The sequence below is a fragment of the Rattus norvegicus genome, chromosome 5, assembly GCF_036323735.1.
Source record: "Rattus norvegicus strain BN/NHsdMcwi chromosome 5, GRCr8, whole genome shotgun sequence".
Taxonomy (NCBI): domain Eukaryota; kingdom Metazoa; phylum Chordata; class Mammalia; order Rodentia; family Muridae; genus Rattus; species Rattus norvegicus.
This window is the reverse complement of record NC_086023.1, coordinates 147,928,604-148,215,841: the sequence shown is the minus strand read 5'-3', so window position 1 is coordinate 148,215,841 and position 287,238 is coordinate 147,928,604. Positions and strand designations below refer to the sequence as shown.

At 46.1% G+C, this 287,238-nt stretch overlaps 5 protein-coding genes, 1 long non-coding RNA gene, 2 other non-coding genes and 1 pseudogene across 66 annotated transcripts in view; 3 read left to right on the top strand and 6 right to left on the bottom strand.

Annotated features, from left to right (window-relative positions):
• The window catches only part of Pum1 (pumilio RNA-binding family member 1), a 117,757-nt gene extending 22,627 nt beyond the window's left edge, over positions 1-95,130 (bottom strand). For 2 of the 50 annotated variants that reach the window (XM_006239032.4, XM_006239033.4), the window contains exons 1-14: positions 94,487-94,782; positions 89,266-89,639; positions 62,050-62,118; positions 44,646-44,754; positions 43,535-43,713; positions 34,470-34,636; positions 32,002-32,272; positions 20,491-20,584; positions 18,061-18,162; positions 14,716-14,867; positions 12,136-12,274; positions 10,147-10,290; positions 8,868-9,164; positions 7,547-7,783 (exon numbers count right to left, since the gene is read on the bottom strand). In XM_006239032.4, coding sequence (XP_006239094.1) covers positions 7,547-7,783; positions 8,868-9,164; positions 10,147-10,290; positions 12,136-12,274; positions 14,716-14,867; positions 18,061-18,162; positions 20,491-20,584; positions 32,002-32,272; positions 34,470-34,636; positions 43,535-43,713; positions 44,646-44,754; positions 62,050-62,118; positions 89,266-89,628 — 2,323 coding nt within the window. In that variant the 5' untranslated portion in view covers positions 89,629-89,639; positions 94,487-94,782. Of the gene's footprint in view, positions 1-7,546; positions 7,784-8,867; positions 9,165-10,146; positions 10,291-12,135; positions 12,275-14,715; positions 14,868-18,060; positions 18,178-20,490; positions 20,585-32,001; positions 32,273-34,469; positions 34,637-43,534; positions 43,714-44,645; positions 44,755-62,049; positions 62,119-89,265; positions 89,640-94,199; positions 94,403-94,486 lie in introns of those variants that run through there. The other 48 variants (XM_063288032.1, XM_063288034.1, XM_006239035.4 and 45 more) reach the window with 40 other exon arrangements.
• Positions 11,979-12,052, bottom strand: LOC120103260 (small nucleolar RNA SNORD103/SNORD85). Its single transcript, XR_005505340.1, has one exon. It is a non-coding gene; the product is annotated as a small nucleolar RNA SNORD103/SNORD85 (small nucleolar RNA).
• Positions 95,131-131,025: 35,895 nt separating the features above from the next.
• Positions 131,026-142,347, top strand: LOC134479033 (uncharacterized). Its single transcript, XR_010051986.1, has 3 exons — positions 131,026-131,266; positions 134,334-141,086; positions 141,432-142,347. It is a non-coding gene; the product is annotated as an uncharacterized LOC134479033 (long non-coding RNA).
• Nkain1 (Sodium/potassium transporting ATPase interacting 1) lies at positions 139,008-184,157 on the bottom strand. Its single transcript, NM_001427136.1, has 7 exons — positions 183,792-184,157; positions 147,807-147,944; positions 146,280-146,360; positions 142,930-143,127; positions 141,532-141,592; positions 140,989-141,070; positions 139,008-140,836 (listed from the first exon to the last, which is right to left on the bottom strand). The coding sequence occupies exons 1-7, from the start codon at positions 183,843-183,845 to the stop codon at positions 140,827-140,829; spliced, it is 624 nt and encodes a 207-aa protein (NP_001414065.1). The 5' UTR covers positions 183,846-184,157; the 3' UTR covers positions 139,008-140,826.
• Positions 184,158-192,944: 8,787 nt separating this feature from the next.
• On the top strand, positions 192,945-193,350 carry Rpl10-ps6 (ribosomal protein L10, pseudogene 6; annotated as a pseudogene).
• Positions 193,351-197,909: 4,559 nt separating this feature from the next.
• Snrnp40 (small nuclear ribonucleoprotein U5 subunit 40) lies at positions 197,910-231,084 on the bottom strand. 3 transcript variants are annotated; one of them, NM_001134556.1, is made up of 10 exons: positions 230,870-231,052; positions 228,052-228,181; positions 225,551-225,644; positions 222,546-222,711; positions 214,141-214,263; positions 208,440-208,560; positions 204,879-204,961; positions 203,184-203,245; positions 200,026-200,129; positions 197,910-198,393 (listed from the first exon to the last, which is right to left on the bottom strand). In NM_001134556.1, exons 1-10 carry the CDS (start codon positions 231,011-231,013, stop codon positions 198,344-198,346), a joined length of 1,077 nt encoding a protein of 358 aa, NP_001128028.1. In that variant the 5' UTR covers positions 231,014-231,052; the 3' UTR covers positions 197,910-198,343. The 3 variants fall into 3 exon arrangements, with proteins under 3 accessions (NP_001128028.1, XP_038965727.1, XP_063143644.1); XM_039109799.2 differs by lacking the exons at positions 225,551-225,644; positions 228,052-228,181; positions 230,870-231,052 and adding an exon at positions 218,917-218,992 and having other exon boundaries at positions 197,923-198,393; positions 222,546-222,581; XM_063287574.1 differs by lacking the exons at positions 197,910-198,393; positions 200,026-200,129; positions 203,184-203,245; positions 204,879-204,961 and adding an exon at positions 218,917-218,992 and having other exon boundaries at positions 230,870-231,084.
• Positions 231,085-231,245: 161 nt separating this feature from the next.
• On the top strand, positions 231,246-273,053 carry Zcchc17 (zinc finger CCHC-type containing 17). 7 transcript variants are annotated; one of them, NM_001109267.2, is made up of 8 exons: positions 231,258-231,342; positions 237,113-237,233; positions 241,973-242,030; positions 252,524-252,624; positions 254,349-254,440; positions 259,909-260,009; positions 262,102-262,247; positions 271,658-273,053. In NM_001109267.2, the coding sequence occupies exons 2-8, from the start codon at positions 237,168-237,170 to the stop codon at positions 271,817-271,819; spliced, it is 726 nt and encodes a 241-aa protein (NP_001102737.1). In that variant the 5' UTR covers positions 231,258-231,342; positions 237,113-237,167; the 3' UTR covers positions 271,820-273,053. The 7 variants fall into 7 exon arrangements, 6 of the variants coding, with proteins under 6 accessions (XP_006239032.1, NP_001102737.1, NP_001382543.1 ...); NR_172648.1 differs by lacking the exon at positions 254,349-254,440; NM_001395614.1 differs by lacking the exon at positions 241,973-242,030 and having other exon boundaries at positions 254,363-254,440.
• On the bottom strand, positions 248,804-248,906 carry LOC120103233 (U6 spliceosomal RNA). The gene has a single exon (XR_005505322.1). It is a non-coding gene; the product is annotated as a U6 spliceosomal RNA (small nuclear RNA).
• Fabp3 (fatty acid binding protein 3) lies at positions 272,972-279,815 on the bottom strand. Of its 2 annotated transcripts, NM_024162.2 has the most exons (4): positions 279,611-279,717; positions 275,966-276,138; positions 274,391-274,492; positions 272,974-273,257 (listed from the first exon to the last, which is right to left on the bottom strand). In NM_024162.2, the coding sequence occupies exons 1-4, from the start codon at positions 279,681-279,683 to the stop codon at positions 273,204-273,206; spliced, it is 402 nt and encodes a 133-aa protein (NP_077076.1). In that variant the 5' UTR covers positions 279,684-279,717; the 3' UTR covers positions 272,974-273,203. The 2 variants fall into 2 exon arrangements, with proteins under 2 accessions (XP_063144532.1, NP_077076.1); XM_063288462.1 differs by having other exon boundaries at positions 272,972-274,492; positions 279,611-279,815.
• Positions 279,816-287,238: the final 7,423 nt, after the last annotated feature.

The window sequence follows — 287,238 nt, the reverse complement described above, 5'->3', positions numbered from 1 at the left end:
TCTTGGATTAGGAATGTGAGAAGTAGCAGTTAACAATCCAGTTCCTAGCAGTCAGTCTACCTGCAAGTACCAGGCAACCGAAAGCCTTTTATGAAAGAGACAATTAACATGGGCTTTTAAAAGCTGGCTGAACTTTCCCATATTCTGTAGTGTTTGGACAGTGTCTTAAAGCACCATTCCACAGAAATTAAGGGATTACATAGTCTACTTATATTATGTCATAGCTATTTAAAGGCTGAGTTCCTGGCATCGTCATCACACACACACACACACACACACACACACACACACACACACACACACACACACACACACCACCACCACCACCACCCACCCACCACCTCCCCCCTCCCCAGTCTCTCTCTCCACTGTATTGAGGAATGAAGCTCCGACATTCACGTTAGGTTAAAAACTCAACCACTGGCTACATCCTCACCTCCAACATTTAATAGAGGCTGCAATGCTCACTGATGCCTTAACACATCATGTTAGTCCTAAACTAAAGAAAGCTTAGTACATTAAAAATGTATCCAGGCAGTGAGACTCATAGATGACAGGGCCCAGGGAGAGACTCCTGCTTCTGTGTTGCTTTTGACCAACCTGGATAAGGTTCAGGCAGAAAAGACTTCTATGTGATAAAGAAAAAAGGAAACGGTCTCCAAGTGTGGCTCTCAATCCCTGCAGCACTAGTGAGGCTCAGGCAGCGATCTGAGTTTGAGGCCAGTCTGGCCTACAAAGAAAGACCCTGTCTCAAGAAGAAAACAAAACCCCTAAATGGTAGGTAGTAGAACTTTTTCACCTTGAACAGAGTACAAGAGGACTTGGGTGTGCTTCAACTGTGGAGGTGGGAACAGGCACAACGTACCCAAGTTCCACAAGCCTGCCTGAGGACTGTAAACTGTATATAAGCCCAAGCAAATTCGCTCAGCAAGTTCTGATTCTCAAGAGCTAAGGTACAACCTAGGGGTTGCAGAAAACCATGTGCACTGAGAAACAAACCAGGGAACAGGAACGTAATGGGTCACAGACGTTGCATGGATAAGCAGGACAGACAGAACTAACACCAGACTTCTAGAACATCCACAACAGAGTAGACAGCACTCCTCACAGCTTTCCTGAGAGAGATCCTTGAAGCTTAAGTGTGCAATCACAGACTCCATCTTCTAATCCACATGTGCACTGAGAGGGGCTCCATGACAACAGCTCGACTATGTGGAAGAACTGCTTGCTTACCTCAGCCTTGCTTAGACTCACATTTTGTATGTTTTTCCCAAGCTTGTGTGTGTGTGTGTGTGTGTGTGTGTGTTTTGCATTATATATATATGTATATATATATATATATGTATACACACACACACACACACACACACACACACACACACACACAATGCGAGGAAGAGACTGGAGGAAGGGTGATGTCAGTGGAGGTCTATAAAGACAACTAACTCCCTCAAGTTAGTATCACCTTTATGTGGGTCCTGGGCAACCAACTGAGGTCACCAGGCTTACATGGCAAGAGTTGTACCAGCTGAGGTACGGAACCAGCCCTAACTGTATTATAAATGAAGATGAAATGGACAAATCTGGAGAGCCCAATCTCCATTACCAAACTGACTTAAGAGACACAAAACCTGCCAGTTGGCAGCGTCACATGCAAGCCTAGTCTATATGGTGAGTTCCAGGAAAGCCAGAGTAAGACTCTATCTCAGAAAAATAAAACAAAAACCAGTAGTAACAACGAAAATGACGACAAGTGTTGGTGAATTAAAGCACACCATTAATCCGACTGGGAGCAAGACAAGTGGATCTCTTTATTTCAAGGCCAGTATTATCAATACGGACAGAGCTACATAGAGAAACCCTGCCTTGAAAAACAAAAGAGGAAAAGGGGAGAGGGGACGACAGACTGAAAAAACCTAAAGCCAAGGATAAAACACCAGACATAAGAAAAGTAACTAAAACCTTGCAAATGGTTTTAACTGGTGAATTTGCAAACAAATAAAGGAAAAACAATCCCTGTACTATAGGATTTCCAGAAACTACCAGAGACATAGGTCAGGTCAATACCAACCTGACAACAGGTATTACACAGAATACCTGCACTTTACTAATACAGACGTATAACAAAATCTTCACAAAATGAGTCCTACCATGATCAACAAAGACAGAAAGTACTTGACAATATCAAAATCCATCTTAAAAAAAGAAAGAAAGAAAGAGAGAGAGAGAGAGAGAGAGAGAAAAAAAGAAAGAAAGAAAGAAAGAAAGAAAGAAAGAAAGAAAGAAAGAAAGAAAGAAATCATACTAACTTGTGATCTTGTGATAGTGGCAAGTTTTCTCATCTTCATAAAGGTCCATCACAATGACCAACTGCCAACAAACCTCAGGGCAATGAACAAACATTATCCCCAGGACCTGGATACAGCCAAAATAATACGCTCCTCTCTGTTCTGTTATCTAGAAATCCTAGAGATTTACCTAAAACCTAAGACCATTTTCTGGATAAGATGTCTTGGTTAGGGTTTTACTGCTGTGAACAGGCACCATGACCAAGGAAACTCTTATAGGGACATTTATTTGGGAGCTGGCATAAAGATTCAGAGACACTTTTAATAATAAGATGGCACAAAACAGACCAAAGAGACTGTTCAATGGGTAAAACTGTTTGTCACCAAGGCTAGTGACATGAGTTCAGTTCCCAGAAAGCACATGATGGAGGGAGAGAACAGACTCCTGTAAGCTGTTTTCTGTCTTTTGTATGCTCACTGGGGGATGCAGGTACACCCTTGTAACTTTAATTTTTTTTTTACACCTTAATTTTAATGATGATTCTTAAACGCTTTAATCTCCCTTTTAGCCCACCGTCCACCAAAGGTAGTAGGAAAGATAGGATACGGAGGAAGTAGACCAACAGGAGGGACCCAGGACGAGGCCAGGAAAAGTTCTAGGCTGTGCCTCTTTTAGGGAAGCAGAGATCAGGGAAGAGGAAAGACCCACAAGCATTGCACAGCTGGCTCTCTAAGCAAGCCAAGCTCAGCCTCCATCACAGTCAGCCGAGTCCTATTTATACCCTCCATCATCACCTGTCCTCCAAGGGTCTTGCCTCATCACGTGTCTTCCCCACAGCACATGCATCTGTCTCAGTTGACATCACTCTGCCAATCAACCCAAAACTGCAGCACACCACCAGAGGTTTTTGGGTGCGTTTCTCTCTATGGAGTCCTGAGAAATGTAGCTCAACTACGCAGTGTAAAACAGACCAATACATTTGTGTTGTTAGCAAAGAATCCTGTTTCATGTGTCCTTCCACGTGTCTGCTTTAGCAGACATCCTTTCACCTGTTTCTGCTTCACAAAAACATTCCTTCATGTAATTGCCCTACAAAACACCATCTGACACAACTGACTTTCCAAAGAAACCACAAGTTTCCACTTCTATGTACACGAGTACAGGGGCCCATGAAGGACAGGGGCACCCAATCTCCCTAGGGCTGAAGTTATAGGGAGTTGTGAGCCCTCTGACATTGGTGCTGGGAATCCAAGTCAGGTACTCTGCAAGCTTACTATGTGCTCTGAACTCCTGAGCCAGCTCTCCAGCCTTTGCTGGTGTCTGAATACACCAAAAAGTGTTGAATTATACACTTTAAATAAATGAATTAAGAATGATATGAGGCCAGCTAGATGAAGACTCCTCCAAGTTGTCTTCTGACCTCTGAGGATGCACTCTGGCCACCCCCTCAATAAGTACAATAAAAATGATATGTAAGTGAGGTGCAGTGGTATACATCTCTGATCCTAGTTCTTGGAAGGGTGAGGCAGGAGGATTACAAATTGGGAGACCAGACCAGCCAGGGATATAAAAAGAGAAAGTGCCTCTAAAACAAAACCAGGAATTCAAGGCCAGCCAGGGCAGTGTGAGGTCTTTTAAGAACTCACGTGGCTTCACCCACAGTGATAATATAATACACCTACTCCAACAAGGCCAAACCTTCTAATAGTGCCCTGGGCCAAGCATACACAAACCATCACTATCGGTATACAAAAACTCAGTATTATTTCAGCAACAAAATGAACAACCCTAAACCAGAACAAAATCCCACTCACAGTAGCACGTAAACCACACTGAAAACTACAAAACTTTGCTGGGAAAAAAAGGGGGGGAGGAACAAACTAGACAGTTACATGTCAGGATGAACCCTAAACCCACGAGATGAAAACATTAGTTCAAAATGAACACATTATGTTTAGGAGTAAGAACTGTAAGATTTGGGAATAAAGCACTTGCTAACTCTCCCAAAGGACAAATTTGGTTCCCAGCACTCAGCTCACAGCTGGAGCTCCACAGGGCCAAGGACTCTGGAATCTGCACCTGCCTGCCTCAAATGCACAGACCTATATTCAGACACATGTAACTTAAAATTACAAAAATGCATCTTAGAAGAAAAAATAACATCAAAATAAACAGTAAAAAAAAAGTAAAACTTTAGAAGATACGAAAATATTTCCTACAAAACCAAGACTTCAATGAAATAAACTTAATCAAATTCAAACTTGACATACTTTAAAGACACCGATTTTAAAATAAAAGAAGCAAATGATGAGAACATAAAGATTTCTTTCTTATAGCTCAAATAACCAAAGTTTTAAATGAGCAAAACACATAAGAAATTTTAAAGATAACTAAAGGCACATAAAACAATGTTCTAAAGCCAGGGCACATAAAACTAGTACCTGGGAGGATGAAGCAGGAGGATTACAAAATTTGAAAGCAGCGTAGACTAGATAATACTTCGTCAACCCTCTCCCAAAATGCTTTGAGTTAGAAGTGAAATGGAAAATAAAAGCATAATGAGATACCATTCCTTGTCCACTGAAAGAGCTCTATCAAAACAAAGGCAAGCAGATCTGTGAGTTCCAGGCCAGGCAGAACTACATAGCCAGACCCTATCTTAAAAATAAAAGGCAGATCATATAGCTAACACAAGTACGCCTACAGAAACACTTCCATTAAGATGTTCGTAGCTGAATGCCCCACAGTGGAGGCGCACGGCCTTTAATCCCAGCACTCAGGAGGCAGAGGTAGGCGAATCTCTGCCTTCAAGCCCAGTCTGGACTACAGAGAGTTCCATGGCCACTCAGAGACACTGCTGGGGTTTGGGGAGGTTCACAGCTGTAATTATAACAAGTAACAGCCAAAGCAGAAACAAAAGCCCCTGAGATCTGAGTGGACAGACAAAAGGTAATGGGCTCACAAAAATTGTTCAATAAGAAGGAACTACCTACTGGCATATAATGCATCATAGACAAATATCAAGAAAAAATAAAATGCAAACTAAATACATCATTAACTGCAGTTTCAAATGAAGTGCAGAAGGGTATGAGAGGTTGTAAATATTATAAAAGATTTACCGTGAAAGCCACAGAAGTTACAGCAATAAAATTTATTCAACAGACTACATCAAACAAGGTAAATTTTACAGTAAGAACTAGAAGTTGGTCTTTAATTTAGAATGAAACAAATGGGAATGAAAAGTCACTTGAGAGGGGTTGGGGATTGGGGATTTAGCTCAGTGGTAGAGGGCTTGCCTAGCAAGCACAAGGCCCTGGGTTCGGTCCCCAGCGGGGGGGGGGGGGGGGGGGGGGTGTCACTTGAGGGTTCTTAGGCACATAGAAGTAATTATTAAGCAGATCAATTGCTTTCTTAGAATCCTCTAATGCATGTTGACTGCTGGGTCTCACTGCATCAGCATTTTCAGATCCAGTGTGCACACCGGGAGCCACTGCATGTAGTTCAGGAGTTAAACTCTAGGACATAGAATCTGTCTGGTTACCACCTGTATTTTGTAACTAGTTTAATTAGAATATAGCTAGGCTGGAGAGATGACTCAGCAGATAAAGAACACTGAATGCTCTTCCAGAGGCTCCAGGATAGATTCCCAGGACCCACATGGTGACTCACAACTGTCCCTACCTCCAGTTGCAGGGGATCAGTTCCTCTCTTTTAGTCTCTTTGGACACTGGAAACATATATGGTACACATGCATGCAAGTAAAACACCCAAACACATTTTTAAAAAAATTTTTTAAAAAGTAAATAAAAACAATGACAAAAACAGCCAACAACAGCAACAACACAAATGATTCAGCAAAACATAGACTTAGTTACAATGTGCTGGCTCAAAAGATATACTGGCACATCACATAAAAAGGTTATATATTGGAATTTAGAATTTTAAAAACTGTTGTTCAAATCTGATACATACAAGTGAGGCAAAATATTCAAGCTCTGAGAAGGCTCTCTACATGTGAAACAAAGTGCTACCCCCCACCCTTGTACTTCCCAGACGCACAGGAAGTGAGAGTCTTAATGCAAGGAGGGTAGCGCAGGACAGTGTTTGTTCAGTCCTCTGCTCTGAGCCTATGGCCCTCTTGGTCCTATATTGCAGCCAGGCTTTCTGCTGCTAGGAAACACTGCCATAACATGCCCCATCCACTCATCTATCCATTGTGGACAGCCAATAAGAATGTCCAAGTTTTCTCCACTTCAGAAAATACATGTGTGCATGCACACACATGCCCATGCACACACACTGCATGCATCACTTGCCTTCAAACTCGTTCTAAAATAACTATTTATTACAGACTTTACCAAACTTTTCTTGGTTTGCATAAATGTCTCTCCAAATGAGATCATGCTATTCACTTTTATTCAGTCATCACTGCCAAGTCCCTGAAGCCACATTTAAACATGTTAGGCAATGGCAGAATCTTCTAGCAAGTGCATTCTTGCTGGTTTGTTCAGTACACTCCCATTTAAAGCCACCACCACAAAATAACAACACTCTCACCTCACCATTTGCTCTCCACTTCTCTAATTCAACTTTCCCCATCTGGGAAGTAAATTGGCACCTTGAAATCCATACCAGAGAGACAACGAGAGGGAGGAGGGGTGCACCTCATTTCTAGATAAGAACTCTGCACCCCTGCCCAGTGCTACAACTTAATTTCCTACTATTCTTTAAAGCCTGCTATTTGGAACCTTCTCATCTAATTATTTACAGGCTATAAAGGTTTGGATTTTTTAAAGTATTTATTAATACTTTAAAATCTGGCCAAAAAATTCAATAAAATGCTTTGTGAAGCTACTAACTTCTATCCAAGGGGTGAGGGGGGGATGAGGGGGAGAAAGCCTACAAAGAGCCTTAGCAGATCAATTACTGCTGTCATCACAAGAGCTACACTAGCAACTATTCTTCTTTCTGTGTCCTCCTACCTCCCTGTAATGACTTTTACTGTGTTTGCCCAAGAGTAAATGCTCACACTGAGGATGGAGTGAATACACAGGGTGTATCCAGATGCTTAGCAATCCCCAACTGCTACAAAGCTAGAGGTACAACCTGAGCAACTGGAGGACTTTATCAAAGGCATAGAACACCAGGACACTTCTAGAATAAAGGGACTGTCCTTTGCTTATGCAAAGTACTTGAAATGTCATCAGTGGCAAGAGACTTCTAGCGTTCAAGGTGGTGTTAGAGTAATGGTTCTTACCCAGGTTTAAGCTTGAAGAGGATCCATGTGAAGAGAGGGAAGGAGGTGGTGTCTGTGAATGTCCTGGTCCCTGACTAGGGAGAGGCATGCCCACGGGTCCAGGAGAGGAGGAAAAGCTAAGGCTGTTATAAAAACTGTGTCCAATGGGGGCCAAGCTGCTCGATGTCCTCTTATAAAGGTCACTGCTGCCAGTCAGGGAGTCACGGCGGGAGCCACTGCCAGTGTTGGAGTTTGCAACTAAAATGGAATTAAAACAATGCAGATAAGAACAGGCCTGTTCTTTGAAGAACAAGCCCACTGGCCTGTTCCTAACACTTTGAACCAGACTCCTTACCACCGCAAATGTGTCAGCAGAGACAGCCTAACTGTTAATGTAGCAGTTCTAGGGGCAGCTAAAGTCATAAAGAGGACATGGCTTGGGTTAACAGAGCTATTATTCCAGCCATCACACAAATATGGCAAATTTACCTTTCCTTAGTGTCACAGACAGAATGGGATGGGGGCAGGTTAAAAAGCTATGATGGCCACATGAGCTACGGGAAAGTGAAAGGAAATGACCTAAAAGGAATGCCTTTCATCAGCTGAAAGGTTCTAGCAGAAAAATGGAACACAGGGGAAAAAAAAAAAAAAGATGTGTAAGCGGGGCCCTGCCCGCTCCACGGGACTTTCTAATGCAGGCCTGTCTGTCATCTTCGGGAGCTACAGCTAGCCTACAGCTCTGATTAGTGCACCTTCTCTCAGACACGCCGTTCTGTTCTGAAATCACACTGCTGATAACCACTCCATGTATCCCATTGTCCACAGACTACATTCTTCTCCCATCGAAACAAATATTTTGGTCTAGCATCCTTCCTCCCAATGTTCCACAGCATCTCCCTTACCGCTGTTCAAAACATGGATAAAATGCCTGTTTAAAATGGTCCAGCCAAGCCCAGGGCACAGGTTTGAATGTGGAGCGCCCAGCCTTCGACCTTCTTGTGAGTCCTTTTCCCTCAGCCTAACATCTACATTGCTAGAGTCCCCTCCACAACTCCCTAATGCTTGAAGAACATCTCTCTTTAGTTTTCAACGCCTGAAACAAACTGACAAAGTGAAACTAAAATAAGTAGCAACACAAGCACGGACCGAAAGAGGCCCTGGCTGCATACCTTGACGTCTATAGTCCAACATCTCAAAGGTTGGGTGGGCTGGCTAGACTGCCAGGGACTTAGTCCACATCTGCCTGTGGTATCTGTGCAGGGTGTCATGCATTGTCAGGGTTCCAGAAAGATTATAAAACTCATTCAAATTTGTTTTAACAGCTTCTCAGCCTAATTTGTACCTGCTGTTCCAAACCCTCCAAGGGCCGATCCTAGGGTGGCACCAAGGGAACTGCTGCTTCCGAATCCCAAGGACGTGTTGGCAGGCTGGGCGGAGCCCTGAGAGAAGAGGGAGCTGCTCTGGGAGTTACTGCTCAGAGAGTTGTTGCCATAGAAAGAGCTGGAAGCCAGATTGTTACTGGGCTGCTGCTGGGGCTGGGGCTGGGGCTGCTGGGTGCCTAAAGGTCGAAATGGTCCATTTGTAGTTCCTGCAAGACCACCGGCTGCTCCATTTGCTGAAGCTGCAGCCGCTGCAACAGCTGTGAGGAAGAAAGCACAGCATTAGGCTAAGAAAGGTGCCAGCCACAGACCTATGTATTATATCCACTTAAAACAATACTTCTAGTGCTACAGAATCCTTCCAAGGCTGACACAAACCTTATAAAGAACTGTACACATCCATCTTTGATGCCTTCATCTGCAATTTTTACTGTCTATTTGTATTATGGGCTTGAAATAAAAATTCCACACAACAATCTCTCTAGGCTAGACGCGGATTTAAAGTGGCTCCAGTTTAAAAGTGGCTCAAGCATTACATGGACCCATTAAATACATCAACTTCCTGAAAATCCCAAATTCTACACCTACTCCCACCTGAGACTTTCCATGAAATGATCTTGTCCATCTATTTAAGTCCTTCAGTCATGCACTTAACCTCCTTTTAAGACACAGATCTTTCCATAATAGCCCTCTGTTCTCCCACCCTCCCATGCATCTATTTACTCAGGAACAGGATCCTGTAACCCTGACTGGCATGGAATATGAACAAGAGATCCACCTACCTCTGCCTCCCAAGAACTGGAATACGAAGTGTATGCAAACGCAAGCAGCTGACTCTCATTTTTTAAAAAAACTCATGTATCAAGCTTTAAAAACCAAATTCTCCGCACTGTCAATAAATGCACTGCTATGTTGGTCCTATAGGTACCCAGTTTTACTCCGGCCCTAAGCTAAAGCAATTCCTAGCAACGGGGGGTGGGGGGTGGGGTGTATGTTGTTCAGTCTTTGAATGTTAGCTGTTGTGCCACTGCCTGTGCATCTAACCAGGTGCCACACAATCACCAATAGAATCTGAATCTACCAAACTGCCTTGTAGCTTCTAATTCTCTTTGAAATATTACAGGGTGAAAAAAATAGAGATTACCAATGAAGGAACACTAGAGCCCATCTGAAGACTATCACTATCAGCCAACCCTTCCCCTTTAGCTCCCTCAACCCTTAGTCGTCCAAAACGAAGCTCACCTGCTTGTGCAGCTGAGGAGCTAATGATGACTGGGGCTGGAGCAACAAGCCGAACTGGAGCTCCGAGGCCATTTCTTGCCCCTGCATTCACCACAAGGGCACCAGTTTGGTCATAGTAAGCAGCAGGTGCCAAGACTGGATAACCTGGGGAGAGTAAGCAGCACAAGTAGAAACCATGTCAGTTAGTCTCCGCTACATTAGGTGGAAATTCATCAAACAAATGATGTGTGAGCGTTAAACCACGGGGTCATTCTAAGTGACATGATGAAACTTCACAGTACTCCAGTCCCACCTCCCTACAAATGCAACCTGCCCATCAGTGACAGTAGCCTAGATTACCAGACTGTCTTACCAGTGTAGCTGCTGTAGCACTTGAGCCTGAGGCTTCTAATGTGCCACAACAGAATCTCCGTATTCCAGTTACTAAAGTCTACAGTAGCTCTTAGCTGAGGTGATGGTTTGGATAAGAATGGTCTCCATAGGCTAATATAGTTGAATACCTGGTCCCCAGAACTGTTCGGAAAAGACTACAAAGCTTGGCCTCGGTGGTGTCACAGGAGGCTGACTTTGTGGTTTCAAAAGCTCACACCATTTCCAGTTAGCCCTCTCTGCCTCGGGCTTAAAGAGACAGGAAGCACTCAGCTACTGTCCCAGCACCATGCCTGCTGCCATGTTCTCTGCCATTACCACGTAGACTCTGACACTATAATATCGTAGGCCCCAAATAAACCATCTCTTCTGGAAGTTGCTTTAGTTATGGTGCTTTCTCAGAAACAGGAAAGTAACTTTTAAGACAGATCTCAGTCTCCTACCAGGCATTGAATTCATATTGTTTACACAGTACAAACAAGATTCAGTACTAACCAGTGTGAGTCATCACACACATGGGTCTTTCGACCCACAGTAATCAAAGGAGCTTCTGAATTACAGGAGACATCGGGTACCAACATATCATAGAGACAGATCCCGTTTTGGGATTCTGTGGACCTAGATAAACATCCTGGTTCTGTCACTCACACAGCTGAAACTCCCCGAATCTGAGCACTCACTGCCTTGGGAATAGTAAAGGAGAGACGGATGTGAAGGGTCTCACAGCACTTGATGGACAGAAGCACTCTCTTCTGCAGGTCAATTTAGGACTGAAAATACCGTTCCATCAAAGTGCTAGCCAAGACCAATTATGTCTTTACTAAACAAGGAACAGAAGTCTGAGTACAACCACCACAGTATTTCCATAGACCACAGAAAATGCAGGTTACATACCCCACAAGATAGTAAGAAGAGCTAGTTTAGGTTCAACTGACAAAATTATTCACTGCTACTAAGAATCTCCAGGTCTCAGGAAGAACTGTGTGCGCATGCACAGGAGACCTAGCACCACACAGAGATAATACACAAGGCAAGCTGAGGCTTCTCACTTTATATAAATGGCTACACTAGGACGGGAAAGTGTCACAAAATCAAGGACCTGTTTCAATTAAGCACATGACATCAATCTATGTCCAATGCATGCCACGGTAAGGCAGTGAAGAGACCAACAGGCACTGGTGACACATGGATTATTCCCCCTTTTTGGTTTTTCAACAACTCAGTGAGTAGCCAAACAACACTTAGAAATCCCACAAACACAGACAGTGCCTATCTAAGAGAACAGCAGGGATTCTCTCTTAGTCAAGCAGCTCACACACAGGCATTCAGACCATGGTGAAAACAGATGAAAGCTGTGTCCACTTAAGTCCTGAGGCAAAAGAGATCAACAAAGCAAAGCTCACCTTCTCACACGTATGGACACACACATCCGTCATGTGTTCAGATAACCATGATGACCAACGACTGGCTCAGAAAACAGCGCCTCATCAATGGCCTCTGGTCTAAGTGAGGGCAAGTATGGATCATCCCTGCCAGTCCCCAGTCCTAGGCCACAAACACTCCCTGAATTCATACTTTCTTGGCCTCACAAAGTATTAGGAACATGAGTGGGACTCTTACCTGGCATACCTGCAGCCAATCCTTGTCCAAAGGCAAGAGCAGAGTTCACTGCTGCAGCTGCTACAAGGGGATCTGTTTGTTGTCCCTGCTGGTTCTGATTTGGGGTCAAAGGACGCTGGCTAGCTCCTCCACGAAGAACCTGGGAGTAGGAAACAGAAATGCTATCTCACAGGACACACCACATGCTCTACTAGAGTCAGACAGCAAAAGTAAAATAGTCCTTTATTCCCCCTTTTTGGTTTTTCAACTAAGGCAGGGTTTTCTGTGCAGCCCTGGCTGTGCTGGAACTCACTCTGTAGACCTCAAACTCAGAGATTCACCTGTCTCTGCTTCCTGAGTGCTGGGATAAAAGAAATGTGCCACCACTGCACGGAATAAAATGTTTACTATAATGATTTCATCACACTGTGTGGCTACTAGGGTAAAATTTCATTCTAGAATACTCTTGTTGTAAGTGCAACCTTTAGAAACAGTAGATAATACCAGACAGGATGGTGCACACCTTTAATCCCTGCACTAAGGAGGCAGAGGCACACAGAGAAACCCTGTCAGAAAGAAAGAAAGAGGAGGAAGGAGGAGGGAGGAGGGAGAGAGGACAAGAGAAAAGACTGGAACACAGTGATACTCGTTACTCAATAGTTTTAACTCTTACCATAGAGCAAACAGTGAAAATATAACTATAAATGAGACAGGCAAAGCAGGTGCACTCTAGTCAACAGGGCTGGAGAGACAGCTTAGAGTAACAGTGAGAACTCGCAGCACCCACGTGCACTCGCGACTGCCTGCAACTCCAGTTCCAATAGAGTCAATGCCCTCTTCTGGCCTTGGAGATACCAGGGGAAACGTGCATACAAACATGCAGGCAAAACACTCTTGAATACAGAACAAGAGTAAGAGGAAGGAAGGAAGGAAGGAAGGAAGGAAGGAAGGAAGGAAGGAAGGAAGGAAGGAAGGAAGGAAGGAAGGAAGGAAGCAGTGCAATGTCAGAGTTCTGTCACATGAGTGAAAAAGAAGACTAAAAAGGACTAGGAGAGATCAGCGCAGACAGGGAGCAGTGTCAACACCGAGTAGAAGTATCTGTACGCACTCCACAGCCATCTCCAAACTCAGGGCAATTCTGAACTGTTTACCATCCTACCTCCACTAGGCATGCCGCCATGTTCGGTTGTGCTCACATGGTGCTAGGGGATGGAACCCAGGGCTTCATGCACGCTAGGAAAACACTGATCCAATACCAACTGAGCCAACTCCCAAACCAAAGCACAAAATTCTTAACCACAACATTTTCTTTTTTCTCTTGTATGGCGCTTTAAGTGAAAATGGGCACACAGCTTCATGTTTGACTACTGTCTCCACATGATTAAAAAAAAAAAAAATGTTTAAGAAGAATTAAGGTCTTGTTGGAGGAAGTAGGTCAGTAGGGTGAGCTTGGAGTTTCCCGGTTTGCTCTTTGCTTCCCACTTGTGGTTTGAGAAGTGGGCTAACACTTCTCTCCCCAACCCCTCTCTCAGCTGTTGTTACCATCTTCCCTCAGCCATCAGAAACACTAACCCTTTGGAACCTAAGTCCTCTTAAATCGTCTGTGTGTCTGTGTGTGTGTGTGTCTGTGTGTGTGTGTGTGTCTGTGTGTGTGTGTGTGTGTGTGAGAGAGAGAGAAAGAGAGAGAGAGAGAGAGAGAGAGAGAGAGAGAACAGAGACAGAGACAGAGACAGAGACAGAGACAGAGACAGAGATGCAGTTAGTCTGTGTAGCCCTGGCTGTCCTGGAACCCCTCTGACATTCTGGCAGGGCATGGTGACTCCAGAACTCAGGAAGCAGGGAAGACAGCTCTCTTAGGTTCAGAAAACGGGGGCTGGAGAGATGGCTCAGCGGTTAAGAGCACTGACTGCTCTTCCAGAGGTCCTGAGTTCAATTCCCAGTAACCACCCATCTGCAATGGGATTTAATGCCCTCTTCTGGTGTGTCTGAAGACAGCTACAGTGTACTTATAGCATAAAAGAATAAATAAATTAAAAAAAAAAAAAAGAAAAAGTTCAGAAAACGGCCTGGTCTACACAGTGAATTCCAGGATAGCCAGGGCTACATAGCATGTAAACCAGAACTCAATGCCCAGCACTGACGTTAACAAGAACTTATCCCAGTGTCAGAGAAGGAACAAGAAGATTCCTGGCTCATTGGCTGGATAGTCCAACCTAACTGGTGCATGCCAGGTATGGGTGAAAGATATTCATCTCAATAAAAAAGGTGGCTGGCTCCTGAAGAATGGCACCAGAGGCTAATAACCTCTGACCCACCCAACAACAATAATGTATATATCAGCTAAATGAGCACTGAAGTATGTGGACATCAAGCACAGGCACTCCGCACTTTATGATTAAGAGCAACATCATCTGTGACAGACAGAGACAGAGACAGACACACACACACACACACACACACACACACTCGCTCTCTCTCAGAGGTACCCTGTGTTTTATGAAGACATTAACATCAGCTGTGAGTCATTTGCACACAGATGCACTCACTGGTCTGTCTGTCAGTAACACACACCACACGCCTGCCTCACAGGAGTGACTTTACCTGCTGCTGTCCCTGCTGGGCCTGTGGGGCACTCTGCTGAGTAGCTGAATTTGTTGCTGCTGCAGCTGCAGCAGCTTGTTGCTGGAAAAGACTAGCAGGATAGACACCCCATGGCGTGACTCCATAATATTGGTGAGGGACCACAGCTGGGCCTGAAAGGAACCAGAAAAGGGTAAGAAGTTTAAAAAGCATGACCTTAAGATTATTCAGATCTTGAAAAGTGAGATCCAAAAAAATATTAAAGAACACAAAGACTTGTGCTAGCTAGTATTTATGAGAGGAGGGAGGGACTGAGGTTGACTGTATGATCCTTGTGGCAGGGTCTTCTGAAGCCAGGCTGCACTGTGGCCAGACAGGTATGGGTACAGTGATTAGGCTACTAAAGAGAAGCTGGGAAGGGAACTGAAGGAATGGGGCTTAAAAACAGGAGGAGCTGCCTGAGACAAAGATTTGTTTGTCAGATGAGGTCATGCTATGCAGCCCAGTTTGGCTTCAAACTAGACCTGCTCCTTCCTTAGCCTCCCAAGTGCTGGACTATAGACATGAAACAGCATACCCAGCTGAAGTTATGTTTACCCCATGAGAAAGAAAAGATACATGACAGACATCAGACAAAGTTTGCTGTGAAAGAGAAATACACGGAAGATACATGAGCTTAAACAGAAAGGAAAAGAACAAACTCCAGCTGTGTTCAGCCTTCACTAACGCCAGATGCAATCTATGACCCTTCTGATAACCGTACCTCCACATACAATTTCAAAAACCTTTGACTATTTTTTCTATGTTTAAAGTCTCAAAGCTATTCAACACAACAAGCACATACTCACACAGTTACATCCAGCCTCACATTTCAAGCTGACTGTTATTGACAAAAGCACAATGCACCTTACTCTTGACTCACCACAGAGTCACCGGCCCCAGCACAGAAACTCAACACTCTCTCCAAGCCAACTGTCCCCTTCACTGGTGATAAGTGAGCTCCAAAGTCTGCCACACAAGTCAGAGAAGCAGATCTGAACGGAATAAGGTAGCTCAGAGAGCAGCCGGTGGGGCCAAAGTCTAGGTCAAAATTCTATGCTGCAGTTGGTACCAAAAAAGAAAAAAGATGTGAATTCACCCTGAAGACAGTGACAAGGCTCTAAGAGTAAATAGTTTGTGTATATTTTACATAATTAAAAGAACTTACATAGAAGGAAAACATAAAGTGTTCAAAGACAACTCCTGGAATCTGGTGAGACACGCCTCTTGCTCAGTCTCACAGGCTAAGCACATACGTGCGTGCAGCATGACAAGCAGTGAACAGCCTTGCATTTTAGTATAGTTGTGCTGGTAGAGGAGCTGCAAGGTTCTAAACCACAAGCAAGTTTGACTGCATCACGGCCTAATGTTTGCCTCCAGAACTTCTAGCTGGGTGCTGTTTGACACCTATGGCTTACCATGACCAAGAACGCCCACTGTGTTGTTGAGGAAATGCGTTACCACACGGACCATTTTCTCACAGCGAGCGTGTGTACGCATTAAAGTGCCTTGTTGGCTTTTCAGAACCTAAACAAGTAAAGAAAATGACAGTCTCCAAACTCACCTGACAAGCTATTAAGATAAAGAAAGCCACAAGGGGGAAAGGGGAGAAAGGCACCTAAGGAAATTGTCCCAGTGCCTGGGTTCCTTGTTCACACAGCAGTGTGCCAGGTTAAGAGTATGGCCCTTTGGGGTTGGGGATTTAGCTCAGTGGTAGAGCGCTTACCTAGGAAGTGCAAGGCCCTGGGTTCGGTCCCCAGCTCCGAAAAAAAGAACCAAAAAATAAAAATAAAATAAAATAAAAGAGTGTGGCCCTTTGGCCTTTGAGAAGATGGGTGAGACCTGCAAGGACAGTGCCCTAAAAACTTAACACTCTGCCTCCAAATCCTTGAGCTGGTACTTCTACTACTTGGACCTTGGTCATGTGGTCGAAATTAAACACCCCAGTCAGGGTGCTGAGCTGAAACTGGCTAATCACAACTTTTGGCTCAATTTCTGTGTTTACAAAATCCTTTCTTCCATGGTTTGGGTCGCTAATGTCTCTTGTCATCTGCAGTCGGGGTCATGTGCACACAACCTACCATTTCAGTAACTGCACACTCATTACCTGATGATGGAAAATGCTCAACAGCAGTAATCAGGGCAGTGCATAGCTCTTAGGTGTGGCAAGTGTTAGTGGTAGCCAACCAAGGTCCGCACTGCTGACAGGACTGTCACACTCCCAAGAAGTATTAACCAGGCTGCCATCATCACCAGGGAAGCAATTCAGGAGCTAAACTGCACCATCACTGAGAACCACACACCAGACGTAAATGTTCTACACAACAGTCACAGAAACCTTACATGGGAACTAAGTTGAAAATGTCTTTGTCTTCATATTGAAATGAAGCCACTTAACATTTATGGCCCCTTTGAGACAACAATAGTGCTACACAGAGTCAAAGGAGAAAGGTACTTGACTTTGAAATACAAATCAAAGTTCAGGGAAGGAAAAGGCCATTGTAAATCCATCCACAGCAAATAACACCCACAGCTGTCAGCAACAAAGAAACAACAGGCAACCCAGACTAACAGATCATCCATCCAGACCAACGCCAGATCTTCCCAGGCACAAGCCATGACTAATATCCCAAGACAGAAGCCCAAGTTGGTACTGTAAGGAACTGAGATCAGATGGGGCTGACTGTAGTGTATGTTGTGAGCCAATGTGACCATTCAAGAAAAAAAGAACGGTACATTGGTCAGCTTCACACACAAGTCATGGAGAGAGAATGATATACAATGGGCTAACCTCAGTCGATCTTCAGAATTCTGACACTAGAGCTCCTTTGTAGTACTCACTAATCCCAAGGATCAACCCAACTGTCATCTTCTCCTCAGGCTCTGATGATGAACCTAATGTGACAGTAACAGTACCAGGCCACATTTCAGAGTAGGGAGAAGAGAAATCCAAGGGAGGTATTAAGACTTGTGCTCAAAAGCTATGTAATTTAGAGGACTGGAGGAAGGGAAAGCCACAAAGCAAAGAGAAGGCAAGAAAACAGTGAGCTCCCTATGGAACCAGCAGAAAAAGCTGAGCAAATACCCTGCACTATCAACAAGCAATTCAGGGCGCCCAAGCCACTGTGGGGCAAAATGAGTGAGCGCCTTATTTTCCTAGGCAGAATGGGGAAATAGCTAAGCAGAGAAATATGACTGAAAAGGGACAGGAACTAAAGCCAGGAGACATTGGTGTTGGAGACATGGGTTTGCGAGAGGAGAAAGGCACGCCCATTTCAAAGGACTTTCTAGCAGGTGAGCAAATCCCTCATGCAGCACGTGTCTCACCGAGTGTCGCTGCTGCAGCCAATCCAGCTGTGTAGGGGTCCGTCCCTGGGGGAGCAGCGCTGATGATGTATGGGTTGGGGACAAACGCAGCGGGAGCTAAACCTGCTGGAAACATACCTGTCAGTAAAAACAAACGACCAAACTGCAGCCCTACTACACAACTCTCTAGTTTGGCTAGCATTCCAGGCTGTAGATGAAGGGGACAAAAGGAAGAGAGAATAGGCTGAGCTGAGAGTAAAGAGGAATTTCACAAAGATAATATAACCTCAATAAAAAGCCATAGTGACATCTATCCAAGTGCGTGCATGCGTGAGTGAGTGAGTGAGTACACTGGGAGGACAGGGGAAGACAACAGGTACCTTCCTCTATAGCAGTGGTTCTCAACCTTCCTATTGTTACAATTCTTTAATTAAGTTTCTCATGTTGTGGTGACCTGCAACCATAAAATTTCATTGCTACTTCTTAATCTTATTTTTCTACTATTTTGAATCGTAACGTGAATATCTGATACGCGAGTCCACAGGTTGACACCCATAGCTCTAAGGCTCTCTACCTTATTTTTTAAGACAGGTTGTCCTTGGATCCTCCTTCCCATTCCCCAATACTGGGATCTACCTGCCTTCAAGTGAGTACTGAACATTTAAACTCAGGTCTTTTTGCTTGACCAGTAAACACTCTTACCTACCAAGCTTCACTCCAGTCCTGTTAGCTCTGTGAAATGGAAGTCTCACTATGTAGCTTACTTCCCTTGAATCCCCCTGCCTCAATCTTCAAAGTGCTGGACTACACCGCCCAGTTTAGACCACTTTGGGCAACCTCTCCCATCTTTACTAATGTAGTGTTTGCAACAAATCATGCACACCTCATTTTTATATTGTCTCCTTGCCCTGTCTCTGTTACAGTTTTAAATCCAGCTAGACAGACTCTTAGGAATTAATTTTACTGTTTGTTTGTGTTGCTGGGGGTTGAATCTAGGGCCCTGTGCAGACACTGAATCTACTATACATACTCCATCTCCAAATCTTAATTTTAAAATCATACTAATTTTCAATTTTACTATTAAAATTGTTTCAAAACACTTTTATTAAATGATGAATTATTTCTATTAAAACAATGTTTCAAAACAGTTTTGGTATTAATGGCAATTTACATACACACAGCACTGGTAGGATCTTATGGCAACTAGGGTGGGGTTAAATGCTCTTCTTCCTTGCATACACATCCAGTGTTGCCATGTCCTTTCTGCTCGTTTCTGTTACTTTTAAAGCAAGAATAAAAAAAATCGGGCTGGAGAGATGGCTCAGCGGTTTAGAGCACTGACTGCTCTTCCAGAGGTCCTGAGTTCAATTTCCAGCAACCACATGGTGGCTCACAACCATCTGTAATGAGGTCTGATGCCCTCTTCTGGCCTGTAGGTGCACATGCAGGCAGAAAGCTGCATGATGTATACATAATAAATAAATAGATATTAAAAAAAAAACAATAAAAGAAATCTCTCCTCCCACTTAGTTACAGTCAGGGTATTTTGTTTTGAAGAACCCTTAAGAAGGTCTGGCGGGGATCTGTGATATCAACACTTGGGTGGCTGAGGCAGGATAACCGACATGAGTCTAAGGCCAGTTGAGACTACACCACGATCCTGTCTCAAAGATCTAAAAATAGAGGTCTAAATAGGTAGGAAGGTCCAAGTGAAGATTAAAATGCCTGCCAAACTCAACCCAAGAAGAGGAAGAAAAGACTTGGAAGATGGCTCTTAAAAGGAAAAAAAAGCGTTATCTGCTGTCCAGTAAGCTGAAAAGTGACCTGGGCTATTCATAACTGCAACAACCTAATCACGGGTGCGGAAATCTAGTCATTTATTTATTCTGGGGGACAGAATGTCACTGTGTACCCCTGGCTGGCTTGGAACTCACTATGTTGTAATACAGGCTGGCTTTGAACTGATAGAGGTCCTCCTGCCTCTGCTTCTCAAGTTCTGGAATAAATGTGTGTGCCACCACACCCAGTACTGTTGCCTGAAATCTTACGAAGAGGTATCAGTAGTCATTTCTCTAGCAAATTATTTAAATCCTGGGGGTAAAGGGGAATACATTTCAGAGAAGTATTATGAGTTTAGATCTAGCACATCGAAAATAAACTATGGGGCAAGAAATAACTGGACACAAGAAAGAGAGGCCACTTACTCTGTACAAGGCATTTGTCTCAAATCCGGCCACCCGTGCCCTTTCTTTTTTTGGACACAGGGAATCACTGTAAATTCCAGGCTCACCACAAATGTATTATCTATTCTGTAGATCAGACTGGCCTGGAACTCCTCTAAACTCTCACTGCCTCCCAATTGTCAGGAAGGCCTCTGACATTTGTAAGTTACTGGTTTTCCCAGCATCTACCACTGCTAGATAGAAAGAGACACGGGCTTAAAGGACTTACCGATGTGAGGCTGGTGGGCTGCTGCAAGTGCATATTGCTGCTGCTGGGCAGCTGTCAACTGCTGAACAGCAAGCGCATTGGGTCTTTGGAATAGCTGAGGCAAGAGAAAGATGCTATAGTTAGAGAACTGTCCTGTGAAATGTGTTTGAAATCTCTTAACAATTCCATTAGCCTCTGTTACACATAATATCTGACAAAAAAGGATGCCTGCTCCACTCCCTGAAGGAATAATGCTTCAGTCTATCTATTCTCCCTTCCTGCCTCAAATAGCCCACCCTCCTCCATAGATTGATCCTATGTCAAATGTTCCCTAACTCCTGACATACACATATGAAAAATCCTTAATAGCAACCAGCAAGTGTACAGCACAGAATGACTAAGGAACACCTTAAAGTCAGGTAAGAAAGCTGCAAAGTAACTTCCACATGACCCCAAAGGTTAGAATCGATCCAAAGGTCTTTTAAGACCCAAGAGTACTGAGTTCTTACTTAGTCATGCTTTGGAGGAGATGAGAAAGGTTTGCTTTATTCTCTAGGAAAATGATTTTGCATACCTTCATAAAGTAGCAGCCTTTCCTAATGAATGAATTAGAGAAATGCCTGGCTTTGGGAGTTTCAGGGTCTCCTAAAGTATAGCTATGGACAAGTGAACAAGCAAGGTTCCTAACTTTCAGCCTAAGAAACTGAGCTGAATCCCTAGGACCTATGAGCTGTTCTCTGACTTCCTATGCTGGTGGCATCAGGACTTGCACACAAAATTTTAATTCGCAGCAAAGAGAGAAAAGTGTCAAACACCTCTCGTTAACATGATCCCATGAATGTACCTATAGAAGATCCCGAAGTAAGTGATTCACCTATTCATTTAACAAATATTTACTATGCAAGGAACATGGAGAATGAAGAAGAAAGGTGAAGCTGACAGCCTGGTTGTAAACTGCTCAAAAGCTCTATGCCCAGAATACAGCTTCCAGCCACCTATTCTTCTACTAGAGCCACCGAGAGCCCAGTTCACATCACTAGGTGATGTCTAACAGACAGGACAGACCTTCAACTACAGCCATATTTATTGAGAGACATCAGAAGGTGCCATCACGTCAACTCAGCTAAATTACCACTGCAACTATTCTTACTATTAATGTATACAACAGAGATTTAATCCTGTGGCCTTACACCCTACCTATGTCTGTCTCAAACAGGGCTGGAGAGATGGTTCGGCTCATTAAAGCACTTGGTGCTTTTGCTCCAGGTTCAATCCCTGGACCTATGTGGTACCCGGTAAATATGTGGTGTACACACACACACACACACACACACACACACACACACACACACACACACACACACACCATGCAAAACATTCATACACATAAGCCTAAAAATATTGATATTTTACGAGCATTGGTGTTTTGCCTGTATTCATGAGGGAGTCAGATCCCCTGGAACAGACAGTTGTGAGCTGCCATGTGAGTACTGGGAATTTAACCTGGATCCTCTGAGCAGCCAGTGCTCTTTTTTTTTTTTTTTGTCCCCCCCTCACCCCCGAGCTGGGGACCAAACCCAGGGCCTTGCGCTTCCTAGGCAAGCGCTCTACTACTGAGCTAAATCCCCAACCCCGAGCAGCCAGTGCTCTTAACTATTGAACCATCTCTCCCAATCACTACAAATATTTTAAATAAAAAGTTGGGATATGTTCAACACAGTGGCCACTTTAACCTGAATCTTACTTTCTATACTTCAAGTATTTCTTTAAAAAAAAAAAAAACCAAACAAACAGATTTTCATCTTGCCGGTCCTTAGGAAACAATCATATTCAGATTTAAAAAAAAAAAAACAAAAAAACAAAAAACCCTCTGGCTTTCCTTTTCAAAGGTTAAAGGAAACGTCACCATGATGCTGATAAAAATAAAAAGGCATTAGCTCATACATATCTAATACCAAGCAGTGAGATAGATGAATTTCTCAAGCATTCAAAACACTTGTCCACCCTAAGACCAAAGCTGATCAGTGTGTCTTACAAGCTGCATTTATGTATGGGCTTTGCAAGTTTATCTCAAGAACACTGTCACTAGCACACGCGCGTGCGCGGAGGTGGGGGGTGTTTGTACACAAGAGAATCAGCTAAGAGGAAAAAAAATGAAGAGGCCAGGAATATAGATAGCTTAGTGATGAAACATTCACTGAGCATGTAATAAGCCCTGGGTTCAATCAAGTACCAAAAAATAATTTTTAAAAGCAAATAAATAAAGGTTAAGTAATAAACAAAGGTAAAAGCCACATAAAAAAACTAAAAGTTTTTGAAGCAGTCCTTCTCACCAACTGATTCCATTTGCTTCTATGCCACCCTCACGGCCCTGCTTTAAACAACCCTTCTCACTGCTAAGTCCCACTGCTGGGCTGCTGCACAGAATGGAACTGGGAGGTAACAGTGATACATGTAGAATGTCAGGGCTGAGGGCATCCTGACAGGATCCAACAACACTCAAGACTTTCCTCGATACATCCTTCATGTACTCAGTATTATAACTGTAAACACACACATATATGTGAATACCGTAAAAGCAATCCTCCCATGTAACCAAAATCTGCAGTCCCCATCCTCATGTGGTCACACTTCAAGGTAAAGATTATTACTTCTAACAGGAATCACATACATTTAGCCTTGCAAGAGGCCACACGTAGCCTGTGGTTAAGGACTGCTTAACAATTAGTGATAAGAAAAATGGGAGATTTTCTTTCTGAGAGCATTTTATAGTAAACAATTTAACAAAAGCTAATTATGTATCAGCCATTAGATTTGATTATATATTAGATTATGTCAATTTTGTCATTTTTTTCTTGGTACATTTTCTCTTGAGAAATACAGTACAAAACAAAACTGGGTAATTGGCAAGTGACAGCCTCCAAAGCTCCTTAAAAACTCAAACTAGGGGGTTGGGGATTTAGCTCAGTGGTAGAGCGCTTGCCTAGGAAGTGCAAGGCCCTGGGTTCGGTCCCCAGCTCCGAAAAAAAAAAAAACTCAAACTAATGCCCTCTGGTAGCACATCCCTGAGTTCTGCTACCGCTGTCATGCATTCACTGAGAAAGGAGCTAGGAACAGCAGATGAGAGCTGTGCTGATTATAGCGCGTGCACAGGGAGGGAGCACGGGGCAATTCAGCAAACATTTCAAAGTCATATTCCCAATAAATGCTGAAAGCACAGTTTGGGTATCTATAACAAACTGCTTTGACTTTCTTTCTTCTATGTCCCTCACTACATGAGTTTACAAAAGGCAATGTTCCTGTTCCAAAAGCTCAAAAACATACAACACAACAGTGGGCTATTTATAAAAGGTAGTTATTACCAATATGGCTTAGAAAACAAAAGGGAGCTATTAATATTATTACTGTTATAATCAGTATATCCTACACAGCGGAAGGATAAAACTCCCACAAGCTGTCCTCTGTATGGTCTCGGTGTCTGTCTCTGTCTCTGTCTCTGTCTCTCTCCCCCCTCCCTCATGTCATGAATGCATGCACACGGGCGCACACATACAAATGTTTTTGGAAGTTACAAGGAAAGATGCTAAGTTATTAGAGAACAGTTTTCTGTTAAACACCTTTCAAAAGAAGACTAAGGATAAAGCTGAACTGAAAGTGGGGGGGGGCAAAATCTACATAACAAAGCCTGTGCAGTCCTTGGTTGGGGGGCGGGGGAAGCCTAACACTAGAGACCAAAAGATCTCGCCATTTTGTTTCAATTTTTACTGTTGTTTATGTGTCTCAGACAAGAGCCAATAGTCCATATGTATACCAAACACCCATATACACTAAACATATAAATGTTATATTTAAACAACAACAACAAAACCTTCACTGTTCCTTAACAGATAAAACAACTAATTCCAAATGATCCTGGTGGTGCATGCAGAGGCAGGAGGATCTCTCTAAGTTTGAGGTCAGCCTAGTCTACATGAGTTCCAGCACAGCCAGAGCTGGAAAGACCATCTCAAAAAGCAAACGGGGGGGGGGGGGAAGGGGGGGATATGACACCAGGGAGGGGGGGGAGAGAGGGTAAGAGGAGAGAGGAAGAGGGGGAGAAAGAGACAGGGACAAACATAAAGACAGAAACATAAAGACAGAGAAAAAGAGAGATTGATTGATTCTAGGGTAAATGATTTCTGAGATCTCAAATCAAAACTAAAACCCAATCCTCTACCAAATAAATGTTTCTGTATAACTGAACAAAATAAAATACACTGAGGTAACCGTAAATAATCCTATAACTAGTCAATAACAAGTCTTCCTCAATAATAGCCCATAGGACGCTGGTGAATTTTAAAGGTGTTTTGCATTAAAGCTATGCAAATAAGCCAGTGTGGTGGCCAGCATTCAGGAGACAGTTAGAGGGAGGCCCTTCTCTTGAGTTTGAGAAAAGCTTGATCTATGCAGGGCTACCAGGACAGCCATGGCTACAAAGAGACTGAGTTTCAAAAACAAAATACTAAAGTTATGCATACTTATGGCCTCCGTTAACGATGGTTAATCACTAATGAAGAAAATGAGTGTGTGTGAGACAGAGAGACAGGCAGGCAGGCAGGCAGGCAGGCAGGCAGGCAGGCAGGCAGGCAGACAGACTGACAGACAGACAGACAGACAGACAGGGTGTGTGTGTGTGTGTGTGTGTGTGTGTGTGTGTGTGTGTGTGTTTTCAAAGTGCACTTAGGTGATGATGAGGAGGAAGAGAAGATCCCTCTCCTCCTGGAGATCCTGGATCCTGCACTGGATGCCCTGCAGCTGGAATTATAGTCAGTTACAAGTCACATGTGCACACTCTATAATCCCACTACTCAAGACAGGAACAGAAGGATCAATTCAAGGTCTTCAGTTACACAATTAACAGTTTTCTGGGTCAGTTCCAGTAACATGAGACCCTATCTATATTAGGCTATTTTCAACTGACTGTTCTAAATAAAATGCATCAACACTCAATAACTTATGCCTACATAACAGTATTAGCTTCAGTTACATGGTGAGGATATAATGACTTCCAAAATATTTTGGTGGGAATATAAATGGAAAATTATATGTTACTTCATTTAAAAACTGCTCAAATACATACCACAGAATGGCACGAATTTGGTAATACAAAAACTTTTGGGGGCTGTTTTTCAGGATTAAGAAGGCAAAAGGCAAAGCAAGAAAGTGGAAAGATCACTCCAGAAGGACATCAAAAAGGATATTATGTGGAGAAAATAGCCTTAATTGAGGCCCCGTTTCCATGAATGTCAATCCTGCAGGCTCACTTGAGTGCTTATCCACCTGCAGACTCTTCAGCATATTCTTTAAACTCTTGAAATAGTCTCCAAAAAGGGTCACTATTAGCCTTAAAGCTGTGTTGTTACAGCAGATGGCAACCATGCACTTTCCTCTTCTGTGTAGTCACGAGCGTTCCAAAATCCTTCTCATGCTCAGTATCAGCTAATAATTCATGCTTCTTATGTATAAAGAAGCAAATATAGATTCTGCTTTTAAACACATTGATGTGTTTTCTCCATAGTCTACCACATACCATATATTTAGAATACACACAAAAGGACACCCTCAACAATATGGGTTGGCAAAGCTGCTCAGAAGCAAAGCATGCGCTGGGCCTGCACAGTCCCTCACCATAAAACAAAGCAGACAAGAAAGCAAATCACAGGAGTCACCTAACTGCCCAAAGGATTTCTAGAACTCTTGCTCTTATAAATCTGAGAGGTCACATTCACAATGAGCACCAGTAACCAGAGAAGAATCTAAAAAATCCAAAGCCCACAGAATAAAAAGGGACTAAGCACCTTTCCCCTACTCACTGGACGCTTTCTATCAGGTATCTCAATCAAGCTGACACTTTGTTACAAAACCAACTTCCATCAACTTCAATGGGAAACGTCACAATGGAAAGGAGCTAGGACAAGAGACCATTTATTCTGTAGTTGTCCACACTAACTCCCCCTCACCCCACCAAAAAAGGAAAAAAACAGACAAAAATAAAGCTGCCCTACAATTTGAAGCAAATTAAAAACGCAAGATGACCACCTTTTGTTCCTCATTTACAGACCCCAAAATCAAAGAGCATAATGTGGAAAACAATACACAGTGCTCTAGATCACAGCTTAACGACCCTCAGTTGTTCTGGGTACTCTCAGAGACACATCTGGTATAAGCAAGACCACTACAACTGAGACTCAATTCTCAATGCAGTCTTGTACTCAATGCTAGAATTACAGTCCAGGCACACTGTGATTATATATAATACTCTCTGCTCTGTCAACCCAAACACCCACTTAAGACAGCCTTGATCATCACTGAGCCCTCCCATGCCTGGCCAGTAGTACTTACACCAACCAATTTAACACGATCCCACTGCAAGAGAACTCAGGTTTCCACAAGGACTGGTGAGTCAACAACTAACTAATATATTACCACCACAGTGTCTACACCTGCTTCTACACAAACGCCACAAAACCACGAAAACCAGGCATTCTTCCTAAAAAGAAGAGATAGAAGCAGGAAATTCATGAGTTCAAGGCCAGTAAAGGAAACATGGCAAGACTGAGTATGTATGTATATATGCATAGACAGACAGACAGACAGACATATAGATCCTGCTTTTAAAAAAAGTCTTACTCGGTTGGGGATTTAGCTCAGTGGTAGAGCGCTTGCCTAGGAAGCATAAGGCCCTGGGTTCGGTCCCCAGCTCCAAAAAAAAAAAGAACCCCCCCAAAAAAAAAAAAAACAAAAAAAAACAAAAAAACAAAAAACAAAAAAAAACAGTCTTACTTGGTATTAAGTCCACATGCACAGCGCCTACTCACCTTCAGAGTCTCTCAAATAACCCATCCGGTTAAACACACTCTGGATAATCTACATTTTAGGCTTTACTATTTTTGATTTTCGGCTTCTTCCTGAAGAAAGGCTTTTAAGGAACAGCTCGCTGGCACTTGTTCCATAAATTCTTCCTTTCTTTGGAGACAGAAACTCTCCATAGGGTGTAGACATGAATGATCTTATCTCTTTGTTATTTCAGAGTTTGTGTGTGTGCGTGTGTATGTGGGCACTCCTGTTACTGAGGTCAGAGACGGGCATTAAATGCACACACTTTTATTTAATCCCAGCATGGGCAAACAGACAGAATTTGAGGCCTGCCTGGTATACATAGCAGATTTCTAGACAGCCAGAGCTACAGAGTAGAAGCTGGTGGTCGTACCAGAGGCAGCTGTAAGCCACACAGCACAGGTACTGGAGAGCCAACCCGTGTCTTGTGCAAGAGCATCTACCACACTGAGCCATCTCCCCAGCATCATCAGAGTGCTGCCTGTTCTACAGAAATGATGAGAGGCGTCCTAACAACTGAAAACAACTGGAACAGAAACCTTTGCTCTATTCAAAGATACACTTGTCTACAGATGAAAAGGTACTAACTACACATTATCATGAGTAGCCCACGAAGCCACAATCTCCCTACATCAATTCACAAAACAAGAAAATGTTTTCTGGATGTGAAAGGCCAGACGGCCACACAGTGACCCTTGGAACATCTGATCCAAGAAATAACTACCCCGGCCATTATGCTGTAATATTATATTACTGGAGGTTATATAACAAACCTTCCAACAACATCCAAAACTTTCCCAGCTATTACAGAGTTTCAAATTTTAATTTGGGAAACTTTCTAACAGAAACAGAGGAAAGCCCCCCCCCCCATTTGACTAAAGGGAAGCAGGGGGATAGCCCTTGCTCTCAGGCAGCTCACAAGCAGGCAAAGGCAGTAATACCTTATCATAGGCAGGCAAAGAAAAGACACAGGATCTGAGGTCACTGAGCCACGTCATACAATGGAGCTGAAGAAATGAGGACTTTCCAGCTGCACATAAAAAAATAGAGTGGTACAGCTGGCCGAGAATGGGAATGGAGTTAAGTGTGTTGAGAAATATGGTGGTTTGAATGAGATGCCCCACAGTCTCAAACATTTGAACACTTGGTTGATGGTGTGACTTTGTTGGAAGAACTATATCACCCAGGAGTGATGTTTAGAGATTAGAGGTCCAAGCCACTTCTGGTTCACTCTGTTTTGTGTTTGCAGTAGAAGATATGAGTCATCAGCTTCCTGCTTCCTGCTCCTACAGCCATGCCTGCCACTCGCCGCTATGTCTCCCTGCAATGACACACTGTCTCGTACTGGAAGCCCAAATGAACCGTGCCTTCTCTAAGTTGCTTTGGTCCTGATGTTGTATCACAGCAACAGAAAGAAACTAATATAAAATGCAAAAGTAAGAATGCATACCAACTTACAAATGATCCTTCCTCAACTTTGCCAGCTTCTCCACAGGCACTTCTGGGAAACTGGGTTTAGAAAACTTGGACATCTTAGGATAATGACTGCCAGATGTTATCAGGGTGCTCAAAAATCTTAAAAATATATATCTACTGAGAAAAAGTTAATTTGAGATTGGCAATACAGCTCAGGAGTTGACCATGTCATTGGCATGAATGAAGGAAAAGACAATAGTTAGCATATACAAAATGTGCTGGCAAGATTTATGTCAACTTTGACACAAGCCGTAGTCATCTGATAGGAGGGAACCTCAACTTAGAAAATGTTCCCATAAGGTCAGATTGCAGGCAAGCCTATTTTCTTAAGTAGTGATTGATGGGGGAAAGACCAGTGCATTGTGGGTAGGGCCATCCCTGGGAGCGTCATCCCAGGTTCTATAAGAAAGCAGGCTCAGGAAGCCAGTAAGTAGCACTCCTCTATGACCTGTGTTTGCATCAGCTCCTGCCTCCAGGTTCCTGCTTAAGTTCCTGCCCTGGCTTCCTCAATGGTGACTGCGGTGTGAATGTGTAAGCCCCACCATGCTGATGACCATAGTGTTTCATCATAGCAACGGTAACTCTAATTAAAACATGGGATAAAACAATGCACAATTCATAGTCTATGCACATAGCAACCCCTAAGCTGTAAAAACTAAGACATCTATGAAAAGCTGTATGTAACTCAACAGGTTCCAAAGAGCAATCTTTTTAAATTAGCCAGTCCTGAAGCCATCTCTGACACTGTACATCTATCTGTACAAGTAGTATCTCTGATATAAACAAAATTCATTTATGTTTAAATCCTAATAATTAGCTAACTCCAAAACTCCTGGTAATATGAAACTGTAGACTAATAAACCAAAAGGGCCACAATTCCTTCACTATGAAGTAAAGGACAGATAGATAAAAAAAACACCCTACAGGAGATAAACTTTTTTTTAGATTTATTTATTTCACGTATGTGAGTACACTGAAGCTGTCTTCAGACACACCAGAAGAGGGCATCAGATCCCATTACAGATGGCTGTGAGCCACCATGTGGTTGCTGGGAATTGAACTCAGGACCTCAGGAAGAGCAGTCAGTGCTCTTAACCGCTGAGCCATCTCTCCAGCCCCAAATAAACTCTTCTTAAATAAAAGAGTTCAATAAAAACACAAAACAAAACATTGAGTCAGTAAAGACCAGAAAAGAGAAGAACAAGAGACAATTTTTGTAGAGTACACAGCTCCTGGGAACTATAGAGAATAACGTTCAATTATACTTTTCATTCTATAGGGGAAAAAAGCTTGCTAATTAAATCACACATAGGCTGGGGGTATGGCTGGGCCATATACACCTGAAGGTCAAGCACAGGCTCTCCCCTCGGTACTGCAGAAAGCAACAAAAATGTAACCACCATATATACTCGGAGCATATAAAAGAGGCACAGCACATTATAACTAATCTCCACTGTAGGTAATTTCAAAATATTGCCATCTCTCACACTTTGAATTTTTATTTTTGTAACAATCCAAAGGAGTAACAGAAAGGTGTAATCTGTCAGACCTTTTGTGGATTGTGAAGCTACACAGTAGTCCCTCTGATTCTCACTTCCTTTCTAATGAATTAGGCCTACTGTGCCTTCAAAACTGGCTGCCATTGTTTTAGGGCATGGTGGTTCACATCTGTGATCTCAGTATTACCAAAGAGGCTAAAAGCAATGACCTGGAGAAGTGACTATGTGGTTGAGAGCGCTGACTGCTCCCAGTTCATTTCCCAGAACCCCACTGCAGCTCATAAACATCTGTAACTCCAGGATCAAGAGAATTCAAGTCTCTTCTTTTTTTTCCTTGAGCATTGCATGCACATGGCACACAGACATGCATGTTCACAAAGCACAGAGATGGAGACAAGAAGGCCATCCTGGGCTAGGCAGATTCCAGGCCAGCCTTGGGTTCATAAAAAACAGTCTCAATCCCCAGCTCCGGAAAAAAAAAAAAAAAAAAACAGTCTCAAAAAGACTAAAACAGTAATAAACACATGAACGGATTTTTCTAGAAACTTGTAAAAACACAGAGCTAAGCCTGCAGGGATGGCTTGGTGTGTAAGAGCACAGAAAACAACAGGTAGCACTGTTGGTGGGGTGGTGGTGGGGATAACTGGAGCTTACTGGCTGGCTAACCTAGGAAAATGCCCAGCCTAGATGAAGTGCCTTATTTCAGACTTGGTGAGAAACCCAGTTTCAAGGGAATTAGGCAAAGAGCAATAGAGGAAGAAAACATCCAACATCTTCCTCTGAACTCTGCAAGTGTGTATTTGACCTCTTTGGCTCTCATGACCATCTGCCTCCCTGGGCCACCAAACAAATCATTGCAGACCTTCTAGTGTTCTGTGTACTTAGTTTATCATTCTTATTATTTTACAATTAGAATGTCTGTTAAGTGTGTTATAGACTGTATCTAGAGTAACTAATTTAAACAAAAGACATGACTGATAGGAAATGGGTTGGTATTATACTGAGGTTATGGACAAAAGAAATCACCATTTCATTTATTTATTGGAGCTATAGAAGAAATATTCACTTGGGGAATGGATGCATGCGGCACTGTGTACACATGTAAATAAATGTCTTCCTCTATTGTTCTCTATCTTACCTTTTGATACAGGGTCTAACACTGAATCTGAAGCCCACTGCTCTGTTAGGTTGTCAGGCTGGCTAACAGCTCCAGAACATGCCCATCTCTGACCTCCGACCCTAGGGTTGCAGCAGGCATGCACAGCTCTCCAGCTTTGACAAAGATGCTAGAGATTTGAAGGTGGATTTTCTTGCTTTCAAAGAAAGCTCTCTTACCCACTGAGCCATTTCTCTAGCCCCTCATTATTTTTTAACACAAAACAAACCAGCAACAGCATACAATAGCAACTTCTAAATGTAACAGCATCTGAGAGGATGCCCATCCACTCCCCAAGGGGGAGAAAAGAGCCAAGCAAGCGTGGTGCACATAGGACAGGGTGCCCTCCTCTCAGCAACTGCAACCTAAGAACCAGATTCCTGCTGAGCTTTTAAAATGTATCCCACTGCTGAACCAAAAGCAACTGGCTAAAGACTTTCTGAACTGGTAAGACCCTTTCCCACCCCGCACCCAAAATGTATTGGCTGAAAAGAAAGGGAAGAGTGACAAAGACACACACTGTACCTGTTGTTGAGAATTGTAGTCAAAAAGTCCCACTGTTGCTGCTGCTGAGTCCACAGGTACCTGCGTGCCTGAATAATCAAACTGCAGAGGCTCCATGCCCACATGTTCCATGGGGTCCAAGGGGACACTCTGGGACTCCATGTTGGAGAAATCCTCCACAGGCTTGGCACCATTGGTGCTGGTCAGCTGGGCTAAGCCCTCAGAACCATTCTGGTTTGGACCCAGAAGATCCACTTCATTAGCAGAGCTCTGGCAATTACCAGGGGTACGGCTAAACAGAGAAAGTAAAGGGCATTAAACCTTATTTTGATCGAGAAGGGACACTACAGCAACCCCCAGTTTATGTCCTTGACATCACAGTTCATTAGCAATCCTGAAAGCTAGTTCTACAAACTAACCAGATCTTTGACAAGGCTTACAGGGCTGTAGCCTCTAGAATGACTCTTCCACTGTTTGCCTTCCCTCCTAGACCCTCTTGCTGGGTCATCATCACTGCTGTTAGCATACAATACCTTTACTATGGACTCTAGATGGAAGAAACCAAAGTCAACTAAAAACAATGTTGCCTGTGGCAGCCATGAAAACAAAACAAGTTTTCCCCACAAACACAGGCACTCTGCTCCACCAGAGTAGCAGATCCTCTTTAAACACAGAGCAAACTGGGACGGCTGCTTTCTGGGCGTAATGGCCACACCTACAATCCCAGCACTCCGAGCAAGTTTCAAAGTCAGGCTGGAGGCCACACAAGCCTTTGTTTCAAAATAAAGCAAAACACCTAAAGTTGGTTCCTAGGGGGAATTCCAATTCCTGTAATGATTCTAATAAAAAGGTTTTCATGTCTTATTTATCTATATTTTTACAAGTGGTGTGAATACTACCCCACCTGCCAAGTAAATGGAAGAAGGAAGTCAGTTCAAAAACGTCAAAAATGTGTAAAGCATCATTACTGACCACAAGCTCCTACTCCGAGACAATTCTAAACCTAATCTAGTGTGTTTATATTTCATCCTCCATGGCACCACACTCCAAAGAACTAAAAGAGCCAAAAGGTATAACTGAGTACATACCACAACCCTATGTATAATTCCATAACCATTATAAACTGCAAATCTCCAAACCCATTACAGGCCAGGGAGAGTAGCCTATGGCTACATTCGACCCTCCGTCTCTTAAAAGATAAATACAGCTGGTACAAGTTAAAGCAACTGTCACGCTCCATCACATACGCCACTACCTCCGGCCCCAGCAAGATACCTTAAAGCATTGGTCAAGATGCTTGTGACTCATGGAGGTGAGGCTGTTTGAACACATCCAAATAACACAGGTAAGTATTTATTGCCTGTTGTCTCGAACTTCAAAGACTCTAATTCTATACAGTTCAATATATAGATATATATAGAGATATAGAGATATATATGTATATATATGTATATAATTAAGCTTATAATACCTCTGCAAATGATACAAAACTTTTTTTATACAATGGGTATTAGAAGGTATAAAAACACGTTTGCGTCTGTCTGCAATAAACACCTATAAGCTTTAGAATGACATTAAATTATTTTTGTGTATGTGTAACACTGAACAAAGATTTTTTTTTCTTTTTTTTAATCGGAGCTGGGGACCGAACCCAGGGCCTTGTGCTTGCTAGGCAAGCGCTCTACCACTGAGCTAAATCCCCAACCCCCAAAGATTTTTTTTTAAAGGCATTTTGAAATCACACACAGTAACTAAACCTTGTCTACATAAAGAAGTATGGTTATCAATTGTGGAAGACAAATAATTAATACTACAGATGTTCTATTACAAGGAAATCTGCAACTCAGTCATGACCAGAGATGGGATAAGAGGCATCCATGGAAAGTACATGATTATGAACACGCCATTTGCTGGGTGTGGCAGTATACAATTGAAATTCCAGCACTCAGAGGCCAAGGCAGGAGGATTGCCAAGTTCAAAGCCAGCCTGGGTTACATAGTGAGCCCCTCTTACTTTGCACGTGAACATCTACTTCTTCCAACTGAAGTAACTGATGACAGCCTACCTACATAGAGTGGAGCTGCCGAGAGTGTGTAAGACAGGAGAAGGTGTAAAACATCTCAGCTATTTCTCCCTCCAATGTGAAAGAGAGACACATCCCTCAGTGTCCATGGCTCTGGTGTATAGTGGTGTGGGACCAACTCAGGGAGTCCCCAAGTGCCTACATCAAAGTTCTAGAACTATAAAAATGTCCTCTGTGGAACTACTCTGCAAGCCCAGCTCCATACAAATGCCAATTCTACTATTTGGGCAAAGTATAAAACAAGGTCAGCTCTTGGAAAATTCCACCTTACCAGTTAGTTTACACCTCTACGGCATCATCTATACTAGATCCAATTTTTAAAGCTGAAACAAGACAGGAGGGACTAAAATAAAAACAAAAACCCACAGCCCACATCCAAAAAATCAGAAGTGTAAAATATACAAACCTAAAATCTTTGACGTCTGCATCAATCCCATTCTGCACTGGCAAACCATTGGTCTTGTCCATCACATCTCCCTCCTCCTTCAAATCTCCTAGCTTATCTCCATCAAACGCACCCTTGTTCTTCTTTTCACCTTTGTCGTTTTCATCACTGTCTGCATCCCTTGGGCCCTGTTTAAAAAATAGCTTCAGCTTCACTAATCATCATCAACTAATTATGGACACCCACTGTGGACACCACACTACACTAAATGCTAACTGGAACAGGACAGTGCCCATGCCTGACATTACAGTCTAGTTTACAAACAACACAGAGGCAGGAACACTGTACAAAGTTTTGCCAAATGGGGGAAGACAGACAGACAGGTATGTTACAAACTGAATACATCTTATCATACCATGTACTCCCCATTCTACCCCACCCCTTTGCTGCCCAATTGAAACTGTGTATCTCTCCAGCCTACTTCTCTACTCTCAAATCTGTCTAGCATACTCCTAAGAGGGAAAGCATTAAGCCTGCTTTAAAACAAACAAACAAAAAAAATCATGATTCCCATTATCCTATATAAGCCCCTCCTTTACTTCTAAATATGAAACTTAATGTGGGCTGAAATCAGTTGAATCTAACACGTCTCCACTTGACCTGGGGATATATGCCTTGCCAAATCATACTACTGCCCAGTTTTACCCTGTTGCACCAAGTCCTTGACATTTTTGTATTTTGTTTTAATTTTTTGTCTGGTTGATTTTGTTTTGTTTTGGCTTTTTGAATCAGGTTCTTGCTATCTCTTGCTAGCTTGGAACACAGAGCTCAGGTTGGCCTGTATTTTTGGCAACCCTTTTGCCTCAGCCTCTTGAATGCCAAGATTACAAGTGTGTACCACACACCCAGCAGACACTGACAGTTTTAAAAAGATGCTTCAAAACAAATTAAATCTTCCTTTTAGGAAGCATACTCTAAAAACTCGTATCTTCCATTACCTGCATATTTTGCAACAAATTAGTTTAAATGATATAATTGGGGGCATTTTATGCAAGAAAATTTCTGAAATGTTTCAAACTTTCAGACATGGGCACTACTGTAATTGATGTTATCAGATATATTCAGATCCTGCCTTTAAAAGAATGTGAATGTATCTCCTCTTAGTAGCACCCAGCATAAGCCCTGCATATATTAATTTTTAATGCCTTGATTCCCAAAAGGAAAGTGAGTATCTGTGAATTCAATGTGGCAGACAGCTTTGAAGACCCTGGCACTGCAGGGCACTAAGTAACTTCAGCTGTTATAAACTGAGAGAAGTAATTTTGTTCCCACCACTGTCTTGGGCTTTAATGGTGGAAACAAGGGCACATGGCTCAAACTCAAGTTCCTGATACAAGGCAAGCCCAGTGGACAGAAGACAAGCACTTCTAAGACAAATTCCCAATCACCAGCTAAACTCCAGTAGGACATAGTGGAGCACAGAGTAGCAGGCAGTTAGTTTTGTGAGCAGACCCACTGAGAAATGGTCACGCTGCCCAGAGAAAACAACATAAGCTCTCCAAAGTGTTAAGAAATCACTTAATCAGAAACTACAGTACAGGAGCCCTGAATTGTAAAACCTGTAGAAGTTTTAGACCTGTAGGATACTATTTCAGAGCCAGTTTTCCTTTTAAAGCCATTCTCTGTATAAATGCACACAGAAAAAGAAAGCCTTTGTGGATAATACAAAAATAGGACTGCATATGAAGTATATACACAGCTTGGCCTCAAGTGGCATCAAGACAACAGTGGCCACCACAGGATGTGCCTTGGAGACTGCTTTTCTACAACATGCAGCTTAGGAACAGAGAAGCACTGAAGGAGAGCTCTGACACCCAGCGCAGACAGGGGAAGACAAGGCTCTAAAGGACAAGAGCTTACACGAACCCAGAAACAGTAGCAACCTCCACCAGGCAGAGAGGAGGGATGGAAGTTTTGTTTTACATCTGCGGCTATAAAGATGGATGCACTGTCTAGCGGAATCTCAGTAAGTATGGCCAAGAGCTGTTTTAATGGTGAGGGTCAAAGCCTCCTGGGAAACTGCACTGCCAAAATAAGAAACTCCATCTTATCTCTGTCATCTTAACCCAGTCTAGATGGTGAGAATATGACTGCAGTGGCAGAAAGAAACCATTAATGTCAATGGCCAAGAAGAATCATGTGAGCAATCTCTACAAGTCTACACATCAAGTCTATGTCTCAGGAAAAACTGCCCAACTCCAATCTCTCCCACAGCATCCAAAAGACTTGACCATAAAACTGCACAGGAGACAGGAAAAAACAGCAGCACAAAGGTCCTACAGCCAGTACTTGGCGGGGGGGGGGGGGGGGGGGGGGGATCTCCACAAGGCTTCCGGGGAACCTGTTCAGCCTACTCATGTGCTCACTGGTCTGCACCAATTAGTTTCACTATCAATTTCACAGTCAAGGGTTAGGTTTTCAAAACACTCCCTGAGATAGGAGGCTCTCACTAACCCTGTACCTTTCATTCCTGCAGCTTGTTACCTGACTTTTCCCCCTATCAAAATATCAGACGTTTGGCAGAGCACTGCTTTCTGCCTATTGATTTTGTTGGTGCATTTCGTCTTAAAGAAGTTTGTGGAAAACATTTATAACCACAGCAGTTAGGTGTGTATACACCAAAAGATATATATAGACAGATACTTTTTTTTTTTAAAGAAAAAAGCTCATTTAAAACAATTACACATGCCAGGTTGTGGTGACGAACACCTTTAATCGATCCCAGCACTGAAAGGCAGGAGAAGCATACAGACAGAGCTTTCTGAGTTCGAGGCCAGTCTGGTCTTCAGAGTAAGTCCCAGGACAGCCAGGACTATTGAGAGAAACCAGGTTTTGAAAAACAAACAAACAAAAGATATGCAACAAAAATAGCTGGCAATCCAGTCTGCCTTGTGCATTATGTCAAGATCAGAGGGAGAAATCAGTTGCTATGGAAAGTCAGCCCTGGATTCAAGATCATCGAAAGAGGTTTTACTATAGTCCCAGCACCGAGGAAGAGAAGCAGTGAATTACCAGCCAGCGAGGGCTATAGTGAAAGGCCCTGTCTCAAAGAACATGAATAAAGTCTCTGAGTCAGGCAGTGGCGGTGACAATGATAGTACATGACTTTAATGCCAGTGCCCAGCGGCAGAGACAGGAGGAACTCTATAAACAGTCTGGTCCACAGAGTGAATTCCAAACGAGCCAGAGGTACACACAGTGAAACCTTTCTTTATAACTGGGCAGGGGAGTTGAACTTGTAACCCCAGTTCTCAGGTAATAAAACAGGAAAGTTACAACGACTTCAAGGCACTTGGCTACATAGGGATCCCATATTAGACCTTGTCTTTTATTTTTAAAGGAGGGGAAGAAAGAAAACATCTTGTGAAGAAAGCGAAATGAAAGATGGCTCAGCAGAGAAGAGCACTGGCTGCTCTTCCAGAGGACAAGGGTTCAATCCCAGAAACAATGTGGCAGATCTAGCAGTTCCTAGGACACTGACATCCTCTCATGGACTCCAGGGGCATGGAATGCCATACGTTGTACAAATAAACACACAGACAAATCGCCCATACATGTAAAATAAAAGTAAATTTAGGGAAAAATAAAAAAGGAGTATGAAAAGTGTTAATTTGTGGCATGTGTATGGTTTTCAATTATAAGGGGAAGTGTTTATGGTTATGAAAGTTTTCAGACAGTATTAGTCTGAAATCTATTGTGTGTTCTATGTACAACACTGGTCATAGAACTCTGGTCATTCACTCTCTGAGTCTTCATTTTCTCATTTATAAAGCAGGGATAATTTTGTTTAATAAATAGTTATGAACAGCAATGAAATGCTGTATTGTGAAACTTAAGAATCTTATTGTATACCCATAAAAATACGTCAGAAAGGTGTTCACAGCAGGGTTTGAAACACTACCGAACACAAGTACTTAATTGGTGTGGTCCTTCTAGAGCACTCATTTAAAAATGGTTCTTTAAAAAAAAAAAAAAAAAAAAAACACTGATTCTATAGTCAATGCTGATGAGCACAATCTCAAACTACTTCAGAGATTTAACCTTTAATTTAAAAAAAAAAAAAAGGCACCACCACAGTCTAGAAAGCACTGGAGCATCCAGGCCCCGTCTACCTGTCTATCACGCTCTTCACAGTGGCAACAAGAAGGTGCAGATCAACACGTGACTGAGGACCATCGCCACTGCTAGGAGCCAAAGAGGCAGGAGCCAAGCAGACATAGTCCGAAAGACAGATTTGGCCTCTTCACTGTGGGCTCGGCCTCCTCAGGACAACCATAAAGCATGATACCCCCAAACCTTTCTCTGTTCTCAAAGAAGTCAGAACTAAAAACCCTTCACATGACAAAGGATCCAGTCAAGTGAGAGCAGAGGCTCTCCTCCATGTGCATCATACATGCAGGTCTGTGTGGATCTAGCTGCACAAAAACAAGACGATGCTGACTATGCTAAGTCCAGTGTGTGTTCATTTCACACAACACACCCCTGAAATTTTTTTAATTAAATCTTTTCGAAGTATAACAGTTTCCACCTCTGACAGGAATAAAAAATGAGAAAAAAAAATCTACAGCTGCTAGCCTTGTGGAACAACTTGATGAGAACCCACTCAAAAGCCAACATAGCAGAGCAAAAGCCATCCCAGGCAAAACCGAAATGAAAGCAAAGCTTGAATGCAGAACCTGGACTTTGCCCTGAGCCTTTTTCCTCATCTATAAATTAATCTGCCTTAAGGGTTGTTCCAAGGGTTAAATGAGGCAATATCCTTAAAATTATAAGTCTTCAAAAGAAATTAAAAGACAAAACAACTTGTTCTTATAAGATCAGTATATTGCCTAAGAAGCGCAAGGCCCTGGGTTCGGTCCCCAGCTCCAAAAAAAAGAACCCCCCCCCCAAAAAAAAAAAAAAAAAAAAAAAGATCAGTATAAAAAAAATGTAGCCATACATTTCACGGATTCTGGGATACTATCATGCTAGGAACCACTATAAAAGGACACAAGAATGACAAGGCCATTTGAATTGGCACTCATTTCAGCAGGAGGAATACTTAGAGAAGTGTACCATAGAGCATGACCTACACAAGTCTACTCACAATCACCCAATTCCTGGTGTGCAGAAAGGTAAGAGCAGCAGCCACCTGCAGTGATATTTAAGAGGGAAAAAGAAACCTATCTTACAGGCAAGAAGTGATGTTTGATTTTATTAGAAAACCCTCAAAAATAGTTTGGTTTTGTTTAACAAGTTTGGTATTGCAGACCTCAGCATGTGGCTTCCACAATCTGAAGGTGCTGCACCCTGATGATCTGCTCTTCCAAGGAGACTCTAGCAGTGCAGCAGAGCTCACCTGCTTTAATGTTCATGTGAATCACTGGGGCAGCAGAGAGCTCACTTATTACAAATGTGGGTATGGTGGGTACACTCTTGCCTGCCTAGCATTCAGGATGCTGAGGCAACAAGACTGAAAGTCTGAGGCCAGCCAGGGCTACACAGTGACACCCTGTCCCCAAAACAACAAAAGAAGGTTTCAGTTCTGAAAGGCCAGGGTATGTCCTAGGAATCCTAAGTCCCAGGATAATGCTAGTGATATCAGTGCACAACTGAATATTGTATTTCTTACAATATTACGATACTTCTTTGAATAGTAATTATTCCTGCTAAACAATTAAAAGTCCAGTTGAGGGCTAGAGAGATGGTTCAGTGGTTAAGAGCATTGACTGCTCTTCCAGAGGTCCTGAGTTCAAATCCCAGCAACCACATGGTGGCTCACAACCATCTGTAATGTTATCTGATGCCCTCTTCTGGTGTGTCTGAAAAGTTACTGTGTACTCATAAATATATAAACCTTTTTAAAAGCAAAAGTTGAGACTCAAAACCCTGGCTTCTTTATGTAATGCAATATCCCAAGTTTCACAGAAAACAATTATAATACTAGCCTTCCCAGCCAAATAACTGGCCCAAATGTGACCTCCAGGTCAGAAAGCAGGCACTTTGACCCAGCGTGAAGAAACCTACCAACAAAGTTAGAGTAGTTGTCACTAATGCAATGTTTGCACTGGATAAACCAGAAGGTAGCACTGATGACCCACTTTTCAACCTATTTAAAGAAAAACAAATCGGGGACCAAGAGCAGTGCCCTTAGAAAGACAATCTCACCCAAGAGCTTTCAAAATATGTAATTTTGTAACTACCTCTGAATCCAGGAGATGGGGAGAGAAATACCTTATTCTAGGAACAAATAAAATAAAAGCTAGGGGTTGGGGAGAGAAGACTTGACTCTTGAATTCAAGGTTTTTCAGATTATTCCAAAATCTGGTATACACATGCTGGGTGCTAGCAAGTGTGAGAGCAGAGTCTTCTGCTGACCCTCAAAGTAAGTTAGCTAAGTTTGTAGCAGGTTCTGTCAAGCCCTGGCCTGGAACTCACTATGTAGACCAGGCTGGCTTCAAACTCAGAGATCATTTGACCTCTCTCTGGCATAAAATAACAGGCCCCACCTGCTAAAAGTAATCCTTAATCAAACCAAAACTCCTGAAGCATTTAAAACACCAAAAGGAACTCAGGGAAGCACGGGGCAGGAGAGCTAAATCTTTTCATTCAAGCTGTGGTGAGGGAAATCTCAACGAAAACTTAAAACTACTGTCTCCTCATGGGACACCTTCATCACTTGAGTTTTAACATCTGGACTGCCAGCTGTCACATCCAAGAAGGACTTCTGTGTACCTGCTGTGAGTTCTACATAATCACTGTGCCATAAATGATGCTGGCCACTCAGCTTACTAGACTAAAGCCCAAGCTGCCCCGACCAGGAGCTCTGTGCTCTGTAGAGAACCCCCCTAGACACTGTCCTTGCTCTCCAAACTTAACACTGAACTACCTTTGTTTTTAAAAGAAAGACTGGGACAGCCCCTTTTTTCCCCAATGTTGTGTGCATGTCATGAGAACTAGAGTAATTCAGATTTCCCATTAACAAGAGTTTTCTCTAGGTGATATCCTAATCGCAGAAGAGCAAGCCTAGGTTAACATCAGCAGAACACAAACACCAGTGCTGACCAGCAGTTTTCTGGCAGACAGACCTTCCTTCTAGGCTTTCCAGCTAGAAAATGGCACCTGCCAACACCCTGACTTGCTATCCACAGGTATTCCTCTATCAACACCCTGACTTGCTATCCACAGGTATTCCTCTATCAACACCCTGACTTGATGTCCACAGGTATTCTATCAACAGGAATGCTATCTACAGATGGCACAGGTGTAGAAATAGTCAATAACATTTTATTCTCCATGGCCATCTTCTTAAGAAAGAAGATATGAAGAATTATCCAGCTGACTGCTAAGAGTCCTGCTTCCCAGGGAGTACTATTTTCAACTGGAGGTAGGGAAAGCTCATCTGGCCTGAGGCTCAAGTCAATGAAGACCTAAAAATCACCAGTTTCCCAAAACAATTAAGTATGAAACCCTATTACAATCCAAAGGCGGGGTTTTATCATAGAAGCTGTCCTAAAAATGACAATAATAATTCCATTCTCCTGTTTTACCTACTTTTAATTCAAATGATTTTTCTGCCTCCTACAACTTTCACAGTAATCCTGATGTGTGCCTGTGCCTAATGTCAACAAAGTAGAAACTGGTCAGAGAATTCTCAGCCATTGTTAGCAAGGTTCCTGGTCACCATACAAGCAACTCATTAACAAACCACACTAATTTTTCTCCAGCAAATAACTTAAAAATGGTAGGCAGTATCTAGAAGGCAGTACTTTCTCTGAAGAAATCAAATGAAAATGTAAGGAGGAAGAAAATAGAATTCTATTGTTTTCTTGAGAAGATATACAATCATTTGGCCTGATCCCATTCCTCATATCCAAAGTATAAATCTTGTTCTTCCCCAAAGAGCCCCATGAGAAGGAACGCAAAAGCAGCTCCCTATCTGATTTACAAGTCATTATGCCCTGACTAAATCAAAAGATCCAGAAGCGTTCAGGTCAGCTCTGAAAAGACTGGCCCTCAAGAACATGCATACTATTAATATACAGAAGGAGAGCAGGCTACCACACACCAACTACTGCTACCCAACAGTTTTCAGTGACAGAAGTGGCCTCTCGGTAATAAGTGCCACACAGAGAGAAGCGCATGTGTAGATGATGAGGAGGGAGAAGACATCTCAAACAGTTGCCACCGGGTGCTATTTGTCCACAATGGCATCCAGAAAAGGACTAAAAGGGAGGGTAGAGAACAAACTGAGTTAGGCATGAGAGGCAGGCAGATAGCTGTGGCTACAGCATCAGCCACAGAGTACAAAAGGAGACTCAAGTAGATATTGTTAAGACTCCTTTATCTATAAGGCTGCTAATACAGAGAATGTGCTTCAAGAAAGGTAGTCAAAGGCTTCAGAAAGAATGCGAAGAAGAAGAAAGCGAGGAAGCTGCTTTGGCTGCCATTCAGCCAGGATAAGTGGGTTAGTGACAATGAATTAAAAACCAAACCAAAAAACAAAGACAAAACAAAACAAAACAAAAGAAAAGAAAAGAAAAAAAAAGCTCCCCAACAGCATAGGCATAGGAAACAAAGCTGTTCATTAAGGCCACCATAAAATTAACATCTAGCCTGCAAATCAAGATTGGGCCACAAGCCTTGTCCTTTGTAAAGTTCTTGGGTAGTGGCCAATTATTCCTCTAAGACAAGTACCTCATGCTGATACCCAACTTCTGCTTTCTTTGTAAAGAAAGTCCTCTGTTACACTTTGTGTTTTAATGAAGAATGCTTTCTTATAAACTAATTAACTGAGACTGACTTTAGCTCTCTCCTCACCTAAATACTATGCAAGCCCACTGCCCACAAAAAAGCAGAACTTTACTTTTTCACCTCTGAAGTGCAGTTTGCCTCTCTTGCTCTGCTTATTGAGCTCTATGCTACAATGGAAGTGTTTTTAAAACACCCTATACTGCTCTCTGAGAACCTAGGAAACTCAACAGGCACATTTGCTTTAGGGGAAGGGGAAAGAAAGAGATAGGAACGAGTTCCTCAAGCCAACTTACAAATCCTCCTTTTCTTAGACAGGAATCGCCCGGGGATGAGCTCAACACATACTCCACCATGCTAACGCCTAGTCCCCCACTCTCCGATCGTGGGGACAGTACAGAATTGACCTCACTGTTCACATGGAAACTCTGACCAGGTCTTCTCTGCACCATGATTGGCTGGGAAACTGAATGATCTACAAAAAAGATACACAAGTGTGACACAGTGCAGCCAGAAGCCCAAACAAATTATGAGTGATGTCTCATGATAAACCAATGTCTGGGAATCAGGAGACCAACCACGCATGGTCAGCACGGTCAGCACGGTCAGCTGAGCCAAGGTCTCCTCTTTGGTCTTTCAATAAGCACTGGTATTCTACATAGGCTAAGGAAACAGAACACACCCTGCCTCTATCTAGGAGAGCAGAGGAGTACAGTTCACACAGTTAGGTAGATAAGCCAATGGTTGTCTCTTCCGAGTTGCAGGATTTCTTTCTTTTATTTATTTATTTATGTATGTATGTATTTATTTATTTATTTAGGCAAAACAGTATCTGAGGACTCCAGTTGGCACTGTCCTGAACACAGTTTCTCCAGTGTTGGGTTTTCTGTCTTCTCCCTCCCTAGAAACTACAGCTTCTTTCTGCTTTTGGCGTCTCTGCCTCTACCAGCTCCCCCCAGTCCTCTTCAGGGGAAGTCTATTCGCAAGAATGTCTGTGCCGGGTGATTTCATTTGGTCCCACGCACATTTAGATAACTACCTCATATACAGCACAGATCATCAAGGGGGGAAAAGAATCATGAAGTTCAAAGTACAGGCTTGGATTTTCCAATTCCAGACAAGCTGACAGCAGTACAGAGGGAAAACTCAGAGCTGAAATCATGGTCACTTCAAATGACTCCATTCTTCTTTGACTAGCACTTCAGAAAATATTGAAGATTTGATTTTGTGTGATTATTTTTAATATATTCATGGCCTACACTCCTTGGTAGCAATTATACTACCACAGGACAGGACATCTGCTCAGCGTGCTTCTGCCACTGATGTGAGATTCATGAGTTGGCCGAGTGCTGAGGAGGGAGCTCTAAGACAGGCATAAATCACAGTAGACAGCTAGAGCTAGATTACCTGATGTTCCCCAGGCACTGTCTCGCCATTGATCACCCAGGAATATTCCTTTTGGTCCATCTTTGCTGGATTCATCTGTTTCCCAAAACTTTTTACCTGGCAAGAGCTGCTGCAAATTAAAAATAATAGATGCTTTTAAAGAATTCACAAAGGGAGAAAGTACAGCAGTCAACACTTTCTTTAGACGCCCAAGGGCCCTGCGGGTCTCAGTCAAAGTGTTTTGGCTACACAGCTGTGATCAGAGCACTATTCTACTTGGTAAAAGACATAGAAAGGCCTAAAGCAAGGGGACACTAATCATCAATATCTAAAATTGTTCACTTAATCTATGTGAAGATTTTTGAGGAGGTAAGAGTACAAAATCGCCCTAGTTAGTAGCTAACTGTTTGCTAAGAGGGCTCTAAGTGCAAGAGTACCTGCACTGTTAATCAAACCGTCTGCACATGCACTGACTGAACACAGAACGCTAACCAAGCAGGAGTGTGAACCCAGCTATGAACCCAGCTACAGATATTCTAACACTTCCATACCATATCCATCTAGTCTGAGATTTTAAGAAGAGAAAGACGTTCATCCACTTTCAGAAGCGGGAAAAAAAAAAAAAAGAAAAAACAAACTTCTTGACTTCTGTTAGGTTTAATAATACTTGATAGTATCATTAAGTAACTTGAATCAAAGAAACAGTGGTTGTAGTTACAAAGGAAAATTCCTGAAGACTGCCATAATTCTTGGTCTTTCACCAACCTTACTTAATAAAATGTCTCCCTCTTGTTTCCTCTAATTATGTTTTTTTTTAAATAACTGCTATTCCTCAGACAGGATACCAAGAAGTTTGAGATAATGTGCAATCACTACTACTGAGCATAAACAGGCATACTTGAAGAACTGACTTATGCAATAGCAGAAATGGAATGCTAGGTTTCAGAAATAAAACACCAGAAAGCCCAAGAGATCTGCTCTCCTCTTGGAGAGGTTTAACACTCCAACTTACTTAGCTACATCTGAGAATAAAGAAAACGAAGCTGTCTAAGAAAACAAACTCTACTGGCCCTCCAGCCTCACTACCACCTTCTCAGCATAGTGTTCATGTACCCTCAGAAAGTCCCAAACCATTCCACAGCATAGGCTCCAAAACATGCCAAGCAGTTTGCTACCTTTTTCTAACAGATCCCTAACAGAAAGACTGTGGACTGACATTGAATTATGCAAGTGCTAAGCTGCCTCAAAGATGGGCAGTTAAATTAAAACATCAACCAATTCTTCCTTGATGTTTTTGGGGTCTGCTAACTAGAGTGGGTTGGGAAGAAGAAATAAAAAGAGAGGGAGAAACAGGTGACCAAATAAAGCTAAGCAAAGGGCCAGAAATCCCCCAAGTAGATAATTGTGATGTACCCTAGGAACTACTATTACCTGCCCTTGGTCACTTCCTCTTTTTTCTGCTGCCAAGCCTGTTTTTCAATGGCTGCTCCAATCAGAAGCATCATGAGCAAGAACTAAGCCCAATGTGCATCAAACAGCTTCTTGGGAAATGTATTATGTGACATCAGACATAAGCAAAAACATGGTCAAATTCCAGAAGAGATACTTAGAATTATTAATATACAAGGGTCAATTTAAAAGAACCCCTGTTCCCAAATGGAAGCTCACAGCGGTCTGTGACTACAATCCCATATGCAGGCAGAATACCTTATCAATACACACAGAATAAAAAGAGCTCCTGTTTTCATTTTTTTCCCCTCCTTTTCAACTTGTAAAAATGCCTATCCAAAGAGTCCATAAATCTCATTACTCACTAGCTCGCTCGCTCTCCCAACACTCCACTTTTAAGTGACAACATTCTCATTCATTATTTTGAAGACAGTGAGACCAGACAGTAGTCCCAACGTAGGATCCTCTCTGTACACTGAAAGGAGCGACAAGAGTCCACATCTCTTAGTGGTTAATTTCATGCTCTATGAAACGGTGTAAAGAGCAAAAGTAATTAAAACCAGTCCTATGCTGTCATTTTTTTCAACATTTGTCCTTCTCCACACAATTCAAGAATAACCTGGACAAGGTACCAGATTCGACATATAAACAGTCTTGCTATAATTTATCAAGGGACTAAAGGGGACTTGTGGGCGTCTGACATTGTTTACTATAGTCTATTAGGTTATCATAACATGCAAAGCAGCAAGCGCAGACAAGCAGATGAGGGCAACAGCTAGACACTCCTTCAAAAGGGAGACAGTAGAGCAAGCATGAGGCACATCGCTAAAAGGGAGCATTTGAGAGCTGGTGAGATATCTCAGAGGGCAAAAGTGCTTGCCTCCAAGCCTGATTACTTGAGTTCAATCCCTGACACCTACATATTAGAAGAAGAGAGCTAACTCCACATGCTGTTGTTCTCCACACACCCACTATGGCACACAAGTCCGCAAACTCACACATATGCACACAAATAATAATGAAACATTAAAAAGGTGAAGTCTACTTTCTATTAGTAGCAACAAGCCTCAAAGAGATACACATCAAAAATATGTTCCCAGTTCACTAAGAGTCAACCAGTTGTCTTGCTACTACAAACAGAAAACAAATAGTAAGCAGATGTTAGAGGTGACCCCCACAGTGCTAGCGCTCCTTAAACATATGGGGTGGAGGCCAGCTAACTGTTATCAATGAGAACAGCCGACACCATTTGGGCAAGTTCCCAAGAGATAGAACACGGTAGAAGAGCAGAGTGTAGCATGCTGACTGGGGCCAAGCAGGGTAGAAAGGGTGAGCTGCATGGGTGCTCAGCAAACAGGAAGGCAATCTCTGAACCAAGGGATCTGGGCAAAGTCAAAAGCAAGCTTAGTTATGCCCTTTAATATCTCCGAGTTCAAAAGAACCTAACCTAGCCTTTCTCCCTCTGCTATAAAATCTGCCTGTACTCCGATAGAGGTAAGCAGCACAGCGGACTCCAAATGACCTAGTCCTAGTGTTCTGTAAAGGGCCCCTTCCACCACCACCACTGCCCAGCCTGCTCACTGCAGACAGCTGCTGTGCGGGGAACCATACAGCACCGCAAGTGGCCCACCTGGCAAAGTATCAAGAGAATAGCCTGAGAGATCCCCACCCAACAATTCACTAGGAATCGAAGCCCTCCTGAGTCTGAAGGCCTGAATCCTGATATTAAATTTGAAAGAAGATCCTTCTCAGATAAAGTTGAGCATAAAATCAACCCTGAGAGAAATCATGCCTGCAGCAAGTGAGAGAGCTTATGAAGTCGTAAGATTTAAACAATGGCCTTCTGAGCTGTCTGGAATCTGTTATACAGTGGGGGAACTGATCCCATCACGACTATGTGGAAGTGTGTGTTTCCAACGCTGGAGTTTTAAGAATAACTTCTCGATGGGTGGTGGTCCACACCCTTTGATCTCAGCACTTGGAAGGCAGAGGCAGGCAGATCTGTGAATTCCAGGACAGCCAGGGTTACACAGAGAAACAAAAACACCGAACAACAACACCACCGACACTTCTCATCCCACTTCCAGTGCTGAAACTACACTAATTTTTGATTTAGGAAAAATGAGCTATTTAGCTCTGTCCATTTCTGTTCTCCCATACTCTAGCTTAAAAACACACTAGAACTAAGTAGCTAGTGACAAGCAGCGTGAACACTTTCAGCTCTATATTCCAAGTCAGCAAGAGTAAGGACATCACCTTCAGAGCTACGTAACAACTTTACTACAAAACAAGAGAAAGAGTCAAGAGCCATTTAAATTCAGCAAGCACAGCTCTAGAGGTCATTCTATCTGCAGCATGAGGTATAGCATCCCCACGAGCCAACACACTGCCAAAAACAGGTAGCTGACAGTCTTGCACTTCAGCCAGACCAGCCTTTATCTGTGAGACGGGGCAGAGGGGGCCGCCGTGGGGGTGGATCAGGCCATCTAAGCACAGTGCAATAAAGGCAGGCCTGCTGAGAACTCACTAAGTAATGCAAGCTGATTTACAGCTCTAGGCAATCCTCCTGCTTCAGCTTTCAGGTGCTGAAATTATAGCCAAAAAGCAACAAATGACAGCTCAGCTTTACAAACTTCACTGTAAGGGAAAACTCAGCTATAAAGGATTAAGATATGACAATTCTAAAAAGAGGTGATGGGGATTGCAAACTGATCCAACAAAGCCCAGCAACTTCTCCACCTCCAACGCTAACAGCAAACAGCTTCTCAAAACTGACTTCATCTATAACCAAGCACGGTGATCACTGACCACAGTGACCCTGTCCAGTGAGACCCACAGTTTCTCAGAAAATAGCAGCCTGCAATTCAGCTTTTATCCAATAGTCTCTTGTGGTTCTGGTCAGGGTGGGATCAATGTCATAATCCAATTCCTCTGAATGAGCAATAGACCACCTTTGAGATCTACAAACTAGAGTAGGAACGCACATCTTTATTCCCAGCACTCCAGCCGCAGAGAGGCAGGCAGATCTCTGAGTTTGAGACTAGCCTGGTCTACAAAATGAGTTCCAGGATACAGAGAGCTACACAACTGAAACCCTGTCTTGAAACAAAACAAACAAACAAACAAAAACCTCTACAAACTGAGAGTGAGGTGGCTGTCTCCCCATCTTCAGCAAAACAGACCTTCTCTTTCCCCGTAACATTTCATTAAATAGTATTCTTAACTAGATAGGAGATGTCAAATCTCCTCCTGAACCAAGGAAATGCTTAAATGGTGAGCACTTTGAGAACTGAGAGAGCAAGACAGAGGCGCTGGTCTGCAGGTAATCTGGCACTTGGGAAACTGATATTTTGCCTGGGAACACCTTTTGTTGTTTTCTGAGTCTAACAAAAAAAAAAAAAAAAACAAAAACGACTACACAAGAAGTCATACTCAGTGGAGACTCCATCTCCTGAAATCTCAATCGGGGACAGGAGAACTATCACAAATTTACTACAAGTTGGTTCATTCTACATTTTAAGTTCTAGGTTAAATAAAAGCTAGCAAAGACCTTGTCTCAAAACCAAAAACACCAGAAACAAGTGTTTAAAAATCAAAAACACCACACAATTATCTTATATCACTTATTAAGGAACCTTAACACTCAAAACCTCTAGTCTCTGAATGCCAAGTGTGGCTTTACATCTGCCTCCTTATCTAATATTACAAATACTCTGTCATAAACATCAACAGAAATAATGCAATACCACTTACAGTAAAGAGCTATCATTCTACCACAGGGTGGGATTTCCCCAATCCAAGGCTGTTGTGGTAAAAAATAAAAAAGGGCGAAACCAGTTCCCACTGGTATCCTGGCAGTCATGCTCTCACTTGTTCCAGCCATTGGAACTAGCACTTCAACAGCTCCACGCTGCCCCAAATACTCTCTGACCTAGGCAGCAATCTCTCTGCCCATCTAGTTCCCAGGCTGGGTTGTTACCACACCAGGCATACACATCCCAATTCTGTGGCAAGCCTGATGCGTCCTGCCACCACACACTCTCTTGAACCCAATTAAGTCGCAATATGGAAGAACACACCACACAATATCCTCTGATCCAATCGGTAAGATATAATTTGCCCATCTAGACAACACAAAATCCTGTACACACCCGTCCCTGAAAAATAGCTGGTAACAACCTGTAACTATGTGAAGAGAAGAATCTTAACATCTGTCACCATGTTCTCTCAGTTCCTCTTCTTGTTCTGTCTTCCTTTCCCCCTCTCTAAAACTTTTCTCCTGCCCATCCTCCCTTCTTGTCCAGTGACAGGCCTCGTTCTATCCTGTACCGGCCTTCACCTGCATAATGACATCAACCTACACAAAGCTGTCCATGTACTCTGCCAGCAGACAAAGCTAGCACCATGCCAGCCAGACCACTGTAGTAAAACTCACTAGCCAACCAAACTTCCCAAGAACCATGACTGTAGTTCTGCAGAACCTGGAGAAGCTCTCTAACTGAGGATCACCGTGTATGATCATGCCAATACTAATGTTTGCCCAGGGAAGTATTCATGAGATTCTCTGCTGACCTTAAAAGGCTAGGCAGTGGTGTCCCCACACTTGCAAGGCAGATGCAGACAGATCTAATGCTCTACTGAGTAAGTTCTGGGTTAGCCAAGGCTACACGAGAAACCCTGTCTCAAAATGCCACCCTGCCCCCACCAAAAAATTTGTACACTCTTTCTACTACCATATGCTCTTAAGTGTTATCTAACTGCTCATACTTCCTGTCTCTACCACTAGCCTCCTTTTTTCTCCTCTCTCTCCGTCCATACCACTCCCTGCAGAAATCTAGTTTGTTAAGACACAAGGGATGCTTACGAATTCACAGGCATGATCAGGTATCATGTTGTCTGCCTACTCGAATTTCGAAGTTCCTAGTTTTACCTGAAATGATTAAACATTTAACAATCTAGTAAGACTCAAGAAATAAAAAATCCCTTAGAGCTGGAGAGATGGCTCAGTGGTTAAGAGCACAGATTGCTCCTCCAGAGGTCCTGAGTTCAAATCCCAGCAACCACATGGTGGCTCACAACCATCTGTAATGAAATCTGATGCCCTCTTCTGGTGTATCTGAAGACAACTACAGTGTACTTATATATAATAAATAAATAAATCTTTAAAAAAATCCTTTAAGTCTCAGAAGCTGACATTAAGTCAGGAAAAGGCCCCTTTGAGACTGCAACTTGAACTATGATGGTGACTATGGTAATTCACAAGTCCCTGAAAACAGCAGTATTTTCAGAAATCTATTGTCAAAACTCCATGGGATTTAGCTAGCTGCCCCCCAATACCGACATGTTGTAAAATAAATGAGACAATACAGGAAATGTCCACAATGCCACACCCTCTACTGATGCTATCATTGCTCTGTTAGAGATGTGAGCCAGTGTCTCAGAAAATAAATGTAAACATTTTTGAAAGTATATAAAATGTAAATAAAACCTAAGTCACTCATTACAGAAGAGTAATGAACAGACACAGGGCCATCTAATCCCCAAGAGAAACTTATCTGAACAACGAAAGTTCTTCAATCTGGCTTGGTGGTGCATATATGCCTGTAATCCTAGCACCCCTACCACAAGCCTGGGTTACAAATCAAACCCTTTCTCAACACATATGCTCACTCAGGAGTCTTCGTCCTAGGCCCTCCTCTCTCCTCTCCCTAGGCACTTGTCAGGCAGCCTGAGATCATGCCCAAAAGCTGTACTATGGACAGGGCAAGAGAATGGCCCCTAATTGTTCTCTGCCCTCCACATGCCTATCCGTACACACAGAAAATTATTTTTAAAGACAGAGATACCAGTTAAAGTGCAAAGTCTGCAAAGCCCAGCATTACATGAACCCTTGATACAGGAAGAAACTTTTAAAAGATTTTTATTATTTTTAGTGTGTGTGTGCGTGCATGCCAGTATCGTGTGCGCACACTCATAAAGGCCAGAAGAGTTCCCAACACTGGAGTTACAGGCAGCTCTGGAGTAGACTAAGTCCTGAGCCATCTCTCCAGACCCTGAAAGGAATGATTTTGTGTTGTCCTGGATTATAAGAGCAGGATTAATATCTTTCAACACAAGTTCCACCACTATCGTGAAACCACCAATCACTCAACTAGCCAAGATAAAGTCATTTTAGTCTTTCCTTCCTGAATGTAAAATATCCAATGCTGGTTTTTCTGCCTATGGAAAAACTTAAAGTTGGTCAGCAAATGCACTTCTGGAACCCTAACACCCAGGATACTGAAGCTGGACTGCAAGGCTAACACGGGTTCTACAGTGAGAAACCTACTTTTGGTGGAGACTTTGGGTTCTTGGTGTTTTGGGTTTGTCTTGTTGTTTTGTTAGGATGGGCTTGTGGGGGAAGAGACAGGGTATCTCTACATAGCCCATGACCAGGAACTCACTCTGTAGATCAGGCTGGCCCCAAAGTCAGAGATCTAAATGAGGCCAGAAGGTAAGTCTATAGTACCTAAGGTCTGAAGCCTTAGGAGAAGGCTGAGTTCTCCGATGCCGCTCAGTTTTCCCATGGCTCTACTTACTCAGTCTACAGCAGTTGGGGACCTGTCCATGCTAGGCAAGCCCTTCTACCTCTGAGCTACATCCCTAGCCCTCCAAACAAGTTTTGGGATTTGATTTTCTGGGTGTTTGTCAGTTTTTTGTTGTTGGCAAGTTGTGGTTTTTGTAATTTCTATTTTTGTTAAGATTTACTCATTTTATGTTGAGTGTTTTGCATGTGTAACATGTGAGTGCTTGGTGCCTTCAGGTCAGAATCCTGGAAACGGAGTTACATGTGGACAGTTGTGGGCCACCATGTGAATACTGGGAATTAGACCCAGGTCCTCTGCAAGAACATATGCCCTTAACCACTGTGCCATCTCTCCTACTCTTGTAATTACAAATGATGAATCAAAGCCCATCATAATAAACAAAAATACAGTCACAGAAGCCATCACTTAAATTGTTTAAACTGAAAATCTATTCTATAGCGCCAACTGAAACACAGAAGGCAAATGTTAACAGGATCCACACAGCTTATGTTTCTTCCACCCAGAAGATAGTAAGGTGCCCTGAAGATCCACTATGAACTGCTGAGGGACCAAGAGGCATGATTTGAAGGAGGTTGGAGAACTGATGCCCATTAAGGACACCCATTAGTGAGAGGTGCGGGCTGGCTCTTTGACCTACAGCCATCAGGAGCAACTTTTCCTGAAACAGTCTGCAGACATGCTGCTTTCATGAGACAAGTCCTTCAAAGACTCCAGACACAGATAGCACCTCAAACTTCCTGTCACTTTGGATAAATTAACCTGGAAACAAGTAACACACCAGCCCCTCCCTCCCTCCTTCCCCCTCCCCCTCCACTAAGCACTCCAGAGTCCACTGAGCGAATTCTTTACATGCTCCCACTCCAAATTATTGGGACAGCGACAAATGAAACTATCTTCACAACATTTGACAATCAGTCCAGGATAACAACAGGAAGAAATTACACAATAAAATACCACTATGTTTGCTGTCTGTCAAGTTACCTACTGATGAAGTTGCATGCTTTTTTGATGCATAATGATGGTCCATCACATTCCTGTTTAAATGGGCCTATATCAAAATCAAAACAATTTCTCTTGAAACCCTAGGATACAAAGACCTGCCCGAGACCCCTTACCACAGAGTTCAGGAATAGACAGTTTGAACACCAGTCTCCAAGAACATCTCTAGATCCTGAAACTCCAAGCAAATACCTAAGAAGTGAAGACTACAACACTCCACCCATTCATACTGCTGGTCAGCCTCTGTACTTCTCATCAATTAAGCATGAGCAACAGGCGTCTCTATGCTAGAGGAAGGAGTGCCCTTTCCATGCATCCTCATAAATGACTGGTTCAAAAATGTGACTGCTGTTTATACAGAAAATATCAACAGAAAAGGCTTCTCTGTCTGCTATGAGAACCAAATCAAAATCAGTGAAGTGAATGCTCTCTGGTTCCTTACAGCAAACTTACTGTAAGAGAAAGATGTTTCTGGGCTTGGTAGGAGATGCCCTTAATCCCAGCAACCTGGAAGGCAAAGGCAAGCGGATCTCTGCGTTCCAGGCCAGCCAGGTCTGTACAGTGAAACCCTGTCCCAAACTTTAGAAAAAAAGAAAGAGAGAGGGGGGGAGGGAGGGAGGGAGGGAGGGAGGGAGGGAGGGAGGGAGGAAAGCAAACAACAAAGAAACAATTATACACATCATAGTTTGATGCACTCCTGAGCAAGCAGCAGAGTACAAGGCCAACCTCATAAATACTGTTATGTCTGGCTACACACACATAGATGATACATAGACGATACAGAAAAGCAGCCTCTTGATCTAGTTAAACTACAATAATCTGCTAACAAATGCCCTGGGGGCATATGGCAGAGTGTGCCTACAGAGTGTCCCCCAGGACACTGAGGCAGAGGCAGATGGATGCAGCTGTCAGGCCAGCCAGGGTTCCACAGTAGCTCTGGCTCAAATAGAGTGCCTCCGTATCAGACTCAGTCAGCAGGGCAGCAGCAATGTAGATCACTAGTTATCGGTGCCGAAACGCTTCTGCCCTAACTATCTGGAAGAGGGACAGAGATGTTCGGGTCTGCTGTCATTCATCCTCTTCATATCTGCCCAACCCTAGGGGCAGGAAAGGTATCTAAGTGCTGCAGTTTTACTGACCCCAAATAGATGGAGTTCTAGACGAACAAGTGTGGGCCTAAGAACAGGAGACATCCCCTGAAAGCAGAACTCATTCTACAGCTTTGTGGAGGAGCAGAAACTACAAGCCAAAATTTGAAAGACTAAGACTCCACATAAACCACTGAGAATGATGTATCTGGGTTTGAACAGCTGGAAAGATCACATCAGCTCTGCTGCTCATCTGTTTTAAAAAGCATTCTAGGGGTTGGGGATTTAGCTCAGTGGTAGAGCGCTTGCCTAGGAAGCACAAGGCCCTGGGTTCGGAAAAAAAAAGAACAAAAAAAAAATAAAAAAAAGCATTCTAACACTGTAGGACCATCATGAAAACCAGGTCTATGAAGGGATAAGTAGAGCCAAAATAGAATATATTTGTTCAATAGAATTCTTCTGAGCCCAATAAAATGGAGTGAGTCTATGCAATATTCACACAGCCTTAGCTGGTCTTCCTTTCCTCATCTTTAAAAAAGGAGGTGGGAGGTGAGGGGCATGTGGTTACACAGGTCAGGTGAAGGAAGGGTGATCTGGGGAACAAGTCAGACACAGCGCACATACGTATAATCTCAGCATTTTTCCAAGCAAAAACAAAGAGCACAAATTCAAGGTCAGCCTAGACTACATAGTGAAGATTTATTTCAAACAAAGCAAAAACAAAAAAAGAGTAACAGAAAATGCTGTTGGTGGGAGGTATCATTATAAATATGATATTGGAGGCTGCCATTTACTGTTGTAAATGTAGAGTTGTTTTACTCGCAAATCAAGTATATGAATATGCATCAAAAAAAAAAAAATACCAACAGTCTGCCATGGTGGCACACACATTTAATCCCACCACAAAGGTAGATTGCTGTGAGTTAAAAAGCAAGCCTAGGGGGCTGGGGATTTAGCTCAGTGGTAGAGCGCTTACCTAGGAAGCGCAAGGCCCTGGGTTCGGTCCCCAGCTCCGAAAAAAAAAATTCTTAAAAAAAAAAAAAAAAAAAGATTGGTAATGATGAGATGCGGTGACAAGACAAAGAAAAAATGGTCGGATTAAGAGGGACTGGTGGCAAGGGTGAGGGAAGCCAGTGAGGCAGAGACAGAGCCCATCCCAAGCTTGTTAGAAGAGCAGAGAGGTCCTCAAGCTGGGCCCATGCATCATCCTTTTGGTTTCTGGACTTTCCCCACTGAGTCCGAAAAAAAGAACCCAAAAAAAAAAAAAAAAGCCTAGGCTACACTGGAAGACACTGCCCTTTTGAGACAGGTCTCTCTACACTGCCCTAGCTGTCGGAACTCACTATGTAGACAAGGCTGGCCTCCTGACTGCTGGAATTGTGCAACACTATGCCCAGCCTTTTCTTTTTATTAAAGCTAACATTTTAGCCAGAAGAGAAGCATGAATGTTAGAAATATATTAACACAGAGAGCAGGAGCCCTGCTGTGCTTACTACTTTCAACAACATGTCTCCTTCCCAAACAATCAATTTTGTAGTCAACTGAATGAACTGTTTTTATGTATCTCTATTTAAAAGGAATTGCCAGCACAACAGCAGTCCCTTTCAGAAATGTGAGTCACAAGTCATTTTAGCTGATCAACGCTTTCTAATTCAAAATTGGGCATTAGTGGCACTCAGGGGGTGGGGGTGGGCAGATCTCTGAGTTCTAGACTGGTCTACAAAGTGAGTTCTAGGACAACGAGGGCTACACAGAGAAACTCTGCCTCAAAAAGCCAAAAGAAGGAAGAAAAAAAGAAAAGGAAAAAAAAAAAACACCTTTCTAATCCTATAAGACAATGTCAACCATAATGGAAGATAATTTAACATACTGAGCCATTCCCACTTTGCCCTGCTTTCAACCCATGTCTCCTGATGGACGTTTCCAATCAGTTGTTGAAAGGTGAATGGGTCACTGAAGAGTCCAATGAGGGCTGGCAATGTAGCTCAGTTGGTGGTTACATACATTAGCATGTATGCAGCCTAGCATCACAGAAACATTCTGACTCTGGAGATGAAGCAGTAGGATCCGAAGTTGAAACTTGAAAGGGTGATCAGTAATGAAGAACACGCAATGTTCTAGCAGATGACCCAGGTTTAGTTCCCACCACCTACATGATAGCTCACCCCCACCTATAACTCCATCCAGAAGATGTGATAGCCTCAACTTCCATGACCCCCTTCCTGATGCACACAGTGCATACAAGCTCAGGCAGGCACACATTTTAGGCTGTACAAGGACACAATTTGTTGAAGGCAGCCTGGAATACAAAAAACCCTATTATAGGGTGTCCTGTGGGGAGGGGGTGTATGCAATGAAAAGCTCTAGAATAACAAATCAGTCTTAAATGTCCTTTGGCATATTTCTCTTTTCCTCGCTCCTCCTAAAAGGCTAACCATTCTTTTTCTACATAAGGTCAAACTCCAGCAATCTCTGACACAGGAGAGTCCCAGAAACTAAACTCTTACTCAACATCTCTCGGAGACAGAAAGCAGCAAGGTGCAAAGAGAAATGTCCAAGCACAGATGGGAGCACTGGTTAAGATGCTGGGCTGTGCTGCTTCTATCCGGCAAGTTTTGCTGAGTAATCAGCGTCCTCCTCCAAGTTCATGTGGTGGGTGGTGCCTGCTTTTAACCCCAGCACTCAGGAGGCACAGGACATAAAGGGCTACGCAGTGAGACCCTAGCTCCCGAATCTGCTGACATTCAGAGACCCTACTATTCCTTCTGAATTCTGCTGTTTGCAATCTTCAGGTAAAGTCTACTTCTGGAGAACAGAGAAGGACTCTTTATCACTCCATATACAAGGAGAGAATGTTCTAGATTCTCTCAATCTCATCTTTTTCGTGATTTAGTTTTATTCTACATGTTTAGGCATTTCTGCCTGCATGTATACCATGTGAATGTCGGACCCCCAAGAACTGAGTTACAGATGGTTGTAAGTTGCCATGTGAGTGCTGGGAACTGAACCTGAGGCTCTGGCACAGCAACCAGTGCTCTTAACTAAGCCAGCCCTTTCTCAACCATATTTCAAACCTATCACCAAGGGTAGTATTTTTCTAAAGGGTGAAGAGCTACATACCTACATGCATTTAATCCAGAAATGAGATGGTAGCCTACACTGTTCTAGATGATAGATAGATAGATAGATAGATAGATAGATAATAGAATCTCAGCTCAGCATGATCGTCAATGCCTCAAACAGCAGCACTTAGAAGCAGAGGCAGGAGAATGAGTTCAAAGCCACCTACATGTGAAGTGTAAGTCCAGCCTGAGCTACATAAGACCTATTTCTATCACCAACATCCTAAAAAGAAAAATAGTCACTTATTCTATAAAGATCAGAAAATTCAGCTAGCTCATGCTAGTAACCCCAGCCCTTGTTTAGTTGAGGTAAGAGAACTACTACAATTTCAAAGTCAGCTTGGGAAACAGTGCGTTCCAGAAGAAGTAGACCATCTCAGGCCTACTGCAGTAGCACAGGCCTTAAAGCACTCAGAAGGTAGGGACAGGCGATCTCTTAGCTTGAGGCCAGCTGGTCTATACAAAATGAGTTCCAAGATAGACAGGGCTGTACAGAGAAACCCTTTCTCAATTTAAAACAAACAAACAAAAAACCCTACCCAAAAATAAGTAAAAATTTAAAACCACAAATAAAGAACAGAAAAAAACAAAAATTAAGGGACCTTGTCACCAACAGTTCTCAGTGTTTCTCTATTTTTCACAAAGAAATACTTTTCATGGCCTAGACAGTCCCATTGTAACTGCCATCCTACCCAGAAAGCAGAGACCATAGGGAAACCAGGTTAGGAAGTTTAAGAACCAACGTCAACATAGGCTGAAAGCTGAGTGTCAACCTAACTGGATTCAGAGTAGACCAAGGACCAAGTAGAGGGCATTCTGGGTGCATGCATCACAGCACCTCCAGACACTGACATTGTGAATGGAAGGATAACATTTTGGGGAGGAGGGGAAAGGCAGAAGCAGACACTAGGTAAACGTCCTCCCTGGAGGCATGTTCCTGTGGAGTCTCTGTCACCATAGCCTCTTCCTGTATGCCACTTTCATTGTCTGCTTTTTGTCTGCCAAAGAAGCCCCTTTGTTATAGGTTTCCAAACTCTCTGAAACAGCTAAAAGTAACAATTCTGGACTAGAATGTTACTATATGAAGGCAAAAGACCCGTACACATAAGATAAAAATAAATAAATGAATAAGAATTCTTCCTTTATTTTGTTACTGCCAGATATCTGGTCTGGGTGACCACAAGAGAATACAACAGTCCCTAAGACCGTATTTTACAAAAATACTCTCCTGAATCCCCACCAACTAAGCTGCTCCAGTAAGTATCTTTAAACCTTTGAGGACTCTTAGGTTGAACTAAGGAACCAGTAAAACACAATGGGGACTACTTTAATTCATACTCTGCACAAGGAGAAAGGAACCCCTTCAGCTGAAAACAGCTACACGGCAGGAGCTGGGGGGCTGGCTCAGCAGTGAAGAGCACCAGTTGCTCTTCCAGAGGACACAGCTTAAAACCCCAACACCCGCATGGAAACCCATAGCCCACTAGAATAACTCCAGTTCCAGGGTATCTGACAACCCCCTTCTGGCCTCTGCAGTTGTGTAGTGTGTAAACACACACACACACACACACACACACACACACACACACACACACACACTCAGGCAAAACAAAAAGAGCTGCACTTCAGACAACCAGCAAACATGTAAGCATGGTATTTTAAGTAACAAACTCCTGCCAGGCAGTGGTGACCCAGACCTTTGATCCCAGCACTTAAGAGGGCAGAGGCAGGTTGATCTGTGAGTTTGAGGCCAGCCTGGTGTACAAATAAGAGTTCCAGGACAGCCAGGGCTATTAACAGAGAAACCCTGTCAAGGGAAAAACAACGAAAACCTTCTTAAGCAAAATTTCTACTAAGAAAAAGATTGGAAATCTTTCTGTGCTAAGAGCTATGACAAAGGCTTTAAACAGAATAAAGCAGCCCTAACACTAATAGAAACCGGTTTTTTTCAAGGGAACCAATGTTCTTTGACATGTAAAGACCCATACATTTAGGTACTTAAGTATTCTCTGCACACACATCCCTTACACACACCACCAGTTTAAAAGTTCATCAAATCCACTTGAGATTAAGGTTTGTGGTAGTAAATACGATATTACTCCCTTCAAGAGAGTATCTTTTATTGCTAAATGGGAAGAAAAAAAATCAAGTAATTAGAAGCTACTGTCCCCTGCATTAAGAGGGGAGATTCACCCAATCTGTTTGTAACCAAGTCCTCATTTGACCAGAAGCCACTTCTCAGCTTCCAACTTCCACATGATCCTGATGTGCTCTCCAGGCCCTTCTTGCTGCCCTCACTTCAGTGCCCTGTTTGTGCTCTGGAGAGAGAACTTGTTTGAGTCATCTGACCTTGAGAAGTAATAGCTTTCCCTGTGGGGACAGTAAACTGAGTCCTCAGTGGGCGCTGGTAAGTTAATATGAAATAGTAGTTAATATCCGCCTCAAATTAGTAATTAGTTAACAAATGGTAAGTGCCACTGTTGTATGTTTGGTATGTTGTTTGGTGTACTGTCTGAATGAAAAATGTGCCTAACAGGCTTAAGAATAAAGGAAGCCTTGGTCTCCAACTAGTTACACTACTGAGAGAGGAGGAAGTATGTCCCTGAGGTGGCTCTTAGAGATTAAAGCCTCCTCCTCCTCCTCCACTCCCAGTTCATTCTGTGTGTTTCTAGGCTGAGATAAAAGGTGTGATCTCTCAGCTTCCTGCTACCCAAAGCTATGTCTCTCCCTCTGGAACCAGCAGCTCAAATAAACTCTGCTTTTTCCTTAGAGTACCCTTATTCATTTTGTCACAACAGAAAACTAACTAATACACTCAACTATGACATCCAGGCTGACCTTGAACTCAAGCTATTTCTGCCCCAGTCTCCCAATCCTGGGATTAAAGGATGAGCTAATAAGCTCAGCTCAAGAATTGGACTGAACTTTAAACACAGAAAAGGTTAGAATCACAAGTATAGTTTATCTTCCATATTTAATGGGTAACATAAATGTTAATTTTCTCTTTAAAACATACTCCAGAAATTAACAAAGTACTTTACCCAGTAACATGCAAGGTTTATTAGCACATGCTGCTCCAATGATAGTAGGCAGACAGAGGACACTTACCAAATCATTTCCTAAAATTTAGAACCCAAGATGTTAAGACAGACACTAGCTTCTTGGACCATAAGAAAATTCAGAAATATTCAAAGCAAAATCTTCCAACAAAATAAGCAAGACTCTCAGGACAAAGCAATAGAGGCCAGAGAGCACCCAGGAGGACTTGGTGTAAGCTCAACAAAGGGACTGCATAACTTCTTGATCTTCTAAACCTAGCACAATGCCAGGACCAAATAGCATTCCCTAAACCAAACAAATGTTATCTAATGGCTGGAACACAGAAAAGGTCTGAAGTATAGTCATTCTTCCACCTTCAAAACATTGAAGTAGTTAAGAGAGCTTTTTATGTACAGAAGAAAACAGACAGTCCTAGGATTACTGTCCAGAATGGCAACCAGAAGTGACCGGCCTCTTAGTGAACCTCTGAGGCCTTCAGCAATACATCTGAACGGTCAATACAGTAGTATTTGTCATGGGTACAGACTCCTGCCAACAAGCAGACCCTTCCGAGTCTGACAGGACTTTAGCCACACTCTCCTTCTAGACAATGGCAAATCACTACAATGAAAAAATTTTAAATGCTAAGAAACCAAAGTTGTTTCTGAATTTGCTCTGACCAACTGAGATCTCTATCTGTAAGTAAGAAACCTAAGAAACAGCAGCATTCAAAATGGAGGCCTGAGTGCCAGCTTTTGAAGAGCACCTGTGTAACACAAGCCACTGACCGCTCTGATTTCCAGCGCAATGGGAAAGCACCTGGCCACTGAGCATGGAGGCAAAGGTAAGAACACCTGATGAAGATAAATGGCATCATGACTGCACGCCTCATATCACAGCTGACGCATTAACACGTTTATTGTCAGTGCTCACAGTTGGTGCTTTGCAGTGTAACTGGACTAAGGTACTAAGTCACCAGTAGAGTTTTGGCACAATTCTCCAACATCCTATTCCTACTTTGAGGATGGCAACAAGGAAAGGCAAGCACAGATTCCTAGAGACTAGATTCAGACACAACTGATGAAAGACAAATCCAAGCTTCCCTAAGAACACCCACTGTCAACCACACCAGCTCACTTACCTCGCCCATAGCTCTCCCTTCCAGAGCAAGTGCTTGAAAATCATGATTTAATTCATCCATAGAGCGCACCTAGTGTTCAGAATAGAAGGGAAAGCTTGCGTCAGCATTATGAATATTGCGTACATACTATGCACAAATGAAGACTTTTCTATATTTAAGGCAACAAACACAGTAACAAAACTCAAGGGATTAAACGTTCACTCACCTTTAAACCATCAAGATTCAGAAATGATCTGTTACCTGACCTACTGCCTTCATTTTCAAGGCATGAAATGCACCATGACAAGAATGCTAGTTACTGTTCCCATGCTTCTTTAATAAGCAGAGACGAGCACAAAGGTGCTCAGTGGCAAGTCGCTGATCCTAACAGGGCTGTATCTCCTTCAGCAGTCAGGGATGAGGGAGGCCAGTTTGAACCAGCACTCTTGGGTAACAAGATGAGGCTGTAAACTGTCAGAGACTAACATCTATCTATAGAAGGCAGTCCCAGGAAGCCCCCAAATATCAAAAAACAAGGGAGAAAGCACATAAGAAACCTTCCTCACATCTCACTAAAGCAGCCTATTTAAGCTTCCATTTCATCAGCTCCAATGTCATTACCTGCTAAAATGACTGGATTAAGACATTTCCCACAGGGTGCAAGGAAAGAACTGACTTCCCACAGGCTACACACACACACACACACACACACACACACACACACACACACACACACGAGCACACACAGACATACAGTAGTAATTATAAAGGTAAGATAACTTGTCGGTGTACTCAAAGTAGCCGTTTCCATCAAGCCACAAACTCACAAGTCAAAAAAAAAGTAACAAGTTTTAGGTTACTGTGAGTTTCACCAAGATAGACTTTGCTCTGTCCCAGGCTTCCTGTGTGGGGAGGGAAGGAGAATTGTGTTTCCCCAGAAAAGTCTAGAACCCAACACTGGAATATCTTATTTCCAAACTGTAAGATTTCAATGTATACCCATTCTTTTCCTTCTCAAATCTGAGCAAATACAACAATTAAGTAAAGCATCCATTCAGACACTACTCCACAGCCCACATAAAAACACTGCTTCATTCCCACCCATGGCAATGCTTTTTTTTAGCTGTCATTGAAATAAAAAGAAAAGCCATGTGGTAGTGGTGCATGCCTTTGATCCCAGTGCTCTAGAGGCAAAGACAGGTGATCTCTGTTAAGTTTAAGGACAGCCTGGTCTACACAGTGAGTTCCAAGCCTCAAAAGCTAGAGGAGGAAGGGGGGAGGGGCGGCAGAGGCAGGCAGGCAGACACAGAGAGAGAGAGAGAGAGAGAGAGAGAGAGAGAGAGAGAGAGAGAGAGAGAGAAGGAGGTACTCTAAAATCCTTGACCACTGTTCTGGACATTGTTCTGTACTGGTTCTGATTCTCCCCACTCTTGTCTTCCTGCTGGCCTAAAATAGAAGGGAAAGGGGTGGGGAAGAGACAGGACAGGATGGACACACACAGCACACACAACAGAACTCTAACATTTTTAAAAGTTAGAACTAAATACATTTCATCAATTGTAATTCCTTTCACTTAAATACACCACAGACTACTAACCGATGCAATCACTGGAACCACAGAATAATAAAGCACACACAGGTGAGCCCTGTGCTGAGGGCATGAATGGACCAAAACAGTAATTCTAGTAGTTGTGTGGGTTCCATCCTCAGCATCACTTAGACAGGACTGGAGAGCATTCTAACTAAAGCTTATTACTCCTCAACTGCTAGGTGTAACAGTTTGTCCAGTCCTCTGCTGCATGTACAAGAGAGATAAAATTCAGAAAAAGCAAGATGTCAGTACTCAGTACTCCCTAACCTGTGCTAGAATGTCTTTTGAGAACAAATTTGTTCAGTTACACATGTATTTAGAAAAAAGTCAATTAACTTAACACTTTTTTAAGCACATGTCAAGAAAGAGGAACTGCGGGGCCTAAGAGATGGCTTAGTGGTTAGGAGCACTTGCTGCTCTTCCAGAGGACCCAGTACCTACATGGCAGCTCTAGTTCCAAGAGATCCAATGTACACTTCTGACCTCAATGAGCCCTGCACGCTTATTTGTATACAGGCTCACAAGCAGGAAAGATACCCATACACATAAGATAATAAAATAAAAATAATTTTTGAAAAAAGAGCAACTTCTTGCTTCCCCCACCTGTGGCCAGAATGGTCCCAAGAATAGCTCCCCCTGGGCTGGAGAGATGGCTCAGTGGTTAAGAGCACTGACTGTTCCTCCAGAGGTCCTGAGTTCAATTCCCAGCAACCACATGGTGGCTCACAACCATCTGTAAAGAGATCCAATGCCCTCTTCTGGTGTGTCTGAAGACAGCGACAGTGTACTTACATACTATAAATGAATAAATCTTTAAAAAAAAAAAAAAAGAATAGCTCCTCCTTAAGTAATGAATCACATAAATCCACGGTTGGCAGATGCCTTCAATCTGAAGCAGAAGCAGGTCTGGTCTACAGGGTGAGTTTGAGGACAGTCAGGGATACAAAAATTTCACAAATTTCAGCTAGAGATGGATATGACTAGCAACAGTCATTTCCCTTGGAATGATCTCTCAACAGGTAGCTGAACTGAAAGCTGAATCATTTACATCAATATATGCACCTTCAAAACTCAGTCAGTATTAACAGCAGAGAGAGCAAAGGGGAGTGTCACGAAAGCACTACACCCTGGAGGCAGCTTCTGTCCAATGGCTCTTCTCTTGCCTCACAGGAAGTCAGTGTGCTTTACTGGCTTCTCTAGGAATCTGACAATAAGCTGTATGGATTTTATTAATATCTATGACACTTGAGCTGCTAAATTTCCTTCCAAGAATTTAAATTCTACGTAAATAATCAGAATATGGGCAAAGATGTATTGACAAAGATTTCAAACATATTCTAATGGGGTCAGTAGCAAAGAGCTAAAAAACAGAAGTTATTAAATATCACATGTGTTTTAAAGTTTGTTTTTTCGTTTTTTTTTTTTTGGAGGGGGGGGGTTAGTTTTGTTTTTCCATGCAGGGCTTCTTTGTGTAGCTTTAGCTGCCCTGGATATGGATCTCACAGACAATCTACCCGCCTTGACCTCCCCAGTGTGTGTGCCACCACACTAGAATCTAAAGACTTTAATACCACATTTAAAATGTCTACCTTTCTTTATGGTATGAGTGTTTGACTTCCAATGTGTGTGTGTGTGTGTGTGTGTGTGTGTGTGTGTGTGTGTGTGTGTGTGTGTGTGTGTGTGTGCGCGCGCGCGCGCGCGCGCGCGCGCCTGCTGCTTGTGGAGGCCAGGAGAGGGTGTCAGATCCTTTGGAATTGGAGTTATACAGTTGTGAACTGAACATGGGTGCTCTTTAAGAGCAGCAAGTACTGTGAGCGAGTCATTGCTCCAGCACCCTAAAACATGTCTGAATTTTAAAGAGAAACGTGCACATGAAAAGACAAAAGTAGCACAATACAAAGTGCCACCTGAACACACACCACACCTAAGTAATACTCCTGAATGTTAACTCACAGCTTCTAGACTGGTGGCTAGTAAAATAGCTCAGCCTGAGGATCTGATTTGATCCAGGCAACCTATCGTAGATACTCTGACCTCCTGAACCCACACTCAACACATAATACATCATACAGACACACACTAATAAAACAAAACATAACAATGTTTTGCTAGAAGTTTGGGTAGTCTGGAATATCTAGATATCTAGGTAGCCTCGTACGGTAGCATACACATGCACTCCCAGTTTAAAAAACAAATGGACACTAGCAAACTCAAGGCCCTGGATTCGGTCCCCAGCTCCGGGAAAAAAAAAAAAATGGACAGCTGGAGAGATGGCTCACTGGTTAAGAGCACTGACTGCCAGGCTGGGGATTTAGCTCAGTGGTAGAGCGCTTACCTAGGAAGCGCAAGGCCCTGGGTTCGGTCCCCAGCTCCGAAAAAGAACCAAAAAAAAAAAAAAAAAGCACTGACTGATCTTCCAGAGGTCCTGAGTTCAATTCCGAGCAACCACATGGTGGCTCACAACCATCTGTAAGGGATCTGATGCCCTCTTCTGGTGTGTCTGAAGACAGCTACGGTGTACTCATATATATAAAAGAAATAAATCTTTAAAAAAAAAAAAAACAAATGGAGGGGCTGGAAAGATGGCTCAGTGGTTAAGAGCACAAACTGACTGTTCTTCCCGAGGACCCAAGTTCAATTCCCAGCACAAATGTTAGAAGACTAACAAGCACCTGTAGCTCCAGCTCCAGAAGAGTTAATCACCTCTGGCTTCTGTCAGCACATGCACATACATGCACATACTTCTGTCAGAACTTGTGCATACATGCACATACTTCTATCAGCACCTGTACATACATGCACATACTTCTGTCAACACCTGCACATACATGCACATACTTCTGTCAGCACCAGCAAGTCCCAAGTCAGCTAAAGCTACATAGAAAAACACTGTCTCAAACAAATAAAAATAAAAACTAAGGTCAAGAATGGTGGTAATGCATGTGTGATAACAACAGTACTCAGGAGATGGAGACAGGCAGGTGTGTGGAAAGCTCTTGGTGCTGCTTCAAGAATATTGGCAAGAATTTGACACTGTGCTAGAACAAATAGGCTCAGGCAAGAATTTGATATTGGGCTAAGACAAACACGCAGGCTCAAGATCTAGATCATCTTGATAAGACCCTGACTACCCTGGAACCTTTATGTCTTGTTTGTTCCGTGGCTTTGTCTTTGACCCAGAACTGAACCTATTTTTGCATGTACCTAGAATGGTATAAAAGCAGACTGAAAAAAAGCCAAGCCACCTCAGCACTTCCTGGGATCATACTATAACGTTCTCAAGTTGTCTTTTCTTTCTTTAACCCTCTCACTCCCTCCGTCGAGACCCTGTTGACTGACTGAGCTGGCTTGGTCAAATGGTGTCTCAACTTTGGAACTCAAGTACAAAGAGTACAGTGAAGGAAACTGGGGGGAAAGAGGCATGTGCAAAGGAGAATACAGAAGTTCTGGGCCAGCAGTGAGTAAATCCTGTAAAGATGGGACAGGGTAATGGTTGTGTGTGTGCGTGTGGGTGTGCGTGGGGGGGGGGGGGGGGGGCTAAAATCTAGAGTGAAGATAATTTGCATAGGAACCTTTAGTTTTTGGACCCTGATAAGAGATAATTTAGACCCTAGACCTGAGGGGGAGAATGGGTTTCAGAAAAGCCTCCCCATCTGGGGATGCTTTGGTCAAAGAGAAAGGAAGTGAATGTAACCTGTTCCAGAGCTCTCCTGGGGTTAGAAGGAAGCTGGGAGACATCCTGCTTCCTCTCTGGCTCTCACTGGGGAGTGCCTAGTTCTGGTTCTGGGTCCCCTTGGTGGAACATCTCCTTCTATCTCTTCTCTATTGTGTCTTTGGTATGCTAGTCTTTCCATGTCTGTCACTTTATGTCTGTGTTTTCATGGCTTGATTGTTGCTGTTTCATATTCAAAAGAAAAAATGGTTAAAACTTTATCTGCTGGTCATTCACCACTTAATTTAGTTAACTCATTTCAAGGATTTTTTTATTAAAAAGGAAAAAAACACTCTGAATTGGCACAACAAAAACCGGTAAGTTGCCCTGCACCTGTAGCTAGGAGTCTAGCACTGCTGGAAAGGAAAGGCTGTACAAGCCTCTCTTAAAGGGGCTAGCAGCTTCTCAGCTTCTCTGGACAGAAAGCTGATGGTTGTTTCTCCTATAAAAATCTGTGACTATGATTATTGGGTTCTGCAGACAACAAGGTGCTCCTCTCCTGAAATTACAACTAGAAAAAGCAAGTAAATGTTGTCTGTCTACTCTAAATATGTAAGATGGGTGTGGGCACTTCTGCATGCCGGGGTTATAGATTATTGGCTTATAAGTTATTGGGCACTGTTAAAAATTTATAACATTGGGGGTTGGGGATTTAGCTCAGTGGTAGAGCACTTGCCTAGCAAGCACAAGGCCCTGGGTTCGGTCCCCAGCTCCGGAAAAAAAGAAAAAAAAAATTTATAACATTGGTAACAGAAAGTTGGCTTAAAACTGGTAACTAAGACTGGAGAGGTAGCTCGGTGGTTAAGAGCACTGACGGCTCTTCCAGAGGTCCTGAGTTCAAATCCCAGCAACCACATGGTGGCTCACAACCATCTGTAATGAGATCTGATGCCCTCTTCTGGTGTGTCTGAAAACAGCTACAGTGTACTCCTATACATAAAATAAATTTTTAAAAATCTTTTAAAAATTTTAAACTGGTTAAGTCAGGATTGGAGTCATCCTGGGAAACAATACATGGCATGAGTCAACCTAGGGAACCAGGTCTCTAAAGATACGTCTAAACTGTGGTAATATTTTATGTAATTCCTGTCCTAAAAAAAAAGACTTATAGGGGCTGGGGATTTAACTCAGTGGTAGAGCACTTACCTAGGAAGCGCAAGGCCCTGGGTTCGGTCCCCAGCTCCGAAAAAAAGAACCAAAAAAAAAAAAAAAAAAAAAAAAACTTATAAAAGATAGGATTTAAAACAATGTTTCTTTAATGAGGTATTAAAAGCTGCAGCATCGGGGTTGGGGATTTGGCTCAGTGGTAGAGCGCTTGCCTAGCCAGCGCAAGGCCCTGGGTTCGGTCCCCAGCTCCGAAAAAAAGGGAAAAAAAAAAAAGCTGCAGCATCATGTATTCACATACAAGAACTGGAAGCCAAACTTTCTAACATGAAAGTAACACCCTTGGTATTGATTTTAGAAGAGACTGGATTGTTTACACTATTAAAAATTGTGTTTTGCCTTCCAAAATTATGGTTATGCTCTAATATTGCAAAAGACACTTAAAAATTATAGTTAAGTATATATAAAGCTAAAGGAACATTGGCAGTTTACAATTCAATCACAAGAGTCTCATGAAGTATTTATTCCTTATTCCAAACAGCAATTAAATTAGTTGTTGCAGAATACTGACATTTGGCCTATTGCATGTGCAAACTTTTTGGGCAAAACTGATAATCACTATCCAAAAGATAAGTTACTAGGATTTGCCTCTATGCATGCTTTTGTATTTCCTGTAAATTTGCACATGCAGTCCAGAAAGAAAGAGTTTACTGTATTTACAGATGGCTTATCTGATGGGAAGGCAGCATATGTAGTTAGATCACATGTCTATTCTCTTGAGTCACCCCCCACCCAATGCCCAATTCAGCACAGATAACTGAATTATGTGCTGTCTGCTGGTTTTGAAATGTTGAAAAATCAAGCTTTTAATTTGTGTACTGATAGCCAATATATAGCTCATGGTTTATAATTGCTTGAAACTGTTCCTTTTTTAGATACTGCTAATTCTCAAATTTTACAATTATTTATGCAGATACAACTCAGTTTAAGAAAACTGTTCCTGGGGGTTGGGGATTTAGCTCAGTGGTAGAGCGCTTTGCCTAGCAAGCGCAAGGCCCTGGGTTCGGTCCCCAGCTCCAAAAAAAAAAAAAAAGAAAGAAAGAAAGAAAAAGAAAAAAGAAAACTGTTCCTTACTTTTTAAGACATTTAAGAGCTCATACTGAACTGCTGGGATACCTTAGTGAGGGCAATGCTATAGCATATGACAAGCCAATGGCATGGTCCCAATCTGTTGTTAATATGGGGAAGAGGGCATGTTTGTGTTCCCCCGCCCCCTTGCAGGATGTCAAAGGAATGTGATGGCTGCCAGAGCAATTGGCAAGACATGCTGATGCTAGGACTAATGATGCTGTGAGTTTGCTGAGGGCCCTGACAATGGTGACAGGGAAGCTGTATTGAGCCTATGTTCTTGATACACCACTGATACATCTGGTGTGGTCCAGACCAGAGATTCTTGTGACCAGGAATAATACTCAACTTCTTGGATCTCCCTGGACAGGGAAGTAAACTTATAATAAGACCATGACTTTCAATGCAATTGGTGATGGGATTCCTGTTTGCTTTGTGAAGAATAGTACGAATGATGGAATGATGGGTGTATTTCTGTGTTTACTCATATTTGGAAGAAAAACATTTCACAAACTGTAACTCAAAGCATAGAGACGGACATGACAAATTCTATGAGGGATCGGCCTCTGGCCCTCATAAGCTATGACCTTGCAGATCTGAACCCACAGAGAATGTGTAGGCATTTAAAAAAAATGGTTAGATGGAAAGAATGCTATAATCAACTGCCAAAGTGGCTTAATGTTCCAAATAATATGTGAATTATTGACTGGGCAGGGAATCCGTCAAACACTGGACGAAAGGGGACAGCCATAGGCCTTTGGCAATCAGAAGCAGGCCATTTCCAATGGCATATTTGGAAGTCATCCGTAGCTATCTATAAAGTTATTTATCAATAGACAAAATTGGGACAGGATCTGTATTTTGAACAAGTGTTAGTGCTTGTGTTAAGGCTCCTAATCTTTTATTAATAGGCCATGTTAAAATTTTGTTTCTTCTATGGTATTTAATGTAAGTTACATTGATTGTACACTTTCTAATTATGTTAGTGTACTGAAATCTAGCATGTCTGGTATGGTGGTCTATCAGCCAGCTTTTGTTTTATTGCCTGTGATTATGACAGGACCTTGGTATTCTGAAAAAAGCTTACAAGAAGTGTGTCAGGCTTTAAGCAGAAGCAAGAGGGTCCAGGTCTGATCAGTGCCGGCACACCAGCTTGGATTACATTAATAGCGACCACCACTGCTTCCGCAATTGCTTTGATGCAAGAAGTTAAGACAGCTACTTTTGTTAATCATTTAGCAGAAAATGTGACTAATGCTTGAGTATTCAAGATTTAGATAGGGGTTAGAACAAACTGATGCTCTTTATGATCCTACTAAAATAATGGAAAGGAGGTTCAAAGTTTAGGAATAAGAAGCTCTCTCGCGTGTCACACTAAATATCAATGGATTTTTGTCACCTCTAAAACTTACAATGATAGCCCCTATAATTGGGAGAAAATTCAGAAACCTTTTTGCAAGGTATTTGGCATAATTCTAACACCTCTCTGGATATTATAACTTTACATAACAAGATTATGAATTTAAAGAATGCTGTTGTGCTGAGTTTTGATGCTGCAGATATTGCTGATAAAATTATTCATGGCTTAAGGTCAATATTTCCATCTTGGTCAAGCTTCAAGAATGGCTTACATGGCTTGATCATTTTGGCCCTTCTTGTCCTGGAATACTTTTATCCCTGCCCATTATGATAAAACTTGCCTCTAACAACTTCAACATGTTGACAGCCAAAATACAAGGCTTGAAACTCAAACAGGCTGGCAGTCAATGGGTTAAGATTCTGCACAGAAGAGCTGGAGAAATGACTCAGTGGTTAAGAGCACTGGCTGCTCTTCCAGAGGTCCAGAGTTCAAATCCCAGAAGCCACATGGTGGCTCACAACCATCTGTAATGAGATCTGATGCCCTCTTTGAAGACAGCTACAGTGTACTCATATATAATAAATAAATCTTTAAAAAAAAATTGTACACAGAGCCTTACCAAGCTAAGACAGAAATGCATTGCTTTGGCTAATGCATGCTCAATGACAGGTAAAGAAGACACTTGTCAGAACAACCTTGTTTATGAAATAAAACGGGGAGATCTGGAGAACTCTTAGTGCCACTTCAAGGATACTGGCAAGAATTTGACACTGGGCTAGAACAGGGAAGCAGGCTCAAGATCTTGGTAAGTCCCTGAGTACCTTGTTTGTGCCTATTGTTTGCTCCTTGACTATTTCATCTTTGACCTAGAATTGACCCTATTTTTTCGACATGCATAGAATGGTATAAAAACAGCTGAATAAAAAAAAGTAAACCGGGGTTGGGGATTTAGCTCAGTGGTAGAGCGCTTGCCTAGCAAACGCAAGGCCCTGGGTTCGGTCCCCAGCTCTGAAAAAAAAGAAAAGAAAAAAAAGGAAAAAAAAAAAACAAACAAACAAACAGTAAACCTGACTCAGCACTTACTGGGGTCATTAGTCTAGTTCCTCTTTAATCTTCATTCCTTCCGTCAACCCTGTGGGCTGACTGAGCTGGAAACCCTATCTGAAACAAAAATAAAAACTGAGGCCTTGCAAGCACGGTAGTGATGCATGTCTTAGTAACAGCCAGACTGGTCTTCTGTGAGTTTAAAGCCATCGTGGGCTGCACAGTGAAACCCTATATCCGAAACCCTATTTCAAAATTTAAAAAAATAAAACTTGGGGTTGGGGATTTAGCTCGGTCCCCAGCTCTGGAAAAAAAATAAATAAAATAAAAAAAAATTAAAAAAAAACTTTTAAATGGGAATGGGTAGCAAAGCTCACTTTTTTTTTTATGTCTATGGGAATTTGCCTGCACATGTCTACCTGCCACATGCATGCTCAGCTTAGCTCCCCTGGAAACCAGAAAAGAATGTGGGTGCTGGATATTGAATCTAGGTCCCTGCAAGAGCAGTGTTCTTTTTTTTTTTCTTTTTCTTTTTTTCAGAGCTGGGGACAGACCCTAGGGCCTTGAGTTTCCAAGGCAAGCGCTCTACCACTGAGCTAAATCCCCAACGCCAAGAGCAGTGTTCTTAACCACTAAACCATATCTCAAACCTTAAAACTCAGTACAACCCTTTTAAGTGTTGCGTGCACTTTGAATTTGTGATTCTGCCTCTTAACAAACCTTAGGTCTCTCAAGGCCTATGAGGTGCTGGGCCTTGATAAAGGTGCTAGTTGCAAAACCTGACAACCTAAGTTCCATCCCTGGCACTCGCTGCAGGCAAGAATTCACTACTCAAAGTTGTCCTCTGACCTCTAAACACTTGTGCTGTGTGGAAAGTGAGTCCTCTCTGCCCTATGCAGACAAAATAAATCAGAAGGTAACTAAAAAGCGCGAATGCCTAGTATGACATACTGAGAAAGGTAAAACTGCAAAAACAGTAATAACTACAATAGAGGTGGCTTGGATTACTAAAGACAACAGACAACTAGAACATTCCATCTCTGGATTATGATAGTACAAGCGTACATATCACAAACTCTACAACTGCACACCAGCTAGGTACAGTGGTGTAGAGCTGTAGTCACAAGTCAAGAGGCTAAGAGAAAAAGATCACCTGAGACCAAGTTTAGCAGCACAGAAAGACTCTATCACTAAAAACTAAATTAGAATTCTGTTTGCCATGAAATATGCCACCTAGCACTTAGGAGACAGAGGCAGGCAGATCTTGAGTTTCAGGATGCCCAGAGCTTTTTAGTAATACCATGTCTCAAAAACAAGAAGTAAAAATGTCACCTTAATTAAAAGGGGGGAAGGCATATGGAGACACACCTGTGAATCCATCTATAGAAGGCTAGGACAGGATTACAAAACCAGGTTAGTCAGAACCACATGGTAATACCATGTCTCAAGTAAATGGGATAAACCAGACATAGTAGTGAATGCCTTTAATCCTACAAAGGCAGAGAAAGGTGAATTTCTGTGAGTTTGAAGCTACCCTGGTCTACATAGTTAAGTTCCAGGCCAGAGTTACATGTTGACATCCTGTCTCAAAAAGCAAGACAAAAGGAGAACAGAAAAGGAAAAAAACAAAAAACAAACATACACTATAGTATCAATGGGCTACACTGCTTTCCTGTCTAAAAAAGTGGGGGAAATTCAAATTACATGAAGTCCCATACATTTTCTAAAATGAGGCATAATTTACTGCCTTGATCATTGTTCTATCGCTGTGAAGAAAATACCATGACCACAGCCAACTCTTATAAAGGAAAGCATTTAACTGAGGTTTGCTTATAGCTTAAGAGGTCTGTTATAGCTAGGAGCACAGCAGCACACCAGCACACCAGTACTGGAGAGTTCCACACCATGATCAGCAGCAGGGAGCAGAAAGACTCTGGGCTTGGCTTGGGCTTTTGAATAAAACCATCACTCCTAATCCTTTCAAATTAATTTGAACTTCTGGCACTATGAACCTCTGGGGGCCATTCCCATTCAAACTGCCAACAACCAGGAACTATTCATACAGATATTTTCTTTGTTTGCACTTGCTTTAAGGATACTGTCTCACTTCCCACCTAAGACTGGTCTCAAACTCACAGCAATCCTATATAGCCTCAACAGGTGTTGAGGGTCTAGGAATGCATTTTAAAAATTCAAGTATTGGGGTTGGGGATTTAGCTCAGTGGTAGAGCGCTTGCCTAGCAAGTGCAAGGCTCTGAGTTCGGTCCCCAGCTCCGGGAAAAAAAAAAAAAGAAAAAAAGAAAAGAAAAATTCAAGTATTTTAAAAAACAAAACACATCATTTTATTACATTATGATTTATTTTGTATGCATGGGGACGAGAACTCCAATATGCCACAGTACAAGTGTGGAGGTCAGAGAACAACTTTCTTTTTTCTTAAAGATTTATTTATTATTTTATGTATATAAACACACTGTAGCTGTCTTCAGACACACCAGTAGAGGGCATCAGATCCCATTACAGATGGCTGTGAGCCACCACATGGTTGCGAAATCAAACTCAAGACCTCTGGAAGAGAAATCAGGGCTCTTCACTGCTGAGCCAGGTCTCCAGTCCCAAGAACAACTTTCAGGAATAAATCTCTCCTACAGTGTGATTGCCAGGGATGGAATTCAGGCTGTCAAGCTTGACAACAAGCTTTTCAAAAGGCACAAATCAGAGAACACACAACACTTTAAGGTTCTTCAGTATACAGCCTTTCGAAGCATGCTGACTGTTCCTTCAACTCTAAACTGTCTCAGTAGTCAAGACCCTACACTGGATTGCACCTTACAAGTTTATCAAGTTAAAATGACATCCTAGTACTCTTCAAAATAAAAAACTCCACTCAGTACATCTCCTCAATGTGTCCTGATGGCATCCTGTCTTCATTCAATGATTATATACTACTTGCCAGGTGCTAGGAATAAAAGTCTTCAAAAGACTTACTTCTTTGAGAAAGTTTCCCAAAGTACTGGTTCTTAACACACGGATCTCAAGGGAGGCTGAACAACATACACGAATGACAACTCAGCATTGGAGATTCTGAGTCCACACTTGTTTACTGCAACAGCACGGTAACATCCAATGGAGACATAGGAAACGCCCAACCACTGCTAAATGCTTTAACCAAGTACCACACGGGCACAAAAGTATCTAATTCTGGAGGAAAGAGAGAGCTAGCAACGGCCACCAGAAATGAAGGTACTTTTAACAAAAGCTTGAAGACTCATTGTGTAGTGAGAATTTAAAACCTAGTAATGTTAGGTAAATACGTTTTCGTTTTAATCCCAGATGTGGGAGGATATGGGGCTGCTTCAGTGTTCAGAGCCACTGCCTATGACTGCCACTACCTCCTCTGCGAGGACATGATTTTTGATCACTGCATAAGAGTTTATCTTTAGGGGCTGGGGATTTAGCTCAGTGGTAGAGCGCTTACCTAGGAAGCGCAAGGCCCTGGGTTTGGTCCCCAGCTCTGGAAAAAAAGAACCAAAAAAAAAAAGTTTATCTTTAGAATTCTGGGGACTCAATTGGAGACGTTGGAGACGGTATAAATCTGAGAACCCTGAGATGGCATGTGCCAGTGGAGGCTGCTCCGTCTCCTATTGGTGGATGGAGATATCCTGATAGAGATTGGACTTGCCCCAAGGAACCCAATGGCCGTAATCAGCAGGAAGTAGTCTAAAGAGGTTTATCCCTCCTTTCCTTCAACCTTCTTTCTCTCCTACCCAGTGTTGAGGATCTGGAAAGGATCGGAGTGAAATAAGGGTTAGCTTGCCAATACTAATGTATTTGAACAGTTGGCCCCCATTGATGGCAGTCTGGAAATCTAGGAGGTGTGTTACTAGAGGAAGAATGTCACTGGGGGCTGGCTTTGTGGTTTCAAGTCTAATGCCACTCCCTCTGCTTGCTCGCTCACTCTGAGATATGATCTCTCAGCTTTCTGCTTTGATTGCCACAATGATGTGGGCCAGTAGCCCAAATAAATCCTTACTTCTAATAAGGATTGGTCTTGGTCCTGGTATTTTACACCATAGCAACAGAGAATATCTAATATTCTCTACACAACATACCAGAGGGATCCTTATACAATGTATGTTTATTGCTGCACTACTCACAGTAGCAAAGCCAGCAAAGCCTAGAAGTAAACCGACAGAGGAGTGGAGGAGAGCATGCGGCACAAGCCAGGTGTGACTATGCATAACTGTGACCTCAGCACGTGTGAGAAGGAAGCAGAAGGACGGCAGTTTAAGGTCGTACTTGGTTACATACATACATAGTTTGAGTTGAATTTAGCCAAGCCTTCAGGGAAAGAGGAAAAAATAGGAAGGTGATACAGACACATACCTGTATCTTATCGGCTGAAAGAAAACATTTTATGTTTTCTCTCACATGCAACTTTCTTTTTCCAAGAAAGGGTTTCTGTATAACCATAGGTGACCTGGAACTTGCTCTGTAGATCAGACTGGTCTCATGACTCACAGAAACCCACCTGCCTGACTCCTTGGGATTAAAAGTGTATGCAGCACTGCCCAGCTGGTTTTATGTTCACGTATGTAAAACCTTAAAAGAGGTTTGTGAAAGATTAAAGAGTCCTAGAGCAGGGAAGAGGATAATGGATCCTATGTCACAAGACAGCAAACAGGGAGGAGGAAGAGGGGTGGGGAGCAAAGAACAAAGTGTAATGATATATACTGTAGGTGGAAATGTAAGAATAAAACCTGTTACTCTTCCCTAGCTTAAGTTAATTTTTTACTAAAATTAATAAAAAAAAAATAGAAGGTAGCTTAAAAAAAGAAAACTATAAAACTAGAAATGCATTGTGAATCGAGTGTCACTGGGCACTGGGAGGCAGGCAGAACTGAACTAAGTTCTAGTATAGCCAAGGTTACAACTAGACTGTCTCAAAATATAATGAATTCATTTAAGTCATTGATTCATCCATTCATTAAATAGCATGTGAAAGCACTTCACAAATAATATTTAAAAATGCATGTTTTGACAAAGTTATAGATTCAGTACACAGTGGAGACAATGAAAAAAGCAGAGAGGTGACCTGCACCAAAAACGCCAAGCAGGACCTGTTATACTATTTTATACTATTTCGAAGGGAAGTTGTTAACCCTAAATTCAAGAGAGAAAAAATTGGCCTGGCTAAAAGGCACGCTCTTGTAATCCCAGCTCTAAGAAGAACTGGCCACACACAATGTGAGGCCAGCCTAGGCTACATAGGAAAATCCAGACTATCCAACACTACAAAGCCGGACCCTCTTTATAAACTGGTAATAACCACAGGGCTAAACCCACAGCTCAGCTGGTAGAGTGCTTGGTTGTAGGTAGGAAGTCCTAGGGTTAATCCTCAACAACACACACACTGGGTACTGGGGTGGAAGCCTGTGCCTGAGCACTTGGGAGATGGTAACATAAGGAACAAATGCGCATCTGCTATGTCTTGAGATTCGAGTCCATCCTGGGATACAAGATACCCTGACTCAAAAATAAAAAACAAAACAATTGGGCTGGAGAGATGGCTCAGCAGTTAAGAGCACCCGACTACTCTTCCAGAGGTCCTGAGTTCAATTCCCAGCAACCACATGGTGGCTCACAACCATCTGTAAAGAGATCTGATGCCCTTTTCTGGTGTATCTGAAGACAGCTACAGTGTACTTATATATAATAAATGAATAAATCTTTAAAAAAAATTAAAAAAAAAAGTGAGGGCTGGAGAGACAGCTCAGTGGTTAAGAGTACTCTGACTGTTCTTCCAGAGGTCCTGAGTACAACCATCTCTAATGGTATCCAATGCCCTCTTCTGAAGACAGCTACAGTGTACTCATAACATAAAATAAATGCATCTTTAAAAAATATTTAAAAAAAAAAGACAAAAGAAAAAATATGTGACAAGAGACTGGGCTAGAGAGATGTCCAGCTCCACTTAAAACCGTATGTCGTTTAATACAGGCTTGTGTTTTAGAAAAGTAGTTGTCCCACAATAAGTTGCAATGGGTCTGCAACAAGTGAGTCCTACAGAAAGTAAGTCAACTGTGAGATTTTACATGAGAACCACATTTCTCCACCCTGTTTTCTCATTCATAAAAACTTACATAGAGGGCTGGGGCTATGTTCAGTGATAGCACTGGCCTGAATACATGAGGCTGCCAGGTAGTGACTGTACCACCACCATGAATCACTCACTCAATAAATAACCTGCATGAAATTATTGGAGGTTCTCACCATGTAAGAATAAAACTGCCAGCCGAGAGCTAGGGGTGGGGGTGGGAGGTCATCCTTTAATTTATCCCATCACTCAGGAGGCAGAAGCTGGAAGATCTTTGTGAGTTCCAGGCCAGCCAAGAGCCAAGTCCCAGAACAGCCAGGTTTTCACAGAGAAAAAGGGAAAAAACAACAACAAAAATCCCCCCTGTCCTGCTGTCCTGGAGGTGGTGGTGCACGCCTTTAATACTTGCACTGGGGAGGTAGAGGGAAACCTGAGTTGAGATAAACCTGGTCTATTGAGTGAACTCCAGGACAGCCAGAGCACAGAGAATATTGTAAAACAAGTGGGGGTTGGGGGATGGGGAGGCCTCTGTAAGGTAAAGGCACTAGCCTGGCAGGCAAAAGATGAGGACCTGTGTCTGATCCCAAGAATCCAGGTAAATAAAGCAGGTGCAGGGTTCTAATCCCCATGTTCTTAGGACAAAATGGAAGGCAATTTCAAACAAGCTTGCAGACCAGCTAGCCTGACATATCAGTACAAAAAACAGAGATTCATCAATGGAGAGAACTAACAGCCAAGAATTTTCCGGCTTACGCACACATAACTGCATGGCAAGTCCACATTCATACAGCACATAAACTGTCTTATAAAATTTGAAATTAATAAATTGTAAAAAACCAAATTATCAGTAACCTCTACTACCTACATAAATATAACAAATTTTGTGCTATTTCCTCCTTGTCCTTAATCCATGTACACCAGGCAATAGTTTAAAAGCTCAAGAGCTCTCCTTCCCCCATCCCCTGAGACAGGGTCTCTTACTATACAGCTCTGACTCTCCTGTAACTCGCTATGTAGACCAGGCTTGCCTGGAATTCAATAGGTTAAGTGTGCTATGCTGCCTAGCTATGTTACCAGCTCTGAAGTACTTCTCTTAGAATTAGTAAGTTTCCAGGAAAGTGATTTTAATGTGTACAATCAGGGAGCATTAAGGATGTTGTCAATAACTCCTTTATTGGTAACATAGTTTGCTCAATTAAAGTTTTGATTTACGGCTTGTCAGCTGCTTACCCAGTTGCCTAGCCACACCACAGTGGGAGCATTCTCATCCCCTGTAGCTCACTTCCGCTCCAGCCCTGGGTAACCTGAGCCCCATCCTGTATTCAACCCTTACTATCACAATAAACACGCTCACACGATCTACTGCAATCTGTGCACTGTTTGCGCATTAAGTACCAGGACAGCTATGCACACAGAAAAAAATGAATGGGAAAACACAGCAAAGGAGAGGGCTTTAAAACATCAAATCCAGCACTTGGGAGGCAGATGTATCTCTGGGAGGGTCAGCCTCCTCTACAGATTGAGTTCCAAGACAAAAAAAAAAAAAACCTGTATTGAAAAACTGAGGGCTGGAGAGACAGTTTAGTGGTTAAGAGCACTGGGTGCCTAACTAGGGGGCTTATGTCCAGGAAACCAGGAAAGGGAATAACATTTGAAATGTAAATAGGAAAATATCCAATAAAAGGGGGAAAAAAGGTATATTACTAAACCTCAAAACAAAACAAAAAAAAGAGCACTGACTGCTCTTCCAGAGGTCCTGAGTTCAATTCCCAGCAACCACATCGTGGCTCACAACCATCTGTAATGGAAACCAGTGCCTTCTTTTTTTTTTTTTTTTTTTTTTTTTTTATTCTTTTTTTCAGAGCTGGGGACCGAACCCAGGGCCTTGCGCTTGCTAGGCAAGTGCTCTACCACTGAGCTAAATCCCCAACCCCACCAGTGCCTTCTTTTGGAGTGTCTGAAGAGTGACAGTGTACTCACATACATTAAATATTTAAAAAAGAAAAAAAGGAAAGAAGGAAAAGAAAAACTACGCCTACGCACATAGTCTTGTCACCCCGTTCTCTTGACAGTGTGTGGCAGCACCTTGTACCAGAGTGTGCATCAAGGTTCCAAAGACTGCTTGCTACTAGGTAGTCTTTCCAGAATATTCTTGAAGCAAGCGGCTCTCACACAAGTCTTGCGCAACTGCAGCTTCCTGGAAAGGCTGCATCTAAGGATGTGTCTGCCACACAAAGGTGTCATCAGAAACAGAAGCGCCTCTTTGCTTTACACCCTCCAAGCCATCTAGACAGCACCCCTCACTCAGACTTACAAGTCTCCTAACTGCTGTTTTTCTTAAAAGACTTTCATGGCTGAGTTTGGTGGTGTACACCTTTAATCCCATCTATGTGAGTTTGAGGCCACCCTGGTCTACATCTACATAGCAAGTTCCAAGTCAGCCAGAGTTACAATGGGAGACCCTATCTCCAAAAATCACTTAACTGATTCCATTCTCTCTTCTTCAACTGGTATATGTTATTTCTGTGAGTTTTCTATTGGATTTTAATTTTGACACAGGATCTCATTTAATCATCCAGGCCAGCCTGAAACTGACAATAAACTCTGAATTTCATTTTCCATTGTGACATCTTACTACCATCTATCATTTACCCTAATACCTTACTTACCAAAAGCTTTTTGAAACAATGTGTTGCCTAGAAGGCATTCACATCAAGTTCTATTCAGTTTGACTGGACATGTGTACATACACACATGCCAGGACCACTGGACCACTTCTTCATGTGAAACCATGATTCTTCAGAGTATACAAAGACTGTTGACCACCCTTTTAACAAAGTACCTAATATTAAGCTTGAAAGTACAGAACACAGAGAAAAAGGATGAAGAGTGTAGAGATAACAGAATATAAAATATGAAAGATATTTTATTTAGTCAAGTGCTGAGGAACCACCTAACCATCTATCCCAGGTGACTAGTATAAGCTGTCAGTTACCTCACAGCACTGGAGAGGAAACATTACCAGGGGGGCTGGAGAGATGGCTCACTGGTTAAGAGCACTGACTGCTCTCCCAGAGGTCCTGAGTTCAATTCCCAGCAATCACATGGTAGCTCACAACCATCTGTAAGGGGATCCGATGCCCTCTTCTGGTGTGCATGAAGCCAGCTACAGTGTACTCATAAAATAAATAAACATTAAAAAAAAAAAAAGATACCCTCACCAAGAGACAAAAACCAGTCCAACACCAATGAGACATTTGATCAACTGAGCTCTGCTTGAGCCTCTGTGATCATCCTTTATGAGGCCAACCTACAGTAAGCACCAACTGGTCCTAGTGTCCGTGGCCACAAGCAAACTGAGTATACTCCATGGCCCTGTGGCCAGGACAGAGCTGCTCCTGGCTGCCCTGGATAACCTGCTATAAAGCTCACTCATGGACCTTAACACGTTTCCCCTATTTCATCACCTACTTTATCTCCCAGCATTTTACAGAGAAAACAGATTTCACAATGTCAGTACCACAATCACATGTCAAAGTTTTAGTTTTGCAAGATGAAATTTTAATGCTAGTCAAAAAAACTTAAATTGGGGTCGGGGATTTAGCTCAGTGGTAGAGCGCTTGCCTAGCAAGCGCAAGGCCCTGGGTTCGGTCCCCAGCTCCGGGGAAAAAAAAAGAACCAAAAACAAAAAAAACAAAAAAAACAAAAAGACTATTTAAATATAGACCATTTACATATCAAATGGGCCTTCCAGCTTTTCTATAGCACCCTCATTCTGTTAATGGTTTGCTACGGGCGCTGTGCAGTGCAGCTCTATTCTGGAATCAGTGCTCTGAGGGCTTACTTACTTACTTACTTTTTCAACCCACCCAAGTTCCCTTTCCCTCCTCTCCTCCAGAAACCTCCAGTGAGTCCAAAAAATGGAGGCTTTGACATTTCAAACTATGTACAGCTTATTAAATCAAATTATTCAGAAAGTTATATGTGCTTTTACTGTTCATCTGGGAGGATGCATTAACACACAGATTCACTAGTAGCCCAGGCTACCCTCCCAACTCACCATTCTTCTGCCTTAGCCCACTGAATACTGGTATTAGAACCATGCTCACCTTACTTATGGGGGGAGGACCTCCTATATCTCCTTCTTCCTAAAAATATAACATAATACAGCCAGGTCTGACGGTGCATGACCTGAATCCCAGCACTCAGGAACCAGAAGTTAGAGGATCTCTGGAATCGACAAAAGCAAGTTCCAGACCAGGCAGGGCTACATGCAGTCCTGTCCTTAAAAGGCTCAGTATTAGGGTTGGGGATTTAGCTCAGTGGTAAAGCACTTGCCTAGCAAGCACAAGGCCCTGGGTTTGGTCCTTAGCTCCAAAAAATAAAAAACTTTTAAAAAAAAGTTCAGTATTATAAAGCAGAAAAGCTGATTACGTATATATATGCATATGTATATGCATATGTGTGTGTGTGTGAGAAGCCAAGGCAAAAAGATCTTGAGCTTGTGGCAAACCTGGGCAATATCATCTCAAAGACCATCATCTCAAAAATAAAGTCAGTTCACCTTAAAAAAACTGTATGTTGGGCAGTGGTGGTACCTGCCTTTAATCCCAGCACTCAGGAGGCAGAGGCATGTGGATATCCAAATTTGAGGCTAGCCTGGTCTACAGAGCAAGTTCCGGGACAGCTGGGACTACACGGAAAACTATTGTCTCCAAAACTTTAAAACAAAAGCCCCACCCACCCACCCTACCCCCCCCCCAAGATGGCTCAGCGGTTAAGAGCACTGACTGCTCTTCCAGAGGTCCTGAGTTCAATTCCCAGCAACCACAAGGTGGCTCAAAGACATTTATGAGATCTGATGCCCTCTTCTGGTGTGTCTGAGGACAGCTACAGTGTACTTATATATAATAAGTGTATCTGGGGTTGGGGATTTGGCTCAGTGGTAGAACGCTTGCCTAGGAAGCGCAAGGCCCTGGGTTCGGTCCCCCAGCTCCGAGAAAAAGGGAAAAAAAAAGTATATCTTAGAAAAAAAAGAAAAATGGACTGGAGCAATGGCTCATGGGTTAAGAACACTTGCTACTCTTAAAGAGGGCCAGGTTTGGTTACCAACACCTACATTGAGCTTACAACCTTGTGTTAACTCCAGTTCCGGGGGATCTGAAGCCCTTTTCTGATCTCTGTGAGCACTGAGTACTACATGCTTGTGGTTCATTTACATGCAGGCAAACCACACATAGATAAACCTTTTTCCTTTTAAAGTAAAGATTTTTTAAAAAGATTTCTTTATTTAATTTATGAGTACACTGTAGCTGTCTTCAGACACACCAGAAGAGGGCATCAGATCCCATTACAGATGGTTGTGAGCCGCCATGTGGTTGCTGGAAATTAAACTCAGGACCTCTGGAAGAGCAGTCAGTGCTCTTAACCACTGAGCCATTTCTCTAGCCCAAAAAAGTAAGTTTTTCATAAAAGAGAAGAACATGAACCTAAAGTACCTTCCTGACACAGTAAGTATAAATGTTATCATAATCACACCCTGAGCTTCTAAATGATCAAAGTGTTTTACCAATTTGATCTTAAATTTTGTTCCATTGTAACAGAACATGGAAATGCCTTTAATCCCAACACCAAGGGGACAGAGACAGGCAAGTGTCTGTAAATTCAAAGAAAGCCTGATTTACACAGCCAGTTCAAACCAGCCAGGGGTAGAGTGAGACTGTCTCCAAAACAAAATAAATATATAAAATAAAAGGAAGGAGGGGGGGTCAATCCATTATAGTCGTCTAAAAACAAAATGTAAAAATGAAAAGACAGGACTGAAGGGGCTGGGGATTTAGCTCAGTGGTAGAGCGCTTACCTAGGAAGCGCAAGGCCCTGGGTTCGGTCCCCAGCTCCGAAAAAAAGAAAAAAAAAAAAATGAAAAGACAGGACTGAAGAGATGGCTCAGTGGTTAAGAGCACTGACTGCTCTTCCAGATGTCCTGAGTTCAATTCCCAGCAACCACATGGTGGCTCAAAACCATCTGTAATGGGATCCAATGCCCTCTTCTGGTGTCTGAAGATAGACAGCAACAGTGTACTCATATCCATTTTAAAAAAAATCTTTTTTAAATGACAGAACCTGAGTACGGTCTCAATTTGGAGGGCCACGATCCAAAGGAACCAGAGCAGCTGAGGAAGCTGTTTATTGGTGGTCTGAGCTTTGAAACCACAGATGATAGCTTAAGAGAAAATTGTGAGAAATGGGGCACACTTACAGACTGTGTGGTAGGTAATAAGAGATCCTCAAACAAAACGTTCCAGAGGCTTTGGTTTTGTGACCTACTCTTGTGTCACAAAGAGTGGATGCTGCAGTGTGTGCTCGGCCACACAAGGTTGATGGACGTGTGGTGAAACCAAAGAGCTGTTTCTAAAGAAGATTCTGTAAAGCCTGGTGCCCATTTAACGGTGTAGAAATTTTTTGTTGGTGGTATTAAAGAGGATACAGAAGAATATAATCTGAGAGATACTTTGAAAAGTATGGCAAGATTGAAACCATAGAACCAGGAAGACAGGCAGAGTGGAAAAAAGGAGGATTTGCTTTTGTAACTTTTGATGATCATGACACAGTTGATAAATACCATAATTGGGGCTGGGGATTTAGCTCAGTGGTAGAGCGCTTGCCTAGGAAGCGCAAGGCCCTGGGTTCGGTCCCCAGCTCCGAAAAAAAAGAAAAAAAAGAAAGAAAGAAAAACCACAATTAACGGGCATAATTGTGGAGTGAAAAAGGCCCTTTCTAAACAAGAGATGCAGTCTGCTGGGTCACAGAGAGCTCGTGGAGGTGGATCTGGCAACTCTATGGGATGTGGAGGAAACTCTGGTCACTTTGGTCGTGAGGAAACTTTGGTTGTGAGGAAACTTTGGTGGAAAAGGAGGCTATGGTGGTGGAGGCGGAGGCAGCAGAGGCAGTTATGGAGGTAGTGGTGATAGATATCATGGATTTGGAGGTGATGGTAGCAACTATGGTAGTGGTCCTGGTTACAGTAGTAGAGGAGGTTATGGAGTGGTGGACCAGAATATGGAAACCAAGGTGGTGGATACGGTGGTGGAGGAGGAGACTATGATGGTTACAATGAAGGAGGAAATTTTGGTGGAGGTTAACTATAGTGGTGGTGGGAACTATAATGACTTTGGAAATTATAGTGGACAGCAACAATCTAATTTTGGACCCATGAAGGGGGACAGGTTTGGTGGAAGAAGCTCAGGCAGTCTATGGTGGTGGCTATGGATCTGGAGGTGGAAGTGGTGGATATGGTAGCAGAAGGTTTTAAAATAAAACAGAAACAAATGCTACAGTTCTTAGCAGGAGAGAGCGAGGAATTGTCAGGAAAGCTGCAGGTTACTTTGAGACAGTCGTCCCACATGCATTAGAGGAACTGTAAAATCTGCCACAGAAGGAACAATGATCCCTCACAGGACGCTCACAGCCAGTTTGCAAAAGTGCAGCCACTGACTAATGCAATGAGTGTCGATTAGATGTATATTCTGAGGTCTTTTAACTGTTGTAGCTTTGTCTTTTTCTTTTCATTACATCAGGTATATTGCCCTGTAAATTGCGGTAGTGATACCAGGAATAAAAAATAAAGGAATTGGGGTTGGGGATTTAGCTCAGTGGTAGAGCGCTTGCCTAGCAAGTGCAAGGCCCTGGGTTCGGTCCTCAGCTCCAAAAAAAGGAATTTTTAACTTTAAAAAAAAAAAGACCCTTAAAAAGTAAAATTAGGGGTTGGGGATTTAGCTCAGTGGTAGAGCGCTTGCCTAGGAAGCGCAAGGCCCTGGGTTCGGTCCCCAGCTCTGAAAAAAAGAACAAAAAAAAAAAAAAAAAAGTAAAAATAGGGGTTGGGGATTTAGCTCAGTGGTAGAGCGCTTGCCTAGGAAGCGCAAGGCCCTGGGTTCAGTCCCCAGCTCCGAAAAAAAGAACCAAAAAAAAAAAAAAAAAGTAAAAATAAATAAAAAGGCTCAGAAAACAGTCACCACAAAAAAATGAATGACCCAGTAGTACAGTGGCAAGCACTGGAGTCAGATCACTTCCTATTGAGTGATTACTACTTAGAACCCATATAAAAACAGAACACACAACACATATATACCATGGGACAGAAAACACGACTGCAGTCTATGAGAGTCTGTATCATTTGTATTTATCTACTATCAAGTCTATATTTACCTTTCTTTTTTTTTTTAAAGATGTATTTATCATATATAAGTACACTGTAGCTGTCTTCATACACACCAGAAGAGGGCATCAGATCTCATTACAGATGGTTGTAAGCCACCATGTGGTTGCTGGGATTTGAACTCAGGACCTCTGGAAGAGCAGTCAGTGCTCTTAACCACTGAGCCATTCCTCCAGCCCTATATTTACCTTTCTAGTAAAATAACTAGTTAACCTAAAAATGTGCTATATTGCCACAATAATTCTCTGGGGTCTTTTGTCTTCCTGGGAAGGCAAAAGTCTACCTAGAGCTTACACAGTGAACCCATGCTTACTTCAAAACTACATAGCCTGGGCATGGTGGTGGCACACTCCTTCCTGTAATGTCATCACTAAAGTCTGCCTCCTAACTATACTTCAGTTTCTTGTCTCTCACAGAAGATTCTTACTACAGGGTTCCTCTGTAGAGCCCTGGCTATCCTAGAACTCGCTCCATAGACTAGACTGGCCTCAAACTTGAGAGATCTGCTTCCCTCTGCCTCTGGAGTGCCGGCTTATGACACAACATCCGGCTCCCAAACCTTCTTACATGCTAAAGTGTATTGACTGATACTGAGATGAGTACATTTAATCAGCACCTTCAAGACTCTAAACCTTTCTGAGAATGTAGTAAAATGAGTCTTGCCTATGAAGCTCAAGCCTGAGTTCTATCTTCAGCCAAGAAAAAAGGGGTGGGACTGGAGAGATGGCTCAGCGGTTAAGAGCACTGACTGTTCTTCCAGAGGTCCTGAGTTCAATTCCCAGCAACCACATGGTGGCTCACAACCATCTGTAATGGGACCTGATGCCCTCTTCTGGTGTGTCTGAAGACAGCGACAGAGTACTCACATACTTAAATAAATCTTAAATTTAAAAAAAAAAAAAAAAAAAATGGGGTGACCATGCTATAACAGTAAACAAATGCCGTGCCTTGCTTTAAGTACAGAATAAAACTAAATACTAATAAAACTATAACCAAGGAACACAAGACACTTCCTCTTCCTTCCTACATATGCCCTTGCAAAAAAACAAAGATCCAGCATCTACTGAAGTGGCGCCTGTAATCCCAGCCCAGGCAGAGTCAGGCAGATCTCTGTGAGTTCAAGGCAAGCCTGGTCTACAGACAAGAGTTCCAGAACAGTCAAGGCTACAGAGAATCACCGTTTCAATACCCAACCCCTCCAAAAAATAGAAACCAGAAAGGAAGGGAGGGAGGGAGGGAGAAAGGGAGGGAGGGGGGAGGGCTGGGCTGACAAGATGGCTGGATGGATGAGTGATGGTGCTTGCCAGCAAACCTTATTACAATCTGTCCTCTCATTTGTACATGTTGTGTGTACACATGTACCTACACAGATAAATAAATAAAATATAATAAAAATTATCTTTTAAAAAAAAAGAATGAAATAGGAGCTGGACAGATGGATCATTGGGTTTAGTGTTTGCCACCAAGCCTTCATGAAGCCTTGAGATCCCCAGCACTAACATAAAAGCTAAGTGTAAAGGAATGAATGCAACCACAACCCCAACCTTGGTGGGTAAGCAAACCCATAGGAACCCCAGGAGCTCAATGCCAGCCAATCTAGCCAACGAGTACAACTCTAAGTTCAGTAAGTAATCAGTCTCAAAACATAAACACAAACCTTTAATACCAGCCCTTTAGGCAGAGGCAAGAGGATCTCTGTGAGTTTAAGGGGAAGCCTGATCTACAGACTGAGTTCCAGGATAGCCAGGGCTGTTAAACAGAGAAACCATGTCTTGAAAAAAACATAAAAGATAGAAAACAGTAGACAAAGATATCTGGCTCAGGCAAGCACACACCTATGAACACACACAGATACAGACACAGACACACAGACACGCGCACACACGCGCAAATACACACTCAAATCAAATATACCACACACACATACATACACGAATAACAAAGAGAAATAGCTACTATCCTTCCTGGCGAGCTGAAGAAGCAAGTAACTGAAAATTCAGACTCGCTTAGGTTTTTGAAATAGAACAAAAAACAAACAAACAAACTAGAAACCCTAGAAAAGATATCTGTTTCTTTGGCTAATAAGCACTGGACTGGCAATGTCAAATGACTCTTTACAAATGGCACCTATACTCAATTGCCAAGAGTAGCCTTAATCAGTTGAATAAGTCTAACCCTCAGGAAACAAACCAGGCTAAACTCTTTGTTAGTAAAGTAGATTTATATTTTTTTTATAAAAAAGAAGTCAGACATAGAGTTCAAGTCTTTAATCCCAGTACTGGCCAACCACTGTGGGTTCAAGGCCAGCTTGATCTACACCACCTACATATAGAGATGCCGTCTCTCAAAAAAGTTAATGAAAGGAATTAATTAAAAAATTACTGAATATCAACTAAATTCTTAGAACAAGAACGAGATGGTTAAAACCTAAAAGGCACGATCAGTCCTCACATGGAACAACCAATCTGAAGTGAGCAATTCACTTCTTAATCCCCCCCCACTTCCAACCATAACATCTTTTTGTTTCAGTAATTCTTTAAATTTTCAATTTACAACATCTGTCAAGTTTAGTTTTTCCTGGGAATTTAAACATTCTCACATTGCTTCCAAATAACAGGATCTTAATTAAAGATAAAAGTCACCCAATCGGAACAGAAAAGCTTTGCTTTACATTGTCCTGTAAACTCAAACAGTTCTTAAGAGCATGTCAATGGTGAAAAATATGCTGTAAGATATTCCTAGAAATGCAGTGAGAACATGAAAACACTCTTGAGATTTCCTTAGTGAATTACTGTATAACACCAGAACGGTAAATAAGCCAGTGGCAATTACAATAATAACCAGCCATTCTTTAAACCAAATGACTCTTGTTTACACAAAGTAAATAAAATAAGCAATGGAAGAGTTTCAGAACAGTCACTGGAAGCAGAAGCCTAAGCAGACAGTGATTAGAAGTTTCAAGAGCTGAAATAGGAACTTTTTTTACCTGGTGTTCTGCATGAATGTTATCCCCTGTAGGCCATCGATGTTTGCTAGTATTATAGCCGCCTCCACCACTTCCTCCTCCCCCAAGCTGCTCACCATGCTGCCTCTGAAAGAAGTAGTCCACCATAGCGTCGTCCTGGGAACGGCCTGCAACTCCTATGGATCCTGGGACAGGGCTGGAGTGTGTCCCAGCTGCAAGAGCCTGATTTGCAGCTGGCTGTGGCTGCGCTTGCGACCCTGTTCCAGATGTCAAAACAACAGGCATGTTGGGATTAGCTGGTTCTTGAGGGTGATGTTTCAGGTGGGGGCTGAAAGAGTCCTGCCAAAGCACTGCTTTTCTCTTCAAGACACATGCAACGCTCATTCCACCAACACCTGAGAACAAACAGTTAACAGATGTTTAATGCTTGCATTTTTTTAAAACAACTCCATATACTCCAGTACAAAATGCTAAACATTTCCCTCTCTTCTGCAAGTCAATACTGTATAACTGTCTCTACCAAGAAGTCAAGTGCCTTGTAACAGTTTCCTGACCTGAACCTCCGTTCAAGCTGCTGGGCCTGTGTGTACAGAAATAAAGGTCAACAGCAGCAGGTACTCCAACAAGTGCCGAGATGAGGGCCCACTGCTGTAACCAGAGCTGTACTGAAAAGTAATCATACAAAGACAAGGAACTTGCCTAATGTGCTAGGACCTAAGTTGGAGCCCCAGAACCACATAAATTAAAAAAATAAAAAAACAGGGTTGGGGATTTAGCTCAGTGGTAGAGCGCTTGCCTAACAAGCACAAGGCCCTGGGTTCAGTCCCCAGCTCCGGAAAAAAGAAAAAAGAAAAATAAATAAATAAATAAATAAATAAATAAATAAATAAATACACAAACAAGCAAAATAGCAATATGGAATCAGAATTTAATCAATAGTAGTTTCCCTACTCAACTTTCTCCTTAAGTCAACTGTACTTAAAATAAACACTTTTTTTTTCCCTGAGGTGAAATTTCATGTAACCCAGGCTGGCTTTGAAATTAAAAGGTAGTCAAAGCTGGCCAGGAACCAAGTACTGATCCTACTTCCACCTCCTGGGTACTGGGATTACAGACATGCATCAACAGGACTGTGACCATGAACTTTTGAAAGCATCCTTAAGTTTATAGGCTTGAGGTGTAGCTCAATGGAGTGCTTGCTGGCCCAGCCCGAATGGGCCCTAGATTATATCCCCTGGACTCCACCCCAGCCCCTGCAGATTCAATCCCATGGACCCTCCCCACCTCATACCCTAATTATCTTTAAAAGAATTTACAGGGTTGGGGACTTAGCTCAGTGGTAGAGCGCTTGCCTAGGAAGCGCAAGGCCCTGGGTTCGGTCCCCAGCTCCGAAAAAAAGACCAAAAAAAAAAAAAGAAATCAAATATTACTAGGATCCTTTGCTACTTAAGTTCCATAAAACCAAATAATTACATTTGTATGAAAAAAGTAAACTGGTTACCAATTAGGGTATTCTGTCTGCAACCACCAGAGAACTTCCGAGGTTAGCAACACAGTTCAAAACAGAGGAGAAGCCTGTTTTCTCTTTTCTGAAATAGTCTTCTTTTGTATGTGTTTTACCTGTGTGTGTATCATGTACATGCAGTGTATGAGAAGGCCGGAGGTATAATATCCTCTAAAACTGGAGCCAGGATTGATTGTGAACCATGCCAGTGCTAGGAACCAAACACATGTCCTTGGCAAAAGCACCGAGTCAGAAGTGCAAAAGCACCAAGCATCTCTCCAGACTCCACCATGCTCTCTCATTAGGTAAGTAACCTCATGGAAAAGTAATACTAGCTTCTCACAACTAATTCAGGTTATGAAGCTAGTAAAAGTCACATGGAATCTGCAATCTCTTCAAAATCCCAGCACTCTGGGAGACTAAAGCAGGGGAACTGCTAATATTTTGAGGTCAAGGAGCTATACTGTGAGTTTAAGGCAAACCTGGAGAACAGTAAAATATCCCTCCCCCCAAAAAACAAAACCAAACCTCTGCTTTGGAAATGCCTAATGTAAATCAAAAAATCCAATACCCTTCTACCTACCTACCTACACACACACACACACACACACACACACACACACACACACACACACACCCCAATTAAACCTTATACTGGAATAGTTTTTGCCTGCTAGGCTCTCATGAACAAAATGCTGTCAATGCTCAAGCACAAACCCAGAAATGTACAGCTGTTTCATTCTGATCCTCTGCAAAATACACCAGCATAGTCCTCCGTCCTTCATATCTCAGAGTGCATTTACTTCTGTAAGAGAGCCTCGGGCTGGGGATTTAGCTCAGTGGTAGAGCGCTTACCTAGGAAGCGCAAGGCCCTGGGTTCGGTCCCCAGCTCCGGAAAAAAGAAAAAAAAAAAAAAGAGCCTCCATCTCTTTACTTGAGGCCAACTGATGCAAAAAAGTTTTGCCACCAAACAAACAACCTGTCAGTTTCAAAAAAAAAAAGTTTTCCCCAATCACTGGCCTTGGTTTTTGATAGCTTTTAATCAGTAAGTTGAAAAGTATAAAGGAAGTTCTAAATTTCCTCAAATCACTATGCTTAAGATTCCACAAATTTAGTTACCTATACCAATCAAGGCTGCCATGCTTCAATCACCAAGAGGATTCATAAAATAATAAAGGCAGTATTTTCTAACATAAAAGTGCTGCTAAAGGGGTTGGGGATTTAGCTCAGTGGTAGAGCGCTTGCCTAGGAAGCGCAAGGCCCTGGGTTCGGTCCCCAGCTCCGAAAAAAAGAACCAAAAAAAAAAAGCTGCTAAAAGTTACCTATGAATTTTCATATTAAAAAAAGTTTAGCTGGCCAGTGGTTGTGCACACCTTTAAATCCCAGCACTCAGGAATCCGAGGCTGAGTCAGATCTGAGTTCAAGACCAGCCTCGTCCACAGAGTGAGTTCCAAGACAGCAATGGCTATACAGAGAAACCCTGTCTCAAAAAAACAATAAATAAGTAAACAAACAAATGATAAAAGTCTGTCCCTGAAAGCAATCTCATTCTAAAAAAATAACTGGGGGTTGGGGATTTGGCTCAGTGGTAGAGCGCTTGCAAGCGCAAGGCCCTGGGTTCGGTCCCCAGCTCCAAAAAAAAGAAAAAAGAAAAAAAAAATAACTGGGGAGGGGTCACTTACAAAAATATTAAAACAAAACAATTGGCCTTTGAAAGGCTATCTGGAATGGAGACTTCCTGCTTTATCTAATGAGGCAAGGCTGTTTCCCAAACTGCCTTGGGGGTTGGGGGGGGGGGGGGAGCAGGGAGCCTGGCAAGAGGGACAACTTAAAAGTGAGCGAACACCTAAACACTGACATGTGTCTGAGAGAATTTTGTAACATCTTGGCAATGGCAGAACAAAAACTAATAATCGGTCACCCTAAGAACCACAAAAAAAGAAACTGATGGTGCATTTTAGGGAACCCTCAAAGCTCACTAAAAAGTTATGTGCAGTATTTAAAATGGGATTTTTTTTAAGCAAATGACATATCATTTAAAAGGAAATATGTTAAGCAATAGGAGGTACCAATGCTACGTACTACCGTTCAAACTGATCACGCTGTAGTTTATTTTTACTTTTTTTTTCTTTTTTTCGGTGCTGGGGACCGAACCCAGGGCCTTGCGCTTGGTAGGCAAGTGCTCTACAGCTGAGCTAAATCCCCAACCCCTTATTTTTACTTTTTTAAAGTATCACTAATAGGAGTTTTCTTTAAACAAAGAAACATGGTTTAATCTATCTCCTTTTACTAAGATGCTTGGGTTTAAAATTTATTTTTACTACACTGAACAAACCTTCTGTGGACATAAATTTATCTTAAATCGGTTCACAAACCCAAACTAAACAATCCTAACTTCAAAAAGCTGTTGCCTTAGACAAGATGAATTCAAGCGTGAAAAGGCAAAATACTCAAAGTTCAGAACCCAGTATTTCCAAACCACCAGATAAAGATCCGCGGTCCCTAGTGTTTTACAAAGTTACAATGATCGAAGGGTCAGAATGTTCATGTGTTTACTAAAAACCCCGAAGGAAGCTGCTTATCTTAAAGCGAGAACATTAGTAACTTTTACACCAACACAAACAGCTAAATCTACAATCCTACTTCAGAAGTAACTGGCTTTAAAAACTGAAAAGTCCAAAAGCACTCATAAATAATCTTAATAATCCCAGTAATTAATGGAGTGAGCAAAATGATCAAGTGTAACGAAGCGTTATCATAATTTGCACAGTGAAAACGAACAATCCTTCAAAGTTATGATGAGAATAAAGCCTTCCTCTGGTCGTCTGTGTGAGAGCTCTTGGGAAGAGGGGTGAGCCTCACTGGAGAAAAGTTACAGGAGCGTTCCTCACTTAACGTGGGAGTGGTACTGACGAGTAAAACAAATGACCCATGTTTACCAACCGCGTTTGTGAGGACCGAAACTGTAGCACTGTGTAGATATCTACACATGGTTTTCCTACTACCTACTGAAAGCCCCTTGGAGAGGAAAATACACCAACACAGGGAAGCTCAGAGAGGAAGAACACCCCCCGCCTCAAAAGGGGGGAAAAGAAAAACACACAAGCTCTCATAGAAACAAAAGGCCACAAGAATCCCAGGCGCTTAAAAAGCGATCCGAAACTTCCTGATGGCCACCTCTCCACATTTAAGGCTTGCAAAATCGCCTACTACCCCACTACCGTGGGGGCTCGCCCGAGGACGCGGGCCCACCGCTGCTTTCTAAAGCCATGTATTGTTCCTCCCTCGGCGCTGCCACGGAAGCTCCAGAAGTCGAAGGAGCCCGCGGGAGCACGGAATCTCCACTCCACGGCTACAAGAGAGGACCTAGGGCTTCGCAGACCCAACCAAAAATAAATAAATAAATAAATACCCCCCCCCAAAAAAAGCCGAGCCGAACGGCAACACCAACCTCCAGGGACTCCCAGCGGGGCCGAAGAGGCACGGAGCCGCCGCCAGCTGCGGGCCGGGCCCCGGCCGCGGCCCGCTCCCCACCCCCTCCTCGCGGATAACAATAGGGCCTCGCTGCCGCCTCCCAAACACGTACGAGCGGAGCGAGCGCGGAGCCTCCGCCAGGCCCGGCGGCGTCTCTAAGCCCTTCTCGCCCCGCCAACCGCTGCCAAACGCCAATACGAGGGGCGCATCGGCTTGCTGGGGGTTCAGAGCACGGTTTGGGGCCACCGGGGCGCGGATACTCACGGGCGGAGCGGTAGGATGAAGATGGATTCCGGCCCCCCGATCTTCGCTCGCCGGCGCTCTCGCTCCCCCTTACCTTTCACTCCGACAACATGGCGGCCCACTGGGGACTGGGCTGACGCGGTGCATCATGGGAGCGGCGCCGGCCCCGGCTCTGGCGGTGGCAGCGGCGTGTGCGGAGCGGGAGGGCGGCTCTGGAACAGGTTGCCCGGTTGCCATGCCAACCGCAGGGCCTGCGTGAACTCGGGGAAACTCGCAGGCCACACAACCGCTGTGCCCGCCCGCTGGGGCGAGCACGCGCCGCCGCGTAGGGAGCAGGGTGGAAGGCGCGGGAGCGCGCACGGAGTGCCCAGCCTGCCGTAGGGGGAGGGGACGCCAACATAGATCTGTGCGTGGACCTTAGCACAGCCTGGCCCGAGGCTGGGTTCGAACCTCTTCCAGCCTTCCGGTTCCTGGCCTTTTTGCATCTTCCTCCTGCCTCTGTTTCCCCACTGTAACAAACAAAAGAGAAGAGCAACAGGATAACCAACTGTAGGAGGGCAGGGCCTCAACTTAATTTGCAGGATCTGGAACACAATGGACAATGCCAGGACCCTTATTCAAAGGTCATTAGAAATATTAAGATGCAAAAACAAAAAAAGAAAGAAAGAAAAGAAATATTAAGATGCAAATTAAGCTGAGAACAAGAAGCCTGAGGTGTTTGCAAACACTCCATTTTGGTTGGTTGGTTGGTTGTTTGGTTTTGGGGTTTTTTTTTTGGGTTTTTTGTTTTTGTTTTTTTATGTGACAGGGTCTTTTGTAGCCCTGGCTGGTCTCTAACCTACTGAAATCCACCTGCCTCTGTCTTGGAGAATCATCCAATTTTAAGTTTTTTTTCTTTTTGATTTTTCAAAACAGAGTTTCTCTGTGTAACTCTTGCTGTCCTGGAACTCACATTGTAGACCAGGCTGGTCTTAGAACTCACAGAGATATCCCCATCTCTGACTTGAATATTGGGATTAAAGGCCTGTGCCCCCACCACCTCTATTTTTTTTTCTTTTTTTTGAGACAGGGTTTCATATCATCCAGGCTGCCCTCAAACTCACTGTGTACCTAAAGATTACCTTGAACTCCTGAGCCTACTCACATACCTTCCTACTGTTGCTATTACTGACATGTTCAGCCATATCCAGTTTATGCAGTGCTGGATACCAAACTTTGGACTTCAGGCCTGCTAGGCAACACCCTACCAATCAAGAGAGCTACATCCCCAGGTCTCAATATTCAAACTCACGAACATACTGTATTCGGAAAGCCAGCTTGAAACCAGACCTGACGTTACTTAACTGAACCATCATTTCCCACACTGCTAACAATACTGTGTGAAATCAAGTAGATAATGCATTTAGCTCCATCAGGCCAGGGCCCTGGACAATACTGAATAGATGTAGTACAAAAACACACAAGAGGAAGAAAGATGGCAGATATGAGAAACATACACCTTCCAGCTTCTTACCAGACTCTGGGCTCCATGCTTTCATCCTGAGAGCCAGAATAATTCCTTAGTTTCTTTTTTTTTTTTTTTTTTTTTTTTTGGTTCTTTTTTTCGGAGCTGGGGACTGAACCCAGGGCCTTGCGCTTCCTAGGCAAGCGCTCTACCACTGAGCTAAATCCCCAGCCCTCCTTAGTTTCTTTTTTGTATGTCTGGTTGGTTGATTTGGTTTGGCTTTTTGTTGTTGTTGTTGTTGTTGTTGTTGTTTTGTTTGTTTGTTTTTTTGTTTTTCAGGACAAGGTTTCTCTGTGTATACCTGGCTGTCCTAGAATCTGCTCTGTGTAGACCAGGCTGGCTTCAAACTCAGAGGTCCAACTGCCTCTACCTTCTGAGTGCTGGGATTTAAGATGTGTGCCACCACCGCCCAGCTTAGTCCTTAGTTTTAACTTCAGCTTCAGCCATTCACTTGGTGAGATTTTAATGCTGGCTTAGCCGTATTCAGGAGATATCAGTCTTTTTTTTTTTTTTTTTTTTCTTTTTCTTTTTTTTCTGGAGCCGGGGACCGAACCCAGGGCCTTGCTCTTGCTAGGCAAGCGCTCTACCACTGAGCTAAATCCCCAACCCCTAGGAGATATCTCTATTCAATCAGGTGAGGCAATTCCAGCCAAGTAAACACCTCCCGTCTCTGATCTCCTTAAAGAAATTACTTTCAGAGACCTAAGACACAAACCCAGCCCCAGAGTCACCCTATCAGAGCACAGCCTCCAGCAGACTCATGAGACTGCTGTTATCAAGTGTTTACCAGCGTGACATATGCTGCCCTCAGACTTTTACTCATTATCTAACTGAAAATTTCCAAACTAAAATAAATAATAAATAAACCTGCCAGGCTATGAAGTAGTAATCAGAGTAGACACAACACCAGTATTCCTGTTTTAAAATGAAGAAACATAAATTCAGCATGGTGGTGCATGCCTTAATCCCAGTACACAGAAGGCAGACACATGTGGATCTCTGTGAGTTCCAGGCCAGCCTGGTTTACAGAGCAAGTCCTGGACAGGCAGAGTCACACAGAGAAATCCTGTCTCAAAAAAAGAAAAAAGAAAAAAAACTGCTAAAAAGCAAACAAACAAACAAACAAAGACAGGCAAGTAAGCTCTTACTGCACTCTCTAAACTCAGTTTCCAGCACCCATCTTAGGTGATACCTAAGGCTAGTTGCTTCAGCTCCAGGGGGATCTTACCTCCTCAGGCACCCAAACTCATATGAGCATACACACACATTTTAAAATGAAAAAAAATTTTAATTTTCAACAAGAAAAGGCATAGAAAAGTCAAATGATGGGGTTGGGGATTTAGCTCAGTGGTAGAGCGCTTGCCTAGCAAGCGCAATGCCCTGGGTTCAGTCCCCAGCTCCGGGGAAAAAAAGAAAAAAGAAAAAGAAAAGTCAAATGAACATTTATTTGGCCAAACATGTCTGTCTGAAACTATTTGCTGAGCACTGCCCAAGACACTTTAAATTCTGCCTAAAATTTAGGATTCCTCTTGGCGGGCAGAGGTGGCACGTGCCTTTAATCCCAGCACTTGGGAAGCAAATGCAGGCAAATCTCTTGTGTTTGAGCCCAGCCTGATCTACAGTATGAGTTCCAGGACAGTCGGAGCTATACAGAGAAACCCTGTCTTGAACAAATGAAAACCAAAAAAAAAAAAAAAAAAAGAAAAAGAAAAACCAAAAAAAAAAAAAATTGGAGATTCTCTCATTCATCTAGCCAAACTTATGTATAATAACATAATATCAATCCACTGAAATTTATAAAACTTTAAAAAAATCTAATCAAAGGCAGATGATGTGGTACTCCTTTTTAATTGAAACACTCCAGAGACAGAAACAAGCAGATCTGTGAGTCTAAAGTCAGCCTGAAAGTTCCCCACTGACCAAGGTTACATAGTAAGACCCAGTCTCAGAGAGAAAGGGCAGAAAGTCTAATCAAGCTGATGTGGGAGAAGAATTAGAGTGGATTTGAGAAAGGTATTTTTAATCTAAGTCAACAGAAACTTAATCCATGTCATTGTAACTAAATGTTATAATGTAACTGAAAAACCTCAAGAAGTCTCTGGCAGAAACTTCTAGGGAGGATCATTCAAGAAAACCTTGGAGGGGCTGGAGAGATGGCTCAGCGGTTAAGAGCACTGACTGCGGGCTGGAGAGATGGCTCAGTGGTTAAGAGCACCGACTGTTCTTCCCGAGGTCCTGAGTTCAAATCCCAGCAACCACAACCATCTGTAATGAGATCTGATGCCCTCTTCTGGTGTGTCTGAAGACAGCTACAATGTATTCATATATAATAAATAAATAAAATATTTAAAAAAAAGAGCACTGACTGTTCTTCCAGAGGCCTTGAGTTCAAATCCCAGCAACCACATGGTGGCTCACAACCATCGGTAATGAGATCTGATGTCTCCTTCTGGTGTGTCTGAAGACAGCCACAGTGTACTTATATGTAAAAAATAAATAAATCTTTAAAAAAAAGTCTCTGGCAGAAACTTCTAGGGAGGATCAATTCAAGAAAACCTTGGAGGGCTGGGGATTTAGCTCAGTGGTAGAGCACTTGCCTAGGAAGCGCAAGGCCCTAGGTTCGGTCCTCAGCTCCAAAAAAAAGAAAAAAGGTCTGGCCTTGTTGGAATAGATACTGCACCATGTCTGCCTGGAAGCTACCATGCTTGCACCTTGATGATAATGGACTGAACCTCTGACTCTGTAAACCAGCCCCAATTAGGTGTTGTCCTTTAGAAGACTTGCCTTGTCATGGTGTCTGTTCATAGCTGTAAAACCCTAAAACAGAAGTTGGTACCAGGAACTGGAGAATTGCTGTGATAGTCCTGACCATACTTTTATTTGGAAGAATGTGAATTTGGGGACTTTGGATTTGGAAAGCAGTGGGATGCTTTAAATGGGACTTAGTGGGCTGTCCCGGTAGGAATCTGGAAGACTTTGTTGCTGAGTGTGATTTGAACAGGCCTAGCCCAAGAAGTTTCAGTGGAGAAGAATTTCAGAATGTGGCATGGAAACTAGTTTTGTGGTATTTTGGTGAAGAATGTGTCTGCTTTTTGCCCTTGTCTGAAGAGTCTGCCCGAGGCTAAGGTGAAGACTCAGATTAATTGCATTGACAAAGGAAGTCTCAGAGACACTCATAGATTTTTGTTCTCTGGTTAAGTCTCATTGAAAAGCATTTTAAACAAGCATAGCAAGCTTAGAAAGGAAAAAATAAAATATATGGTTTGAGTATTAAAGGGGCACAAGGAAGTGAAATGAACTGAATCCTATATTCTAGGAGACAACAGATTAAGGGATTTGTGGGCAAGATCCTACCCAGCTAAATTTGGATCCAGGCATGGTGGTACACACCTTTAATTCCAGGAGGCAAAGCCAAACAGATCTCTGTGGAGTTCAAGACCAGCCTTCGACAAAGCAGGTTCCAGGTGAAGAAAAGTTTAATCCAGGTATGGTGGTAGAGATGCCCTTATTCCCAGCATTTCAGGAGACAGAGCCATGCAGATCTCGGAGTTCAAGGTCAGAAAGCAAGTACCAGAAAGCCAAGCTTAGGCAAAGAGGGAGTCAGAAAACAGAAAGCAGGTAATATAATTGGGGGTGGGGGGTGTTCAATCCCCAGAAAACAGCAGAACTTGGCGGCTTCAGCCATATGGCTCTAGCTTTAGAATGAAAAATAGAAGGAACTACTGGGACAAATGATACTGGTTAGCTGGAGCTAAGAAGTTAGCAGTGATTAAGAAGAGACCAGCATCTGGCTGGAGAGATGGCTCAGTGGTTAAGAGCACTGACTGCTGTTCCAGAGGTCCTGAGTTCAAATCCCAGCAACCACATGGTGGCTCACAACCATCTGTAATGGGGTCTGATGCCTTCTTCTGAGATGTCTGAAGACAGCAACAGTGTAATTACATACATAAATAAATGAGGAGGAGGAGGAGGAGGAGGAAGAGGAGGAGGAGGAGGAGGAACCAGCATCATTGAGGTGAAATCTTCTGGGAAGTGTTTTTTTCTAAGAACACAAAGAAGCTCTGTTCCAGAGAAAGCTGCAGCTGTACTTAGTAATATGTGAGGGTCGCCCACGTGATACTGGTTTTGAAGGCATGAAGGAGTCATGAAGAGCAGCTGAGGCTAGGCCATGGAAGGCCATTGGTGAAGGTGCAGCCTCGGTTGCAGTTAATGGCACAGGACTGAAGAGTCATGCAAAGAAGTTGAGGCTTGGAGGCTATTGGTGAAGCCTAGTTGCAGCAGAAGACCCCAGTGTATTGGAGATGCTAGTACCGAGGGATGATCACCAAGAACAGCAGCAGCAGTGGAGTGCATCAATCTGAGTGCTACAGAGGGCAGAGCTGGAGGAACTCTTTAGAGGAGCCCAGAAGATGATGTGTGGATCCCAAACATTGAAACAAGAAGCTGTAACATTGAAATTGCCTGGAAGACTCCAAGATATTCAGGACACCAGAGCTGTGGGCTATCTGCTGAGGAAGGCTGCAAACAGGGAGCAGAACCAGCCCAGGAGAAAGAAGTTTGTTATAGTCAACAAAGATGAAGACCACTTGGACATCGGACACGGAGATACAGAGTTTGGAGTTTGCCCAGCTGGTTTCCTGTCTTGCTTTGGGGGTTACAGTTAAATGATTGGATAAATCTCAGAAGAAATCTTGAACTTTTGAACTTTTAACATTGTTGAGGCTGCTATGGACTATAGGGACTCTGGAAGTTGGACCAAATGGATTTTGCATTATACTATGTTTAAGTGTGATCCCCATAGACTCATAGGTTTGAACAAGCCTATAGGGGCCAGGGAGTGGAATGTGATGATTTGTAAATGCTTGGCCCACGGAGTGGTACTATTAGAAGGTGTGACCTTGTTGGAGTAGACGTGTTGCTGTGGGTGTGGGCTTTAAGACCCTCATCCTAGCTGCCTGGAAGCCATGTGGGTTCTGGAATAAAAGCCATCAGGCCTGGTAACAAGCACCTTTATTCATGAGGCTTCTCAAAAGGCCCCCTGTGGTTTTCTGTGTTGTTTTGGTTTTTAAAGACCTCACACTTGGGGCTGGAGAGATGGCTCAGTGGTTAAGAGCACCCGACTGCTCTTCCAGAGGTCATGAGTTCAGTTCCCAGCAACCACATGGTGGCTCACAACCATCTGTAAAGAGATCTGATGCCCTTTTCTGGTGTATCTGAAGACAGCTACAGTGTACTTATATATAATAAATGAATAAATCTAAAAAAAAAAAAAAAAAAAGACCTCACACTACCCTGGCTGGCCTTGTATTCCTGGTTTTGTTTTAAAGGCAGTTTCTCTTTTTATATCCCTGGCTGGGCTGGTCTCCCAATTTGTAATCCTCCTGCCTCACCCTTCCAAGAACTAGGATCAGAGATGTATACCACTGCACCTCACTTACATATCATTTTTATTGTACTTATTGAGGGGGTGGCCAGAGTGCATCCTCAGAGGTCAGAAGACAACTTGGAGGAGTCTTCATCTAGCTGGCCTCATATCATTCTTAATTCATTTATTTAGAGTGTATAATTCAACACTTTTTGGTGTATTCAGACACCAGCAAAGGCTGGAGAGCTGGCTCAGGAGTTCAGAGCACATAGTAAGCTTGCAGAGTACCTGACTTGGATTCCCAGCACCAATGTCAGAGGGCTCACAACTCCCTATAACTTCAGCCCTAGGGAGATTGGGTGCCCCTGTCCTTCATGGGCCCCTGTACTCGTGTACATAGAAGTGGAAACTTGTGGTTTCTTTGGAAAGTCAGTTGTGTCAGATGGTGTTTTGTAGGGCAATTACATGAAGGAATGTTTTTGTGAAGCAGAAACAGGTGAAAGGATGTCTGCTAAAGCAGACACATGGAAGGACACATGAAACAGGATCATTCTGGGTTTGAATTTTGCTGCCGCTGCTACTGCTGCTGCTGGTGGAGACATGTAGCCCAGGCTAGACTTAAACTCATGTCTTACTCCAGGCTGGTTCAAGCTGCTGCAATTCTCCTGCCTCCTAAAATGTGGCTCCTACACATTATGAGCAAGCTTGGTAGCAAGCTGAGGCATCTTATTTGCCCTCTTCTCTATTTTCAAGATACAACTTGCCGGGTGGCGGTGGCACATGCTTTTAATCCCAGCACTCAGGAGGCAGAGGCAGGAGGATCTCTGTGAGTTCAAGGCCAGCCTGTCTACAAAGTGAGTTCCAGGAGAGCTAGAGCTACTGGGAGAAATCCTCTCAAAAACCAGGGTCCCACCCTGCACCACCCCACCCCAGCCCTCCCCCCCTCAAAAAAAAACAACAACTTTGAGCACGTCTACTTGCTTCTTAAGTAAAATCGTTTTCTTTGGTACATAATTTTGTCCTTCTGTTCTCTGTAAAGGCTTTCTGATTTTCATGTTCCCAACTCCCATCCTAGAGCATTGCATAAGGTGTGGCTGTGTTCAAGAAAGGCACAGCCTGGAGACAAAGAGGAGACTGGAGAGATGGCTCAGTGGTTAAGGGCACTGGCTGCTCTTCCAGAGGTCCTGAGTTCAAATCCCAGCAACCACATGGTGGCTCACAACCATCTGTAATGGGACCTTTTCTGGTGTGTCTGAAGACAGCCACAGTGTACTCATATGCATAAAATAAATAAATCTTTTTTAAAAGTCAAAAGGAAGAAACTGATACAAAGCCCTTTGCTATAATGTTTCCAGGTTATGCAGACCTGAGACAGATGTGTTTAGGTTTAATGGCGGAGGAGGAGCAGTTGCCCGCCAGTCAAGGCACCATGACTTGGGTTTAGACCTCTAGATTGCTGCAAACTTTAAGAACACTAGAGATAGGGGTTGGGGATTTAGCTCAGTGGTAGAACGCTTGCCTAGGAAGCGCAAGGCCCTGGGTTCGGTCCCCAGCTCCGAAAAAAAAAAAAAAAAGAAGGGAAGCAGGAAGGAAGGAAAGAAGGGAGAGAGAGAGAGAGAGAGAGAGAGAGAGAGAGAGAGAGAGAGAGAGAGAGAGGAAGAAGAGAAAAGAAAAGAAAAGAATTAAATAAGCAAGTCCTTGATGCTTGATGAAATGAAGGTGGGCGTCTTTCACCAGCTTCTCAACATCTTCAGGTCATGGAGATTCTGGACAACTGAAGGACTTTCCTAAGTTTCTCCAGACAGCCTCTAGAACCCGAGGGACATCGTGTCATGATGATTAGCCAGGAACTAGTTAAATCAGGGTCCATGCTAGTGCCTGGGGCTGAATGGAGAGGGATTTTTGTGTTCTAGCATTCACCTCCCTGGAACCACTGCTCTTTCCCAGGCCCTAAAAATTATCTGCACCGAGGACATCTGGAGTTGGTGGGGAAGGCTGACTAAGCCCAGCACTCTGGAGGCTGAGGCAGAAGGATCACAGTTTTGAGGTCAGTCTTGCTTACACGGTGAGTGTAGCTCAGTGACAGAGTGTGTACCCGCAATACACAAGGCCCGGGACTCCATCCCCTGCCTAGGTCATTGGAACTGAGTGCATGGGACACACATGGAGGGTGTGCAGCCTCAATCCCATTGGTTGCTTGTTTGTTTTTGATAGGATCTCCTACTATGGCTCAGGTGAACCGAAAACCTACTTTGTATCCCAGGCTGGCCTCCAGTTTGTATCAATCCTTTTACCTCAGCCTGGAGGTGCTGGGATTACAGGAATGGACCACAGCTTCTGGCTTAAATTTTAGCAACCAGTTCTTCAACTATTTTTTTTTCTTTTTTTTCGGAGCTGGGGACCGAACTCAGGGCCTTGCGCTTGCTAGGCAAGCGCTCTACCACTGAGCCAAATCCCCAACCCCAGTTCTTCAACTATTTATAATTAATCGTTCTATTTATAATGTCCTTCTCGGCCTTCTACATGCTGAGCAAGTGCTCTACCACTGAGCTACATCTTCAGCCCTCATTATTTCTAGTTGGCACCTGCATATGTGTGTGTGTGTGTGTGTGTGTGTGTGTGTGTGTGTGTGTGTGTGTGTGTATGCGTGTGGAGTGTCTGGCAGTGGTGGTATACACCTTTAATCCTACCACTCCAGAGGGAAAGGCAGGGGCAGTCAGATCTCTGTGAGTTCAAGGCCAGCCTGCTCTACTGAATCCAGGACAGCCAAGGATACACAGAGAAACCTGACTTAAAAAGCAAAATAAAATAAAGCTTTTATTTTTATTTTTAATTTATTTTAAATTATTATAATATATAGATGATTATATAATTTGCTAAATTATCTTAAATTTTAAATTAATTTTTATTTTAATTTTAAATTAATTAACTTTAATTTTTTTCAATTTATGCATTTCTAGCCCTGCAGGTCCCCCAGTGTGAATGGGTACTCAAAGACACACATTCATCTGCCTCTGTCACAGCCTATACTTTAGTCTGGTTTCTTAGTTTCTGAACCTGTTTTGGTTTTTGGTTAGAATTTCTTTGGGAAGGGACATAGGGAGCAAACCATCAGCCCGCAACAGTAGCCACTTTATTAAGAAGGGAAGCTGTGTGTTTAATCCCAATTCCAGACTCAGAGAAAGCTAAGTTCCTTCAAAACATTAAACAAACAAAGCTGGAGAGATGGCTCTAACAGTTAAGAGCATTGGCTGCTCTTCCAGAGGAACCAGCTCAATTCCTAGCCCCCATATGGTGGCTCACACCCATAAGTGACTCTAGTGAGTTCTTCAGACCTCTCTGAACAGCAGACATACACTGTATAGACAAACCTGTGGGCAAAACAGCCAGACCCACAGGCACATATTTTTTTCCTTCCTTTGAGACAGGCTCTTACTATGCAACCCTTCTAGGTTGGAACTCAGTGTATAAACCAGGCTGGCCTTACGCTCACATAGATCTACCTGTCTCTGCCTCCTGAATTCTGGGACTAAAACCACTGACAAATTCCCTTAGTCCCAACATTCAGGAGGCAGAAGGTATAATCTATGAGTTTAATGGCAGCCTGGTCTACATAGTGAGTTCCAAGCTAGCTAAGGCTACGTAGTGGGACCCTGTCTCAGATAAATGAACAAACAAATATTTCAAATAATGTCACTGGTAGAAATTTTAAGGAATCAAGACAATTGCAGGAGTTTATTAGTTACTTTGTTGACTGTGTGATAAAATACCATGACCACTGAGTGGCCTTTAATCCCAACACTAGAGAGGCAGAGGCAGGCTGATCTCTGTGAGTTTGAGGCCAGCCTGGTCTTCTAAGTGGATTCCAGGACAACCAAGGCTATACAAAGAAACCCTGTCTTGAAAAACCAAATAAGCAAATGAATTACATAAATCAAACACTATGACCAAGGCAATTTGTCAAAGGAAGAGTTTATTCGAACTTCTGATTCTGGAGGGATGAGCGTTCATCACAGGAGGGAATTGTGACAGCAGGTGACAGCCTTGGCAACAAGAACAGCCGAGAGTCCGTACCTTAAACTTCTAGGAGGAAGCAGAAATCAAACTCAAAAACGGCAAGCCTTTGAAACTCTCCAAGCCCAGGCTGGAGAGATGGCTCAGTAGTTGGGGGCTGTAGCACCCTTGCAGAGCACCCACATCAAGCAACTCACAACCACCTGCCATCCCAACTTCAAGGATTCTTCCCCCTCCCCCCATTTTGGCTTTCATGAGCAGCTGTGCGCACATCTGCTTATTCACACACAGATACAGTCATATATACACATAATTTTAAAAAAAAATATATATATATATATCTTCAAGACAATGATTCTCAAAGCCCATTTTAAGTGACAGACTTCCTCCAGTAAGTCCCCGAGGCCCAAACAATGCTACCCAAGCTAAGGACCGAGCGTTCAAGTGCTTGAGCTAAGGAGGACACCTCCTCCTAGTGACCTTGGAGGAAGAGGTTGGGGACGGGTGATCTCCCTACCCTGCTTACCTCACATCTTAAAGGAATCTACTGTTTTGTCTGCACTCCAAGGTCTGTGAGACTGAGAAATATTTCACCAACACCAGAATGAAAAGGAACACAAAGATTGGTAGCGTCTGCGTCGTGTTCCCAATAAACACGAGGAAAAGGGAAGGCATACAAATCAAACTAAACTGAAACCTGACTCCAAGATCTATGTGTACACATCCATGCAAAAATGAGGGGAAATTGGGAGCTGTTATTGAAACATGATGCTCGTGACTCAGATTTTTAGTGATGGAATATCTAGAATCATCCAAAAAAGTTGATGAGTGTGATAATGAGAAATTCTCTTCCTTGGCAAGAATCACAGTACGATTTAATACAGTTATGGCAGAATGTCTATGCAGAGTAGAAATATTGGCACAACGTATTATCACACATTGTTTAGGGGAGAATAAGACAAAGTTAAAGTTGTAGATACAGAAGCTGGGGAGATGGTTCAATAAGAGCACTTGCTGCATAATCCTTGAGGATCTGGGTTCAAATCCCCAGCACCCATGTAAAAGCCAGGTGATTCTGCTCACAGTGTTGCCAGGCCAAATCAGGCAGACCCCGGGAGCTTGTTGGTCAGCTGGTTGATCTGAAATGTCAAGCTTCATGTTTAGTGGGAGACCTTGTCTAAAAACAAATAGAATGAAAAATAGAAGATGGTTCAATGGGTAAAATACTTGCTGTATAATCCTGAGGACCTGGGTTCAAATCCTCAGTACCCGTATGCTGGCTCACAACCATCTAGTAAGATTTATAGTGATGCCCTCTTCTGTCTGACATTCTCCTCTGTCCTGCAGGTTTACATGCAAATAGAGTGTTTGTATACATAAATAAATAAATTTAGAAAAAAAATCTGGGCACAGTGGTGCATGACTTTTTTTTTTTTTTTCCAGAGCTGAGGACCGAACCCAGGGCCTTGCGCTTGCTAGGCAAGCGCTCTACCACTGTGCTAAATCCCCAACCCAGTACATGACTTTAATCCCAGCACTCCGGAGGCAGAGGCAGGTGTGTCCAAGTTATGTCTGGTTCTTCCTCCCAGCCCCGTGATCCTAGAAATAAGACTCAAACTCAAAATATATTTACAAATACCTTGGCCATATATTCAGGCTCTTCTCTGACTAGATATTAACTTAGATAACCCAATAAATTCACCCCACATTCTACCACTGACTGGTTACCTGTTCTCAGATGCCATGTGTCCGTCTGTCTCCTCCTGTCTTTCCAGGCGGATCTCATGCTCCTGGTTCCATCCCAGAATTCTCTCTCCTTCCTGATGTCCCACCTTCTACTTCCTATAGGATTTTATTTTTTTTAAAGAATTATTTATTTATTTTATGTATGTGAGTACTGTAGCTGTCTTCAGACACACCAGAAGAGGGCATCGGATCACATTTCAGATGGTTGTGAGCCACCGTGTGGTTGCTGGGAATTGAACTCAGGACCTCTAGAAGAGCAGTCAGTGCTCTTAACCTCTGAGCCATCTCTCTAGCCTGGCTCTAAGCTTTTTAATTGACAAGTGATGCTTCTATGCAATGCACAAGACGGATCTCACCATACACAAGTGGACCTCTGTGAGTTCAAGGCCAATCTGGTCTACACATCAAATTCCAGGACAGACAGACAGTCAGGCATGTTACACAAGGGAAGCTTGACTTAAGAAACCAACAAAACAGAGGCAAGGTGGCTGGTGGTTAACAGCACCTGTTGAACTGCTCTTGTGGAGGACTCTGAAGCAAAATGAGGACATGATCACCCCTAAACATGGCGGACGATAAGGTTCGCATCGTAGCTGTGAGGGAGAGAACTGCCAGAGGCATCTGGAAGAGCCCAGACTGAACATGACTCGAAGAATAGACTAAGCCATGAGAAGGGAGAGAGAGGGTAGGAAAGCCAGAGAAGAAAAGAGAGAGGGACAAGAGAGGGGACCAAGAGAGAGAGAGAAGGAGCAAGAGAGCAAAAGAGGGTGGAGGCAGGAGAGAAGAGCAGGCTTGATTAGGCTGGTCTCGAACTCAGAGACCCAACCTCCTCTGCTTTTGCTGGTAATAAAAGCACATGCCGGGGCTGGGGATTTAGCTCAGTGGTAGAGCGCTTACCTAGGAAGCGCAAGGCCCTGGGTTCGGTCCCCAGCTCCGAAAAAAAGAACCAAAAAAAAAAAAAAAAAAAAAAAGCACATGCCGCCACACTCTTATTTTTTTTTTCTTTTCTTTTTTTCGGAGCTGGGGACCGAACCCAGGGCCTTGCGCTTGCTAGGCAAGTGCTCTACCACTGAGCTAAATCCCCAACCCCCCCGCCACACTCTTATTGATTGATTGATTGATTGATTGTGATAGGAACCTAATTCCTTTGACCAAAGCTACACTTTTAAGCCCTTACTCAGTAATTTTAAAAAATGTTATTTTGTATTATTATTGTTTATTTTCCTGAACCATGGTCTTGTTATGTAACCTAGGCTGGGCTGGCACTCATAGCAACCCTCTGGCCTAAACCCACCCCACCCCCATCTCCATCCTCACATGCTGAGGTTCCAGGCCTGGGTCATGCCCCTGGTCTTCTTCAGTTGCTTTAGATAAGTTTCAGGAACGAGCTGTCTAAAAAATACAACAGCTGCTTTAAGCGTGTTGTTTTCCTAAATGCATTTACATATAAATGTTTTGGGGAATTTTACTTTGCAGAGAACTCATCCAGGGAAGGCTCCTACATCCTCATAGGATTACTTACAAAAACAATGAATGTAGATTAAAAAAAAAAAAAACTAATGGCCCAGGGACATGGAGATGGAACAAAGAAGTAGAGAATCCATAAAAAAATTGCAGCAGAGGAGCCTTGAAGAGTAATTGTAGGAATTATTTGTCTCCTCCGTAAATTCCTCTGAGTCTGGGCAAACAACTCAGTGGTAGAGCGTGGTTAGCATGCAAAGGCCTTTAGTGTGAGCCTCGGCAGACACACACAAGTTGCTTTTGTTGTTGATGTGTTTGAGACAGGGTCTCCCTGTGAAACCCAGGTTGGCCTGGAACTCACTCACTCTGTAGACCAGGCTGGACTCCTACTCAGTATGTTGCAGAGGATGACTTGGAACTCCTGATCCTCCTGCTTTTGCCTCCCAAGAGTATTTCCACACCCAGAGGTATTGAATACCTCTCGAAGGTATTTACTTAATCACTAGCTGACAGGAAATAATCTGCAAGCAAAATATTATAGATCAACCTTTAGGGCTGAGCTATAACTCAGTAGTAAAAGAGGGTGCTTAAAGGTCATGGGTTCATTCAGACACTTTTGGGTGCTGGTAGGGATACGCTCTGGTCCAGCTGTGCGTGAGTGTAGGAGAGCCCAGGCCATGGCGACCCGGCCAGGGGTGGTGGCCACTGGCAAGCTTCCTGTCCTGCTGCTACTCAGGCTCAGGGCACCTGTTGTGCTTCTGGCTGGCTACACCAAGGCTGGATAAAGTCAGAGATAACCAAACGATAAAAATGCTAAGAAAGTTGTGTGTGCTGATTAAAGATAAGGAACTATTAAAAAAAAAAAGTCATGGGTTCAATCTCAGCTAGATGCTGGGCATGCACTTCACACTATGGTCTGTCTGGCCCTTGGTTTTTTGACACAGTGCATAACTGTGAACTCAGGTTGTTAACCGAAACTGGAGATCTTCTTGCTTCAGGCTTGCAGACAGTTATATGCCATGGAGCCTAGAAGACAGACTCATTCGATTGTGATTTCCAAGATGAAACACTAAATTTCAAAATTACTTTACCTAGACAGGTGAGGCGATGCGTGCCTTCAATCCCAGCACTTTAGAGGCAGAAGCAGGTAGATCTCTGTGATTTCAAGACCAGCTCAGTCTACATATAGAGTTCCAGATCAACTAAGGCTATGTAATGACATCCTGTCTCAAAAACCAAAGCAAAACACCCAACAAGATTTGCAGAAGTCCATTCATTCTTTCCTTCCACTATGTGGGTTCCAGGAACTGAACTCAGGTCATCTACCTTGGCAGCAAGTGCCTCTACCAGTTGAGCCATCTGGTCAACCTGATGGTATGTATCTACATTCCCAAATGTTGGGAAGGCAGAAACAGACAGATTCCTAATCAGCAGGCCCCAGGCCAGTGCAAGACAGCAAAGAAAAGCAAGGGGAGGGGTTGGGGATTTAGCTCAGTGGTAGAGCGCTTGCCTAGCTAGCGCAAGGCCCTGGGTTCGGTCCCCAGCTCTGGAAAAAAAGAAAGAAAGAAAAAAAAAAAAAAAGCAAGGGGAGTTAGACAGATGGCTCAGTATGTACAGTATAGGCAAGCATGAGGGCTTAACTTGGGATCCTCAGAACTCAAGCAATGCCAGGCATAGGCTAGTCCTAGCTTTCCTACAGTGAGATGGGAGGTAGAGACAGGAGAATCTCCAGCTCACAGGATACCAGTACCTGCAGTGGGAAACAACAAGGAACCCTGCTCCAGACAGGTAGAAGGTAGAAGGTATAAATCAATATTTGAGGTCATCCTCTGACTACAATTACCCTGGCAACACATGTGCCCACACACATACACACATAATAGATAGGACCTACACACACACACACACACACACACACACACACACACACACACACACACACACAATGGATAGGACTTGAAGAGGAAGACCCAACCTAAAGTTGTCCTCTTACTTCCACATACATATGTACACCCACAAATAAACAGATATGCTTTATTAATTACTTTCTGGTTGTTGTGACAAAAGTAACAGTCAACCAAAGACAGGGTTGGTGGGCAAAGGCTATAAAAACTCAAAGCCCAACTCTGGCAACAAACTTCCTCTCTCAAGACTCCACCTTGCAAGGGTTCTGTGCACTTGCACAAACACACACGCATTTGAATACACACTTGTATTCATACATGCACACAGTCACACTCATTCACACACAGTAGATAGGATCTTCACACTCTCACCCCCCCACATATTTGAATACACACTTGCACACATTCACACACACACACTCTTTTTTTTTTTTTTGGTTCTTTTTTTTTGGAGCTGGGGACCGAACCCAGGGCCTTGCGCTTCCTAGGCAAGCGCTCTACCACTGAGCTAAATCCCCAAACACACACACACACACACACACACACACACACACACACACACTCTTATATAGTCACACTTGAAATAACTATTATGGGGTTGGGGAGTTAGCTCAGCGGTAGAGCGCTTGCCTAGCGAGCGCAAGGCCCTGGGTTCGGTCCCCAGCTCCGAAAAAAGAAAAAAGAAAAAGAAAAAAAAGAAGAAGAAGAAGATGAAATAACTATTATGAGTGAGAAGTAGTTAATACGAAATGTTGTGTGGGCATGATGGCACCTACCTTTAATCCCAGCACTCCAGAAGCAGAAGCCAGTGGGGGGGTCTCTATGAGTTCAAGACCAGCCTGGTTATAGAGTGAATTACAGGACAGTCAGGGTTACAACTAAGGACTCTGTGTTTGGTTTTGTTTTGTTTTGTTTTGTTTTTTTAATGTCTCTCATGTTGTGTGACCAGGAGCAAGCCTGTCCTCTCCATTCTTGGAAATTTAAATAAGACCTTCCTTGAGCCTGGGAATTTAGCCCCTTGGCTTAATTCATGACTGGTTGTATATCATTTATTTATTTTGAGTTTCTGCTTAGCCTTTGTTTGGTATTTTTGGTTTTGTTTTTTTGTTGTTTTGTTTTGGTTTTTTTTTTTTTTTTTTTTTTTTTTTGGATTTGTGGTTTCTCTGTGTAGCCCTGGATGTCCTGGAACTCTCTCTGTAGACCAGGCTGGCCTGGAACTCACAAAAATCCACCTGCCTCTGCCTTCTGAGTGCTGGGATTAAAGGTACATGCCACCACTGCAGGGTTTTTTAGTTTGGTTTTCTTCTCTCATATATTACAATTCAACTGCAACTTCCCTCCCTCCCCTCTTCCCAGCTTCTCCCTGCCCGTTTTTAAGTGTTTGCTTTCTTGCTTTATTTGTTTTGCTGGATAGAACTTACACACAGGGTTGGGGATTTAGCTCAGTGGTAGAGCGCTTGCCTAGCAAGCACAAGGCCCTGGGTTCGGTCCCCAGCTCTGAAAAAAAAAAAAAAAAGAAAAAAAAAAAAAGAAAAAAAAAAAAAAGAACTTACACACACACACACACACACACACACACACACACACACACACACATTCTGGACAGGACCTACACACACATATGTTTGGTTTTTTTTATGTGTATGAGTGGTTTGCCTGCATGTATGTATATGTAACATATGTGCTTCGAGCCTACAGAGTCCAGAAGAGAGCAACTCATCCCCTGAAATTGCAGTTACAGACTATTGTGAGCTACCATGTGGTTTCTGGGAGCTGAACTCAAGTCCTCTGCAAAAGCAACAAGTCTTAACCACTGAGCCATCCTCCAATCTTGTTTTGTTTTGGAGACTGTGTCTTAATATGTGGCCATCTTAGACTCTACTATGGGTTGGCCTCAGACTTACAAGTGATCCTCCTGCCTCAGGCTTGCCGTTGCTGGGATTACAGGCATGTAGTCCCCTACCAAGCTACTTTCTTTAAGGATCAAAGCCAAGGCCTTGTGTATACCAGACAGGCACTCTACCACTGGGCTACATTCCCAGTCCACTTTTCACTTTTGTGGAAGACATAGTCTTGCTGAGTTCCCCCAGGCTAACCTGGAACTTGCAATTCTCTTGCTTCAAGTCTGTCATAGCTGGGATTGCAAGTATGGACCACCAGGTCCAAGTCTTTTGCTACTTAAACAAAGATGGTAGTCCAGAACTGGAGTGATTGCTCATCTGTTAGGAGCACACAGTGGGGGCACAGGAGAGCATACGCTGCTCTTTCAGAGGACCCTAGTTAGGTTCCTAGCACCCACGTCATGCAGTTCACAGCAGCCTGTAACTCCAGCTCCAAGGGATCTGACATCCCTTTTCTAGCCTCCAAGGGCATCTGCATTCACATACACATACCCATAATTAACCATAAAATATCTTTAAAAGAACCTTAAGAGGCCATTATTTGAAATGGCTTCTACACTAGGCCCCGACAGACTAGGCCAGACCAAAATGGAGTAACTCAAGCCTTGTGCCACGAAATCACAGGGCAACTCTCATGAAACAGACATTTTCCAAAATAGATGGCTTGTCCCTCAAAACAGGAGATGCCAGTCCACTTGAGTCAGCACAGTAAGGAAGTCCCAGGTTTAACCATCACCAAAAATAGCACAGACTAATCAGCATTTTTATTGTTTGGTCTCTTTGCCCCCATCTTACAAAACTCACTGTTTTTCCAGTGTGAACTCTCAGACCAACTTGCAGAATAAGAGCCAATTTGATCTATGACCAAGTTTGTTGTAATTTTGCCCTTTGATATAACCAGAGAACCCCAGCCAACACCCCTCCCTGCCTTCCCATTGCCCTGGGGACACAGGTCAGAAAGCTCAGCCCAGGCCCCTGGCTCTCTGTTGCCGGCCAGCCTCTGGGCTTCCCAGTTTCTTCTCCAGTTCCTGTTTTGCCTCCTAATCAGAACTGTCCTCTTTCACCTCCAGGACACCTGCCCTCCCTCTTCCTCACAACCCCTGACCACTGGGCCTTCCCAGCAGGGTGAGGCTCTCCCCTCTCCTGCTGACTTACTTAAATTCCCTGCAAGTTTAGCAGAAGAGACTTGTGACAGCCCCCAAAGGCTTAGATCAACTCATGACTAAATTGCCATTGTCTTCATTGAAAAAAACAAAAAACAAAAAACGTTAGAGTGGAGGTGGAATGGGGGTGGGGTTTGGGGGAAGGGCAGCAATGCCTGTAATCCCAGCATTTAGGAGGCAGTGGCAGGATCCAGAGCTCAAGATCATCCTCAGTTTAGTGGGAGATCAGCTTGGCTACATAAGACTCTGTCTCAAGAAACAAAACAAACAAACAAAAAACAAAATACAAAACAACAACAAAACCTGTTAAAGCCCTGTAAGCATTTCAGTAGTGTCTTTGTAGAGTGTGTGCTTAGTACAGGTGAAGCCCTGCGATGTTTATTCCCTAACACCGTAGAAAAGGAGAGAAGTATTTGGAAATCGCGCTCAGTTGGTAGTGTGTTTGGCTGACATGCACAAGGCCATGGACTGGTCCCCAGTACTGAATAAGCCAGGTGTGGTAACACACACATGCCTATACTCACAGCACTCGGTAGTTGGAGAAAAACAGTATCAAAAGTTTAAGGTCGGGGCTGGAGAGATGGCTCAGCGGTTAAGAGCACCGACTGCTCTTCCAGAGGTCCTGAGTTCAATTCCCAGCAACCACATGTTGGCTCACAACCATCTGTAATGGGATCCGATGCCCTCTTCTGGTGTGTCTGAAGACAGCTACAGTGTACTTGTATATGATAAATAAATAAATCTTTAAAAAAAAAAGTTCAAGGTCATCCCCCCAGCTAGTAGAGAGTCTGAGGACAAGCTAAAAGAGAAAAACACTCGCACATACGTACACACACACACACACAAACATGCACACATGCACACACATACACACACATACACGCACACACATACACATACACGCACACACATACACATACATACATACACACACATGCACACACATATACACATATACACACATGCACACACACACACATACACGCACACATGCACACACATACACACATACACAGAACCAAGCTTCATGGGCATATTTGTTTTGACAATTTATTCACCTTTATGTGTACATATATTTTGCCTGTATGTATATCTGTGCACCACCAATGTGCCTAGATAGGCTTGTCTTTAATCCCAGCATTTGGGAGGAACAGGCAGTCAGATCTCTATGAATTCAAAACCAGCCTGCCTTGCATAAATTCAGTGGGAGATCAGCTTGGCCAGCTGCTGAGTGACGTCACAGGCTTTTAATCCCAGTGCTCCAGAGGCAGAGCCGGCTTGGTCTACAGAGCAAGTTCTAGGCCAGGTAGTTGCTTTCCTTGCCCTTCTCCCCCAGCCAAGTTCTTTTTTTTTTTTTTTTTAACTGTTTTTTTTTTAAAGATTTATTCATTTATTATATATAAGTACACTGTAGCTGTCTTCAGACACACCAGAAGAGGGCATCGGATCTCTTTACAGATGGTTGTGAGCCACCATATGGTTGCTGGGAATTGAACTCAGGACCTCTGGGAGAGCAGTCGGGTGCTCTTAACCACTGAGCCATCTCTCCAGCCCCCCAGCCAAGTTCTTAAAGTGGATCCAGGCAATGGGTGAGTGAATACTTTTGCTGGAGATGAAACTGGGCCTCACTCCTGCCAAGCAAGTGCTAGGCCTCTCAGCTACCCCATGCAAACTCCCATCATTAGATGAAAGTGAGAACCCTAGCTAGGTCCTTAGGAGTTTTTCTGCCAAGTCTAGAAGGCCTCTGCGGGGCCAGGTGGACTTTCTGCCCAAGGCGTGGTTCACAAAGTCCTTTCCCATAACAGCTGAGGAACAAACTGGAACTAACAGACGGCTCCCATCCAGCCACCCTTGCAAGCGAACCAGGCCCTAAGCCTCGCCCTGTACCATGCCCTCTCTGTGATAAAAGGCCAAGGGAATGAGGGGCCTCAGGGGGCATGCACAGTAACGCATGGGTCTTTTCCTGAAGCCAAGTATTACAGGTGTCCTGAAACCCAGAGAAAGAACAAACTATCAGCAGAGCCATGTAGATCCCTCCATGATCATGAAATTCCTGGGTTTAGCCCAGTGTGAGGACATGTGCCTTCAGTCTGAGCACTTGGGAGACACAGGTCGATGTCTCAGTTTGATGGCCAGCCTGGTCTACATAGTAGTTCTAGGAAAGCCAGGACTACACAATGAGAGGCTGCCTTGGAAGCAAACAAACACAAACAAACAAAAAAGCAAACAAGGAAAGAAACTCCTCAGTTCATTTTCCCTTTCCTAAAGCACTGGCCAGGGCTGCAGGCAGCCAGTGGAAAGAGCTGGCCTAGCCTGTGTGAGGCCTAGGTTCTATCTTCCGTAGAAAATAAAGCGATTCACGGAATACACTAGGCAGGCAGGCTAGAGGGGCTGACTAGAGCCAGGCAGGGCGGGAGCTCTCGCCGGTAATCCCAGCACTGGGGAGGCAGAAGCAGTTTGAGGTCAACCTGGGCTACAGAGAAAGAATCTTTAAAAAGAAAAAAGGAAAGACAGATCCAGCACAGCCAAAGGTGCTGACTCCAGTACACACATTATGATGTTACTCTTAAAACCAAAGCAGAGGGCTGGAGAGATGGCTCAGTGGTTAAGAGCACTGACTGCTCTTCCAGAGGTCCTAAGTTCAATTCCCGGCAACCACATGGTGGCTCACAACCATCTGTAAGGAGATCTGATGTGTCTGAAGACAGCTACAGTGTACTTATAGATAATAAATGAATAAATCTTTATTTATGTTTTTTTTTTCTTTTCTTTTTTTTCGGAGCTGGGGACCGAACCCAGGGCCTTGCGCTTGCTAGGCAAGCGCTCTACCACTGAGCTAAATCCCCAACCCCCTGAATAAATCTTTAAAAAAACCTGATGCAGAACAACACAGACTGGGTTGCTGAGTGCGCTGAGTGAGGCGTTCTTGTTTGTGTGCTGTTGTTCTCTTTTCTCCCTCTGAGCGCCTTTCCTCAGTGCATAGACTCCATAGACTCCACACACTACCCTCCTCTAGCCCCACCCAAAACCAAGTCTTTTGAGACCAGGAAAGCAAAACCTTCTGGGTAAGAATGAGAGCTGACCTGTTGCTAAGTGCCTGTTGCACATGCAGGCATGGGCACACACACACACACACACACACACACACACACACACACACACACACAAGAAGGTTCGCCTTGTGCAGACCCTGCCATACCTTTCACCTTTCCTGCTGCCCCGTTTGGATCTTAGCTACTATGGGGATTGGCTGTTCACATGGGGGACAGCCTTGGACTTTGCCTCTTTCCTTCTCAGACTTCTGTGGGCTGTTCTGATTTTTGTTTTTTAATGTTTTACTTTGCTTCACTCTGTGTGTGTGTGTGTTATGATATGTGTATGTGGGATGGGGGAATCTGTGTGTGTGTGTGTGTGTGTGTGTGTGTGTGTGTGTGTGTTATGATGTGTATATGTGGGGTGGGGGAATCTGTGTGTGTGTGTGTGTGTGTGTGTGGTATGATATGTATATGTGGTGTGGGGGAATCTGTGTGTGTGTGTGTGTGTGTATGTGTTCATGTGTGTACAGAAGTGGGTTCTTTCCTTTTACCATGTGTGATTCAGGGATGGAATTTATTTTTATTTATTTATTTATTTATTTATTTATTTATTTATTTATTTATTTATTATATATGAGTACACTGTAGCTGTCTTCAGACACACCAGAAGAGGGCATCGGATCTCTTTACAGATGGTTGTGAGCCACCATGTGGTTGCTGGGAATTGAACTCAGGACCTCTGGAAGAGCAGTAGGTGCTCTTAACTGCTGAGTCAGGGATGTAATTTAAAAGGACCTTGAAGTGGGGTTGGGGATTTGGCTCAGTGGTAGAGCACTTGCCTAGCAAGCACAAGGCCCTGGGTTCGGTCCCCAGCTCCGAGAAAAAGAAAAGAAAAAAAATAAATAAATAAATAAAAAAGATGTATTTATTTAATAAAAAAATAAATAAAAAAGATGTAATGTATTTAATGTATATAAGTACACAGTCACTGTCTTCAGACACACCAGAAGAAGGCATCAGATCCCCATTACAGATGGTTGTGAGCCACCATGTGGTTGCTGGGATTTGAACTCAGGACCTCTGGAAGAGCAGTCAGTGCTCTTAACCACTGAGCCATCTCTCCAGCCCCAGGAGTTTGTTTTCATTTGCTTGTTTTGCTTTGGGAACTGTGGTGGGTTTTTTTTTTTTTGTTTGTTTGTTTTTTGTTTGTTTCTGTTTTTGTTTTTTTTTTATTGGATTTTTATTTATTTACATTTCAAATATTATCTCCTTCCACCTCGTGGCTTCCAGGGCATCAGGGTTGACTGGGACACCTTTAGGTGCTGAATCACCTCACCTTCTCTGTGTTTGACACAGGAGGCCATGCAGGCTTTAAACTTGCCATCATCCTGCCTGAGCCTCCTGAGTGTTAGAACTACACATCTGTGCCCAAGGCCCAGCTCTGAGTCATTTACATTAATAAACACCCTGCTTCTTTGAGGTAGATCACTTACCTAAGCTGTGGCTCCCACAACCTCATGGCCACGTGCATGATGTGACTTTAGTTTTTTTTTTTTGGTTCTTTTCTTCGGAGCTGGGGACCGAACCCAGGGCCTTGTGCTTCCTAGGCAAGCGCTCTACCACTGAGCTAAATCCCCAGCCCCGTGACTTTAGTTTTATTGTTTGTTTTTTTTCCCCTCTCCATGAAACATATCAATCTTTTACATTAGAGTTGTGTTTTCGTCATAAGAACCCATCAACCTATCCCCTTTTGTTTGTTTTTGAGACGTGGTGGTCTCATTATATAGGCCTGGCTGGCTTGGACTTACTGTGTGGACCAAGATGGCTCCAGAACCTTTAGCCTTCTTCCTGCCTCTGCCTTCCCAATTGTGTGTCCACTTCACCCAGACCCTCTGTCGTAAACGTATTTTCTTCCTGAACTTCGATGCCTGAAGGTTTAGTGTTCCTGTGTGTGTGGAATCTGGACTCCCTCAGGGCATGATCAGGCCGGCACAGCACCTGTCCCTGTCTCTTATCCCACAACATCTCTGATTTTCCAGCTGCAGAGGTTGACTGAGCCATGATACGATGGAACAGAGTTCCTGACAGTCCTGCAGAATATTACTGCTGTCTGTGGGAAAGAACTTTTGCAGCTGCCCCCATCATGGCCACTAACAATTTTTTTTCCTCCATCTTTATTAAATTGGGTATTTCTTATTTACATTTCGAGTGTTATTACCTTTCCCGGTTTCCAGGTCAACATCCCCCTAACCTCTCTCCCTCCCCTTCTCTATGGGTGTTCCCCTCCCCATCCTCCCCCCATTGCCACCCTCCCCACAAGAATCCCGTTCACTGGGGGTTCAGTCTTGGCAGGACCCAGGACTTCCCCTTCCACTGGTGCCCTTACTAGGCTATTCATTGCTACCTATGAGGTCAGAGTCCAGGGTCAGTCCATGTATAGTCTTTGGGTAGTGGCTTAGTCCCTGGAAGCTACCGACAATTAAGACCCTGTCACCTGCTCCCAACAACACTCTGTCCCCAAAGAGAAAATGCCTTCCATCCAGCGGATCTCCCCGGGAACTTGCACAGAGTGTGGATGCCATGGAGTGGCTTTGGTACTCCTCATGGACGATTACTGAAGGAGCACACTATATGCAAGTGATTTCCTATTAACACCGAGTTTTTATAGCAACGTCTTTGGTTGATTTTGTTTCTTTGTTTTTGTTTTCCAGACAGGATCTCTCTATTTAGCCCTGGCAGGCCTATAAATAAGTCTCTGCCTCCGAAGTTAGGGCATTGAAGGTGTGCCACCAAATCTGGCTGTTTATCTAGATTTATTTAGTTAATTAATTAAATTGATTTGTAGACCAGACTAGTCTCAAACTCACAGGAACCCACCTGCTTCTGCCTCTCAAGTCCTGGGATTAAAGGGGAGAACAACCACAGCCTGGCTTTTTGGTCTTTTTCAAGACAGAGTTTCTCTGTGTAGCCCTGGCTGTCCCGGACGGCGGAACTCACTCTGTAAACCAGGCTGGCTTCGAACTCAGGATCTGCCTGCCTCTGTCATCTGAGTGCTGGAATTAAAAGTGTGGAACACTGTGCCTGGCTTGTTTTTTTTTTTTTTTTTTTTTTTTTTTTTTTTTTTTTATGTGTGTAGGTGTTTCAGTTTCAAGCATGTCTGTGTATCTTATGTGTATGTTGCCTGCAGAGGCTGGAAGAGGGTATTAGAACCCCTGGAACTAGATTTACAAATGATTGTGAGCTGCCATGTGGGTAGTGGGGATCGAAGTCAAGTCCTCGGGAAGAGCATCTGGCTCAGCGGCTGAGCCATCTCTCTGGCCCTACTTACTGTATTTTCCAATTAGTATACAAGTTAGTAGAGTTAGCTTCTCCCTACCCAGTACCCTTCCACCTCCATGAGTCACCTTCCCCTTCTCATGGGTGGCTTTTATTACCTTGCCCCTCTTCCTTCAAACCTCTTTTTCTAGGCTGGCCAGGTGACTCAGCTGGTAAAGGGACTGCACACAAACCTCTCGACCTGAGTTTTATTCTCAGAATCAAATACAGGTGCAAAGAGAGACCCAACTCCTTAGAGTTGTCCTCTGACTTCCATATTCATCCTGTGGAACATGTGCCCCTCCCCCATCACACACACACACCACACACACCACACACACACACACACACACACACACACACCACACACCACACACCACACACACAGACACACACCACAGACACACCACACACACACACACACACCACACACACACACACCACACACACACCACACACACACACACACACCACACACACACACACCACACACACACCACACACACACCACACACACACCACACACACACCACACACACACCACACACACACACCACACACACACCACACACACACACACCACACACACACCACACACACACACCACACACACACACACCACACACACACCATACACACACCACACACACACACCACACACACACACACCACACACACATACACACACACCACACACACACACACCACACACACACCACACACACACATACCACACACACACACCACACACACACACACCACACACACCACACACACCACACACAACACACACACACCACACACACCACACACACACCACACACCACACACACAGACACACACACACCACACACACACACACCACACACACACATACCACACACACACACCACACACACATACACCACACACACCACACACACCACACACAAACCACACACACCACACACACACACCACACACCACACACACAGACACACACCACACACACACCACACACACACACCACACCACACACACACACCACACACACACACACACACCACACACATACACACACACATACATACCACACACACTATATATATATATTTTTTTAATTTAAAAAAACTTTAAAAATGTTTTTATTTGCATGTGTATTGTGTGCCTGCAGATGTCTATATACATGTGGATACTTGAGAACACAAGAGTCCAGTGGATCCCCCACGGCTGGAGTCACGGGCCACCTAAAGTGGGTTCTGGGAAATGAACTTTGGCCCTCTTGAAGAGCACCAAGTCCCTTAACCATGGGCGTTATCTCTCCAGCCAGCCCAAATAAATTTCTTTTAAAACCTCTTTTTCCCCCCAGTTGTGGTGGCACATGACTTTAATCCCAGCATTCAAGAGACAGAAGTGGTTAGGTCTCTGTAAGTTCCAGGCCAATCTGGTCTGGTCTACATAGCAAGTTTCAGGCCAGCCAGATCTACACACTGAGACCCTGTTTTGTTTTGTTTGTATTATTAAATTATTTTATTTATTTACATTCCAAATGTTGTCCCCCTTCCTAGTCTCTACCCCCAAGTTCTTTACCCCATCCTAGTTCCCTTTACTTCTGAAAGGTGTCCCCCAACCTCACCCAGGCCAGCATCCCTCTTCCTGGGGCATCAAGTCTTTACAGGATTAGATGCATCCTCTCCCACTGAGGCCAGACGAGGCAGACCTCTGCTACCTATGTGGGGTCATGAACCAGCCTATGGATGCTCTTTGGTTGGTGGCTTGATCTCTGGGAGGGGTCTAGGTTAGTTGATACTGTTGGTCTTCCTATGGTGTTGCAATCCTCTTCGGCTCCTTCGATCCTTCCCCTAACTCTTCCATAGGGGTCCCTGACCTCAATCCAATGGTTGGCTGTAAGTATCTGCATCTGTCTCAGTCAGCTACTGGTAGAGCCTCTCAGAGAACAGCCATGCTAGGCTCCTGTCTGCATACACAACATGGCGTCAGTAATAGTGTCAGGGTTTGTTGCCTGCTCATGGGATAGATCCCAAGTTGAGCTGGTCACTGGGTGACCTTTCCCTCAGTCTCTGCTCCATTTTTGTCCCTGCATTTCCACCATCCCTGACCTCAAACTGTACTATGGAGCAATAGTGATTAAAAAACAAACAAACAAACAAAAAACCCACATGGTATTGTTACAGAGACAAATAGGTTGATCAATGGAATAGAATTGAAGACCCGGGAATAAATCCGCATACCTATGGACCCTTGATGTTTGACAAAGAAGCCAAAACCAAAAAAGAAATCATCTTAACAAATGGTACTGTTTAACATGTAGTCTACATGTAGAAGAATGCTAAATGATTCATATTTATCACCATTTACCAAGATCAAGTCCAAGTGGACCAAGGACCTCCACATAAAACCAGATACACTGTATCTAGCAGAAGAGAAAGTGGGAAATTGCCTTGAATGCATTGACACAGGGGAAATTGTCCTGGACAGAACACCAGTGACTCAGGCTCTAAGATCAACAATTGACAAATGGGACTTCATGAAACTGAAAAGCTCTGTAAAGTAAAGGACACTGTGAATAGGACAAAATGGCAACCTACAGATTGGAAAAAGATCTTCACTAACCCTACATCTAATAGAGGGCTAATATCCAAAATATACAAAAAGCTCGGGCTGGAGATGGCTTAGTGGTTAAGAGCACTATCTGCTCTTCCAGAGGTCCTGAGTTCAATTCCCAGCAACCACATGGTGGCTCACAACCATCTGTAATGAGAACCCATGCCCTCTTCTGGCAAGCAGGTGTACGTGCAGAAGGAGCACTCATATACATTAAATAAATAAATATTTAAAAAAAAAAAAAAAAGGGCTGGAGAGATGGCTCAGCGGTTAAGAGCACTGACTGCTCTTCCAGAGGTCCTGAGTTCAATTCCCAGCAACCACATGGTGGCTCATAGCCATCTGTAATGAGATCCTATGCCCTCTTCTGGTGTGTCCGAAGATAGTGACAGTGCATATACATTAAATAAATAAATCTTTAAAAAAAAAAAAAAAAAAAAGCTCAAGAAGTTAGACTCCAAAATAATAATAATAATAATAATAATAATAATAATAATAATAATAATAACCCAATTAAAAGCTGAGACCCTGGGGTTGGGGATTTAGCTCAGTGGTAGAGCGCTTGCCTAGCAAGCGCAAGGCCCTGGGTTCAGTCCCCAGCTCTGAAAAAAAGAAAAAAAAAAAGCTGAGACCCTGACTTTTAATTAATTAATTAATTTTTTGCTTTTGCTCGTGTATTATATCACGGCAATAGAAACTAAGACAAGTAGCCAACCTTCTGGAACACTCCAGGACACCTGCCGCCAGAGAGAACAGAGCCTCCCTTGCACTCCCTGCTAACACACTCTGCCCTCAGAGGACAACCTGGAGTGATGGTGAGTCTTTCCAGTCCATTCATTAAAACAAGTTTCATTATAATCAGTGCCTTTCCAAAAAAGTTGTGCCAGGCCTCATGGGACAGAGGCAGATGGATGTGTGAGTTCAAGGTCAGCCTGGTTTACATATGAACTTTCAGGAGAGACCCTGTCTCAAAAAGAAAAAGGCTGGACAGCAGGGATTTGAGGAGCAGAGACTGGCCACAAAGATGATTCTACTTTTACTCTGCCTGTTTAGACATGACTCTGTGCAAGCCTCCTGGGACCTCCTACCCGACCGAGCCACAGGATGCCCAATTCAAAGTTGGCGATGGCCTGGCCTGGGTTCTCAGCAGGCATAGCCTCTCCCTCAGGAGGCTCCAGACCCAGGCAAGGTGTAGCGAGGTCTTGGCACTCCGGGTCAGGCCGGGGCTGGGGTCAGGCCAGACAGGTTGCAGGCCGGTGAGACTGGGCCAGGCTCCAGGCAACCACCGCCGCCTCGCCTCGAGCCCGCCAGGCCTGCCACTTTATTTATTTTATGTATATGAGTACACTGTCAATGTCTTCAAACACACCCTTGAGCCACCATGTGTTTGCTGGGAATTGAACTTAGGACCTGTGTTAACACTCTAATTTATATAAAAATTCAAGGGAAAAGCTGAATTCAATCTTTTCTTCTTCCTCTCCATCTTTTTGGGATGGGGCCTTATTCTGCTGAGAGATGGCTCAGTGGTTAGAGCACTGACTGCTCTTCCAGAGGTCCTGAGTTCGAATCCCAGCAACCACATGGTGGCTCACAACCATCTGTAATGAGATCTGATACCCTCTTCTGGTGTGTCTGAAGAGAGTGTACTTATATATAATAAATAAATCTTTTTTAAAAAAAGTATGGGGGCTGGGGATTTAGCTCAGTGGTAGAGCGCTTACCTAGGAAGCGCAAGGCCCTGGGTTCGGTCCCCAGCTCCGAAAAAAAGAACCAAAAAAAAAAGTGTGTGGCTAGGCATTCAGGCAGAAGGGGCAGGCAGATCACTGAGTTTGAGGGCAGCCTGGGTCTACATTCAGAGTTCCAGAACATCTAGGGCTACACAAAGAAACCATCCTAAATAAATAAATTAATTAATGTATGCTGCAATCCACTTCCCAGTTCAGTTTCTTTCTTTCTGCTCAAATACGTTTTGATGAGTCGCAAAGGACAATAAAATGAGCGATAATCCAGTCACTGAGTGCGACACGTATTCTCCATTATTAGAAAAAGAAATATTGGGGTTGGGAATTTAGCTCAGTGGTAGAGCGCTTACCTAGGAAGTGCAAGGCCCTGGGTTCGGTCCCCAGCTCCGAAAAAAAAAAGAAAGAAAAAAAAAAAAAGAAAGAAAGAGAAATATTTGAGTAGCTCTGGGGGGGGACACCATCAGGTCATCAGCACTATCGAAGGGCAATAATGACAGCACACACACTCAAAGCACATGCACATGTCCCCCCCACCCCCAACTCTAATCCTTCTAAATCACTGACTGTGGCACTGATTCTCCCTGACAGGTCATGCGAATACACATGTACCCAAAGATCTCATTCCCAAACGAACCCATAAGCCAGGTGTGGTTGGACAGACCTGTAGTTCCAGCCCTCAGGAAGTGGGATGGGGCTGAGTCAGGGGAATTCCCATGAGTTTGGGTTCAGTCAGAGCTGTAGAGGGAGGTCTAGGCCATCTTTAGCTACAGAGCAAGTTAGAGGCAAGACCAGTCTACGTAGCAAGTTTTATAGCAGTCAGGCTATATAAGGAAACCCTGTCTCAACAACAACCAGTAAATAAAATAAAATAAACAAAAAGTACAAAAGGAAATTTATATATACACATATGTGTATATATGTGTATGTGCATGAAAATGACCTATGTAACCCAGTGTAATAAAATTTAAAAATAATGAAGTATTGGCTCGTTAAACTAGGAGAAACAGCCTCAGGCAGAGCTGGATCCAGGTGTTCAAATGACGTCAGCAGCAGCTGCTCCCTGAACTGTTTTCTTTAGCTGTCCCTCTGTTCTCAAACAGGCCATGCCAAATTCCTTGTCACCATAGCTAAAACCCTAGACCAAATCAGAGTTTGATCTTCTCTGTCTTCATTGATGGCCATGGCCTTTGTCCCCCTTCTCCTCGTTCCCAATTTCATCTTCAAACAGTGCTCTATTTTATAATTTTTTCTTTCTTTCTTTTTTTCGGAGCTGAGGACGGAACCCAGGGCCTTGCGCTTTCTAGGCAAGCGCTCTACCACTGAGCTAAATCCCCAACCCCTTTATAATTTTTAAACATGTGTTTATTTGGGAGACAAGTATAAAAGGCAGAGGACAATTTTAGGGAGTAAGTACTCTCCTTCTACTGTGTGCTGAAGGTCCCAGGGATCAAACACAGGTCATCATCAGACCTGGCTGCAAGCCTCTTTAACTGCTGAGTCATCTCCACACCCTCACAAAGAGCTCAAACAAAGTGGATCAGATCTTATGACAGCACTGCCCCAAACGTATATGGATGCAACTGGAGGATGGATGGTTTTGAATTTCTGATCCGCCCAAGGGTCGGGATTCCTGGTAGAGCTTCCTTTTCCTTTGTTTGCATTTCTTTCGCAAACAAAGATCGTGAACTCCCTTATGTAGTCCAGGCTGGCTTTGTACTGGAGATCTCCCGGCCTCTACTCCTCCTCTGCTTAAAACATCGGCATAGCTTCTCATTGTGAACTCCATAATCCTTCATGGCACAGCTTCTCCTCCTTTCTCCTACCGTCTTCCTCCAGTGCGATGGGGGTGTCTCTCCATTACTGGTGGCTAACTCCTCCCCTTCACTCAGTTCCTTTGGACATTATCTGTAAGCGGCCATTCTCACAGAGTTCTCTTACCACACAAATCCAGGGCTGGCTTTCATTGGTCTACCCTGGCGCGCCACTCCCCGGAACATCCAGTCACTGTTGCCAAGGGGCTGACACATTCTGACTGGTTTGGCCTGAGTCATCAGCCCTGGAGCTGATGGAAGTGTGGGTTGAGTGGAGAAAGACAATCCCCTTGAGAAAGATGGGGATTCTGTTACCAGAAGGGTGAGGTAATGCTGCTCAACAAGAATAACAGATGAGCATCTTCAGTGTTTGCCCAGCAGCTGACAGACAGGAAGTGTTTAAAAAAAAAAAACCAGCAGAAATAAATCAGCATGCATTGCCTGTGGGAGCCCCTGAGGACCTTCCTTCACCGTCGTTTATTCATTTAACAAATTTTTATTGATATCATTCATTTGCGGGCTTTATCCAAAGGGATCTGCTGCTCTCTTGAATTAAAATGTAATAAAGTGGTGTGTGTAATCCCAGAACCCAGGGGATAGAAACAGAAGGATCAGGAGTTCAAAGCCAAGCTTAGCTAGAGAAAAACCTGTCTCTAAATCAATAGATAGGTAAGTAGGTAGGCAGGTAGATAGATAGAAAGAGGTTGGGGAAAAGGCCCCATGAACTGGTGAATGCCTTTAATCTCACCACTTGGGGAGCAGAGGCAGGCAGATCTGATCTCTGTGAGTTCAAGGCCAGCCTGCTCTACATATAGTAAGTTTCAGCCAAGACTACACAGTGAGATCGTATCTAATAAAATAAAATAAAATAAAATAAAGACTAGGAGCTGAGACTTTCTGAATGGTGCCTAACATTTTTCAACAATGTTTATTAGCTTTCACTAGCTGTGGAGAAGAGCAGCTGTGAACACCCCAGGCAGTCTCTCTCCTCCTGGGGCTCTAGAAGGACTGACAGCCAAAGACAAAGCTGGCTTCTAATGGAATGGAAGTCTCCTGAAACTCACCTTTGGGGGTGTGGGGGGATGGGGGAGCCATTTTTAGAGTAGTTTTCTTTTTGTTTGTTTGTTTTTTTGCTTTTGCACTTGCAGTTGCAGGCCTGTATTAATCGTCTTTTTAAAAATAATGCCAGGGCTGGGGAGAGGGTTCAATTGGTAAAGTGCCTGCCACACAAGCATGAGTTCTAATCCTCCTACCCACATAAAAGCCTGGCATTGAGGGCATTCCTAACTCAGAGCTGGAGAAGCTGAGGAAGGAGGATCCCAGGAGCTCATGGGCTAGTCCGTCTAGCCCAAAGGATGAACTCCAGGTTCCACAGGAGATGCCGTTTCAAGAAATACGATGAGGCTGGGCAGGGTGGCACATGCCTTTAATTGCAGCACTCTGGAGGCAGAGGCGCAGATCTCTATGAGTTCAAGGCCAGTCTGATGTACGAAGTGAGTTCATGACAGCCATGGCTACGCAGAGAAACCCTGTCTCGAAAACCAACAAAGACACAGAAAAATAAGATGGGTAGCAGAACCGTGCAGTGGATAATCCTGCCCTCATGACCTGATCACGTTTCCAGGACTCGTGCTCTGGCACAGGTCCCATCCCTAAACATAAATAAATAAGTGTAATTTAAAAAAGAAAAGAAAAGAAAAGAAAAGAAAGGGCAAGGCAGAGAGCAAGGAAGACGACTGACGTCGACCCTTGGCCTTCATAAACGCAGGTGTCCATATACCCAGGTGAATGTGTACTCACCGATCACACATAGAAAGACAGACAGACAGAAAGAGAAAGGAAACCAATGCCATCAAGAGTTAGCTGCACCCAGGAGAACTGCTGAAAGAAGATTGGCAATGCCAACTGCTCACAAGGGTGTTGGCAAAGGGAACAGTCAGGCACTGCTGAGCCTGGAAAAGGGCAGTCACTTCAGACAGCTGTTTGGCAGCTCTTGACAAAACCACACACAATTACCCCATGACCCAGCCTTTCTGCTATTGTGCAAGAGAAATAAAAAGCAACTTTTAAATAAGATTTAGCTTTACCACTTTTAAATACGCATCTATCTATCTTGTTTGTCTGTTTGCCTGTCTGTGGGTTTGTGCATGTAAGCGCTGCTGCCCCTGGAGCCGGAGTTACAGGGAGTTGTGAGCTGACTGAGTGGGTGCTGGGAACCAAACATGAGCTTTCTGCAAGTGGACTACATTCTCTCTCTCTCTTTCTCTCTCTCAAGAATTATTTGTTTATTTATTTACTTCATGTATATGTATACACTGTAGCTGTCTTCAGACACACCAGAAGAGGGCATCGGATCCCGTTACAGATGGTTGTGAGCCACCATGTGGTTGCTGGGAATTGAACTCAGGACCTCTGGAATAGCAGTCGGTGCTCTTTTTTTTTTTTTTTTTTTGGTTCTTTTTTTCGGAGCTGGGGACCGAACCCAGCGCCTTGCGCTTCCTACGTAAGCGCTCTACCACTGAGCTAAATCCCCAGCCCCAGCAGTCGGTGCTCTTAACCGCTGAGCCATCTCTCCAGTCTGGACTACATTCTCTTAATCTACAAGCCATCTCTCCAGGCCTATTTAAGACAAACAACAAGGGGCTGGGGATTTAGCTCAGTGGTAGAGCGCTTACCTAGGAAGCGCAAGGCCCTGGGTTCGGTCCCCAGCTCCGAAAAAAAGAACCAAAAAAAAAAAAAAAAAAAAAAAAAAAAAAGACAAACAACAAACAAAACAAAACTTTGCGTGTGTGTGTGTGTGTGTGTGTGTGTGTGTCCACGTGAGAAAAATGCCGCAGGGGTGCAGGTTCCCTTGAAGGACAAGGAAGGGGTGTTGTATCTCTCAGAACTGGAGTTACAGATGCTTGTCAGCTGGCTCTGGAAGGGCCCTGGAGCCATCTCTCCAGCTTTCCCACCCCAATCTCCCCTTTCCTCCTTTGAGTAATCCTTCTATGTAGACTAGACTGTTCTTACACTGAAAATCTTCTTACTTTGGCTTCAGGAGTGATGGGGTTCTATGCAGACACTACCATGCCAACTTAAAACATCTGCCTTTCCATTTATATTAAGATACAACTTGGGGCTGGAGAGATGGCTCAGTGGTTAAGAGCACTGACTGCTCTTCCAGAGGTCCTGAGTTCAATTCCCAGCAACCACATGGTGGCTCACAATCATCTGTAATGGGATCTGATGCCCTCTTCTGGTGTGTCTGAAGAGAGCCACAGTGTACTCACATACATGAAATAAATACATCTTAAAAAAAAAAAAAGATACAACTCGAAGTGGGACTGTGGTGGTCTCCATCTTTAATCCCAGTGCTCAGCACTCAGGAGGCAGAGGCAGGTGGATCTTCGTGAGTTTGAGGCCAGGTTGGTCTACATATACATTGAGTTCTAGGACAGCCAGGGCTACCCAGAGAAACTCTGTTTTGAAAAAAACAACAAAAACAAAAAAACTTGCTGGTTATGGTGATACACATTTTTTTTTTTTTTCAGAGCTGGGGACTGAACCCAGGGCCTTGCGCTTGCTAGGCAAGTGCTCTACCACTGAGCCAAATCCCCAACCCCTAGTGATACACATTTTTAATTCCAGCATTCTGAGGCAGGCTCTACAAGTTTGAGGCCACTTTGAACTACATACATAGTGAGTTCCAGGACGGCTAGGGTAATGTAGAGAGACTCTGTCGCAAAAATGTAAAAATAAAATAAAATAAAATCAAGACGGGCTGGAGAGATGGCTCAGTGGTTAAGAGCACTGACTACTCTTCCAGAGGTCCTGAGTTCAATTCCCAGCACCACATGGTGGCTCACAATCATCTGTAATGAGGTCTGATGCCCTCTTCTTGTGTGTCTGAAGACAGCTACAGTGTACTTATATATAATAAATAAATTAAAAAAAAATCAAGACAACTTATCCTATGGTGACATATTGGAGGAGTAGCAGGGGATGGAGGTGCAGAGTCACTGAGAAGAGATCTTAAGGTTTCATTTTATTTATGTGGATGGGTGTTTATGTGTGTGTACAACATACATGGAGTGCCCTAGAAGGCCAGAAAAGTGCATCTGATCCCCTGGAAGTGGAACTAAAGACACATCATGCGTGCAGCTGAGATTCAAACCTCAGTCATCTATCCAGCCCCAAGTAATTTATTTACTTTAATTTTTGGATATTTTCCTGTATTTTTTTTTATAAGGGCACGAATTATAGGAAGTTTCACTTGTAAAGAATTCATAAAACTCATGATATATGTGTGTACTGAGATACCACTGCACCCTACAAACAGGCATGTGCAATGCATTAATTACACTTTTAAAACAGGAGTGAGAGAGGGGTTAGGGATTTGGCTCAGTGGTAGAGCGCTTGCCTAGCAAGCGCAAGGTCCTGGGTTCGATCCCCAGCTCCGGGAAAAAAAAAAAAAAAAAAAAGAATAGAAAAAACAGGAGTGAGGGCTGGAGACATGGCTGAACAATTAAGAAAACTTATTGCTTTTGCAGAAGACCAGGGTTTGGTTCTCAGCATCCACAAGGGTCTGTTACTTATTTTAGGGTATCTGACACCTCTTCTGGCTTCCTACCTACCCTTGATAAAGAATGCACAAAGTGAAGAAAAATGGGGCTAGGATGTACCTCAGCGATGTGAGTCCATTCATAAGTCCCTGGGTATGAACCCCAACACCTCAGACATTAGAAATAAAAATAAGAGAAATCAAGTTACAAAGTGCCCGGGAGGGGAAAACTCGCATAATCATGTTCTGAGCCTGTAACATGAGTACTGGGAACCGAACCAGGCTTCTTTGCCAGAGCACCAAGTGCTTTTAATCGCAGAGCATTTTTTTTCCAGTCCAATTATGGCTCGATTGTTAAAACAGTAATTGGAAAAATCCGGTAAGGGATTATTTCAGAAGCGAATTCAGGGTAACTGAGTAAGGGTGTGGATACGTCTGAGAAATCAAGGACAGGGGGTGAGACAAAGACAGGACATAAACTGTGGGGTGAGAGGAGGTGCAATGAGGGACATGTGGGGGCGTAGGGCAGGAGTTCGCTTTTTCCACAGAGATCTTGCGAAGGTCGAAGCCGGCAGCCAGCACATTGGGTTCCGGGACAAGGTTCTCTGCCCCCACCTGCAGCTGGAAGCAAGTGGCTCAGGCCAGGGGTCACAAGGCGTTCAGTTTCCATGCTGCATAATCCGGACTCCACAGGTAGGAGGGCTGGGCAAAAGAATGTTGCAGGGAACAAAGGAAGTGTTGGCCCAGCGCCCGCACACACCTTTTACACAGAGCGCACCGGGGCGTCCAGCGAGAACTGGACTTCTAACCGGCCAAGCTGAGAATTCCGCATTTCCCTGCAAAGGCGCGGCTCCCAGCGGGAACAAAGAAGAAGCGAGGTGGGGCCTAGGCGGGGCGGAGCCAGGGGGCGAGCAGGAGCCGCACAGAGGGCGGGGCCATGAGAAGGGGTCGTGGGCGGGCCAAGGGGGAGGGACCTAATAAACTAGCGAGTGCATTGGATAGTCGGTCCTGATTGGGGGCGTGGCTGTACACAGACGGGCGGGGCCTCGCCATGGGCGGAGCCAAGATAGATGAAACAGGTTTGATTGCTGAACAGTCTTGGAGCCCAGGGCCTGAAATTGTCTGTGTCCTCCATTCTTGGAGCGGTCCTAGGGTAGGGACCTACGAGAGATCGAGAGAGGCTTTTGGAGGATGGTGCTCTGTCTTCGGAGGCACAGGTGGGCGGGAGCCTAGATCTCTGCACTAAGGAGGCACAGACTCGGAGAGAAGAAAATTGGCCTGATGGGCGAGACTGAGGCTGGGAGCGATAAGACCCAGAGGTTCAAAGATCCGGGTGACTCTGTGTTGGGGAAGGGCAGGAGGGAGGCCAGAGCAAGCAGATTGCCTGGAAGAATCTGGACGGAAGCTCCTGCCCTGCAGGCCCCACTAAGGTCTTGAGTGTCCAAAGTCTCCTGGAGAGTTTTCTTTTATAAGAGTTGCCGAGGTCATGGTGAATCTTCACAGCAATGAAACCTTAACCAAGACTCTTTGTGAAGCAACTACTATGTATACTTCCTCTCATGTAGAAAGGAAAAGAAACAGAGGCATAATAAGTCCTCGAGTGTTCAAGGTCCCATGTAGAATCATATACTTTAAAATGTATTTTATTCTTTTTTCTTTTTTTTTTCTTTCTTTTTTTTTTTTCCGGAGCTGGGGACCGAACCCAGGGCCTTGTGCTTGCTAGGCAAGCGCTCTACCACTGAGCCAAATCCCCAACCCCTATTTTATTCTTTTTAACTTTTAATTACGTTTCTCTTTGTGGCCTTATGCAAGTGAATTCAGGTATCCATAGAGGTCAGAGGGATTGGGTCTTCTGGATCTGAAGTTACAGGCAGCTGTAGCAGTGAGTTGCCCGATGTGGTGCTGGGAACCAAAATCGGGTTCTCTGCAAGAGCAGCTAGGGTTCTCAACCCAGGAGCTATCTCTCCAGCCCCAAAACTATGAGCATACGAAAATATAGCAGGAATTATCCTCCCAAGAACTTAACCACCCACATCATTATTCCTGGGCTTCCTTTCCTTTCTGTCCGAGGGGAAGTATACACAGCAGTTGCTTCACACAGAGTTTTGGCTAAGGTTTCTTTGCCGTGAAGATTCACCATGACCATGGCAACTCTTATAAAAGAAAACATTTAATTGGGGCTGGCTTACAGTTTCAGAGGTTTTGTCCATTATTGTCATGGTGGGAAGCATGGCAGTGTGCAGGCAGACATGATGCTGGAGGAGCCAAGTTCTACATCTTGGTTAGCAAGCAGCAGGAAACTGTGTGCCACACTGACATACACTGAGCATACGTGACCTCCTCCACAGTGACACGCATCTTCTAACAAAGCCACACTTCCTATCAGTGCCACTCCCTATGGCTAAGTACTCAAACATATCAATACCCACCAATCTATGAAGGCCATTCCCACTCAAACCACCACACGAGGTCAGTGTGAAGACAGGGCTTCTGAGAATACCTGATAACCTTTCCCCCTAGAAACAGGATTTCTCTGTAGCAGCCCTGGCTGTCCTGAAACTTGCTTGGTAATTGAGGCTGGCCTCATACTCACAGACATCTGCCTGCCTCTGCCTTCTGAGTGCTGGGATTAAAGGTGTATGCTACCTTGCCTAACAAGGTATTCTTTTCTTTCTTTCTTTCCTTTTGAATTTATTTTTATTTTTATGAGTGTTATGCCTGCATGTGTGCCTGTGTACCACTTCCATGCCTGGTGCTGGTAGAAATCAGAGAAGGGGATTGGATTCCCTGGAACTGAAGTTACAGATGGCTGTGAGCCAACGTGTGGGTGCTGAGAACCATACTTGGAGCCTCTGTAGCAAGTGCTCTTAACTTGGATTACCTCTTTAATCCCAAAGGATGCCATCAGGAGTTGAACCACGTTGCTGTTCATCACTGAAGAAAGTCAGGACAGGCACTCAAACAGGGCAGGATCTTGGAGGCAGGAGCTGATGCAGAAGGCTGTGAAGGATGCTGCTTACTGGCTTGCTCATCTTGCTTTCTTATAGAACCCAGGACTATCAGCCTAGGGGTAGCCCCACCCACAAAATGGGCTGGGCCCTCACCCATTGACCACTGATTGATCTCATGGGACCATTTCCTCAACTGTAACTCCTTCCTCTCTGGTGACTCTAGCTTGTGTTAAGTGGACACACAAAACCAGTCAGTACAGTGGCTCAGTGGTAAAGAACAGTGACTGTTTTTCCAGAGGACGGGAGTTTGATTTCCAACATCCGTATGCTGGCTCACAAACATTTGTAACTCTAGTTCCAAGAGATCTGACTCCCTCTTCTGGCTGTCACAGGTACTACGCACATATGTACACAAACACACATAAAATAAAATTATGTTTTACTTTTTTTTTTTAAGACTTTATTTATTTTATATAAGTGAGTACCCTGTCACTTTCTTCAGACACACCAGAAGAGGGAATCAGATTTTGTTGCAGATGGTTGTGAGCCACCATGTGGTTGCTGGGAATTGAACTCAGGACCTCTGAAAGAGCAGTCAGTGCTCTTAACCGCTGAGCCATCTCTCCAGCCCCCTATATTTTACTTTTTAATTTATTTGTTCAAAGTCTCCCTGTAATGACTTGACTCACTTGATTCTGTGTTGACTGGGAGTGACATTAGCGATGCCCATAGATAATTTGTGTCATAACTGGGGAGGCACATCTTGTGAGTGGCACCCAGGGATGATTCTAAGTATCCTTGGTGAACAGATCAGCTGATCACAACTAACGGTGACCCAGCATGTCAGTGCCGAGTCTGGAGTCTGCAAAACTCTGATCAGGAGAAATCTATGCCTTTTCCTGTGGTTTGCCCAAGAGGTCCCTCTGAAGCTATGCATGCTAAAGGTAAGGCTGGGGCCAGCTGCCGCTGATAGGGTGAGAACTATGCTGCCTCTTCAGAGCTCTTCAGTGGGATGGCATGAGTGTTGAACATGTCCTTGTTGGAGATACAGACTATTTATCTATGTTCCGATTACCCCCTGCTTTACTCTGTGGCTGGCTTTTCCAGAGCCAGGTTAACTGTAACTACAGCCTCTCCATCTTTGCTTAGAGGACATACAAAGACTTCAGTACACATCTCCAGGATGAACCTGGGAGCCTGGTTACAGCAATCCCTCCAGCAGTTTCTTCCCTAAGCATTTATTAAGGGATGCTATGTCACCCCAATCTCCATCCATGAACCACATTCACCAGGAAGAATATACTCCAGGTTCTCTCTCTCTCTCTCTCTCTCTCTCTCTCTCTCTCTCTCTCTCCTTCCTTCCTTCCTTCTTTTTTTCCTTTTTTTTTTCTTTTTGAGGCAGGGTCTTATGTAGCCCAGGTTAGTCTCTAACTATATATCTTTTTTTTTTTTTCGGGGCTGAGGACCGAACCCAGGGCCTTGTGCTTGTTAGGCAAGCACTCTACCACTGAGCTAAATCCCCAACCCCTCTAACTATATATCTTGAACCTCTGATCTTCTTGGCTTTACCTCAGGGGTGCTGGGATGATGGCATGTAATTACAGCATTCACCACCACTATGCCCAGGTCTTAAGCTTTCTCTTTCTTTCTTTCTTTTTTTTTTTAAGATTTATTTATTTTATGTATATGTGTACATTGTGGCTGTCTTCATACACACCAGAAGAGGGCATCAGATCCCATTACAGATGGTTGTGAGCCACCATGTGGTTGCTGGGAATTGAACTCAGGACCTTAGGAAGAACACTCAGTGCTCCTAACCACTGAGCCATCTCTCCAGTCCCCGAGCTTTCAAATCTTAAGGTCATAGGGGGAGAGTGAGTGGACACAGGTTAGAGGAGAGGCTGAGCGTCTGCTGCTTGTGCTACAGTGCACATGTGGAGGTCAGAGGACGAACTTGAAGAAGTTAGTTCTCCCTTCCATCCTGTCACATTGTCAGGTTTAGCAGCAGACATCTTTTTTTTTTTTTAATTTATTTATACATGTACACTGTAGCTGTCTTCAGACACACCAGAAGAGGGCATCAGATCTCATTACAGATGGTTGTGAGCCACCATGTGGTTGCTGGGAATTGAACTCAGGACCTCTGGATGAACAGTCAGTGCTCTTAACCACTGAGCCATCTCTCCAGTCCAGCAGCAGACATCTTTATCCACTGAGTTATCTCATCAGCTACCCCCCACTCCTTTTGAGACAGGGTCTCATGTGGCCCAGGCTGGCCTTGAACTTTGGTTCTTCTGTCTCTGCCTCTTGAGTGCTGGGATAACAGGCAAATGCTAAGTGTGCCTGGCACACAGTTTTTACAGTACTTGCAATCAAATCCAGGACCTGGTGCATGGAAGGCAAGCACTTTAATTGAGCCACGCTCCAGGAGCTGTACCTGGGCTACTGGGATATGTAGAGTGACAGCCTGGGATGGACATCGATGACACTGTACTGCATTTCCTTAGCAGGTCAGTTCTGTCCTTGCACTGGGGACCTAGACCTGCCTGCTTGTCATGCTGGCCACCATTGTGCTGGTGGCTCTCCCGTTTATGCGTAAGGAGCTGCCATCACATATAAACATCTCCAGCACAGATTAGCTTCCTACAGACATAACACTGCTCCACACTTCTAACTCACTTGGGAAGCCCTGCTGGATCTCTAAGGGACCGTGCCTTTCAGATAGTCTGTGAGCAGAATTCTTCGATGGTATCCCATTGCCCTCCCTGGTTCTATCTGACACTTGGGGTTGTATAACCTAGGACGAGTTCCTTCCCTGTGGAAGCAGAGTGCCCTTCCCTACTCAATCCCTGGAACCCAGGCATGGACCACTCTGACACATCAGATGTGATGAGTGAGCTTAAGGTGGGAAGCTGTCCTGATGACCTGAGTGCACCGGTCTAATGACATGGCACCCCAGAAACAGAAAATATTGTTTTGGGAGCATATGGTTCCTTAACTTCCTTTTTTCTTTTTTTCTTCTTTTTTTCAGAGCTGGGGACCGAACCCAGGGCCTTGCGCTTGCTGGGCAAGCGCTCTACCACTGAGCTAAGTCCCCAACCCCCCTTTTTTCTTTTTTAAAAAGATTTATTTATTTTATTTATATGAGTACACTGTTTTCACACACACGAGTAGAGGGCATCGGATCCCATTACAGATGGTTGTGAGCCACCATGTGGTTTCTGAGAATTGAACTCAGGACCTCTGGAAGCCTCTGGAAGAGTAGTCAGTTCTCTCTCTCTCTCTCTCTCTCTCTCTCTAGGATTTATTTATTTTTATGTATATGAGTATACTGTAGCTGTCCTCAGATGCACCAGAAGGCATCAGATCCCATTACGGATGGCTGTGAACCACCATGTGATTGCTGGGAATTGAACTCAGGACCTTTGAAAGGACAGTCAATGCTCTTAATCACAGAGCCATCTCTCCAGCCCCAACTTTCTTTAACTTAATCATCAATCAATTAATTGGATTCCATGATTCACAGTGGAAATACTGGTTCTTTGAGCTATGTCACCAGAATGATCCAGAAGGTCAAGGGCAGGAGGGAGGAATCTATGTGGAAAGCACTGTCCGACACCTTGTGGTTGGAATGAGCACAGCCCCCCCAGGCTCATCCATTCGAACGTTTGGTTGCCAGTCCATAGACTATTTGGGAAGGATTGGGAGGTGTGGCCTTGCTGGAGGAGGCATGTCACTGGGGTGGGCTTTGAGGTTTCAGAAGTCCACACCAGGCCCGATCTCACTCTCTCTGCCTGCAACTTACAGATCAGATATAAGTTATCTACCACTCCAGTGTTACGCCTGCCCGCCTGTCTGCCGCCATGCTCCCAGCCATGAGGGCCATGATCTCACCCCCTGAATCTGTAAGCAAGCCCCCAGTTAAATGGTTTCTTTTTAATAAGTTCCCGTGGTCATGGTGTCTCTTCACAGCAATAGAACAGTAACTGAGACTCGGATCATTCAAAGCCAGGGACTCAGTGGCTGTACTGGCTGGTTTTGTATGTCAACTTGACACAAGCTGGAGTCATCACAGAGAAAGGAGCCTCCCTTGAGGAAATGCCTCCGTGAGATCCAGCTGTAAGGCATTTTCTCAATTAGTGATCAAGCAGGGAGGGCATCCCTGGTCTTGGGTTCTATAAGAGAGCAAGCTGAGCAAGCCAGGGGAAGCAAGCCAGTAACATCCCTCCATGGCCTCTGCAACAGCTCCTGTTTCCTTACCTGTTTTGTTCCTGTCCTGACTTCCTTTGGTGATGGACAGCAATGTGAAATGTAAGCTGAAGAAACCCTTTCCTCCCCAACTTGCTTCTCGGTCTTTGTACAGGAATAGAAACCCTGACTAAGACAGTTGTCAAGAAGAGAGAAGAGCCAAGATGTAAGAGACCCAGAAACATCATCAGAGAGAGCGAATAATACAGAGAGCATTTAGCATCCCTCCCCCCAAACCCCTGCCCCCAAGGTTTCTCTGTGTAGCCCTGGCTGTTCTGGTACTCACTCTGTAGACCAGGCTAGCCTCAAACTTCTATCTGCCTTCCGGGTCCATCCTGGGACTAGAGGTGTGCACCACTACTACCCAGCAGCCCCTGTGCTGTTTTGAGGAAAGAAAAGATAGTGGCTTGCCCGAAGCCATGAAGCCAGTCTAAGGCACAAGCCAGGGCTTCAGGAATATATGATAAAGGCTAGGCAGGGTGGTGCTCACTCACAATCTAACATTGAGAGGCTAAAGCAGGAAGATTACAAATGACAGACCGGGCTACAAAGTGAAACCTAGTTTCAACACACACACACACACACACACACACACACACACAGAGGGGTGTTGGCTCAGTGGCAAAGGCGCCTGGGAACCTGAGTTCGATGCCCAGGACTTAAATGGTAGAAGAAAACTGATTCCAGCAAATGGTTCTCTGACTCCACGTGTACTCTCTGGCATGCGTGTTCAATCCCTACCCCCACACCACACACAAATAAATATAGTAAAGGAAAAAAAAGGTGGACAGAGAACACAGACACCACAAAGTTGTTTTCCAACCTCCACAACCTCTGTGTGGCATACACACCCCCCAGAACAATTATAAATAAGATATTTTTAAAAGGAGGGGCAAGTGCAGTAGCTCACATCTTTAATCCCAGCACTTCAGAATGTTGGGCAAGTAGATTTCTATGAGTTCAAGGCCACAGTTGGGCTATACGGTGAGTTCTAGATCAGTTAGGTCTACATAGCAAGACTCTGTCTCAAACAAACAATAAATGTATGTAATATGTTAAAAATGAAATGGCCACTCAGTTTTGCACCCATTTTTTTTTTCTATTCTTTTTTTTCGGAGCTGGGGACCAAACCCAGGGCCTTGCGCTTGCTAGGCAAGCGCTCTACCACTGAGCCAAATCCCCAACCCCCCTTTTTCTCTTAGGAAACCTTTCTGATCAAGAGGGCAAGACAGGCACACAGTGAAGAAAACACTTTTTTTTTTTTTTTTTTAATCAACCAACCTGCATGGATACCTGGGAGGTCTCAGCCCACAAGGTTTCGTTGAGAAGCAAACCCAGATTCCCCCTGTAAAACCCAGCTTATAAAACCAAAAGGCTTCGAAGCATCCGTGGCTAAACCCTTGAGTAGAGAGAGCCCTGCGGGAAGGGATGGGAGAAGTGAGTGTTGCTGGTGGGAAGTGACCCAGTGGCAAGAGGTAGCCTGACTTAAAGGAAACGTATCCCTCTCTGATTAGGCTCACCACCCAGGGACCTGTGATCGCCAGAGGAACTCCTGGGCGTGGCTATTCTGTGTGGCACACTGGTTGGAGTGGAGTGGGGCTTGCCGCTCTAGCTCAGGAAAGACTGGAGAGCGACGTGTTCACCTCGACGTGTTCACCTTGGGTGCGGTGTGAACTGTCTCCCCTGCGCGTTCACCTCGGTGCGGTGTAAACTGTCTCTCCCGCACAAGCTCCCTGCTAGGTCCCTCTGCTTCTTAGCTGCCCTTCCGATTGCTTCCGCTTCACAGATCGGAGGCACCGATGTCTGTTCTCTCTGTACGTAACTCACCAAGCCCTACCTACTGAGGACACGGGGTTCTTAGGGCCTCTGTGGAGGAAGAAGATGGAGAAAAGCCCTCCTCTCTGCTTGTTCTCAGGAAAGGGTGGGGTTCTAGTCCTCCTGACTGGAGTCATCCACACTCATTCTGCCCCTTCATATTCCCAGGCTTGCTTCTGGATCACCATCCTCTCTCCCTCAGGGACCATGACGGTGAAGTAGGTGGAAGAATGGAGGGTTTGCTTGGGATTGCTTGGGGGGAGTGGACCCCAGCTTAGAGATCTGGCGGACGAGTAGTGGTTCTGCTTTTGTGGAGGACGAGGTTTAGAAGTTTACCAAAGATGAGCAGGCTGAGTCTACAAAGGCTTCCTGTGGGTCAGGCTGAACTCAAGGCTTTAGGCTCTGTTTGCCTGGTTCCCAAGAGAACGAACTGGTATATTGCTTTAAGAGTGGAGCTGGTGTGTTGTGGTGGTGATATGTGAGTGTGCGGGATTGCCCGAGCTAGAAGCGGGGCTTGGAAACCAAATCCAGAGGCCAGATACTGGATTGGAGAGTCTCAAACTAGAACACACAGGATTCAAAGCCTGCCTCTGCTAAAACCTTACTGTGCGGCTTCAAGCAAGTCGCCTCACATCTCTGGGCCTTAGTTTCCATATCTGCCCCATAGCCCAGGGAATTGAAAAGTCAAACGAGAGTGCTAGGAGTATCATCTGCTAAGGGATTATTTTAATTATTTGAGGTGGGGAAACTGAGCCCCGGAGAGAGCAAAGACTCTGCCCGATGTCACACAGGATGCCAGTGATAGAGCCCAGGACTCCTGCTTCTAGTTCACAGTATCTTTCCCCAGGGCAGGTGAATGAGAGGTGAGATGGGGTGAGTTCGTCTGTCTTGCTGTTTGGACTGAGGGCAAGATACTAGGTAAGGAGTAGAGCTGAAGAAAGAGGAAGACCCTGGCACGTACCAAGGCTGAGATTAAAAAAAATACAAACCCAGCGATTCCCCCTCCCCCCAACCCCATCCTGCCCCAACCCTGAAGTCCGGCTAGGGTCAGGTCCAAGTTCAAGTCTAAGTGAGTCCGCATTTGCTCCAGGGGCTGCAGATCCAGGAGGCTGTACAAGCTGCAGTTAGCCTAAGCGCCGCCAGGGGGCGCGCCTGCTCATCGTGATCCAAGCCTCCGGACAGCGCTGCTTCAGGCTCCAGAGGTCCAGGGAGCTTTACGAGGTGGGTGCGGAACAGAAGCTACCCAGACCTGCAGGAAACAAAAGCAGGTTAGAAGTGTATTTGCAGGCCTGCGAGTAGGTGGTCAGAGAGACCCGGATGCCCACGCCTTCTCCATGCACTTCTTTCCACCAACACCAAGTTACACCCTCCAGTTACACCCAGTCCCCGCCAAGGACCCACGTGTACAGAGGCTGCAGCTGTAAATGCGACGTCTTCTGAGGCGCCTGGTATCCATAGGAGTCAAAGCCACCGATGAAGTCAACTGCGAAAGAGAAGAGGTGAGTACTGAAGGCTGGGTCTTGAAGGTGAAGAACCTCGTGACACAGACCCATTCCTGGGTAGCCCAACCTGAGAAGGGGTGGGTAGGGCCGGGAACAGCCACGCCCAGGATGTGGACCCGAGGGCGGGGCTGTGCATAGGAGTAGGAGAGGGTAAGGTTAAGTGTTGCTCCTGTCCTCCTTCAGCAGGCAAAGAGAGGCAGGCGGTCAGGTGGAAGGAAAGCCCTAAGGCTCTGAACTATAGGGTTAGATCCAGTATGGGGGAAAAAAGCGGTTCTGGGGCCTTGGGCTGAGTACTTAGCCATCTGGGTCTTAACCATTCATCCCTGGCTTCTCTTCTTCCAGTACAAACCAGCCCCAGGGGAGGCGGCCCTGTCCAAGGTACTGAAAACACCCCCACCCTCACCCCAACCCCCGGCCATCTCTCTGAGGGGGAGACACTTACAGCTGTCCTCCTCTTCCAGGAATACTTTGCTCACATAACAGGCAAACACGAATCCGAACAGCTGAGAGAGGGGATAACAATCAGGAAGGGAAAGAGTTGTCCCTGTCCCCTCTACCCACCGACTCAAAGCCTTGTCTAAGCAAACATTTACGTTAAATGCCTCTGCTTGAAAAGGCTGTGACTGACAAGCAGGTCACCTCTTTGTGCCCCAAGCTTCCCACTTAGGCCTGTGTAAAGTTCCTAAGACAGGGCTGGCCCTCCCATTAATGGTCTCAAGTAGCCCAGGCTGACCTTGAGCTCTGGATCCTCCTACTTTGACCTTGCAAGTGCTGGGGTTACAGGCGTACCACCATGCTTGGCTGTGACCCCTATTTTGAACCCCCTTCTTTGCTTTGCTTTCTTGTTCGATTGTTTCTCTGTGTAGCCCTGGCTGTCCTGGGACTTGCTCTGTAGATCAGGCTGGCCTCGAACTCAGAGACCGGCTTATCTCTGTCTCCTGAGTGCTGGGATAAATGTATTGTGCCACCGAGGCCTGGCTGGATCTCCTTTCTTATTCTTTCAGCCCTGTATGGTTGGCACTGTCCTTCGTATGCAAAAAGTAAGGGAGCTTGAGAAAAACAAATGACTTGTCCAAGGTCCCAGGTGATGTGTTTATAAAAAGATAAAGAGAGAGGGGGATATGTTTTGCTGAATGTGTGGTGAGGTGTGGGGAAGGGGGTGCCTCGGTGGGCCCATGCTGAGGCATCCCTTCCCCGTGAGGGGCCAGCCACACAATGGTATAGTACAGAATAGAGTTTATTAGGGCATGGGGGAGGGGAGCTGAAAGGGTAGTAGAGACAGAGAAAGGCAGAGAGGGGGGAGAGGTAGAGGCTGGCCATGAGCACATGGAGGGGGGAAGGGAAGGGGGGGAGAGCGGGAGCAGGAAGCCAAGAGAGAGCAAGAGACAGAGGAGGGGGGCAAGCAGCTGGCTGTTTCCAGGTAACTGTGAGGTGGAGCTTAGACAGAATGCTAACACCAGGGGTGTATTAGACTTCTAAGCTCAGCGGGACTTGGCCTGAAGGCTCATCCCATTCATGAAACCTACCCATGCCCTTCTTGGGGGATGGGAGATGGGTGGTGGAAGGAGGAGGGAGGCGTCACAGGATGCTGGAGCAAATGGAGGTCAGAATACATAGGTTTATCTTTCTTTTTCTTTTTCTGAACAGGGTTGGGTAGGGAACCCACTATGTAATCTAGGCTGATCTCAAATTTGTAAGCCTGACCCTCCTGCCTCTGCCTCCTGCCTGCTGGAATTGTGGGTCTATATATGGCCTGTCATCTCTCCAACGGGGATAAAGAATGGATGGTCTGGAATCTGCACTTCGGGGGACATGGGGTTGGGTGATGAATAGGACTCACAGCTAGGAAGATCTGCAGGGCACTACTGAGGGCTTCAATGTACGGATAATCAAGCAGGCAGCCAGTGACCGAGATGACATGGTGGTCCTCCAGGGCCAGGCGGGAGTTCAGAACAGGAGTCACCAGGCAGCCTGGACCGTTCTCCATCCACCAGGAGCGATGCAGGGATGTGTTGAAGGTCATGATGAAGTCCCGGTCCTGGGGGGCAGAGGGGCCTGGGATACTCAGCGGTGGAGAGGGATAGGAGGACTCCCCAGGTGCCCACTACCATGTGGATTCACATAGTCTGCTCTTCTCCAGGTTGATTTGTAAGGGAAATGACGGCCCCTGCAAGTCTAAACATGGCCAGCAGGTGGCAGCAGACGATCACATAGACGTCACATTGCTATCAACTGAGCTGGAGAGGGTTCGAGTTGAGCCTATATTGGAGCCTCTGAATTTCAGACTTAAAAGAGCACTAACAGAGACAGGATCTAACTCCCCAGGCATCGGTGAACTCCGCAATACAAGCTCCCGTATAACCCAATGGGTTCCCATTACTCTGCATGTGACTCCTCTCCTCGGTCTGTACTCTCCCTTTTGTTAGATGGAGAAGGGGCTGGGCTAGGTCAGTGTTTAGACAGTGTGCAGCCCTGTACCCAACAACACCTTCACTCCTTCAGTCAGACTGAGACTCGCCACACTGACCAGGAACCAAGCACACAGGCCTGTGATCAAGCGTCATCGCCCGAGTAACCACATGGAGTTGCTGTGGTCCATCCTCCAATCCCCACCCCCACCCCACCGGGGCTTCTGTGTTATATAGCCCTGGTTATGCTGGAACTTGCTCTGTAAAACAGTCTGGCTTTGAGATCTGCCTGCCTCTGCCTCCAAAACGCTGGTCTTAAAGCTTCTACTCTCTCTGTGTGTGTTTGTGTTTGTGTTTGTGTGTGTGTGTGTGTGTGTGTGTGTGTGTGTGTGTGTGTGTACGTACACTGGGTGGCTTCCTTAATTGCCCTTCCACCTTTTTTTTTTATTCATTTATTATATATAAGTACACTGTCTTCAGACACACCAGAAGAGGGCATCGGATCTCATTACAGATGGTTGTGAGCCACCATGTGGTTGCTGGGAATTGAACTCAGGACCTCTGGAAGAGCAGTCAGGTGCTCTTAACCGCTGAATCATCTCTCCAGCCTCCACCTTTTTTTTTTTTTTTTTTTTTTGGAGCCAGGGACCGAACCCAGGGCCTTGCACTTGCTAGGCAAGCACTCTACCACTGAGCTAAATCCCCAACCCTCCACCTTTTTTTTTAAAATTTAATTCTTGTTGTTGTTGATGGTGGTGGTGGTGGTGGTGTATGTGTGTGCCTGTGTGTACACATGAGCCATAGAACACGTCCAGAGGTCTGAATACGACTTTTGGGAATTAGCTCTGTTTTCTTCTTCTTCTTTCTTTCTTCTCAATCTGGGATTGAGCTTGCGTCATCCGGCTTGCAAAGCAAACACTTCTACTCACTGAGCTACCTCTGTGCCCTGCCTTTTTTTTTTTTTTTTGAGACAGGGTCTCTCAGGGAACCTGGAGTCCACAAGTTTGGTTAGACTCACTAGCTTGAAAATCTTTAGGAAATCTTTCTCTCCTCCAGCTCCCCTCCCAGTATTGGGATTACAGATTCATGCCACTAGAAAGTGTTATGTGGGTGCCGGGGATCTGAACTCAAGGGCTTCATGCTTGCATAGCGGGCACTCTGACTAACTGAACCACCCGGTAGAATGTCTAACATGGATTCCCTCCCTAGCACCATGTGTGGTACATAACTGTAATCCCAGCATTTGGGAGGAGCAGGAGTTCAAAAAGTCACCCTCAGCTACATAGTGCTTGAGGCATGCTTGGGTTACAAGAGATCCTGTCTTTAAAAAAAAAAAAAAAAAAAAAAAAAAAGAGGTGGGACTGGAGGGATGGCTCAGTGGTTAATACCACTGGATGCTCTTCCAGACGATCAGAGTTCTATTTCCAGCACCCACATGGGAGCTCACAACTGTCTGTAACTCCAGTTCCTTGGGCTCATTCGCCCTCTTCTGGTCTCTGCCAGCACTGCACACACATGGTGCAGGGAAATGCATGCAGACCATGCACCCTGTGGTGGTTTGAAGGAGTATGCCTGCCCCACCCCTGTAGGCTCAGGTGTTTGAATACTTGGTGCCCGGTTGGTAGGACTGCTTGGGGAGGATGCAAAGGTGTGGCTTCACTCTGTGGTGGCGCACACCTTTAATCCTAGCACTCAAGAGGCAGAGGTAGGTAGATCTCTGAGTTATGTTATAGGCCAGCCTGGTCTACTGAGCAAGTTTCAGGATAGCCTGGGCTACACAGAGAACCCCTTTCTCAAAAAAAAACAAAAACCAACCAACCAAGCAACCAAACAAAATAAAGAAAAAAGAAGGTGTGATTTTACTGGAGATGTGTCATGGGGTAGGAGGGCAGACTTTGGGGTCCCAAAAGCCCAGCGATCTCTCTCTTTGCCTTGGGGGTATGGCTCACAATGTGAGCTCTCAGCTGTTTCGGCTGCCAAGCACTTGTTCCGCCATCATGGAACTGATGCCCGAGTCGGATGCTTTCTTTTATAAGTTGCCTTGGTTGTAGCATTTTATCACAGCGATAAAAAAAATAACCACCACACGGGCCTACATGTAAATAAGTAAAAACACATCTAAAGAAAGAGCAAACTGAAGCTCAGAGAGAACAGGCCGTTCGCCCAGTGTCCAACTGCTGGGCAGCATTACAGCTGAGACTTAAATGGAGCAGGGTCAAGCCACGATGCCAAAGTTTTTATTCCTGTATTTGTCCTCCTTTGTATCTAAAAATAGAAGTTGTGCCTCTCTGGGCTCGCTCCTCTTCCAGGTACACACCCCTGCTTTCTTTAGCTGCTTCTCCACACGACACAGTTTGTTCATTCTCCCCTGAACAAATGCCACCCTAGTCTCTTTCCTTTCTGAAAAATATCGATCGGCCTCGGACCCAGTGTGTCTCTGTGTATAAGCAATAAAACGTGCGTGTGGGACATTTTCACCTTCCTCTGAGCATTTCATCGTGTGCTGGCATACACTTCGGTTTTCACTGAGCTTGTGGTCAATGCAGCCCTGGGCTCATCTTCCCAGCAAATGCCCTTTAGCCTCATCCGGGCCATCCTTGTTTTTAAGAAGCACAGAAGAGGCCAAAAACAAAAATGGGGGGTGTGTGTCAAGCGGGCTGCACAGATTAGTGGAGTGTGCGGAGGGAGAAAGGGGTGTGGAAAAGAGGATGTCCCGGCCCCCAGTAGAGATGGCAAAGGTTAGGTAGTGTGTGCTCTGCACACCACCAGGCCCCAGGCTTACCTGGGATAGCTGTCCAACCTCCAGGTAGAAGCAGATGATGAAGGCATTCCAGCCGACCCAGAGTACCAGCCAGGCTGCATACTGCAGAAAGCAGAGGTGAGTAAAGGGGGGAGGTGCGGGGGTGGGGATGGGGCACAGTCAGTGGAGACGGACTTCAAGGGAGAGTGGAGGTTACACTCATCCTTCACAACCCTCCACTAAGACACAGAGGGCAGGCTGAGCTTCTCTGGATCACACAGCTAGGAGTCAGGGCCTTAGCCCAGGTCCTTGGAGAGGGAGAGACCTCCTCTCCATACATTGCAGTTACTTTGAGGAGTTTGCTAAAAATACAAATTGGGGCTGGACAGTGGTATCACACGCCTTTATTCCCAGCACTGGAGGCAGAGGCAGGCAGATCTCTGAGTTCAAGGCCAGCCTGGTCTACAGAGCAAGTTGCAGGATGGCCAGAGCTGTCAGAGACAGACAGAGAAACCCTGTATTGAAACCCGCCCCCGCCTCCGAAATTTACAAATTGGGGCTGGAGAGATGGCTCAGCCATGACATGTTCTGAGCACCCATGCAAATACAGACCTGTAACCTCGGGTTCAGGAGAAACCAATGCCCTCTTCCGGCCTCCTCAGGTAACCACATTCAAGTATATCCCTTCCGTAATTAAAAAATAAATAAACAAAATCTTAAAAATGCTAATTGCAGGGGCTCAGCAGGTAAGAGCACTTGCCAGTAGAACTAGCAAGGTGGAGCCGAGCCTTTAGGAGTGGAGAGATGGCTGGCGTGGAATGAGCATGAGTGGGTCATCCTGCATCTGTCCTATTGCAGGCACCATGTATGGATGCTGGGTAATCTGCTGAGCAGCCTGGATGTGGCCCCTGAAGAGGCACCGAGGGCCAGCAGGGAACTGCAGCAGGCCAAGGATGTGGGAGATTAGGTGTCCAGAAGACCATTAGCAGGGGTGAGAAAGCTACACTACAAGTACGTTCAGACCATGTTGTCTTTTTTTCTTTTTTAAATATAGGGAGGGTCTCGCTGTGTAGCCCAGGCTATCCTTGAACTCACGATGATGCTGTCTCTGTCTCCCAAGTTCTAGGATTACAGATATGCATCACTATGCCTCGTAGACCATGTCCTCAGTGAATGCCAGGCAGTAGGGACAGAACCCAAGACTTCCTGATGCTCCCTTGCCTCCCTTTCTTTCTTTGTCCCCATAGCAGGATGGTGACAGTGTAGGAGCTCTCACTCCAGGCTTGGCTCTGCCTTTCCTAGCTGTGTGACCTTAGGAAGACTTAACCACACTGAGCCTCGCTCCCTCATTGCACAGAGGAGGTGGTGGGGCTGCTGTAATGGTGCCAAACAGATGTAGAACTGCGCCGTCTGCCCAGCCCACCTCCTCTGGGAAGAGTCTCTAAAGAAACACAGTACTCTGGTTGGTTCTGAGTGCATACTTAGGACTTTTGGGTATTTGTGTCCCTTTGGGCTTTATGGGTAGGAAACAGTTATGTCTGGAGAGACAGGGGCAAGAAAGAGACATACCAGGATGAGATACCGGGACCGATACTGCACGGTGCCAAAGATGCCCAGGATGACAGCCATGATATGCAGGAAGTTGGCCAGGATGGGAGCCCACTGGTAGCCCAGGAAATCGAAGATCTGCCGCTGGAGGGCAGCCACCTGTAGAAGAGACAGGCTGAGACAGCCGCCACCCAACAGGACAGAGACTCATCCTTCCTACCACAGCAACCTTCATACACACTGACCTGAAGCCATCCACTCTCTCGGGTCCCAAAGGGACAGGCAAGGCAAGGAGGACATCAAAGGCCTCTAAGCCTGGTAGTAGCTTTGGGGGAGGGGTGAGAACTTGAGTCAGGGTCCTGCCTTCTTCTCCTCCCTGCTGGGCAGCCCCTCCTGGGTAACCAAGTGACATCATCTCTCAGAACAAACAGTTCCGGGTGTTCGGTGTGACTGTGTGTGTGTGTGTGACTGTGTGTGTGTATGTGTGAGTGTGTGACTGTGTGTGTGTGTATGTGTGTATGTGTGTGTGTGTATGTGTGTATGTGTGTGTGTGACTGTGTGTGTGTGTGTGTGTGAGTGTGTGTTTATGTGTGAGTGTGTGACTGTGTGTGTGTGTGTAAAGGTACACCTTCCACCAAACCCCGCTCCCTGAGGTTGATCTCTAAGATCACCCAGAAGGTGAGAGAACTGGATCCCACAATGTGTCCTCCAATCAGCCCAAGTGCTACCTCAAAATAAATAAATGTAATTATTTTATAATGGGACTTGGAATAGAGCTCAGTGCAAGAGCACTTGTCTAGCATGAGAAAGGCTGTGGGTTTGATCTCAGCACTGAAAACACAACAACAACAACAACAACGACAACAACAACAACAACAACGACAACAACAACAATGACAACCACCCCTCAAGGCGGAGCAGAGGGTCTGCTCAGCCACGGGTATGGGGGGATTTGGGTCAAGTGAGAGATCCCAGGGGCTCTTCCTGCCAGGGCAGAAGGAAGGTACAGGCTGATGCCACCACACAGATGGCACAGCTTGGGCAGAGACCAAAGAAGCTGCAGGCTTGGGCAGGACACAAGGGGAGCCTGGTAGTGCCAGGCTCAAGCCTGGCACCTTCCCATCTGCCTCCTGCTGGTGACAACCCTCACAGGGCCGGGCAGATGGTCAGAGGCTTCCCACGTTCATCTTTCCCTGCACATGCCTTGGCAGAGAGGCAGCCCTGGCACCGTTACGTCATCTTGAGGAAAGAGAACATGGAGTTCAGAGAGGACAAATGACTTGCCCAAGGTCACACAGCAGGCAGGTGGCAGAACCGATCTTTCTCTGCCACCTGTCTCATCTGCGTACCAAGGCACCGTGTTTCCCAGCGGGTATTGGCTGAGGAGTCAAGGAGCACAGGTGGAGTCGGGAGCGTGGCTGTCTGCTGGGGGACTTTGGAAGGGTCACCTGCCCTGCTGGGTCTTAGGCTCCCTCAGGTGTACACAATGATCAGTGGACTCCACAATCCAGCCCTGACGGGTGGTTCGCTGACCTTGGGGAGAGAACGCTCTGTTGTACTCTTCCTTACTGTGAACTCTTTGCCTTTAAAAACAAAAACGTGTGTGTTTGAGTGCATGTGTGTGGTATATGTATATGGATATATGTATGTATGCATGTGTGTATGCATGTATGTGTGGTGTACGTATACGCATGTGTATGCATGTGTAGGGGTTGTGTATGTATGTGTGTATATGCATTGTGTGGTGTATGTATGCATGTATGTGGGTGATGTATGTATATGTATGTATGCCTGTGTGTATATGTATATGTATATGCATTTATTTATTTTTTTTTCTTTTCTTTTTTTCAGAGCTGGGGACCGAACCCAGGGCCTTGCGCTTGCTAGGCAAGTGCTCTACCACTGAGCTAAATCCCCAACCCCGTGTATATGCATTTATGTGTTGTGTATGGTGTATGTATATGTATATATATGTATGCATGTATGGTATGTGTGAGTATATGTATATGTGTGTGTAGGTGTATGTGTCTGTATGCATGTGAGTGTGTGTGTGTGCGTGTGTGTGTGTGTGTTTAGGTCAGAGGACAACTTTCAGGAGTCAGTCCTGGGGAGAAGACTCAGTTGTCAGGCTTGGTCTCAGGTGATTGTGCAGAACCATCTTGCTGTCCTCTGATGTCTATCCTTTGAGCAACTGAAATTGGAACTGGACCCTCCAGTTCCTCTCCTTTCCCCAAGCCCTCCTAGGTTATGGGCACGCACCTCAAATCTCACCCTCCGTAGGTCAGAGGCCCCCGTGGCTCTATCCCTACCTCTGGATGCTGCTGCCCCTACCCCACAGGGCCGTCCCTATCCACTCCAGCAGTCAGCTCTGACCAATTCACCATTGGCCTGACCTTAGCGTGTTCTGTCCACTCACGTCCCTACATCTCAGAACAGTTAGTGTACCTCTGTGCAGATTCCAAGGTCCCCACCCTTTGGAAATAGAGGGACAGAAACCTGACAGCACAAGCCCAGCTTGTGGTCTTGGGTTCTATAAGAAAGCAAGCTGAGCAAGCCAGGGGAAGCAAGCCAGTAAGAAACATCCCTCCATGGCCTCTGCATCAGCTCCTGCTTCCTGCCTTGCTTGAGTTCCAGTCCTGACTTCCTTTCAGAGATACTGGGATCACAGGTGTGTGCCACCAAATTGTTGCTCTATACAGCTAACGGTGGTGGAAGGCAGGGAAGGCTACTGGACCAGAAAGAAGCCTTAAGCAATTTCTCTGTATCTGTTACTTTGCAACCCCATCCCTCACCAACGACTCCAGATGAGTGAGTGCTAAGGGAAAAGCTAGCCTCAAGGGTGTTTCCTCTTGGAGTCCTGGAACTCTGTAGACCAGACTGGCCTCAGACTCAGAGTTCCCCCTGCCTCTACCTCCTGACGTTATGCACCTCCTCACCTAGCCAAGGGTGTTTCTAATGTGGTCAGCCCAGCCTACTAGCCGGGTGGAACAGCCTTCTGAACCTTTCCTATGGAAACAGAAGGCAGGTCCCTGGGGTGACTCACACAACCTCCTCTAACACCTCTAAAAACACTAATGTCACTAAGGCCATGCAGGAGCCCAGCCACAGAGGACAAGTGCCCTGGTATTAGGACAGAGTGATCACATCACAGATAAGGACAAGTCACCCAAACTTCAAAACCTCATCTTCCCGATTCTTGAGTCCATGGGGTCACATGCACCTCCTGACAAGGCCTCTCCCATCTCCTGCCCTGGGCCCTCCACCACCCCCTACTCTCACATTACCTTTTCAGCATCTTCTTCAGGAGGAAATCTATTTCTCTTTTTTCCTCCCATGCTCCTAAGGCCTCAAGAGGCACTGACCATCTTTGGATTCCCATGCTGCCCCGAGGCTACCTCACCACTTTCTCTGCTGGCCATGTTGCCATCTCTGAAAACAATTTTGCTTTTTTGGGGGCTGGGGCGGGCACAGGGTCTTTCTTTTTTTTTTTTTTTTTTTTTTTTTTTTTTTTTTTTGGTTCTTTTTTTCGGAGCTGGGGACCGAACCCAGGGCCTTGCGCTTCCTAGGTAAGCGCTCTACCACTGAGCTAAATCCCCAGCCCCGGGCACAGGGTCTTTCTATGGAGCACAGACTGTGCTGGAATTTGAGATCCTCCTGCCTCAGCTTACAGGGTGCTGGGCTTACAAACCTATGCCACCATGCATAATATTAACCCGGTCCATTTCCAGGGTCCACTCCCCTGATGTGTCCAGATGCAAGAACTAGAAACCTCAGTTCTAACTCAAGCTTCTGCCTGCTCGCTAATGTCCCCAAGTCCAGGGGTCACTAATGGGACAAATCTCCCACCTGACCTTTCAACATCCATCTTTTCTCTCTCACCTGGCCATTCCAATCCTCTTCTTTCGACTATTAGAAGCCTGACACCTGAGTACTCCCTCCCCCCATCTCCTCTCCAGAGTGAAGACCTAGTCTGCCTGGCTGCCCTTAGCTCCCCACCCCCAAACCCTGATTATTTATTTATCAGGTGGCTGCCAGCTGAGGGGGATGCTGTTGCTATGGGAACCTTCAGCCCCTTGTCAGGGCTCCCTTTGGTCTCAGTAGGATGCTCTTGTCTGTCTAGACTTCAACCCCAGGAGCCCAATCCCAGGTGGGAGCCGGGGTGGGGGTGGGGGATGATACGGATAGATCCACCCCAGCCCCAGAAGCTGGCTAAGGCAGAGGCCGGGAAGGGGCAGGGCAAAGGGAACTTATCAGGAAGAAGCCTCTGGTACCTCAGCTCCTACCCATCAATTTTACAAGTTAACTACTTCCCTGGCCAATATTCCAGCGTGCCACCATATGCCTTCATTGCCGAAGTCTGGCTGTCTGGGGGAGGAAGAGGAGGGCAGCACCCTGAAGATCGGGGAGGAATGGAAAGTCCAGTCCAATTCGGTCTCTGACTGACTGAGGTGTGAGTCTCCCCCTCTGGGGTCCTGCTGACTAAAGTGGAAGCCTCAGAGACCCGAAACCCTGGGCAGGTTCCTCTCCCTCTCTGAACCTCGGTTTCCTTGCTGGTGATGTGTCCTGTCTCATAAAGCACTCATCTGGCAGGGTGTCTGACATAGTTGGTCCTCCGTACGAGGCGGCAGCCCTCCATGTGCCTCCGAGCCCCCCTTCCCAGTGGATTTCTGAAGCAGCTGACGAAATTACACTCGACTCAGGCCCCTCATCCGTGAAATGAGGGGGTGGGCTGGAGCTGATGCCGCAGGCTGGAAGGAGCCCCGGAGATCGGCTGGTGCAGCCCTCATTAGGGCTCAGCACAGTGACAGCTGGGAGGGACAGCCACTTGCCTGAGGGGAGGGGGCTGCCCAACTCCAAAGATGGGCCCACCTCGGGGCTCCACCTGGGGCCAGCACCATTGTGTGTCAGTTGAATGAATATTTTAGCTGACTCAAAAGGAGACTGTGGAGACCAGGAGGGTCTTTAACAAGGACCTGGAGAGGACTTAATCCATGAATAGATTTCTTAAGCACCTTTTGTGCTTGGCCCCTGGGCTAGGGACAGGGGGATGTGCAGGAGTGAAAGCAGGGGTCCAAGCCCAAGGAGCTATGGTGGCACACCTGTAATCCCAGCACCTAGGAGACAGAGGCAGGAGGAGCTACTGTAAGTTCTATGTCAGCCTGGGCCTTATACTGAAACCATATCTCAAAGAAAGTGAAGGAAGAAAGGAAGGAGGGGACAGGGAGGAGAAGGAAGAAAGGAAAGACAGACAGAGAAGGAAAGGAAGGAAGGAAGGAAGGAAGGGAGAAGAGAAACAGGTCATGGGCCTCTGGTGGTTGACTTTGGGGACGACTATACAGAGATCTCTCTCCCCTGTGTCCATTGACCTCTGGGGACTCCTGGCGCTTGGATGCGCATACACCATGTCCCCTGCTTCTTTCCAGAATCTCAGCAGCCCTCCTCCCAGCTCAGATCCCACTAGAAACCAGCCCAGGCTAACACTGTTAAGTAAAGAAAAAAGGTGGCCACAGAACAACACAAGTCCACTGTGGGGGGAAAAAAAGTCTGTGATAGTAAAAGCAGTATCAGGAGCTGGGAAAGACAACACGTAGGAGGGGTTGTCTCAGGGGAGCAGAGCACAGAGACAGGAGACTGGAGGCTCTAAACACACACACACACACACACACACACACACACACACACACACACACACACACACATCTTGAGCTGTGAACTGGCTCCCAACTAAGATATGTGTTTAAGAAAGTGAAACCCCGAGAGATGCCTGACTGACAGAGCTACTGTGTATAAGTCTGATTCAAATCCCAACACTGACACAAAAGGGGTTTGTTTGTTTGGTTTGGTTTTTTTAGTGACAAAGTCTCTCTGTATAACCCTGGCTGTGTTGGAACTCACTCTGTAGACCAGGATGGCCCAGAACTCAGCACCTGCCTCCACCTCCCGAGTGCTGAGATTAAAGTTCTAAAAAGCCAGGTATAGTAGTACACACCTGTGATCGTGGCACTGGGGAGGTAGAGGGAAGGGGATGAGGAATTCAAGGGCAGCCTTAGTTACATATTGAATTTGGGGCCAGCCTGGGCTACATATATATGACTTTGTTTGAAAAAAACAAATGAGCTGGGCTGGTGACATCGACGGCTCTTTGGGTAGAGTGGTTGCTGCTAAGTCTAGTCACGTGACTGCAACCAGCCTGTTCCAGTGTCTTCTTGGCCTTCACAGCTCTGCCTCCTCCAGGCTGACTTCCTTCAGACTCATCCCCCTCCTCTCTTTGAGGAGCTGCAGGCTACTCAGATCTTCCCAAGTTACTCAGACAGGTGGTGGCTGACATTAGATGCTGCTCCTGCATCCACTGCTTTTCTGGACTGTGTTGGGAAGGCCACAGAATAGACAGACCATAGTACATCTCCTGAGTTACCCTGCCACTAACGGTCGCTCTTCTCCAGACACGCTGTTCCCAAGGCACAGTATATGGTATCCATTCATCCATCCATCCATTCTATAGATGATTCTTCTAATTTATTTATTTATTTGGTTTTTTTTTCAAGACTAAGTTTCCTAGGTTTCTCTGTGTAGCCCTGGTTGTCCTGGAACTCACTTTGTAGACCAGGCTAGCCCTAACTCATAGAGATTCACCTGCTTCTGTGCTGGGATTAAAGGTGCACCCCACCACACCTGGCCTTAAAATTACTTTTTTAAAAATTTATTTATTTTTATATGAGTGCACTGTATCTGTCAGACACACCAGAGGAGGACATCGGATCCCAGATGGTTGTGAGCTACCATGTGGTTGCTGGGAATTGAACTCAGAACCTCTGGAAGAGCAGTCAGTGCTCTGAACCACTGAGCTATCTCTCCAGTCCTTAAAATTTACTTTTTATTTATTTTAGGTATATGAGTACACTCTAGCTGTACTTCAGACACACCAGAAGAGGGCATCAGATCCCATTACAGATGGTTGTGAGCTACCATGTGGTGCTGGGAATTGAACTCAGGACCTCTGGAAGAGCAGTCAGTGCTCTTAACCGCTGAGCCATCTCTCCAGCCCCTTAAAAATTTACTTTTTAATATTGCAATTCTTCTTCCTTTCTTCCTTCCTTTCTTTCTGTGTGAGTGTGAGAGTGTGAGAGTGTGTGTGTGCGTGTGTGCGTGCGTGTGTGTGTGTGTGTGTGTGTGTGTGTGTGTGTGTAAGAAAGGACAACTTTCAGAGATCAGTTCTCACTTTCTGCCATGTAGGCTCCTGGGCATCGAACATGGGCTGCCAAGCTTGGCAGGAAGCATCATGACCTGCTGGGCCAGCTCGGTGCCTTTTGTGGGCCAAGTCCTAGACACTCACTGGAGAAAACCTAGCTCAGCTCCTATCTTGGGGACACTGCTCATGTCTTTTCTAAGAACACTAGTACCACATGTCCAAACTCAGAGAAAGAGACTGAGGACCATGGACAAATGTAGTGTCCTCATACAAAGGGACAAAGACTCCAGGACAGACAACCTCAAGAGTGTACCTTAGTGTAGTACTTTATTAAGTACCTGCTGTGTATGTATGTATAATACACACACACATAACACATATACACATGTTATACAGATATGTACACACATATATAAAAGATTTATTTGTTCTATGTATTCTGCCTGTATGCACAGTTATGTGCACCACATGCACACCTGGGGTTTGGATCCTGTGGAACTGGAGTCACGGACCGTTGTGAGCTGCCATGTGGGTGCTGGGAATTGAACCCATATCCTCTAGAGGAACGACCAGTGCTCTTACGCACTGAGCTGCAGCCCGATGCTGTGTATATTAATCTTCATGTCCATGTTACATTTCCATCCCAAGATACAGACCAGAAGACTGAGGCCCCAGAGCTGTGGAAGGCTCACATATGAAGACACCAAAGAAAGCTCAGGTCTAGACACTCTTTGGCTTAAGCTTCTGTGCTACAGGCTCTCTGGGCTTAGCGACTGAGCCCGCCCATCCGCTCCAGCCTTTAGAATCCTGCGCCTTAAGAGGCCTGCTGGAGGGGTCCTTCTGCTCTGGAAATAGGCTCTCTCTTTCTCACTTCAGATCTCTGTATCCAAACCTTGGACGGCCATCTGTCTGTCCTCTGGCCCTCCTGCTGTGGCCCAGTCCTCCACTTGGACTGGGTCAGGGGGGAGCTAGAAAGCAGTTGGCCATCACCTTCCAGATAATTAATCCTCAGAGACCAGCTTGGAGCTTCTGTGAGGCCCAGCAGGCTGATCTGGCCAGTCTGGTTCTGTCAAGAGGCAGGGCCTTGGCCTCTGTATCCATGGCAACCCTAGCCCTTCATCTCAGTGGCCACTGACCCGTACCCCGTTCTCAGCTGGGGGGCTTCTTAGGCCCCTTCTGGACAATTCTGCCTCACTATATCTCTGAGCTGGCAGCTCCATTAGAGCATGCAGACTGGTAGTGATACAATTAACATACATCTACATTAATTTACATAAACCCTAGAACAGCCCAGGGCAGGACTGTAAGGGGAAAAGCGACAAAAATCAAAGTACCCCTCCCTATCCTCACGGGGCCTGTTTCTTCACTCACCATCTGGTAAACCCTTAGAGGCCGTAGAGGGAGGTAGCACAGAGGGTTTTTAGACTTGCCTCTGTGACTCAGTTTCCTCCTCTGGAGATGGAGAAAAGGTTACACACCTCGAAGCGCTTAGATTCACTTCCCAACTCCAGGACTACCCAACTGTCACCTCTGTCACTGACTCTGTACCTGGAAAAGCCCCCAGAAGCCCTATACAGCTCGCATCGGAATCTGGAGCTGCAATGCCCCTACCTCCCGCCTGGATGTCTCCTGCTTGGACCTGGACCCTCATTTCCAGGTACTGCCATGATGGATTCAAACCTGACTGCCAACTTGTGTGTTTGACTTCTTCCTGGATACCTGCTATGGGCTTTGCCTTGGAGGTAGCACATTCGCTACCACCCCTCCCCCACACCCATGGAGCAGAGGGCCCTAACTCTGCTCCGGCTGCAGCACCACTAACGTTGGACAGCAGGAAGCAGTTTACTGTGACAGCGAGAGGCAGAAGGTGCTCTGAAGTCAGACTGTTCCGGTTTCTGATGCCCGCTGTGTGAGCCCGGGTTCATTTTCCCCTGTAAGTCTCAGCTTCTCAATCCTCTGGCCTCCCTACTTCTTGGAGTTGCAAAATTAAATGAATTCACTACATTCTTATTAAGATGGTGATAGGGAGGGTTGGGGTGGGGTAGGGATAGCTCAGTCTAGAAGGTCCTTCCTTCACAGGGATGAAGACCTAGTCTGATGCCCAGAACTTATGTAGACAGCTGAGCATCCTGGCGAATGCTCACCCTTTTAGTTGTGAGCCCAGCGACTGAGCAATCTCTCCGGTCCAACGGTGCACACTCACAATTCCAGGGCTGAAGAGGTAGAGACAGGCAGATCCCTGGGGCTCGAGGGCCATCCTTAACAGTGAGCCTCAAGTCCCAGTGAGAGACCCCGACTCAAAAAAACAAGGTAGGAGGCTAGGGAGATAGCTCAGTGGTTAAGAGCACCGACTGCTCTTCCAGAGGACCTGGGTTCAATTCCCAGCACCCACATCACTACTAACGACAGTCTGGGATTCTTGTTCAAGGGATCTGACACTCTGTTCTGGCCTCTGAGGGTGTCGCATGCACATGGTGCACCTGTACATGGGCAAGACACCCATACACATAAAATAAAAACAAGAAAACCTCCTAAAACTTTTTATGAGACTGACGCGCTACCTACTGCGCTAACGAGGCACCTCTAAAACTTTTTAAAAAGGAGATCATATTAAAACAAACAAATCAACAGCAACAGACAAGGTAGACGGGGCCTTAGGAAACACTTGAGATTGAACACCTCTGACTGCCCCACACAATGAAAGGACCATGGCCGGAAAGAGAAAACCCTGGAACCCCTTTGGAGAGTCCAAGAAGGCTTCAGAAGGGAGATGGCACTTGAATTTGGTGGAGCACCATGCTTGTACATGACAGGATACAGTGTAGCCATTACAAGAGGGTCTGAGAAGAGGGCGGGATGTGCCTGATGGGAGGCAGGCTGCAGACATATATAGGCAGTATGAGGCTACTTCTGGGTAGAGGAGAAAAGAGGGAAGACAGGGGTGTGGTCTGAGGCTCAGTCTGCAAGGTTTTTCTTTTGAGGGGTGATCTTGCATAAGGAAGCAAAAATAGGGCATGACATTAAGAAAGCAATAGATGGAGGCTGGAGAGATGGCTCAGCGGTTAAGAGCACCCGACTGCTCTTCCAGAGGTCATGAGTTCAATTCCCAGCAACCACATGGTGGCTCACAACCATCTGTAAAGAGATCCGATGCCCTCTTCTGGTGTATTTGAAGACAGCTACAGTGTGTACTTATATATAATAAATAAATCTTTAAAAAAAAAAAAAAGAAAGCAATAGATGACAAGCATTTGCCGGTGAATCCCTGAACCCAAGGCAGGGGCAGCAACCGCTCCAGATTACCTTGGATCATGGGGTTTCTTGGGGCAAAGCACTTTTAGAGCTAAACGACATCCCGGGCAAGTTGGAATAGTATGGATGACACTGGGACAGTATAGCTAACTGGATGGGTGCAACAAGAGGTCACAAGAAGGGGAAGTTGAGGCTGGACCTCAGGCTAAGGGCTCATCTGATAGTCTAAGGGGCAGAGAAACCTTTTCCCTCGAGATTTTATTTTAGGTATGTTTGCACACATGTGAGTGCAGTACTGATGGAGGCCAGAAGAGGGCGTCAGTCTCCAGTAGCTGGAATTACAAGCTGCTTTGAGCCATCTGACGGAGGCGCTGGGAACCTAACGTGTTCTCTTGACATAAGCCATCTGTTCCGGGGGCAGAGAAATTCTAAGCAGACAGCCAAGGAAGTTAGGGCTTTTGAGGAGGCTGGACTGGAGATGGGAGATGGGATGAACAGGTGTAGGGTGTTCTTGGAAAGCTGAGGACAACAACATACAGAATTCTTTTTCAGGTCTGGGGTCCAACTCTCCCAGAATTCTCCATTCCCGGCAGTTGCACAATTGCTTATTTTCCTATAACTAGACTATGAGGACTCTCAAGGCTCAGCTTCCAAATGCAGGCTCCCAGCAGGCTCTGGGGCAGGCAGGAAAGGCTCCTCTGAAGAGGAGCCCTGAAGGCAGGGGGAGTGGGAGAATCTTCTAAGCCAGGAAAACTCAGCACAAAGACCTCCCAAGAGATGCTGGCTACAGACAAACATTCAGATAAATAAAACGGTGATTAATCAGATTCTCTGACTAAGTATAATGCGCACCACCCTATAATTAAGCCAAAAACTCCTGACAGAAAGTACCTTAATGGAGTTGGCACTTAGGCACAGAATTAATTATGGCAGAGTTTAGGACTGCAGGAGCCGTAAGTGGTGTGGAGATGAGGTGGGGGAAACCCGGAACAAAAATGGCCAGTTTTTAAATTTCTCCTTTTTGTAGATGAGAAATGGAGGCCGAGGGAGGGTTTTAACACTTGCCAGAGGCCACATGGCCAGTAAATGGCTAGAGCTAGCAAAACACATCTCGGCCATCGAACATGGCTGGGAGGGTGTGTTAATGGCCTTATGATGGCTTATTTTCCAAGTTGAACTGCACACTCTCCCCAGTCTCCATTAAAACACCATAACCTTTGTTTTTAAAGAAACGGACAGGGAGCTGGGCAGTGGTAGACACTCCTTTAATCCCAGAACTTGGGAGGCAGAGGCAGGTGGATCTCTATGAGTTCTAGGCTAGTCTGGTCTACAAAGTTGTAGAAGGAATGGTGGTGACCACCTCTACATAAACGGGGTTTGGGGGGAGAGGGGAGGCACGCAGCCGCAGAGGCAACTCCTGCAGGAGGACCTAATTGAAGACTGCCTGAGAGACTAAGAATGGCTGACAGAGACAATGCCTGCCAATCAGGGACAGCTGCTTGGAAGAGATGTTTGCTTGGGACCAATGGGACACGGGTGAGGGCATAGAGGGCACCCGTCTGGATTATTAAACAAGTTTGCAGTGGAATTCATTTGGGCTTGCTCCATGTTCTCACTGCTTCTGGAGTCTGTGCTGTAGATTCTGCACCACCTCGCCTCCAAGCCCCAAGGGCAAACAGGGCCGGCCAGTGGGTGGTCCAGAGCATAGGCAGCACATAGTGAGTTCCAGGCCAGCCAGAGCTATACGGTGAAACTTTGTCTCAAAAAATAAAAGAAGTGGATACACTGGTCTTAAAAACCATATTGGGGGGCTGGAGAGTTGGCTCAGTGGTTAAGAGCACTGTCTGCTCTTCCAGAGGTCCTGAGTTCAATTCCCAGCAACCACGTGGTGGCTCATAACCATCTGTAATGGGATCCGATGCCCTCTTCTGGTGTGTCTGAAGACAGTGGCAATGCACTCATATAAATAAAGTAAATGAATGATTTAAAAAAAAAACCATATTGGGAGAGGTGGGGGGCTGGAGAGATGACTCAGTGGTTAAGAGCACTGACCGCTCTTCTAAAGGTCCAGAGTTCAATTCCCAGCAACCACATGGCAGCTCACAACCATCTGTAATGAGATCTGATGCCCTCTTCTGGTGTGTCTGAAGACAGCTACAGTGTACTCCTATACATAAAATAAGTAAATCTTTTTAAAAAAAGATCGTATGGGTATTAAGGAAGCCTAAATAACATTAGTGTTCAAAAAGACCAAAATTGAGGCTGGCAAGACGACTTAGCAGGTAGTCATGTGTCCCGCCAGATTACGCAAGCCTGACAGCCTGAGCGCAAGCCTTGACATTCACATAAAGGTGGGAGGAGAGAACTGAGCGCACAGAGCAGGGCCATAAACCTACACATAATCCCTGGTTCACTCTGAATAAAGTGTATGTGCTTACATCCACCACAACAGGATTGTCTCAGAGAGCTGCTTCATTGAGGACCACCAAGGGGAAGGTCTTCTACGAAAGGGCCGAGCCTAAGACTCCTGAGGAAGGCTCTCTCCGCCAGCCCCTCCAGTTCTCTGCTCTCAATCAGACCAGATTCCTCTCTGCCTCCTCTCTGCATGGCACCAGGGAAAACATAGATCTCAGACCCCCACAGTCCCCAGAGACGCCCCTGGAAACCACGGTGTACTCCCCTGTATCAGAAGACTTTGCCCTGCCTCCTCCCAGCAGTGTGGCACTGGGCACTCCCAGGGGCGGGTACAAGAGACATAGGCTTAGCAAGATATGGTAGCACACACCTTTTTTTTTTTTTTTTTGAGCTGGGGACTGAACCCAGGGCCTTGCGCTTCCTAGGTAAGCGCTCTATCACTGAGCTAAATCCCCAACCCCCGGAAGCACACACCTTTAATCCCAGCGCTCAGGAGGCAGAGGCAGGCCAACCTTTGTGAGTATGAGGCTAGCCTGGTCTACAGAGTGAATTCCAGGACAGCCAGAGTTTGGTAACTCTATCTCAAAAGACACAAAACAAAAGTGTGACCTTGGATTAGATGACAGATCCTTTGTTAGGATACCCAAGTCACAAGCAGCCAAAAATGAACTCACAGGATCTGAGACGGAAGAATGCAAAGTTCAAGGCCCCCTTGAGCCACAGAGTCAGTCTGAAGCTGGCCAGGGCTATATGATTCTCAGTCCCAAAAGACATTTTTAAAAAATGTAATGAGGGGTTGGGGATTTAGCTCAGCGGTAGAGCGCTTGCCTAGCGAGCGCAAGGCCCTGGGTTCGGTCCCCAGCTCCGAAAAAAAAGAAAAAAATATGTAATGAGCGGGCGGCAGCGCACACCCCCCAATCCCAGCACTCCAGAGGCAGAAGTAGAGTGGATCTATCTCTGTGAGTTCGAGACCAGTCTGCTCTACAAATTGAGTAATCAGGGCTACACAAAGAAATACCCTGACTCATCACAGATTCAGACACACACGGGACACACACACACACACACACACACACACACACACACACACACACACACACACACCTAGTGAGCAAAATGACTCTGCTCAGTGCTCAGAAGGAAGAGTGTTCAGGAAGAGAGCTGCAGTGGGCGTGGTCAGGAAGGCTGGCTTGCCTGAGTGAGGTGGCAATGGATTAACACTGAGGTCCTGTGGAGAGCCTGGAACACACCCACCTGGGTAGAGCCGGGGGCATAGAGAACACACACACAATGGGAAGGGCCATTGTGTCTGGAGGACCGGCCTGGCAGAGCACAGAAGCAGCCTGGGTCTGGGGCTAAATGCCACTCTGGAAACATCAGTCACCTGGTGTGGGGTCACCCCTCCTGGCTGACACACTTCCCATGACCTGAGCAGGGGAACAAAGCGCCCTATCCCTGGCTGAGGCTCCCAGGAAGGAGATGCTGATGAAAACCAGCCTCACTGCTATGGCAACAGCAACCACTTCTGCCTAAGAGCCAGGTGGGGAATTCTGCCCGGCAACAGCACTGGGTGTCAGGAGCCGGCAGGCAAAGGTACACAAAAGTCCCTCCACCCTAGGATGCCAAAGTAATGGTTTCAGCCCCGGCTGGGATCCCAGCAGACACCAACATCTGGACAGCCCTGAAGGTGCAGACTGTAGGTTCCGATGCTCTGGGACACGTTAGTATTAGCCCTGTGGACGACAGCGGCGTGGAGACTTGAAGGGATGAGCGAGCCTAATCTCTTGGCACCCTTTCTTTTGCACAGCCCTTACCCTCCACAGGCTGAAGACTTATTTGCATAGGTGTTCGAATCATTAGCATTAAGGACTCAATCATGAATAAACGGAGGGAGTGTCCCCCATACCCACAGCGACTTTCCCTGGTTATCTACCTGCCAGAGGGGTGGGGTGCTTCATTCCAGTCTGGCCCTGTGAAAAGTTATTTGGGGTCTGTGTGCACAAGTGTGAGATGCGGCTGCGGGAGAAGGGAGGGCAGCACAGGGCATCCCAAGGGGATATCCCACTGAGAAGGCTTGACAGATTTCCGCTTTGAACTTGAACACAGCGTAATGACAGAGGCTAAGATTCTGCACGCGCTGCCGGAATCAGGCTTTGTGCCAAGCGCTTGCATACCCTATCTGTCTGGTTCAGCCCGCACAACTACAAACGAAGGGTCGTCACCCCACCCTTCAACGGAGGGCAGGCTCTAGCCTGAGATCTCAGGGCTAAGAGAGGCAATCTTCAGCCAGCCAGGTGGTGTGCCCTGAGCCCAAACTCTTAACCAGACGCCTACAATCTGCCCTGGGCAGGCCTGGAGATTGATGAGGAGTGCCAGAGGGGCAAACAGGACAAAGCCCAGCCACCTCTTGCAATCAGCTCCTGACCCTGAGCCAGAGTGCTGTTTGGAGGTGGGGGAAGTAGCTGGCTATACAGGAGGCCAAAGGGAGGCAGGTAAGGGAGGCCTACTTCATGAGCCTATTGTGTGCTAACACTGAGTAGGGCTCATTGCACGAGGCACTGTACTACAGCTGTGGAATGCCAAGAAGAGGCAGTAACAGCCAACACCCTATGCCATGTTTTCCTGGTTCTAGAAAGCCTTGGTCCGTTTAACTCTCGCAGACATGCGGGGCAGACTCTGATCTTTGCACTTGGGAAAACTGAAACATAGAGTCACCAGTTAAGGTCACAGGGCTCTGAGGATTTCCACCAGGGTCTCTGGCTGGAAGTCCCAGCTCTTATCACACTCACTGCCCTGTGAGCTGTTCCAGCTTCTCTCCCTGCAGGAATCCCTTCCTGGGTTCATAGGTGTCAGTGGGTTGGAGCCCTCCATCCCTGGAATATCTATGATCCTGTGACTTCTTCGTCAGACTTCCTGGCTGTGGATCACCTGCCCTTCCCCACGAACCCTCCCAGGAACACCAAGACCACATAGTAAGGTTGAATAGCAGACTCTTGCCCAGTCGTCCAGAAGAGCTTCCACTGTTCAGGTCATTGTCTGAATTTGTGTTCTTAACTGGATCTCCAATAGAAATGGCATGAACAGGGGTTGGGGATTTAGCTCCGTGGTAGAGCGCTTGCCTAGCAAGCGCAAGGCCCTGGGTTTGGTCCCCAGCTCCGGGAAAAAAAAAAAAAGAAATGGCATGAACTTTCTAGGACAGTCCTTAAGGGATCCCTGATGCCAGGGCCCTCATCATCCCTGGAGTAATGAGGAAAAGAAAAGGGTGGATCTTGTCCCCTTCTCTGGGCCTGTGCTACAGGGATGCTGTCAGGGTGTCACGGATCCTTCTTGTATCCCAGGACCCTGTGCCTGGGAAAACTATCCAGCAGTCATGACTACAGGTTTCACAGACATACCTCAGAGAGCCTGGTGGTGATGGTGTATTAAGGCCAAGATTACTCTAGGCACTGTTTGCAAAGCCTTAGTTAAATGCCAGCTGGACGTGGTAACTCACATCTATAACCCAACACGTAGGAGGCTGAGGCAAGAGGTCAGCCTGGGCTACAGAATTCCATCCCGAGAAATGGCTCAGAAATGGCAGTGTCTGCTGCCAAGGTTGATGATCCGAGTTCAATTCCCAGGACCTTCACGGAGGAGGAATCAATGTGTACAAGTTTGTCTCTGACCTTCCTTCCACATACGCACCATGACATGTATGACACATTCCTTTTCTCTTACACACACACACACACACACACACACACACACACACACACAGAGAACTTGACACTATAGTCATATGAGAGGAGGAGGGAAACTCAACAGAGAAAATGTCTCCACAACACCTGGCTATGTAGTTGCACCTCGCCCAGGTAGCACAGTGGAGCTGGCCCTGGTGGCAAGGGTGCTGGTGAGATGGCCTTCTCTCCTCTGCTGTGCTGTGGTGTGGGAGAGATGCCCCACCCCAACCTGCGGTAGTCAGGCAGCAGATGGGAGGGCTGGCCCCTGAGGTGAGGGAGAGCTGGGTCTGCCCCTGGCCACCTACAGTGGTGAGGGGAGTGGCCCTCTACCTTGCTTGGGCAACACAGTAGAGTTGACCCCGGGTGGTGTGGGTGTGGGTGAGCCAGCCCTGAGGGTATGAGAGTGAGAGAGCTGCCCCTGTCCCTTGCCAGCTGCAGCACTGGGTGAGCTAACCAGGGCAGTGCTGGAGAGCTCCCCCTGGTGGTGTGGGTGCAGGAGAGCTGGTGGGCTGACCTCAGCTGACACCTAGACCCAGATCCAGGGCTCTGAGCTGGTCCACCCAACATCTATCCATCTGTCGGAGCATGTGCAAGGGCCTGTCTTACAAACCCAAAGCCACAGGCTCTCCAGACCAAGGAGTCATTGCAATAAGATTTGCAAGTAAAAAAGCGTGGATAAAATGGTATTCTGTGGGACACACTGTGACACACTTCAGCTTCATAATGAGATTTTTTTCCTGTCGTTTTTTTGGGGGGCATTCTGAGGGCAGAGGGTGAATATGAAGGGACGGGGAGATGAGTGAGATTGGGGTGCAAGATGTGAAAGTCACAAATAATAAAAAGTTAAAGAGGAAAGATCTGGCTGTAGGCAAACTGTGGAGTATTTTCTTGATTAGTGATTGCTGGTGAAGGGCTTAGACCACTCAGGGCAGTGTAACCCTGGGCTGGTGGAGCTGGGTTCTATAAGGAAGCCAGTAAGCAGCACTCCTCTGTGACTTCTACATCAGTTCCTGCCTTCAGGTTCCTGCCTTTCTTGAGTTCCTGTCCTGACTTCCTTTGGTGATGAAGTATAAGCCAAATAAACCCTTTCCTCCCCGAGGTGTTTTCGGTCATGGCGTTTTACTACAGCACCAGGAACCTAACTGAAAACAATACGAAACGAGCAAGCAAGCAAACAAATAAATATAAAAGTCAAAAACCACTGAATCAAAGAGACAAAAACCTAGGTGTCGGGGGTTGGGGATTTAGCTCAGTGGTAGAGCACTTGCCCAGCAAGCGCAAGGCCCTGGGTTCGATCCCCAGCTCAAAAAAACAAAACAAAACAAAACAAAAAAAAAAACCCAGGGGGCTGGGGATTTAGCTCAGTGGTAGAGCGCTTACCTAGGAAGCGCAAGGCCCTGGGTTCGGTCCCCAGCTCCAAAAAAAAAAAAAAAAAAACCTAGATGTCAGGTGTGGCTAATCAGCCCCTCCACTTGATGGACAAGGAACTAGCTCAGACAGGCTGAACAAAGACTGCCACTCATGGAGGATGGGGAGAGCAGAAGCTGGGCAGGGGAAGGGGCACATGTGGGTCCCTCATCCAGCACTGGACCTTAGTGAGCCTTCATAGACCATGCCTCTCCATCCCTGCTATGCCCACTTCCTGTTGGATGAACCCAGGCTCCCACAAGCACAGCCTCAGACAGCTCCTCACTTCAGCAGAGGATGCCTGTCCCTGGTGGCCTGTCTTGGGGATGACAGCTTGTGGCAGCTCGGGGACAGCAGTCCACTCAGAGGCTTATAGGGCCATTGGCCAGCAGACAGGCAGTGACAGGCTGAGCAGCTGGCAGTGCCTGAGGTTGATCAAGCCCCTGGGAGAGCCTATGCCTGCACTGTACCCCCAAGTCCAGCCCTTCCCTGACGTCTCGGGGAAGACTAGCAACAGAGGCCCACACATTTATTTGTATCTGAACGTTTAGGTTACAAACTGCGGGGTGGAATGGACCATGCCGGTGATCCTGGGACTCTGAAGGCATAGGCTGGACGATCGCTGCAGGTGTGAGACCAGCCTCATTCTAAGTTCCTGCCCAGCCTGGGTTACATAGCAAGACCCTTTTCTAATAAAACAACCGAAATAAAAGTAACGAATTAAGACAACAGACTGTGTGAAAGCCAGGCCCAGTCTCCACTTCTCTAGCTGTAGAGTCCTGCCCCAGGGGAAGGAGCATCTCTGGATATTGGGGAAGAACAGTCTCAGGCAGCCTTGCCACTTCTGGAAAGAGCCTCATACACAGGGCGACTGTCAGCAATGGTGACTTGCCCCACCCCCTAGCAGCTGGCTTGCCTCTACTGAGCTGGCTCTGCTGTTGAGTGAGTAGGCCCTAGTCGAACAGCAAGGGGCATGGCCAGAGGAGGTCTCCTCTAATGCCCAGGTCCCCTGTAAGGACTGTGATGTCTGCCAAGAGCACAGAGACACTTTCAGGGGAGAGTCTCAGGTTACATGGGGGCAGTGCAGGGTTTGAAGAGCTTGGGGCTTGGCATCAGGAATACCAAGTTCAAGTCTCAGCTCCACCCCAGAACAGGTACAGCCCAGAGAACTCCTGTATGGTCTAGTGTGCTCCATGGTTGGTCCAAGGAGCGAATACAATGGCCTGAGAGGGTCTATGCCCTCCTTCCATACAGACTTCTTGGTCCTACGAGGACCATCCCAAGCATCTAAGAAGCCCTTCCCATTTCCATGTTTCCTCCTTCAAAATTGTACAAGGGCACCTGCGTGTGACACGGCACACATGTGGAAGTCAGGGGACAGCTTTGTAAAATCGACTCTCTCTTTACACCTGTACTTGGGTTCCAGGAACCTAACTACAGGGTGGGGGGGGCACACAAGAATTTCTCGGCAAGTATCCTTACCCACTAAGCCATCTTGCCTGCCCTTTGTTTTGTTTTGTGATGCAGTCTCACAAAGCCCAGGCTGGGTCTGAACTCACTGGGTTGCAGCTGAGGATGACCCCGAGCTTCTGAACCTCTTGTCTCCCCCACTTGAGAGCTAAGATTACCACTGATGCTATGCTGCAAGCACCTTCCTGCCTGAGCTACATTCCCTGTCCCGCATCCCTCTCTCTCCTGGTCCAGCACTCAGGGTATCTCCACATTATCATTGGCACCTCTGAGCCCCGGCACCTGGCACAGAGTGTGACCAGCCAGTGTGTCAGTCACCAGCCAAACGATCCATGAAGCCCTTCACTCACAGACCCCATCATCATCAAAGGCACTCAGCGGGCTATGCTTGGTGCCAAGGCTCTGGGAAAGGATCCCATTTAAACCTGGGGAGGAGGTAGGAACAGGGAGTCGAGGAGAAAAAGACGGATTGGCTGGCCTAGCAGATGAGGAGGGGACATCGAGGGATGGCGAAGGCAAGATGACCTTGTGGTCAGATGAGCACAGCTGAACGTGGGGACAGGGATATGGTGGGAGGTGCAGACTGGAGTCCAGGGCCAGGGAGATGGCTTGGTGTGAGATAGAGACACGTGCTGTCGGGACAGAATGACTGACAGCCTGAGTTGGATCCCCGAAACCCACATGCTTGGAGAAGCAACTGGCTAAAGTTGTCCTCTGGCCTCCACAAGCAGAGCCACAGAGAGCACACATTAGCTTAGACACACAAACACACCCCAGCATGTTCAGACTAAGTAAATGGAGAAGGCGGCTCAGCGGGACAGCCCGGGTGGACCACAGTCCAGACTCCTGATTCTGATTAGTATCTGGACCTGAGCCTCAGCACTGCCTCCTGGGAAATTGTTAGAAGTGCAGAAGGAAGGGTCCCACTCCAGACCTACTAAACCAGGAACTCTAGGGGATAGGATCTAGAAATCTTTTGTTTGAGACAAGATCTCACTATGTAGCCCTGGCTGGCCTGGAACTCTATGTAGCCCAGGCTAGCCATCTGGAGATTGTCCTGCAGCTCTCTACTTGAAAGGGAGGGGCCAAGGCAAGTCACAGCCCCTGCTGGGCATAAGGCCTGTTGCCAGGGTGACTACCTGTCACTCAGAGAAAAGGGGCAGGGTCTCGCAGAGAGGTCAATGATGGGAAGCTGGTTGTCATGGCAATTTCCCCTAAGGTAGGTAAGGGAAAGGAGAGAAGAAAGGCTACTTGTCTCCAAGTGTCCCAACATAGCCTTCCATTTGCAAAAGGAAATCCACTAACTACCAGCCCGAGTCCATCCAGCTCATTACCTGAGCTGTCCATCTAGGTCCCAGGTGGCTCCTTTCTCTCCCCATCAGGAAGCAATAACCTCTTGGTCTCCGACCATGGGCTAGGGGGGCTATCTCCATGGCTACAACCTTGGTAGCCATGGTGACCACCCCTCAAGAGGCCAGGGACTCTCATCCTCTAGGCCTTGGCCTTCCTTTGCCAAGAGTGCTGGGGTCAGGGTAGCGGCCAGCCTGGGGATGGTGACTCAAGCCAGAGGTGGGGCACCAGGCATTGAAAGTGGAACAGGGATGTGCCAGTCCCAAGGAAGGGCACACTAAACAGAGTCCAAGGCCCTCAGCAAGGAAGCTCGGGGTCCAACCTCCGTCAGTTTTTGTCATGTCCTGAGCCTCAGTTTCCCCATCTGTCTATCGGAGTCAATGTCTACACAATGGTGCTATCACCCAAGGTTCCAGAAAAGTGAGAAAATGGAGCCAGTCCTGCCAGCCAGCTCTGTCTTTGTCTTTCTGTTCCTCACAGAGTAGGTGCATGGAATCCTGGTGGCTTCTCCTCGCCAATGGGCCACCGTGTAGGTGACAAGCAGATGAAATGTCCTAGAAGCTGAAATGTTTCAACTCAGAAATGTCTCAGAAGCTGGGCATGGTATTCGATGTCTTTAGTTCCAGCACTAGGGAGGCAGAGACAGGCAGATCCCTGGGAATTTGAAGCCACCATGTCTATATATCAAGTTCTAGGCCAGCCATCACTAAGCAGTGAGACACAATCTTTTTTTCAAAGATTTATTTATTTATTTATTTATTTATTTATTTATTTATTTGAGTACACTGTAGCTGCCTTCAGACACAGCAGAAGAGGGCATTGGGTCTCATTATATATGGTTGTGAGCCACCATGTAGGTGCTGGGAATTGAACTCAGGACCTCTGGAAGAGCAGTCAGTGCTCTCAACCGCTGAGCCATCTCTCTAGCACCAGACATTATCTCAAAACAAAACAATAAGAACAACAAAAAGCTCAGTAAGTATTGGCCAATTTATAATTATAACTGTTTGCTTTAGAGACGGGGTCTTATGAAGCCCAGGATGGCCTCACACTTTCTCCGTAGCTGAGGCTGGCATTTGCCTAGTGGTCTTCTTGCTCCCACCTCCTAAGCTCTACCTCTGTTGGGTTTTGAGACGAGGTCTTTCTATATGGCTTAGACCTGCCTCAACCTCTCCATCCTCATGCCCTGGTCCCCAGAGATCTGGGATTATAGGCTTACACCATCACACACGGCTTATTATTAATATTAATCATTTGGCAGTGAATGGAGCCTTGGCTGGTAGATGGCTCCCTCCAGGCGATTCATAATGTCCTGCCATCCTGGCAGTCCTCATCCGCTATGGCGTGCTAAGCGGGCTTGCTGGAAAGTAGGCGCTAAGGGGCTTTTACATTTCCTTGCAATGTATGGCTGGGGATCCCTGATAGGGTGAGCCCAGGAGCTCAGCACACAGACCGGTAGGGAGATGCCTCATCAGAGATGCACGGCAATGCAGAGAGCCCTCCTCCCGAGCCCAGAGCAGCACTTGAGTGCTTTAGTTCCTCTGAGAGCAGTCCTCGTCCCTGCCGAGGGTGTTTCCTCTCTTTGGGTGAGCTGAAGCTGAGCCTGCACTGCACGGGCTGCAGGGAACTCCCAGGGCTGCCCCACCCCTGCTGGCCATAGGAGTGGCTCTAATTCCGTCCTAATTGCTTTCTTCCAGGCAGTTTCTTGGGAGCCTGGGAGTTCAGAGTTCATGAATAAATGAAGAAGGAGGAAGCAAAAAAGGATGTTTATTGATCCACAAATCTCTCCGTGCCAGAGTCTGCCCCACGAATGCTTCAGTCTGCAGTCCTGGGCAGCTTGGCGTGTGTACAAACACGCACATAGACCACTGACAACAGACTCCTCTTTCCCTGTGACAGACTCCTCTTTCCCTGTAATAGACTGATGGTGGCTGTACCAGCGATCCCAGCACTCTGGAGGCTGAGGCTGGAGGATCGAGAGTTCAAGGTCATCGTCACCCACAGCGAGTTTGAGGTTGGGCTACAGAACATTACATCTCAAACAACAGATCCTTCTCATCTTATAGCAAACTGGAAGGGCTTATAAAGACGGCTCAGACAAGTGTCCTAGTGTTACTCTGGGTTCCAGTTGCAGTGCTACCCCTAACTTAGAAGGCAGTCTTGGGCAGACCACAAATCATCTCTAGGCTTTGGTTTTCCTGCTTAGCACCGGGATGGAGTTTGTGGCCACTCCAAAATAAATAAGGAAAGGAAGGAAGGAAGGAAGGGAGGGAGGGAGGGAGAGAGGGAGGGAGGGAGGGAGGGAGGGAGGGAAGGAGGGAGGGAGGGAGGGAGGGAGGGAAGGAGGGAGGGAGGGAGGGAGACAGATCAGTTTTTCATGTTCCTATTAGGAACTTATAAATTTAGAACAGTCCTGATCTTTGCCAGGTGGGCAACTGACCCTCCAACCAAACGCTGTGTTCTCTGGGGAAGCTGACAGGATGTTCCTGAGAAATGGCGCCTTGGTGGAGTGAGAGACATGGTCACTGGATGTCTGCTCTGCCCCTCAGGGGCTATGAGGCCCTGAACAGAGTGCTTAAGCCTCTGGGCCACAAGCTGCTCCATCTATTGAGTGGGAATGACTGGATGTGTGGAGAAGGTTTGAGAGAAGGGCAGGAAAGCCTCACTCTAGTACCCAGCATCCAGCGCCAGATAGGATTGCCAACACCGCCAACACCACCAGCACCGTGCAAGCAACAAACAGCTGTCTGCTTTACTGACCAGGTCACTAAGGGGCAGGGCTGGGAGAGTGGCTCTCAGGTAGAGCCAGGGTCTACCTCAGTGATCAGCACAAAAGAAAACAAACAAACAAAACCAAACCCAGAACAGAATAAACGAACGATACCCTATCCAAGTTACACCGATTCAAGGCTCTGATCAATACGACACCGTGAATTAAGTGACCTACTTTGTCTAACCCTTCTGTGTTCCTAGGAGCTAGCACCTAGTAGGTGCTCACAGATAATATTATGAGTGGGGAGGAGGCTGGAGAGCTAGCTTTTTTTTTTTCTTTTTTTCGGAGCTGGGGACCGAACCACCCCCACCCCCCCCCCACACACACACACACACGTTCCTGGACCAGTGAATGGCATAGCAGGAAGAGGTGCTTGCAGGAAAAGTCTGGTGACCTGAGTTTGAAGCCACACAAAGGTGGAAGGAGAGAATCAGTTGTCCATAAAGTTGTCCTCTGACCTCCACCCACGTGCACTGTGGCACACATGTACACATGTCACACACGCACATGCAATAACAATAAATATATCATAATGCTTCGAACGCAAAACCCAAAGGAAAAGCCAGGTGTGGTGGCACACACCTGTAAGCCCAGCACTTGGGAGGCGGGAGCAGGAGGCGGCCGATCAGGAGTTCAAAGTCACCCTCGGCTACCTAGGCTACAGGAGACTCCGTCTCAACAAAGACAAAGAGGCTCTGCTTCTAGTGACCTAGGGAGGGCAGGCTGGGAGGATAACTACATCCACTTTCTTTTCCATGATCACCGAACAGTGCTGGGTGTCTCACCTTCGCAGCAGCTGGGCCAGGGGATCCTCGGCACACGGTAATGGAAGGAAATCTTTCAAACCTATTCTTACTTCTGCTAAGAGCCACAGTATAAGGGGCTGGGGGGATGGCTCAGATGTCAAGAGCAAGAGCTACTCTTCCAGAGGACTCGAGTCCGTTCCCAGCACCCACATAGTGGTTTACAACCATCTGTAACTCCAGTTCCAGAGGATCCGACTCCTCTTTGTGGCTTCTGCAGACGCCGCATGCAAGTGGTGCACACAGGTAAAAGGCTCATACCCACGTGGTTTGTTGGTGGTGGTTTTTTTAAGAAACCATGATGTGGGGCTGGAGAGATGGCTCAGTGGTTAAGAGCACTGACTGCTCTTCCAGAGGTCCTGAGTTCAAGTCCTAGCAACCACATGGTGGCTCACAACCATCTGTAATGGGATCTGATGCCCTCCTCTGGTGGTGTATCTAAAGAAAGTGACAGTGTACTCACATACATAAAATAAATAAATCTTTTTTAAAAAAGAAGAAACCACCATGTGGAATCCCCGCTTTGGGCACAGGCAGATGCGGCTCTGTGCTTCTGTCCATTCATAGAATTCTGATCTGGGAAAACAAAGCTGCAGTGATGACCTGACATGGCCCTGGTGAAGCCCGAGGCCTTGGCCTTGGATCCCAGCCCTGCTGCTGCCCGGTGTGGCTGCAGTAGTCTTCGGATGCCAGCGTCCACCGTGCATGGCACCATAGATCCATGGGCTAGAGCAGTTAGTGTACTTACAGCTCACGGTGTGTCCTAAATGCCTGGTAAACTTCTACGGAGAGACCCTGTGATTCATTTCATATATGGGGGAACAGAGCCCCAGGGAAAGGGTAGGGGGTTGTCTAAGTTCAAAGAGCCAGATAATCTGAAAGCCCACGACATCAGGATTGTCCAGACCTTGGCCTCTCAATGACTCAGAGATGCCAGAGCCGATTTCCACAGGATTGGATCATCCTGCTCATGGCTGGAGGACTGGAGGGGATCTGAAGTTCCCTAGTGGCTCAGGGCCACTGGAGATCTCCTGATGGATCCAATGCTCGATTGTACAGGGAGGACTGTTAGAGGACAGGAAGAGTTGACCTACCCTCCTGACCCACCTAGCTAGCCCTTGCACTTCCAAGGTGGCTGCAGAGGCTGTGGAAACCATCCAGGGGTCCGGGACTACAGTACCATTTGTCAGCTTTGCATGGTGGCGGCAGGCTCATCTCCATGGCAACAGTGCGGTGTGAAGGCATCTCAGCATCATTAGGGAGCGCGAGGCGTAGTATAAACAGAGGCTGCAGTAGATTACACGCCTGTTATGAGCAGTCTCGGGCTCGGAGCACTGGTAATTATGCCTAATTGTGCATTTAATTGTGTAATTGAAAACCCACATCTCTGGTTCAGGCTGGGGCTGCAGAACATGTCCCCCCCCCCCCCCCCAAAGCAAAGAAGACTTAGGAGCTAACCTGACTCCGAGAACCTCCGGGTTCCCTCTTCTCAGGCAGAAGGGAAAAAGTCCACACTTCTGATTCCACAGTCCAGAGCTCCACCAGGCCCCGAGTTAGAGAGGGGTCAGGAAGAAACGGCTTCAGGGACCTAAGAATGTACTTCTCACTATTTCTTACGGGATTTTATGCTACTTGGTACTGTCCTCTCGAGACCCAACATCTGGTGGTTCCAGAAATCCGAGTCATCTTTAGATTTTTTTTTTACATATCCAATATCCAATATATATAAAATATATATCAGGCCAGGTGATGGTGGCGTACATCTTTAATCCCAGCATTTGGGAGGCAGAGGCAGGTGGATCTCTGAGTTTGAGACTAGCCTGGTCTACAGAGTGAGTTCCAGGATAGCCAGGAATACATAGATAAATCTTGTCTTGGAAAAACAATAGTATGTGTGCGTGTGTACACACACACACACACACACACACACACACACACACACACACACATATATATCCAGGAAGTTACCCATTCTGCACACAAATTCTCAATCACCACTGTAGACAAGTTATTCACCAACTGGCTACCAGCCCCTACCCAGACGGCCAATGGCTTCTTTTGGGAAGAGCATAGGATGAGGTTGAGGTAGGGTCTAGGTAGCCCAGGCTGCCCTTGAACCCACAGTTGTCCACTCCAGCTGGGCTTCCATTGAATCTCAAAACACTTATGAAGTCCAATACCCTCTTCCAATTTCCAATCTCACAGACCGGGACTCCAGGTCCCAGCTGAGGATGCACTCACACTTCAGGTCCTACTCGTCCTGCAGTCCTATGAGGCAGCGCCTCGGCAAGTCCACTTGATCAAATAGAGCCATTCCTCCATCCTGCTCCTCCACCGTCAAGAACGGGCACAGGCTTTTTCTGCCCCACGGCACCTCAGACTAGCAGAGCCTTTTTGCCTCTGATTCTCTGCACTCAAAGGGGTTTCCTTAGGGCACAGAGGCCACGTCATGATTACCTCAGTTTAGAACAGTACAGGTGGAAGCTCAGAGATAGTCTTGCCCTTGGTTACAAAAAGACAGGACTGGAACTCAGAGCCCAGACTGATCTCAAGCCTGTGTTCCCCGAATCCATAGCTGTCCCCTTACATCCACAAGCTTTGAGATGCAGGACCAGGAGACGGAAACTTACACCCATGGCCAACAGCTCATTCCACAGCCTCTGTCTGTGTTCAATCTCCCACCCTGCTGGAAGAAGTGAGTGTCCCCAGAGAGCAGGTGTGTACTGAGGCTCGCTGTATCAGTCTCTGAATACTGCCCCGTTGCTCTCTAGGTCAGGGCCGGGGGAAGTCAGGCACAAGGCACTCATTGATACTCCATGGCTTGGAACTTCCACTTCCCCCTCACTTCCTCCTCCTCCTCCTCTTCCTCCTCCTCCTCCTCTTCTTCCTCCCCTCCTCCTCTTCTTCTTCCTCCTCCTCTTCCGAGGCTAGCCTCAGAGGCAGTCAAGGATAACCTTGGCTTCTGATTCTTCTACCTTAACTTCCTGAAGTGTGCAAAGCATATCACATTCAGTTTATATGGTGCTGGGCCCGAACCCAAGGCTTCATGTGCACAGGACAGCGGGCTTGGTAGCACATGCCTTTACCAGCCGATCCATGTCACTGGCCCCTGGTGAGAAATACTATTATTGTAGGAGATGGAGAAATGGCTTAGCGGTTAAGAGCACTGGCTGCATTTCCGGAGGATGTGGGTTCAACTCCTAGGGCCCACATGGTGGCTCATAACTATCTATAACTCCAGTTCCAGGAATCTGAAGCCATCCTCTGGCTTCTGTGGTTACCAAGCACACACATGGTTCACAGACATACATACAGGTAGGTAAAACACCGATACACACAGAATAAAATAATATTTGTGTGTGTGTGTATGTACGTGATGGGAGAGGCATATGTGCCATGGGGGACAAATGACAGTCAAGACAACTTTGTGGAATTAATTTCTCTCTCGACACCCCTATGTGGTTACTGGGGATCTTTTACCAGCTGAGGAATCCTATTGGCCTCTTCTATAGTTGTCTTGTTTTCCTTTTGAAATAGGGTCTTGCTATGGAGCCACAAGACTCACTTCGTAGACCAGGCTGGCTATGCTACAGACTCACAGAGATCCTCCTGCCTCTGTCTCCTAGAATGCTAAGATTAGAGATATGTACCATCAAGTCGAGTTTTGCTTGGTGCTTTCTGAGGCAGGGTCTTGTTATGTAGCTCTGTCTGTCTGGGAACTCACTCTGTAGCTTCAGACTCAGCCTCTTGCTTCTGCCTCCCAGTGCTGAGATTAAAGGCAGGTGGCGCACCTGGCGCACGTGCGTGTGTTTGTTTGTTTGGTTTTTATTTATTTATTTATTTATGTATGTATGTATGTATGTATGTATGTATGTATGTATGTATGTATTTATTTATTTATTTTCCTTTGTCTTTTTTTTCGGAGCTGGGGACCGAACCCAGAGCCTTGCGCTTGCTAGGCAAACACTCTACCACTGAGCTAGATCCCCAACCCCTATTTATTTTATTTATATGTTAGTACACTGTAGTTCTCTTCAGACACTTCAGAAGAGAACATCCATTGCAGATGGTTGTGAGCCACCATGTGGTTGCTGGGGATTGAATTCAGGACCTCTGGAAGAGCAGTCAGTCTCTTAGCCGTTGAGCTATCTCTCCAGCCCCCGTGTTTGTTTGTTTTAAGGCAGGATCTTACTCCATAGCCCATGCTGGCCTGAAATTTATGATATGGAGCAGACTGGCTTAAAACTCTCAACAATCCTCCTGTCCCAGCCTCTTGAGTGCTAGTTTATAGTCGTGACCTATCATGTATCTACTGGCGTAGTCATGAATACACCAGATAACGCCAAGGGACAGGCATCTAACACAATGCCAGACTCAGACTCAGGGCAGACACCACATAGAATTATTCCCCCAGCAAGTCCCACAGATTCCACGTAAGGAAATCAACTTGGGCATGGTGCATGCCTATAACACCAACGTTTGGGACAGGGAAAGAAGAGGATCAGAGCTTAAGGTCCGCCTGGGATGCATGAGATCCTGTCTTAAAACCAGCAAACACCATCCCAGCACTCGGAAGGCAGAGGCAGGAGGATCTCTGTGAGTTTGAGGCCAGCTTGTGAGTTCCAAGACAGCCAAAGCTACATAAAGAAATCCTGTCTTGAAAAACCAAAAAAACCAAACTAAACGAAATTAAAACAAACAAACAAACAAACAAAAAACCACAGAAAGAGGAGGTGGGGGAGGGGGAGGGAGAAGAAGAGGAAGGGAAGAAGGGGAAGAGGAGGAGGTGGAAGAGGAGGGGGTAGGAGGAGGGGAGGAGGAGGAGGGGAGGAAGAGGAGGGGGAGGAGGAGGAGGGAGAGGAGAAAGAAGGGGAAGAGGAGGAAGAAGAGGAGGAGGAGGGAGAGGAGAAAGAAAGGGAAGGGGAGGAGGAGGAGGAAGAGGAGGAGGAGGGAGAGGAGAAAGAAGGGGAAGAGAAGGAGGAGGAAGAGGAGGGAGAGGAGAAAGAAGGGGAAGAGGAGGAGGGGAGGAAGAAGAGGAGAAGGAGGAGGAGGAGAAAGGACGGGGGAGGAGGAGGAGGAAGAAGAGGAAGAGGAGGGAGAGGAGAAAGAAGGGGAAGAGGAGGAGGAGGAGGAGGAAGGGGAGGAGAAAGAAGGGGAAGAGGAGGAGGAGGAGGGAGAGGAGAAAGAAGGGGAAGAGGAGGAGGAGGAGGGAGAGGAGAAAGAAGGGGAAGAGGAGGAGGAGGAGGAGGAGGAGGAGGGAGAGGAGAAAGAAGGGGAAGAGGAGGAGGAGGAGGAAGAGGAAAAAGAGGAAGAGGAGGAAGAGGAGGAAGAGGAGGAGGAGGAGGAAGAGGAGGAAGAGGGCTGGAGAGATGATTCAGTGGTTAAGAACACTTGCTATTCTCCCAGAGGATCTGAATTAGATTCCCAGCATCTACACGAGGTGGCTCCCAACATCCTTGAGCTCCAGCCGTAGGCAGATCTGACCCCTCTGACCTCTGAGGGCACCTGCACTCACACATACACAGAATTAAAAATAAATCTTTTAAAAGGTAAAAGGGAGGAACGTGAGCGGCCAGCGGTGGCTTTAATCCCAGCACTCTGAGCTCGAGGCCAGCTTGGTCTCTATAGCGCTTGTTCCAGGACAGCCAGGGCTCCACAGAGAAACCCTGTCTCAACCCTTCCCCCCCCCCCCGAAAATAAGGAAAAGAGAGCTGTCGAGGACCGTGACAAACTTGGATAAACATGGATCATTTATGGGAATGACCTTGAGTACTAAAACCTTGGATCTGGGCAGAGATGGAGCCAAGTGACCCGCTAAATAGCATCAGAGTGCACAGTGCGCTTTCCCGCCAGGTCCCAGCCGGGTTCGCACAGGATACTGTCACCACATCCCGTCACCACATCCCCAGACTGCCACGCTGTAGAGTGCTGTCCTAACTACTTTATAGGTGAGAGGGTGGCAGCAACACTTGCCTGGTTCTCGACTCCTGCCATTCCTACCCCTCGAAGGGAGGGCCTCAGTTTGTCCATCTGCTCAAGGGAGTACATCTCCCATCTCCATCTCCCAAAACTTCCATTCCATCCACGAGGGACTAAAGAACAGAAGTGACCCGGACAATTTCACACCCCCAACTCGGAAGCCAGCTCAAGGACCTCAAGCCTCAGGCAAAGAGTCGGCTCCTTAGAAGGAGCCAAGAGCTCACAGCTGCTGCTGTGGTGGAGCCCAGGCCCTCAGAGCCGCCTCCCCCCATCCTCACCATCACTACCGCTAATGACGACATCCATCAGCTGGACCGTGTTTCACACCATTACTCTCGGCTCAGCTGGAAGTCGAGTTATTTCCCCTCACCCACCCAGCACCTTCTGGAAAGTGAATGGCTTTCCGGAAGGGGGAGAGGGAAGGATGGTTCCAATATTTTTCTGGGGCTGGGGATTTAGCTCAGTAGTAGAGCGCTTACCTAGGAAGCGCAAGGCCCTGGGTTCGGTCCCCAGCTCCGAAAAAAAAAAAAAAAAAAAAAGAGCTAACGCTGCCAATATTTTTCTGAGTACCTACTGTGTGTCTGGCATCTGGAATCAAAAGCCTTTCTACCACTCTGTGAGGTGGGAAGGAGACTTAGAGGCTGGGGCCCATGGACAGCAAATCAGTCCAAGGTCACACAGGGTTGGGACAAGAACCACCGCAGTAGGAAGCTGTTGTTAGCACACCGTGGGGCGCTATGCTGGAGACCACGGAACACCTCATTCAAGACGAGGAACTAGAACTGGGACTGTAGACATAGTGAGCTTTTCCCAAGAGGTAGAAGAGGGCTGGCCTTCAAGTTCTGTCACTAGCTTGGTGACCCCAGGCAAACCTCCTCACCCGTGGGCACCTCAATTTCCTTATCTGGAAAAGGGGATAATGAAGCCATCCATCCCACGGCTCGGAATTACGATAATGCGAAGGGTAGAGGCAGGGAAATGGCTAGCGTTTATTGATCGTTTAACATGTACCAGGCACTCTGCCAAGCACTTTACATATGTAAGCTCATTTGCTTAAATGAGGTAATGCATACGAAGTGGTTAGCACAGGCCTCCTGAAACCGCAACCGTAATGATGATGATGAAGAAACCGATGACTGAGTCTCCCGGGCAAACGTCCCCGGTCATCCCATTCCCTTACCGGAAGAACCGAGTGGCCATGGGAGCCTGGGAAGGAGGAGAGTAGGGAGAAGAAATATGCAAATGAGCGAGAATCTGGGAGTGAGCCGTATTAATAAGGTCATCGAGCTACAGTGATTAGAACCCAGGAAGCCAAAGGTCCTGGGAGGTTCTGAGAACAAAACCTTCACACCTGCTCAGATGTCCTCTCAGGTCCCCCAGTCAGGCAGAGCTGGGAGCCCAGGAGCCAAGCTTCAAGTTCTTCACACCTCACAGATGGGGAAAACACAAAAACTAAACAGAGCAGGAGACACAGTGGAGGGGTGATGCACAGACACGCCAAAGTCAAGGTCAGAGCTGGGCTAGAACCCAATCCTCCTGCCCCTCAGCTCATGGTCCCAGTACCTGCCACTTCCTGCAAAAGGCACACATGACCCCTGCGATGCTTGAGGCATAGTTCCAGTGTGGCAGCCCCTATAAGTAACCCCAAGAATCAGGAACTTGGAGGTCAGGAGACAGCTCAGCTAATACAATGACTGCTTGCCACAAATGTGAAAGGACAGGATTTGAACCCTCAATACCCACATAAAAAAAATCTGGGGCTGGAGAGAGAGCTCAGCAGTTAAGAGCACTGACTGCTCTTCCAGAGGTTCTGAGTTCAATTCCCAACAACTACAACCATTTGTAATGGGATCTGATACCCTGTTCTGGTGTGTCTGAAGACAGCGACAGTGTATTCCTATACATAAAATAAACAATTCTTTAAAAAAGAAAAAAAAGAAAAATCTAGGGGAAGCTGTGTGTGTGAGGCAGGGACGGGGCCATCTCTGGGGCTTGCTGGCCTGCTGGGTTAGCAATACAGTGAGATCTAGGGTCAATGAGAGACACCATGAGATAGAAAATGTGGACGGGGCTAGGGGTGCACTGAGATCACCAACTGGCCTTTATAGTACATACACATGTGCACTCTTATGCACACACACACACACACACACACACACACACACACACACGTACACAGAGGAACTGTTCATGACAGAGTGGTGGTGGTGGCACAGGCCTGGAATACCAGCACTCTGGAGGCAGAGGCAGGGGGATCTCTTGAGTTGGAGGCCAGCCTGGTCCAGGATGGCCAGGGCTACACAGAGGAACGCTGAGACAAAGTAAACAAAAACAAAACCCAAAAAACCCCAAGGACAGGCCATCAGGATGGCTCGAAGGCTAAGGGTGTTTGCTGTTAAGCTTGACAACTTGAGTTTGATCTGTGGAAGGAAAGAACCGACTCCCCTAAGTTATCCTTTAACTTCCACGTGCATGCGGTGGCGTCTGCACACATACACTAAATAAACCAATTAAAAAACAACACCAAGCAGGAAAGAGAGAGAGACTGACAGACAGACAGACACTTATGCATGATCACACAGCCAGGAAGTGACTAGGTGACAGAGAAGTCTGGAACCCAGGTGGCTTTGCTCAAACCCCAGAACCTCAATTACTCCCCCGTACTTGTGCACATCAGTGGCACAGTCCTGATCAACTCCCTCCAATGCTTCATCCCCCATGTTCTACCCTCTGCCCCAAACAAGTCTACCCCAGTACGGAAGGGCTTGCAACTGGCTTGCTTCGTCACAATGCCTAAACTCCATCAGAAAACGAAAACGATCCTTTCTCTTAACGCTTTCAGCTGAAAAATATCTAACTGCCTCCTTAATACCTCAGCCCTTTGGGTAAGGAAGCTGAGCCTCCTTCTCCCCTTAGGCTGGCACATTCACCATCCTGAGAGCGCATTCTGGAAGCTGCCAGGCTGCAGGGGGCTCTGGGGGACTAGTGACAGCTGGAAGGACCCTCTCTGCCATCAGCTCAGACAGAGCAACAGAGCCAAGAGACCAATTTTCAAGTCCCCGCCCCCGCCCCCTGCACTTCCTAAATTGTCTCATGTAGCCTGCACAAGCTGCCCAAGCCACCCAGGCAAAGAGTGGGAGAAGTGGAATCCCACCCAGGTTCTGCCTAAGCTAGCTCTGTGCTGGTGGAAGAGCTGCCATCGCTTGGCTGGGAATGCTTAGAGGCTGGGAGAGCCCCCTGTACCACTTCTGCTTCCCAAGGTGGGTGAGCATCTCCCTACGGGCCCCAGTGTACCAAGGCCAGAGCAACTTAGGCTGTAGCTAAGGCAACAGAGGAGGCTGGCTGGTCCCATGCCTGATTCTCAGTTCCTGGATCCCTTTGAGCAAGTTACATCACTGGGTCACAATGAAGGTTAAATGAGTTAACTCAGGGAAAAGCACTCCCAAGAGTAGCTGGCACCCAGTGAATTAGTAACAGCACTCGAGAGTGAGCCAGGGACAAACTGCTTACAGGCACAGAGAGAAGAAAACTCACCATTCTCCATTCTCTGAGTACTCATTCACTTCATAACATACTCTCTTCGTTTCATAAGTTCAAAAAAAAAAAAATGAAGTTTAAGCTGGGTGTAGAGGTGCACACCTTTAATTCCAGCATTTGGGAGGCAAAGGCAGGTAAAGCTCTGTGAGTTGGAAGCCAGCCTGGTCTACAGAATGAACTTCAGGATAGCCAGGGCTACACAGTGAGAGACCTTGTCTTGAAACAAAATAAAACAAACAAACAAACAAAAACATGTAGTTTCAAAGTTAAGCTAGACCTCCTGTAATTCCAGCCAGCACCCAGGGGGCTGAGGCAGGAAGATGGCTGAAGGTTCAAAGCCAGCCTGGACCGAAATTAGAACGAGTCTCAAACAAGCGAGAAGAATAAACACAACAAGCAAACAAAAAACAGGGAGACATCCTGGGGGCTGGAGAGACGGCTCAGCAGTTAAGAAGGCTCTGCTCTCGCTCGCAGAGGTCCTGAGTTTGAGTCTCAGCCCACAGCACCTGTAAGTAACCCCCACCTCCAGCGGGCAGGATGGCTTCTTCAGGATGCCTTGGGCACCTGCACTTACACATGCAGACACAGATGCACCAAGATTTAAAAAAAAATAATAATACGTTAAAAAAGAATAAAGAAGAGGAATTCTCTAAAAAGTTTAAAGATTTCTTGGCATTTTACGGTCCTGAAAATAGATAAAGGAGACTATTTCTACGATGAGCCCAGATCTGCCAAATAACGGGTTCTTGTTTAGATTACAGATATTAATGAGGTGTCAAGCACTGTCCAGCTGCTGGAGATTTAGCAGGAACAAAATGAGTTACCTCTGCCCTTCTGGTGTTTTCATCCTACCTGGTGGTTAAGCCCCTCTACCGTCCTTGAGAATGACGCCTGACAGACCAGGTGGCCTTGTGAGGGGGAAATCATCAGGATACCAATATGGGGGCGGGGGGAGAGGAGGTTCTGGTGTGGCCCAAGAGGACAATGCTGTGGCTAGCAGGCGTGGGGCTGGTGGCTCAAGGAAGGGTGGGAAGACAGAGGCCACCTGCTCCACTCAAAGCTTCCCCACCACCCTCTGCCCCTGTGGAGAGGAGCAGTTGGCAAGTGCAGGCCGGAAGGCAGATCCAGATCATGGGATCCACAGGAGTGAGGCCCAAGTGCCCCAGGCTCCTCCTCAGACTTCATGCTGTTTAGAGAAGCAAAGCCATGTTGGACCACAGTTCCAGGAGACCTCCCTGTCTTTCCTCTATCACCCTCCTCCCAATACATAGGCCAGGACCCCAGTTACTCTTAGCCTCTGGATTCACTCTGCTGCCCTCCAGTCAAAGACCTCATTTTCTTCAAACTGGGGCCAGCACAGAGCCCCCAGGTGCTCTGATTCTTCCCAGGACACTCAAGTGTCCTCATCCAATGGGACCAGAGAACTCTTTACCTGACCCCACCCCACTGCTGCTAGAACAGATGGCTCATGGGACGCTGGAGGACTCGGCAGCCAGACTAAAGCTACAGAGTGGGTCCGGTGCCTGCCCCAAGCTGACCCAAGATACATCAATTCCTAGTTACTCTATTCAAGGAGGTAGCTCTCCATCCCAGGCCACCCGGTCAGGAGGGTTCTGGGAGGCAAGAAAGCAGCACAAAGGACGGCTGATGGTTCTCAAGAGTCTCAGGTCCCACCACCCAAACGTGAAGCAGAAATGGTCAGAGATCTAAAAACATTCCAGAGACATACACAGGGGCAGAAAGAGACTTTATGTGAGACGCTCGCTCGCAGGGGCGGAGCCCAGAGGGATGAGGTACTCATGGAACCAGAGATCTGGAGGGGAATATGCGGGCAGGGACCTCGCTGAGTGCACAGACCAACCTCGGACACACCCCCAGCCCCAAGGGAGCCACAGTCCCGGGGCTCAGCCCCCAGCGGGAGCTCACGCACACAGTGCGAACGGACGCGTGCAGCCCGGGAGCGTTGGACCGTGCGCGCGAGCGCGGGGCTGAGGCGAGGAGCGCACACAAAGGGACAAGCCAGCCCGCGCGGGGCAGGCTCCGCCCGGCCACCCCGCACCCCGGGTGGCGCCCACGCACCGCCGCTGCCCCACCCCGCTCCGCGCGACTCACCAGCTGCAGGCAACAGAAGGCGACCAGCGTGCAGCGCCCGCTGCACTTGCCCATGGCTCCTCCTCGCGCCGCGCGGGGCCGCGTCGTCCCGATGGCGCCCCGGGGCGGCGGGGCCGGCGACTAGGGCCGGGTCCCCAGAGCCGCGGCCGGCCGCCCGCACCCCGAGTGCATGGTGCGCCCGGTCCGCGCGGGCTCCGCCGCGCCTCCTTTGTCTGCGGCCGGCCGTCGGCACACCTCCCGCCCGCGGCGCCGGCCAGCGCGCAGCGGCCCCCGCAGGCACCGAGCGCGGCGCGGTGCAGCACTGCCCAGCTGGGGCAGCCGCCCGGGCGCTCGGCAGCCGCCGCTTCCCGGCCCACCACGTGGCTCGGCCGCCACCCCGGAGGGAGGCGAGGGAGGGGCGGAAGAGCGAGGGGGCGGGGGAGGGGAGGGGCGTGGAGCGAAGTGGAAGAGTGCGGGTCCTGCGCGCTGGCAGCTCTGGGTCGCGTCCAGACTGCTGTTCTCGAGCTGTGTCACCTTAGGCAGATCACATTACCTCTCTGGACCACCCCACCGGGAGCCTCAGGAACAAAGTAGGATAAAAGTCCCTTGTAGAGGCAGTCCTGTAAACCGAGCGTTAGCCCTTAGCTTGACCAGCTGAGGGAGTTGGAACCACCCTGCCTGGAGAGTCCTAGAGTTCTAACTTTGCCCTTTATTTTCATTTGGGCTCTCAGCCCAGCTCGCCAGCCCTCCTGGTTTCCTGGCCACATTTTCTTCTTTCTTTCCTTCTCCTGATATATCTTGGGTTTCTGGAAGCCAGAGTGCGATTGAAACACTCTTACGTTCTCATGAATCTTCATGAACGTCAGGGACGGGACAAACCTGACCTCCAGGTTGGCTTCGCGGAGATCCTCCTGCTTCAGCCTCCCAAATCCCAGATAAACGAGTTTGTTTTTTTTTTTTTTTCTTTTTTTCGGAGCTGGGGACCGAACCCAGGGCGATAAACGAGTTTTAAAACACGCAAGACAAGGATGCATAAAAACCCTGGATTTGATCCCTAGTACTGTCAACAATGACAAAACAAAAGGCCTCCTAGGTTATTTCCAGAGTCAACCATCGCACATGCTCAGAACACCTCCCCCGCACTATGCACACACGCACACGCAGACACGCACACCGCAGCGTAGCAACTGAGATAGCAGTAGAGAATCTTCTCAGCCACTGGTGGGGAATGGCAGCCGTGTCTAACCATTTTCCATGACTAGCTAGATTTCCCGGAGTCTGTCCAGGAAGTCCCTAACACAATAAGCAGAGCATAACTTTCTGTGGAGACTGGGCCCCAGCTTTTATCAAAGTCTCCAGAGTCCTGTTTCCCACAAAAGAAAAGCCAGACCATGGAGATCCAGCCTGGGTAGACTGGTTCCCCTGTGGGATCCCCTGGCGCTTCCCGGCGAGCCTGGGCCAGTTCCTCTTCTATGCTGACAGTGTGCTCAGACTCCTATGGACGATTAGTCAGCCCTCAACGACCCAAGCACTGGACACATGCTGTCTCTCTCCTTACGGTGTTCTGCTCAGCCAGGCTCTGCCAGGCTCTTGAATGTCCCAAGTGCCACAGACCCAAGGTCTGACCACCTCACTCCAAGTCTGAATTACCCAGGTCATTTATTCCACATCCTGCCCTTCTGAATCCTGGGCTTCACTCCCTCTGGCCCCTCTCGGCTCTTAGGCTTGTTCTTTTTTATTTATTTACGTTGTATGTGTCTGTGTTTGGGTGCGCGAGTGCTAGAACACTCTGTGGCTCTCAGAGGAAAACAAGTAGGAGTTAGCGTCCTCCATGTGGGTCCCAGGGATCAAACTCAGGTATTCAAACTCAGTGGCAAGTGTCTTTACAAAAAACCTTCTCTGAGTCCCAGGGTTTTTCTACCCTGGGATCCCTGTGTAGAGTACAGTGGACTCTGGTTCATCTTTAGCGTTTCAGCTGAGGCCTCACCCCTTGACCCTTGTCCCCTCTCTGGCTCACTCCAGCCTTCGATACCTCCACGGTAGCTCATTCTAGAACCTTCTTTGCTTTTGTTTCCTGAGGTATGGTGAGCACTGTGAGGACTCTACTTTGGTGATTTGCCTTGTCCTCTCAGGCCTTGGATCGTGGCAGGAGTCTTTGGCTGTGAGCAGACTGGGGTGGCACAGCTGTTACACTGCCTGTGTCTTAATTCGGGTTACTATTTCTAGAATAAAACACAATGACCGAAAGCAAGTTGGGGAAGAAAATGTTTATTAGTGTATGTTTCCGGATCCATAGTCTATCACTGAGGAAAGTCAGAACAGGAACTCAAACAGGATGGGAACTCACTTGGAGGCAGGAGCTGATGCAGAGGCCATGGAGGGGTGCTGCTTACTGGCTTGCTCAACATGGCTTGCTCAGCGTCCTTTCTTACAGAACCCAGGACAATCAACCCAGGGATGGGCTCACTTGGAATGGACTGGGCGCTCCCATATCAATCACTAATTAAGAAAATGCCTAACAGGCCGTCTATAGCCCAGTCTTTTTTATTTTTAAAGATTTATTTAATGTATATGAATACACTGTTGCTGTCTTCAGACACACCAGAAGAAGACATCAGATCCCCATTACAGATGGTTGTGAGACAGCATGTGGTTGCTGGAAATTGAACTCAGGACCTCTGGAAGAACAGCCAGTGCTCTTAACCACTGAGTCATCTCTCTAGGCCTACAGCCCAATCTTATGGAGGCATTTTCTCAACTGGGGTTCCCTCCTCTCAAATGTCTCTAGCCTGTGGTGTCAAGTTGACATAAAAGTAGTCAGCCACATGCTGCTTCCCAGCCCTGGGTCCCAGTGGGCACCTTTTTGTTCTGAAGCTTGGGGTTCTCAGAAGGAGCCAACATGGCTGGACAAGCAGAGGCAGTCATTTCTGGCAAGGGGTTCAGAACTGGGGATGACACGGGTTGGGGGTGGGGGTTTGCAATCCTTATCACAAAGGATGACTAACAGAGGACAAGGAAAGGCTGTGCAAAAGATGAAGCAGGACTCACAATGGAAAGAAAGACAGACATGACTCAGAGCACAGCTTCATTTCCTGAGTGGGAAGGCAGGATCATGGTCAGGCCCGAGAGAGGTCGGACAGATGGGATGGGAAGAGGGTACTGGGATGGACCCTCAGCTCTAAACCCTAACCCAAGGCTAGGCAGGGTCTGTGACTTTCACCCTCTGGGGGTGAGAAACTGACAGCCCATGAGCAGTTTTTCATGATCTGGCTGAGAACTCCCCCTCCTCTCACACTGGAGGGCTGAACACGCTCACTAATTATAGCTTCTGGGACATTCTCTGTCACTAGCCAATTCTTCAAACCAGCTGGGTGTCTGATGATTCAATTCACTTATGGCTTGAACTACCTGGGACTTAGCACAGACCCCTACAGGCAAAGGATTCAGTCTCACAAGCAGGCACCCCTGCAAGAGGCCAGTCCCAAGCCTCAGGCTACCCTTTGTCCTTTCAATGGATAGGTTGTCTATGGGGCTTCTAGGACCCCCTCCTCATGTTCCATAATTAGCTAGATTGGCTTGCAGAACCTTGCAGAATGGGTCTATTATAAAGGATACCAGTGGATGGCCAGATGAAAAGGCGTACCTAGGGCGGGATCTGATAGGGTCCTCAGTGTGGGCTGTTCTGTCTCTGTGGCGTTGGTGTGCTCAGCGTTCATCAACCTGGCAGCTCTGAAAGGGACTCTTTGCTCAAGGGTTTGCAAATACCCATCCTCGGGGTGGGGGTGGGGGGGAAGAACAGTAGGCGGGGCTAATGGTTCCAACCCTATGCTAATCTTTTGATCTTTCTGATGTGATAACCTGCCTTCTTCTGAAACTACCCAGGGGCTGCCCTCCTCCGAGGAGAGCTCCTGAGCATGAACTTGGAAGGACAGATAGAAAGGTGCTTAGTGACTAACAAAAGATGCCCCCAGATACAGCCTCCTGATACACCCCTCTAATCGGAGCTCTTCAAAGGAAGAGAGGCAAGATCAGAGCCAGTCTGGATTACATAAATCTCGCCTTAAAAACCACACTAAATGGGCTGGAGAAATGGCTCAGCAGTTAAGAGTACTAAGTGCTCTTCCAGAGGTCCTGAGTTCAATTCCCAGCACCCACATGGTGGCTCACAACCATCTGTAATGGGATCTGATGCCCTCTTCTGGTGTGTCTGAAGACAGCGACAGTGTAGTAAAATAAAATCTAAAAACAAAACCAAAAATCACACATCAGAAATTCAATGTCATCCTGATGATTTGCCATGAGAGAGCTTGTCTCAAAAGGTGGGGCTGGCGAGCCAGATCGCAGGTAAAGGTACCCAAGCCTGAGTTTGAACCTTGGGACCCACGAGATGGAAGGAGAGCACTGGGTGTCTTCTGATCTCCGCACATGTACATACAATGCACTCACAACAGAGGATAAACAACAACAACAACCAAAAAAAAAAAAAAAACCAGAAACCAAAAACAAAACAAAAGCCCCCGCCCAAACTAAATAGCTAGGTATGGTGACAGTGGTTGTCCCAGAAACTGATGCAGAAGAAGCTGAAGCAGGCGAATTGACTGGAGTTTGGGTCCAGCCTGTGCTAAATAGTGACTTGTAATCCAGCCTGGGCTACCATGGGAGACCCTGTGTCACATAACAAAAGACACCCCTGATGCTAAACTGCTTGCTTGGATTCTCTCCCCAGCATTGCAACCCTACAAGTCGGGTTCCTTTATCACTCAGGAGATTCCAGGGCTTTGCTGGATTCTACACCAGCCACTAAAGGACAAACCCAACTATGTCATTAGCACCTTGGTAGCTAGCTCTAGAGTGAGATTCTATTTTTAAAAAACAGGGTGTGGGAGGGGTGTGGGGATAGAGAGGGGTGTACACAGACAGAAGGTCCGGATCCTAAACGTGTGGCAAAGTGACCTCTCCCAGGCTGTGGGGCCCGAGTCTCCTGCAAAGACTCTGTTGACAGCTGAGACAAATCTCCTTTCCCACCAGCCCTTGGAGGACACGTGGGCTTCACGTGGGCTTTCAGCTCAAGTAGGCCCTGAGGCCAGTTGAGCTGGGACATTGAGAGATGAGGCAAGGCCCTCTTCCAGCAGCCCCACACTGCTGCTGGGCCTTTGGTATGCTGCACTGAGCCTGTCCCAGGACCAACAGCAGAAAGGAAGCAAATGGGGCCAGCTCGGGCTGGGCCCTCCAGCAGCTCTTGAGTACTCTGATGGTCTTCCTGCTACCTGTCCATTTCTTGTCACTGTCTATCACCAGGTGCCTGCTCTTAGCAGTCTACAGGAGCCTGAGGTGACCATCGTGGGCTCTCAGAAAAGGTCATCCTAAAATTGCAGAGTGGTGGCTCTGAGAAGGCCCCAGAGTGGTCTCGATGAACAGTTCCCAATGGTTAGCGACCTAGACACCTGCATCTGAACACCCAGGGTCCCAGGCCGGGAAAGGCTAAGTGATAGCTCCATAGATAATGTGTTAGTGTGTACATGTGTACATACATGTGTGTCTGGTGTGTGCGTGTGTGATACATGTGTAATGTGTGGTATGTGTGTATGGTATGTATATGGTGTCTGTGATGTATGTGTGTGGTGTTTGTGTCTGTGATGTGGGATGTATGGTATGTATATGGTGTGTGTGGTGTGGTGTGGTGTTTTTGTGTGTGGGGGGTATGTGTGTGGTGTGTGTGTGGTGTGGTGTTTGTGTGTGGAGTGTGGTGTTTGTGTATGTATGTGTGTGGTATGTGTGAATGTGTGTGTGTGCGTGTGTCTGGTTTGTGTGTGTGATGTTGGGTGTGTGTGGTATGTATGTGGTGTGGTGTGGTGTTTGTGTGTGTGTGTGTGTGTGTGTGTGGTGTCTGTGGTGTGGGGTATGTGTTTGTGGTGTGGTGTGTGTGTAGTGATGTTTGTGTGTATGGTGTGATGTTTGTGTATGGTGTGTGTGTATGTGTCTGTGTGGTGTAGTGTTTGTGTGTGTGTATGCCCCAGGTCTGGCTTTTTTATACAGGCGCTAAGGATGGAACTCAGGTCCTCATGCGGTGTAGCAAACACTTTTACTGAGGTATCTTCCCAACTCCCCCTTCCTCTGTCTATCGATAGAGTCTTGTTATGTAACCTCGGCTGGGCTCCAAATCTCCAGCCTCAGCCTTCTGAATGCTGGGATTACAAGTGGTCCACCATGTCTAGCATTAGAAGCTTTGTTGTTCTTGTTGTTGTTGTTTTTGTTAGTTTGTTTGGGTTTTAATTTTTTTGTTTTTTGAGACAGGGTTCCTCTGTGTAGCCCTGGCTGTCCTGGAGCTCACTCTGTAAATCAGAGGGTAACTTTGAACTCAGATCTGCCTGCCTCTGCCTCACTAGTGTAAAGCTTCTTAGGACTCTCCAGTCGTAGCTGCGTCCTAGAATAAAAGCCTGTGGCTTTGCAAGGCAGCTCTTTGGTGAGCAGAAGCCCCAGTTTTCTCTTCCCTCCATGACTGTGTGTGGGCAGCCCTTAGCAAGAGCCTCCTCAGTTGGGGACCTCACATGCACAGCACTGAGCATCCTCGGTTGGGGACCTTGTGTGCACAGCACTGAGCCTCCTCGGTTGGGGACCTTGTGTGCACAGCACTGAGCATCTTCAGTTGGGGGCCTCGCATGCACAGCGCTGAGCTCTTTCCCTAGCATGACGTCAGAGCTTCCAACTGTCTTCGGAGCCCTTTGTAGTCCCAGTGGTTCCCTAAGCTCCTGCTCACCTGTTACTCCCCCAATACAGTGTGCAGTCAGCCTGGCACATTCCAGCCAAGACAGTGTGAGCTGTGTTGCCGTTTTTCCTGGTTACTTCCATTGACGGTGGCCTTTATCTCCAGCTTGCTCCTATATCCACGATCTTCGCTGGTGTAAAATTCGTCACACAGGCCATTTCCCCAGTGAAATTTTACCTGACTCCTCTCTAGCCACTGCCTTCTACTTACAGAGAGGTTTCTAGACGTGTCTATTAGAGAGTCTGCCTGTCTGTCTATCCTTCTGTCTGTCTGTCCACCCAACCATCCTTCCATCTGTCCTTCCGTCCATCTGTCTATCTATCTCATTTTGTATCCCCGACTGGATTGGTACTCACTCTGTAGACCAGGCTTGTCTAGATCTCACAGAGATCCACCTGCCTTTGCCTACCATTCTGGGATTAAAGGTGTGCACCACTAAGCTCAGTTTTAATTTTTGTCTGAAAAGTTTTCAAAAGAGTTGCAGGAGGTTGGAGGTAGAGCCTGTGCTTTATTTAGTCAAACCTCTGGACTCAATCCCCAGTACCTTATACTCAAAAGCATTGAAACTTCTACTTGTGCTCTCTGTGTGCCCTGGGAACTTTCTCCTTCCAGTTTCTCCATCTGCAAAGTAAGGAAGGAATACTATGGCCTACAAATGGGTTTACCGGCTATGGGGTCTTTTCTGATCTATGTTGTACCAGGGATTTTTTAAAGACAATCTCATGACATCTATATCTATATCTATCTATAGCTCTACATATCTATATATCCCTGGTATTTATGTAACTTAGATTAACTTCATTCAAGGCAATTGTCCTGTCCCAGCCTCCCTGGTGCTGTGATAACAGGTATTCACCAAGACACCCCACTTTTCTTCTTTATGAGGTGCTAGGGATGGGACTCAAGGTCTTATACATGAAGATTAAGGGAGCACTTAGCACCAAGCCACCCAATAGCCCTTGAACTTGGAGCTTAGAAGTTAGAGGCATTTTCAGGGGATTATTTTACACAAAGCTCCATAGTCCAACACGTAGGGATGATGACCGTGATTCGCTGGCCACGCTCCAACATTTATAAATCACCAGGGGCTTTGAAAGAGAATCTGAAGCATAGCATAGGTGAGAGCCAGTGTGGCTTTGTGGCAAGATGATGGATCACACAATGTGTGTGTGTGTGTGTGTGTGTGTGTGTGTGTGTGTGTTTGCGTGTATATGTGTGCAAGCATATAGAAGGGGCATGGAGCGGGGGCTGGCTTTATGCTGCCCCGTGTAGTTACAGGATGGCTAGCACCAATGTTCTCAACTGTGATCGCCCCTTGGAGTCACCTAAGAGCTATCCTGAGGCCCTTCTCCAAGATTCAGGTTTAGCTGTTTGGGGCACAGCCTGAGTCTGGGGTTTTTAAAGGCTCCCTGGGTGATTCTGGAGTACACTCAAGATGAGAAAAAGCCATTAAGGTCCACACTGTGGTGACTGGAAAGGATCCAGCTAGGTTAAAAGCCGGCTCTCCTGTCTTTGGACTTGTTGCCTCGTGAGGTAATACGCCGCCCCAGCGCTGAGCCTTAAAGGCAGTGGATGGCGAAGGATAGCGGTGGGGAGTAGGAACCTCTGCAGTGTCCCTCAGAAGGGTGAGAAACACCAGCGCTTTCTGAACACAATGCTTCTCGAGGGGACTCAGGTGCACCAAGGTGAAGCATGCTGGGAGGCATATTATCCCTGAATGCTTGTCTAGTGTATGGGGTTGAGGCTCAAATCAGCAGCTCTACAAAAGAGCTACTTAGAGGCCTTGTCTAAACAGAATGCTAAACAAAACATTCTCTCTCTCTCTCTCTCTCTCTCTCTCTCTCTCTCTCTCTCTCCCCTCCCCCTCTGTTCATTCATCCCTCCTTCTTCCCTCCTTTCCTCTTTTTAAAAAAATTATTGGGGCTGGGGATTTAGCTCAGTGGTAGAGCGCTTACCTAGGAAGCGCAAGGCCCTGGGTTCGGTCCCCAGCTCCGAAAAAAAGAACCAAAAAAAAAAATTATTTATATGAATACACTGTAGCTGTCTTCAGACACACCAGAAAAGGGCATCAGATCCCATTACAGATGGTTGTGAGCCATCATGTGGTTGCTGGGAATTGAGCTCAGGACCAATGGAAGAGTAGTCAGTGCTCTAAACCACCAAGCCATCTCTTCAGCCCCTCCTTTTGGTTTATTTGAGACAAGGTTTCTCTGGGTAGCCCTAGGCTATCCTGGAACTCGTACTGTAGACCAGGCTGGCCTCAAACTCACATAGATCTGCCTGCCTCTGCCTTTGAGTGCTGGGATCACCGGTGTGTGCCACCACCACTTGGACTTTAGAATTTGAATTTTTAAGAAGTTCTATGTGGCCTTTTCCTCTGGCTTGCCACTGACCATCCTATTGTCATCATGGGCTGCCTCCCCACCTGGTGTTATCCATATTGTAAGAACAAACCATACCCAAAGTCTCATTTCTGCCATGGTGTCCCTGATGCTAAGATCCACATCTTTGACTTGGTATGGAAGAAAGCAGAAGTGGACGAATTCCCACTTTGTGGCCACATGGTGTTGAACGAATATGAGCAACTCTCTTCTGAAGCCCTGGTACATGGTAAAGAGTTGTGGCAAGGACGGATTTCATATCCGGGTGAGGCTCCACCCTTTCCGTGTCATCCATATAAACAAGACGTTGTCTTGTGCTGGAGCTGAAAGGCTCCAGACAGGTATGCGTGGTGCCTTTGGTGCCCCAGGGCACAGTGGTCAGGGTTCACATTGGCCAGGCTATCCTGTCCATCTGTACCAAGCAGCAGAATAAGGAACATGAGATTGAGGCTCTGCTCAGAGCCAAGTTCAAGTTCCCTGGCTGCCAGAAGAACCACATCTCAAAGAAGTGGGGCTTCACCAAATTTAATGCCGATGAATTTGAAGACCTGGTTGCTGAGAAGCGGCTCATTCCTGATGGCTGTGGTGTCAAATCTCTCCCCAGTCGTGGTTCCCTGGACAAGTGGAGAGCCCTGCATTCCCGAAGGCTTCCACAGTGCTCTCCTGTACCCTATCAAACCATGGTCAATAATAAATCTCACATCAAGAGAAAGAAGTTCTATGTGTTGCTACTGCTGCTGCTGGTCCAGGAAAGCCCACTGAGAATCACAACTTCTTGGTTATAAAATACTTAATCTTCCTGAGGTCCTGAGTTCAAATCCCAGCAACCACATGGTGGCTCACAACCATCTGAAATGAGATCTGATGCCCTCTTCTGGTGTGTCTGAAGATAGTGACAGTGTAATCATAATATATAATAAATAAATAAAATATTTAAAAAAAATAAAATACTTAATGGGCTGGAGAGATGGCTCAGAGGTTAAGAGCACCGACTGCTCTTCCAGAGGTCCTGAGTTTGATTCCCAGCAACCACATGGTGGCTCACAACCGTCTGTAAGGAGATCTGGTGTCCTCTTCTGGTGTGTCTGAAGACAGCTACAGTGTACTCACATACATAAAATAAATAAGTCTTTAAATAAAATAAAACATTTATACTGAAGCTCTGCCTTCAGTCACCTCCCCTGAAACGAATGAATGACTGAATGAATTAATGAATCACTATCACTGTTCTCAAGGCTTTTCTCAGCAGCATCATGAATGACTTTCTGGAGCAGCAAATTTTTCGTGTATCTTTGGTCCCTGCCTACCAACATCGTCAAATGTTCTCTGGAGGACAGAAGTGACCCAAGTTAAACAGCAATGCTAGAGTCTGGGCGATCTTCAGGATGGAATGAGAAAAACCCCTTTAGTCTAGGCGTCTGGTACAGCCCAGGGCTCAGTGCAGACGGTAGGGGTTCACTCAGGATGTTTGCAGAGAAGAGACAATGTATGCAGGGGTCCTAGAGACAGCTGATGAGAGCAGAGTGCTTTACACACACAGAGGCGGCCATGTTAAATTCACCCCTTCCCCCCAGAATACTTTGGCCTGGGTGGGGTATTCGCTGTCTAGTCTCAGGCTCTTGATTTATTTTTTTGGGTTTTTGATGCTAAGGACCAAAGCCAGGGCCTCATCTACAACCCCAGTGAATGCATCCCAAATCCCTTAAAAGTCTGGTCAACCCAAGTTCCTGACAGTTTCCCCCAAGGCTTAATTTTCACCTTGGTTTCACTCCATCTTGAGGTATCAAGAAGCAGCAGGCTCAGGCCAGTCTATAGTGGTGTGTACCTTTAATGCCAGCACTCAGGAGGCAAAGGCAGGCAGATCTCTGAGTTCCAGGCCAGCCTGGTCTCTAGAGTGGTTTCCAGGACAGCCAGGGATACAGAGAAACTGTCTTAAAAATAACCCCACCCCACTCAAAAAACAAAGATACACACACACACACACACACACACACACACACACACCCCACACAAAAGCAGCATCAGGCCTCTGGACCTATGGCTTAGCAAATACTGTGGTTTTGATATGTAGAAGCAACTGACAGTTGGCTTTGGACCAGTCAGCATCTCTGTCACCTGATTACATGGGACAAAGGATGACTGGAACTGCCTCTTTCGGGGACTCATCCCAGACTGAGGCCACTGACATTCCCAAGAATTAACTTCTCTTCCCTGAAAGGCTCAACTGTCTCTGTACAGCTACAGGAAGTAGGGAAGCCAGGGCTGTGCTCTCACGAACTGTTTGTAAACAAGCTGCTTGTGGGGGTTAGGGATAGAAGGGGGGGCTACAGGTGGCTGGAAACAGTGACTTAAAACCCACCTCCCGCACAATTCAGCCCACAGCAAGCCACTCACTGAAAAAGAAGTTTGGCTCTTTAAGTGCCCAAGGTATTAAATGCTAGAGACTAAAGTCATAAAAGGAAATTAACTGAAAGCCAGAGATGCCATTACTCATTCGGGAGTAATTTTTCTCTCCCAAAGTGAGGAGACAATTTGCACCCCCTGGAGATGTTTTATGCTTAAATCTTTATTCCCAGGCTCGGGCCTGTTCTCTTCAATCCTAAGTGATACTGCTAATGGCTCCTGGGAAGGGGTTGAAGCTAGAGGGAACACCTGCAGTCAGTCTCCGAGGCCTAAGCCTTCCAGTCACCATCAACTCTCAAGGGCCTGCTGAGAAGAAAGGCTCAGTAGGGAAAGCCTGACAACTTGAGTTTGACCCAAGGGATCCACATGGTAGGGGAGAGCCAACTCTAAGTTATCTGTGACCGCCACATGTATATGTATCGTGTTCATCCCCGCATGTAGCCTGGTGACCCAAGTCTAACCTGTGGAAGCCATGTAAAGGTGGAGAGAATCAACTCTACCAAGTTGCCCTCGGATCTTCACATATATACCATGTTTACAAACACACACGATGGCGTGAGTAGAAGGGGCTGGACCGAGGCAAGTGGACCTGGTGTTAAAAAGGGTTAGAGGGCTGGAGATGCCTTGGGACTTAGGAGCACTTGCTGAGTTCAGATCCTAGCGCACACATCAGGTGGTTCACAACTGCTCCTTACTACGGCTCCCTGGGCTCCAATGCCCTCTACTGGCCTTTGCGGGTACTGCATACACACAGTGCACATTCGGGAGACACACCCATAGATTAAAAATTAAATTTAAGGGGGTTGGGGATTTAGCACAGTGGTAGAGCGCTTGCCTAGCAAGAGCAAGGCCCTGGGTTCGGTCCTCAGCTCCGAAAAAAAAAGAAAATTACATTTAAAAAGGGGTCTTAAGCTACTTGTGATTTCTGTGGGGGCATGAAGACGAGGCTGAATGCCTTTTGGAGCCACACTTTCCTGGAGAAGGCCATCATAGCCATATATGGAACACATTGGTGTTCAGGCCCAATGTGATGTCAGAGTTACCACTTTCAGATTGATGGGTTCTTTTCTTCCACTGTTCGTTTTGAGGCAGGGTTTTCCTGGGTCATGCTGTGTGGGTAATTCAGGCTAGCTAGCCTATGAGCTTCGAGACAATGCCTCTGTCTCCAGTTCTCATCTTGCACCAGTACATCTGGATTTTTATTTAGTTTCTGGGGACCAACTCAGGCTAGCCTCCAACTAGCTACTATCAGAGCATGACCTTGAACTCGATTCTCCTGTCCCCTGGTTCCAAGTATTGGGGCCTGATCTCATAGCACACAGTCCTTCCATAAGGTAAAGGCTCAAAGTAATGACATTAGCTCCATGCTGTTTAACCCCATCTTCCCCCCAAATATCTGACAATGGAATCTTTAAACAGTGTCTGCAGAACCTCAGCAAACGGCAATCTACAGGATGTACCTGATGTTTACGCTCTCTGGGGCTTGGCTCCTTCTGTTTGCTGTCCCTGTCTCTGTCACACTGAGGTCCTCTGGTTCATGAGACACACCACATACCCTCAGGATTGTGTCTGTTTTTAGACAGCCCTCCTCACATCCTCTCCCCTATCCAAGCGTAATCACACCATCGATGTTTCCTTGTTCTCTCCCAGGCACAATAAATCGCTTCCCCCTGTGTTTCCAGTGTGCTTTAGTCAAACTTCATTCACTGTATTACAAGTAATTGCTCTGAGAGCCTTCCCATACGGCCGACTTCTTCATTAATAAGTTAAATAAATCTCTGGCTTGTGCTCACTTAAAAAAAAAAAAAGAGTTTATTTCCGACAGTGTTCTCTACTGGTCTGTGCATTTCTCACAGTGTCAAGGACAGGATGTCTTCTGTCTCTGTCTTCGGCAATGATGACTTTACCTGTCACATAACAGGTGCTTGTTGAGTGACTATGCTCTAAAACCAGGGTAGCACCCTCTCTGTAACATGGGATAAATATGATTCAAGATCATAAGCTGAAAGTCTAAAGCCAAACATACTCAGATAGGAAAACTTCTTGTTTTGAGACAGAAGTTTCCAGTAGAAGGCACATGACAGAATTTCTCACCATCTCTGTCAGAGCAGGAAAATCAGACAAAAAATAGGATCATAAAAAGCTCCAGAAACCGCCATGGCTTAGGCCCATCAGACACCCATCTCCCCTGTGCACTGCTCGGGAAGCAGCGTCCTGGCTGGGGCTGTCACACTCCTGTCTACTCCAGGACCCCAAGCACAGGGCTGCCACTAAGACAAGTGCTCTGGGCAGGGGGCAGAGCAGACAGGCCCTGTTTGTTAGAGATGTGTCCAAACACATGAGCGCCAGGCTCTTCCGGACCTCACTGATCTCCTCTGGATGCTCAGCTTTAGTTAGAGACGCTATTCTCCTGACAGCTATGGAACACAATTACACAACGTCATTTTCACAGGAGTGAAGAAACCTACCAACAGAAAGGGGAGCTCCACACAAGGGCCACCGACGTGTAAGTGGACTGTATATACCTCCCGGACATGTGCTTGCTCTGACTTACAGCAGCCAAGCCACAGAGAAAAGACAACAATAAACCCAAGCCACAAGGTTCTTGTAAAAAGGTATCTGTTTGGATTTTTAATACAAAATGACTCAAACACAGAAACAAATATCATACAAGCTAGTTATTCAATTTAAAAATAAAACAAAAATAAATGCAACTAACAAATTTCAAATTGCCACTCCCTGTCTCCAGCCTAGATTAAAAACAGGAAATATCAAACCAACGTTTGTCTTTCTGAAGAAATCTTATTTTTAAAGAGAAGAAACCAATCCCTGAATCTGGCGGGTGGTACCAGAGGCCACAGTGGTTCTGGTAAATGGGGTACAAGAGGTTGCTGGAATATGGCCATCAGGTCCAGCTGCTTGCTAACGATGGTCATCTGAAGGCAGGTCAGCCCAGACACCATCTGACTCTGGCCAATGGCGTAGTCTGAGCCTCGGGTCACGGGGCCTTCCATTCCACATTTTCACTGGATCTCACCCATGTACAGCCTCTTGTCACTGGATGCTGAGAGGACTGAGAAAGAAAGAGCGAGAGGAGACAATGAAGGCTCAGGACAATCCTCGGGCTCAAGGGCCCTGTGTCAAGAGACAGCTGTGACAAAGAAGAGCAATTGGATTTAGCTGGAATTCTCCTAAACACACAGGGAATTGCAGTCTGGCTTTTCATCCAAGTCCTCTCAAAATCGGGAAGATGGCTGTACACAGGAAACAGCCAGGCTCAAACCCAAGAAAAACACTGTTGATGTCTATGCCAGTCTCTCTCTCTCTCTCTCTCTCTCTCTCTCTCTCTCTCTCTCTCTCTCTCTCACACACACACACACATGCATGCGTCCACCTATGTGTTTCTTTGGGGCTGTGGCATTCTCAGACAAGATTTGAGATAGTCTCTCTGTTCAGCCCAGTCTGACCTAGAACCTGCTATGTAGACTGGCTAGCCTTAAACCTCCAGTGAGCCTCCTGCTTTTGCCCACTCAGAGCTGGGATTACAAGTCCCCACCCACCCAGTCAATGTGCTTTATAGAGTCCTGGAGAACACTAACAGGTTTTCTTTAATTGGCTTAGCTAGCTAATCAAATTTAATATAATTTTAATCTAAATATTTACAAACCATTCTTGACTACATACAATCCCTGCCACTCAGAAGAGACAAAAACATGGAGAGACCTGAACTGAGGGGTGACAAAAGGCCTCAGTCTATTCAGTCTTCTTTGAGGTAAGGAACTGATGGCTACCTCACCATCTGGGACAGCAATTCCAAGACTGAACCATAGATGGCAGCAACCCCCCTGAGGCATGTGTCCACTCCAGGCTCGCTCACTCGCTTGCTCATTCATTCATTCATTCATTCATTCATTCATCCATCCATCCATCCATTCATTCATTCAATATAAGTAAGCCCTGTCTTCAGACACACCAGAAGAGGGCGCTGGATCCAATTACACATGGTTGTGAGCTACCTTGTAGGTGTTTGGAATTGAACTCAGGACCTCTGGAAGAGCAGTCAGTGCTCTTAACCACTGAGCCATCTCTCCAGCCCTCCAGGCTCATTATTAATAAGCTGCAACACTGCTTCATACTGACTCTCCCTGAGATCCCCTCCTGTGGTTTAAGTGCTGAGTTCACCTGAAGAACCTGGTATTTGGGAGGCCGAGGTAGGAGAGGTAGGAAGATTACCTCAGATGAGGCCAGCATAGGATACAAAGTGAGCATCAGCTAAGCCAAGGCTACATAGTAAGACCCAGCTAGAGAGACTTTCAGTTTGGCCTAGTAATGGTGGTGCAGGCCTTTAATCCCAGCACTTGGGAGGCAGAGGCAGGCAGATCTCTGAGTTCTAGGACAGTCAGGGCTACACAAAGACACCCTGTCTGGAAAAATTAAAAAGATTCCCAGTTCCATCTGAGCATTCGTATAAAAAGCAACCCCTGGGTTACTCCTGTGCTGGGTCTCCTGTATGCTGTCAACTGCCTTCCTCTGGTCACTGTCACTGTCCCAGCCCCCACATCCCCACACCCCCAAACCCTCAAACCCCAGTGTTAACACTGAATTCACATAACTGACTCCTGCCTGCCTGCCTGCCTCTGTACCCCCAGGGTCCTGGAGAGAGGTCACTTCCCATCTGGAGCAGTCATGGCAGACATGGACTTACTGATGGGCTCATCGGGATGGAAGGCCACCTCATTGATGGAGCCAGCATGACCAGGAAGCTTATACAGGATCCTTCTGCTTGTGGTGTCCCACACGTACACAAACCTGCAAGATGCCACAACAAACAAAGGAAGGTCCCTTAGAAGAGGGTCAGAGCACTTGGGCTGGAAGCAAAATGGAGAACGTTTGCTTACTGAACAATCCTCTGGGCTTTGGAAAACAGGACAACACCAACTGAAACAGAGAATATTTGGGGCTTCAAACCAACCAAACTGAGGCCAGGCAGCAGTGCTGCATGCCTTTAATCCTAGCATTAAGATCTCTGTGAGTTTAAGGGCAGCCTGATATACAGAGTTCGTTCTAGGAAAGCCAGGGCTACACAGGGAAACCCTGTCTCAAAAAACAAACAAGGGCTGGAGAGATGGCTCAGTGGTTAAGAGCACTGGCTACTCTTCCAGAGGTCCTGAGTTCAATTCCCAGCAACCACATGGTGGCTCACAACCATCTGTAAAGAGATCCGATGCCCTCTTCTGGTGTGTCTGAAGACAGCTACAGTGTACTTATATATAATAAATGAATAAATCTTAAAAAAAAAAAGAATGCTAAAAAACAAACAAACCCCAACAAAATAGATACAGTCCATGACTGATTATGCTATTTACAGAATTGACAAAATTCTGAAATCACAGAAAGACTATACCTGCAATCCCAGCACTGGGAAGAGGGAAGCCAGGAGGACTATGGGTTTGAGGCCAGCCTAGAATGTACTGAGATGGTCTAAACCCCTATACTCAACAAATGAACAAGAGTTCATTAGTTATGTCCTGTGCTCTCTCCGTGTGGGCTCCAAATCTGAGTAACACACTTGGAATAGTTGGGTATATTGGCACATGCGTGTAAACCCAGCACTTGGTACAAACAGGCTGCAAGACATGGAATTTAAAGGCCATCCTGGGCTATATAAGACCTAAATAGTCTAGACAGGAGGCAGACCCCATCCCTGCCTCTGAGCTAGTGCTCATGCCCTCTGATGCCTATCTCTGCCACGCACAAGCCACTGTCCCTCACCAGCCCCGCCCCAGGCAGAGGGGAAGGCTGACGGCACTGGAGTCAGAATAGTGGGGGCAAGGTCCACAGCATGGACTCACTGGCCAGCTTGTCAGACAACTGCCTTTCTTTCGTTAGAATAGTGGGGGAGGGGCTGGGGATTTAGCTCAGTGGTAGAGCGCTCGCCTAGGAAGCGCAAGGCCCTGGGTTTGGTCCCCAGCTCCGAAAAAAAGAACCAAAAAAAAAAAAAAGGTGGGGGAAAAAAGGATTCTAGCTTTTTTTTTTTTGGTTCTTTTTTTCGGAGCTGGGGATCGAACCCAGGACCTTGCGCTTCCTAGGCAAGCGCTCTACCACTGAGCCAAATCCCCAACCCCTGGATTCTAACTTTTTGAGAACAAGAATATACGCAAAGTGGCACGCAGAATTAGTGACTGCTATTGCTAATGTGAGTGTGTTACACAGCCAGAGCCAATGAAGTCATGTGCTGACCTGAATCCTCTTGGCGGCTCAGCCGGTGCCTGTAACAGGGCTGCGGAGGGTTAGAGGGCACAGGGGGAGGTGATCTGTAAGCAGAAGGGGAAACCCACCAGACCCAGGCACAGCTGGAAAGTGGTTTTCTGAGTTGGATATTATCTCTCAAGTTGGCAGAAACCAGCAGAAGCCTAGATCTCCAAGGGTTTACTTCAAGGCCTTGCTCACTCCTCATGGCTGCCAATTACATGCTAAATTTAGAGGGTTCCTTGTCCTCCCCACACGTGGGCATGTCACCATTTGGTAGAAACCAGGTTACTTATACAACAGAACTGACTGCTGACTTTAGGCTATCAGGGTGGCCTGTGAAATCCAGCCAAGCTCAGCAGAGGAGCACGCTTTCCTTCCACCAAGCCATGTGTCCTCTTTAAGGATTGGTCAGAGGAAGAGGAGCAAGAAGACATTGTAAGTCAGAAGATGTGAGCTGGACACGCTAGCTCACTCCTGCTCGGAGTTCAAGGCCAGTCTGCCGTACGCACTGAGTCTGAAGACAGCCAGAGATCCATGATGACACCTTGTCTTGCAAAGTTTCTAAGCATGTCCCCAAAGGGAACCCCTGCTTTCAGGCCTCTACTGTGAACCTCTAGGCGTCACTTACAAGTCCTTCGTCCCTGGCACTCAGAATCTCTACTCCATCAGATTTTCTCCCAAGTACGCAGCACCACAGACACCAGAACCAGCCTGTATCTGACAGGTGAATTCTGCCCTGTTTCCCATTCACAACTAAGGCCTTGAGTCATTCTAAGTTCATACTCGGGAAAGCCTAGTGACTTGGCAGAGATGGACGCTATCTAACCTGCTTCCCTCAGCGACATTGGCACTTTCCACCGAGCCTGGAGCTGATTCTGAATTATCTTTAACATTGACAGCTATGACCAAATGCTGGGTTGATACAAGGGTGGCATTTGATTGTCACCTCTGACCTAGGAATTTGTCCTTGAAACAGCAAGCGCTCAGAATTCAAGCACCAACCAGTACCCTGGGTTTACAGAGGATGTCAAAAGATTGTTCTGACTGTGAGAGCCATTCACAGAGATGCCCCCAATGTCTGTCTAAATGTAAGGAAGAAAAATATGTATAAAAGTTAGATGTATGGAACAAAGAGCAATGTGTCATGCTAAAGGGAGAGAGGGGGAAGGGAGAGGGTGAAGGAGAAGAGAGAGAAAAGGCGAGGGAGCGAACACTGAGAGAGTGCCATGGATAGCTCAGAGAAGGAGCAGAGTGGTTACTGGGAAGACAGTCTAGAGAGCACTGAGGGAGGTGTGAGAGACCCTGGAGAAGAATGGCAGGAGGGACAGCCTCTAATGTATTACATGACGGGAAGGAGAAGGCAGAGACACTAGGAAGATTATCAGTCTCCAACAGATATAAACACAGTCGACTCTCTAGGCCTAAAAACAAACAGACAGAAAACTACGTGTGTCCAACATGGGCTCTAAACCATTTGTCTTCACACGGCTTCACTTCTGAGAGCCCCTCAGTCACGTGGAAAGCTGTACCTCTGTTGTCTTCACAGTTAGGCATTAGGTGTGGGACCCGCATAGCCACCCCATTCTCCACCTCATACCCAGGGACCCTTACCTGTCTGCTGAGCCAGCTGCTATCTTGCTTCCGTCTGGTGACCAGGAACACCTCAGGAGGTTCTGCAATGAAAAAAGACTCCATGAACAGTTAGTGTGCTAAACCCGTCTCGCTGCACTAGGGGTCAGCTGACTTAATTCCCTACTAGGCTTCAGTATCTCCCAGACGTCATCAGCCATCACACTCCTGCTCAAAACAGCACGCTCTGTAATCTCATTAATTTTTCTTTAAATATTTCCGTATCTTACTTCTAAAAAAAATTCTTATTCATGTATTGGTTTTTCTAGACAGGGTTTTTCTGTGTAACAACATCCTTGACTGTCCTAGAACTCACTTTGTAGACCAGGTTGGCTTCGAATTCATAAAGATCTGCCTCCCAATTGTTGGGAATAAAAAAAAAAAAAAAGCATATGCCACTATGGCCTGGCCTACCTTATTTATTATCAATCTAAGTGTATTATTTTAGGTAATCTGTCTGCAAGTATGTTTGGGCATCACATGTGTGCCCAGCAACGGAGGAGGCCAGAAACAGGCATCATATCCCCTGGGACTGGAGTTACAGACAATTATGTTCTGTGGTTACCAGGAATCAAACCCTGGTCCCCTGAGAGGGCAGTCAGTGCTTTTAACTGCTGAGGCAACTCTCAGGCCTGCTTTGTAATCTTATAATACATAAAACTAGATGCAGAAATGTTTGACCCGGGTTGGGGATTTAGCTCAGCGGTAGAGCGCTTGCCTAGCAAACACGAGGCCCTGGGTTCGGTCCCCAGCTCCGGGGGGGGGGGGGGGATGATGGTTGACCCTAGTTATTAAGGACAAATCTGTCCATAAAAATTTGTTCTGTCTTTTTTTTTTTTTTTTTTTTTTGCGGAGCTGGGGATCGAACCCAGGGCCTTGCGCTTCCTAGGCAAGCGCTCTACCACTGAGCTAAATCCCCAACCCCCTTGTTCTGTCTTTAAATGAAGGCTCATAGCTTCACTTAACTTGATTCTATTAAAATATTTTTAAAATTTTATCTTGTTTTTATTTTTCTTTGCTGTTTATCTTGAAGGAAAAAACAAACAAACAACAACAAAATCCCCACCAAACCCAATAGAAATAAAATTTATTTATAAAATAAAGCAGTATGGGTAAGTTTGCAAAAGGAAACCACTGACATCTCTTAAGTAGCTCTCTGACAAGGAAGCTGCCTCCAGAAGAGCTGCCCAGGACACATTGGAGAAAACGATCCTGAACTGGAGCCATCATGCTAGGAGGGGAACAGACACAGACCAGGGCTCTGACAGCTGGTATCTAGGTAACAGCAATGGGGGCCTGGGCCACAGACAGTAACTTACAGGATCGAGATTCCCAAGGGATAAGGCCAGAAATGAAAGCCCTGTCAGGGAGGTGCTGAAGACAAGTCTAGGAATGAATGGGCCCCAGTCTGGCAACCCGTGAGACTGCCTTCTCTAATACACTCTATTAATTTCGCTTCTGGTAAGAAGAGCTGTGAGCCCACCATGGGGGCAGCTCTTGTAATCTGAGCACATGGGAAGCTGGGCAGGAGGGAGGGCAGCTTTGATGAAGAATGGCTACTATTACCAGACTTAACTCATTCATAGTGCGTCAACAACTCTATCCTGAGCATCACTTCAAATACTTCTTCAGATCAAACGCACAGTAAAACCAACCCCCAAGGCAAGTCCTACTCACCTTTTCAAAGTTGTGGACATTTCCTTGAAATATCTTCACACATCTCTCTTTGGGAGCAAATGGCCGGACATCCCAGACACGCACTACAAAGCAAATGGCAAAGCAGTCACGCTACAAACACACGGAGCCAGCAGCTCCTAGGTCAGTAACAAATGCTGTCTTCTGGGGAGGAGGCCCCATGTGACTCTTCCCTTCTCCTGTGGGAACAATCTACACTAAAGCTGGGCTGCCAGGGCCATCCTTCTCACTAAGTTAAGGGCGCAGAGGAGAGCGGAGGAAGCAGGAGGGAGGACAACACAGTTGGGATTGCAACTGAATATAGTTAGATCTGCCTGTCAAACACGCGTGCGCGCGCACACACACACGCGCGTGCGCGCGCACACACACACGCGCACACACACACATGCATGCATGCACGCACGCACGCACGCACGCACGCACGCACGCACCATTTTTTGGGGGTGGGAAATGAGGCAGGAGGTTCAATATAAATGAGACTTTAAGGTCTCCCTGGATCTTTTTTTTTAATATTTTAATATTTTATTTATTTATTATATATGAGTACACTGTAGCTGCCTTTAGACACACCAGACAAGGGCATCAGATCTCATTACAGATGGTTGTGAGCCACCATGTGGTTGCTGGGATTTGAACTCAGGACCTTGGGAAGAGCAGTCTGTGCTCTTAACCACTGAGCCATCTCTCCAGCCCTCCCTGGATCTTAAAACACCTAAAATGAAAAAATAGTTCCCAAATGATCTCTGACAGTTTACAGTCATATCCAGCAAAGCTTCAATATGGCAATAAATTTTTTTTAATTAAAAACAACAACAACAAAAAAAGTTCTGTGGCTAAAGAGACAGCCTGGTGCTTAAGAACACTTGTCGATCTTGCAGAGGACCTGGGTCCAGTTCTCGACACCCACGTGGTGACTTACAGCCACCCACCTGTAACTCAGTTCCAGGAGGTCCAGTCCCCTTCTGACCTCTAAGGGCATCAGGCACACATACATGGGAGCACGTAAATCCATGAGGGCAAACATTTGTACACATTGAATAAAAAGAAAAAATATTTTCGGGATACAATGTGAGCACATGCTTAGGTATATTCCTGTGTGGAGATATCAGAGGCTAGACTCCTTGCCTTTCTTTCTTTCTCTCTCTCTCTCTTTTTCAGACATGGTCTCATTCTGCAGCATTCCATGGCCTGGAACGCTGTATGTCAGAGGTTCTCAACCTGTGGGTCTAGATCCCTTTGACAAACTTCTATCTCCAAAAATATTTAATTTCTAGTCATAACAGTAACAGAATTGTAGTTGTGAAGTAGCAACAAAAAAAACTTTCCAGGTCACCACAGCACAGGAACTGTAGTAAAGGTCGTAGCACTGCCTTATGTAGATCAATGAGGCTAACCTTAAACTCACAGAGTTCTGCTTCCCAAGTGCTGGGGTTAAAGGTGAACACTGTGCTCAGCTTCTACCTTATTTTTTGAAACAGGGTTCACTGAGCCTAAAACACTCTGCGCTGCTAGACTGGCTGCCCAGGGAGCCCCCAGGGAACCCCAGGGAATCCCTTGCAGCTGGGATTACAGATGTCTGAACTCAGGTCCTCAGGTCTGAACAGCAGGCACTTTACTGAGTCATCTCCCTTAGCCTCCACCGACTGCTGTGAAGAAGTCGGTAAAACCCAACTTCTCCTTCCCTTTCACTTGATAGGCACTGACAGAAACCATCCTAGTGAGATTAGTGTGTATGACACTGTCCTTCCTCCCCAAGACACACGCACTGCTCCCCATCCCCAGTACATGCAAACACTGTCCCCATTCCCAGTTGCTGGGGATTTAATCCAGGGCCTCACGTACACCAGGCAAGTGCTCAACCATACACTCGTGCCTTAGAAAACACGAACTCAATCTAATTTTGAATCTTATATAGAAATATGGGTAATCCAGGTAAAGTGAGAATACATCTTGGCTTCCTGCTCTGCAAAATTAAGAACACCACCACCACCACCTAAACACCACATTTTTTTTTTTTTTTTTGGATACAGTCTCATGTAGCCCTGGGTAACCTTGACTATTAACTGAGGTTAACTTTGAGCTTTTAAAACAATAAGCCTATTCAAAGGATAACAGTAACAAGGATTCTCACTATTCTAACAGCGATGTAGGGAAGGCTTCGTGTTCCTTACTTTCAGAACATAGACTAAAGGTAAATCCACCCAAGGTCACGTGCAATCATGCACTGTGAACAGCAGTGAGAGCCATTATACAGCAAGGGTGGCTACATCGGGACGTTTGCTCCTGACGTGAGAACACGTTCAGGAAGTAAAGACGCAGAGCCATCAACAGGCACTTCCTCAGCATCTGTTACACACCAAACACACTTGTGCTCTGGTCTCCACAAGCCTGCCAGCCTGCACAGCAAGGGCATTTCCTACTTGCCACTGTCCGTCTCACTACAGCAAACCCATCCTCCCACTCTGTACCTCAGTGACAAGCAGAGGGAATGGGAAAGGGAATGTGCTGGGAAAGCCAGAATGGTGACACGTTTTCCTGAGGACTTTGCTACCGAGGGAAGACAACTGTCAGAAAAGAGCACATAAGAAAGCTTCAAATGGGGGTTGGGGATTTAGCTCAGTGGTAGAGCGCTTACCTAGGAAGTGCAAGGCCCTGGGTTTGGTCCCCAGCTCCAAAAAAAAAGAACCAAAAAAAAAAAAAGAACCAAAAAAAAAAAAAAAAAAAAAAAGAAAGCTTCAAATGCTCAGCAGACGACCACCCATGTCACTGGCAGTCAGCTAAAGATCCCAGTATCAAGTCTGCATCCAGAGCATCTCAGAGCTGAAAGGGAAGTGTAGCCCTCCGACTACCTGCGTGGGAAGCCGGTGCATGGAGGAGATGCCGTGTGTAAAACTGCTCAGACTGGCACACGAGACTTAGGACAAGACTTCTACATCCTGGTCTTAGAACCCTGGATCCTAGATCACCTCATGCAAATGGTCTCCTAGCTGACAGGCAGATCTGTCAGCCCCTTTCCCATTGGACTTCACTTAGCCTGAGGCACAGTTCCGTCCAGACCTTCTGTGTGGCTGGATATATCCCCAGACTCCCAATAAAAATATTTTTTTATTTTTTTATTTTTTATTTTTTTAAAGATTTATTTTATTTATTATATATATAAGTACACTGTAGCTGTCTTCAGATACACCAGAAGAGGGCATCGGATCTCCTTACAGATGGTTGTGAGCCACCATGTGGTTGCTGGGAATTGAACTCATGACCTCTGGAAGAGCAGTCGGGTGCTCTTAACCGCTGAGCCATCTCTCCAGCCCCAATAAAAATATTTTTACAAGATTTATGTTTTTAGTGTGTGCAAATGTGAGGGAGCTCGCTCACAAATGAACGAGGAGGTACACGTGGCACGGAATGTCTATGGAGGTTAAAGGACAGGAGTGACTGTTCTTTTATCACGTGAGCCCCAGGCTTAAACTCAAGTACACTAAATGCCCCAGCCCCATCTGGGGTCGCCAGACCTGCCCCAGAACAGCTGTTCTCCAAAGTTACCTGTGTTGTCCATTGCATTGGACAAGAGATAAGATCCTTCAGAACTCAAGCTCAAGCCAGTTACAGAGTCGGCATGGCCTCTCATGGTGTAGGTTAACTTGTTTTGGCGTAGGTCCCAAACCTGCAAAAAATGCAAAACTATACATTCAGGATTCAAACTGAAAAACAGCAGAGAAAGGCTGGTGTAGTGGCAGACACCTTTAATCCCAGCTCTCTGTGATTTTGAGGCTAGCCTGGTCTACACAGTAAGTACCTGGAGAGCCAGAACTACATAGACACTGTCCCAGACAAGGAAAGAAAGGAGAGGACCAGCAGAGACACTGGACATGGTGGCTCATGACTTTAATCCCAGCCCTTGGGAGGCAGAGACAGGCAGATCCTGTGAGGTCAAGGCCAGCCTGGTTTACACAGCCAAGCCAGGACAAACAGGGCTATACGGAGAGACCTTGCCTTAAAAACAGCAATCAACAGACCAGATGGATGGAGTCTACAGAAGGCGCCTGGAGGTCAGTGTGTTTGCTGCTCCTGTGTAGGATCTGGGTTTGGTTTCCAGCAGTGATACCGGGTCACTGTCTGTAATTATCACTCCAATGGGGATCCAGTGCCCTCTTCTGACACACAGCAAGTGAGTGCACACGCAGGGCACACACGGAGGCAAAACATTCACATACATCATTTAAATTTTAAAAAATCTAAGAAATGAGAAAAAAAAACCTATGTAAAACCAGATGCCAGGCTTAGTGGTATATGTCTATTCCAGCACTCAGGAAACAGATGACGAAGGAGTTTGAATTTGAGGCCAGTTTAAACAGAGTTCCAGACTAACTTGGCCACGAGACCATCTCAAACCCCCAAGCCCCAAGCCAAGAGCATCCCTTGTGGAGAGAGGCAGAAGGATCAGGAGAAAGATACTCTGAGCTATATATGCATTGAGGCCAGAGGTTTCAAGACAAAAATTAAAAACCCCACAATGATGGGCACAATGGTGTATTTAGGAGCATCACTTGGGAAACAGTCAGAATCGCAAGGAGTTCTAGGCCAACCAGGGACACTCAGGAAAACTGACAGACAAATGAACACAAAGCCCAAAATTATATAAAGTAAACAAGAAACTGAAAAATACTGTGTACGATTTTTCATCTTATGTCATATATATGCATACAGAAGCGACACATACATACATGTATGTGCACACATACATTTAGAAAAGAAAAGGAAAAGCTTATTTATGCAAAGAACCCTTCTGAGCGTCTTCTGGAAGACAGAATCAAGAGTATGGAGGTGTCTGTCCTCTGCTGTTTGTTTAGAGCTCAGGTCAAAGTCCACAGTTTTGGGCGCTACCGGTGAATTACTTCTCCGGCCTCAGCAGCGTCCACATCTTCTGTGCGTGTCCGTGTTTTTGTGGTGCTGGAGACTGAACCGAGGGCCTCAGGCAGACCAGGCAGGTGCCCTTCCATTTCTAAGACTCCAAATAATAAGGCTTTGCACATGCCTGGCTCGTGGCAGGCTCTAAACATTATTGAGCAGGTCCTAAAAATAACTCTAAAGCCAAAATATAAAGATATATATAATAGACGACTAAGCATATATGTAAAAATAAACATTAACACCAACAGAAGCAGCCTGGATGTCACGAGGAAAAGATTAGCAATTCTGTGAAGGTCATTGGTATTCAAAAACCCTTCATTTAATACAGCCATGTAATTTTTCTAAATGAATAAAGTTATCTGACATCCCCTAAAGCAAGACACTTTTTTTCAGAAAGGAGTTGGGTAATGCATGTACGATGTAAAGTCTGAATAGTGGGGCTGGAGGGTGGCTCAGCGGTTAGGAGCACGCGATGCTCCAGAGCATCCCGATGCATTTCCAGGACATACACTGCAGGGTACTACAGCTACAAGTTAACTTAGCTCCCAGGGGTCAGACACTCTTCTGCTTCCTAAGGATGTATATACTCACACAAGCACCCACACGTGCACTGTGAGTGTTTAAATATACGCCTCCAACGCCAGCACCCAGAAGGTGCAGGTGGAAGGAGGCGAGTTTGAAAATCTGCCGTCCAGACAAAATAAGCCGGGTGCCGTGGCTCACACCTTTAACCTCAGCCTTAGGAAGCAGAGGCAGGGTTCAAGGCCAGCCAGAGCTACAGATTTACTGCGAATGCCAAACCAGAAATCTTAGCTCAGAAAGATGAAGACTGCATGATTATGAGAACCAGGATGCTTTCCAGAAACACAGGAAGGATATTCTAGAATACAGAGCTAAATTTAAAAGCAATATTCTTGGACTATATTTGTATGTTCCTCATATTTAAGATAAGTTCAAATTTTGGAGCAGAACATGCAAATATCAACATTCAATGGCTAGGACTTATCCTCTACAGAGAACCTGCCCTACGAGAAGGTGTAATATATTGTCTCCAGAGAAGACAGGAAACTCCTAACAAGGACCAGGCAGACCTCAGAAATACACTACACTCTAGTTCACAGAGCAGCAGCAGCCACGCTATTCATAGTCAGATGTCGTTAACACAAGAAGGTTGCTCTGCCTGTCTGTCCCTGTAGTGCAGATAGAACCAAATTCTTGCAGCTTGACTAAAAAGAAGCCAGTCCCACACAGGTACACACTCATATTACATACCCCATACATTCTGGAAAGGGAAGCACAGGACAGACACAATGGCTGACAGACACTGGGATGGGACACGGAACAAAGGCCACACTGTAAACTTTTGGGGGATGGAAACTGTCCTACACTCTGGTTATCTGTGGTTTATTTTTATTTTATATTCATTAGTGTTTTACCTATGTGCATTGGTGTGAGGGAGTCAGATCCCCCAGAACTGGAGTTATAGACAGTTGTGAGCTGCCATGTGGGTGTGGAGAACTGAACCCGGGTCCTCTGGAAGAGCAGCCAGTGCTCTTAACCACCAGCCATCTCTGGTTACTTAGCAGCTTTTTTGTTTTCTTTTGGAGATAAGGTCTTATTATGTTGCCCAGGCTGATCTCAAGCTTGTGATCCTCTTGCCCTAGCCTCCCTACTCTAGCACTATAGAGAATAATGTGATCTGGGCAAGCATTAACATGATTAAATGATGTATATAGGACTCTGCCTGTGTGTACACCTGCATGCCAGAAGAGGGCATCAGATCTCTTTACAGATGGTTGTGAGCCCCCATGTGGTTGCTGGGAATTGAACTCAGGACCTCTGGAAAAGGAGTCAGGGCTCTTAACCACTGAGCCATCTCTCCAGCCCCAGCATTAACATAAAATAAATGCACACCAAGTTAGATCACATGTATCTTTCCACATGTATTTATTCGTTTATTTACTCATTTCTTTGGAGAGTGCACCTGCACTTAGGGAGGTGAGATGACAGCTTGCAGGAGTCAGCTCTCTCCTTTTACATGGCCACAAGGGACTGAATTTAGGTCCCCTGACTCTGCAGTGGTGACAGGTCACGTCTTTGCTACTTTCCTGCTGCTTGGTAAAACTAAAGGACAAAAGTAGCTTATAGGAGGGTTAATCTGGCTCATGGTCTGAGGCTACTCCCAGTGAGGAGTTCTTGCAGGAGGGAGATGAGGCAACTGGTCACACTGTGTCTACAGTCAGGAAACACAGAGCAAGGACTGCTGGTGCTCAGCGAGCTTTCTTCTTTACACGCAGTCCAAGACCCAGTGAATGGTAGGTACTCCACATTACAGTGATCTCAGGACTTCAACCCTCACACACATGCCCAGAGATTCTAGACCCTCCTGCTATACTGGCTGGTTTTGTGTGTCAACTTGACACAAGCTGGAGTCATCACAGAGAAAGGAGCCTCCCTTGAGGAAATGCCTCTGTGAGATTTAGCTGTAAGGCATTTTCTTAATTAGTGATCAATCGGGGAGGGCCCCATGTGGGTGGTACCATCCCTGGTCTTGGGTTCTATAAGAGAGCAAGCTGAGCAAGCCAGGGGAAGCAAGCCAGTAAGTGACATCCCTTCAATGGCCTCTGCATCAGCTCCTGCTCCCTGACCTGCTTGAGTTCCAGTCCTGACTTCCTTTGGTGATGAACAGCGATGTGGAAGTATAGAAGAATGAAAGGGAAGGAAGAAATTAAATAGTACCAAAAACTCTTCAAGCACGCATGACTGTGGATCCAAGATCTGGGTTCTGTCTGCTTGCTTGTCTGTCCCTGTCGATGTCTAGTCCTCCTCCTCCTCCTCCTCCTCCTCCTCCTCCTCCACCACCACCACCACCACCACCACCACCCCCCCCACCAGCAGCAGCAGCAGCAGCAGCAGCAGCAGCAGCAGCAGCAGCAGCAGCAGCAGGACAATCAACCTTCGTGAAATACTGTGGTGAAGGTATAATCCATGGGGTGACCACACAATGATGTTGAAGTGTGACCTCCGATCCAGCGTCCACCTCCCAAATGCTTGGATTACTGGCAGCTTCATCCCTCTAATTTTATTTGAGGCTGAGATGAAATTCAGGGCTTTGTGCATGCCGTGGAGGTATTCCAGCCTGTGAACTGAACTGCAGCTCCAGCCATCTATTGTTTTCTCAGCATTTCATCATGGCTGGCTCACTAGGAGGAGCAGGGAAGGACATCCTCAGCCACATGGAAAGCTTGACTCAGATCCCAAGTCTGGGCTACATAAGATGTGTGTGTGGGCGTATGGGAAAAAGCAAAGGAGAGAGGGATGGTGGGACAAGATAGTTTCTGAGCTCCTCACATACTCAGGCAGAGGCAGACAGCGAGCGTAGCCTGAGAACTGCCTGTCAACTTGCACTTACCCAGTCTAGGACTTGGCTGAACCCCACGACCCCACGGGGAGACAATGGGTCATGGCCACCTCAGCTGCTCACTCGAGGAAACTGGGGCTTAAGGGAGCTGAAGACCAGGTGATAATCACAACACTAGAAAATGGTGGGACTGGGGCTAGAATCCAAGAAAGCTGAGTGCTACTGTACTGTCAAATGCTCCATGGCCTTTCTCCCATGTCTTTTAAGTTGTCTCTTCTTGGACAAGCTTAGAAAACTTACTTTCCACAGTGTCAAAGAGAGCCACACTAATCCCTCTGTCATTAGACCGGAGAGCTCAAAACAATCATTTTCAATGTCTTTAGTGGGGTGACATGGCTCAGCAGGTAAGGCACCTGCCACCACGTCTGACAGTTTGAGGTCAGTCCCTAGGACCCACAGGGTAGAAGAGAACTGACTGCAAATTATTCCCTGCCCTTTGCATACAAAATTAAGTGTAATTTAAAATGAATAAACAATGTCTAGGCAGGGAATGAATACACTGTATTTTTTTCTATTCTTTTCTTTTTCTGAGATAGGGTCTCTCTATGTAACTCCAACTGTCCTCACCATATAGACCAGGCTGGCTTTGAACTCACAGAGATCCATTTACCTCTGCCTTCTGAGTGCTGATGTTAAAGGAATGAGTGTGCCACCAGGCCTGGCCATAAATTACGTTTTTCATAGTTCCCCTCTACCCAAGGATTTCACACTTCGTATTAATCACCTGACCCTTGGAAACATTTATTTATTATACATAACTTTTACTTAGGATTAAATAGGACAGAAAGAAAGTAAATTTTAAGTCACTTTCTTCCTTTTAGTCGGTATTAAGTGCTAACCTCCTGCAATCTCAACACTTAAAAAAGACTAGTTTCTGAAATGTAGGTAGAAGATACATATAAACAAATATACCTTGATGTCATTGTCTATTCCGCCAGAGATGATCTGATCGCTCGTGTCATTGAAGGTGACGGCTAACACCTGGTATGTGTTCTGAAATGTCTGGATGGCTGCTTTCTTCCGGATGTCCCAAAGCTGAAGCAGAAAATAGGCACCATCAGTAACACGTCCCAGCACATCCTCCACTCAGCTTCACATGAGCAGGAAACGCCAGACCCTTGCTAATGCTTGGCAGCTCAGCTCTTCCCCCCCCCTAAAAGCAAAGTCCATCGAGCTACCTCCTCCCCACCCAAGCTGGAGCAAGCTACTAAATAGCCAAGCTTGGCTACAAGGCCACATGCCCGATAAACTTTCAAATAAACAGAATATGGGCTGGAGAGATGGCTCGGTGATTATGAACACTGGCTGCTCTTCCAGAGGACCGAGATATGATTCCTAGCACCCTGTGGCAGCCAGTTCCAAAGGATCTGACTTCCTCTTGTGGCCTTCAAAGGCATCAGGCATGCAAGGGGTGCACAGACAGATATGCAGACAACTATACACATATAATAAAAATAAATCTTAAACAAACAAAGCCAGTATGTAAAACATAAAGACAAATATATATAAACAAGTGTCAGGGACGAGGAAGACCTAGATGCTGCTCAAGGAAGAGCTTGCTCAAGAAAGGACCATCGTGCGTTCTGCTAAGTTCATAGACTGTTCTCTGCACTCAATCAGCATGCCTGCTGAGCCTGACTTAGCAAGGCTGTAACCGCACTGTCTTGACCTCACTACATCTCCAGTGCTTTCATTATGAAACAAGAGTGGCTCACAAAGTGAGATCAGTTTCTCACACAATGGAAGGCCAGTGGAATAAGACATCTTTTTTTTTTTTTTTTGGGTTCTTTTTTTCGGAGCTGGGGACCGAACCCAGGGCCTTGCACTTGCTAGGCAAGCGCGCTCTACCACTGAGCTAAGTCCCCAACCCCATAAGACATCTTAATAACAGTTTCAGACTCTCTGTCTCTCTAAAGACAAGGTCTTACTCTGCACAGGGCCCCAAACTCCTGGCCTCAAGGATTCCTATTGCCTCAGTCTTCCAAGTAGCTAGTTCCAAAGACACATGCCACAGCCAGCCCAGATCCCTTTGTTAAAGCGTGAATAACGACGGTGCACCTATGTCCTCAGTTTCTGAAAGGCTGAGCCATGCCAACTGCTTAAGTTCAAGAGCTTGAGACTCTCTAGGCCACAAGTAGCTTGTTTAAACACCTGAATTAAAAAGAAAAAACCAACAAACCAAACCAAAAATTCACCCTCCCCAAACCTCCCAAAGCTTGGAGACAAAGTGCAAGTGTGTACGTGCTTGTGCATATATGTGTCTGAATGGACATGTGTGTATGGATGCATGTTACCCAAGTTCTCTACTGGTCTCCACCTTAATTTTGAGACACACATATGCATACATTACGCTCATAATACAAACAGCAGATTAACAAATGGCGCATACGGTTTATTCACACAAAAGACTCTGAGCCAAGCTGTGGCATGTATCTCCAGTACCAGTAAATATGGAATGAACAGGATATGGGATTTGGACCAATGAGAACATGTAGTAAGTTCTAGGTCAGCTAGAGTAAGATCAAAAACCCCAAGAGGGCTATAACTACTCAGCGGGTAAAGCTGCTGGTTGGCAAGCCTGCTGACCTGCGCTTGATCCTTGGGACCCAAACAGTAGGAGAGAGCTGACTCCTAGCTGTCCTCTGGCCTCCACATGCACATCATGGTATGCATGCCCCACCTACCCCAATAAACATAAACAAACAGGTAAAAAAGTTAAAAGGCTAGAGAGATGGCTCAGTTGAAAGTGTTTGCTAGATACACGAGCAAAGGGTTCAGATTGACCTCCAACATCCATGCACAAGCTGGCATGGCAGTGCCCAGCACGGGGAGCCGGAGCCGGATCATGGGGCCTGCAGTCAGTCACCCCTGCTCAGCAGATGCGCTCCAGGTTCAGTGAGCGCCTGTCTTAAAGAGTAAGTGGAGAGAGGAAAACCCTGGAAGTTGACGGTGGCCTTCACCTGTGTGAAGGTGAGCACGGCATGCACACCCGCACATCCTGAGGAGGTGGTGGCAGGAGAGAAGTCATCACAGTGCAAGCTAGGTTCTGTGTGGCCTACCTGAGGCCCTGCCTCAAAACAAAAGAACACCTTAGTCAGGGTTTCTATTGCTGTGATAAAACACCATGGCCTAAGCAGCCTGCAGGGGTTCACATCAGTTTACGTTCCCATCAGTAAGGAAGATCAGGGCAGGATCTCAAGCAGCGCAGGAACCTGGAGGCAAGGACTCATCCTCAATCAAGGAAATACCCACAGCCTACCTACAGCAGACTTCACAAGGACATTTGCCCAACCAAGTCCCCCTTTCCAAATGACTCTAGCCATGTCAAGCTGACAGAAAACTAGGCAGCACAAAAACCCAACCAACGCCAAAAAAACATGAAAAGCTCAACACCATAGTTTATAAAAGAAATGCAAATAAAAAGTTACTCCTGCATGGTGTACACTGCAGAGGCAGGCAGGACTGTGTTGAGGCCAGCCTGGTCTACATAGTGAGTTCCAGGACTGCTGGGGATACAGAGACCCTGCCTCAAAAAAAATCAAGACAAACAAAAACCAAAAGCAACAAACAGAACCTTAACAAAAAAGATACTATGATCATGATCTTATTTTTACTTTTGTTTTTTAGGACAAGGTCTCACTTTGGAGCTTTAGTTAACCTGGAACTCATCCTGTAACCCAGGCTAGCCCAGCAGGATAGCTACTGTAATAAACAGACTGGGCTGGGCAGTAGGGGTGCATGTCTTTAATCCCAGCACTGAGGGGTTGGGTGGGCTGAGGCAGATGGATCTCGGGCCAGCCTGATCTACGGAACGAGTTCTACAATAACCAGTGATACAGAGAAGCCCTAGGTCGGAAAAACAAACACACCCAGGAGTGCTGCATGCCTATAACCCAGCAGTGCGGAGCCTGAGGCAGGCAGAGCGCTTCCAATTTCAAGCCAGTCTGAACCCACACAGTAAGTGTGTCTTGAAACCAACCAACTGATCAACTACAACACATAGTGCTAGGCACTGTAGTGCACTATTTGAACTGTGGGTTACAGTCATTTGAACTCAGGGGTTAGCCTGGCCACACAGCACAGACTCAGTCTCACCAGACACCTCTCATCCTAGCACCCAAGAGACTTAGATAGGAGGAACAATGGTTCTGAGGTGAGGTTTCTGTACATGGTAGGACCCTGCCTCAAAAAAACTACCCCCACCCCAAGCCAAGAATTCCTTATCTTTCTGCTCCCCCTCCCAAGCAGCATGGTCACAGAGTGGAGGACCACATTCAGCTGTGATCAACCTTTGCATACATGTTTATAGTGTGCATCTGTGATGCATAAGCACAAGGTGTACACTGACACCGGGTGCCCCTCCACCTTACACAGAGGTGGCTTCTAAGCCTAAGGCTTGTCATTTCAGCTAGTCTGTAAAGCCAGCCTGTTCCGTGGATTCCGTCTCCACTGCCAGTGCACTGGGATTATAGTAGCCACAGAGCTGGCATCTTTCGCACATGGAGGTAGGTATCTGAGCTGTGGTCCCCATGCCTGCACAAAAAACATGTTTCCTCAGCCGTGAAAAAATGAGTCTGTTGCACCATGTGGCTATCATGTAAATTAAAGTGGTACACCGCAGTGTGCTTGAGGTAGGTGCTCCGGGGGCAGAGGAATCTTCTGTTGTCTTCTCTAAATCCCCATCCTGGGTCAAGATGGCTGTGTAATGGGGAGATGGAGAGATAGCAGGCAGCAAGGGGCCTGACCCTGTGCCCTTGAGAACACTGAGAAGGTAGCCAATGCCAACAGGAGTCACCACTGACTATCCCATGATTTAAAAATGCCCTTAGGGGAACCAGAAGCCAGGAGCTCAGCCATGGGAGAACCCTCAGTGTAAACTCCAGCAGAGTGCCTCAATTTCCCCAGTCCTTTTCTGCTGGGCGTTCGAGTGAGCTTGGATTTGACAGTTTCCTCCGTCTCTTTCTCAGGCAGGCCACCTCAGGTCTCTGATGGCCATTATGAACTGATTCTAGGATTTTTGCTACTTACTGTTTGTTCTTTTATGTTTGCTTGTTCTGTACTTAATAAACTCACTCATTAGAATCCAAAGGCACAGGTATCATGGGTCATTTTGTACAGCTATCATAGATCACACTGTACAGAAAAACAGCCAAGGCTGGCCTCAAATTTGAGATCTTCCCCCAACACTAAGATTGTAGCTTGTCTCATTTCAGTTGTAGGAAAGATCTAGGGCAGGCAGACCAGACTCCACAGCAGTTACCAGGGGTCATATATAGGACAGCAACAGGATTGACTTCTTTAACAGGGCTGGAGTTTTGTGGGAGAAAATGAAATGTTTGGGTATCAAAGTCATTTTAATTTTGATTTACTTCATTTAAATGCTAGGCATTGAACCCAGGCCCATGTGTGGAAGGCACGGAGTTAGCCCCAGTCTTGCTTGTTACTATACAAGATTCCAAGGTGAATTTAAGTTTATCTCAAAAAGATCCTCCAGGAAAGTCCACACTCCTTAGCATCAAAATCAAGGCTTTGAGAATCCAGTTCCCACATAGGTGACAAACCTTTCTTCAATCTTTGTCTCAATGAATAATTTTTACTCAGATCAAAATAGTATTTATCCCTCATTCCCCCTTCCCCCTTTCTTTGAGGCAGGATTCCCTATATAGCCCAGGCTAGTCTGAAACTCACCATTTTCTTGCCTCAGCCTCCTGTTTCTGGGATTATAGGAATGTAGCCCAACGCCTGGCACCAATCTGTCTTTAACCTAAAAGGTATGGTAGCCACTTAAAGTTTGATTAAGATAATTAAAAAATTTTTGAAATAATCACAAACATACTAAAACGTTGTAAATTTTTTTCTTTTTCCCCTAAAATCATTTTAAAGCAAATTGCTGACTTAATGCCCTATCCTCCTGAATGCACCCTAGGGCTTGTCCCAAAGATGGTTCTTACTTAACCTCAATATGCCATCAAAATGAAGAAATTAAATTTACCATAATTCTCAAACGCCATTCAAGCTGAACTATTATCCCCCTGCCCCGCAAAGACATTAAAGTTCAGTTTGTAATTATGTGTTAAATTTGTCATGGCTTTTTTCTCTCTTAGATTTCCCTTGAGTTCTGTGGCCCCAGCACTTCTGAAGACCACAGAGATCTTTCTCTCTGTACTTGGATTTCTTTGGTGTTGCCTCGGTGAGACAGAAGACTTATCTTTGGTGGGAATATCACAGAAATGGTAACACATCTTTATCGTGTATCAGCAAACGGCTCACGGATCTGCCTCATTGTTAATGACATTCAGCTGCATTACTCGCCTAGAACTGTTTTACAAGGTGCTCTAGGCTCCTCTTATATTTTCAGCTGTGAGGCGAGTCTTTAACATCCGAGTCATCTCTCCAGGCCCTACGCTCATCTTAAAGCACTTTCCCTGACTAGGTCTAAGCTAAGAGCCCAAGTTTTGTTTATTGGCAAATGGTATTTAAAGACCAGGACATAAATAACAAAAAAAACAAGCAAACAGGGCCAGGTGTGGTAGTACTCTTGGTCACCTTTAATCCCAGCACTCAGAAGGCAGAGGCAGATTTCTGTGAGTTTAAGGCCAGTCTGGTCTACAGAACAAGTTCTAGATTAGCCAGAGCAATATAGAGAAACCCTGTCTTGCAAAACAAAAACAAAAACTAAACAAAAAAGACCAAGCCATGACGCTGAGACTCAGTGGTTCAGAGCAGAGCACATTCTCAAATGCTTGAGGCCCGGGGTGATAGTCAGGAGATCAAGTTAGTCTTGTTGCTCCTAAGGCTTCTTCTAAAGCTGGGCAGTATGTGTTTACCTCAGAACATAGATGCCTGCACACACAGATTTACATCCTTTTTGTTTTCTCAAAAAATGTCCAGTGCATCCCAGGCTGGCCTCAAGTTGCCAAGTAGCTGATGGTGACTTTAAAATCTGGATCTTCATGTGTCCATTGCTCCTGTGCTGGGGTTACAGTGTGCACCATGCCTAATGCACGTGGTGCTGGGGATCAAACCCAGGGCTTTTTGTGTGGCAAGCAAGATCCACACCACCTGCACCATTTCCCCAGCCGTATATATATTGGATTCACTCCCCAAAATACTGAGAGTTCACATTCTGATCCCTCTGGAGTGAGTATTGCCTCTTATCTAAGAATGTTTATTTTCAAATAAGAATTTCTCAATTTATGTTATCAACTTCTGAAAAGAAAATGGGAGTTCATACTGATTATATCTGAGCACAGTACCACAAGACTTGTTTGATTTTCTCTCCTACTTTTTGAGAGTGAGTTATCTTCCTGCGATTCTAAATAGTTTTACACATTTGATCTGGCTTTGTGTATGTAGCCAATTTCCCACTTTCTCTTCAACTCTTTGCCTCCCTTGGTGCCTTCCCACTTTGGTTGTCCTTAAGGATCCTCCTCTCATCTAGGCTGAGCTGACCTCCTTACAATATAGTAGACCCTATCACAAGAACGCAGTCCCATAAAAAAAGTTTGATTGATGCCTTCAAATAAATTCAAAATAAAGAACTATGCAAAAAGTACTCATCTTTAAGTGATATTACATGTTATCCATATTACAAAATATTACTTTGATGGGGCTGAGAAGATGGCTCAGCAGTTAAGAGCACTTTTTGCTATTGAAGAGGACCTGGGTTCGAGCCCCTGCACCACAAGGTGGTTCACAACCATCTGTAATCCAGTTGCAGGGGATCCAATGCCTTCTGATCTCTGTGGATATAAGGCATGGACATGGCACACATAGACACACACACAGAAACTTATACGCAGAAACACGAGGACAAAGGGCTGCTTTTGGTCATGCCTGTCTCATCTCAGCAACAGAAACTCTAAACTAAGAAAGGCCCATGGTCTCAACTACTTAAAATGCTGTAGTTCAGGACTAGCCTGGGCTACAGGTGATTAGGGCTGAACTGGACAACTTATTGAGATTCAGTCTCAAGTGCCAGCAGAGGTCAGAAGAAGGCACTTGATCTCCTAGAACTGGAGTCACAGAGGGCTGTGAGGCACCACGTCGGAATCAAATCTAGGTCCTGGGCAAGAACATCAAGCGCTCCTGACTGGTAAGCCATCTCTCAAGCCCCATATTTACTGTTCTTAGGAAGGACTAGGTATGTATGCTATACACACAGAGACACGCAGACAGAGTATCCATACACATAAAACAAATGTCTCTTAAAAAAAAATTAAAAAGTAAGAAGCCAGGATGTGGCAGCCAGAGAAGGGGGACCAGGAGAGAGAGAGAGAGAGAGAGAGAGAGAGAGAGAGAGAGAGAGAGAGAAACATGGTATCAGGATATATATGTATGAAGTAGTAGCGTGTGTGCATGCATGTATGTAGGTGTGAACACGGTATCAGGAGCTACATGTATGAAAGTGTCGCAGTGAAACAAACCCATGATGCAGTTGGTATTATGAAGCACCATGCTTTCCCCCTTCCTATTTCTAGGCTTCACTTTCTCTGTTGGTAAAGTGAGCATGCTAGAGAGGACCAGTGGGTTCTAAATTCTCAGTGGAGTAGCATTTTAAAGATTTCCATGACCATTCGAGACTCACTGAATCAGGTTCTGATTAGTTTTTACTTACATGCTACTTCCTTATTTAGTTCTTTTTCTTGAGACAGTCTGGTTGGGTATCTCAGGATGACCCTTCTGACTTTAACCACCAGGCTGGGTGAGTTAGTGTTATCATTTGTCTTTTGAGACTCTCACTTCCCAGCTGAGGTTGGCCAGCACACCAGCTCTACTCTGGGTATTTTCAATAGGCTCTTCAGGTGATCCTAACACACAGTTTGGGAATCATCCCACTAAATGATCTGCAGTTCCCAGCCTAGGTGACTGAGATCATTTGCTGACCTTTTTTAGACATCTGTAATTTCACAACAACCTTGTAAGACACATCTATTACTATTAGAGTTCAAAGGGTTGACAAGGCACAAGTCCACAAGGCAGTGGTGATGCACGAGGCCAGCCTGGTCTACAGAGCGAGCTCCAGGACAGTCTCTCTACGTACACAGAATACACAGACAAACCCTGTCTCTAAAAGAAACCACAAACAAGTAATAACAAAACCCCAAAACAAACAAAAATCCCAACAAACTAGTCACACAGTTCACAGCTGAGCCATGAGTCAAATCCACGCAGCCCACTGATTCCATAGCAATATATTCTATAGAATTCTATAGAGTATTATTTTAATTAGGAAATTTTTGAGTGTCCTTTGGAACACTGGCAGGAAGGTAGGATAGAGACTGTCTTAAACAGCGACACAGAGAGATAACACCTACCTTAACTGTGCCATCGTCGCTGCCTGTGCAGACAAGCTGGGGCCCCCGCCTGGCTGGATAACAGGAGTTCACAAAGGAAGTATGCCCTTTTAGCCTTTTAACTCTCTCTCCTGTTTCACTATCCCACACTGCCACAGTTTTATCTGTTGATGCTGAGAAGAGCATGCTAGAAAGAGAACACAAAATAAGACAAACAGGGACTGGAGGGATGACCATGACTCAGTGGTCAAGAGCGCTGGCTGCAATTCCAGAGGACCTGAGTTTGTTTCCCAGAACCCACATAATGACCCAGTAACTCTAGTTCCAGGGAACTGATGCTCTCTTTTGGTCTCCACAAGTACTGCATGCATGTGGTATACAGAAATACATGTAGGGCAAACACCTAAGTGCATAAAATAATTCTCAAAAAGTCCTCCCCCTTTCTCTCCAGAAGGTGTCCAAGTGCCTGCTGCGCTGTGAACACATGAACACAGGGTGCCTCGCCCTGCCTTTGGCATCCTATCACCGTCTAGATTCTGCATCAGGTTGACCTCACAAACAAGACCGTGGTTTCATCAGCTGATCTTTTCCTTCTCTGTGATACACATGGATACAATGTCCTCTTACATGAAGTATTTAAGCACCGCCTGCTGTGGTCAGGAGGAGGCTGACTGTGGTAATCCTACATTTAATAGGTGAGTAATTCCAATCCTTTGTTCTGTTTCTGAGAATGTTTCTAAGTTAAAGTTGATCTCACAATGCTCTATGTGGTCCAGGCAGATCTTGAACTCAAGATGCTCCTGTCCCATCAACACCCAAGAGCTGGGCATGGAGTACATGCAGCAATACTCATTATAGTGCTGAAGAAAAAAACATTATTTCTATTTTATGACAACAGGTATGTTGCCTGTAAGTGTGTGCCATGTGTGTGCAGTGTCTATAGGCCTGAAGAGGGCTTCGGATGCTCTGAAACTTAAGTTACTGAGGGTTGTTATCAAGAATGTGAGCGCTGGGAACTGAATCTAGGTCTTCTGCAAGAGCAGCAAGTGCTCTTAACCTCTGAACTGCCTCTCAGTCCCTTATAATGCACTCTTAATTTACAGTATAATAATGTAGCACTGTGAAGGTTGAGATCAGAAATGAGAAACAGGCCAGGTGCAGTGCCATATACTTGCAGTCCCAGTTACTCAGGAGCTGAGGCAGGAGGATTGCAAATCCGAGGTCGGCCCGAGTAAATGATTCAGAGGGAAACACAAGGGCTGTGGAGATGGTTTAGCTGGGATGAGAACCAGAGTTCATTCAAGTCTCCACATGAAACACTGGGCATGGCCATGCATACCTGTAAACCTAGCTCTGACCGGGCAGAGGCAGGAGAGGATCGCTGGGACTTGCTGCCCACCAACTTCGCTCTAGACTCAGTGAGAAAACTTGTCTCAGGAGACTAATGTACAGAAATAAAACAGGAGAGCTGATGTTCCTTTGTCCTTAAATGCACGTATGAGTGCAGACACACTCTACCTCCAAAATGCCATCTATATGCTATTAGCATAACGTCTATCTTAGAATATAGAGCTATGAACAAGTGAAAATAAAAATTAAAAAGAAAGAAAAGAAAGATTATGTGTAGGATGATGTCATTATGCAGATGAAGGCAGCTACAAGTTAGAACGAGGCCTGTCATTGGACGAGAAGGAAGGATGGGTGGGAGAAAAGTTTTAGAGGAGGAGGAGACTGGAGGGAGAGAAGAGAGCAGCCGAGAGAACATGGAGGCGGATGTTAAGGTTCCTCTCTGTACATTTACAGGTTGTTATGATTACTTTTAAGGGATGGATGTGTACAGAGCTCTGTATGTCTATCTAGATGAGCAAATTATATCTTATCAATTGGATCAGAGGTTACTGTGTTGTGTGTTCTTTCATGTGGTGATTTAATTGAGTTCAAGAGAGTGTGTGGTGGCTGGACACACTGGGCCACCATGGAATTGGTATATGTATGTCTGGCATGATGGCAAGCTGCCTTGAGAACTAGATGGGTAAAGAGATTGTTGCCGGGCTCAGATGGCTCAGAGATCAAGGTATCCATTTCCAAGCCTCATCTCTGTGCCCCATATTGTAGAAAATAAGAACCAACGCCCCAAATTGGCTACTAATCTCCACGGCTGTTCTATACCATGTGCCCTCCCCCCCACATCCCTAATGAGTATGTTAAAACTCAACAGTTTTGGTAGAAAAGGACTTCAGAAAAATGTATAATATAAACAGGTAAAATGTGGAGAATTTCCTTATCTATTTGTTAATTTTAATTTTTTCTTTTTTTTTTTTTTCGGAGCTGGGGACCAAACCCAGGGCCTTGCGCTTGCAGCAAGCGCTCTACTACTGAGCTAAATTCCCAACCCCTAATTTTTGCTTTTTAAAAACATAGGTTATTATTTTCATGATAAAAATAGCTAATTTCAGCCCTCTGAATCTTTTAACAGATGTAGGCATTTGTCAGTTTGACTCCTAGAACCCACATAAAGGTAAACAAAACAAGCTCCACAAATCTGTCTGACCTCTATACACACTCTTTCAGAGAAACATCATGCACATACACAATAGATAAAAATGTAGCTCTGGCTGCCCTGAAACTATGGAGGCCAAGCTGGTCTTGAACTCAGAGATCTACCTGCCTTTGTCTCCTGAGAGCTGACATGTGCCACTATACCAGGCAATAAGAGCATAAAGAGCTAGTTTTAAATCACATTGCTTTATGTCTCGTATAACAAACTAGCTGAGTTCTGGCAGACTAGGAGAAAATGATGATGTGCTCTGAATTGTACATTACATTGCTCACATGGGCCTTAAAACTGTGATTCTCCTGCTGCAGCTTTCTCAGTCTGACATTACAGGATTATAACACTATGTCCCCGCTAACACATACCTGCTAACGTCTCTGAAGAGACAGAACTCAGGGCTGACCCATGGGTAAAGTTTGCTGAGCATTAATGTGGGCAGCAGCTGTCACTCACGTGCAGCCCTCCCCCTCACCTGCCGTCTGTGTTGTAGTGCAGCTCCATTACTGCTCCGCTGTGTCCCTTCAACGTAGCATAGTTGTCACAGTCTCCATAGACGCTCCACAGTACTGTTGGGAGACACGAAAAGCCACTGTCAGCCACAGAACTGTCACTTGGAAAATGACCAGAAAGTCTTTTTGAAATTACACACCCATGGAACAACATTCAGATCGGCTTTCCTGACACTACACCTGTGTGTGTGTGCTTGCATGAAGGTGTGAAAGGAAATGAGTGCACTTGAACAGAAGTCAGAGGACAACTTTTGGTGGTGTTCGTTGGGCACCATCCACCTTCTTTTTTGAGATAGATCTCTCGAGGTCAGGAACTCACCAAGTAGACTAGGCTGGCCAGCTGACGGGCCCCAGAGTTCTGCCTGTCCACCTCCCCAGAGCCGAGACACAAGCACATGCCACCTTACCCGGCTTTATATGAGTTCTCAAAATTGAACTCAGGTCCTAACTGACTGTGCTGTTTTCTCTCAGCTTTATGAGACAAGATTTATTCTTATTTTGAGTATCTTGCTTGCGAGTATGTATGTATATACAGATATATATGTATATACACACACATATATACATACATATACACACACGCACACATATATACATGAATATATGTATATGTATAGCACATTCATGCCTGGTAACTATGAAGGCCAAAAGAGGGAGTTGATTCCCTGGAACCGGGATTACAGATGGACGTGAGCCACCATGTAGCTAATGGGAACTGAACCTGGGCCCTCTACAAGAGCAGTATCTGCACTCACCTGCTGAGGCATCATTCCAGACCCTCAGCTTTCATTTTTAAAAAGCTGGTACCTTGGGCTGGAGAGATGGCTCAGTGGTTAAGAGCACTGACTGCTCTTCCAGAGGTCCTGAGTTCAGTTCCCAGCAACCACATGGTGGCTCACAACCATCTGTAATGGGATCTGATGCCCTCTTCTGGTGTGTCTGAGGACATCTACAGTGTACTCCTATACATGAAAAAAAAAGTTGGTACCTTTACTTATATGCTTTGAATCTAGAGTCTGAACAGAGGAACATTAAGCTATAGTACCTATGAACCACCTTCTCTTTAGTTCTATTGATTCTTTAAAGCTGTGTGTGTGTGTGTATATGTGTGTGTGTGTGTGTGTGTTTTCACACTCTCACATACCCTCAGGTCAGAGGAGAGCATTGGATTCCCTGGAACTGTATTATAGATAGTTGTGATGTCAGGTGCTGGGAACTGAACTCAGGTCCTTTGGAAGAGCAGCAAGTGGTCTTTTTTGTTGTTGTTCTTTTATTTTATGTACACTGGTGATTTGACTACACATAAGCCTGTGTGAGGGAGTCGGATCCCCTGGAGGAGTTACAGATGGTTGTGAGCTGCCATGTGGGTGCTGGGAATTGAACTCAGGTCAGCAGCCAGAGCTCATAACCGCTGAGCCATCTCTCCAGCCCATTGTTTGCTTTTGTTTTTTTCTGTTTTTTTTTTTTTTTTTTTTTTGAGACAGGGGTTTTTCTGTATAGCCCCGGCTGTTCTGGAACTCCCTCTCTAGATCAGACTGGCCTTGAACTCAGAGACCAACCAACCTTTGCCTCCAGAATCCTGAGATTAAAGGTGTTAGCACGTCCAGCTAGCAACTGCTGAGCCACCCATTCAAACTGTACTTATTTTTTTTTTTTTTTTTTGGTTCTTTTTTTTCGGAGCTGGGGACCGAACCCAGGGCCTTGTGCTTCCTAGGTAAGCGCTCTACCACTGAGCTAAATCCCCAACCCCTGTACTTATTTTTTAAAGTATGGGTATTCTTAATGAGGGTTGAGAATCAGGTAGCAAATGATTTAAGTTAGTTCCTCCTGAAGATTCTGATCTTTCTCCCTCATATATGAGGGTCCTAGGTATGGATTAAGGCCCCATGTTTTTACAAGTAGAACAGTTCTCTCTTTCTTCTTAATGCTCAGTAACCATTAAAGCCAAACTGATGCTCTTACTAAATCAGTTCAAGAGTTGTCTCCAGGGGAAGAAAAAATTCAGCTGCTCTTGGTAGCACGAGCCTGTAATTCTAACACTTGGGAGGCAGTGGCAGGAGGATTAGACATTCCAAAGTCATTCTCACTACATAGCCAGTTTAAGGTCAGTCTGGCGACATGAGCCAGTAGGACAGTAGGAGAATGGAAGAGGGGAGGGGGAAGGAGATGGGGAGAGGAGAAAGAGAGCCAAGAAGATTATTTAACTCCAACCAAAGCAACCCACTTTCCAATTAGCACAACGGTTCCTTCTTCTTATTTACCACATGCACCCGAGGTTGTACCAGAACGTGTGCTCAGCATTTTACCACGCAGCTTTAGCTAACTGTAGCTGGCTTAACCTCCCAAATTAGACAGATGCCAAATTAGACTGATGTCTGATGCCTCCTATGGATGGCACTCAAAATGAAAGAGATCATATTAGCAGAGAGCAGTTAGTAACTCCAGTTCAAACACTGTGCCTTACGTATGAGTCGGTCAAATCCTGCAGAAGCCAGGGTAGATCCATTGGGGTGAAACTTGCAGCAATACACTTCCCCTTCGTGTCCTGAGAGCAGCATGATGGGGGCTTGAAGGGACGAACACCTTGGCGGTCCCTAAACCAAAGACAAGTGTGAGGAATGGAACGCTGGGGGCAGTGCATCTCATCTGCTCAGGGCACAGCACCTCTGCTCACAGAACTCCTCCTGCCTCTGGATAATCCCGTGGACAGTCCAGCGTATGCCCTATGTGCTCTCTCCTTCCTAAGGCTGTTTTTGTTCCACAGCCAACTTTTGACTGCTTGGTCACATTGAACTCCTTTATGCCTCAGGGTCTTAACAGAGAAAGATGTCTTCTATAGAAGCACTCACCTTATTTTGTGTCTGTTAAGTATTGCCTCCCCAGAGTCTGTCTTTCATCACTCACACTATTTTGAGTGAGGCAGCCCCCCTACCCCTTATTCCACTGGGTCCAGGGCACTCTGTCAAAGCCCCATCACTACCTGAACTTCCTTCTCTTACATCATTGCTCATACCTTTCTTTTTCCCCAAAGAAATGAAGCTCTGGTCGTTCTCCATTTTTCTGTCTCTAGTCCATCCAGTTAGCCTTTGAAAAACCCAGTGGGGTACAGTTTATTATGCAAAATAGATTTTGGGGCATGAGCGGGGTGGGGGGGGTCTTTTTTTTTTTCTTTTTTCTTTTTTTTTGGAGCTGGGGACCGAACCCAGGGCCTTGTGCTCGCTAGGCAAGCGCTCTACCGCTGAGCTAAATCCCCAACCCCGAGCGGGGGTCTTAATATGTAGCCCAGGCTGGTCTTAAAAATTTTCAGTCCTCCTAAGTGCTGGTATGACAAGTGTGTATCACTGTGTCAGGCTTAGCAAAGTAGATTTGATTGTGTGGTCTTGCACACTAAACCTAGGCAACCTTGTCAAATAAGAACCAGTGTATTACCAATAATCCTGAAGTCTCTTTAGTAGATCCCAGTATACTTACTTATTTTTATTATCATGTACTAACTACACCAAGTAATGGGTTTTATTACGAAATATCCATAAATGCAGATAATGTCCCATGGTCATACTCATCCAGTATATTTAGTCACAAAAATGTTACCTGTTGGCTAGAGAGATGGCTCAGAGATGCTCTCCTAAAGGACCCACATTCAGTTCTCAGCATCTTCAATGGGCAACTTTCAAGAGCTGTAACACCAGGTTCTGAGAATCCAACATTCTTTTTTTTTTTTTTTTTTTTAAGATTTACTTATTCATTTATTATATATAAGTACACTGTAGCTGTCTTCAGATACACCAGAAGAGGGTATCGGTTCTCTTTACAGATGGTTGTGGGCCACCATGTGGTTGCTGGGAATTGAACTCAGGACCTCTGGAAGAGCAGTTGGGTTCTCTTAACCGCTGAGCCATCTCTCCAGTCCAGAATCCAACATTCTTTTCTGGCCTCTGAGCCCCAACCCCAGCGCACACACACCTAACATATCTAGGCGCTGGAGAAGACAGCACTTGGTAAAACAATAGACCTTGCATTCTAGTACAAAGTGTGAGAAAGGCAGACAAGCAAACCCAAGTAAAACACCCCCTGTTGTGTGCCATGGGAAGAAACAATATGGGTTCCAGAGTGCAGGACACTTCAACCTAAAATACAGTTGTCAGAAGAGCCCCACTGAAAAGCTAGTATCTGAGCAAAGATTTGAAAGAGTCAATAGTTGACCATGTGGGCATTTACAAGAACATCCCAGCCAATGCACCACAGAAAAAGTAAGAACATATATGTGTGTGTGTGTGTGTGTGTGTGTGTGTGTGTGTCTGGAGCCAAGTGACATGCCAGAAAACTAGTAGATGAACAAGGTAAAGAGGGGAATTATTACAGAGAATTTCCTTTTTTTTTTTAGAAGGCAAGGATCAAGGTTACACAGTTCTCTTTCCTTTCAACAGGATTTTGCCATAATAATAGCTTAGATGCTTGAAGTCCTGGATCTTCCAGCCCCAGTTTCTCAAGTGATGATTATAAATGTGTGTATCCAGCTTTTTTGGGGGGTGGGGTGGGAGTGTCTTTCTATGTTGTACAGGTTGGCTTCCAATTCCTTCCCTTAAAATTTTCTTGTCGGTCTTCTGGAAAGCTGGAACTACAGTCCCACACGCCTTGCTCACTTTATTTGTATATTTTAAAGACCACCGCAAAAGGATTTGGTTAAAGAGTTGGGGCAGGAGTACACCTATTTCCTCATCTGAACGTGTGGCGGGTGTGATTACTATTTTACAAGACATGTAGTTAAAAGCATGGGTTCTGATTCAAAAAAGCTTGCTTTCCCCATTTTGCAAAATAACAGCTGCTTCCAGGCTGTTATCAAGATTAACGGAAATTTCACACGCAAAACATCCAAGAACCAACTAATGTTAATTACTATTATAAATGCAGAGAAAGAAAAAGCTGTACCAGGTAGCAAAGCGAGCCACTATCATTCATTTGCATTGCTTCTCCTCTCATTCATTCATTCGTTCACTCTGCCAACTTTCCTGAATGTTTCTTTTATGCTAAATCCCTGAAGATTTAGGATGCGGAAGCTTGGGTCTTGACTTTGAGGCCAAAGTTTTAAATGATTCAATGCCCCGGAAGGGCTAAAAACAGGCGTCTAACAGGGAAACACGTATGGAGCACACACAGAACACAAGGCACCTTTACAGAGGCCTATTTTAACTTCAGGCTCACTGCTTTTCCGTTCCTGCAGAGCTGATACCATCCGTAGGAAGAGGGGTTGGGGGCCGAAGGGGGGATGCCTCCTCACTTACCGTCTGCAGCAATGCCCCCGGAGTCGCCTGCTGTTGCCCGGCTCCGGGGCCGGATCCTGCGGCTCCCAACAGCAACTCATGTCGCGGCCGCTTGACGGGAACCAGGGGTAGCTCTGGGCCCTTGCGTTTCTGCTGCTCGATCATGGCGGCAACCACTACCCTCGGCGCCGCCAGTAACCGCGCCGCCTGCAGCAGGCGTTGCGCAATTGGTTTCAACTGAGTTCTTCCTCCAGAACTTCCGGAAGAGAGCAACCAATCGATTTCTAACATTTCCTTCTGCAACGCCCTCTGAATACACTCTTGCGATTGGTCTCTTCTTGATGACGTCACGAGAACTCCACTCTGGATTGGGTCGCAGAACTGACGTTCTCCTCCGCCCCCTCAGGCGCGCCGTGCATTGTGGGTGAGAACGAGCGGAGCAGATTCAGTGTTCCTAGGGATGAAGCGGCTGTCCTGTTAGGAGCGGACGCGGAGTGAGTGTGTGGGGAATCAGGCGGGTGGTTGTTACAATTTGGAAGTTACGAGTCAGGCCTGAGCCTACCATTTTCAGCTACCAGCTTTGGCAGCGGGGTGTGGCAGGGGATGTCCTCGGAAAGAGTCCCCGGAAAGAGAAGTCCTTTGGTAGGCTGGAGCAGAGCTTTGGGATCTCTGGATGCAGGACTCGAACTCTCAGGCCGCTATTCATTGACAGCTGCTCTGCAGGATGCCGATTCTGGATCCCACTCTGTGCTGGCCTTCCCAGGCCCGACTCCCGGCCTCCAGGCTTCAGTGCCTGGCTTGGCTGAGGCGGCGGACTTAGTTTTGTCACTGCTTTAGCCGTCTTTTCTAAGGACTTATTTATGTCCCCGAGACAGCCAGCGATAAGGAAAGTATCAGATGGCTCCCCAAAGCACAACTTTATTGAGAAGTCAAATAGTCGTGCTTACGTACCAGGCCTTCTCGAAAGTGGTCCATGGGGTTGGGGATTTAGCTCAGTGGTAGAGCGCTTGCCTAGGAAGCGCAAGGCCCTGGATTCGGTCCCCAGTTCCGAAAAAAAGAACCCCCCCCCCCAAAAAAAAAAAAGAAAGTGGTCCAAATGGTATTTATGATGCAGTGCGTTGGAGGTCATTCTGAAGAAACATGGTCCCCTACCTCAGGGTGTGGGAAACGTGTTAAGCAAATCTCACCAGTTGATCGGAAGACTACCTGAACGAGCGATGCCTCATGCTATGAGTTACTAATAGAAGCTTGAAGGCTTTTCAAAAGAAAAGATGGCTGAGCTGTTCCTATCTGATGGGACAGTTCTAATTATGGGACGAGAGAAAGGGAGAACGTTCTGCACAGAACAGCATGTGCAATGCCCTATCAGTTGGGAAGATGACTGAGACACAGTGGGTCTGAGCGGGTGTGCTGAGAGAGAGTGATTGAAGTGACTATGGTATGGGATGAACCCGGAGGTCATGAAGATTTGCAGGAAGTTGAAGCTTTTACTTTAAAATCAATAGGAAGCCAGTCAAAGTTTTCTCTCTTCTCCAGAATGTGGTGCAGAAGATGGCTTGATCCCTCAGACTTAATGGTGTGATGAAACTGGAGAGATAAGGGGAGGTTTACTGGGAACAAATAGACCATTTTGGGAGCATGAACAGTAGTTCTGATCAGCAATGTCAGTGAGAATCAAGGTGAGGTGGGACTGAAGACAGGTTTAACAGTTTCTTGGGATAGCAGGGAAGTAAATTGGATAGGATTTGGTGATGATGGATTGGATGATGCCTAAGAGAGGATTATGTGCTTAGTCCCAACATTGGAGGCCGAGAGACTGGAGGATTGCTACAAAACCAAGGCTAGGCTGGGCAACATTGGGATCTTTCAACTCACACCAGGCTGCTAGCATGACACCTTGTTTCATCCCCCTCCCCCCACCGCCCAAAACAGGGTCTAAATATGTACTTCTGGCTGTCCTGGAACTCACTATGTAGACCAGGCTGGCCTTGAACTCAGAGATCTACCTATTTCTGCCTCCCAAGTGCATGTATATATTTGTTCCTCATGAATGCCTAATGCTAGCATGTGAACTTCCATGGAGGTGCTAGAAACTCTAACCCCAAGTCCTTTGCAATTGTGTCTTCACTAGGGTTTTATTACTGTGAACAGACACTATGACCAAGGAAACTCTTATAAGGACAACATTTAGTCGGGGCTGCCTTACAGGCTTAGAGGTTTAATCCATTGGTGCAGGAGGAGCTGAGAGTTCTATACCTTCATCTTCTAGAAGATTGAATAGCAGTGTCGAAGCCCACCCCCACAGTGACACACTTCCTCCAGCAAGGCCACACCTATCCCAGCAAGGCCACACCTCCTAATAGTGTCACTCACAGGGACAAGAATATACAAACCACCACAAAGAATGACAAGTACTCTCAACTAATGAGACATCTCTTTCTAGCCCTTGCGTAGTGAGATTCTAGCTCACAAAGCCAGGGGCTGGGGCTGGGACTTCTGGGTTCAGTTCTTAGCACTGCAAGAAGACCTTTCCCATCAAATAAAAGTTTAAAAACTGGTTAAGGCTTCTGTTCTGTGGGAGGAGCAAACAAAAAAAGCTTTAGGCAGGGTAGAGTGAGTGGTACATGCCTTTAATCCCAGCACTCAGGAAGCAAAGGCAGGTGGATATCTGTGAGTTCAAGACTAGTCTGTTCTACATAGAGAGTCAGGACAGCCAGAGCTACATACAGAGAATCTGTCTCAAGAGAGAGATTTGATGGGGGGGGGGGTGTCTTAAGATATAGCTCTTCCTAATTTTATTTAGATTTTTTTAGAATCATTATTTTATGTGCATAAATGCTTTTCCTGAATGTATGTATGTGCACCATGTATAAGCCTGGTGCCAGAGGAGGCCAGAGGAAGGCATCAGATCCCCTGGGAGTGGAGTTACATACTGTTGTGAGCCACCACGTGGGTGCTGGGAACAGAACTTGGCTCCACTGGAAGAGCAGTGCTCTCTCCAGTCTTTCTCATTCTCTCACAGCCTAATTCGGCAAGGAACCACTTAAGCGTATTGCTCTTTCCATGACTAATGTGTGTGGAGAGGAACTAGGATGTCTGCCCTCATTTTGAGTGTCCCAGTGCTATTATAGATTCTATACTTGGCTAATTAACTTTTTAAATGTGGTAGCGACTAGTAAAGGCCTCTTAATAGACTCACGAAGTTCCAATTAATAACACCCGTTCTGTGATGTGAGGCAAGGGATGCTGGGCAGAAGGAGGGAAAGTCTGGAGGTGAAAGTGCTTAGCTGGGAAGTAGGAGAGGGGCATTCAGTCATTTCTCTAGAATGGGCAGATCAGCCTCTGTCCTGTGTACTTCCTTTAGTGTGTACATGTTCCTGTGTGTAGGTGTGCATGCATGCACATGAATGGAGATGAGAGATTGATACTGAGTATCTTTTTCAGTTGCCCTCCACCTTATTTATTGAGACAGTATCACTAAACCTGATGCTCCCTGAGTCCACTAGATCTATCTATTGGCTACCTACCCCCCCAGGGATGCTGGCGTCACTGCCTCCTCAGCTGGGATTACAAGCTGCACATCTGGGCCCAGTTTTTATACTTGGGTGCTGGGGATGGAAACAAGTTTTCATAATTACAAGGCAAGCCTTTCTGACTGAGCCTTCTCACCAGCCCCAAAAGTATACATTTAAAATTGAAAGCACATAGAAAAGCTGGAGAAACACTCAGCCATTAAGACCTCTTGTTGCTCTTGCAAAGGACCAGGGTTCAGTTCCCAGCACCCACATTGGGTAGTCACAACCAAACTTAACTCCAGTTCCAGGGGATCTTCTGATGCTCTCTTCTACCTTTAGTGTTGCACATGCTCAAGTGCGAACACACAAACACACACACACACACACATACACAGAGAGAGAAATAAAATTTCCTTTTTTACTGTATAACTTTGATTGGCAGGAACTCACTATGTAGACTAAGCAGGTTTCCAACTCAGAGATCTACCTGCCTCAGCCTCCTTTTTTTTAGAGGGAGGGGTTCAAGATAGGGTTTGTCTTGGGCAGCTCTGGCTGTCCTGGAACTTGCTCTGTAGACCAGGCTGGCCTTGAACTCAGATCTGCCTGCCTCTGTCTCCCCAGTGCTAGGATCAAGGGTACAGCACCACTACCCAGCTAAGACTTCTGTTTTTGATGTTTTTCAGGCTTAGCCAAGAGCGTTAGACTCTGGGATCAAATTCTGCTGTTGCTAAGACGTGTGTGTGTGTGTGTGTGTGACTATGTATTTCAGGCTGTCTTCAAACTTTCTCTTCTTTTCACCCCACCTGAGTATTCGTGCATGCTAGGCATTCTATTACTGACCTATATCCCCAGTCATAGGCCTCAGGCTTTCTGTGTAGCCCAGGCTAGCCTCAAACTTATGATCATTTCCTGTTTTAATTTCCCAAGTGCTGGGATCATTGGCAATACAGGCAGAGGTCACTACACCCAGCTTCATTGCTAGGTGATCTGATTCCCAGAAGCTGTTTATTAGTAATGTACATAGAATGGAAGCTATGTTTCGAGATGTATTACATGTATCTGAACAGCATAGTACCTGGACATAGTAAATACTTGGTAAATGTTGTTTTCTTACCATTCTTACATGTGTGACTTTTTTTTTTTTTTTTGACAAGGTCTTACTATATAACCTTGGCTAGATTGTGGCTCAGCTGGCCTGAGACCCTTCTTTCTGATGTTTTTGAGATCTAGGCACACATGCCCTTTCTTTCCAAAGTCATCCCATGACAAATGAGTAACAGCAGTAGTGATAAAAAGAAGGAGTACCACGCAGGGATGATGTCACTGGAGTAGTGATTTAGGCGGGTAAGGCAGGAAGATTGCTTCATCTCAGTTCAGCAGGGGTCTAGAACCGGCCTGGGCCATACAGTGAGACCACATCTCAAAACAGTGACGGTGGCCATGCAGTTCAGTCGCCAAGTCTTGTACAGCATGTACTGGGTTCTAGATTTGACATCCCTTATCATAAACGAACAAAACTGATCTGAATAAAGCCAAGCATGGTGCACATGCTGTCATTCCAGCACTGAGGAGGCAGATGCAGGAAGACCCTCGCAAGTTCAAAGATAATCTAAGCTACATAGGAAAACTCTTGTCTCAAAAGAACCCCAAAAAACAAGGCGAGGAAGATGGTAAGGGTACTTGCTGTGCAGGGGTGAGGGCCTGAGTTCAAAACCCCAGAGTCCACACAGAAAGCTATGGCTACTTGTGCGTATGAATCCAGTGCTGTAGCAGAGGAAACAGGGTTCACTGGGGCTTGTTGACTGCCCGACTAGATCCAGGTCAGTGAAGAGATCCTGTGTCAAGGGAATGAGATGGAGTGCCCGCCATGTGCACCAATATACAGGCATGCCCATATACCATATACACAAATAAATGTAAGTGAAATGAAAAGCACCAACAGCATCCAGATGAACTAACCTGTGTAGACTGAAAGTTCTGTAGCCTAGTGACTGGGTAAGTAACAGATCAGAAGAAGTGACATCCAGGTTCCCAGATGTCCCACAATAAGAATGCTGAGATGGGATGAGAGTCCATTGTGTAGCCTGATGTTACTCCTTTTTGGAGGTTATCCATGGCCTGTCTGCACATTTCTTTCTTTGTGTTTCTGAGGATGAACTTAGGGTTTCATGCTGAGTGCTAGACAACTCTGCCATTGGACTCCATAACCAACCCTCTTCATTATTCCTCATTTGTATGTGTTATATGTGTGTTCATGTGTGTGTGCGTGGGTGTGTGTGCACAGGTGGGGATGCATGGAGGCCAGAGGTGGATGTTCAGTATCTTCCTGATCACTCCTCACCTCGCCTTTTGTGGTCGTTTGTTTGAGACTGGGTTTCACTGTGTATCTTTGGCTGTCATGGGGCTGACCTCCAAATCCCAGAGGTCTGCCTCCTATGCCTTCCGAGTGCGGTGATTAAAGGTGCAATCACCAGGACTGACCTCTTTACCTTTTCAAATCCACTAAGTCCATCCACTAAGCCTAGAGCTCAGGAATTTGGCTAGGCTATCTGGTCCGTAGATCACTGACTTGGGATCCATCTGTCTCTACCTCGTACCACTGTGGTTACAGACCCATGCCACTGAGCCTGGATTTGTATGTATCTGAACCCACGTTTATACAGTAGGCTCTCTGTGACCGAACCATATCCCCAGCCCCTCCTCCTTCTTTAATACCGATGTCTCTCTAATTGTTGTTTCTTTCCGAAAGGACGTTTGAATTAGCTTTAGCGGAAGAGAAATGGAGGAGCCGTAGACTATTAAGGATGAATTCAGGAAGGCCTGAGACCATGGAAAACTTGCCTGCACTGTATACTATTTTTCAAGGAGAGGTATGTTTTACAATTTGAAACTTCCCCTTTAGAGTATGGAAGCATTCGAGGGAGGAAAGCATCCGGGTTATCCCATTTGAAACTATCTTTGATGGGAAATGCTCTGGGGCCTGGGACATGCAGACCTTCTCTGAGCTACAGACTTCTGGGTACTTACACCTCAGAGCATCTCTGCCTTAGAGTTTAAACTTTTTGTTTTCACAAAGCGGGTCCCTTTACCAGTCTTTTTTCAATTTAGCAGATGGAATCGTTATCTATTTGGTGCCAAAGCTAGAAATGTGGTCATTGTACTTGATTTCATCCTTCGACTCACTGTTGGTCTTTGCTCTCTCCCTCCTTCATGAGTCCTAATTAAACCTCCAGTCTGCGAGGTGATCCATGCCTCTGCTGCCCTGTAGTCCAAACTCTGCGTCTCTTGCTTGGCTCTGACTGGAGTTGCCTGCTTCCATTGTAGCCCCTCTCCAATCTGCTCATGACTGCACCCAGATTATCATTCCAAAACAGGTTATGCCCAGAAATGTGGCTCAGTTGGTAGAGTGCTTACCCAGCATGCACTTGGGTTCCATTCCCAACACCACAAAAGCCAGGGTGTGCTGCTGTGAGCCTGTAATCCTAGCAGTGTGGAGGATCAGGAGTTCCGCTCAGGCTGTCGGGCTTGGCGGCAAGCTCTGTGCCTGCTAAGCCACTTGACAGCCCTGGTTCTGTTTAATTTTGAGGCCGGGCCTCACTCTGTAGCCTAGTCTGGTCCCAAACTTACTTTGCAGTCAAGCCTTGGTCTCAAGTCACAGCAGTACTCCAGTGTCAGCCTTCTACATGTTGGGAATTATGAGCGTGAGTGTTGGCCTAATGTATGTTTTTATGGATCATCATTAAGAAGGGTGGTTGGAGGGGAGGTAGAACTTCACAGCCTTTCAAAAAAATTTATTGAGGTAGGGTCTCACTTTGTAGTCCTGGCTGGCCTAGAACTCACTATTTAGACCAAATTGGTCTCAAACTCAAGAGATCCACCTACTTCTGTCTCCTGGGTGCTGGGATTAAAGGTGTGTGTCATTGACACATCCAGCCTTTAATTTTTTCTTTGTGTTCTAGACAAGGTCTCTACAAGGTAATCAAGGTTGATCTCTATCTTCCTTAGGATTTCTGTTGCTTTGATAAAACACCATAACCAAAAGCAACTTGGGGAGGAAAGGGTTTACTTTACTTCCACATCACAGTCTATGTAAGAAGTCAGGGCAGGGGTTGGGGATTTAGCTCAGTGGTAGAAGCCTGGAAATAGGAACTGATGTAGAGGCCGGGGAAGAAGACTGCTTTTGCCTTGTTCCCCTGGGCTTGTTTAACCTGCTTTTTTCTTACAACTCAGGACTGCCTGCCCAGGCATGACTCTGCCCACAATGGGATGGGCACTCCACATAAGTCATTAATCAGGAAAACGCCCCCACAGGCCTCTGGTGAAGGCGTCTTCTCAGTTGACGTTCCTTCTTCCTGGATGAGCTTGGGCTGTGTTGACAACAGACAAGACGGTCTACAAGTCTAGTTGTGTGTCCAGGCCAGCTTGGAACTCGTGATTCCCTTCCCGCTAGCTCCAGAGTGCTGAAGAACTCCGTAGTCATGATGCTTTCTCGGCAGCACATGGTGCACGGTTCTCAGACACACTGGTGCATGCTGGTTAGTGGATGCTTCCCAGTCTGCTCTCTGTACTTGACAAGTGGAGGCAAGGGGATCTTATTTGTGTAGGCTAGCCTGGGCTACAGAGCGACAGCCTGTCTTGAACAAACCAATTAAAAGAACAGTCCCGGGAGGCAGAGGCAGGTAGATCTGTAAGTCTGAGTTCAGCCTGGTCTACAGAATGAGCTCATCAGCTAATATTTACATGAAGGACCAGTTTACATTAAGATTGAAAACAATAGCCAGGTGTTTATCGAGCATTTGGGAAGTAGAGGCAGCCTAATCTCTGAGTGCAAGATCAGCCTGGTGTACATAATAAATTTTAGGCCAGCCAGAGCTACAAAGTATGACCCCATCAAAAAACATACTTGAAAACAAGCAAAATTAAAAAAAAAAACTTCCGAAGTGTGCTAGTGTGCGTGCGTGTGCAACCGAGTACGTGTGCCCCAGTGCGTGAGACACACACACACACACACACACACACACACACACACACACACACACACACAGAGTGTTATGAATTTCTTCATAAAAGTAACTCCTTTTAGAAGGTGAGAAGGCTCTTCTCAGAAGCTCGGTAATCCCCCAGTGGTTAATGAATGACCAGGCTATGTTCTAAATCTGCCAAGTCTGTTCTCTCCAATCTAGCTGGGACTGATTGCAGGGTCACGCTGAAATGTATGTATGAAGGAACCAGGAGCCATGCGAGAGAACGTTTTAAGAGAGCGGCAGTGGAGAGGGAGGCCAGGTCAGGGTGTCTGGATGCTTCTGCTACAGTGATAGCCACAGTGGCAGTTTTACTTCACCAATGCCTTGGAATGATTTATCTCAGAAATCCATATTCTTTTAAAAACAGGTTAGGCATTTTTTTCTTTCTTTCTCCTTTTTGAGACAGGATTTCTCTGAGTGTTCTAGAGCTAGCTCTGTAGACCAGGCTGGCCTCCAACTCAGAGATTAGATGCCCTTGCCTTTGCCTCCTTAGTGCTGAGATGACAGGTGGGTGCCCCCTCCTCCCAGTAGGCATCTGTTTCATAAGTTGTTTTTATTTCATTCTCACTGACTTGGTACCTGGTATACATAGCTGGTATAGAAATGATGGCGTACAACTGTCCCTCCGGCTGGTAGTGTGAGTTGTCCTTAGCAGGGATGGTGGCAGTGTTTAGTGACTGAGCAGGTGCAAAGTCAGTATCCATTTTCTTCTCATCCTCTGAGATCTGCCGCCAGTGTCTGTTAAACATGGCGGGGGTGCAAGGACAGCAGTGGGAACTAGGGTTTGTCTGAGATTCACCACAGACAAAGGAGATGCCAGAGGGCGACCAGTATTGGTAGAAATGTCACTGGAGTCAAATTAAAGAATGCTCTGTGCCTGGATGCGCTACTCTCCAACGCTGAACCAGGAGTCCTGAGCCTGGGTTTCATCATTTACATTGTGAAGAGAACACGTTTCAGGACCAACACAGACTCTTATCTAAAGAAGGAAAGTCATTTTACCCAAGGCCTGAGTTTCTGTTGAGATAATGGCTGAATTTCTCCCCTCACCCGCCCTCCTGAGTCATTTGAGTGATTATTCTTGGGACCCCAGGAAGACAGTGTGCTCATCCGTGGCAGGTGCCATCCTGTTCATTTCAACTCTGACGGCACCCTAGGCGACACAGGGGAGACACCTGGTGCAGGAAGGAGGCAAGAACACCTTTCCTCACTGAAGACTTGCACGCTTTTCCTCTGAAGCTCATTACCCTCTCCCTTTGGGCGAGGCAAAATTAAGGTCTGTTATTACCTCTAAAGATGATAATGTGGCCCTGGAGTCTCAGGATTGAGAAGTTATTTTGTCTTAATTTACGACAGCAAGGTGGTTTGGGCCCTAACTTCCAGATGGTGTTGTTGAGTTTCTCAGATAACCGTGATCCTTAGTAGTGCCAGTATGAGCCTGCTCACCTGTCTGTCTGTCAGAATCCCAGAGCAATGTCAAAGTGCTTTAGCTGAGACATTTGTTTTTATTTTTGTTAAAAATGGGAAGACTTGGGGCTGGAAAGATGGCCCAGTGGTTAAGAGTATTTGCTGCTCTTACAGAGGACAACACATGGTGGCCTGTGACCATCTGTAACTCCAGTTCATGGCGATCCAGTGTCCTTTCTGATCTTTCTAGGCAGCAAGCACGTGCATAGGGTGCATGCACTAATGCAGGCAAACACTGATTCATAAAATAAATATAATTTTTCTTTAAAAAATGGGAGATAGTTCTCCATCTAGGACCATTTTCACAAGGAACAAATTGCTTTGTGGACTTGGGTAAGTGTTTGGCATCTCTGGCCTTCAGTTATTTCATTTAAAAACTGAGAGGATGAATCAGCTTATGTCTTTGTTGTTTTGAGACGGAATTCCACTCTGCCAATACACATGAGCTCACGGCAGTCTTCCTGCTCCTCCAACCCTTTTTCCCTGTCCCCATCCCCTCAGGCTATGCACACTGTGCCTGGCTGGACCAGCTCGTTTTAATGTCTTTTCTAGCATCTTTTCTTACCTTTTAAAAATACTTATCTTTATGTCATGCGTATGTGTGCTTCCCTTTGTGTGTGTGGCTATGCACCACAGGCATGCAGTGCCCTTACAGGCCTGCAGAGGGACTGGAAATGCAGATGGCTGCCAGCCGCCCTGTGGGTGCCGGGAACTGAACCTGAGTCCTCTGTATGAACAAGTGCTCTTAACCCTGAGCCATCTCTCCAGCCCCTTTAGTAGCTTTCTTAAAGCCCTTCTGGTTCTGACTTGTTGTGATCTCTTAATTGTATTGTTTTGTTGTTGTTTTGTTTGTTTGTTTTGTTTGAAACTGTTTTATCCTTACTTTCCCATAGCTTATTCCTTTGTATACCTCAGGAGAATTGAATGTTAGGGTTATAACCCTTTCTTCATGGTGGCTCTGGAAAGAATACAGTTTCACCTCATGGTCGGCCATGCCTTCTATAAAGTGAATTGGAGGCCTGCCTGCCTGCATTACCTGAGATCCTCTGTCAAAAACAATAAAGAGGAAAGCTTGATTCTCAGTTGTGCAACATTGATTTTTTATTTTGTCTTTATAGGTTGCTATGGTGACAGACTATGGAGCTTTTATCAAAATCCCAGGCTGTCGGAAGCAAGGTGGGAGCCCTTAACGGGGAATTCAGCACTTCCACTCATTCTACGGCCCCACGTCCTCGCTCTAGGGCCTACATTTTTCAGATAGTTGCTTGTTTATCTTACTCTGTTCTCAGTGGAGCGATAGGGATAAAGAGTTTTGTGTGTGTGTGTGTGTGTGTGTGTGTGTGTGCGTGCGCGCGTGCGTGTGTGTGTGTGCGTGTGTGTGTGTGTGTGTGTGTGTGTGTGCGTGTGTGCGCGTGTGCGCATTGCGTGCATGCCTTGATCTTAGGCTTACCAGCCTCTGTTAACTGAGCACCAGATTGATGTTTGTTTTTAGAAGAGACTGGAGAAGCATTTTAGCCGTATGTGGTGGCTCAAGCTTGTAACTCAGCACCCAGGAAGCAGAGGAAGGAGGGATGCCACAAGTTCGAGAGCAACCAAAGACTACAGAGTGAGGCTCTGTCTCAAAAGTTAAAATCACAACAACAAAGGAGCTAAGGAGATGGCTCTGAGAACACGAGGAATTGTGTTCACTCCCCAGCACTCACATAAACAGCCAGGCCCGGCATCCATTGTTGTAACCCCAGCACTGGAAGGCAGAGACAGTGGATCCTGAGAGCTCACTGGCTGCCCTGCCCATCATGTTCAGTGAGAGACACTGACTAAGGGCACACACGACAGCAGAGGGTGCCAGAGGAAGACATCTGATGTCCTACTGTGGCTCCTGCATGCACATGTGCACTTACACACACACACACACACACACACCTGGAAACACAAAAGTAGGCTGATCTCGGAGACAATAGAATGAAGAAATGAAAAATGAATCTTGCCGCGTACCATGGAGCATCCCATGGTAGCCTAGGAGAGATGAATGCAGGAGGACTGAACTTGGAGCTAGTGAGGACCACGTGATTAAAAACTGCACGTCATAGCTTATGCCTTTTTGGTTCTTTTTTTTTTTTTTTTTTTTTTTTTTCGGAGCTGGGGACCGAACCCAGGGCCTTGCGCTTCCTAGGTAAGCGCTCTACCACTGAGCTAAATCCCCAGCCCCACTTATGCCTTTAATTTTTCCAGCTCTCCGGGGTCTATTATGGGAGTATCGCACTTGAGTGTGAGACCAGCTCCTGCCATGAGACCAGGCCACAGAAACAGGAGCAGGCTCAGTAGGTAAAGATACCTGTCATGGAGAGTCAGAGGACCTGAGTTCAAAGTGCTGCCCCCATGTGGTAGAAGGAGAGAATTGACTCTTGCAAGTTCTCAGACCTCCACGTGTGTCCCCGTCACACCCATACAATTAGTAAAAACATAATAAAAGCAAACCAGTAAAAACTAAAAGGTTGGCATGGTAGCATACACTTTTAATCTTAGCATTCAGGAAACACAGGCAGGGGGATCTCAGTAAGTTCCTGGCCCTCCAAAGCTGTAGTGAGAGGCTCTGTCCCAAAAACTCAAAAATCAACCACAAAAAAAAGCAAACATGAAGCAAGGCAGATCTCAGTTTACTGACGTGGGAAGAATCTAAAATAATAAGAATTTAAAACCAGTCGCAGAGCATTCGTGGGCATTCCCTCCCTTCCCCTTTCACCCCTTTAAAGAGTGCACCGTCTCTGTGTTTTAAATGACTGTCCTTTCAGAAACTATTGAACACATTCCTCCCACAGGCCTCCTGTGGGGAGTTGGCTTGCGAGAGGAAGTACAGAGGAGAGGGATTTTTCAGCCTTTGGAGTCTTTCATAGTTTTTTTCTGTCAGAAAGCTGCAGATCTGTGGCTCCATTAGCCTCGGTGACAACTGTGTGGCACATTTCATCCTTGCGTTTAGTGGCTTGCCTGTGGTCTTCAGGCTGGCAGGCAGCAGTCTGTAGTTAAGTTCCGGGTTTTATGTCGGCTGGGACTGGGAAGGTGGAGCTCATCCCAACCTCAGGACTCATGCCTCTTCCTGCCTAAAGACAGATTTTCTCGTTAGTGTGCTCGCCACGGCTGCTGGTGCCAATTTCGTGTGGGCATTTATGTGACACTTTGGGGACAGTGTGGAGAGGAAAAGCCTGCTACCTTTCAGCAGTCAGTTTTCACCTCACTCGTGGCTGTTCCCTGTCAGACCATACCTGTGATAGTGGCTGACAGCTGACAAGTGCATCTGTCGGGCTGACAGCTGTGTCAGACGCGCAGCGAGAGCTCAGGAAGCCAGATAATTAGGCGGGCATCTGAGCTCTGATCCTAACGTCCTATGTAGGTATGCTGGATAACTGGGCAGACGACTTCGCTACAGCGTGTCTAGCTTCTCCAAAGAGGGACATCATTAGGTGTGGCCTTGGAGGATGCGAGCATGAGTTAACTGGTCTGGTCAGAACGTAGCGTCTGTCTTTTAGGGAGGTGCTAATTTGAATTACTTTCTCAGAGTCCGTTCGTAGAATCCTTTAACCGCTATCAAGTTAAAGATACCTTCCTGATATTCAGGTCAAAACTAGTCTTTCTTTTTTTTTTTTTTTTAAACATTCACTCGTTTTGTGTGTGTGAATGGGGGGGCCTTGAGGACATGCCATACACTTGTGTGGGAGTCAGATCATAACTTGGAGGTACTCTCCCTCTACCGTGTGGGCTCTGGGTTTGACCTCAGGCCGTCAGGATGGTGGCAATTGCCTTACCCACTGAACCCTCTCCGTGGCCCTAACCTCGCCTCTGCGGTGTTGCTCAATAGAACTCAGTGTGCTGGTTGTAATGTTAGAGATTTGTTCTCAGTAGTTGTGTCACACAAACCAGATTTTTCACTTTTTTGGATACCAACAAGATATTCAACAACTCTCAGTTCTGTTCTGACATATCAACCTTGACTTGATATCAGGTCCAATTGTTAAAGGGATTCTGTCCCACGAGATTGCCATCTCTCAGGTACCCCTAAAGAGGACCAGCCAGTCTAACTTGGAGGTGTCCATGACCCCCTACTTAAGTTTGGTAATTAATGTAGATCAGGTATTGTGTTCACCTATAATTCCAGCACATGGGAAATAAAGGCAGAGAGATCAGAAATCAGGCCAGCCTTGCTACATAATGAATTGGAGGCCAACCTAACCTGGGCTACATGGAACTCTGTTTAAAAAATGAGCAGGGTAAGTGAAGCACTCCTTCACTCCCAGCCCTTAGGAGGAGGCAGAGGCAGACAGGTCTGAGTTCCAGCCAAAGCTATTCTGCAAGCCCCTGTCACAAACAAACAAAACACCATAGTAAAAGTTCACATAACTCATCAGAGCGTTCGTTCACCCTTGCTGGTTTACAGTAAGTGCAGTTCAGGAACAAACAAACAGCGGAGGTTAGTGGAGTGGGGCGAAGGCACTTGTGAAGTCTGCTCTCTCCAGCAGTGCCATACTCTGTGCCAACGCATGAGCTGCATGGATGCGTTCAGGGACTGCTGTGTACTCAGATATGTGCAGGGACTGTTGTGTAGACAGATACGTGCAGGGACTGTTGTGTGACAGATACGTGCAGGGACTGTTCTGAAGGCCACTTGCTCCCCACTCCTCCTACATTCCTGGCTCTGGGAGTTGGATGGATGGCACTGAGTGTTCCTGGCCTCTCATTATTGGATTCTTCCTGTGACCACCACAGCCAGAGACTATGTCACCTTGCTGGCATAAACTCGGGTATGATCAAAGGGGGCTTCTTAAAACTAGTAAAACATAGTCCTGTTACTCAGATAATCATGTTTTATGGATTCTTTGCTGGAAACAAGGACAAAGACCAAAACAGTACACACACACACACACACACACACACACACACACACACACACGTATTTTCAGGTTTTATTATTATCGTTGGCATACATGGGTGTCACAGTGCACATGTGGATGTCAGAGGACAGTTTTCGAGAGTCAGTTCTCTTTTTCCACATTAGTGATGCTGCCTCTTATTTCTGCCTGGTTGTATACTCCAGGCTGGCTGCCTGTGAGCTTCCAGGCAACTCCCCTGATAGTGCTGGAATTATAGACATGAGCCACTGCAGTTGGCTTTTTGTGTGTTGGTTCCAGGGATTGAACCGGGTCCTCAGGCTTGCAATCAGTTAGCTGCTGAGCCAGCTTGCTGCCATTTTTAATCTTTTGAGGCAAGTTCTCACACTATATCTTGGGCTAGCACTTACAATAATCCTTCTGCATTAGGTTCCTAGATGACAGGATTATGGGTAAATGCCAGTCTACCCAGCCCAATGTATCTTTATGTTTCATATGTTACCATGTCTGCAGTCCAGTGCTGTAGCTGCTGGTTTTTGTTTTAACCATTAAATGTAAAATAGCTATATTGCTTGCAGCTGTCATAGTAACAGTGGAGCCCTATCCGACTACATAACAGAAGGAAGTTAAGCAGTGTGTAAGGAAGGTAATGAAGACTGCCTTGAATTCACCTAAGCTGCTCGGATGACTCAGGCCTAGGACAGTGCCTGAGATATACAAGCCATGAGTCTTGTTACATAAACACATGAATTCAATTCCCAGCTCAGTCATTTACTAGCTTCTTGACTTGAGAAAATCACTTGATTTTTGAGTCTTTAGTTTCCTCACCTGTAAAATGGGGATGATTTGCATATTTTAGGACCTGGTTATTTGATTGACTGTCTTTCATTCATCCTCCGATCCACTTTTACCTGTAGTATCCTCTTAGTGAATGTTTGACTATAAGGGCACGGAAGCATTAACTTCTCTGCCAGTATTATTATCACATGCTATTCACTGGAGACGACTCCGGACAGGCTAGAGAGGGAACGTAGCCCAGAGATAAGGCAGAGTGTTCCTTTTGCCAAACGTATCTGTGGATTGGCAAGTTTGCCTTATGTTCTCTTACCAGTGGAAACAGTGAAAGAGATTAATGCTGAGCCTAAAACAATGGGGAACATTCTAGGCGCTCATGCTTCTCTCTCTCTCTCTCTCTCTCTCTCTCTCTCTCTCTCTCTCTCTCAAGTGTCAGGGTTGTGTTATTTTCTTCTTGTGCTGACAGACATTCAGTTGGGACTCATTCTGTTAAGTGTCATGTTGGATTTATTGAACATGACGATAGATTTGATATGCCCTTTGGGCATTTATAGCTTCATGTCAGGAATCTAGACACAGAAGCTGAGAGTAAAGCTCAGTGAAACAGTACTCGCCTCAGGATTCAGTCTGGGAGGGAAGTAAAATGTTTCTGTGTCTGCTGTCTGCACTTGGAGAATCTGCCAGAGTAGAGTGATGAGCTACTGGGCACACTCCTTTGCCCCAGCATGTGGGAGGCGGAGGCAGGTGGATCGCTGAGGTCAAGGTCATTCTGGGCTACAGAGTGAGTTCCAGGACAGCCAGGGCTACACAGAGAAACCCTGCCTCAAACAAACAAAACAAAAAAGAAAGAAACGCTGCATGCTTGGTGAGAGAAGGCCTTGCTGTTTAATTGCTAATATTTCCTTGTGGCTTTCAGTAAGTAGGCTTTTAGTTCTAGGGAGGGAATACAATGTTCTGTTGGATGTCCTAGGCACATTAATTTCCCTTACATTATACATTAATGATAGAGGAATGGAAGGAGTTTCAATTGTCAGAGGACTATTGTAGTCAAAAAAGTCCCACTGTGAGGCTTCCCTTTACTTCAGGGCATCTGAATTTGCTCCTCAGACTTTACAGTTAGGCAAGACTGCTCAATACGTCATCATGGTTGGCGATTAAAAACCCTGGATGCATGAATTATGCTCAGTTTGGAAATTATATGTGGCCTAATTAAAACCATCTTATCTATATACTTACACAGGAGGCTTTTTGGAGAAGAAGTGTCAATCTACTGATTGATCTGTCTTAGATGTAAGAGACCCATTGGCCACAGATGAAGAAAACAGGAGCTTCTAATACAAGGGATAAATGTGTTGAATTTCAAGCATATACAGACACTTGCGTGTGTGCATGCAAGTTAGTTAGAGAGGAAAAGACTCTGGCAGCCAGATGAGATAGTGCTGGTCCACAAGTGTCAGACTGAGAGTCTCAGTCAGGCCTCACAACTTTGAGGCCAGCTTGGCTTACACAGTGAGAACCTGTCTCAAAAACAAAGCTAAGAAACCTCTCAATTGACTAGAGAAGGCGGTTTATTTTAGACATAATTTCTGGCTTATGCTTTAAAGCAGTTACTTATTTTCATCTTCTCTAGAAATAAATCTCCAAATATTCTTCATTATAAAATATCTGAAAATGAGTAACAGAGTAGGTGTCTGTAAATTGCTTTAACAAAGCAAAAGCACTTAGGGAGGAAATGGGGTTTTGAGTGGGTTTGTTTGTTTGTTTGTTTGTTTGTTTGAGACAGGGTTTCTCTGTGTAGCCCTGGCTGTCCTGGAACTCACTATGTAGTCTAGGCTGGCCTCGAACTCCAAGATCCACCTGACTCTTCCTTCCAAGTACATGTGCTACCACCCTGCCAGGAAAGGGTTTACTTCAGCCTACATCTCTCAGATCACATTCTATCAGCCGAGGGAACCTGGAGCAGAAACTGAAGCAGAGGCCATGGAGGAGTGCTGCTTACCGCTCGCTCAGCCCACTCTCTTACAGCATCCAGGACCACCTGCCCGGTTCCTTAAGTCAGTGTGTTAGGGACATTTTCTTGTTGAGGTGCCCTCTTCCCAGATGACTCTAGCTGGTGTTAAGTTGACAGAAATCTGCCCAGCACAGACGCTATATCCCCTGTTAGCATTTTTTGAGTAACTAGCATTTTTTTTTTTTTTTTTTTTTGGTCTTTTTTTCGGAGCTGGGGACCGAACCCAGGGCCTTACGCTTCCTAGGCAAGCGCGAGTAACTAGCATTTTAAAGATTCACCTTTAGGCATTTATAGTCACGCTGTGTAACTTTGCTAATCTTCTCTGTATCATTCCAATTTTAGTATATGTGCTGCCGAAGCGAGCACTACGCTATGTAACTTTGGATTGTACTTTTATTTTGTCGTGGAAAATGCTGGATATACACAGTTCTGCACACATTTTTACTATGAAATAAATCACTGGCATGTTTGGCTGGCTCTTCTGGCGACAGCCCAGGGCTGATGTAATTGCTCGCATTGGGTGTTAGTTTGCTTCTAGATTCTCCTGGCATGATGCGTTGTGCCAGCATGGCAGCCTGGATCAGTAGCTGCCCCAGCCACTCAGGCGACTAAGGCAAGTACATGAGTCTGCATGGTCAAAGGTCAGCCTGAGTGCACAGCACAATGCAGCCTGGTTATTTTCTTAGGCTGGATTCCTAGAAGTAGTTATGGCGAGATCGATAGCCAGGACTGGTGCGAAGGGGCAGACATGTGTTTTTGACTGATATTGCCAAGGACTTCTAGTTTCTTCCTCCGTTAGTACCAGATGTATCAGGTGTTTGTGTTTTGTTTTGCTTTTAAAGAAGGGCTGTCCATTCATAGCCTCAAGCTCTGACCTCTCTCCCACGAGCTTGGATTAGATGATTTAGCCCAGTTTATGCCTCTAGACTTCATCTGCTCTTTCCTTTTCCCTGGCAGACTCCTGACACCTACTGGTCAGGCTGTGTGTTTACAGCAGTTTGTAGTTGGTAGCTGTGTTTTTGAGATGGATGATTGATTGGCTAAGTGGTTCCTTGTGTCTCCACCAAACAGCCAATGTCTGTGGTCAGGAGGGTGGAGTTCCTTGATTGACTAGACTCTGTCCTGTGCCCACTGCAGGGGATTTCCTTGGGATATAGAAAGAAGGTTGTTCTCTGAAGGAATTCACCTTCAACAGTCAGGAAGGGGGTATTTTAAAATTATTTAAGGGGCTTGGTGGTTAAGAGCGTGTTAGTTGTTTTTGTGTTGTGGGGTTGTTATCATTGCTGCTATTGTTGTTCTGGTTTTTCAAGACAGGGTTTTTCTGTGTAGCCCTGACTGTCCTGGAACTCACTCTGTAGACCAGGCTGGCCTTGAACTCAGAGCTCTGCCTGCTTCTGCCTCCTGAGTGCCACTGCCCAGTGTGCTTCATGTTTTGAGACAAGTCTCTCTCTATAACCTAGGCAGACCTGGAACTCACTATGTAGACCTTGAACCGACAGAGATCCACTTGCTTCTACCTCCCAAGAGCTGTGTACCTCTATGCCCAGCCACAGTTAATACTTTTTTTAAGATTTAAACTTTATTTTTGTGGTGCTGGAGATCAAACTCAGGACATACATTTAGGCAAGTGTATGCCTGTGCTACCTTCTCTCCCTGCCCCAGACTCCTCGGTTTTGATAGTTATTGTTAAATAACTTCTGAAAGTTAGTTCTAACTTAATAATGTTCCTTATTTTTCTATTCTCACCAGTATTGGTTATTGTCTTGTAAACACTTTGTCAGTTTACTGTTGAAAGTACTTTGCCAGGTATGTGGCACAGACCTGTAGCTGAGACCTGTAGCCAAGGCTACATAGTGAGACCGGTTTTTAAAAAGTACTTTTTGTATTTTTTTTTCACTTAACATCAACTGTAATTATTTTCTGTAACTAATTTAAATGGTTGCCTTCTTTTCTACTTGACAGATTTACCATTGTTTGCCAAAATGTTTCCCAATTATTAGCTATTAAGTGAATTTGGAATGTGTTGTTCACTTCATTTTGAAATTGGGTTTCAGTCTCTAACCCAGGCTGTCTTGGATTCATTATGTAGACCAGGCTAGCCTCAAATTTGTGATCCTCCTATCTTAAATTTTCAAGTATTGGACTAACATGTATTAACCACTGTGTACAATTTTTCTTATATTTATTTATTGTTTTATTTTATTCAAGTAAGTCTTTTGCCTGCATGTATGGAGAACATGTACATATCTGGTGCCTTCAGAAGTCAGGAGAAAGCATGGGTCTCCTAGGAACTGGAGTTAGTGTTTGTGAGCCAGCGTGTGGGTACTGGGACTCAAACCCACCTTTGCAAGATCACGTGCTCTCTCTTTTAATTGTACTTTTTGTGCATTGCATGGATGCACAGAATGCGTTTCTCATGCATGTCTGTTCGAGGGTGTTGGATCCCCTGGCACTGGAGCTGGAGACAATTGTGAGCTGCCATGTGGGTGCTGGCAGTTGAACCAGGGTCTGGAAGAGCAGCCAGTGCTCTCGACCACTGAACCATCTCTCCAGGAAATAAATGCTCTTACTGCCAAGCCATTTTTATATACCCAATTCTTAGTTTTTTGTTTTTGTTTTTTTTTATTTTCTAGTCAGGGTTTCTCTGTGTAATCCTAATCTCCCTTTGTAGATGGGCTGGCCTGGAACTCAGAGAATCCACTTTGCTCTCCCTCCTAGGTACTGGGATAAAAGGCGCATGCTGCTGCTGTCACTACCACCATCACCAGCAGCAGCAGCAGGCTACAGTTCTTACATTTTTAGCATTCATAGATATTAATACCTCCAATGCTTTTGCCCATGGGTGTTTTACCTCTTTTGATGTTTTCTCTTTGGGAACAATTCCAGATAATCTTCTAGCAAAGGTATGAATGCCTTGGCCAGAGGTAGAAGCATTTGCCTGGCATGTGGATAGAAGGATAAAGGATTGACACCACAGAAGGAAGCCTTGGCTTTTAAAGAATTTTACCAACTGTATTTCTTTTTTTTTTTTTTTTTTTTGGTTCTTTTTTTCGGAGCTGGGGACCTTGTGCTTCCTAGGCAAGCGCTCTACCACTGAGCTAAATCCCCAACCCCACCAACTGTATTTCTATCTACACTGTATGAGTGCGGCTGGAGAGATGGCTCAGCAGTTGAGCGCAGTTGCTGCCCTGCAGAGGACCAGAGTTTGTTTCCCAGCTCCCATGTTGGCTGCTCACCACTGCCTGTAACTCCAGCTCCTGGGGCTCTGATGTCCCCCTCTGGCCTCTTTAAAGACAGATACACAGACACTCCTGGCATGTAGACACATATCCACACAGTTAAGAAGAAATCTTTTCAGGGGTTGGGGGTATAAGCTCAGTGGTAGAATGCCCATCTAGCATTTACAGGGCTCTGTTTCAATCCTGGGCAGAAAACAAAACTCAATTCAATATTCTTGTGGTTGCTGTCATTTTATTACGTATTTTTACTTTTCCTCCTATCCCTTGGTGCTAGGAATCGAGCCCCCAGCCTAGTACAAACTAAGCACATTCTACTGCTGAACTCTTCTCTAGCCAGGGAGTTGTTGAACCAGCGTTTATTGGGGCTGAAGAGACAGCTTAGTGGTTTAGAACACTCACTATGCTTCCAGAGGGCCAAGATTTGATTCCCAGCACCCACATGGCAGCTTGCAGCTGTCTGTAATGCCAGTTCCAAGAGGTCTAGCACCCTCTTCTGGCCTCTTTGGGCAGTAGCCACACACATGATGTACAACCATGTTTGCAGGCAAAACACCTATACACATAAAGTAAAATTTAAAGTGTTGGTTGGTTGGTTGACTAGGTTAAAGGGTGATCTTAAATTGTTTTAGCTTGTAGTGTTAATCTATATAAAATGTTCATCAGGATGTTCCTGTATTCCCTAGCTCCTATCTTTCCTACCCATGCACTCAGAGTATAAATGTGTGTTTTTCTTTCTCATCTCAGGTCTGGTCCATCGAACTCACATGTCGTCTTGTCGAGTGGATAAGCCTTCTGAGATAGTAGATGTTGGAGACAAAGTGTGGGTGAAGCTTATTGGCCGAGAGGTAAAGTTTTCTGTACCTTCATGTGGTCTGAAAGGTTTATAACAAGCTGAGGTTTTACTGGGACTCCATGATGGTGAGCGTGTGAGTGCTTGTGGTGAGGTTTTACTGGGACTCCATGATGGTGTGTGAGTGCTGGTGGTGAGGTATTTGGTTTTTTAAAGATTTATTGGGGTTGGGGATTTAGCTCAGTGGTAGAGCACTTGCCTAGCAAGCACAGGGCCCTGGGCTCACTCCTCAGCTCCGGGGGAAAAAAAAAGATTTATTTATTTATTATATATAAGTACACTGTAGCTGTCCACAGAGACACCGGAAAAGGGCATCAGATTCCATTACAGATGGTTGTGAGCCACCATGTGGTTGCTGGGAATTGAACTCAGGACCTTTGGAAGGGCAGTCAGTGCTCTTAACCACTGAGCCATCTCTCCAGCCCCTCGAGGTGAGGTTTTACTGGGACTCTGTGATTGTGAGCATGTGAATGTTCATGTTGGCTAACGTCCTTATTTGTAAATCTTGTCCCAGTCATTTGTCTTGAGTTCGAATCTTCTAGTTGTCTGTCCTGCAGACTTGGGAGAAATAATGCAAAGTATAGAAATGTGGTGCGGGAGTGTGTGTTCATAGAACTCTCCTCCTGAGGCTCAGAAAAGAGCGAAAGGAGATTTACTCTTTAGCATAGCTTCAGACAGCACTTGCCACATGCACTTCATCTTGGGCCTGAGGGAAAAGGACACACATTTCTCCTAGAGTTTGGGACACACAGTGGATGGGCAGCGCAGGCACGAGAATGCGTGCTTTCTGAGGTTAACCAGGGAACGGCAGGCAGAAAGCCAGGGACACTACCAGGAAGCTGAAAACAGTTGACAGCTTTGACGTGTTAGGGTCTGAAGCTCTAAGACAGAGCCAGGGCTGAGTATGGTATGGTTACTTCAGCATCCAGGAGGCTGAGGCAGGAAAGTGTGTATGTCTTCTGTCTGTCTGCCTAGCCCCACATGCAGGTCACACTGTGTTTGGAGACCAGAGTACAGCTTGCTGGAGTCTCTTTTCTCCCTGCACCCTGTGAACTCGGGGATTGAACTCATGTTGTCAGGCTTGGCAGCACACACCTTCACCCACTGAGCCATCTCGCTGGCCCCTGTCCTCTGTTTTACCTCCAGGATAGGAATGGATGAAGATCATTTCCTATATCTCTTCAGCCATTAATTACATCTGCCCTTTTTACTTCTTATATACCCCCCACCCGACCCCAACCCCTGTTCTTAGTCAATTTAAGGTTAGTGTTTGCTCTGATATTTACAAGTTGGACTCTGAGGTGTTACAGATCAGTGGTCAGGTATTCAAGGGCTTTGGAGGCTTGGGAACATAGATCGGCTGGTATATGCTTGCCGTGCAAGCATGAAGACCTGAGTTCACTTACACCACCACCTGAGTTGAAGGCTAGGTGTAGTGGTGTGCTCCTGTAACCCCAGTGCTGAGAAGGTGCAGAGAGGACCCCAGGGACTTGCTGGTCCCTGGCTGAATGGGGGGGCAGAGGAGGGCTTCTAGTTCTCAAAGAACAATGTAGGGGTTCCAGAGGAATGATCCAGGGTAGCCTTTGGCTTCTGAACACACATGCACTGACATGAATACTCCCTTACACACACACACACACACACACACACACACACACACACACACACACACACACACACACACAGAGATTTTGGTGACTCTTTTTTTGTCTTTTTCAGATGAAAAATGATAGAATAAAAGTGTCTCTGTCCATGAAAGTTGTCAACCAAGGAACTGGGAAAGACCTCGACCCCAACAACGTTATCATTGAGTAGGTAAAGGGTTGGAGAGCTGAAACCCACAAGTCCAGACGGCAGTAAGCTAGAATAGGCTGGGCTGCTGCCGCTGCAGGGCAGATGTCCTCAGGCTTTATAGGTGGGACCGTGTTCCTTGAGAGTTTTTAGGCAGGGCCTCTCTGTATAGCCTGGGTGGCCTCACATCTCAGTGTCTTACCTTCCATTCCCACATGCTGGATTTCTGGATGCCACCCACGCAGCCTGCTGTGTGGAGCTGGAGAGGAGCGGCTCACACAGGGATCTGGCATCGGGGTGTCTTTTCAGCAGTTTTGTTCTCTGTCTCCTCTTTCTTGTCTCCACCCTGTCTGTCAACAGCTCATGAGGTGCGGCCACTGCCTCTCCTGAGAGGCTTCTACATTGGCTCTGAGGAAAGGTAGAGACGGTGGTATTAGGTTCCCACATCTTTGAACATAGCGCCTTCTACTTCAGAGTGGAAGGTTGTCCCTTGATCTAAGGGTGGAGTCTGGAGATCCAGGAAGCTTGCTATCTGACTCAAATCCTGTATTTCATTTAAAAATAAAAAATAAAAAACCATTCATTTCTTTATTGGAGGCACCATATGTGGGGACAACTTGTGGAAACAGTTCTTTTCCTGCTCCCGTTCAGGTCTCAGGGGTAGACCTCAGCTCCTCAGACCTGTATGGCAAATGCTTGTGTTTTGTTTCATGGGAAAAGGTGTGTGTTTTTGGAGAGTGTCTCTCTGTGTACCCTGGAGGGAATATTCCGATTCCAGGGACACTGACATTACCTTGTCCCTTCAGTGATTTGTTATTGTTGCCGTTGTTGTCATTAAGACAGGGTCTCTCTCTTTTAAAGATTTATTCATTTATTATATATAAGTACACTGCAGCTGTCTTCAGACACACCAGAAGAGGGCATCGGATCTCTTTACAGACGGTTATGAGCCACCATGTGGTTGCTGGGAATTGAACTCAGGACGAGTAGTTGGGTGCTCTTAACCGCTGAGCCATCTCTCCAGCCCCAAGACAGGGTCTCTTAACATTCGCATTGGCTGTTGTGAAACTTACTGTGTAGACCCAGATGGACCTGCCTCTGCCTCCCAGCTGCTGGCATTAAAAGCCAATGTGTCTGGTTCTTTATTGAATTTCTAGCCAGAATCTGCCTAATCCTTGAGAGCCCTCGCTGGGGGAGGCTCACCAGGGAAAGGCCTTTGCTGAGGAAACCTGCCAATCTGAGTTCAGTCTCTGAACCCCACACAAAGGTGGACGGAGAGACCCAGTGCTGTAAAGCTGTACATCTACTCCCAACCCTTGAGGGGCTTAGTAACTTTCTAGTGTTTCAAGCAAGTTAACGAAATCACACATTTATCTTTAAGTAAACCACATTATTATTTGTTGATTTTGGTGTTAAGCATCTTGTTCTTCCTCTCTGGCAGTGATATTATTGATTAAGAAATAACCAGAGATGGTGACACATTCCTATAATCTGAGTATTTGGTGGACTAAGGCAAGAGGATATGTAGTTAAAGGCTAGCCTGAGCTACACAGTGAGATCCTGGCTTGGGAACACAAACAGAAAGAGTAATGAATATAATTTGAATGAGATCTTCACTGCAGAGAACAATTTGAAGCCCTCATATTTCTCATCCTGAGAGAAATTGCTTCAGCTGTGAAGGAATTTTATCTGAAAAGTAGGGAGGTAGTGCTCATGGGAAAGGTGTGTGTACTGGACATAAGGCAGGTGGACCTCAAGCCTGTGATGCACACAGTAGCCTGTAAGGTAAGTGTGGCCTTCTGTGTCACTTCATATTCCTACTGTGTAGCTGGAGATAAGTAATCCGTGACTGTGTAGCAAATAGTGCGGTCAGATACTCTTGTGCAGGACCAGGGTTAAAGTACAGATCCTGCTCAGCACAGGGTACCTCTAGCCACTGCATGGGACTTAGCCTTCCATAGTTTTGTAGTTTAGTTGCTAAATAATGATGTGCTCGTGGGTCTGCGTATTTGTAAAACACTTCAGTTACAGTGGTAATCTTTCATAGCTCAGCTCAGAAATGGGAAAGCCTGGCATTTGCTGATTACATTGTAACAAACTTACCTTTTCTCGGAAGAATCCCGTGCTCTGCAGACTCACTTAAAAAAGTTGTGGATTTCTCAAAGCTAACCTTACAATGGTAAACCATAGAACAAGTAAGAGGACAGAAAGAAGGATAAGAAGGAAAAGGCTTTCTGTTTGCAGACTGTGTCTCTGTAAAGAGATTTTCTAGTAGGAGCCAAGGGGCTAAGCTTGTATATACTGTGGGCACATCCAGGAAAGCAGCCTGGAATGGAAGGGTCGCAGACGCTAGAATTAGACATCAATCCAGACTTAGTTCTTCTCAGACTACTGTATGATCTTGAGCAGATTTTTATTTTATTTTATTTTATTTTATTTATTTATTTTTTTAGAGATAGTGTGTTTCTGTATAGCCCTGGCTGTCCTAGAACTCGCTTTGTAGAGCAGGCTAGCTTTGAACTCAGAGATCCTCCTGCCTCTGTGTCTCAGGTACTGGTGAGGTGAGCTGTGATGCTGTCTAACTGGCACAGTGGCAGGGGGATGGGGGGTGAGCTGGCCCATGACACTTGTGCCGTGGGAGGTCTGATTGGACATGTAGCGTGTTAAATCCCAGAGTGGGATTAGAAGGAGGATGTTCTTCATCCGGCTGCAGCCCAGGCCTCTTCAAACAAGGACACCTGAAGCCCTGTGTTCTCAGATGCCTGTCTTGGCTTTTGTTATTCAGACTACTGTGGTGTGAAAGGGCCCAGTTCTTTAATTCATACCAGAAAATTGACTCTTTGTGCACTTAGATTCTTCTAGGGCAAAGGCCAGACATTCGTGCAGACATTTTCAGAACTTAAATTATATGCTTGTCTGCAGTATCCACTTGGGTAGCTACGAATAAACATGGGGCCGTTTAAATGTAAATTAATGAAAATTAAGTAAAATTTCAGAACTAGGTTTGATGGGGCAGCAGCTTAGTGAGCACCTTGTCTCAAAATGCAAAGCGAAGAGGAGGCTGGGGGGCGGTGCCGCATTTGCCTTGCATGGAGGAAGCCCAGCTCAAGCCCAGTGTTTCCGGTGTACAAACAAGGGAGATCTAGTTCTTTTTCGGTTTTCTTTTCTTTTTTTAGATCAGTGTAGGTGTTTTGTCTGCATGTATGTATGCACCACGTGTGTGTAGTGCCCTCGAAGTCCAGTAGAGGGTGTCTGATCCCTTGGAATTAAAGTTAGAGATGGCTGTGAGTTGTTTGGGTGTTGGGATTCGAACCTCAGTCCTTTGGAAGAACAGCACATGCTCTTATCCTCTGAGCCATCTCTCTAGCCCCATGAAATTTAGCTTTTTCACTTTTTCTTGGTTCTTTGTGAATTTCACATCATGCACCCCAGTCCCACTGGTCTGCCCTAGCCCCTTGTACCCACCCTCCACTCTTGCAATTTCCTCCGCAACAGAAAGGAAAAAAGAAACCTTGTTCTGGAAGCTGTAGTGTGTCACCCTTTGCCCACACTTCTTCCTTGCAGTGTTCTTTGTAGTGATTGTTTGGCCTCATTGGAGGCCTCTGGCTTCTGCTGCCTTGTCAACACTGGATCCCTGGGACTCCTCTCGGATGTGCTGTTGGCGCCCTGTGTCATGGAGAACCTGTAGTTTTGGATCTGTAGAATCAGTGCCTTCATGCACTCCAGCAGTTCATTGATGGGTGTTAGATGGGGTGGGTCAGTAATTCTGTAGTCATATCCACACTTAAAAATGTTTAGTAACCGTATTTTGCTCTGACATGGTGGCATGTGCCTTCAGTTCTAGCAGAGGTACATGGGATTCTGTGAGGTCAAAGTCAGCCTGTCTTTGCCATCAGCAAAATAATATCATATACCAATGAGAATAATGACTCACAACTATAGACAGCGATGCAGATGAGTTTCACAAACAACAAAATTATACAGGAAGTATCGCGTGTGTGTGTGTGTGTGTGTGTGTGTGTGTGTCTATGAGTGTGTGTGTAACTGTGTGTCTGTCTGTCTCTGTGTGTGTGTCTGTGTGTGTGTATGTGTGTGTGTATCTATGAGTGTGTGTATCTGTGTGTGTGTGTGTCTGTGTGTCTGTCTGTCTCTGTGTGTGTGTCTGTGTGTGTGTATGTGTGTGTGTATCTATGAGTGTGTGTATCTGTGTGTGTATGTGTGTGTCTGTGTGTCTCTGTGTGTCTCTGTGTGTGTATGTACCTTTTGGTTTGAAACTGGGGATTTTTGTGTGTTAGATATCTATTCTTAACCCCAAGTTAACATAACATCCCAGGTACTTTAGTACTTTTATTTTAAGATGGCTCCTTGCTAAATTGCTCAGGCTGGTCTTGACCTTATGAAACTCCTCCTTAACCTCCCCAGTCCGGGATTATAGGGCTGTATCACATAACCGATGCACCGCCAGCTACTGTAAAAGGAAAAGTGATTTTATGCTTTTGGAAGCTAGAATGGTGGTCACTCTGGGAATACGCCGAACTAGGAACAAGCATGAGATTTCTGCTGTTATCAGTCCCGGTGTTGGCTATATGGGAGGGAAAGTTCATACTAGAAACTAGACGAGCTGTATGCTTACTGTAAGTGTGTGTGCCTTTTCTATAGGAGCTCATGCTCACTAACAGTGTGATAGGAATGTAAACAACTGTAACTGTGGCAACAGTGGCCCAGGAGCTGGGGGAGAGGCCTTGGAAGAGGGAAGGGAGCCTTGGAACTTGCATTGTGGAGGCGGGGGGAGGGGCATTACAGAGCGGATCTGTCTAAGGAGAGGCACTCGGCTCCTATGAAAGGTAGAATTAGCTCTTTACCAGGTCCTAGGGAAAATGAAGAGGGAGCTGGAAAAGGAGTGGAGAAACCAACTGAAAGCCCCAAAACCAAGGTCTCCCAGGAGCTCAGCCTTGGTTTGTAGAAATCCTGTAAAGGTCTTTTAAATCCTCGAGTGATCTGATAGGGTCTGTAGGGTGTTTTCCCATGGTGAGAAATTATTCTCTCTCTCTCTTTTTGTGTCTTGTGTCTTGTGTCTTTCTCTCTTTCCTTTCTTTTTTCTGGAGACAGGGTTTCTCTGTGTTCCTGGCTGTCCTGGAACTCACCCTGTAGCCCAGGCTGGCCTTGAATTTAGAGATTCACCTGCCTCTCCCTCCAGAGTGCTAGGATTAAAGGTGCGCGCCACCACTGCCTGGCAATTATACTTTCAAATATCTTCCCTGTGTATTATTGCAAGGAAAGCTGGTCTCATTCATAATGTTCATTCAAAGCCTCATTCTAAATGAGAAAAGTAAAAGAGGGAGCTGTTCCATTGTCTCGTTCTGTCCAACACTTCTCTTTTCCTTTTTCTTGTTCAAAAACAAAACAAAACCAGCGCACAGTAGCGCGCTGTAATCTATCTGACCACTTCTCTGCAAAGCACCAGTGGTCAGGATGTCTTTCATTACAGGCAAGAAGAGAGGCGCAGGCGATCCTTCCAGGACTACACTGGGCAGAAGATCACCCTTGAGGCCGTCCTGAACACGACCTGCAAGAAGTGTGGCTGCAAAGGTAGGGAAGCCAACCTTTCTCTCTCCTCTCCTTGAGGACGCTCTGCTGGCTGAAGGAGACTGGGTTAGTGTAGCTCGTGCCTTCTTCAGGCAGCTGCTGGCTGCACTCACTCACAGGGTCCTCCGACACACTTGTCTCCAAGCATGGTTGCTCTTCTGTAGAATGAAGTGCCTTGAGATTCCCTACGGATCTAAATTAGACCCTTTCTTCCTCCTCTTTAGCTCAGAATTAAGTTCAGAATTCTTAAGAGAGTGAGTGCCCTTTTTGTAACAGAGATAGAGGATTGCCACTTGCTTTTGGCTCTATTTCCTTAGGTTTCTTCTAGTCTTACTCAAATATTAAAAGCTTTTCAGCGTGACTTCCCCTCTTGGAGCTATAATGAGAGAGATTGCCATCTTCTCGTTTGCAAAGTGACCTCAATTTGTCACCTCCCATCCCGAGTTTCCATCTGTCATGCTTTGTTCAGTTTTACTAATTTATTCATTTTTAGTGTGGAATAGAGTTTATTTAGGGGCATGGGAAGGGGAGTTGAGAAGGGAGTAGAGGCAAAGAAAGAGTGGAGAGAGAGAGAAAAGAAGAGGCCGGCCAGGAACATGGGGGAGTGGTGAGGGAAGAGAGGGAGAAAGGAGCCATGGAGAGAAGAGGGTCAGAGTTGCTTTGTCCATTTTTGGCAGTGATGGCAGCAGATCTGTGTTCTGGTTGAATTGATGAGGGTCTTTTTTTTTTTTTCCTTTTTTTTCGGAGTTGGGGACCGAACCCAGGGCCTTGCGCTTGCTAGGCAAACGCTCTACCACTGAGCTAAATCCCCAACCCCTTATGAGGGTCTTTTTTAAATGTGCATTGCTGTTTTTACATGCATGCATGTCTGTGTGAGGATATTGGATCTGCTGCACCTGAAGTTACAGACAGTTGTGAGCTGCCATGTTGGTGCTGGGAATAGAATCTGGGTCCCCTGGAAGAGTAGCCAGAGCTCTTAACTGCTGAGCCATCTCTCCAGCCCTGCGTTTGTGGGGTTTTATAAGCCCCTACTTTTATTAATGAAAAGAGGAGGAGAATGTAGCAGTGAGGGAAGCCATCCCCTTGAGGAGATGGTGGCGGCATTCCTGATATTTAGAAAGCTGCCGTGTCCCCTTTCCAGACCCCATCTAACTTGTGGGCTCAGGGTACAAACATTACCCTTAGCTCTGTAGTTCCTCATGAACTTCTTTCCTCCTCTTGAAATGAGCTGTGTAGACCTTCCTGTAGCTCCAGGGACTCAGATGCCCGCTTCTGGTCTCCTTGGGCACCTGCGCCCGTATGCACATACCCACACATGTGTATGCATGTATATACATGCATAATTAAAAAAAAAAACCCCAGCTCTTCTTCAAAGACAACAAAAAAGGGACCCTCCTTAATCCCACAGCTCAGTGGAGCACCTTACTTGTATCCACCTGTTGCTCCACAGAGCAAGAAGAACAAGAAGAAGTAGAATTTGACCCAGCAAAGGTCAGGTTGAAGGTGGTTGGCTTTGGTGCATCAAAAGCAGCCCAAGGCAGGGAGACATCCAGCCTGAGCTAACTGTTGGCTTTGCTGCTGTGTGACCCTGAGCTGCTTAACTCTAGGTCTCGGTACCTGAGGCTGGGTTGTGGTCTGTGAATTCTTAGGCACCCTAGGTGTCTGTGCCTGTCTCTGTGCTGGCTTGGATGTGAGTGTCCACGTATCGCCAGCTCTCTTCCTTTAGGATTTGCCCTGCTGCTCTGTTCCCTCTCTTAAGCATTCTGCTCTCTGGAGCAGCCCTTCATTGTCAGGAACGAGTTTCAAAATAGATCTTTAAACATTAATAAGCCCCATTGCTAAGGGAGAGGGAGGGCAGCATAAGCCGCCTTGCTCTGCTTGCTTGTACCTTCTGCCACTTCCAAAGCTGCACCCGAGACTCTCACAGCTCTTAACTCCAGCTGCTCGCCTGGCTCCGGTTGAGTGAGCATTGCCACCTTGAGGTGGCAGAAACACTGCCCCAGATAAACTCAGCAAGCAATGTTTGAGCCCCCAGGAAGCATCGCCTTCAGAGGGGAGTGCCTCTTCCCTCTCTGACCTGTGTTCTTTTCCACAGGCCACTTTGCAAAGGACTGCTTCATGCAGCCAGGCGGAACCAAGTATTCTCTGGTCCCTGAAGAGGAAGAGGAAAAAGAGGAAGCAAAGGCAGAAGGCCTTGAGAAACCTGATCCCACAAAGAATTCTTCCAGGAAGAGAAAGAAGGTAAGGGCTGGCTTGCTGCTGTGTGTCTCAGTTTTGTAGGTCTCTAATGCTTTTCGTAAGCATTTAGAAGTAGAGAAAAGTGTGAAAGCAAGCCCTCATAATTTTTTCAGAGAGAATTGTATTGGCAGTTTTGGCACATTCTGATCTTTCTCCTGGCCTATGGCGTAAGTAGATGGTTATACAAATGCATAGAGTACAAAAGCACAGTCACTGTAGGTGTAGTTTGGTTTGTACTTTTTCACTTTTCTTATGGTTTTAAGATTTATTTATTTTTGTATATGAGTGCTCTGTCTTCATGGACACCAGAAGAGGGGGTTATATCCCATTGCTGATATTTGTGAGTCTCCATGTGGGTGCTGGGAATTGAACTCAGGACCTCTGGAAGAGCAGTCAATGCTCTTAACCACTCAGCCATCTCTCCAGCCCCTTGTTTTTTTTTTTTTTTTTTTTGTTTTGTTTTTTTTTTTTTTTTTTTTGGTTCTTTTTTTCGGAGCTGGGGACCGAACCCAGGGCCTTGCGCTTCCTAGGCAAGCGCTCTACCACTGAGCTAAATCCCCAACCCCTCCAGCCCCTTGTTAAGTACTCTTAAGTGGTCTTTAAGAGCTTGATGTTAAAAGCTATGTAATAGGGGTTGGGAATTTAGCTCAGTGGTAGAGTGCTTGCCTAGCAAATGCAAGGCCCTGGGTGGTCCCCAGCTCCGAAAAAAAGAAAAAAGAAAAAAAAAAAAGCCATGTAAAAGAGATCCCAAGAGTTCCAGGCCAGCCAAGGCTATCTTGTCTTAAAAAGCAAAACAAGGGGTCTGGAGAGATGGCTCAGCGGTTAAGAGCACTGACTGCTCTTCCAGAGGTCCTGAGTTCAAATCCCAGCAACCACATGGTGGCTCACAACCATCTGTAATGGGATCTGATGCCCTCTTCTGCTGTGTCTGAAGACAGCTACGGGGTACTCACATATATTAAATAAATAAATAGATAGATAAACAAACAAATAACTCTATCTTTCTTTAAAAATTAAAACAAAAAGACAAGCAAACAAAAAAGCCACATAAAGTTTTATGCTATGACTATGAGCATTGATTGATTGATTGATTGATTGATTGGGTTATTTGTGAGACAGGTTCTCTTGTAGCTCAGACTGGCTCCAACTTGCTAGATAGCCAAGGATGCCCTAAACTCTTGATCCTCTTCCTAATTACGCCTCTGTGCTTAGATATAGTCATTAATTTATTTCATTGTTATTAGATACTTATCTTCACCTCCAGGCTATGCCTCCTCACGTATGTTCCTGGGTTAAGCTTACTGAGTTGAGGCTCAGTAGTGCAGGGCACTGGCTGCCCTGCAGAGCACATGGCTTCAGCTGCCAGTACCCATGGTGGCTAACGACCACCCGGAACTCCAGTTGTAGGGGATCCGACACCCTCTTCTGGCCTCCAAGGGCACTGCATGCATGTACGTGCAAGCAGAGACCCATACATGAAATAGAAATAAATTGATCTTCTCAGAAGAGGGAGGGGTCTGGAGAGATGAGTCATTGGATAAGAGCTTGGACCCAGAGCACCCAAGTTCAGTTTCCAGCTCTCGTGTCCTCTGTCTGCTCCAACCGCCTGTATCTCTGACCCCAGAGGAGTCTGACAGCTCTGGCCTCTGCCCTAACTCACAGACATACATAGATACATTAAACACAGTCTTTAGAAAAACAGCAAGAATAAAGCTTTAAAAAAAAAATTTGCTGAGTCAAGGGAGCCAGGCTGATTGCTCACACGGGTAATCTCAGCACTCAGGAGGCAGAGGAGAGTGGATGGCCACAGGGCGGGGCAGCATAGGATGCAGAGTGAGCTCCAGGCATTTTGGGGCTGCAGACTATCTCTCTGTTTTAGAAAAAAAGCCTGGTGGGCCATGAGTTAGAGAACAGCCAGTCTACATAGAGAGACCTTGTCTCAAAGGGAAACTAAAGGGAACAAAAGAAAACAACAGCAACAGAAAGATATTGAAGACTTGAGGGCTTTTGGGGTTGGAGAGATGGCTCTGTGGTTAAGAGCACTTGTTGCTATTACAGAGGACCTGGGTTCAATTCCCAGCACCCACATGGTGGTTCACAACCATTCACAACTCCAGTTCCAGGGGGTTCGATGCCTCCTTCTAACCTTCATGGGCACCAGGCTGCCCACATGTAGGCAAAACAACTCACACTAAATAAAATAGATAGATAGATAGGTAGGTAGGTAGGTAGGTAGGTAGGTAGGTAGGTAGGTAGGTAGGTAGGTAGATAAGGACGGTTAAGATTCTAGATAGATTTTATCAAACCGTCTTCCCGGATGCCCTTGCCTGCTCCCATGAGTTTGCGGGAGCTTCTGTCCCTGGAGTTGTCCTTTTACTGCTTAGAGCTTAGTGAGTCATAAGCAGGTTGTGTTGTGTACAGACGGTGGCTGTGATGGGTGATGTTCCGTGCAGAGATGTAAAGAACTGTGCTATAGTTCGGTCCGCCAATAGTTGTTTCCGTAACTTGCAGGATGTTTCTGTGATTGGTTATTGAGTTCTGTTTTGTTTTGTTCTGTGTGGTTCCTGTTCAGAGGTAGGGAGAGCGGGTTCTCTCACTGTGTAGTCCTAGTTTGCTTTGGAACTCATTTGTAGACCAGGCTGTCCTCAAACTCACCAGAGATCCCTCCTAAGTGCTGGGATCACGGGTGTGCACCTCCACACCCAGCTTTTTTGGTGTTTTTTAAGATTGATTTTCAGGCTGGAGAGATGGCTCAGGGGTTAAGAGCACTGACTGCTCTTCCAGAGGTCCTGAGTTCAATTCCCAGCAACCACATGGTGGCTCACAACCACCTGTAGTGAGCTCTGGTGCCCTCTTCTGGTGTGTCTGAAGACAGTGACAGTGTGCTCACATATGTAGAATAAATAGATACATCTTTTAAAAGAAAAGATTGATTTTCACTCTGCAGCCCGGCTGGCTTTAAGCTTTCAGTGGTTCCCTGGCCTCAGCGTGCTAAGTGCTGGGATTGCAGCTGAGCCCCCATACTCAGCTTTTGAAATTTGTTAAGTGGTCCTTTTGTGTCGAGCTTGCAAGCTCTCGGAGTGAAGGCTCTGACATGATCTTTTCACTCAGGAGCACCCTCCCAATTGGATTTGCCATTGTGTAGGTAAGGGAAAGGGTGCATTATACTGATGGACGACTTAGCCCCGTAGCATGAAAGTCACTGACTTGTATTCTCTCCATGTCCCTGACCTGGGCTCTCCCTAGTACCTGAGACTTTGGGTTGAGTCTTTCAAGCCTCGGTTGAGGTCCTTGGGCGCTGTGGCTGGCTGTGTAAGTTTGAACCAACTGCAGTTCTTTGGTTTGCAGAGTGGGATTATTGTGGTCTCTGGCAGTGCTCCCTCCGGGGAAACGCCCACCCCTCAGAATAGAAGGTGATAACAAGTTCATCCCTAATTCATTCTCAGTTTTAGGAGACATGGTCTCGTGCAGCTCAGACCGAGTTCAAACTCCTTATGCAGTTCAAGCTGACCTTCAACTGGCCCTCCTGCCTCCACGTCATTCACCACAGCGCCTAGCTCCAACACTCTTTGTTTTTTGGGTTTTTGTTTTGTTTTGTTTTGTTTTGTTTTTGTTTTTTGGTTCTTTTTTTCGGAGCTGGGGACCGAACCCAGGGCCTTGCGCTTCCTAAGCAAGCGCTCTACCACTGAGCTAAATCCCCAACCCCTAGCTCCAACACTCTTAAACACAGTGCCATACTGCAGTCTCTTGGGGTTTGGTTGTTATTATTTAATGTCTGTGGTATTGGGCCTGCATGTTTGTCTGTGCACTGTGTGTACACCTGATGCCAGCAGATGCCAGAGGGGAGTCGGTTGTGAGCTGCTTGCTGTGTGTGGCGGGAATTGAACCTAGGTCCTCTACTAGAGTTGCTAGTACCCTTAACCAATGAGCTAATTCTCCAGCCCCCATGTAATCTCTCTTATGAGCTCTCTGACAAAACACACACATACCACCACATTTCCTGTTTCTGCCCCTAGGAGAGAAGCTATATGGCTTTATCCTGTTGTCTGTCTTACATTCAGTCAGGAATGTGGGCCTGCCAAAAGCTTTCCCCTCTCTTCCTCCTCTCCCTCCCCCTCTTCTCCTTCTTCTTCCTCTTCTCCCTCCTCTTCATCTTCCTCGTTCTCCTCTTCCTTCCCCCTTCCTTCTTCCCTCCTTCCCTCTTGCTTCTCTTCTCTTCTGTTTCTTCTTTCCTGAGACAGTGTCTGACTACGTGTATCCCAGGCTAGCCTTGGACTGGTGACCCTGCTGCTGGCCGCCTGAGTGCTGCTGGCTTTGTAGCTGTGCCTGGAGAGGGGATATTTCAGGCACTTGAAAATGATGTTGCTCCTGCCTTGCATGTGTCAGGATAGTCTTAGACACTTGATATAACAAGACACTAAGATCACTTCTAGCCGGTTTTTGTTTGTGTGGTTTTTTTGTTTGTTTGTTTGTTTTTTGAGACAAGGTTTCACTCTAACCATGGTTGGCCTGACAGAGATCTATCTGCCTCTGCCTCCTGAGTGCTGAGATTATAGAAATGGCTTGGTCAGTTTATTTTAAATGAATTATTTATTCATTTTGTTGGTGAGGAATGACATCACGCCTTGCTCTTGTGGAGGTCCAAGGACAATTTGGAGACTGTTCTCTCCTTCTATTGAGTAGGTCGTCAGGGGTGAAGCAAGAACCTTTACCCATTGAGCTTGCCTGCCCCGGGTTTTGTTTTGTAACCAGAGGCCTTTATCTCTTGGTGTTGCGTGTTGATTTATTTCTATATATCATATAAATCAGGATTCAGGTCTCCCAAGTTCCAGCAGTCCTCCTATCCTTTTACCCTCTCAATCTCCTTTTCTCTTTCCTTTTTCTCCTCTTCTTGGAGACTGGGTATCCCAGACTGGCCTGGAATTTGCTATCCTGCCTCACCTGAGTGTCACTGTCACAGCCCCTCCAAACCTTGGGTTCTCTTAGGGGATGGGCTACCTTTCCAGTAAGAAATGGACTTGAGGAGTCCATGTGTGGGCTTGTACACTACTCCAGGACTCGTGGTTCTGGGGCCATGTGCAGAAAGAACGGAGCAGTTTATCTGAAGAACGTTTGGTCCACACTGTCAACAGGAGTGGCAACGGGAGTGGCTGTAGGTGGTAGTCATTTGTGGACGGCTTCTCAGAGGGCGTAAGATCACTTCATTCAATCAGTTAGTTGCTTAAGGCGAGAGAGATAATCAGCTAAGGTATGCAGGGCAATAAAGGAAACACATCCAAGGAGGCCACTGGCTCTCATGACCTTCAAAGGACAGGAAGTGAAGTGTAGTCAAGTGGCTCAGGACTACAGCTGGAAAGTCCACGTGGAGGCTGCTGAACCTCACCCATTTCTCAAGTCACTTCAGTGTCTTCCTTCCGTATTCAGGTAGAAGAACATATTTAATACTAAGCCTGTAAGACAGGAGATGCCGGCAAAGTCTGCTCAGAAGCCTCGGTGCTTCAGCTTTTTAAAAAAACACGTTAATTATTTCAGTGTTATGGTGTGTTTGACGGCATGCATGTGCCACAGCCTGTGTCAGGGGTCAGAGGTCAGAGGACAACGTCGTAGAGTTGGCTCTCTCCTTCCTCTTCTGTGGGTTCTGGGGATGAACTCGGGTCACCAGGTTTGTACAGTAAGTGCTCATCCTGCCGAGCCATCCTCCTGCCTCCCCTACCCACTCCTACTTTGGGACGTGGTCTGGCCTCCAGCTCCCTGTGTAGTGGAGGATGACCGTAAGCACCTGGCCTTGCTGTCTGTATCTACCAGATACTGAGCGTACACCCAGGTACACTAATCCACTTCTGCAGTATGATGTCATCTCCCGCCATTCTCTCCACACACACTGTACTTCAGCTTCATGCACGAGTGAGCTTCTGTTCCAGTCACTGAGGGGCACAATGAGGAAATGGCCTGCTGTTGTCGCATTGTGGTCTAATGGAAGAGATGTAAGCAAACACAGTGAGACCTTAATACACCAGATAGGGCAAGTGCCATGGAGAAAGAGCTCTGGGATGTTTACTATGTGGCACTGGTCCCAGCACCTTGTGCATGGTAGGCCCGTGCTCTGCCACTGGGCCACAGCCCAGCCCGCCCTTTATTGCCATTGTAGATAGGGTGGTACTCTTAGAGACTATCATCTGAAACCACGTGCGATGCTGTAGTCCCAGCATGAGAGGCTGTGGCTGGGGGACTCCAAGGTCAAGGCCTATCTGGGCTGCATAGCAAGGCCTTGTCTCAAAAAAATAAAATAAAATAAGAGAGGATTATTTGGATCAGAATGTTATCTGCAGCATTGAAGTAGCTGGGTGCTGGGAGTGAGCTTGGCACTCATCAGGAGAATGTGGAGGCTGTATAGGTAGTACAGAGTGAGTGGCTGACAAGGAGGCCTAGACACTACAGAGGGCTGGCTGCTGGTTGTAGGAAATTCATTTTCTAAATAGAGCTTTTCAGCAGTGCAAGGACATGACCTGATAGTCTCACTGTGTAGTGATGGCTGACCCAGAACTTACTGTGTAGACCAGCTTGGCCTTGAATTCACAGAGGTCCACCTGCTTCTGTCTTCCCTTTTAAGATAATTTTTCGGGGGCTGGAGAGATGGCTCAGTGGTTAAGAGCACTGATTGCTCCTGCAGAGGTCCTGAGTTCAAATCCTAGCAACCACATGGTGGCTCACAACCATCTGTAATGGGATCTGATGCCCTTTTCTGGTGTGTCTGAAGACAGCTACAGTGTACTCATATATATTAAATAAATCTTTTTTAAAAAAGATAATTTTTCTGGCTACTATGTGAAAACGTGCAGGTCAGAAAGCAAGGCCAGTTGTCTTCAGGCCAGTTGACAAAGATGCCTGGAGTGTGCTGTCATGACTGTGGTAGAGAGGACGAGACAGGATCTAATGTAGATTTGAAGGCAGAGCTGACAGTCAGGTGAGAGATTGGATGAATGGCAGGGGAGGGAACTGATAACGACCGCATCAAGATTGGACTGTACCTGAAAGATCTGAGGTGAGAGACACTAGAGAAGCTGTCAAGACCTTAGTTTGAGTCAGGTGGTGGTGCACATACCTTTGATCCTAGAGCCCAAAAGGCAGAGGCAGGCGGGTCTCTGAATTTGAGCCAACCTGGTGTACAGAGTGAGGAGGACAGTGCTCCTGGGAGATACATCCTCCCGTCATCTGCATGCAGAGTCCAACCTCTGTAATGTGGGACAAGCGCTTCTCACTTCTCCAGGCCGTGGATACTGTTTCATTGAGTCATCAGAGCGTGTGCTGTGGGTGCTATTCTTAGCTGTTCTCTGTCTGAAGCGCTAGACCTCAGTGAGGTGAGATGACTGGCCAAGACTGCAGAGTAGAGCTCAGGCTTGGGTCTGCGTGACACCTGGGTCTACGTGACACCTGGCTTGCTGTTCCCTCCCATCACCTCAGGGTGGATGGCCCAAGCAAACAGGCTTGCAGGATGCTGGCTACAAAAGCCTGCAGGAGCTTCTCTGCTCTGTTCTCCCGCCCTCCTCCTGTAGTCTCCTCTTAGGAGCTTTGCTGAGGCACTGTAGGTACTTAATTCAAGGAGGCAGCTTATTCAGTGTGAAGAACTACCCAGGTTGCCCCACAGGAGCCTGGGAACCAACCTACCAACTCTGGGTTTGTGCTGTTAGCGCTGGTGACATGGTTGTGTGTAGGGTGTCTAACTGTAGGAACTCTCCCCCCTTGTGGGAAAAAAGAGATGTGAAATGTTTGTTTACCTCTGCAGACTTTCTGGCACATTCTGCTTCTTTTCACAGCTCTTGCCCTTTCTTTGTGAGGAAAAGTCACGTGATCATGCTCCCTCCGAAGCTCCTTTATACCAACCACTTGCAGCTCATGATAGTTATTACCAATTAGGGGGAAGAGAGGCTATTTTTCCATTGCTAGCACGTCAGTGGAGGCTACTTTTAAGGGGAAGGGTCACGTTTGAATCGCAGTGGCATCCACCAGGGGATCAGGACTGTTCCCCATCCTCTGTGGCAGCTCCTCACCCCTCCAGGGTTCTGGACCTCCCATGGCATACTCTGCAGAGTAAACTTGCTTATGAAGATGTTTTTTACTAAAAAGGATAGCGCAGGGGCCAGTGGTGTTGCTCAAGCTGAGACCTGAGTTGGTGGGAGAGAACCAACCCTTGAAAGCTGTCCTCTAACTGCCACTTGTGGGCTATGGAGTGCAGAGTGTGTGAGTGTGTGTGTGTGTGTGTGTGTGTGTATGTGTGTGTGTGTGCGCGCACACACACACATACACACACATTCACTTATAAATATAACAATTGCAGTAGAGAGAAAAGCCTAGGGTACACGTTCTCCCAAAGAATGCAAACGGCTGACTTGGTAGTACACTCATGCAGTTCCAGCATTCTGGAAGCTAGGCGGGAGGATCAACTCAACTACATGAGACCCTGCTTCAAAAACTCCTCCCCCAAAAATACTTGTTTTTCCTGATACTTTAACCATTAAAAGGACTGATCTAAACTTACTTGTTTTGAGACAGAGTCTCTTTCCACAGCTGTTGTTATCTTGGAACTCACTATGTATATCAGGCTGGCCAAGAACTCACTGAGATCTACCGTGCCCAACAAGTACTTAAACAAATACCTTTAATCCCAGCAGAGGCAGGCAGATCTCTGAATTCTAGGCCAGCCTGGTCTATAGCGTGAGTTCTAGGACAGCCAAGGCCACACAGAGAAACCTTGTCTCAAAAACAAATGAAAAAGACTAGTTGCTTGTTTTTAAAAAACAACAAGAAAAAAAAAAAAAAACACTGGGCTGGAGAAGTGCTATTCAAGTTCAGTTCCCAGAACCCACATTGGGCGTCTCACAACCACGTACAACTAACTCTAGCCTCAGGGGAGTCTAAGGGCACTACCTGCACAGGTGTGTGTGTGTGTGTGTGTGTGTGTGTGTGTGTGTGTGTGTGCTCGCGCGCGCACACACACACACACACGCTCGCGTGCATAGTGGCGTGTCTATGTTGTATACATGAGCACACTTTCACTGTGGTTCAAATAAGATAGAAGTCTACAAGTGCTGTGTGTCTTAGTTCTCCCTCGCGTTTGGGATTTTGCTGCCTTTTTATTTTAGTCTGGCCGGTCTGGAGCTCCCGATGTACACTCCCCCAAATCTGCCTCTGTAGCACTGCGATTGCAGGCATGCACCACTCTACCCTGGTTTCTTTTTGCAAGGGCTTATGCAGTTCTGCCTGACCTTGAAATCCTCACGTCCCTGTCCCCTCTTCCCCACTGCTAGAATTGCAGGCAGCACCACAGACAGCTGTAGTTTACCTGGTGGTCACCGCTGGGGTTTCGATGTGAGAGACAGACACACGAGTGTTGAAACTTTACATTTCCCTCTTAGGAAAAGAAGAAGAAGAAACATAGAGACAGGAAGTCGTCTGACTGTGATAGCCCTGACTCTGAGAGTGACACGGGCAAGAAGGCGAGGCACACAGCAAAAGACAGCAAGGCTCCAAAGAAGAAAAAGAAGAAGAAGAAACACAAGAAGAAGCACAAGGAATGATGGTGGAGCAGGCCGCAGCAGCCTTGGCTCCTGCAAAGACTTACTAGTGAGAATGTGGCCTCCTACCCCACTGACTCTGTCCCCATGGTCTCGGATGGCTTTTCCTCATGCAGCAAGCAGATTGGGGAGCCAGAGGGCAGCTCCCAAAATGGTTTTTCCTTGTTGCTCCTGATCCCTTTGCAAGTGACCCCTGCACCCATCGCATTCACGAGCTCAGTTTCTTCATTCAGCAGAAGGGTCTAGTACCACCCCGGCTGCCACTGCCAGAGCTGGATTCCGTTGCAGGAGTCTGTGCTGGAGCCACAGGTGCTACTGTGGAGGTGAGCCTGGCTGTGGCGGAAGAGCCACCCTGACCTGCCTGCTGTCTGGGGTGGTTGTGGGTGGACTCTGCGGCCTCTATTCGCTCAGCCAGGGCCTGTGAGGAGGACAGTGTTTGCAGTGACCGCTGAACCAGAGATCTGTAGCCAAGGTCATTGCTCTGCTTCTATCACTGTGTGACTGACTGGTTCCATTTCAGGCCTCTGCTTAAATTCCTGGCATAACTGGAAACGTGTTTGGTTTTAAACTTTGCAGAAGGCTTCATTCCTATAATCCTTCCTGGGTGACTTAGAGACTTAACACATCAGTTCACAGAAAACACTTAATATGTTATCCAAGACCCTGGAAAGAGGCCAAGCAGAGGCACAAAGCCAAGGCCACTAGCAGGTCACAGCTTTCTTGAGATTACTTATAAATCCTCTCTTCCACAGTGAAGACCTCTTTCCCCTGGGCTGACTAGGAAACCAGTGTTTGTAACCTGAGGACTTGCTGGGCATGATGAGTGTGTGGCTCTTAGCAGTCACCTCCCACCATAGTGGTCCACGCGTGGACCTTGATGTCCTGAACTTGTACTCCAAAGAGAGGGTGACCACAGCATACCACGTAGCTAATCCAGGACTGTTGTGTGCAGGATGGATGTGAAGTAGCCACTCAGTGACAGCCAGCTCCTCTGAGCAGGGGCGGGTCAGTGCAAAGGCTCGCATAGGTGCTGCTGTCTCCGCACTGAGCCCGAGACTGTCCACTCAGCTCCTTATCAGCCCTGCTTCCCAGGTGACCTGCAGGCCTTCACTTCAGCACTGACACACAGGAAAGAAGACCAAAGGCAGAGGCAACTGGGTGGCCTTGGCTCTGCTTTATTGACCTTGGAGCACCCTTTGGATACAGTTTTAAAAAATAAACCACATACACAATGGGACCTGGGTCCAGGCTGGTGTCCCATATCTCCAGGAAAAGCCCAACCAAAGAGTATTTATATAAAACGTCAGAGGGGAGAAACATGAGGCAACGTGGTGCTGAGTTAGGGGTAGCCATTGGCAGAGGAGCAGTCAGTGACGGGGCAGCCAGGTCACGCCTCCTTCTCGTAAGTCCGAGTGCTCACCACATTGCCATGGGTGAGAGTCTGCAAGGAAAGACAGGGTCAGATGGGGCAGAGCAGGAGAGGGAGCACTCCCCACCCTCATCCTGAGCTGCACTTGGGGACCCCTGTGCGCCAGGCGCTTTCCTTTTTCTTTTTTTTTTCTTTTTTTCTGATGCAGATCTTTTAAGGTAGATGTTATAATTACCATTTTAGAGATTTGGGGGGAAAATAGACCCTTGAAAGAGGTAAATTGGTCAGGATCCAGTACATTCCTGTTCCTCTTTTATGTTCAGCACCTGCCTAAGGGGGTGTCTGGTGCAAGGCAGACAAACTGGTGATAAGAGCAGCCAGAGCCTTGAGGAACTAAGCTACCAACTTTCCCTTCCTCCCTGACCATCCAGTATTCAGGCTCAGTAGAGACCAGCCATGGCCTCCTCTTACTCTATTACCCGGTGAAATGGTCCTGTTTGTTTCCTCCCTTCCAGAACTAGGCACCTGACTTCTGACTCAGAGGGGACCCCAGTCTCGTGTGAATACACAATCAGCAGGTTCCACGGAGCCACCAAGGGCTGTGGTACTGACTTTGTGGTCCATGCTCCTGGCCCAGGTGCAGTCCTCCAAGGCTACTATATTCTAAGGATGCTCTCAAACTTATCCCAAAGCAGATCTACAGGCCTGGTTGTATCACCTCCTCTCTAGACAATAGATGTTTTCAGGAAGCCAGGAACAGTAGACAAAGCATGAATAAGGAGGGGGTGCTCCCGGCAGTGCCAGTCAGGCACACACTTGCTCCTGCAGATGCCTGCATTCCTACTCAGGAAGACAGAGTGGCAGCTGCTCCCCTCCTGGGATCAATTGGCCCTGCTTTCTGCCTCCTCCCGGGAACACAAGCAGGAGGAACCATTTGTGGGCAGCTGCTGCATCCTTCCTGCTTGGCTGGGCTTTGGGCTATGAATACACTGGCCTTCCAGTAGCCTCCAGGCTCCAGTCACTGTACGCATCCTAGTGGCCGTTAAAGAAGGTTACGTGTCCAGAGTCAGATAGCTTTTAGGCTGAGGCTTGAACCAAGACCTGTGACAGCCATGACCCCATCCCCGCCTCTCGTCCTACTTCCTCCCGACCCCAGGAAGGCCCTGGCCTGAGGAAGGCACGGTTCCTGTCGTTGCCCATCTTACCAGGATGAGTTTCCCATCACTTAGTTCCCGTGTAAGCGTAGTCTCCTGCCCGTCCCACTTCTGCACATGGACCAGTTTGCCTCCGTCCAGTGTCACGACCGACTGTAGAAAGAGGGAGAGCCTAAGTTGTGACCAGAGCCAGAACAGAAGGGCAAGACAAGCCCAGACAGACCAGGAACCTAACCGGTGATGGTGCTGGGATCGGCATCCAGAAAGCCCACCTCCAACCCGGCTGCACAGGCTTCCTGCTCTGGCCGCTCGGCAGAGGAGGGGCCCTCAGGCAATGGAGGAGGCAGGCAGCTCAGCCTTGGGATATATTGGAAAATTAGACTTCCCTTTATATCACGTGACCTCCCTTAACTGGCAAAAGAGCAGCAATCGCAAGGTCCTTGGACGAGGACCTGGGTATCCTTGGAGTGTTCTCCAGCTCTAACTCCAGTGACCATTTGCTCCTTAGTGCTGCCAGCCTATCTCAGCTAGTTTGTGTTGGGCAGCTGTGCCAGATCTGTCTTCTCTAGGAACCTGGGAGTTGTAGGTCAGAAGGAGAACTAAGCAGGGTTTGTTGGTAGGACTCTAGAAAGATGGCGGCTCTTTTCTGTCTATATTCCACCTTCTGGAATCTTCATTCCCCGTTCTCCAAACATCCCAGTGGACCACTGTTGTATTTAATGTGGGATCTGGTCCCGCAGAAAGATGGCAAGTTCCCGGATGTAGGTAGGGAGACATGATGGAGCAGGGCGCCTTCCCCATCTCCAAAGCCAGCATGCTGTGTGGTCCTGGTCCTCTGCATCTGCAAGACTAGAACCTTCCCTGTTCTTTCTGGGGGCAACTGTGAGGAGGGAGTAGCTGAAGAGATAAGTTTTAGAGTCGTGATGCAGAGGATACGGTATAGGGACAACCTATAGATAAAAGCGTTACTTGGTTCTGTGCCTGGCCCAGTGCTGGGAGATGTGGAGGAAGCAAGCTGCCAAGACAACCACCATGAGTTAACGGAGTAACACTGGAGGCAGGCGCTCCCTCCGATCCCCTGAAATAAGTACGGAGACTACAGACACCCACAGCACTCAGATTGGTAAATGCAGGTTCTAGAGCACAGCTCTGCCTGTCAGCTGGTGGCACTGGAAACAGTTTGTCCTGGTCAGTGGTCTAGCCTGGGATCTACAGAACGGGAAATCTCAGGATAGAGCTCAGTTTTTTTGTTCCCAGCTGCCTCCTTTGCTGCCAGAGCCAGGATGACCTCGGTGTAGGGCACTGACTTCTGGGCATCACTCCTAAAGCACTTCAGGTCACAGCCATGACTGATGTCCTCGGAGCTGCTGCCTACCTTGGTGTACAAGGTCACCCAGCTGGAGCTGGAGACACAAGGTCGGAAGAATATCTTGGCTCTGCTGCCCACTCCAGTGACAGCTGACAGATCCTTCCCAGGAAGGTGAGAAGAGAATAGGCCAGAGTTTGTACTTAGTCCCTGAGCCATCCCAGCACTGAGCAGGCTTTATGAACCTGCCCCTTGGGGTAAAAAGCCAAGATGCTAAGAGAACCAGCTTCTTACTATCCAAACCCCTTTCTCTGACTCACCTTGACCTTCCTGTCATCTGCTGTGACCTCGTCAAACTCTACTCCCAGCTGAAAGCTGATCTCTGTGTTCTTGAAGGTACTGTGTGTCTTTATGGTGATGGTATCCCCATTCTTCTCAATGATTGTGGTCGGCTTGGTCATGCTAGCCACCTGTCTGGTGGCAAAGCCCACACCTAAGGGCAGGGGCAGAAGGTTGAGACTCCATTAGCTAAGATAGAGAAGTGTTGTTCAAACCCAAAGAGAAGTTTGGGGCCTAGGCACTGGGAAGGCGGTCCATAGTGGCCCACAGCTTTGTGGGGGGCCATTTTCTCATTCAGTCTTTTCCTTAGCTCTGCAGCTGTTAGACTGATGTCAGATATGAGGACTGTGGATGTCTGGGAAGGTTGGCAACAGTGGAAGTTAAGGGACATGAACCACACAGCCAGCCCCTCACTCAGTCCTGTCCCTGGAAGGTTTTGTAGATGTGAACAGGGTCACAAGTCAGATGGGGCACCATGTCCCCCCCAGAGCTGCGTACCTGCTGCCTTCTGGCCTCCTGAGTGCTCAGACCAGGGACTGAAGAAGAGATAGTCAACTGCCTTCTAGAGTTCCCTAGACAAGGACTGTCTCCCGTTTCCACCCTGAAAACCGAGACGACAATGCTCTGCCCTCTGTGGCAATGCCACAGCTTCAAAGCCTCCTGGTTAGAAGCACAAAGGAGTTTTGTCTTCTACGGACATAGGGGGCTGAACGAATAGCAACAATGGGATGACATGAAGTCCCCGGGGAAACTCCTGACATAATCATTGGCTCTGAGACCTAGGTGAGGTCCCAAGTGTCCCTCAAGCAGGTGAAGCACAGACCCCTTAGGTCAACTCTTTGGGTTGTAGCTTTCCTGGAATCTTCCATTCCTGACTACCTGTCCTCTGGCCTCAGCACATGCTAAGCCATTCCTGGCGAGGCAGCCCAAGGTAGGGATATGGTATTGTGAGAAGCTGTGTACATTGCACAAGCTCTACATGGTGGCCAGGTAATACTCGGGACAGCCCTAAGCATAGGTTCTGTTACTTTCCATTCACAAATGAGGCTTAGACACTGTGTCATCTCAGCCAAAGTCAAACAGGCCAAGCATGGTGACTCCCCTAGAATCTCGCTCAGAAGATGGGAGCAGGGGAAATGCCAAGAGTTCAAGGCCGGCTTGGGCTGCATAGCACCAGAAGAGTGAGCTATAGTGAGACCCTGTCTCAAAAAGGCTAAATAAATCAACAGCCCGTGTTTAGTCACTTTGTCATTCTCAGAACAACATACTCTACCCTTCAAGCCCACCCTCTGGGCTTGCGGTCACTTAATGAGGCTGGGCTGCTCTGTTCTAAAAAATCTTTGGTTGTATAGGATAAGTCAGGGGCTTTGGCTACTACAGCAAGGAGTGAGACTTGGCTTTGCCTACTGGTATCGGGTGGGTTGACTTCTGCAGTGAACCAGCCATTTTCCCAAGACCACAAGGTGTGGGGTGCTCCTGAAGCCACGGCTCATGAAGCCATGGCTGAAAGGTAGGGTGAATCTGCACCTCACTGGCCTTCAGCCTGTCTATATGTTCGGGCTAAACAGAATTTCAGTCCGCTAACAAAAGCTAAGGGTGCAGCATGGGACGATGACATGCTCAGCCTGCTCAAGGCCCTGGTTTCTGTCAGTACCTATAGAACAAAGGCCTGAAGACAGCGGGCCCTGGGGCCGAGTCTAGGAAGGCAGCTACAGCTCAGGGAAGCAGAACTAAACCCAAGTAATCTAATAAAGTACTCCCTACCTTAACGGCCAACTAGATGGGCGTGGGCACGTGCCTCTAACCCCAGGAGAAGCTCCACAGGGAGCTCCAGGAGAGCCAGGAATGCGCAGTTAAGACCCTGTCTCAAAACAAAAAGCAAGACCAGTGGTCTTCCTGGAGGACCATGCTGTTCTCAGGGTAGGGTAGATGCTGGTGGGAGCACTGGCTGGAGCTGTGGCCCATCAGTCATGGTGCTTGCTTAGCAAGTGCAAAAGGCCTTGGGTTCCATCCCCAAAACCAAAATGGCAAATCCTTTGTGGACTTGTTTCAGAGAAGAGCCAGAAGTAGGTGAGGGGCACACACACCCCCAACATGTTATATTCCAGCCCTCCCGCCTCAAGAAGGAGGAGTGGAATCTAACTGAGACACGACACAGGCCAGTTTTCCCTGCCCCAACCTGGTAGGACTCCACAGGAAGGGTCTTTAGCTAAGCCCAAGGCAAGAAGGGAAGGGCGGGGGGCCAGTCCTGGGTGAGTATTCATATGACATTTCCCACTCCCTGTCCTCTGTTGAGATGGGAAGAACTCTAGGTAGGTCTGGGTTTTCAACTGTTTGGAAGGCTGAGAGATAGCAGATTACAAGGTCAAAGCCAGCCTGGGCAAGTTAATGAGAACCTGTAATGCCTGCCAGGTATGCACAAGGCTCTAAGTTCAGGCTTCAGTATCCTGGAGAAGAAATCCTGGGTTTTTGGGGTTGGGGATTTAGCTCAGTGGTAGAGCGCTTGCCTAGCAAGCGCAAGGCCCTGGGTTCGGTCCCCAGCTCTGAAAAAAAAGAAAAGAAAAAAAAAAAATCCTGGGTTTTTGTATCATGATGAGCTTGTGCATACTGGGGTGTTTTCCTACTAAGCAAATCATGGAACCCCCCCTTCCTCCCCCCCCTCCCTCCTTCCTTTTTCTTCAAGATAAGCTTTCTCTGTGAAGTCCTGGCTGTCCTGGAATGCTCTCTGTATAGACCAGGCCCGGAACTCAGAGATTTGCCTGCCTCTGCCCCCTAAAGCACTGGTCTTAAAGGCGTGTGTCATCACCAACACACACAGTTTTCCCAGGTCTTACAAATGTTCTTTGGAGCGTTATTCTCCCCCAAACCACACTCCCCCTTCTGGCACCCTGTCTGTATCTCAGATAGCAGCTTTCTTCACCTTATCCCGGGTGCTGATCGGATGGGAGAATGGTGCAGGCGGAAAGCCTACGTGTACAGTGGTGTCCTCTTGCCCTGCCCTAGCAGCAGTCTCTGGCCGAACCCAGGGGTGGCCGCACTCACTGAAGGTCAGGCTGGTGAGAACGAGGGCATCTTCCAGAGAGAGGCCTCTTCTGTACTCTAACGTGGAGGGGGAGGACTGTTGCTGACTGACCCGCGTGAGTCTTCACCTCTTCCCAGATCGAATTCACTGATTTTCTTTAGTTTACCTCCAGGCCTCTAGGTATTTCTTCCTACAGTACTCTCCATCTGCTGTTCCCTTTCGGGATTCAATTTCTAGACCACCATGCTCTTGCTGCCAACCTCCCTCCTGCTTTCACTGCCCCCTCACCTCCAGATCGCCTACATCGCTTCCTAGAAAGCTTCCCAGCCCGGACCTCTGCAGCCACGGCTGCCTTTCCGCCAACCCCTCGAGCTACGGAGGCTCACCAAGCTTGGACCGGGACAACCTCCTCCCAGGAGGCCGGGATGGGGTAGGGTCGGGTGGAGTTGCTCCAGCCCAGACCACCCTCAGCGCCCCAGTATTCCCAGCCTGGACTGGCAGGGAGGTTGCAGGAGGCACACGGGGCCCTCCAGCAGGAGCTCAGCGCTAAGATCTCCTCGCGGGCCCTCCTGACCCTTGGATCCTGCGCCAGTCGTTCGCTCACCGAGTGACTTCATGTAGTCATCAAAATTCTTGCTGTCCACTAGCTTCCAGGTACCGACAAAGGCGTCCGCCATGGTGCAATGAGAGAGGAGGCGTGCAGGCAGTGAGAATCGCGGCTCCCGGCTGGAGAGTCTCTTTAAATAGCCCTCGCATCACATGATGAAAGTGGCCCACACCCCTTGCTCCCGAAATAGGAAGCCCGGGCTTGCACTCCCTCAAGGGGCTAGCGCCCATCCCCCACAGCCCTCCGGGCGCCTACGTCAGCGGCGCCCGCGGTCCCGCCGGTGCCCTCTAACCCATCCCTGCCCGATTGCCCGGCGCTCCCCGCAACCCAAATAGAGCATCCATCCCACCGCCATACTGAAAGGAAACTCGCTCTTGAGCTGGCGTCACGCTGGGGAAACGCCGCCTGATCCTTCTGGCGCCTTGTTTCACTGTGGTTTTATTACAGTGTGCGTGGACGTGTAGGCGCGCTTATTGGGGAGGGGGAAACTGGGGCGTTGCAACTCGCGGGAGTCATTTCTCTCCTTCCACCGTGTGGGTCCCACGTATCAAACTGGGGTCGTCAGGCTTGGCAGCAAATGCCTTTACCTAATGACCCATTTCAACGGCCCTATGTCCTCTTCTTGTAGAAGAGGCGCGGAGGCTCGAATGGGAATGACGCGGTCACCATAAGTAGAAAAGATTTGGAGCCCGGACAGAGAACGTGGTCTAGTGGCCCTTGAGCCTTCTTGCTTCATCCAGACAAGTGGAGAAGAGTTGCCTTGGACACCGCCGAGGCTGAGCTGCCCAGCGCCTCACCTGCTCTGGGAGAACATGACCTTGCTTCCCTCATGCTAGCCCCACACGTGCTTGCCCCTCCCTGCGGAATGTCTCCTGCCTGCGCCTCTCTCCGCAGTCCCACTCCCCACCGCTGCCTGAAAGCGCTCCAGGCTTTTCTGACCTCTGAGCTAGCGCCAGGGTCGTTCTTCACTCCGCGTAGAAAGTTTGTCTATTCAGATAGTTCTTCTGGCCTCGGCCACCTTAACTGCCGGAAAGCCGCGACCCTTTTCTGGAGTCAGTTTTATCTCTGACTTCTGCCACTAGACTGTTTGACACCTTAAAGCACTTTATTAAATAAGACCCACTTCATGGATGGTTGTAGCCGGCTTTCAGGACATGGACCCACTGAACTTTTCCATTGGTAGGTGGTATCTTCTCCTTTTCATAGGTGAGTAAAGGAAGCTCAGTGGAGCCCGTTCCTTAGTTCAGCAGTTTCTGTTTAATTATTACCAAGTCGGCATCTCAATGTGTAGCCGGGCTTGACCTTGAACTAAAGATCTTCCTGCCTCTGTCTCCTGGATTACAGCTGTGTGCCGCTGGCCTGGCGTCAGTCACTAGTTATTAAGGCACCTGGAAGGCAAGAGAATCTTGAGTTTGGGGCCAGCCTGAGCTACATAAGGAGGATCCTCTCTCAAAGTAAGTTCCTGGTCTGTGCTGGCCCTGCTTAGGAGAAGACCACATGGAGCAAGGTTCAGGCTAAAATATTTCCTCTAGGAGTGTCATGCTGTTAGGGACTCTAGAAGGAGCCTGTTCTGATTTGGGGGGGGGGGGGGACATCAATGAAGGCCTGAGTGTGCAGACTCTCTACACAGAAGGAAGTGGAGTGCACAGAACTTCGGCCTCTAGAAGGATGTGCAGGACCAGAGCCCTGGAGCCTGACCAATACACCTGCAATGTGGCAAGGCCTCTTTCCTGGGCCTCTGTTTGTCGGTGTTTTTTTCTTCCCAGAAACATGGGCTGTTCAGGGGAGGGAAGCCAATAAGGAAAAGTCCTCTCACCTCTGTCTTGATCCCTTTGGAGATTCCAGGTGCCAAAAGGCTAAGAGGCCCAATTCTGCCAAAACTACAGGGACAGGCCTCAGGGCTGGGCCGGGAGCCCTGGTGACCTCAGCAATGGAGCAGGTGCTAAAGGAGGAAGGACATGGGATGGTTTCTGATTCAAGGTCACAAGCTGAGGCAAGGAGCCTCCTCTCTCAAAGACTGAGAAGTCTGAGGCCCGGGACCAGAGCAGTCTGCCTACATGGACTCTGGAACATAGTGCGGGAGCTGGGGTTGGCAGGCAGCTGTTGGCAAAAAGACCCGTGTTCTAGTCCAGATCTCAGCTGTGCTAGCCATGCCCTGTGGTCTTGAGCAGTTCACTTAAGCCCCTCGGAATCAGTTTCATCTTTGAAATGGGGGATATTTGGAAATCATTAGAGAAAATACATTTAAGACTCTGGTTTGCTTTTTTCTTTTTCTTTGTTTCATTGTTTCTTTTTTTGTTTGTTTCTTCTTTCCTTTGTTTCTTTCTTTCTTTGACAGAAATGGCTAGGTAGCCCTGCCTGTCCTGGAATTCACTATGTGGACAAGGGTAGCCTTGAACTCAGAGATCTACCAGCCTCTGCCTCCTGAGTGCTGGGATCAAAGTCATGTACCACCATGCCTGGACCTACCTTCTCCTTCTCTTCCTCCTCTTCCTTTTCTTCCTTCTCCTCCTCCTCCTTTCCCCCCACCCCCCTAAGACAGGGTTTCTCTGTGTAGCCCTGGCTGTCCTGGAACTCACTCTGTTGACCAGGCTAGTCTCGAAACCAGAGGCCTACCTGTCTCTGTCTCCCAAGTGCTGGGATTAAAGGCAGGCATGCACCATCACCTGGCCTGTTTGCTTTGAAGAAGAGCCACTGAAAGGAGATAAGATAGCTCGGTGGGTAAGGTGGTTACTGAGCAAACATGAAAATTTCAGCACCCACATAAAAACCGGGCATGGTTGTTCATGTTGAAACCCCAGTACTGGATGGGACCCAAAGCCATGTGCATTCTGGGTAAGGGTGCTTGCTGGTAAGCCAATGTAGCAGAAATGGTGGGCTCCCAGGTTCAGTGAGAAACTCTGTTTGAAAAATAAAGTGGGCAAAGAAAAGAACGAAACCTTTAACCCCTTTCATTCTAGCCCTGTGGCGGTAGGAGGATATATCTGTGGATTCCAGGCCACCAGCCAGGGCTGCTAATGAGACCCTGTCTAAAGAAAGTGGTAGAGGGGTTGGGGATTTAGCTCAGCGGTAGAGCGCTTGCCTAGCGAAAGGCCCTGGGTTCGGTCCCCAGCTCCGAAAAAAAGAAAAAAAAAAGTGGTAGAAAGTGACAGAAGACACCTGTCACACCTGGCTGATGTTTACCCCTACTGCCACGAAGGGCTGCCAGGTCTTGGGCTTCAGAGCGGGTAGGACACTTTGTGTTCCTTGTGCTGAGCCCTGCCTGGGTTGAGCAGCACAGGATCTTGAGTTGAGAAGTTGAGCTGTAGACCTATGCAAAGCTCTGGCCTGGGCCACTAGGGTTGATTCCTTAGCCACACCCACTTTTTTTCTGCTAGGTTTATTGATGTTTGTTGTTGTTTTGTTGTTTGTGTGCATGACAGCTGTGTGTGAGCTTCAGGGATGTGTGTGAAATGTTGTGTATGTGGAGGGCAGAGGACAACTTTCAGCCTTGTTCTTTCCTTTTACTCTGGGTTCTGGGAGAGTAGAATAGAACTCAGTTACGTGCTCATAGCAAACACATTTATCCACTGGGCCATCTCACCAGACCACTACTTGTTTCTCTCTCTCTCTCTCTCTCTCTCTCTCTCTCTCTCTCTCTCTCTGTGTGTGTGTGTGTGTGTGTGTGTGTGTGTGTGTGTGTGTGTGTATGTGTTTACCCCCAGTACTATGCTAAGCAAGTGCTTTCCATGAGGGTATATCCCCAGCCCTCAGTTATGGTTTTTTTGTTTGTTTGTTTGTTTTGTTTTGTTTTGTTTTTACAATTTGAATGGGATCTCACTAAGTTGCCCAGGCTGGCCTTGAACTTACTCTATAGCCCAGGGAGGTTTTGCCTCAGTTTCCCAGACTTGTACCACTGGCTTCAGCTCATTCTCCCTTCTAAGTATGTATGGTTCACACTTCATTCTCTGAGGGAATATATTCCCTCACCCTGCTACGTTAGAGGCTAGAGTTGAGCCTCATCTCTTTTCTCACCCTTCTTGCTCTCAGTAGATGCAGGTGTGGCTATTACATCTGGCAGGCATCAGGGCCTGTCAAGAGCAGCATCTCTCCAATCTTCCCCCTATAGTGATATAGTGATTCTTTGCTTCCATGGCAACCACAGGCTGGGAAGATGAAGAGGAGAGGTGAGTAACCAGGAGGGAGCCATGGGGTGGGCTGATCTGTGGCTCCTTGTGGAGGGGGAAGAGGAAGCATATTCATCTCTGGCTGTTTCCAGGACCTTCTCTGCCATCTTGATGCCTCTTCGTGGGAGTGTCCACTAGCTTGGGGGAGAGCCTAGAGGTAGAGGCCAAAGAGGCTGAGCCGGGCCTCCACCAACCCTGAGACATGGAGACATGTTTCTTCTGCCTATTCCTACTCCATACAATAGGAGTTATCCTGGCAATGGTGGAATAGAGTGTTCTGTTTCTGCCTACCCCGGCATCAGTGAGTCTGAGCTTCCTCCACTGCTCTACAACCCCTCTTAGTGAATAGTGTGCTCACTTTGGAAAGAGAACTGCTTGGTAGGCCCCTTACTGTGTGGAACTACCATCCCTTACTATGGTCTGTCCTTACTGTGTAGAACACTGCGGCAAGCCCCTTGACCTCCGAGTTTCCTTTCCCTTCATAAAGGAAGGCCTTCAGATTCTCAGAGCATGGCGTTAAGACAAAATTAAGGGGCCTAGGGGTTGGGGATTTAGCTCAGTGGTAGAGCGCTTGCCTAGCAAGCGCAAGGCCCTGGGTTCAGTCCCCAGCTCCGAAAAAAAAGCAAAAAGAAAAAAAAAATTAACGGGCCTAGGAGTATAGCTCACTGACAGAACATTTGCCTAGTCTGTGTGAGGCCCTGACCTTGATTCTTACTTTGGAGGAGGTGGGGATGAACATAAATAAATAGAAATCCCAGCCCATCAATATTCAATGAATAGGAATTTCCTTCATTTCTCCCTTCCAGGCCCCCATGTTATTTTAAGACACTGAGTCAGAAGGAAAGGATGTATAGCGTTTTTTCACGGAGGCCATATCGCTGACTTTAGATACTGTGAATAAATTCCCTCATATTTGCATTTCTCATTGTTTAAATAGCCCCTTTACCATTGTTACTTGTGCTGAGCTCCGCAGGGGTCCAAGGTAAAAGGGAGTGCAGCAACCAGAGCCTCCTGAGTGCGGGTGCACATGCGCACGAGTGTTCCTTTGCCACTGGGAAATCCGTTTCCTTGTTCCTCAGGAGTTCTAGAGAAGCGATGATAAAGGCCTAGGTGTACTGAGCAGCAGTGTGCTTCTGAGAAACCGCTGCCCGTGGCAGGTGCTCAGAAAAGAGAACAGTGGCTTTCCCTGTTCAGGGGGACCCAGCTCAGAGAGGAGCCACACTGCTCTTCTAGGAAACAGCCCATCTCTTGGCGGCTCACAGAATAAAACCCAAACTCATTGGCCTGCTCTCTCTGTCTGTCTGTCTTTCTCTGTATCTGTCTCTGTCTCTCTCTCTCCCTCCTCTCCCCCTTCCCCCTCCTCTCCCCCGCTCTCTTTTCCCTCCCTCCCTTTTCTAGTTTGTTAATAAAATCCTGTCCTAAGAAGAATGTTTAGGAGCTGGAGAGATGGCTCAGCAGCTAAGAGCCCTTGCTGCTCTTCCAGAGGGCCCAGGACCCAGGTTCAATTTCCAGCACCTACATGACAGCTCTGTATGCAACTCAAGCTCCTGGCAATCGGACACCCTCACACAGACACACATGCAGGCAAAACACCAATGCATATAAAAAATGAAAAATAAATCACTAAAACATAAAAAGAAGAAGAGTGTCTGGCAGGGAGTAGGGCTCATACCTTGATTGAGTGGGTGAAGGCTTGGATGAACAAGCTAACAAGGGAATCTATCTACTGTCAACACACGCCTGCTCTAAAAGAAAGAAGAGGGGATTTATTCTACACTGGATATGACCAACCACGGTCCTGGGAACATGGCCTCAGCTTATCCCAAACAGCATACTTTGGTTTTCATTTTTTTAAATTTCTCTCTCTCTCTCTCTCTCTCTCTCTCTCTCTCTCTCTCTCTCTCTCTCTCTGTGTGTGTGTGTGTGTGTGTGTGTGTGTGTGTGAGCGTGCGCGCGCGCGCACACACACACTTTGGGGGAGCTGGTTCTCATCCTTGTTGAGTTAGTCTCTCTACTGCTGTGCTGTGTACTCCAGGCAGAGGAGGCCCGATGACCGATGGCTCCGGGTTGATTTCTTGTCCCTGCCTCTGTCTTATTGTAGGAGTGCTGGGATTACAGATGGACTGGAGGCGGTCAGACTTTCACTACAAACGCATTTCCCCACTGGGCTGTCTCCTTAGCCCTATACAGACCCTTGATAGTCACAGAACTAAAGAAAGTGCTAACGGGGCAGTTACCAAACTCAAGGGGTGTGTTGCAACAGATGAGGAACTCTTACTCTGTGCCTCAGGTGCTGTCTGATAACATTCTTTGGTGGAAGGTAGCGCCCAGCTGAGTGACTACATTCCAAGGGATGTTCCCTGATAGTTACAAGGACGGTAAGGACTAGAAACAATCCCAAGGTATTTTGAGCTCTGGGCCTGAAACATTCCAACTCTCCACAGTCACCAGCTTCTGAGGGCTCAGTCATCTGCAGGGTCCCAGCAAGGGTGTGGCTTTTCAGGGCACCGAGTTCAACGTACTGCTCTAGCTTTGGGGGCCACAGAGCGGGACTTGCTTTCCCATATCTGTTACATATGTACCAGCTGTATTACCTGGCGACCTCCCATTTGGGCCAATTTCTCTGTAAAAGCCATCAAGATCACCAACAAGCTGGCCCTCTGAGGACTCAGAAGACGAGAAATGGCCCATGGGGAGTGTGGAACAAAGACCTTCATCAAAACTCTCTCACTAGCTGCATAGCATGTGTCCCCTTGCAGAGGCCCCTGCCCTCTTCCCTGGGCTCTCCCAGGTCTCCCTTTCCAGTACCATTGCCCCGTGCTTTGCAGGGGTGGCTTTGTCCCACCATAGGCCTCTTTGCTCTTTCTGCCCAGCCCCTGCCTCATTTAGTTAAGACCTGTTTCTCAGCTTAACGTCACACTGCTGCGTTTATCCTGCTTTGAGGGGGTCTATGGCTCTGTCTTAGCCATTCACTGGAAGCCATTCTCCGGCTGGCTGGGTCTGTGTTCCTCCCTGCTGTACATAGGGCCTTCCTGGCAAGTGTTTGGCTATCTGATGAACTGACCAGAGCGAAGCAAACCCCTGTGCTCCTGGCTCCTCCCCTTCTTCTGCTTCTTTTTCTTTTGGCGCCAGCCAAGTGACTCAGCCCTTAGAGAGAATGGCTGCAGAACCTGTTGACGTAAGTGAATCCTTGGGACAAGGACCACGTCCCAGGAGTTGTCCTCTGACCTCCATGCATGTGCTATGTGATACACACACTCACAGACACACAGAGACACTAAGTTGTTTTACACTATTATCGTTGTTATTATTAATTACTGTTATTGTGTTGTGCACGTGTGTGCACAAGGATGTATATGTGAGCGTGTGTGCACCAGTACACATGTGGATAGCGGGCAGCTTTGTGGGGTCAGTTCTCTCCTTCTGCCGTTACCTGGGTTCTGGAAACCAAGCTCATGT

What these genes read in the sequence shown, in the direction of transcription:
- Nkain1 (NM_001427136.1), bottom strand. Translation starts at nt 183,845, where the DNA reads ATGGGCAAGTGCAGCGGGCGCTGCACGCTGGTCGCCTTCTGTTGCCTG. An exon ending in CCTTCTGTTGCCTGCAGCTG is followed by an intron (nt 147,945 to 183,791) that starts GTGAGTCGCGCG and finishes TCTCTTCTACAG; the next exon opens with GTGGCTGCCCTCCAGCGGCA. An exon ending in AGGTTGGACAGCTATCCCAG is followed by an intron (nt 143,128 to 146,279) that starts GTAAGCCTGGGG and finishes TCTGCCCCCCAG; the next exon opens with GACCGGGACTTCATCATGAC.
- Snrnp40 (NM_001134556.1), bottom strand. Translation starts at nt 231,013, where the DNA reads ATGATCGAGCAGCAGAAACGCAAGGGCCCAGAGCTACCCCTGGTTCCC. An exon ending in CGGGGGCATTGCTGCAGACG is followed by an intron (nt 228,182 to 230,869) that starts GTAAGTGAGGAG and finishes TCTTTGGTTTAG; the next exon opens with GGACCGCCAAGGTGTTCGTC. An exon ending in GAATAGACAATGACATCAAG is followed by an intron (nt 208,561 to 214,140) that starts GTATATTTGTTT and finishes CATTTTTTGCAG; the next exon opens with GTTTGGGACCTACGCCAAAA.
- Zcchc17 (NM_001109267.2), top strand. Translation starts at nt 237,168, where the DNA reads ATGAATTCAGGAAGGCCTGAGACCATGGAAAACTTGCCTGCACTGTAT. An exon ending in TGAAGCTTATTGGCCGAGAG is followed by an intron (nt 252,625 to 254,348) that starts GTAAAGTTTTCT and finishes TGTCTTTTTCAG; the next exon opens with ATGAAAAATGATAGAATAAA. An exon ending in CAAGAAGTGTGGCTGCAAAG is followed by an intron (nt 260,010 to 262,101) that starts GTAGGGAAGCCA and finishes TCTTTTCCACAG; the next exon opens with GCCACTTTGCAAAGGACTGC.
- Fabp3 (XM_063288462.1), bottom strand. Translation starts at nt 279,683, where the DNA reads ATGGCGGACGCCTTTGTCGGTACCTGGAAGCTAGTGGACAGCAAGAAT. An exon ending in TGACTACATGAAGTCACTCG is followed by an intron (nt 276,139 to 279,610) that starts GTGAGCGAACGA and finishes CCCTGCCCTTAG; the next exon opens with GTGTGGGCTTTGCCACCAGA. An exon ending in CAGATGACAGGAAGGTCAAG is followed by an intron (nt 274,493 to 275,965) that starts GTGAGTCAGAGA and finishes CTCTTTCTACAG; the next exon opens with TCGGTCGTGACACTGGACGG.